At 36.2% G+C, this 288,358-nt stretch overlaps 1 protein-coding gene across 1 annotated transcript; it reads right to left on the bottom strand.

Annotated features, from left to right (window-relative positions):
• Positions 1-46,138: 46,138 nt before the first annotated feature.
• CHSY3 (chondroitin sulfate synthase 3) lies at positions 46,139-287,260 on the bottom strand (the record flags this gene model as incomplete). The annotated part of the gene is made up of 3 exons (XM_084252777.1): positions 46,139-47,701; positions 284,075-284,358; positions 286,453-287,260. 3 exons carry the CDS (start codon positions 287,258-287,260, stop codon positions 46,139-46,141), a joined length of 2,655 nt encoding a protein of 884 aa, XP_084108903.1.
• Between the last annotated feature and the right edge of the window lie 1,098 nt (positions 287,261-288,358).

Raw genomic sequence — 288,358 nt, 5'->3', positions numbered from 1 at the left:
GAAGTTCAAAATAAAGTTCGTATGTATGTGATCCATTGATTTTTGACAAATAGTATATATTGACAAAAGCAATTCGTTGATTAAAAGTAGATTTTAGCAGATAAAGCTGGGTGTTGGACATTTAAATGTGAAAATAATGAACCTCTATTCATGGATTCTAGACCTGAATTTAAAACTAAGCTATATAAGCTCTAGAGAAAATAAAGGGAAAAGACTGTTTCTTAAATAAGACCGCAAAAGCACAACACAATAAAGAAAAAAAATGACACATTTTAAAAATGTAGTTCATGGAAACTTAAAATATTTTCTTTCAATAACACTTCTGAGAAATGAATATGCAAGTCACAGAATCAGAAAATATTTTCAAGATATATATATATATATATATTGCCGAAATGTGTAAAGAAATCTCAAAATTTCTTAAGCAAACAACCAATTCAAGAAAAAAGACAAGAGATGTGAACAGACAAAATGATATGGCAAATAAGTACTCAAAATGATATTAAACCATATTAAACATTAAGAAAATGTAAATTAAAATTAGTGAGATACCACTGTACATGTATTAGAATAACTATAGTAAAATTTGTTAAGTAAAAACCAGTAAAATGTACTGGTGAGGCTACTGTACAAATAGAATACTCAAGCTTTGCTGATGGAAATGCAATGTAATAAACAACTTGGCAATTTCTTGTAAAATTAAACATAAATCTACATAACCCATTATTCCCACTCCAGGGATTTAGCTAAGTGAAATGAAAGTTATGGTCATAGAAAAATTATGCATGCGTATTTATAAAAGCTATATTCATAATTGCTAAAAATTGGAGCTAATATAAATTTTCTTTAGCTGGTAAATTAATGAACCAAATGGTGTATTCACACTCAACAATGGGACGATATAAGCAAGATGGAGGAATTTCAGTATGTAAGTGCAGTATGTTAAGAAAGAAGCCACACTCAAAGTGCTAAATTTTTTGTAATTCCAATTACATGTCTTTCTTGAATAGACAAAACTATTGAAGGAGAAAACTGATCCACATTTGCCAGGTTTATGGATCAGAGATGGTTTGGCTTCAAAAGGCACTATTTTAAAGGGAATAAGCATAAGTAGTTGAGAGATGACAGCATTGTAAGCAGTGAAAAAGTCCAATATTTGCCATTTAGCTCTCTAATAGAATTACTAAATTGAAATTATAGAGACTGTGTAACCAGTATGCTCTAGGTTGATATGTTTTAATTCTCTTTAAAAATACATAAATTATATATTGTGATATGTATAATTACAATTCATACTATAAATAAAAATATATAAACTTTATAAACTTAATGGTTTTAACCATGAAATAGTTTCACAAATCTAGTTGGAGGTAATAATGCTTGTGTCTGTATCACTGACTTATGTGTCCTGTCTTCTTGAGACCCTCTAAGACAACCTAGAGTATTAAAATTTGTCCTTTATTCATGAAGGAAAACAAAATTCTACAATGTACAAATATTTTTTCCAGTAGCATTCCATAACCAATGTGCCTTCAAATGAACACATAATAAATAAGTCTTGCAAAAATATTGATGTCTTACAGAAAACTGAAAAATTAAATGCCTCTAACAACAAAGTATTTTGTGGCTTATGTCACTTCAGTTCTTTGAATGCAACAAAATTGATGGAAGTCTAATCAAATTGGCAACTATAAATCTTGAAATAATATTTTATGTTGTCATGTAATTTAAGAGTTCAAATAATTGAGTGACTTTGAACAAATAACATTTTTTTTCTATTCCATCTACTTATCCATGAAAATGAAACATCTCAACTTGTACATCTTCAGAAAGAAAAGCAAATGCCATTTAAGTGGTATTTTCCAAAAATGTATGAATTGTTAGACTGAAAATATATAAAATATATTTTAATTTTAGTATTTTTATTTTTAAAAAACTATTACCATTTACTGCTGTGAGCAAAGTAAGATAAGGACTGAGTCATATCCAAATTTAGTAGCAAAGAGGTAATTTGTGATTTTTTTTTAAAGATTTATTTATTTTTTTATACAAGCACTGGGTACAGTCAGAAGCATGGGAGGGTAAGAGAATTCACCAGAGCCAGAACAGGGAAGAGAACAGGCAGACTGACAAAGTACACTGCTGAGGGGAGCAGCAGGCGGCTGGAGAGGTCTGCGCGCCACGTGGGACCCTTGCCTGGGCCGGGGATCGAACCGGCGCTGCAGAGGCTGTGGGCAGCTTCGCAGCCCGGCGATCAACCACTGCGCCACCACGGGAGGCCCTCATTTGTCATTTTTTTAAACACATTTTGAGGCTATGTTGAATTGCTCAGAAATTTAAGATTTTTATCTTGAGGTAAGAAAAAAATGATCCTTTAGCATTCATGCCCCCAAACACAAAGGGTCTTGTCCAATATAAGCATTAATAGAAATTTATTTTTATGTGAGACTTACATCATTATATCTGTGTATCATTTGTAACTCCTGTAACAGAAAATATTGTTTTAGCCCAAAGGAATCTATCCAAGGAATTTTCTTATTTTGTGAATATTTTTCTATTTAGCCATGGTTGGAAGACTTAATTCTAGTCTTCCCTTATAATGGTTTCTGTTTAGCACAATCATTGTCGCTGACTAATTTTAATAGTAGAATTTCTACAACAGATAAAAAGTAGATGTATGCTTGAACATTAAGGAAATAGTAAAATTCATTATTTTTTAGACTTTTTGGTAAAAGAAACATTTATCAATGTATTGTTTGATAATAAAGTCTCAAAAGAGCTCTGAAATAAAGAAAAGCAAAAAGCAGAATGAAAATTGATTTTCCAATAAAATGAACCTGAAAATATCCTAAATTTTAATAGTGAATTTTAAAATATCTATCTAGCCAGCTAGCTATATCTATCTATCTACTTTAGTGATAAACTTTGACAATGTTTCTAGAAAGGAGCTCACTTCCTTTTTGGCAGTTGGTGTAAATATGTACAGTAGGTATTAACACATTGAACAAACCTTAATTTTCAATTGGAGAAATTCACTAGTATGTATTAAAAGTTCTCATGATCTACATTTCTTTATAGACTATGAGCAAAATAAAATAGAAATTTCACCCAAGTGGGTGAAAGGAGTTTTTTTGGCATTTTATTGACAATTCAGAGCAAAGGTCCCTACCAAAACAGAGAAATTTTGCTGGGCCTGCAGTCATTTTAACAGACATTTAACTTGAATGCTGTGGTGTTGGGCACATGCTTTCTAGTCCGATGAGAGGGTCCAACATGCCCTATTATCTTTCACTCTGGTCATTGTACTCAGTGAGTCTGTGTGCATCCCTGGTTTAGAACTCCAGTGATACTAACTGAAACATTGGAAAGTGGCAGAGAATTGAATTCTGCATCCAAATAGATGTATTTTCTTAAATAAATTGAGATTTCTCATTTGTGATTTACATATTCCAGAGTAATATGATTTGACAAGAATTCAGATTATGTGTTGTGGATATATAATTTGTTTGACAGAAGTTATGAACCATGGCTGCCTAATTCATTGTTACTTTTTAGTCCTCTCAGCATGAGATACTTGAGGCACAGGCCAGCCAGTGGTCAGGGACATATCAAAAAATGAATTCCCATTTTCCCAGAATTACTGAGCTGCCAGCACTGGATAGGCCTTCACTAGGTGCTACCTAGGTAGCATCTACATGAGTAATCAAGATACATCACTTGTGTGTAATAAATGTTTATGTTCATTTTTAAGCAATGTATGTTTGCTTTTTGTGCCTCCCCACCGCCCATGTATAGTCCCCATGGAATTTCCTTCACCAGTTCACCCGTGCACCATCACCTCAGTCCCCTGTGCCTCTCCCTCCCTCCCTCTCATCCCTCTTCCTCCCCCTCCCCTGAAGGATGTCTCTGATTTCTAATTGTCTGTTTGTTTTTGTTTTGTTGTGTTTTGTATTGTTATTATTTTTAAAATAAACATTCTATTTTAGAGTAATTTGAGATTTACAGATTCTGAAGATAGAACAGAGTTCCTATACACACCAGACTAAGTTTCTTTTATTAATAGCATGTTAGTATAGTGCATTTGTCGCAATTAATGAAACAAGATTTATGCTTCCCCTGGATTTTCTTAATTTTTGCCTAACATCTTTTCTCACTCCAGGGTCCCATCTGTAAAATACTAATTTTTCATGTAGTCACCATGTCTCCTTAGATTCCTCTTTGTTGTAACAATTTCTCGACTTTGTTTTTGATGAACTTGACACTTATGAGAAGTGTTAGTCAAAATGTCTTTCAGTTCGGATTTTTTGATGTGTTTCTCATTATTAAACTGGGATTATTGGATATGGGAGAAAGACCAAAGGAGTAAAGTACTATTTTCATAACATAGTGCCAGGGACACACACTGTCAACATGACCTGCACACCTGATGCTGACCTTGGTCGCCTGACTGAAGTAATATTTGTCAGGTTACCCTTTGGAAGGAAGTCACTGTGTGCTGCCCATACTTAAGGAGTGGGGAATTCTGCTTCATCTCTATGAAAGTGGGATGTCTGTATAACTTACTTAGAATTTTCTACAGGTGAGATTTGGGCTATTCTTCCCCACTGATTTATTTATTCAATCATTTGTTTAGTATCATCATGGACTAAAGAGTATTTATTTTATACTTTGTGATATAATACAATACTACTTTTATTTTGTTGCTCAGGTTCCAGCTTGGGTTGTGGGGAGCTCTTTCTGTTGGTGCCTATGTCCTTTTGGCATACCTCCATTATTGTGGATGTCTTTTCCCTTAAAAAAAATTTATTTTAGCATTACCTTTCTCGCACTGCAAGATACTTCAGGAATATCTTGTATATTTCCTGTCCCAGGTAAATTTTTTAGCAAATGACTCTTTACAGAGGGGAAGAAGTGCTAGTTGTGGCTTTTAACTGATTTCTGTGCTGTAAGTATTCCACTGTGGCCAGTGTCTGTCTACCAACATGATGTCAGTAAATGCAGAGTTGGTAAAGGATGTGCAGTAGCACACTATTGTATCAGTTAGACAGCTGCAATGGACTTAACCTCAAGAGCATAGATAATACTAAATATAGTGAAATAATTAGGAAGAAAATTATCTTTAATATATATTACATTTCCTTGTGTATAATTTAATTAATTATAAGTTCATAAAGTTTAATTTTTAATAATTGCTGTGTTTAATAACAGGCTTATAAAATTCCTGGAAATTTAACAATTGACTCTTGCCAGTCAAGTGTCCATACCACTGAATTTGATCTTCAGCATGTAGGCAGATTTATTGTAATTTTGATGATGATTGCGAAGAGCGTAAAGAAAGAGAAGGAGAAGGAAGGGAAACCAGTCTGAAATATATTTGTATTATCAGAAATGAACAAGCACTTGATACGCATTGTTTTGTTTCATTTCATAAATAATTGCATGAGGCCAGACAAAATATGGAAAAGCTGAGAAATTCCAGGTTCAGAGAGTAAGTGCCACAAAAGTGTAAAAGATAATCTTCATAAGTACATATTTTTTTCCTTTTCATATTCTCTTCTTAAATCCCAAATTTATAAAGCATAAAAGCTTTGGTATGGAATAAAGTATGGGAATGTTTACTCATTTAGATATGAAAAGGGCACTCATCTGCTTTAAAAGTATGTAGTCTATAAAAACTTAAACTACATAGACTATTATCAATAAAAAAGTAGATTGTTTCAATAAAAGTTGTTGGAAGACTTTCCTTTGACTTTATTCAACTATTTGAAGTTAGAAACTAAACGTTACCTATTTTATTATTTCAATAAATAAAGTAACTAAATTGACCCTTCTCTTCAAAAAAATCATTGTAATTTAACCAATTACATTGGAAAATGTGAATTTTTTTTAATCACTGAGAGCTGTAAAAGAATGCCTAATGTAAATTTAAAATTAATGATTATATTCTAATAACCTAAAATTATAACTACAATTTAATAAGACAGGGAAGAAATTTCCTCAGCCTTTTGGTCCAGAAAAAAAAAAGCCCTTTGTTAACAGAAAAAAAAAAAAATAGTGTGGGCCTCCCCTGGTGGCACAGTGGTTGAGCACTGGGCTGTGGGGCTGCCCACGGCCTTGGCAGTGCTGGTTTGATCCCCGGCCTCCGGCGAGGGTCCCACATGGCATGACAGACCTCTCTTGCCACCCACTGCTCCCCTCAGCAGTGTATTTCGTCAGTCTTCCTGTTCTGTTCCCCTCTCTGGCTCTGTTGGATTCTCTCACCCTCCCACACTTCTGTATATTCTCTCACCCTCCCACACTTCTGTACCCAGTGCTTGTATAAATAAATGTAAGAACTTTCAAAAAAAATTAAAAATTAAATTAAAAATAAATTAAATTTTAAAAATTAAATTAAATTTAAAAAATAGTGTACATCTCAATGTTTTAAGAATAAATTTGAAAAATATATTCCCTTCAATGGTCAAGAAAGGTTTTGTCTTCTGAGAAGTGAATATAATTTTCTTATAAGTGGAAAAAGGCCACTTCAGGTTTTTATGAAATCACTAACTTCATATAATTCAACACTTTGCTTTACTGTGGCTAAAAGGTTAAAGGAGAAAATAGATCTTGGAAAAACCCATAGGTCTTTCCAGCTTCTCAAGTTGCAAGCAGGTAGTAATCAATTTTCTGCAGCTGGAACAAAGATCAAAGGCTTTTAAGGAAGACTTTTTTTCCCCTGTATGTAGCATATACTAGAAACTTCAGGAAGATATAAGTGCTTCAAAAATTAAAGTTGGTTAATTTCAAATCCAAATGAACTAGAATGGAAGAAGAGGGTTTTCTCATTGCTACCCTGATCCTAAGATTAAGAAGTTATTGAGAAATTTATTTGATTGGATGCTATGTTAATATTTAAATCAAATGCAACTATCACTATCTTTCTAAAAGAATTGTTTTAAGTATTGAATATTTCTATTCCCCTTTTTCTCAAAGAATTTTTAAAACTCATGGATCAATAAGGTTGACATGAACCCTTATGAATGTTGCAAACACTGCTAAGTATGTTACATATATCATTCCATTTAATGCTTAATACACCCCCAGGAACTAGGTGTTATTGTTATATTCAATTTTACAATGGGAGAGTTGGGACCTAAACAGATGCAGTAGTGAGTTCAGGGACTGGAGTCAGCAGGCTAAGTCCCCTGCCTAATATGAGTCTTTGGAAGCCTTATAAATTAGCTTCACCAGAAGAAAATGTTAAAACTGCGTAATTCCTGCTGGAGAAAGTCAGCTGAGGATGTCTGGGGAGGCACCTAGTAACCTTTCTTTTTCATGGGTGTGATACAGTGTTTTTTTTCCCCCACTGCTTTCTTGACCCAGTTTTGGGGCTTTAACTGGATATAGGTGAGTTCCTTTTCCAGAGTCACTTATTAACTCAACCCCCATTCCCTTTCCTTATTGGAACTCAAACCCGGGCCACAATATATCTGCCTAAATTGCTCCAGGACCAGGTAGAAGACAACTAGAGACAATCCCAAAGCCCCTGGAAATCAAATTAGCCTCCTTCTACAGATATAGCAAATGGTTGCTGCCTGGCAGCCTTCTCTACTTTGGAGCTGTAAATGAGGAGAGTTCTGCCTCTCATCTATCTCAATGTCAGGGCATTGCATCCTACCATCAAAAAAATCTTTTAAACCTTATAAAAATAATTTTCATGATAAGCAGAATGGCAACCCCATGACCATTGTGCTTGAATAGTTCCTTGTGCGCTGTGGGGAGGAGTTCCGCTGTGGGTGATAGGAGTTCTGCTCTGGTATGCTGGTTAGTTCCAAGTACCCTGAAAATGGCTTGGCTCAGAACTCTAGTTTCACTTTAGTCTTGTTGCTTACTGTTGTCTTCACCTCATGACTACCAAGTCTCCTTACAGGAATATTGAAAACAAACTGCTAATTCACTAAAGTCCTAGGGCTAGAGAATTGCCTAGGTGGGGCCTGCCTTAGGGCAATAGAAGGTATTAGTTTCTTGGATCTTTTCATGGGAACTAATTAATAAAGGGTTATTAACTCCTTCTGCATTTGACAATATGACTTGTTTATAATCTGGAAAGATGAGTGATTCCTCATGGTTGATTTCTGCAACTGTAATGCTGTGCTACTATTTACTAAGGCCCCAAATCCTATATCCAATATTATCAAAATTTACAAGCCTCAGAATCAACAATGAGTATCTACCTATTTCAACAGCCCCTTAGTCACAGCTAGCACCTTTGCTAGACTACCGTGGAGTATCTCAGCACCTTTACTATCAAACATAATCTTACAGACAAGATCTTAGTATCATCCTTCTTTCTCCAGGAGCATATTGATGACATTGATGACATCCTCATCTGAGAAGTTTAGGACATGTAAGTGCAACATTTCTCAATCCTTTTACGGTTCTATACACAATTTATTCCTCATTTACAAGTCTTATGTAATCTTACTGATGCTCATTTCAAATGGGAACCACTCCAAGAAAAGCCTCAAGAGTCTGTCTAAATTAAATTCAACAGAGACCCCTTCCTTGGAGACTTTAACAACCTCCTTTCTTGGCTCCTGGAGCACCTAGAACTAAGAGCAGGTGTTTGATTAGCCATTCCAGCCCTTGAACTGAAGTGCACTAGATTTCTGACCACATTTGCACACATGACATCAAAGAAAAGTTCTAAGAGGGCCTGAAGTATAGAGAAAATGTTATAGGAGCAGTCCAATTTACTGTTAGTTATACAATTTTGGGAGATATGGATAGACTAAAACTTTTAAATTTAAATATAATTGTGTGAAGAGAATTAAGAAAGAATAGGTACAAATATACTATTAGGAAAACTTGAAATAGTCTTATTAACAGATAAATTGAGAAACTAATCATGGGGCTAGAAAGTTCTATAGCATTTTTTTTCTTTAAAGATATTTTATTTATACAATAGCTGGGGTACAAGCCAGAAGTGTGGAAGAGTGAGAGGTTTCACCAGAGACAGAGTGGGGAGCAGAACAGGAAGATGGACCGAAAGCGCTGCTGAGGGAAGCAGTGGGTGAGACAGGAGAGGTCTGCTACACCATGTGGGTATCTCCCTAGCCGACCAGGAGTCAAACCCACACTGCAGAGGCTGCGGACAGCTTCACAGTGCGGCACTCAACTGCCTGAAAAGAATCTTTAGATTTAAAATTTTTAATCCATTTATCAAAATTTAATCTTCAGCACAGAATCCTATTATAACCACATGAAATAAGTTTAAATAAAAGGTCACACAGTTATGTTTGGCTCTTAAGGCAAATTTCAAAAAAAAATCCAATGCAAGTAGGATAACTGATAAAAGCAAACAGATAGTCTGATGAATAATCATTCTGATTGCCCTGAAGAAATTAAGTAACCAGTAGAAATGTCACTATTGTATGCAAGATTCGCTAACAAAAAAAGTCATTGAGTATTTTTTTAAAAGTATAATGGTAGAAATTAAATGCCTGGTTTGAATTACTGACAAAAGGGATAGTTTTAATGAAGTTGGTAAAGCAAAATGAACTATTTTGAAATGTATTAATTCCTTGGCAATGATGAAAGAACTGGATTGGTAAATAAGGATTATAAGATATTGTGATATTTTTATGAGACCACATAATCATAAATGGAAAAAAAAAACAAAACCCGAGTTGCATTTACACATATGTGGAAGGAAGAAAAGAGAACTTTGCACGATTGAAAAAAGAATCATTTGAATCAAGGTTGGAATGAGTATAGCATTCCAGCTGACCAGTGAGAAAGTTAATAAATAGTATAGGGTTAAATTAGTGATCCTTAAGGGGGATGATTTTGCTGACTAAGGGACATTTAGCTATGTTTAGAAGCATTTTTGGCTCTCGCAACTGGATAGTACTGCAGGGATTTAGTACATGGAGGCCAGACAAGGTTCTAAACATTGTGTATAGAACAACTCTCAGAAAAGAGAATTATAAAATGTCAGGTGTGCCAAACATTGGGAAATACTGGCCTAAATAAATCTGTGTCCATCCATATTTGATTTGCCTTCAATGTTATCCTGTGTCAACTTTTGAGATTTTTATTTTCCTAGGTATATCACATCTAGTTCTTTTATTATTGTGTCATTTCAAGAGCTTAGGCAAAAGTATTTTAAAACTATTACTTTTCTTGGTTTATTTTTCTTTTTAACTTTTGAACATGTACTTTCACATGTTCTTAAAAATGCACAAAATGGTATACAGCCAAGTGTCTGAGCTCTGTTCTTTGATAGTTCTCATCTTTTACTTCTTTCAAACTATCTTAGGTATTATTGCAGGATTTTCCCCTCCTTATTAATTCATCTTACAAAGTCTTGTGTTTTAAAAACAGTAATTATGTATTAATTCTAAAAGAAAATAAATGAAGAAAAAGCATTTACCAAAAACAAACAAACAAACCAACCACAAAACCACATTTCAACTGTTTGAGTGTCAGTAAAGAAAATAAAAAAACTGAAATATGGCATTTATGTAAAGAAACTCATTTTATGTGCAAAGAAATGGATGTAAAGAAAAAATTACCACTAGATTTGTAGAATGAAATTGAAGTTTCTTTGGAAAGATAAATTTTAAAAATATTTCTAGCACAACTGAATGAGGAACTGGCTCAAAAATGTTGTCAGGGAAGATATAACTAGACTAGCAACCTAGAGTTAGGTGTCAAAGTGACAACTCATGGAGAACATTGTCTAAAGACTCTCCACATATTAGGCACAATTGAAAGTAACTGAGGATAAGCTATGAATTGCTTAACAATCTGAAAGGAGTTGATTTTGTGACTTCATTTTAGGATTAGGAATACATAATATTAGGTGTGCATATTAAGGCAAAAATATATTCTTAACTAAGAGAAGACTCACATGGAAAGATTATGGTATGAAACTCTTAGAAATGGCAGTACAACTTTCCAAGATTTCTATTCAACAAGAAATAGATTTTCACAGATAGATAGACAGACATAGAAAAAACAAATTTTAATAAGTTTTAAAGAGCATTTAAAAAGACTACTAAAAGCAATTTACTTTTGGGCCTTCCTGGTGGTGCAGGCCATTGAGCACAGTGCTGTGAAACTGTCCGCAGCCTCTGCAGTGCCGGTTGGATCCCACTGGTCGCAGAGATACCCACATGGCAAGCAGACCTCTCCTGTCTCATCCACTGCTCCCCTCAGCAGTGTATTTCGGTCGGTCTGCCTGTTCTGTTCCCTGCTCTGTCTCTGGTGAATTCTCTCACTCTCCCGCACATCTGGCCTGTACCCTGTATAAATAAATAAATCTTTAAAAAAAAGAAAGCAATTTACTTTTTCAACAAATATTTTTTGAGGTCCTGCTGGCATTTGGATTGATTCAGGTTCTGAGACTCTAGCAAGGGATGAAGCAAGTTCCTGTACTCCTGACACATATAGGATGATGGGGAAGGAGGAGTGGAGGAGACCAAGGTGAATGATAGGTACTTAGTTTAAAGACAATTCTTCACACTAGAACTTGTGTAGATGGACAAGGAAGAGTATTACTATTGCTTCTTGCATTTTCCTCTAAAGAAAACCATATTCAAACTAGAAGTGCTAGAGAATACATGAAAAAGAGCAAACTTCAACTTAAAAGACATGATTAGATGTGAAATTCCTCGAAAACATATTTCAAAGTAGTGGAAAGATTTGCAGATGTTATCACTAACCCTGGCTACTTTTGGAATTTTTATAAAGGCAAAGAAAATTCCATAAAACTGGTAAAGCTTTTCTAAGTAGGGTAGAAAAATGGTCTCATGGAACTTTACACCATCTTAACTATTGATCCCTATTAGAAACTTTGAACTTAGTATTAAATAGACTGACTCTAAATATTTTTGTAAAGGAGACATTGTTTACTGAATACCACCACAGCTTAACTAGGAATAGTATGTTTGAATCAGGGAAAATTTTGAAGTAACTTACCTTGATTTATTGAAGCATTTAAAAATTCTTCTGAGATTTTGGGACAAAATAAAAAAAATGTGATTTTTTCATGTAGAAAAAAATTCAGTAGAATAAAATGGCAAACCAGAAAGAACTAAAACAAAACAAAATCTAAGCAGGACATCTATGAAGTTTGCCATTCTTTCCAAGACATGGAAATACATTGTAATGGCAACTCAAATTAGCATTTTTTCTTTGCTACCCTTAGGAATAAAGAAATAATCAAATAGCATATACCTTCCAAGGGTAGTACACAACACCACCTTTGAAGTAATCCTGAAAAAAATAAAGCAAAAACTGAATGGAATCTAGCGCTTTTTTAAAAAAAAAAAAAAACTCGTAAAAATGTTTAGAAAAATACTGTATTTCAGCTGGTTTTTATGAAAACTAATATTTATAAGTAGTCAGCAGAGAACTGATAAGGAGGCTGACTGGACAACCATTTAGGAAATTGCTCCTGGGAACATGCCCATTAGCCATCTGGAAAGCTTCAGAAACAGCTGGTGAGACAATTTGAAAGGCGTTAACTTCTGGAAATGAAGCTGATGGTTATGTGTTTCAGTAATAATTTGGTTTGCAATAGTGGTTGTGATAAGGATTGTCTTCATTCACAATTTTACCTTACCTCACATTTTCTCTTGAAATTTCACTGGTACTTTTCATACCATATACACCAGTGACCTCCAATGGTCACTTCTCTCTCATTATGCTACTTGACCAATCAGTAACATTTGACTGTCTGCTCACACCCTCCTTCTGAATGCACTGTATTTGGCTTCTGAACTTCCTCCTTGGTTTTTCTTCTACTTCACAGATCACTTCTTTTAAATCTCGAAACCTCGAATAATGTCCTCTTTTTCTTCCAAACCCAGGTATTAGAGGTTTATCTGATAATCATCTTTTGCCTTTACTTACTCTTCAGTCCATCAACAAATCCCAAAGGCCCATCATCAAAATATATCCCAAAGATGATCATGTCTCCCTACTATGATATCTGCCCATATCACTATCATCTCTCACCTGCATTACAACAAATAATTCCAAAATATGTGTGTCAGGTTTCCCTATTGTTTTTTTTTCCCCTCTGCTACCCTTAGGAAGAAGGAAATAATCAAATAGCTTAAAATAATCTATTCTCAATACAGCAGCCAGACTTTTATTTGAAATGTGTTGAACAAAGTGACTCAGATACTTAAAATCCTTCAACTAAGTTCAAAGTAGCTAACATGAGATCCTGCTGAAGTAAGGTGGGCCCCTAATCCAGTATGACTGATGTCTTTATATGAGAATGGATGTGAAGACACACAACCATAGGAAGAATGTCATGTGATGATGAAGGGAGTTATTTGAGTTACAAATTTATTTGTAACAAATTTATTTGAGTTAGTTGAAGAGCAAGGAACAACAAAGATAGCCACATGAAACCAGGAAGAGGCAAGGAAGGATGTTCCCCAAGTTTCCAAGGGAGCTTGATTCTGCTGACTCCTCAATCTTGGACTTCTAACTTGTAGAACTGTGAGACAACAACTTTCTCTTGTTTTTTCACCCAGTTTGCAGCACTTTGTTATGGCAGCCCTAGAAATATAATGGTAGAGCTTGAAAACCATGTACTTTTAAGGACTAGGCCTCTCACCTAGAAAAAAGAATGTTTATGTGAGATAAGCAAACATTGAAAAACAAAATCTAACTCTTGGTGGGGCACTACATATAAGAGAATAATTTTGGAGGACATATCTCAGATTGAAGTTATATTTTTAAAGAATTGTAAAATATTGAGTAGTCTGGGTATATCACTTAGAAAGAGAAAGCCAGATATGTCTAATCACATCTGGTGAACAGTGAGAATCCACCAGATGCTTATATAAATGGGAGCTGAGAATTTTGCTGGCAAAGAACTCAAGTGATACAGGCTGCTGAAGTTCAAACACTTTGCACATTTCTGGCAATGTATCAGGGTGGAACAAACAAATTCTGTGTTCAGGAAGTACTGAAGAACCTCCAAGTGGGGGGGGGGATTTTAAAATAAAAAGCAGCCAGGCACTCTTAAGAGCATTTAGTTAGGGTTCAAGCAGAGAGGTAGAATAGCTATAAGCAATATAGATAGGGGGTTAGACCTCATGGGATCTGGTGAAGAAAGCTACAAAGAGCTGTTGTTCCTATGTCCAGGAGTCAGCAAGACCATATGTTGATATGAAAAGCATGGCATGAAATAGGGAAGAACAAGGATAAACCAAAACTGGAACCCATAGTAACAAACCGGAATCACAAGATCAATATTTAACCCATGTCTCTCTCTTACAACCTCTAACTTCAACCCTAGGGAAGATCATCAGAAAAGACTGGTACTACATCAAATTAAAGAGCTTCTGCACAGCAAAAGAGACAATAACAAAAACAAAGAGAAACCCACCGACTGGGAGAACATTTTTGCACCCAACACTAATGATAAAGGACTGATCACAAAAATCTACAAAGAGCTGATGAGAATCAACAAAAACAAAGAAAATAATCCAGTCAAAAAAGGGCAGAAGAGCTAAAAAGAAACTTCTCTGAAGAGGAAATGCAAATGGCCAACAGGCATATGAAAAAATGTTCAACATCACTTGTAATCAGGGAAATACAAATCAAAACTACCATGAGATACCATCTTACACCAGTGAGAATGGCACATATTAAAAAAACTAGCAACAACAAATGTTGGCGAGGGTGTGAAGAAAAAGGAACTCTTCTGCACTGTTGGTGGGAGTGCAAACTGGTCCAACCACTATGGAGAGCTGTGTGGAGATTTCTGGACCTACTAAACATAGAGCTTCCATATGATCCAGCAATTCCACTCCTAGGTATTTACCCAAAGGACACAGAAACATCAATTCCAAAGAGCACCTGCACCCTATGTTTATAGCAGCACTGTTTACAATAGCTAAGCTTTGGAAACAGCCCAAATGCCCAAAAATAGATGACTGGATCAAGAAGATGTGGTACATATACACCATGGAATATTACTCAGCATTCAAAAAAGATAAACACATACAATTTGCAGCAACGTGGATGGAGCTAGAAGGGATCATGCTCAGCGAAATAAGCCAGAAAGAAGAAGAAAAATACTGGATGGTCTCACTCATAGCAGGAATCTAGAAAACTTAAATAAGGGACCAGGAAAAAGAATAACTATAAAAAAGAAAATATCAAAATCAACAAACAACTAAACTATGAACCAGAGACACTCTATGGGGGGTGGGGGGCGGGGAAAGGAGAGATTGGGGTCAAAATAAGGGGGTTGTAATTGTATGGGTAATATAAAAATAAAATTTAAATTAAAAAAAAAAGAAAAGACTGGTTCCCTTCATTACAGAACTGCACATGTCTTACCAGAATTAGAGAGGCTGGATAAAATCTAACAACTGGATACAGGTGTGGGAAATGACAGCTGTGTCATTGTCAAATGTCATAGTCAAATGTCCCTGACTAAGTGTCATGAGGTACCCAAAACTTCATAATCAAGATAAATTACATTTAAATGAAATATTTCAAAAGACTAAATTTTTTTAGTAATTTATTTCTGTATATTTTACATCATTGTTCATTTTTGTAAAATGTTTGCTTTCTCCTCTCAGATATAGTCCCCACAGAATTTTTTTTAATAACAATTTTATTTAACCTTTTTTATTTTAACATTTATCATTTTTTACATTTTTAAGACAATATTTGCTTCCCCCACCCACTCAGATTGACTCCCCATAGAATCTTCTTCTCCAGGGCACCCGTGCACCATCACCACAGTCCCCTGTGCTCCTCCCTCCCTCCTTTTCACCCCTCTCCCTCCTCCTCCCCTGCAGTATGTCTCTGGTTTATAATTGTCTGTTTTTGCTTTGTTGTGTTTTGTACTGTTACTATTTTTTTTTACACTGATGTCTTATTTGGTTCCCCTATATTCCTATTATAAGTGAAACCATCTGATATTTTTCTTCAAAAGACTAAATTAATACAAAATCTGTGATGAGCAAAACATCAACATTTTAAATAAAGACATTTAGTATCCAACAGGGATTAGGGTGAGCCTAGTGAAGTTGGGTCATGTAAGGATAGGGTCAGATCCTGTCTTACTTTAACTATATACATGTCAACAGTGTATATGTTGGTGATATAACAGAATTCTTTCTTCAAGACAACCTAAGTTTGGGGATTTGTTGAAGGGGTTGTGTTCATACTTTTCTTTACTAAACTAGAGAAGTTCTAGTTATTCAAATGAAACAGTGCTTTAAAGTTCCCTCAGTTATTTCAGTTCTAGGCATAGCTAGCCCTCAACTGGCCCTCACCAGCAATATCAGTGGGTTAAATCACTTGTTCTTTCTCTGCTGCCTGTTACAGTAACGATGCTCAACTTGTCTCTGACAATTTCCTGCTGCTATCTGGCTTCTAGAACTCTGCACTCTCCACTCAAATCATATCTTACTACAGCAGAGCCCTTAAAGGGTGCCAATGCTTATTTCTTATAATTTTAGTAGAGACAATCTTTTCTTAACACTTCTGGAAGTCATGGTTTGAGGTAGGTTCATGATTTACATGATAAATCCTATTTAGAATTTTGTTTCCTTAAACCTATGGATATATTCCTCTATGATTTACCAAGAATGTTTTGTCAGTTCAACCTTTTTTATTGTGGGCCAACTTTGGGTTCCAGTTTCAGTCAAGCAGCCAAGGATATGGTTAGAGCCACTCCAAACTGCCCAACTTAACCTACTGAATCCAGAATCTGTGCTTAGTACATCCATGTTAACAAATTCAACCCAGTCCAAGTTTATTTTCCCTCCACCCTTACTCAACATTCTTTGAAGTCTACTTCTATGTATGTTACCTAAATTTATATTTTGGGTTTATATGATTATACTTACAGATTACACTTTTTATCTTAATCTCTGGCCTTCTGGGACCTGATCCTGGTTGTAGGTCTAGGAGGAATGAGAGATGATGGAGTTAAGTCCTTAGGAATATCACCACTCTATTCTAAGAAAACAATCATCTGAAACTCCTCAGGTAGAGAAGGATTTACTAAGTGTAGTGACTAAAGAGGTTTGGCAAAATTAGGTGGAAAGGAACATCAGTTTAGCTGGTTGCTGTTTTATCCCAACAACATAAGCCAGCAGATCGATGACAACTTCGGTGGTTCCTGCAATGACCTTAGGAGCAATGGCACCTAATCCACGTTTGCCCTCTAAATATCACAATTTTTCCTGTGACCAACCCTCATTCATTATTACCATAGGTAGAAGGGATTTTTAGTCCCAAGATATCTGAGAAATTCAAAAAATGACATAATACATTGAGACAGATAATATATACCTATTACCCAATTATAAAATGGAATATTATTTTCACAAACATCAGAATTTAATATATATCAGATAAATATATGTATATAACCTTCATTTAGTTTTACTTGTATTTTCCATCATTCCTTTACATTTCTGATTTTCTTCTTTCTTGAAAGTATATTGTGAGAAGTGCTTCAGATAACCAAGTCTGTCATTCTGGTAGAAGCCCAAGATCATGTGATTAACTTTTTAACTTTCCTGATAAAATAAAATTATGTATTTCATCTGCCCAGGATGAACACTAAATTCAGATGATTGAGCTTCTCCCCTAAAGTTAGAACTATCTGTTTTTTTAAGCAAATTCTAAAGTAGGCAGAAATATTCTCCCAGCTGGTATATGTGACAGTACCATCAGCACTTTTTCTTCCATATATTTTGTAGGAGTTCATTTCTCTATTTGATAAGTTTTTAACAAAAAATTTCTGATTTGTTCTTGAAAATAGTTCTTCATTCTGTAATCAGGTAATAGATAAATGTCTTCTCAGTGCATTGCATCACTTACTTAATTTTTCAGATATCTTGTGTCATTGTGTCTTGTGATCATAGTTTGACATATTACAGGAGCACAATGAAGATCTTGCCCTGAAATCTTGACTTCTTTTGAAATTGCAAACCCTGTTCCTGTAAAATTATGAGGCTGCCTCATTAGGAACCCATAAAAAATTAAAAATTATACACAACTAGATGTCTTATAGCTATTAAAATGACAAAGGCCTTAGATTGAATGCACTATTAGAGAGGTTCTTTCTGCCTTTCAATGTGGTCACTCACTCATCAGGAAACCTTTAAGGTCAGGGTCTACATTCTATACTACCTAGATGGATGTGCAAAACTTCTACAAGTAACTACCCAGCAAATAATTAGTTCCATTTCTAAAGGGACTTTCCACATTCTTATATAAAAACTATTTTTTTAAAGATTTATTTTTATTTATACAAGAACTGGGGTATAGGTCAGAGGCATGGGAGGGTGAGAGAATTCACCAGAGACAGAGCAGGGAGCAGAACAGGCAGACGACTGAAAGCACTGCAGAGGGGAGCAGGGGACGAGACAGGAAAGGTCTGCTGCGCCATGTGGGTATCTCCCTTGCCAACCAGGAATTGACCCCCTGCTGCAGAGGCTGTGGACAGCCTCATAGTGCTGTGCTCAACCTGCTGTGCCACAGGGGAGGCCCATATGTAAAAACTTTTAAAGGATACTTTTATTTACCATACAGTGCTAACTACATCTCTCTGCAGAACCATATTTTATGGTTTTAAATAAAACTCTAGATAATATTCTAAGCTGCTGTACACATCACTGTACCAGAGTCTATCATATCTGAATATTGTAATATGAAGATGCTTTAATAGGTTTTTCACAATTCCTCATTTTTTCCTCTCTTAGTGCCCCACTTATACCAGATAATTATATTTTCAGACTCGGATTAAACACTGGATTGCAAGGTGTGGGATCTCTTATTTCAGTAGTTGCTGAAATGGCACAAGATGCAATCCAGAATGCTGTTTTAGGATAAATATCGATCAGTGGGAAATAGGAAGAAGGTAGTCAGATAAATGTCCAATTTTTTTTCAAATTCCATTCCTTATTTTCCATTCTTTTTATGTCTTAAGAAGTTCTGTAATTTGACAAGTAAACAAGTGTATGGAGTGACTTGCTCTATGTATCACAGTATATTTCTTGCCTCATTTCCATTTACCCTCACTCTAAATACCTTAGGATTGCACTTTATTCTGCATTTTTAAAAAAATATTTATTTATTTATAACAAGCACTGGGTACAGTCAGAAGCGCGGGAGGGTGAGAGAATTCACCAGAGCCAGAGGGGAGAGCAGAGCAGGCAGAGTGACGAAATACACTGCTGAGGGGAGCAGCAGGTGGCAGGAGAGGTCTGCTCGCCATGTGGGACCCTCGCCCAGTGGCCAGGGATCAAACTGGCACTGCAGAGGCCGCGGGCAGCCTCGCAACCCAGCGCTCAACCGCTGTGCCACCAGGGAGACCCTATTCTGCATTTTTTGCTAACATAATTTTTTTCTCCAGCCCCACTTTTTATAACTCAGGCAAAGGCAATAGTTTATCTTTACAGCAAAGACTATGTATATATATAGCAAAATGAAGAAAAATTATATATGTAATTGTGATTTGGTTGTTAGAGGGGAAAATACATTGTTTAAATACACCTGCTTTATTTCTTTTACTTCAAAATTAAAATCTTTCTTATATTCTTAAATTTCAAGAGAGACCTTTTTTTTTTTTAAGATTTATTTTATTTATACAAGAACCAGGGTACAGACCAGATGCACGGGAGGGTAAGAGGATTTACCAGAGACAGAGACAGAGGATTTACCAGGAACAGAACAAGCAGACTGATGAAATACACTGCTGAGGGGAGCAGTGGGTGAGACAGGAGGTCTGCTCGCCATGTGGGTTGCTCTGAGACTGGCGGGAATCGAACCGGCACTGTAGAGGTTCAGACAGCTTCACAGCACTGCGCCCAACTGCCTGCACCACCAGGGAGAACCCAAGAGAGACCTTTATTGAGTTGAATATTGTATAATATTGAAATAGATTTTTGAGGTTTGACTCATATCACTAAGACGAGCCAGAATTCTTCAGTTAATGGACCAATACTGAAAACAAAACTTTTTTTTTTTTTTTTAGTAAAACATCCTTTTCTAAGTCTCCATGTATCCAAGGGAAAATAACCCAACTTCAGCTTCCAGGCCAAGATTCATGGGTTTAAAATATAATTTTTCTTTCCAGCAACTGGTTTCAGGGAAGGTCTCTCATCTTCCTCTGGATATTACAGTTATTATAAAATATGTTCAGCCCCTCATCAATCAGGCATTTGCCAAAGTTTGTGTATCAAATTGACATTGAGGACCTCCCTGGTGGTGCAGCAGGTTGAGCACAGCACTGTGAGGCTGTCCACAGTCTCTGCAGCGCGGGTTCGATTTGCGGCCTGCCAGGAAGATTCCCACATGGCACAGCAGACCTCTCCTGTCTCGGCTGCTGCTCCTCTCAGTCGTGTATTTTGGTCCGTCTGCCTGTTCTGCTCCCCATTCTGTCTCTGGTGAATCCTCTCACCCTCCTGTGCCTCTGACCTGTACCCCAGTTTTTGTATAAAATAAATAAATCTTTAAAAAAATAAAATTGACATTGAGATACATATGGTCCTTAATGACACCCTGAGATTTTGAATCTACCAGCCCTCAAACCATCACTTTTTCTAGACTTTCTGTACATGAAAATATTAATTTTCCTACTTTGAAGCCTATGTGAGGTAGAACTTCTGTTCCTTACAACTGATACAATCCTATAAAATAGATAAGGGCCTTCACTTTGGACTTTGGATACAATCCATCCTATTGAATGATGAAATAAACTTACATTCATTCAGCATTGAAAGATGTTTCCTCACATTGAATTTCTGTAACAGATGCAGTGTTAGGATTATCCCTTTACTGTACCATCATTTGTCACTCTCACCAATTTTGACCTATATATATTAAATTTTTAAGATATTCTCCAAAGTAAATATTTAATCACTTCTAATGTGCTTGTCATGAGCATTTATGTCCAATTATTTTTTTCCATTATGCCAGGATTATTTCAGAATAATATCCCAGTGGAATTATGTATATAGGGATTTTCACTACCCACCATAGATAAATACTGTAAATTAAATTCTTTTCATCCAGTTTTTCTGAAAACTGTCAGCTAAATCTTGACCATGCTTATGAGTAGTATTTCTGGTGAAAATTAATTTAGAAAATATTATTGTGGTTTCAAATGTACCATTTTTGTTGCATTTATAGATATACTCATTTTTCAGAAAAGTCAAATACCTAGATAGGCATTCCACTGCAAAACTGATTTTTTTCATATATAGAAAAATTATAAAATAATCTTATATTTTTGGCATTTTTAAAATCATGAATATTTTCAAACACTTATCAGAATTCTGACAAAAATGTCTGTCTATATTTTTCTGACAGATGCATTTGGTATGCATGCTGAACAAGTAGCATCATATTCAATCTTAGTAAGAAATACGTGCTTTCCTATTTTTCTTTAAAAACTCACTTTGCATTCCCTTTTACTTCCCAATTTCTAGAGAGAAATATTTCTCTTAACTCCACTACAAAGTGAGCAAGAGCACAAATACAGTGATAAATGGCAATTGACACTTCATTTCATTGTCAAAGAAAAAGTAGTAATGGTAGAGAAAAAGAACTGCTGACCCAGGTAAAATGGGCTATAGCTGTTCAGCTCCGGAAAATTTGTGCCACTTTGGAAGGTGACCCAAGTGCTGCCACAGTCTCAGATTTTTCAATTGAAACTGGAAATCACATTTTTATATGAAACCTCCAATTTTAGATGATGGCAACCAATTCAAGCTTTAAAAGCCCTCTTTGGACCAATATTGTACAAACCATAAAAAACCTATCTGAAAAACAGTTGTAATCTTTGAGCTATAAGTGTCAAATAACTGGTCTAACATTAATAGGTGAGTATATAAATTTGTCAGGGAGGTGTCACTAGGAATCCCAGCAGACTGTTAGATGAGAGGCTTTTATAAAGGATTTTCTTGCACACAGTTTTAAGGGCAAAATGTGAAACACAGTGGTTCTCTCTCCTACCCCATCCTCATTTTTTTGCTACTTACAGGAAACTACTTTAAATGAGTTTAATCACACATTTTGATATTTGTGTTTTGAAGTATATGACTATATAACGTGTTTGTTGACATTTCTTGAATTGTTGGTTTTAGGTATTACTGACATACTGTTGACATCCCCCTATGGAAGTCATTATTCACTACACCCATCACATGCTTGCGAAGATACACTTGTACACACACTTTTCTTCCTCCCATTATTCCATTACATTCAGAATGTGAGAATTACATTTAGAATATTAATATATAAACACTATTAATAATTGAGCCATTTAATGCATTATAATTACTTTTCCTTATATAACATTGGTTTCCTTTAAATTTGTTTTTATTTTTTCATTTTTGTTTCATATTTTTTAGTTAGCACCAATTCATTCTCAAATCCTCCCACAGTTTCCTCAATATCTCAAAACATATTAAGTCATCTATCAGTTCCACATTCTGGGAAGCACTTTTCTAGAGGTTTTTGACCTTGTTCAGCTTAAATTAGTTTCTAGAATTTTTATGGCTGTCATTCTGGAATAACCCTTTATCATCATGCTTGGAATGCTCTTTGTCTATTTCTAGAATGAAGGTTCTTGCTTCCAGAGTTCAAAATCTTTCTTTTTCTTTAATTACATCCTCATTTGTTGACTACATTTTCTAGCATCTTCCTAAGAATAGGAGTATGGGAGATACTTTCTGAAACTTTTTGTTAGAATGAAAATGTCTTAAGTATGTCTTTATATTTACTAAAGATATTCCAATTATTCAAATTTATTAAATTATTTAACTCTAACAAATTCTGAATTTCGATCTTGTTTCAATTTTTGAGTGTTTTCATGGTAATTTGCTCTTATTTCATGATTTTAATTTTGGTTTTATTGTATGTAGCTCTCATCTCCCTAGTTTCTATTTCCTCCACTTTTCTTTTCCTGATTATTTCTTCTGCCTTTCTCCCCCCTCCTCTCGTTCAGGTTAGAAGCTTTCCTCCGAAGTTTAACTTGTATTTTTGAAAAATGGACTAAAATTTGATTGAAAGTTCTGAGCATATGAATGAAACTGGTCTTCTGTGATCAAGTGATCTGCTCCAAACTGGTTAACTTTGGAAGACCTCTGCTGAAAATTCTTCTTAACTCTGTCTGCAAGGTAAGGACCTATATTTTAGGTGAAGGAAACATGAGGTTTTACTGTCTTTGTATGCATTGACTTAACATTCTGTACTTAGTACAGCATCCCTAATTTCAGTTGTGCCTAGTAGTATCTCCCAGGTAAATAAATCTCACAAGTGGAAATCTCCAGTGGTAAGGAGTGAGAAGGGGTGGAGCAGATATGGGCAAATGTTTGTCTGTGTATAGTGGGGCATGGGCATTTATAAAGCTTACTTTTAAAGACTGCTAACCAAGTCTCTTTACCTTAGTCCTACACTTCTCATACCATCTTCTACATGTTATGAAGGCCAACAACTCTCAAACCTTGGGGAAAATTTCTATTCTGCTTACTTTCCTATGGTTTTTTCAAGTAATTTCCAGCTCCCAAAATTTTGATGTTTCTTTTCTCCCATTATCCATGTGCTTGTGAGTTTACAACAAAGATGGCCATGTTTAACCTCCACCTTTAACTATGAGTTGTAGATCAGCTTTCTTAAGTATTTTGAAATTACTGTGTTTTGGTTGGTTCTTTAAGCTTCTGGTGTCAGGGAGTACATGGTGATGATGATGAGAGGTAATTGCGTAGTCTGTAAGATACTCTGCTAAATGTTTTACAGGGGATAAATGTCTTCAAATAAATTTAAAAACAGTACATGTTTGGTATTAATACCCATATTTTCATATTTTACATTTAGGGAAATATGGATTAGATACTATAAGAAGTTTCAAGAGTAAAATATTAACCTACCAAAATTTTACCTCAATTCTTTTGCTGCAGTGGCTACAATGCAATATGATGTTTATAGTAGTACTCATTGCTTTTGCCTACTGTTGATGGAAATATTTCTAATGTTTTACTTCTAATTGCCACTGACTGATCTTTGTAGTAGATCTCTAATAGTACATTATTTACAAAGGTGTTTTCCTTCTATTTTTTGCATGCTAGCGTGTTTTATTTATTCATTAATCAATCTAAGACTTATTGCATTGCATCAGTTCTTATTAATCTTTTCATATAATAAATTTTTACATTGAAAATAGTCAGTTATATTAACAAAATTTCCTAATATTGAATCATGTTTGTAAATCTACAATAAAACTCATTGTTCCTAATATGTAAAGATTTAACTTGCTTGAATTTAAGATATTGCAACTGTTTTCATACCTGAAATTAAAGGACAGTTTTCAGTGTGTGTGATATCTTTAATTTGTCAGTGGTTTAGGAATTGTTTATAGATAGGAATTAAATAAAACTCACCCCCAGGGTCTAGTCTAAAGTTGGAAAATAGATCTTTAACAATTCAAATTCTCATATTTATCAGTCCAGAAAATCTAGATAATTTAACATTGATCTTCTATATTTCCAGGTTTATTGAAAAATAAAATTGGAAATAGTATTATGAACAGATTTAAATAATACAGAGCATATAAAGTACTTAGAACAGTTTTGTCCTTGAGTAAACACTTGACATAGGTAATAAGCTCAATGGTACTTGGTTCCAAGTACTACCCAGTTTTATTTGTGGAATTAGTTCACAATCTGCTCGTGTGTATTGGTAAGTTAGTGTATCTTTATTGGAAGAGTTAGGAAGAACTCTGGTGGTTATTCCTTTGGGATCTCATGCTAAAACTACCTATAACACAACAATCACCTGAAGCTCCACTTCTGCAGTTCTTATTTTCAGACCTTGAAACAGATCTTTGGTGACTGCCCCCGTTTTTCATTCATTCTTACTGGTTTCATCCAATAGCTAGCTATTGATCACACAGTATTTCCACTTGAAGTCACTGCTTTCTCCATCTATTGTACATAAATAGACTTTCAAGCAAGTTTGGCATATCTATCCAATCTGAATATCTGAGCTGCCCTGGAATCTTTTATAACCTATGTAAGATTATATCACTTCTCTGTTAATGACCTCCAAAGGCTTCTCACAAAAGCGTTAACACCAAAGTTATTACATCTTATAAGACGCTGTATTAGCTGGTTTCTCACTACTTCTGAGACCTCAACTTTTACTACCTTCTGCTTTATAACCACTTGTGACTCTTCCCTGTTTCTCCAATCTGAAGCACAGTCCAACCTTAAGATATTGCTCTTACTGTTTCCTTTGATTAGGATACTCTGACCTCAGATATGGGTCCGTCTTAATTCAAGTCTCTGCTCCATTGTCACCTTATTAAAGAGTGCTTCCTGTACTAACATGTTTAAGACAGCAACCTCTGCTCACTCTGGTACTATCTTTCTTATTATTCTTTACTTTTCTCCATAGCACATAATATACTTTGCCATATTGTATATTCGCCTATTTTATTTGTTTATTGTGGTGCTTTGTGTTTGTCTTCTATGTTATCTCCAGTAACCACAATGGTACCTACCACTTAGTAGATCATCATTAAATATTTGCTAGCAGACTGAATTCCTAGGATGTTTGGTAGTCTTTCTGTGCTGCTCATTATTCTCAGATTTGCGTATTCATACCTGCTCTGTTTCGTATATTGCATTCCTGGATCTGTGAATATGAGGTTATATAAAACCCCAATATGACCTTGTAAGAAATGCATGGATAAACTAATGCTATTGATGTACAGAAAGGAGATAAACTCTAGATAAGAAAGAATGTGTTCAGAAGAATAAAGGATGTGTGTGAGAGAGTGTGCGTGTGTATATATAAATAAAATAGATATAATGGAAAACTCGTGAACTCAGATATACACAGAAACATCTTTTTCCACTTAGGTCATCCAACATATTTAAAGCGATTAGTAACTTTTAAAATATATTGCCCTTTTTGGTATTAGAGTAAAAGTTTCTGTTTTATGTGGTTTACTAAGTAGCCAGGGTGTGCCATCTTTATAAGTGAGGCCTATTTAATTTAGTCTAAGATGCTTTGAGACCAGCTTTATGATGAATAAAATAATAATTTAGAAGCAAGATAGGATGAAGTGATAACTTTTCAAATATTTCCCCAGGAAAAGTTCTGCTTGTTGATACTAGCTTTAGTTAATCTTAAGGCTTATTAAGAGAAAATGGTTCTTCTCTTTCCACTGCAGAAACCAGATGCAATTTCCTCCTAAGCATTTCCATTCTTTTTCTCCAAGTCTTCAATTAAGTATTTTAACAGCAAAGTGTTCACTAAAAGAAAAAAGGGAGTTACATGAATATAAAACAAAAGACAGTATTTTGGTTGTTTGAGTTAAAAAGCCAATCAATATGATCTACATGATTTCAACTTTTTAAAAATTTATTGAGGTTTCTCGGTAGCCTAATAAATGATCAGTTCTAAGAGTTTCAGGGGAATACACAAAGAAAAAGTATTCTCTTGTCAGGGTATTACATTTGAGAAATATTGATTAGGTCAACCATATGATATATTACATGCTCTCTTACCTATTTTGGCCTACCTCATCATTCATAAACTGACAGTTTATTTAAATTAGTCTACAAATATCTTGAATTTAATGTTTTTGCTTTAGGTATTTTTTTTTGTGTAGTGATAGTTGGTAAACAAAGATGTTTGAAAGTTTTATCTTTATTTTGGGTCGTATACTACATCATTTAAAGGTGTATTTTTTTCTTTTAGATTTTATTTTTTGAATGTTGTTGATTTGCCAATTATTTCAATACATAATTAATGTAATTTGAGAGTGCAACTTCATACCTCCATAAGGGTCATGCTTTACTTGCCAGTCACCTTGACCATTTTGAATAATGCTGCTATGAACACAGGAGTATATAAATATTTTCATATTTGGGGGGTAAATATCTAAAAATGGTATTGATGAACCATGTGTTATATCCATTTTTAGTTTTTTGAAGAATGTCTAACCATTTTTCATAGATGTTGCATCAGTTTACATTCCAAACACTGAGTGAATGTTCCTGTTTCTCCACGTCCCCGCCAACATTTGTTGTCTCCAGTCTTTTTTGCTATAGACCATTCTCACAGGGATGATGTTATATCTCATTACGGTTTTGTTTTGCATTTCTCCTCTAACAGGTGATGTTAAACGCTTTTTTTTTTTTTTCATGTACCTGTGGGATATCTGTATGTCTTCTTTATAGAAGGGCCCATTGGGTCTTTTGCCCATTTTTTTATTGGTTTGTTTTTTTTTTTCTCATTGTTGAATTGTATGGATTCTTTATGTATTTTGGAAATTAACCCCTTGTGAGATATGTGATACACAAGTATTTTCTTCCAGTCCATAGGTTGCCTTTTCGTTTTGGTGGTGGTTTATTTCATGATATAAAGCCTTTTTTGGTTTGATGTAGTTCCCATAGGTTTATTGTTGCTGTTGTTTCCCTTGTTAGAGCTGAGTTCCCAATATATCTCTATGGTTGATGTCCAAGAATGTATCACCTATGTTTTCCTTTTTTTATTTTATGTTTCCAGATTAATATTCAAGACTTTAATCCATTTTCAATTAATTTTTATGCATGGAGTAATATAATCAATATTTTTATTACTATTATTTTGCATGTTACTGCCCAAGTTTCCCAGCAATATTTGTTGAAGAGCCTTTCCTTTCTCTATTATATTTTCATGACTCCTTTGTCAAAGATTATTCACATTTGTGTGGGTTTATGGGAGTTTGTTTCTGGGCTCCCTGTTCTGTTCCATTGGTTTGTGTGTCTGTTTTTGTTTTATCCCATACTATTTTGATTGTGGTTGCTCTGTATTATAGTTTGAAGGCAGGAAGTGTTATACCTCCATTTTTCTTCCTTTCTCTTAGGATCATTTTGACTTGTTCAGGGCCTTTTGTGGTTCCATACACATTTTGTAGTTGTTCTAGGCCCTTGAAAAATGTCATTGGGATTTTGACAGATACTGTGTTGAATCTTTAAATTGCTTTGAGTAATATAGACATTTAACTATGTTTCTTCTTCAAATCCATAAATATATGCTATATCTCCATATCTTTGTATATCTTTTATTTTTTTGGAACAATGGTTAATAATTTTCAATATTTAGGTCCTTTCCCTCCTTTGCTATGTTTGTTCCCAGATAGTTTATCCTTTTTGATGTGATTGTACATGGGATTATTTTCTTAATTTATCTTTCTTATTTGTTGTTTGCATATAGAAATGCAATAGGTTTTTATGTATTGATTTTGTATCAAGCCACTTTACTGTATTCATTTATTATTTCTAGTCATTGTTTGAGAGTCTTTTGGATTTTCTTTTTTAATATTTTCATGTCATCTGAAAATAGTGATAGTTTCACTCCTTTTCCAATTGGGATCCCTTTTATGTCTTTTTCTTAATTAATTGCTATGGCTAGGACTTTGAATGCTATGCGAGAATGATGAGAATGGGCATCCTTATGTTGTTCATGATCCTAGGAGAAATGCTTTCAGCTTTGTACCATTCAAAGTGGTTTGTCATAGATGGCCTTTATTATATTGAGATATGTTCCTTTTATTTCTAATTTATTGAGAGTTTTTATCATAAATGGGTGTGAATCCTGTGAAATGCTCTTTCAGTATCTGTTAAAATGGTCATGTGATTTTTGATTGATTGATTTGCATATATTGAACCAACCTTGCATCCCTGGAATGAATCCTACTTGTTAATGATGGGTAGTTCTCTTAATATATTGCTGGATTTGATATGCCGAGATTTTTTTTAAGATTTATTTATTTATACAAGAACTGGGGTACAGGCCAGATGCATGGGAGCGTGAGAGCATTCACCAGAGACAGAGCAGGGATCAGAACAGGCAGACTGATGAAATACACTGCTGAAGGGAGCAGTAGGCACGGCAGGGGAGGTCTGCTGTGCCATGTAGGACCCTCACTGGCTGGGATCGAACTGGCATTGCAGAAGCTGCAGACAGCTTCACAGCACTGCGCTCAACTGCCTGCGCCACCAGGGGGAGGCCCTTGTTGAAGATTTTTGCATCTATGTTCATCAAAGATAAATGTCTGTAGTTTTCTCTTTTTTTTTGTACTTGCTTCGTTTAGGGATAAATGTAATGCTGGTCTCATAAAATGTATTTGGGTGCTTTCTCTCCTCTTCAATTTTTATTTTAAAGAGTTGAGAATAGGTATTAGATCTTCTTTAGAGGTTTGGTAGCATTCACTAGAGAAGCCATCTTGTCCTGGGGTTTTGTTCTTAGGGAAACTTGATTACTTTTCAATTTCTGTGCTTGTGACTGGTCTCTGCAGAGCAAGTACTTGCATTCTTCACATAGGCCTTATTCTAAGCCCCTCTCTCCTTTTCCCTCTTCTCTGTAGGTGTGTATCAAATCTCTCTATTTCACATATGCAGGAAGGCAGAGGGAATAGGATTCTACCACCCAAGATGCTGAGCTGCCAGTAGTCAGGTTCTGACTGAACTAGTGTTCCCAGCACTGGTTTGCATGTAGGTCTGCACTCCTCCCTCTCTAAAAAAAATTCCCTGTGCCTGGTGTTTGGACAACACAGTCTGTGGCCAGTCCCCATTTGTTGGGATGACTGGAATGGTTGCCACCCTGGCCACAACTCTCCCTCTCTCATTCCATTACCACAGCAAGCCACCAACCTCAGGTAAAATATTTGTGGGTCAGTCTCACATTGCTAGTAGTGAAATGGTAAAATTTCCTGTGAGTAATATATTTAGATTTTCCCAGTTATATTTAGGGAACACATTTATCAAAACTACCATGTTGTGGGTGGAATTTTCTTTTTCTTAGTATTTTTACTGAGTAAATCTCATCCACCAGTCCATTACTTGTTTATAGATCCAATTATATCCTTGCTTTAGTAACTGACTCCATAGATGAGTACTTTTTGTTCTTCCAAATTTAGGCATTGTGTTACTCTCATGTATGGAAGACTAATGACTATTAATTTAACCATTACCAGTCTACTGCAAATGAAATAATAATGGGAAAGAAAGAAAGCAGATTAATTAAATACATAAATATTGATACACTAATAATAAAACTAAGCAAGAAAACAAACCAAAAGATCATGGGTGTTTGCTATAGTTGTTTCTTCAACTGGTCATGAGGTCATAGTTGTATTACTTTCCTATTCTTCATCTGATAGTATTGAGTGATACAGACTTTCTCCTTGTGGGGACTGAGGCTTAATTTTTTTTAATTGGTTTGAAAGGTCTGTGAACATTTTAACTAGATGAGGAAGGGCTAGGGGTCAGCCCAGAGAAACTCATGGGTTTCAGAAATAGTTCTCCCCATCTCTGATCTATAATCATATTAATCATATTCACTCTTAGATGAGTTACTACAGACACCCTGCCAATTCCTTATTTCCTTATTACTTCACATACTGGAGGCACCCTAATAGCCAGCTGACAGTCTCAGCATCAATACCAGTTGATTATTTTTTTACTTAGTAGAAGCATTCCTTAGTAGAATCTTTCCTTAGTAGAAGCATTCCTTTTGGGAACCAAGAATTCTCTATTGATGAAAGTATAGCTAGAAAGAATGACAGCAAAAATTTTACGAAAAGGTCATTAAAAAAAAAAAGAAAGATGGTATGAAAAAAAATAATTAAAAAAAAAAGAAAAATGAAAAAAAAAAAAAGAAAAATAAGGAAAACTAACATCCCTCAGTTGTGTAATGACCAAGGGGGGGGGGGGGAAATCAGATATTGGTTGTTGGCTCAGATTATATAGAGTATCTTATTCTATCCTGCACCTTAAATTTGCAACTGTTACCCACCTTGGTGTCATAGTTAAGTAATTTGTTGAATTTTTGTCTTGTGGTCTGGATAATCTGACATTACTAGTACCTACTTGCACTATGGTAGCTATTTCTCAAAGATATAATAGTAATATACCTTAAAGGAGGGCTTGAATTCAGTCCAAAACTTTAGGGGTTAATGATGTATATTCTTTAAGGACTGCATTGCATGTCCATGCATCAACCTTAACTGACACGGGCATTTTAGGTAACATTAGATTGTTTGAATAATAAAGCTCAAAGGACAGCATTCTTTATTTGACCTTCTCAGTAAATGATTAGTATACCAAATACTGTAGTATTGTAGTAAATAGTAACAATCATCCTCATAGTAATTATCTTATTTTAACCTAAAGCTCATAAACATCATCAACAATTTTTAATTAAGTAATATTTTATAAATGGCTCTAAATAGTCCATAGGGTCTAAATGTCTATGCAGATAGACAATTTTACAAATGTTGAAAAATTTCACAAAATTGAAGATACATTTGATTTTGAAAAAAAATTTCTAAATGCATGTTTGCCCTTCATTTTCCATCTAGCCCATGTTTACAGAATAAATTCCAAAGTCCTTAGTATGAAAGAGAAGGTCTTTATTTGGCCTTTTGGGTAGATGATTCCTGCCTGCTCTCATTGTACAAAGGAAAAAATTTCACTGACTCCTCTGAAATGCCAAAGCATTCCTCTACTATAGCATTTCATGAGTTTTGCAGTGGTTCTTTGTTCCATTTCTTTTACTAGACTATGAGTTTCTTTAGGATAATAGCTCTACTTTAATCAAGTTTGTGTGGCCATTGACTAGTGTCTGGAAGGGGGAAACACAGTAGGCACACGAAAACCATTACTGAATGAATAATTATTTAAAAGTTTAGAATTGGTAGGGGAAAATGGGGGACATATCAGAGAACACAAACAGTTGTCTAAAATTATCAAAAATATTCATTCTTTAAATCAATCATATGAAAAGCTAGAGGGTCAGCATCTGCCTAAGGAAAGAATGCTGAAAAATAAAGACATAGCAATAACTTTTCATTTATTATTTTTAGGTCAGTGAATATTTAGAGCCATTCATAAAATATTACTTAATATTTCATATTCATAAAATTCATATTCCTAAAACATTACTTAATGATGATGAAGTTTGGTGAACTTTAGGTTGAAAAAGGTAATTACTATGAGGATGATGATGGTTGAAAGGAAAGGAAAAAATTTTCCACTAGAAAGGAAAATATTTCTAGCATGCCATTTCATAACAAGACTTAAATAGTTGAACCATAGGAATAATGAAATGAATATAAATCAGAAGTCTTCCAAATTTAAAAAATCTAACAAAAACAAAAAACAGGGAATTGAAAAGGGTAACACAGATAACAAGGAAACTATGGCAAGGTCACAAACTGCTAGATTTAATATATAGATATAGATGATATAGATACAGATACAGTTTATTGATTATCAAGGATCTTGTTTGGTTGTTAGGGAAATTATTTTTGTTAATATGTAAATTTTTTATATAAAATTTTTCTTTCAATTTTTTTAGGTAATTTTATGGACTAGTAGGAAACAAAAATGTTGGATTAATCTGTGTGAAAGTACTTATTCTTTAGAGCGCTGGAAAATTGATGAGATAAAGCGACCAATTAAACATTCTGAGATTTAAGTTTTTTGTGTCAATTAAACATGTTTGTCTAATCAAAACTGTTGACATGTTCTCTTAATTATGACATTTCAACCTGCCAGAAATCCCTGTCTCTGTGAAAGATTGACAGACAACTTTATAAAAGTGCATTGTGAAGTGCCTTTTCAACCTACTTTCCATGAGTACACCTTCCTTCTTAATGAGGAAAAGAAACAATAATTCAATTCTTGGTTCTTTTCTTTTTTTTTTTTTTTTTTTTTTTTTTTTTGATTCAACAACTTCACATTTATTTTTTTTTTTTTTCATAATCAGCTTTATCTATTTTATTATTAAAAGTCTTAGAACATTATAGAAACAGAATACCAATAATTTTAAAAAGTCCAGCTCGACTTTTGGAGAAATGGGATTTATTTCTAGTGAAACAGAGAGAGTGAAAATAATAAAGTCCAAAAAATGGGTATCACTTCCTTGACCCATAACTACTACTCAAAAGAGCAGGTATAACCAGAGCAGAGCTTTACTTTCTGGGTATGCAGTGCTAGTATTTGTTTTTTTTTTTTTTTTTTTTTTTTATAAATTTTATTGTTATATTCCCCATACAATTGCAGCCCCCCATTCTGACCTCAATACCTCCCCTCCCGCCCCCGCTCCCGTAAAAGTGTCTCTGGTTCATAGTTTTTTGTTGATTTTGATTTTCACTTTCTTATAGTTATTCATTTTCCTGGTCCCTTATTTAAGTTTTCTAGATTCCTGCTATGAGTGAGACCATCCGGTATTTTTCTTTTTCTTTTTGGCTTATTTCGCTGAGCATGATCCCTTCCAGCGCCATCCATGTTGCAGCAAATTGCATGTGTTTATCTTTTTTGAATGCTGAGTAATATTCCATGGTATATATGTACCACATCTTCTTGATCCAGTCATCTATTTTTGGGCATTTGGGTTGTTTCCAAAGCTTAGCTATTGTAAACAGTGCTGCTATAAACATAGGGGTGCAGGTGTTCTTTGGAATTGATGTTTCTGTGTCCTTTGGGTAAATACCTAGGAGTGGAATTGCTGGGTCATATGGAAGCTCTATGTTTAGTAGGTCCAGAAATCTCCACACAGCTTTCCACAGTGGTTGGACCAGTTTGCACTCCCACCAACAGTGCAGAAGAGTTCCTTTTTCTCCACACCCTCGCCAACATTTGTTGTTGCTAGTTTTTTTAATATGTGCCATTCTCACTGGTGTAAGATGGTATCTCATGGTAGTTTTGATTTGCATTTCCCTGATGACAAGTGATGTTGAACATTTTTTCATATGCCTGTTGGCCATTTGCATTTCCTCTTCAGAGAAGTTTCTTTTAAGCTCTTCTGCCCATTTTTTGACTGGATTATTTTCTTTGTTGTTGTTGAGTCTCATCAGCTCTTTGCAGATTTTTGTGATCAGTCCTTTATCATTAGTGTTGGGTGCAAAAATGTTCTCCCAGTTGGTGGGGTTTCTCTTTGTTTTTGTTATTGTCTCTTTTGCTGTGCAAAAGCTCTTTAATTTGATATAGTCCCAGCTGTTTATCTTTGCCTTCACTATCACTGCTTTGGGTGATGTGTCTGTAAAGATGTCTTTGATGTGCAAATCACGTAGTGTTTCGCCTATATTTCCTTCTATATATTTTATGGTTTCAGGTCTTATGTCTAGTTCTTTAATCCATTTTGAGTCTTGGTTCTTTTCTTTATGGTTAAGTGCATCATTTTGTTGGTTTGTTTCAATTTGGTTTTATATTGGCATTGAAAGCTTCAGACTTTGAAATGTGTCGGTGTTTCTTTCCCTAGCTTTTAATTCCCAGTTTTCAGGAAAAGAGATGAAGCAATTTTCTAAGCATATTGAATGTATGATAGATTGAAAAGAACACAGATTCTTTGTAATTAATCCCATTGAAAGGTAGAGTGAAATCCCTCCCTCCTTAGTGATTTACTTGATGAATAGAGTGTTGCAGACTTCTAAAACTGGCTTACAAGATGCTTTGTTGACTCTGATTTGGTCTCTTAAAACTTGTTCTTGGGGGCCTCCCTGGTGGCGCAGCGGTTGAGCGCTGGGTTGCGAAGCTGCCCGCGGCCTCTGCGGGGCCGGTTCAATCCCCGGCTGCTCCCCGGCCACCGGAGGAGGGTCCCACATGGCGCGCAGACCTCTCCTGCCACCCGCTGCTCCCCTCAGCAGTGTACTTCGGTCCTTCTGCCTGCTCTGCTCCCCGCTCTGGCTCTGGTGAATTCTCTCACCCTCCCGCGCTTCTGACTGTACCCAGTGCATGTATAAACAAAAAAACAAACAAACAAATAAATAAATAAATAAAACGTGCCTCTATTAAAAAAAAAAAATCTTTAAAAAAACAAACAAACAAACAAAAAAAAACTTGTTCTTGGAACCCTAAGCTGACATATAAGAAACTATCACCTGGAGGGCCTCCCCAGTGGCGCAGCAGTTGAGCGCTGGGTTGCGAAGCTGCCCGCGGCCTCTGAGGCGCCGGTTCAATCCCCGGCTGCTCCCCGGCCACCAGAAGAGGGTCCCACATGGTGCGCAGACCTCTCCTGCCGCCCGCTGCTCCCCTCAGCAGTGTACTTCAGTCCTTCTGCCTGCTCTGCTCCCCGCTCTGGCTCTGGTGAATTCTCTCACCCTCCCGCGCTTCTGACTGTACCCAGTGCTTGCATAAATAAATAAATAAATAAACAAACAAACAAACAAATAAATAAATAAATCTTTAAAAAGAAAAAAAAAAGAAACTATCACCTGGAGAAACCATGCTCACATGAAGAGGCCTTGCAGAATGAAATGCCATGGGTGGGGGAAGGTAGAGTAGTGGGGGGAGAGTGACAACCAATCTCCAGATGTATTGCAGCCTTCAAGTAGATGTCATGTGAATCAGCTGAGCCCTTCTTATATTCTTGACCCACAAAATCATGAACAACAAAAAAAATGTTTATTGCACACCATTAAATTTTGGAGGTAATTGGTTATGCCATCAGTTTAATCATAGCAAATGGAAGTCTCCTGAAAATTTGTGATATAATTGTAAAATTGCTTTTTCTTTCTACTTTAGCATTTTTATCAAGGAGATGATTCCATAAAACATTTTGTAAAAATTATTATAATTTACAATTATTAAGTTATAGAGGTAAGAAATATTATCCTGTTACCCTATATAACGTCACTGAATGTATGTTCAGCTTATATAGAACTTTTGATTAAGAAATAATAGTCATAAAAAATTCAATTTTCCAGATTCTTAATTTTCCCCTAGCAATGATAAAGTGTTAGCTTTTCTAACAACTAAAAACTTCTGCAGAACAGTCTGTGCCTTTTCGACCTGATTGAGAATTGATGAGACAAGAGGATGTCAAGTTCACAGAAATGACAGTTTCTCTCATTAGGAGATGCATTAATCTCTGCCAGGAGAAAAACTTTCATTTGAAGGATAAGTTAAGTAAAATTTGAAAGCTGAAATTCTGTTCCAAATAAAAATAAGCCATTAGTAAATTTTCATTTGGGATAAAATAGTGTATTTTTAACTTATTAGTATGGACATTCAACATAAAAGATGCTTGCATTTCCAAAACAAAATTATTATTATTAAATATTGAATATTGTTAAATATTAAATAATTATTAAACTAATAATTATTATCAAATTATTATTTTCATGAAGTATTGACAGGTAAGAGAATTGGCAGAAAGAAGCAGCACATTCCACCTGACAATTAACATTTTGAAATAGGAACTAAGAGGAAGTATGGTTAATTCCCAGCCTGGATAGGAAACCAGTCTCATGCTCCAGACACTGTTATTATATGTCACATACTGCAAATCGCTAAAAGGTGAACTTAAGAGGGCATACACTGGTGTGTCAGGAGACAACGTTCCTATTGTCATGTTTCTTTCTGGTCAGAGCTTTCTGAGTAGAGTGTCAGCAACCTGGGTTAAAAGATGAATGGATGACACACACACCTTTGAAATTAAATTCAGATACCTCAGAAAGAGCTCCAAATTTATCTACCTTGGAACAATTTGTTTAGGTTACAGAGAGTAATGGTTCTATTGACTTTACCCTTCTCTTGCCTCAGTGAATTTGTTCATGTTAGCACACAACACTAATGATAAAGGACTGATCACAAATATCTGCAAAGAGCTGATGAGACTCAACAACAACAAAGAAAATAATACAGTCAAAAAATGGGCAGAAGAGCTAAAAAGAAACTTCTCTGAAGAGGAAATGCAAATGGCCAACAGGCATATGAAAAATTGTTCAACATCACTTGTAATCAGGGAAATGCAAATCAAAACTACCATGAGATACCATCTTACACCAGTGAGAATGGCACATATTAAGAAAACTAGCAACAACAAATGTTGACGAGGGTGTGGAGAAAAAGGAACTCTCCTGCACTGCTGTGGGAGTGCAAACTGGTCCAACCACTATGGAGAGCTGTGTGGAGATTTCTGGACCTACTAAACATAGAGCTTCCATATGATCCAGCAATTCCACTCCTAGGTATTTACCCAAAGGACACAGAAACATCAATTCCAAAGAGCACCTGCACCCATATGTTTATAGCATCACTGTTTACAATAGCTAAGCTTTGGAAACAGCCCAAATGCCCAAAAATAGATGACTGGATCAAGAAGATGTGGTACATATACACCATGGAATATTACTCAGCATTCAAAAGAGATAAACACATGCAATTTGCAGCAACATGGATGGCGCTGGAAGGGATCATGCTCAGCGAAATAAGCCAGAAAGAAAAAGAAAAATACTGGATGGTCTCACTCATAGCAGGAATCTAGAAAACTTAAATAAGGTACCAGGAAAATGAATAACTATAGGAAAGTGAAAATCAAAATCAACAAACAACTATGAACCAGAGACACTTTTTGGGGGGTGAGGGATGGGAGAGGAGGGATTGGGGTCAAAATGGGGGGGTTGCAATTGTATGGGGAATATAAAAATAAAATTTATTATTTAAAAAAAAAAAAAGAGGGGCCTCCCCGGTGGTGCAGCATTTGAGCGCTGGGGTGTGAATCTGCCCGTGGCCTCTGTGGCGCCGGTTCGATCCCCAGCTGCTCCCCGGCCACCAGAGGAGGGTCCCACATGGCGTGCAGACCTCTCCTGCCGTCCGCTGCTCCCCTCAGCAGTGTACTTCGGTCCTTCTGCCTGCTCTGCTCCCCGCTCTGGCTCTGGTGAATTCTCTCACCCTCCCGTGCTTCTGACTGTACCCAGTGCATGTATAAACAAAACAAACAAACAAACAAACAAATAAATAAATAAAACATGCCTCTATTAAAAAAAAATAAAAAATAAAAAAAAAAAGAAAGAGAAGGCGGTTTCTTCTCCTAGGGAAGCATGAACAGGTATACCAGGTGTTCTATGAAAGCTCTGAGATTCATAATTGTAGAGTTTTTCTCCTGATAAGACAGACCCCACCTCCTGCATACAACAGAAAATTCTGACTTTCACTGAATCACTCTGTAGGGTATCAGGATATGGGAAACCAGAGCAAGATGTTTGTTCTGTAAGTAAATAATCATCATCTAAGCCAGGAACCTCTAGTTTTCTGTCAAGACCAAATATGCAGAGATAAAAAATTAACAAGACTGTGCTATACGTGGTAAAATCCTCCATTTTCATGGTGAAAGCTGTGCTGCTTGGGGCTTGTGCCTACCTGAGTCTCTTAGGAAGATTTCTATTCTTATTCCTTTTCTATAATCCCAGGAAAAATAAAATATTTTAATAAAGTCAATGAAATCTATTGGAAAATAATATTAAATATAAAAATTAAATTTTTTTTAAAATAGAATTACATAAAATTTTTTGCTAGTCCCCAAATTGATCATCAACAGAACTTGAACACAAAGGCAGAAATGGCCATATGAAATAGAAAATTATTTCTCTCACTTAGAAATAGGTGAGCTCATTGGAGTGCAGATTTTACCAACTTACATCTGTAATTTTGGCGCAGTGCTTTGTGTTAACTAGTTTTCAGTAAATTTTTATGAATATGAATCAGGAGTAGTTTGTTTCAACTGATGTGTGTCTGTGTACTACGTGTGTGTGTGTGTGTGTGTGTACTACTTCATGTATTTCATGTACTACTTCTCCAGTTTAGTTTCAGTGTACAAATATAATTGCAGATAAATTAGCATTAAAAGGCTTTTTGTGGAGTCATAAAGACATTGCAGACTTCTGATCATTTTTATTTTCAAAAAAGAATAACCTGACCACTAGTCACTGATGCACTTTAATAAGAATTCTCTTGCATAGAATGAGTTTTTAATTTCCCTTCATTGATATTTTAGAAAATATTATTTAATAAACTGAAGGTGATATAAGCCAATATATTTCACACTCTTAAGAAATGGCAGACACATGCAGACAAACACTATACAGTTTATTCAAACAGCATTTAGGATTTACAAGTGAAACAGAAATAGAGTAGCATATATTGTGTGAATGGCCTGCAGTTTTCTGTGGCACTGGGCACATTCCCATCTAGGAAAAAGGCTCATCATTACAGGAGGGATGATGCCTCCTGGGAAATAGTCATCTACTTTCCTGACTCTCCTCAGTCTCTCAAGCCCTCATAGTTGACGGCAATATCACTAAAAGCTCATTTTCCCTTTTCATTAACTAAAGCTGTGCCTACTAACCGCCCCCCCCCTAAATTTTGCTTCTAAGACTGCTTTGGTTATTGGAAAGATAGTAATAGGGGGCCAACCTATATACCATTCAGAGCTCATCAGCAGTTGTTATGTTTGTTATAAGGAGTCATTTGGAATTGTTTGCTTTCTAATGATCAATCAATCTGAAAATCTGCTCTATGTTCTGTACACCTTGAGAAGGTGGAGCCCTGAGAAGGTGGAGCCCGTATTGTTACTGATAGACCCTTTTAGGTCAGTCTTTGATCTGAAAACTCATACATGGAGAGTTTTGAGGGCACAGATTAAGTGATAGTACAATGACACACAGAGACATGGTTTGTTTTCATTCTGGAAGGAACAAAAAACTTAAAAAAAAACTTTATTTCATTGTGCAGAATAGGGAGAAGAAAGAAATAAACAGTAGTCCTTGCTAGTATTCTGATAGACCATTTAATTTGTTTTTTTTTTCTGTTTTGTTATTATTATCAGGAAGGGAATATTTTCTGTGGCACTACTTAGTATCTAACAAATATCCACCATACTAAATGATAGAAAACATGTGACGAATGGGTAGAGAAATGACAGGTAAAATGATGCATGGCACTGAACACAGTGAAGTTAGAATTCTGCAAAGCTAAGATACATGAAAAATGTGAATTATGAAAGAAAGAGAAACTCATACAGTTTACTCAAAAAAAAAATCAAATTAGAAAATGGACAGTCATTTTTCCAAAGATATGATTAGCCATTTTTCCAAAGATGTACAGATGGCCATCAGGGACATAAAAAGATGCTCAACATCACTAATCATCAGAAAATACAAATCAAAACCACAAAACCTCACACTTGTTAGATGACTATTATCAGAAAGACAAAAAATAAGAAATGTTAATGAGGATGTGGCTAAAAGGGAACCCTTGTGCTATTGGTGGGGTTATAAATTTGTTTCAGCTATTATGGAAAACAGTACTATATGACATAGTCCACTTTTGGTTATCTATCCAAAGTAAACAAAACACTAACTTAAAAAGATATGTACATCCCCCTCCCCATGCTTATTGCAGTAATTACTTACAGTCAGTCACCAAGGTGTGTAACAACCAAGTTTCCTTTGATGGATGGACAAAGATGTGATCTATCTATCTATCTATCTATCTATCTATCTATCTATCTATCTATCTATCTCTGAACTCAGTGAACCTAACTTTGAGTTCCAGCTCAAACCCAGACATTTTCATTTCAGAGAACAAAACGAATCTCTCTGAAATCCATTTTGCTCATCTGTAAATGGGAGTAATGGTACCTACTGTTAAGTCATAAGAGATGTTTTCCAAGTAACAGCAGAGTAAATTAAAGTACTTAATGAACAATAGGTGTTTTGCTGTTAGGAAATAACATAAATAAATCACTTCACCTTTTCCCTTTTCTTATTAAAACAACTTCTTGTATGAATTGACAGGTGGGAGATTGTAGACAAAGGGACCCTTCCCTAAATTAACTGCATGTTGCCTAAGGGATAGATGTGAAAGGAAAGATGCATAATTATGAGAAATAGAAGTTCCTTTCCCTCCAGAGTCTTTTGTGAGCTCTGAGCCATTGTAAAGTTATCTAGTTTTCAAACTTGAGATTTATACAATCATAGTTTTTCAAAACCATTACTAGAAACCTATAGTCTAAACCTTGTGTAACTTATACCAAGTAGTTCCTAAGTGCAGGAGACACTAGCAAAGAAAAGGAAGGTCAATATTAAAAGGAAATGTAGTTCATCCACATGTTAGAATAGAGGAAAGCTAGGAAGAAAGCAAAAAACAAAATAATACAAGGATACACAATGCACTGCCCCTCCATGTTCTTATTATTAGTACTCTTAGCTGATGTGTGTTTTCGGAGGCTTAGAGTTTCTACTTATGAGTATTATTTCTAAGCAAATTGTCATTAAATATTTGTGAATCAGTTAACATTAAAGATGAAAGCAGGTTTTATAGCTTCTTTATTTTGTTTTTCTGTTACAAGTCTTTTTAATAGATCCATTTAAAGTAAAATAAATTTTTATCTTTCTAATTTTATGCTCACCATTTCCTTCAGAATTTGTCCTATCAATAAAGATTGAGGTTGTGTGGCAATGGAATAGCAAAAATGTGTACCTGGGCATAAGGGGTAATCAAAATTCAATCTCAGCTTTTATACCAACCTCTGGACTAATACATATTGATGGAGTTTGATTAAAATAAAATTTTCATGGACGGAATCTTAGATATGATGCAAACCATCATAGCTTAAGATTGGAAACAAAGAGGGCATCATGTACAATAAGATGTCAATTGAAGGCAACACAAGAATGTCCCAACATCTTTGTACTGGTTCCAGGTGGTTTGCTGCTTGCTGCAGATGTGGCTATGTTGCCACCTGGGGACATGAATCACTGCTGACATCTCATCCTCCTCACCATCTGTCGAGTAATCCTTGGCAGAGTAGCTGGTGTCTAGGGGAGTCTGTGGGCACACAGAGGCAGAATCTTCTTGGCATTTTCTGGGACTCCATTCTGCTTCTTGCTACTGTTGCTACTGCTGAAAAACTGAGAATTTAGGAGCTTCTGGTTTCAGCACAATCTTTAATGCATGTTTGACAATGATTAGGATATAGGTAAAAGTGATGATGTGAAGGTAATCAAGTCAGTAGCACTAAGAACTGATAACACTCCTTTATTGACCCTTAGTCCATTATTTTGCAAGTAGCCTGCTACTCGCTGAAAAGATAGGCTTCAATAATCAAGCGCAAGTGAGAATTTGAGCAGACAAGTCACTTGCAGTCTACTCTTAGAGATATCTCTAGGGTAAGGCACATTATGTACCTGTGACCTCCAGGGTTACAGGTACAGTTACTCAGAAAGCTGTGGGTAGTAGGGAAGGAAAGGTAGCTTGGCTATTCTTCATCCTTTTGTATAAATCTTATCACTGTGACCAAGATGGAGCTGCAAAGTATTTTAGTATTTGAAACTCATCTTGAGGTGTTTTACCTAGTGAAATGTATTTTGTTGGTTGAGGAAAGGAAAACAGGGAAGTCACCAAGTCTGTTTATAGGTCAAAATCTACTTTTACCTATTCCTTCTAGGACAAGGTTGGCCTGGCAGCATTATAGCCTCTCATCAGGGCCTCCTGGAAAAAATTGCCTAGGGCTTATCTGAAAACACAACCATGTGAAACCAGAGTGTATCCCATCCACAGGGATGCCGACTAGAATGGGCTCCAGTTTTCTTATACTAGAGACAGAATGATTTTATAATTTACCTTTCTGGTAAACACTTATTCTCTTGGTTGAACTATCAGTCCACACGCTTGGTATATATTCTAGAGTTCCCAGACTAGTTTCAGAAATACCTAAAAACTTAACAAAGTTGCTTTATGCCAAGTCTGTATAGGTAAAGTGACACATACAATCAAGCAGTGATGTGATGGTGTTCTATGTGGACAGCTTCTGCACTCAGATAGTTGAGATCATATAAAAGGGCTGCTACTGGTATCAAGAATTCTGAGTAGCTGTCCTTTTTTTGCTGGCTAAAGTTCAGTGAATGTGAACAAGTAGACAGAAACAATCCTTCTCCAACATAGTGCTACTCAGAGGGAGGAACGAAGTGGTGGAGGACTGAGATTTAAAAGTTTGAGGAGGCTCTAATCGAGCAAAATATGTGCAACTTAGCTCTGTCCAGAATGAATATTCAGCAGAAGCAAGCTGAATAGTGGATCAGACAAACCCACAGTGTCAGTTAGAATTCTGCTACCCCACTGTCTTCTACAACAAACATCCCAGCTACTGAGAAGTCATGGGGTAGAGTAGGACAGATGTTTCAGATTCGGATTGCAATTAAATCTTAACTGTACAGCATTCCTGCTGTGTGAACTTCAGACAGGTTACTTAATCACTCATGGCCTCAGTTTCCATGTCTGTTATATTAAGAGAAAAATATTGATATTCTGAGAATTGTGAGGATTATATTTTAAGAAATGAGGCAAGTAAAATGAATAGCATGGTGCTGAGTGGATAGTAGCTGATCAATAAGATGATGTTGAAAGTTCATGGAATTGTTTTGGGAGTGACATTTAAACAGAACATCCATAGCCTTCCAAATAACATAATGCCAATGATGTACATGTATTGTGTTTTAGGTTGCATTTACATTGTGTCATCCTTCAACCTTAAAGCGATTTTAAGTAAAAGATACTAACCAGATGGAAAAACACTTTAATTTTACAAGAATCATTCTAATAAAACTTCAGTCAGGAAGCACCGCAGTGTCTGAAAAAAAAAATCATAGAAAAGTTAAATGCAAAATTATAAAATAGAATTTAAATGCAGTTATATCAGTTTCAGTATGGCGTGCATGTGTGTAAACAAGTTAAAATGAGATCTCCGATTCCCTTGTTCAATCAGTACAGTTTCATCTGTGTAGTGGAGAATGCTGCTTCATCCCTGAAGAGCTGCCTCACGACTCTAAGATTTGCGGTATTTTAAACAAGATTTTTCTGTTTGTTCCTCAGTAGTATTTCTTTCTTTTTTTTTTTTTTAATAGAGGCATTTTTTTTTATTTATTTGTTTGTTTGTTTGTTTTGTTTATACATGCACTGGGTACAGTCAGAAGCGCGGGAGGGCGAGAGAATTCACCAGAGCCAGAGCGGGGAGCAGAGCAGGCAGAAAGACCAAAGCACACTGCTGAGGGGAGCAGCGGGCAGCAGGAGAGGTCTGCGCGCCATGTGGGACCCTCCTCAGGTGGCCGGGGAGCAGCCGGGGATCGAACCGGCGCCGCAGAGGTCGCCGGCAGCTTCGCAACCCAGCGCTCAACCACTGCGCCACCGGGGAGGCCCCCTCAGTAGTATTTCTTATTCCAGCTGTCTAGTGTAAAGAAAAGATGAGTGTAGACCATAATTTCCTTTTTTCATTAGCATCACTAATAATTATTATTTCGTAATAGATCTTCCCAAATGGCCACCTTTACTGCATGTTGATATGTTTACTGTTCTGGAAAATAAAACCTACAAAAGAATTAAGTCCTATAATATATGAAAACAGGCTAAACAGTTTATGAAGACCAGAGACAATGTTAAAGCAGAGATCAATTCTGAATTGTTTATCCTCTCAAGATTTTAACATCTGAAAGTATTAATTCCTTTTTAATGAATCTGACAATATTAAGATTATATGTTATAGTCAAGGGGAGTGCCATTAAATTTGTAACAATATTAAGTAATGTTATTGAGTCCCCAAATATTCTCATGAAAAGATTGTTACTGTGTAAGGAAGCCTTTGCTAAGGCAAATGCTATGTGACATTTTAGCAATCAGTTCAAGATATTGGTAACTAATTTACAAAAATCACACTTTCATGTCAATTTTCATGCACATTTTAGACTTACTGTGTGAAAAAAGAAAATCAGGGCAGAACATATGTACAGTATACTATGTTTTGTGTATAAAGGATGAAGGAAACGTGCACATCAACATACATATGCACAAAAGAGTGGTTTTATGTGGTCTGGGAAAGACCTGATTAGATAGGAAGGTGTAATTGATAGCTGTATACTTTTAAAATTTTGTTTGATTTTGGAATAATGCATGTGTGTTACCTATTTACAAATGAATGTTTAAAAATATGCATTCATGAGAGCTTGCATGGACTTTCATAGTTCTTACATATCTTGAATAAGATTATTCTTCTACAAACTAGACACCATTAATTTAATTTTAAGAAAGAATGATATGTGATAGTAAATGAGATATTTTCTTTGACTTATATGTAATTGAAAATTGATTTTATAGTCATAATTTCCCCATTAAGTTTTTTATCTTTGAACCACCTACACACTTATATTAAAGGCCATTACTGACATGCTTATGGTTCAGTTTGGTCACAAAGCTGAAGAGATTGAGGAGGATTGTTTTTCCTGAATTGTAAATTATTGAATAAAGAAACTGCTAATTTTAATCACCTATGGAGTCCAAGATTTAAAGGATAATAATACAACTAGTATGCCCATAATCCCTTATTAATGTTTCCAGTCTGTGTAGCAAGCACATTTTGAGATATAAGAAAGAAATTAAGAAACATATCAAATATGACTAAAAGAAATGACACAACCTTTTCAGTGTTTTTGAAAAAGAATACTGTTATACCTGTGTTTTATTATAAATAACCAGGTTCTGTCATATTTTATCTTCTTGCCAGCAAATGAAGGACATTGTTTCATAAAGCTTCTAAAATGTACATGAATATTTAATTAAATCATATCTCCTTGAGAAAATAAAGTTCATTCGCATTTATAGCAGACCATTGTGAGGAGTACATAATTGTCAGAAGACCAGGGTAGCCAGTACCGATTGCTTGTGGAACAAAACTCCTCAATTTTTAAAACTTTTTTTTTAAAAAATAACATACAATCATAAGTGTTCATTTACTTTAAAAATTCTAAAGATGAAGAAAATTATTGTCTATATATTTAAGTCCTTGTATAAATTACAAAACTCAAGTTTATGTTACAGAGTCCCTTCCCCATAGGAAGCATAAAGCACTTTTGTGGTACCTTTCACCAGTAAATATTTGAATCACATTGAATTTGACAAATAAAATAAAAGTTGATATTGCATCTTTAAGCCCCAAGAGAACATTCTTCTAAGCTGTCTCTCATGGTGAATGAGCTTCAAAAGTCATTTGATTGCCATGATTTAACTCAGTATCAAATAAAGTTATATAAAAGTAATACATATATACTTCAGTAGAAATCTGAAATATCAGTGAACTGCAGACTCTTCTTGTTTGAGGTCAACAAACACCCTTTGGAAGACAACCAAGAGTAGTTTAAGACCAGGACAACAAAATAAAATTATAACAATAATAATAACAATAAAATAACAATAATAAAATAAAAATAACAACAACCAACAATGAGGTAAACTCCCCTTAAAAAAGGCAATATGTGTTGCCTGGATTGTCAGGAGAGAGTTCGATTGTATCTGACACCCAAATGTTTTTCCAACCAGAGTTCAGCCAGTTGCATCGTTGAAGCAAAAGTACTTGCCTTGGATCCTAAGCACATTTTATACTGCTTAGGGTCCAAGTTAGGGTCACAATGAACTGGGTGGAAAATATGCACCACTCCTATTTCTTGACTTCGGAAGGGCCGTAAGCCAGATAGAATAACTTTATTATAGAGATCTACATCTTCTAGTCCCCAGCCTTGTATTGAGGTATCAAATCCACCTGCACCAAGAAGATCACTTTTATAAATACAGGTAATTCCATATCCATAGTCTCTCCAGAATCCAGTCTTCTTTGAAAAGACAAAGTCATCATCAGTGGGAGGATTTCCCCCATTAGTTACCTTTGGGTCATACTGGCTAAAGATGATGGGGTAGTACACCTGTTGTCCCTGAATTGTATTATCTCTACATCGCTGGAGAAAGTCTCCTCGGAAGATCAAGTCAACATCACAGAATAGCAGCAAAGTATCATTGTCAAACTGGGAAGAAGCCATTTCAAGACCAAGACCTCTGGAAAACTCTCCCTTCATAGGGATCAGGGTCATTTCTGCTTTAGGGTACTTGTTCTGATATTCTTGTATCAGCTCAATATGTCTGTTGGAATCTTGACCAGAATCTCCACTGAAAAGAATAATGACCAACTTTACATTCTGCTTTGGGATAAGACAAGTATTTTCAAAGTTCTCCATGAATCTCAAGAAAATGTCATACCTTCCAATGAGAGGAACAAGAATGTGTATTTTCTTTTCACTGTGCCCTCCCATTTCTTTGGCACCTTGAAAAGAAGTTAGTATCTTTAAGGAATTAGATATAAAGGAGAATGACTGAGTGTCACTGTTAATACTCTCCACCAGACTGTTGACATCTAGCTCTTCAGTTTCTTTGAAGAAAGGCTTGCTGAATAACTGCTGAAGATATGCATGACGTCTCACTGGTACAGTCAGTTTTCTCCCTTTATGTCTTTTGTATAAAAGGAGTAAATCCAAAATGTACTCCACCCCATGCATGGGATCAACTCTGCGGTAGCCGTACTGAATTTCCTTGAAGTCTATGAGCCGTCCTCTACTTTTGGCATTCTCATTGATCATTTCCATCACCTGTAGGACAGTGTCATCCAGCGCTGTTTTTAGGATGCTGTTGATGCTCTGCCGAGGAGGATGATTTTCAGATGCTGAGTAAAGGAGCTTCCCTGTCAGGAACTCCCATTCTATCACTTCATCTCTCTCTCGAGGCTGGAAGTGATTGAAAGATGGCATTACTCCCAGCTGCTGGTCCTCTTTGCTTACCTCACTGTTACTGAGCTTGCTCATCAGCGCACTCTCTCGGTGGAGCTGGATTGTGCGGTAGCGAAGTTCAGAAATTTTGCGGCTGAGCATGTAATTATGAAGCCTGTATTGGTAGGCCGGCCTTTTGTTGGGATGAAGCGTTATAGCTGCATGAATTTTGCTATTATGAAGGTCTTGGATGTAGCCCTTTCGATTGTGTTCATAATTTTCGTGAAATAGTTGCTGCATCTGAAAAGACGAAATCAGTATATTAGAATAAACTTAAAAAGAAAACAAGCAATAAACTAAAACATTTACATTAAAAGGGTTAGTAAAGTGACTTACATGCTTTTGAGAACAAAAATTAATTGTAAAAGATATTTTGCATAAAAAAATAAAAGCAATGTATCAATTAAAATAAATGAAATACTGATATTTATAACACAAATGAATCCCACAAACAAGTGAAGGAAACCAATACAAAATAATATGTTTTGTATGATTCTATTTTTTTGGAATTCATGAACAGGTAAAGGTATTTATGTTGTCAGCTTTTAAAATAGTGCTCAAAAATCAAGAAAGGTGTAGGGAGCTTTAGAAGTCTGGTAATTTTCTATTTGATGATCTCGGCTATGCTTATGCATATGCATTCAACTTGTGAACATTCACTGGATTTTTACTGAAGACATGTTTGTTATATTCCAACTAATAAGAGATATTTTAAAAGTATGCATATACATGTATGTAGAATTAGGTAGGGATTTCTGATTTATATACACATGAATGTGGATATGCAGGTGAAACCAGAGAGAAGATATTGAAAAGCTTTCCTAGGGAGGTGTTCTAAAAGGAGTAAAGCCAATAACAGGGCAAAGTCTTTAACTTTTTAATTTTACCTGGTTCCTTTTCTGCTTGGATTTTCAAATTAACTTCATTTGACTTTGAAAAATATAACAGTAGATATTTTGAGATGCATTTTGGACTTGTTTCAAGATGCATTAGTTTGGCTGCATCCAATATTGTTTTCTGATAACACATGTTAACTTTTACTTGAAACTTTGATTGATGTTAAATTAAATCCATAATTTCATTCAGCTCTTACAGCTCTATTTTGTAGTAGTATTTTTTTTGCCTGAAATTGCTTCAAAATTTTACTTTATGTAATTTTCCATACATTTTTTCTTTGTATGCAAGAAGCTAAAAATATTTGATTGTGTAAAGACTACTAATTATACCACCTCTAAAATATACTGGCTCTCTGAAAATATTTTTTCCTGAAGCATGTCTTACATTATTAAAAAGAGGAAACATGCTAAATTAAATAGGACACATTGCTCAGAGGCATACTGTTAAACTGTAGACTTTCATAATATTGAGGTGATTAACAGTGCACAATTTGATGAAGGTGACATTCTGGTAGAGAATGAATGATATCTTCGTATTGAAATGTTTAACTCACATTACTCATATAATTACAACCTAAACAGTCTATTCAGCACTGATCTTTCTGATGTTTTCCTTTGCAGAAGTTTTATATGCCACAAAGACAATGTGTTATTCAAAATGGCACACTGATATATACTCCAGGTAGAACAGTTATAAGGACATCTTGAATTTGTCGTATTTTTCATTAAGAAGCATAGGATATACCCAAATGTTCTGCTTGTATATGTAGAGAGGTCTGAGTTATATATAATAAACAGGAAAACATTTAAATATTCATGAAGCCAGTCAGATCTGGATTTGAGTAAGGGAGCCATCCTATCTATGCCTATGTGTCTAAATCTCATTCTCCTTACATATAAAAGTGGAAAATTCCAACACTTACAGTATTGCTAAATAAGAAATTATATAAGATGCATAGCATTGTGTCTAGCTACTTAGAAACCAGTAAGTAGATGAAATCTATGTATAAATCAAAGTTCAGATTTGCCAAGCTTCTCCTGAAAATATTGTTTTTTTTTTAAAAGATTTATTTATTTATGCATACAAGAACTGGACCAGAGGTGGGGGGGCGGGTGAGAGGATTCACCAGAGACAGAGTGGGGAACAGAACAAGCAGATTGACTGAAATACACTGCTGAGGGGAGAAGCAGGTGAGTCAGGAGAGGTCTGCTTCCCCATATGGGTATCTCCCTGGCCAGGGATCGAATTCATGCTGCAGCAGCTGTGGGTAGCTTCATAGGTTGCGTCTTAACCCCTTGTACCACCAGGAGGGCCCTGAAAATATTCTTTTTAACTAGGAGTTTTTAGAGAATAAGAATAGTCCTCCTTAGTTAGTTTGCTTCATCTTTATTCAGATAGGGAATGATTGCTTTCTCAGGTTATAATTCAATGACACATACTTAGTGCTTAAATGTATCTAATGTGATATTGAGGGACCTTCTAACAAAGGTCCTCAACATTTTACTACAAGAAAGAAATTGTGAATTTTTCTGGAAACCAAAGTTCAAAAGAATAAAGTCATTTAACTAAATGTCTAAAACTAGAATAAGCAGCCAACTTGCTACTACACACACAATTTTGAATGTAGCAAAATTGTTTTAAATAATTTTGTTAAATGTAATAAAATTTACTTAAAAATCATATTAGCTTATTTGAAGCAATTCAGGACCTCCCTTTTAAAAATTACAATTGATTTCATGATACCATCAGAGCCTTATACTGAAAGGGACTATCATTTCACAATAGTAAAATCATAGCAGCAATTAACATCCATATGTTCTGACTGACCCCAGTGCTCTAAATATATCACCCAAAGTTTCAACAGAAAATCTATTATAAAAATCAGAGAGGAAGAATAAATGCCAAGATACAGTTATATGTTATTATTAATCTTCTACCATATTAAACTTCTATTTTCTCCTTAAATTTATTAATTAGAGGTTAGCATAGGTAATTTCTGAAATGATTATAACAATGAAAATAAAGGATTTCCATTTCTATCAGCAAAAATCTTCAAAAACAAAAAACAGGAGTTGACTACTAAGAGGCACAAGATAACTTTTGGAACAATGCTAATATAATCTATTGTTTAACTGTAAACTCTATTGTTAAAGTACATTTAGAAAAGGAGACTTTGGAGGAAGGTAAATTATACCTCAATAAGATTATATTTAAAAAAATTATAGAATATTTAAAATAAAACACAGCAAAATTCAGTTTGAAAAATGAAGAGAATGAATATATAACCTTTGATATATGTGAACTGATATATGTGTTGGATTTCAAAGGCTATAAGGTTGAGCAGGGTCAACTGGAAACAAGTTCTAAAGTATATTTTTTACATGTATTTATACCAATTTTACACAGATTTTATTTGTTAGCATCTTAAAACTGCACATATTTATTATTTCACAGTTGCTATGGGTCAGGAGTATGTACCTTTTTCCTTGACCCTCTGTTTCGACTTTCACAAGCTTTAGTTAAAGTTTCAGCTAGGGCTTGACACTCACCCAGAGTATTCAAATGGAAGGAGATCTGACTCGCACTAATGTGATCTTGGTAACATTAGTTCCTTGTAACTGTAGGAATCTTGGCAACTGACCTTTTTGGTTACTTGATTTTAGATGAAGTAACACTGCATTATAATCATTAAATAAGCTTCAATATATACAAATTTTAGAACATCTTGGATAAAGAAAAGATCTTTAACTTTATCAGAGGAAAAAATAAGAAATAATTTAAAAACAAATCAAATACAAAGGATTGAGTAGAAACCAGAGTAGTATCAGACTTCTTAGATGCAATGAAAGAAACCTGAAGTAAATGAAATATCAGCAAATTTCAGAGTGAGTGCTGTTACAGAACGCTATGTCTAGCTGAAACTAGGAATCAAATTTAAGGTTGAAATCAGTTCATTTCATAGCTGTTAGTCTCAAAAATAAGTTTACCATTCTTATAACGTTTTTAAAAAGAAAATCAAATAATGTAGAACATTAGTGATTCAATATAGCAGAGTCATAAAAAATTCCTGGAATGGTGGTAAAGGGAAGTCTTGAGACTAGTTTAGTTTAGCTGATTATGATCAGCTGTTTTAAACTGAAATACGATAGATCCATGAAAAAAAATACAACATAGTTAAGTCCTTTGATATGTTTGACTCTTGAGGTTTTTTTTTTTTAATATTTATTTATATATACAAGCACTGGGTACAGTCAGAAGCACGGGAGGGTAAGAGAATTCACAGGAGCCAGAGCAGGGAGCAGAACAGGCAGACTGACGAAGTACACTGCTGAGGGTAGCAGTGGGCAGCAGGAGAGGTCTGCATGCCATGTGGGACGCTTGCCTGGCGGCCAGGGATCAAACCAGCACTGCAGAAGCTGCGGGCAGCTTTGCAACTCAGCACTTAACTGCTGTGCCACCAGGGAGGCCCATTGACTCTTGAGAGTTTTAAGACTCTTGGAGAATTTGGATAAGAATGTGATAGAGACCCAGAAAAGCAAATAAAAACATAAGGGAATTAATAGAAATATAAAGGGATGTATTTGAAAATTATTTTGTTTTATCTAGATAACTCAATTAAGAAAAATATTTTTACAGATATAATTATATATATCCTACATAATAATTTATGTAAAGTTGTTAGAAAATATTAGAGAGCTAAATTTTCATTTCAACAGTTTAATAAACAGTATCTAAAATGGCAAAATAAAGAAATGATTGTGTAAACATGATACTTAGATTTAGGAAAACAAATACTGAAAAGAAGAAATGACTGAAACTCCTGAGGATTGGCTGGATATTGGTAAGAATATGGTAGCAAAAAATGGCTCCATTTTGCAATAGGTTCACATTTTATATATTTTGATCCCATAGGAAGAAAAGCATCCCTGGACACCCAGACAAAGGCAGAGAAATGACACAGGAAACCAAATGCTTCTAAGAGCACTGAACACAGCATTGAATTGCCTATTACCAAATCACCCTCAGACTTTCTAGTTTCCTAGGACTATAATTTCATTTTGTTTCAATTAGGATAGTTATGATCCTGTCCTTTGAAATCAAAGGAGTCTTATTCCCCCCCCAAATCTGATAAATGGATAAATTTTAATTTCAGTTCTTTACTAATGCTCTGTATGATGTCTGCTTAATTAGCCAGTTCAATCTTGGTTGAAATCCAAACAACACTCTCATATGGGCAATCTGTACCATGTCTTCCTGTTACATTTTATTTTGGTAGCTATTTTAGGTTATTTTTTTTTTAAACCTGTCAGACAACACAGAAAATAGCTTTCAGATACTGTTATATGTGATGAAGTTTTCTCAGCAGTATATATTCTGTACAGTTTAAAAATACTTTCAGGAAACATAGAAAATAGCCAACAGATAATAACTCTTCATCATGTGATAGATTCCCTACCAGGGTATATTCTGGACACATGCTGTCTCAAGCAAACAGCAAAGAGCTTTAAAATCAGAAAGAAATAACTAAGTTCATCAGGTTTTAGTTTCTAATGGTTTCACAGCACCTGTTCATTTGTTAATTTAAGTAAAACCATATACCTTAATAAAAAAAAAGCACTGTTAGAAATGAAATAATACTCAAATCACCTAATGTTAAATCAATTCTTCTGATTTAACCTGACATGTACTTTCACGCAGTACCACAAAGATGCTTCCTGATACATAGTTAAGATAATAGTGGAAGGCCTCCCCAGTGGCCTAGCGGTTAAGTGTCAGCCTTATCACCTCTCCAGCCTGACTTCAACCCCTGGCCAGGGAGCTAACCCACATGGCACAGTGGACCTCTCCTCTCTCCCCTGCTGCTCCCCTTAGCAGTGTATCTCAGTAAATCTACCTGTTCTGCTCCCCACTCTGTCTCTGGTGAACCCTTTCACCCCCTGTACCTCTGGCCTATATCCCAGTTCTACATATAAATAAATATATTTTTTTAAAAAGATAGTAGTGGATAACTATCAAAACCTATACAACTTTCCCTATAAGTATTTAAAATTTTTGGTAAATTTTTTTGCATTCACTATTTCCTTAAACCTTTTTTTCCTACTCACAATTTATTGCAGAGAAAGTCAAAGAAATTTTTCAAAATGTTTTTGAATTGTCACTTTCAAACATGCACATACTCTTATTTGTATAATACTAATATAACTTAACTACCCCCTTCACCAGTGATTTACTTTATTACACCATAACTATTAATAAACAGTGGGGGGGGGAAGGAGGTTATCACTTCAAACCATACTTATAAAACTTTTGAAAAACAAAATGTAGGAATAGTGGTTGCCATCCAATTTTGGAAGACATGAACACAATTAATGAATGTATTGTATCTACTGAGAAATTGTGTCAATCATATGAAGGCACTGATCATGCATAGAATAATGCCTTACTTTCCAAATTAAAAAAAAAAAAGAGAGAGAGAAAATGATCTGCTTTCTATTTAATGAGTTTTCTTCCAGCTTTCAAGTCCCAAGTAACTTCTTTTTTTTTTTAAATGTTTTTTTTTTTTAATAGAGGCATGCTTTATTTATTTGTTTGCTGGTTGGTTTTTGTTTTGTTTTGTTTATACATGCACTGGGTACAGTCAGAAGCGCGGGAGGGTGAGAGAGTTCACCAGAGCCAGAGCGGGGAGCAGAGCAGGCAGAAGGACCGAAGTACACTGCTGAGGGGAGCAACGGGCGGCAGGAGAGGTCTGCGCGCCATGTGGGACCCTCCTCTGGTGGCCGGGGAGCAGCCGGGGATCGAACCGGCGCCTCAGAGGCCGCGGGCAGCTTCACAACCCAGCGCTCAACCGCTGCGCCACCGGGGAGGCCCCCAAGTAACTTCTTTTTTGACTAACAGTGCTCACTACAGCTAAAGCCTAAGATTTTCTTAGTTGCTGTGCTTCTCATTTTTAATTTTCATGCCCCTCAAATTCAAATAACCAGTCATTCAAATAACCATTCTTTTTTTTTATTTTTAATTTATTTTAAAGATTTATTTATATAAGAACCGGGGTATAGGCCAGATGTGCAGGAGGGTGAGAGACAGAGTAGGGAGCAGAGCAGACAGATTTACTGAAATACACTGCTGAGGGGAGCAGTGGGCGAGATAGGAGAGGTCTGCTGCACCATATGGGTTGCTCCATGGCTGGCAGGGATCGAACTTGCACTGCAGAGGCTGCAGACAGCCTCACAGCGCTGTGCTTAACCGCCTGCAGCACCAGAGAGAGCCTAACCAGTCATTCTTAAAATAAGCTTATCAGATTTTATATGAACACTATGTCATTCATAATCTGGAAAGGATAGGAATGGGGCAGATAAAGACCATGGCAAACATGATGTTTTGTTTAAAACATGAGGTGTACTTCTGTGGATATGGACTTTGGCTACATGACAATTTTTAGTGATCATCATTAATGTTTCTACAGTAAACTTCAGAGCAATTTAGAGTGCTATTTGTAAGAAGCTAAAAATTTGATGTCCTTCCAACAAATAGAAGGGCCGTGATGAAGCATAGAGTGTTAATTAGTTCATATGCAGTTTCTTATATCAATAGAAGATCTATGTTCAAATATACTCTGTAATGGAATAAGACATATCTCAAAATTTTTAGAGTGAATGTTTAATATTCAGAGAATTGTAGAAAATTAACATAAAATCACAGTCTGACAACTGTATGGTCTTACTGAGTGGGTTGTACATCCATGTACATAGTAGATCCTCAAGAAAGCTACTAGGATCTAATTAATGGACTCATAAAAAAAAAACATGAGAAATATAACAGATTCTGTGATAGTGTGACAATTTCTTTCAGTAACTTTCTTTGACTAAAGTTTTCTTGATCCCATCCTTCCCAACATTTTGGCTGCCCCTCTTACTTGTAGAATGAATGACTCATTCATTTAAAATATTCACTGAATTTCTAAAATGTGTCAGTTGCAATGAATAGAGCAACAGAAGAAACATGGTTCCTGCCTTCATGGAGTCAACTGATTAGTAGCAGAGGCAATCACTAAATATATACATTCATAGACAGCTTTATCATTTTGACAAGTGCTCACTGCACTAATTATACCTATTGTACTTGCTGCTTTGCTTGACTTTTTCTCTAGAAAGCCAGCTCCCAGAGGGCAGCCTGAGCCTAATGCTCAATACATTATATATAGTTAATTTTTTGACAAGTTAACATATGATCCCACAAACTAGTTGATAACCAAGACATTTGAGATCAAAATATTTATTTTAAAAACTTTCATTCTCAGGGAGCAAATTCTCAGCATTCTGTGTTATTTCCTAGGCTTCTACATGTTCCAGTCAGTTAAAAAGTAAAGTATAACTGAAGACTTTACATATCTGTGATATGCAAGACCTGGCACATATCTTGAAGCTTTATGTCTTACTTAAGTAGTGACTCAAAGTCCAGTACTGTTGGACCATGACTGATAGTGGTCATACCTCTCTTTACTATTTTTGTAATTGATATAGTCATCCAAGCAGGGAGAAAGGTCGAGAACACCCATCATCATTCCTGCTTTGTGCCACTGGAATGTGAAATGATTGTAGGAGTCTAAACTGCTTCAAATCAGTCTCGGCTCTGACACATGAATAATTTCTGAACAAATAAATGAAGTGCTGTTGAGAGACCACAGTAAATGAAAATAAAAGCACAGCTTGAAGAAGCCTTTTCCCACTTGCATGGAGACAAGACAGTCTTTCATTAAAAAACAAGACAAAATTAAGCTTTATAGACTCATTGTTAGAAGTGGTATGGAATTAGGTCTACTTTGGAGGACATTTCAAATACTCAAAGGAAAGAAAAAGGGAAAATGAAACTCTTCTGCAGATTCCTCTTCTATCTCTCATCCATGTCTGTTTTGGACTAAGATCCTGGCTCTGGAGTCAAGAATCTGGTTCTGAGATCTGCTCTTTCATTCCCAGTCTGACCTGGGATAAGTTCCAATTGTTAGGAAAGGAGCACCTGGACTGTTCTCTATATGTTAAATAAAATATACTTAAAGCAGTGTCTGGTATAGATTAAGTACTTAACAATTGTCTCATTATTTATTAATTAATAATAATTAATAAATTAATAAATAAAAATTAATTGATAATTAACAATTAATAATAATTGTCTTATTATTTAGTTAACTTAAGATAGTGAAATTTCTTGTACCCTAAAACAGGTTGCAAAGACATCTCTGCTATATGGTAATAATCATATTTTGTAGGTTACTAATGAGTAATTTTGGTTACACATTAAGTTTAAAGAGTTTAAGATTGTGTAAGATTTTGTATCATTTACCTGTAAGAAAGGACTTGTGATTTTGGACCAGTTCCCAGCTCATTAGCACGTAAAATGCCTACCTATAGGTGAGCAAGATGACCTTAATGCCCTTCAGCTTGATTAAACTTTGGATGGTTTTCTTCCTGACTCCAGTTCCCTGATTTCCTATTTCTGAGAGCATTTACTTTTTAAAAAATTGTAATCCTGTAAATTCTTCCTCTGCCCCTTTGAGATGTTCTTCAAACCTTTGCCTAGTTTTATAGCCTTCTTCAAACCTCTGGCCAGTGTTACAACCCAAGAATATCTTTCTCAAGGATTTGGAAGCCCTTCCTTTGAAATGTAATCAACTCTTATCTCCTGGCCCCTGGATGTGAAGGTGAGGAGTTAAGAACCTAACTTACATAAGTACCAGTTAGCAAACATAGATGGTCTAATAACACTGACCAATATCCCTGGAAAAGTCCTCCTGTACTTTTTCTCTAGCTTACCTCAACACTTTAAAACTCTCCTACCTTTTATTTCCATATTAGTTTAGTTTACTCTCTCTCCCCTAGTGCAATAGTTTTTATTTTTTTTATTTTACATATATTTTTATATCATTTTTCATTTTTGCACAATGTATGCATTTTCATCTTGATTATAGTATAACCTAGTGCAACAGTTTTATATGAAATCTTCCTAGGCTGTTCTGTGTAATTTTTCTTTTACTTGTGTTAAAGGTACACCTTGGCGAAGCATTATATTTCAGGTATTAGATCCCTTGATCCACTTAAAACTCTTTGCTCTCATTAGCTTGAAGGAAAAAAAAAGAAGAAAAGGAAAGCTCAAATTAAGATCTTATTCCTTATGGTATAATCAAGGAGATAAGTAGTGCTTCCCTCCAGCTGATTTTATTAACATTAAAGTTTTATGATAAATTATGAAGATCCCTAGAGCTAAGCACCCAATTAAAATAACATAAGCATGGCAGGATATCTTTTATGATGTTTTTCTTAAAAAAAAAATTCTAATTATTGTGCTGTAGACTTCTGCATGGGAACAGCACTGCTGTGGTGATGGCTGGGAATCATAGCTCTAAGTAACAGGTAGGTATTTCCAACATGGGGCTAGCTAACAAATGAAGCCTAATCTTTTAAAAGTGTTTTAGATATGAAAATACAGACTTGAATCACACTGACCTTTTTTTTATCAATGCTTACTGGATACTAGGTATAGCTCATCTTTTTTTCTCACATATAAAAATGTCACAACAGCCAACAATAATTTATATGAAAGACTAATAAAACAATTTTCTGAGACCCAGTAAGTTTCACAGTTCACTCGCAGTCACTATACTAGTTTTAGTAAGGGGAAAAAAATTACTTGGATTTTGAGTCTACACATTTACCTTTCAAAATTGGTTTAAATGAGATTTTTAGAAAAAATTTCTAAGATAAAATAAGTGACTTGCTTAAGTCTTAAAAAGCAAAGGTAGAACTGCAAGGAGAAAATGGATGTGAAAAATACAACTATCCATGAGTTAAAAAAATCCTATTTTACAAACAAAACTGTACATTCCAAATCCTACTAGCTTTTAGACTTGTTTTTTATGGTTCTATTTTCAGCACTATCACCCCCAATTGTGGAGGGCATTTAAAGGTTATTTTATACAATGTGTACAGGGTTATTTTTTTAGGCAGATCACTTAAAACTTTCACATAAACATCATGGCAAATTTTCTGTATTTTGTAGGGTTAATTTAGGTGGTATATTCTTTGTGAAAATAATTCACAAAAGGGAAATGAATATGAATGTGTGTATATATATGTGAATATGAATGTGTGTATATATATGTGTTATGTATTTCAGATATTATTTATTTATTTGTTTGTTTACTTATATGCATACAGGAGCTGGGGTATAAGCCAGAGGTGCAGGGGGTAAGTGAGAGGATTCACCAGAGACAGAGCAGGGAGCAGAACAGGAGGATCTACTCAAATACACTACTAAGGGGAGAGCAGGCGAGATCGGTGAGGTCTGCTGTGCCATGTGGGTCAGATTTCTGGCTGGGGATTGAACTCGTGCTGCAGTGGCTGCTAATAGCTTCGTAGTGCTGAGACTTAACCCCTTGCACCACCAGGAAGGCCCCTATGTCAGATATATTTAAGACCTAAATCCTACTAGCACCACCTCCTACAAAAAAAAAAAAAATAGGAAGAAAATGTAGATAATCACATTTTCTAATTATATGGAGAAGTCCTTTTTAAGCAAAAAGTTTAAACAAAAAACAAAAATGATAAGATAGTAGATTTAAAGGTACATAACATTTTAAAATTCTCGTATCAAAAGCACCATAAATAAAATTTGGAAACATCAAATTGGGAAAGTGATTTTTGCAATAATGATAGCTTGTTGAGAAATATTGTCATTAGTATTTTTAATTTATCACTACCCTCCTTTAAGCCTCATCACTAATTCAATCTATTTTACCTTGGAAATATCTCTTAAATCTTGTTGCTCTTCTTTTATCTTAAGGCCAGTGATTTTGGTCCAAAATACCAAGAATTTACTCTGTGTGTTTGCAATAGCCACTGGTCTGCCTACAGCTCACCTGGTTATTGTCCAAAAGTTCTCCTTAAGTCAGCTTCCAAGACCAAATAAGATCAAGGGGCTATCCTTTTCCTCATCAGTCACATCCAGTACTTCTAGAATAGTAATACTTCTAGGAATAATGCATTACTCTTCAACTTTCTTTTTTAACCACTTACCATCTATATTCTGGCATAGAGGCTTCCTCTATCATTGGTGGCTTTGTGCATGTCTTTACCTCTACTAGGAATGTTCTCCCATCTCTCAAACCCACTTCTCCTGTTTAACTATTAGTTTAAATGTTACTGTCTATGATACTTTTTTTTTTTAATTTTAAGATTTTACAAGAGCTGGGGTACAAGTCAGAGGTGCAGGAGTGTGAGAGGATTTACCAGAGATAGAGAGGGGAGCAGAACAGGCAGACGGTCCGAAAGTACTGCTGGGGGGAGCAGTAGGGGAAACAGGAGAGGTCACTGCGCCAGGTGGGTATCTCCCTGGCCAACCTGGAATCCAGCCCGCACTACAGAGGCTGTGGACAGCTTCACAGTGCTGCGCTCAACCCGCTGCGCCACTGGGGAGACCCCTATGATACTTTTAAAACTCTATCAGGACTGGTATGTTTTCCTGCCACTGAACACCATTCTTCCCCACTATATAACTCAGTTTAAATTTGACTTTTGTTTATTCATCTAAATTCATTTGTGTATTTGAGCAATTTGGGATTTTTCTAAGGGCTAGGAGTGTGTCTTCTTTTTACTCCATCTCCAGTGCCTATGATGTAAATGATGCAGAACCAGGGCTGTTGGGAGGAAAGCCTTGATGCACATCAAGTGCCTGTGAGTAGATACTAGATTTTAGAAAAGATAGAGAATTTTAAATCCAACTAGAATAAATCTGGTCATTAAGTGCCTGTTTTAAAGCCCAGTGATTAGGGGATCAAGTAAAATATATGCATATGAAAACAAAGAAACAAATACAATTCTCAGGACCTTCCAGTTCTCTATCTAGTGCAATTGCTTTTCTTTGATATGTAAAGTTTTACTCTGCAACATCCCAGAGTCCTTCCTTCTTCCCAGCATTTCTTTCAACAAGTTTTACTTCTTTTTTAAGAGTACTTTCTAATTATTTTCCTCTCTCCCCCTTTTACTCCTTGGACTCTAGTTCAAGTCTGAATTATTGCAGATGTTTCCATTATGGAACTTAGATTTCAGTGTCCAAAGAAGCCACAGAACATATAAATACCAATGAAGTATCAGTGGTGATTTTGAACATGCTAAATCAGAATCCCAGAGAAACCAGGTCTGATAACGTCCTCTGGAGTCCCGTGCCCCACTCCCTGTAATCAGAGCAGCTTTCCTTTAACTGTAATGCATTACGTTAACTAAGTAACAGTTTACTTGAAGAAAAAGTTCTGCAGAAGGGAAAAAAGGGTGACAATAACTCTTCTTAGATCACCTGAAGGTGCCCTTTCTGCCCATTGCTGCCAATTCAAGTGCTACTCATCCTTTTAAATCCAGCTAAATTCTTACCATACAGATGATGCATCATCTGTCAATACCAGGATAGCATAATACCTCCTTTGCAAGGTATTAAACAGATCATTGTATCCTGTAGTTTGATGTTTTCTAATATGCTTAGCTTTTAAATTTATTATTTATCAATCAGGTATTTATTTAACTAATTAGTTATTTTCACTGCTCCCCTATCCACACTTGGATTGTAAGTTTATTTTGGAAAACATACTACTTAACAGATTTTTCCCTTAGCTCACTATGACTAGAGTTGAGCTAATTATAAAGGAAGACAAAACTTGATTAAATTGTCTGATTAAATCTGATTAAATGATGATCATGATTTTAATTAAGGGAAGTAAAAGAAATATGTTGTCTTAAAAATCAAATAACAAGTAGATTTCTTAAAAAACAGAAATTGGAACAAATAGGAATAGTGTCTGGGACACCAAGTTGGGAAAGATTCAGAAGTTGAAGGAAAAATGTGCCATGATGAATTGGAAGTAAATCCCATGGGCCTTGCTTTTCTCATTTGTGTAGGGAATGAAATGTGAGGGCACCCTTTCTGTTTCAGTGTCTTCTTTGTCAAAATAGTTCCTATATACTTTTATGTAAGTTGTCCAATAAAGAAGGAAGAATTAACCAAGTGTAAAATATAGTTTATGTTCATTTTGTCAAATATTTTGTTTCTGTATTAAATAAAATCATGTATATTACTAATAGCTTTATGCTACTCTTCTCATTTATGATTTATTTTTTAAGATGAAAATCAGCTCAGTTATTACCTTTTCCTCTTCATGTTTGCTTTCCATGTACACTTTCTTTAAACTTCTTGCTCTTTTTTTTTTTTCCAGAGGGTGTGGTTGGGCATTAAAAAGTGCATGATAAATGAATGAAATAGTTCATACTCCAGGGCCTCCCTTGTGGCACAGGGGTTAAAATCAGCACTTTCAAACTAACCCCAGCCACTGCAGCATGAGTTGGATCCTCAGCAGGCCAGGGAGCAACTCACATGACACAGCAGACCTCTCCTGCCTTGCTCGCTGCTTCCCTCAGCAGTGTATTTCAGTAGATCTGCCTGTTCTGTTCCCCACTCTGTCTCTGGTGAATTCTCTCACCCCCTACACCTCTGGCTTACACCCCAGTTCTTGTCTGCATAAATCTATAAATCTTAAAAAAAATTCATACACCAGAGTGCTGATTTACACAAGCAGCACTGATTGAAAAATTGCTTGTTTGATGACAAAATAAACTTGAAAGTAATTGCAATTACATAGGGAAGGCATAATATTGCTACATTTATATCACCTGAGTGTAGATGTAAGTTGATTGCAGCTGTTTAATTTATTCCCTCTGTATCATTGTGATCTACCCTACAAGTGGTAGGTGGCTTTTCTGTGACCTCTAAAGATTCTCTTTTTAGGGTGTCCTCATAGCTCTGATCCAAAATTGCCATTTATCAAAAGTGTTAGGAGAAATAACATAAAAATTAAAAAGAAAAATGATAAGAATCATGAGAGTTGCTTCATATTTAATTATATTTTTATTTTTTGCTTTGGAGGATTTTTTACACATACTTATAAAGTTCTTGCTAATACAATTGCCTTTATGATATAGCAATAAAAGGTCATTTACTATCCAACTATGGCAAATATGTAGCATAGAAAAAAATAAATCATTGCTTTCAAATGTGTAATATTGATGTGATGGCCAAAGTAGAACAGTTTATATGAAAGCACTAAAATATAGTAATATATGATATACTGCTTAAATGAGCAATTTAAGAGATATAGAAAAATGCATTTCTGATTAAATGTTTTTCTTTTAATAAATGTTCCAACAAGCCAGGGGATGACATTTATTACACATAAAATAACTATAGATAAAAGATGTGAGAAGTAAAATCAATTGATAAAATAATAATTAAAATAAAAAGTCCTTTCTGGTATAAATTTACAACATCATCCAAGAATAATTTTAAATTTTAAATATTTTCAAATAAAAAATAAAATCTTCAGTTGAGATAAATGATCCTCAATAGAGTAATGGTATAGCAGAATCTTGTGTGGGATATAGAGATACTGGAGTTTGAATAAGACATTTGAAAAGTATCATTGCTTATGTGTATTTTTATTATGTTTTCTTGATCTAATTAAAGTTTTAAGTCGCCAAAAAGGACATCCGATTAGTAACTTGAAAGAGATCAGGAAACTCAGGTTTTTATGATTTACTATAGAAAGTAGTATTTTTACAACTCTCTTTTATCAGGAAAATTAAGGATGGTTTAAATGTTATCTTATTTCTGATTTCTTAAAATGATTTTTTTTTTGGTCTTTCTGTAAGACAAATGTCAAACTTCATTTTAAATAATTTAAATCATTCAATTCTAAATCAGAAACATGTTAAGTTCAAAGTGGATATGAAAGCATTGTTTTGCTGTAACAATTATTGTTACATAATTGTGTGTTGTATAATTGGCTGATTCACTTTAAAAGTAACCATACCAACTTTATAATACACATTGTACAATGTACATTATAATGTACCTCTAAAAATCCTAATAAAAAATTTAAAAACTACTAAGGAGAATTTAAGAACAGAAATGCAAAATGACTAAATTACAATTTTTACCATTATTCTGAGTGAGAAAGCATTCTTTAAAAAAGTTATTTTTAGGGCCTCCCCGGTGGCGCATTGGTTGAGAGCTGGGTTGCAAAGCTGCCTACAGCCTCTGCAGCGCTGCTTTGATTCCTGGCGGCAGGGTGAAGGTCCCACATGGCCCTCAGACCTCTCCTGCCGCCCTCTGCTCCCCTCAGCAGCGTGTTTCGTCAGTTTGCCTGCTCTGCTCTCGCTCTGACTCTGGTGAATTCTCTTACCCTCCTGCACTTCTGACTGTACCTAGTGCTTGTATAAATAAATAAATAAATAAATAAATAAATCTTTAAAAAAAAGTTATTTTTATATTGGTTAAATACTAATCAATTTTTTCAACCATCTTTTTTAAACTGCATTAATTTTTATTGAAATACCATTGTTATAAATACCATAGTGATTCAGAGGAATAAGTTCATAACCCCTTAGATGTATGTTATCACAGTGCATCTTCCACCAAAACACCCACAGTACTCCATGATAGTCTAGTGCAAATCCAGAAGATATATCAACTTTTAAAAAATGGAATTTGATAGGTTTTTTTTTATTTTTTGAAAAATTTATTTATACAAGAACCGGGGCACAGGCCAGATGCACAGGAGGGTGAGAGGATTCACCAGAGACAGAGCGGGGAACAGAACAGGCAGACTGATGAAATACACTGCTGAGGGGAGCAGCAGGCGAGACAGGAGAGGCCTGCCATGCCATGTGGGATTCTCGCTGGTCAGGTGGGATGGAACCAGCGCTGCAGAAGCTACAGACAGCTTCACAGCGCTGCGCTCAACTGCCTGTGCCACCAGGGGAGGCCCTTGATAGGTTTATTCTAAAATATCTTTGTGGTTGAATAAAAGTAGTCAAAAACACCAGTAAAGAAGGACATCAAATTTCTTTGACCAAGTAGTATGGTAGTTATATAGGAATAGACAGTAGAGCAATAGAACGAACTATTCAGAAAGAGTCCGCAATCTAAATTAGATATTTAATAAATGAAAAAGTAGTATTTCTAATAGGGATTTAAGGATAAATTATTCAACAAATGCCATTAGCACAATTATCTATAATTTAAGAAAAATAAATTTGGATCCTAATTTAGAACACCACTGTAAGTATATATTAAAAGCACAAAAGTATAAAAATATTAGAGGAGGAAATTACTTCTCTCTTTCTCTCTCCCTCTCTCTCTCTCTCCCCAGCTCTCCCCCCACCCCTACCACTCCTCCCCCCAGCACCCAGGTGGGATGTTTTAGAGCTTACTTTGAATAATGAATGAAAAGATTTTCATTCAGGAAAAGAGTGCATATTGTCATGCATAACGTTAGTGGTATATGCAGGAAAACAATCTGCAAGTCGACCCCAATAATTATCTGTATCTGCCACTTAGGAACTTTCTTTTCATAAGAAGACACAGATTAATAGATATTAATATTTTTTCTTCTATATGAAGTGTACCAAAATCACTGAGTATATTTGCCTGAGAGAATGTAGGAAACTTTATAAATTTTTGTACTTTTTCCTAATTAGGTTACAGAGACTCTTGCAACAGAGATGAGAATACTGGCCCTGCTCTGGGTTTGAATCCCACTCTACTTAATGTGAGCTGGTACAAATCATTTAATATTTCTATATTCTTGTTTTCTTTCTAGGAAAATGTGAAATGTGCTCACGATGAATATTAAATTAACTAGTATAAATACCATGTTTATACAAGTCAGAATGTTTGGCATATATAGTAACTACTCAATAAACATAAGTATTTCACCGTGAGTGGAAGTAGCAATGCATGTCACTGAGAGCCCTATCCTATACTCCCTGCAAAGTAATAAAAAAGGACCAGATTTTTACTCCACTTTCTGGAGCTGTCCTTGGTATTCACTCTGAAGGTTTGGCTGTAGCTGTGGTGAAACCCCTCTGTTGGCCACCCCTTTACTCTTTACTCTTACTCAAGTTTGTTTAATGAGTAACAATATCTAGATTAGAACCTTTCTAACAACTGAAGGTTTCTTTCTACAGTCATAGGGTTGAAGCCAGTATATATCTGGATACTGTTTTAATATTACATTTAATGAGAGAGAGGGGGTTTCCATGAATCTTTATTGCTGTGAGGATAAAATAATCAAAGCTTTCTTTAGCTCAGAGATAAGGAAGCAACTCCAAACGCAGAAAATAGCAGGAAAGCACAGCGTAGATGTAAAACAACTGGTCAATGGATTCTGAAAGAAAAGAAGAAAGCAAGAAGTGGGCGTGTGTTGGGATGGGGGGTCTTACAGGAAGGAGATAACTTCTAAGAAAGAAAGAGGCCCAAAACACCAGAGATAGATAGTTTTAAAAGCAGAAAATACAATTCTCATGTTATAATCCATGGAAATGAAGAAAAAGGGGGTACAGATGCAGGCAGGACTGAGGATCTGGTGGTTAAAAGATATGAGGGGCTTCCTAGAATATGACTTCTAAGTAACTACCTCTCAGTAAGGCAATTATTGAGAGTAAGTCTATCAGGGAACTTGTTTATTCCCCATTTAACTCTGCTTGGTTGAAATGAGTAAATCTGCAGTGCTAATTTACATAATCTTTCCATGAATAGAAATAGGATGCAAAAACTCAATCTGTTCCAGATTTAGCTCCAAACTGGAATGCAAGGTTTGACAGAAATTATCTTCTAAGATGGAATTGTTTTTAAATGGTCCTAACGAATCTTAAAATAGAGTATCGCCAAAAACATATGCCTAATTCTTCTGGCACCAGAGTGACATTTTCAAACCACTGCACTGTCTTTAATCTTCTTTGGTGGAAAAAAAAAGCACTACTGTTGAGATTTTCACTTGGAAATGTCCCATGCCACATTAGCTAGGCACTTTCAACAAGACACTATTTCATGGTAAGTACTGCCAGTAACCAATTATCTGGGATGCCTTTCTTGGCTAATTCACAGCAATCACTGTGCTTACTTTTCTTTCCATTGTTACCAATATGCTAAGTCTTAACACTCACACACCTCTAGTCATGTATACAGAATTGCTAAGTATTAATTGACATATGCTAATTCAGTTGTTTAAAGTTACTAGTTTTAATTTACATTCTTACAGAGAACATATTATATCATTAAGACTGCATTTAAGCTTGTTTCATTTATTTGAAAAGGATAGAGAAGATACAATATGTAAAAGAAAACTGTGTATGACAAAATTTAAAGTCATTTTAAGTATAGTTTATGAGCCTTTTAAAAAATACACTGAAGATCACCCCGACCACAGCTTTCTCCTTCTTCTCTCTTTACATGTAAGTAATTTTTTTCAGAGACACTGCAAACCCTTAGAACAACATGTCAAGTCATTGATTGAGAGATACTTTCCTTCATGAAATATTACCATTTACAAAATTCATTTCCAAAGGCCATCCAAGAATATATGAGCTCTTTAAAGCACGTCTTGTCCAAGATGTTGAATTTGATGTCAAATCTGTTGTTAAATGCAGTATATTAGATCCCTCTAATCTATGACACTGGCACCAAATATTTACTTGGCACTTACTTGTTATTTGGTTCTTTAAAAAGGCAAGAAATCAGAGCAAGTGGTAGAGTTGAGATTCAAACCCTGGCATGTCAGGCTCCAAAGGCATGCCCGTGCCACTCACTAGACCTGTGAAATGACTTTAATGATTGAGATTCAGTACCTTCTGGTTAACTAGTTTATTTTTGGACAGATATAACTCTTGGAAAAATCCCTCTACTAAAGTATTTACATGTTTAACTCTACCACTAATTTTAATGCTAACATCTAGTCTTTAGTTCCAAACCCAGAGTCTAGTCTTTCTTTTCTATGTGATGGAATATGGGTATGATTTATTAGGTTCATGGTTATACAGCCTAATTAGTACCTATTAATCTTAGTCATTCATGTCTAGATATGTTTTCACTTGATTTTAGTCTACATTTTATGGATGTATTACATCCATATTCTTTTAACATTTATGTTCTCGATATTCCTTAAACATGATAAGCTTGTCTTCAAGTTCAGCCTGAGTGACTGATAAGAACAAGAGATAGAGAAGTCAAAACTGGGTAGCATAGCAATAATGATCTCTCTCTCCAGACTCACTTAACATTCTCATCTATTCATTTGCTGCTTAAACAAAACTGTGTTTCCATTCACTAATACTAAGCTCTTTCTGAATACTGGATGGAGGGTTACTGATGCTGAGAGAATGTGATATATTTGATCTCCTCGGCTGGTGCTATGAATCCATTTTTGGCTGCTTTTGACTTGTATTTCCTTATTCAAATGACTCCGCTTCTACCATCCCACTTTTCTGATCTGTAAAATGGTGATAATGATATTGACCCATCTCACAAGCATGCTGTGAAGAAATGCTAATTAATGTTCACAAAACACTTTGAAAATGAAAATTGCTATTTAGATGCTAAATATGTGTATTCAACAGATTAACATGTCCTAGATGCTGAAATGGTGTTGCCTTGCTCAAAGTGGGAAACCAAATAAACAACCTGACACCTGCTCAAAATCCATACTCTTTCTCTCACTCTTATTTTGAAGCAAAACAATTTTTATGGATTTTGTAGCTGAAAGCTAGAAACATGAAGTAACTTGAACTTCTCTTATTTTTAAAAGGTGGAGTATATACTTTAAGGGATTGTCAAAAAGAGAAGTGACTAAATTGCTCAGGGGGAAAAATGACTTCAGGTACTATATGTTAAGAAAACTGACAATTCAAGACTTTCTATAAAATCTCAATATTACTAATAAAGGTATATCTGTGCTATTCTCAAGCAATAAGATCCATTGATTGTGGATTAACATACGGCTTGCCGTCAAATTCTAAACTCTCAGGTTAGAAAAACATTTTGAGATTGTGAAATAGATTGAAAGTGTAAAATTAAAAAAAAACAAAACAGGACTACACAAGCCACCCCACCCTTCTGCTAAGGCATCTCTTATTGGAGCTGAACAGCTGTTTCATAGAATCTCACAAATATATGCCACCCCAGGAACTGTGCAGGGCCTTCGCAGGTTTCTGAAAAAGCTGCTAAATATCCCTCAAAATGACTTTTTACTAACTGGTCCAGCTTAGGATCCCTCCCTTGCTTTGAGGACATAAAGAACATAATGCATAAACCATCTGGAAACATTTTATTCAAGTTGTCTTTTTACCCCACCAGGGCCTGTGGTAGGATTTGCATTTTCAAGGCTTTTCAATTTTAAACAGTTAATCATCTTAGAGGATAGGGATATGTAAAGCTGGCTGTGTTTCTTGGGAGACTTGGTAGAAACTCAATATAGGAAAAGACGTTTATAGTTTGAAGTGAAGGTTGCATTAAACGTGAAATAAACACTCCTTCCTGTGCTGCCAGAGACTAAAAATAGACCCTTGAATAGATTTTAAAGTGCCATTCTCTGCTTTCACCAATGAAGCCACTGGCACTATTAGTCTGATTACTAATACACAAGGAGAAGGCAGATGGCTTGCCCTTGAACTGAAATCAACACCCTTTTTCTATGTGAACATTTTTTTCAAAGTAAGTGCTTCCTAAATATGTAAAGGTCCAGTGTTTATTAGGCAAAGGGAATCAGCTGGCCCATGACAAACTTCCTATCTAGAGTCCAATACTCACTTTTCCTGGTACACTGAATAATTACAACCAAAGTTCAAATAAACTCATGGAAGAGCTTCATTTAGCTCTTGTGTTAGGATGATGGTGTTTGCCAGAGAGGCCTTTCACACTTATCAAATTTTCTATTGAAGAATCAAATATGTTCGACGTGCTATTCAAGGTGTCAGCATAGAGTGACCTACAGTTTAACATGATCCCCTCTTGAGAGTTACACAGTAAAATCACATAGACAGCTAATGCTAAAGTTAACTAGTTAACATGGTATTATGTAGTCAATATCTACTATGGGCTACAGAATATTCAGAAATGAAAGACAAACTCTTAATCCTAAGAGCTCATGATATCTAGACACTTAGAAGTAATCACAATGCTGGCTGGATAGACACAGAGATAATGGCATTCAAGAAAGCTGAGGCATTCTCTCACTTTTTTTTTTTTTAAGATTTATTTATTTTTGCATGCAAGAACTGCGGTGTAAGCCAGAGGTGCCAGAGGTGAGAGCATTCACCAGAGATTGGGGAGCAGAACAGACAGATCTACTGAAATACACTGCTGAGGGGAGCAGTGGGCCAGGCAGAAGAGGTCTACTATGCCATGTGCGTTGCTGCCTGGCCTGCTGGGGATGGAACTCATGCTGCTGTGGCTGGCAATAGCTTGATATTGCTGTCTTTAACCCCGGTGCTCCCAGGGAGGCCCCACTCTGAGGCATTCTGAATGGGTGAATACAAAACAACAACAAAAAGAAGAAAGAAAACACCTCTGTAGGCGAAACTTGAGGGCATTTTGACCCACCAGATTCATGGCATTAGCCTTGCTGTGGGACTGCATGATGAGTAAGACTGACAGTTCCAGAGGCATCCTTGTGAGGAAACACAGTGTGATGTATGCTGAAGCAGGTATGTACAGGAAGCAAGGGTGATAAGAATTAACTACCCCGGGGTATGAGTGAGGGCTTCCCAGATTGGGGAATATGCACTGAAGTTTTGCAGATTTAAAGATATCAAGACATAAAGATAGTGGGAGAAAGCAAGCTTTCCATATGGGGAAACCAAACTTATAAAACTTATACTTGAGGGGGCCTCGCTGGTGGTGTGAGGGGTTAAGACACAGCACTACAAAGCAATCCACAGCCACTGCAGCACAAGTTCTATCCCCGGTCAGGGAACTGACCCACATGGCGCAGCAGACCTCTGCTGACTTACCTGCTGTTCCCCTGAGCACTGTATTTCAGTCAATCTGCCTGTTCTGCTCCCACTCTGTCTCTGGTGAATCCTCTCACTCCCTGCATCTCTGGCCTGCACCCCACTCTTGAATGCATAAATAATTTTTTTTAAAAAAGGAAAAAAAAATCTTATACTTGAGAGACATTAATGTTTTGATGAAACTTCAAAATTCAGAATGGTAGGGAGGAGAGTATACAAAGGCAACAAATTTGCTTAATTTTAAATAGCCGGTGAAAAATATCATATGATTTGCTTTTAAGAATGACCATTTTCCAGACTGAAGCAAGACAAATAGGGGTCAACTTTTATCAGTAATGGCTTTTATGTGATGTGTCTGAATTAACTGAGGCTATAGAGACAATGCACATAGAAGTAAGAATCTTATATTTCCCTGGATATAAATGCATATTGCTTAGGCTAGCAAGTAGTTTGTAATCATTCCTTCAGTTTTTAGAAACTACTGAAAAATGAAAGTCCTTTTTAACAGATGTTCAAAGGGCATTAAATATTATCAATCAAGCTAACTTCATATTTCTTTGCAAAATAGTTTTTAACAACAGCTGTGATTCTTTCATTTGCTGCTTTTAAAGGAAACATTTCTATTGCTATATCTGTAGTTTTAATTGTAGGTATTCCATCTGTTATTTTTAATTATTTATTTACTTCCAGTTTTAGCAAAAAAGCATTGACTAGGCACTTAAATAACTTCCCCCCTCATAGAAATCAGGAAGATTTTTAAATGTTCTTTAGTAGAGAAAAAAATCAACACAGGAATCTCTAAAAAAACTACAGAAAGAGTAGAGATGATGAAATTTATCAGAGTATTAAAGAGTATTAAAACATGTTGCTGTTAGCCATGTTTTATTTAATTTTCAACATGTGTTCTGGGAATTATTCATGTAGTCATCTGCAGCTGTTTTTTTCCAGAGTGTTAGAATACAGTGTTAGAAAGGGAAGACCACAGCTTTCATGGCGAGTCATATTGGTTATGATCCCAAGGTTTGTAAATTACTCTGTCCTCAGATATTTTGCTTTCTATCATTTCCTCATAATGAGTAATAGAAATAAGTGCATGCACAAGTGGTTTTAATTTTATTAATTTTAAGTTTTATATGTTTGAATCACTTTATTGAGGTCTGACTGACATGTAAAAATCTGTACATATATCTCTGGATGGGTTTGGGTTAAGAATACACTTGTGAAACTGTCAAAACCACTTGGCTATAGATATAGCAACATCTCCCAAAGTTTCCTCCCATCCTTATCATCATTATTATGTGTGATAAAAACACTTAACCTAACTTCTACCCTCTTGGGAGAGTGGTTATTAAACTTGAATCTGAAGAGGCAGCTGGGGATGCTTGTTAAAAAGCAGACTTCTAAACCTTTTCTTATGAAAGTTTGATTTTGCCTTTTTAAAGACATCCTAAGTGACCGTCATGGAAATCATGTCATGATTTTCTCAGAATTGTATTTTAAAAGATGTAGAATGTTTGGCCCACCTGAGTCTTTGATAAAATTAAAAACTCCTGGGATGTATCCACAGTGATAATACCAGTGAATGTTCACACCCATTCCGCCAGTGCTGAGATCAGTATCTAGCATAGAGGAGACACCCCATAATTGTTTTTTGAGTGGCTACATGAAGGAATGCATTAAGCATGTTAGTCCTTGCTTTCTGAACTTCATGCCCTTCATGCACTTGGTCATCTGTCTTGTACTAACAATTATTCATCTATAGAACTCATTTTGCAACCTGCTCATCAAAATGGCATTTTCAGGCTCAGAATGATGATGTTTTGCAAAGTCATCATCAGTCTTGAAATGTAATGTTGATAAGAATTTTTTTTTCCTCTGACCACCTGCAAAACTGAGAATCTACCTGACAAAAATGCAACACCAGTAGATCATAACAAATCAGCATCCACATTCCAGATACATTTTCTAACATATTACACAGCGTATGAGAGCCAAAGGCACAGGAAAATGTCCTGCCTGTTCAAATGATACTACACTACAGAATTCCCTTTTTTTTCATACCTTGTGAGCTTGTGAACTATTTCTGAATTAGTTGCCATGCTCTAAAACCAATTTGGTGTGTTGCCACTGGATCTAGAGGGTGAGGCAGGTCCTGGGGGTAGGAGTTGAGGGGGAGGACCCACATAAACATACTATTTCTTTTAAGAAATCTTTTATTATTTCTCTAAAGAGCATGGGAATATTTTTTTATGACACTTTAAAGTTACATAAAGCACAGAGGAAGAAACCAATATGGCTGCAAGTTTTATTCACAAAAGATGGAAACCCTCTGGTATTAACCACTGGAGTAGATTCAGTGCTACTTCAAATGTGCTTTTCATTTGTAAGAACACAAGTATTAATGCAGCTTTTAATTCTTATTGAGGTCCAAATTTATCCTTTAAGTTAGGACATTTAACATGAAAGTTCATGGTGCTCTTAACACCATGGCTACAAATAATACTTCTGAGACTGCTTTAGTCCTAAATGTCATGTAATCATTACATTTCTGTTGATAACATATATTCAATTACTGTTTGTTATTAATCAATATTGGTTAATTTAAACCCTTCTCTACTGCTCCACAGACCTTTAAATTTTTTTAGCACAAAGTTTCTCATTTTAAGTAATAAATAGTTATTTTACAAAATTTTGAAAATATAAGAAAGTTGTCAAAAAATACCCATGTTTCCAAAATCATAGGAGAGCCCTCATTAATATTTTATATACTGATTTTAATCCATTTATGTATCTATACATTTGTAATCATAAGTAATATACACTTTCACAATTTTCTTTGAAAACTAGATATTTCAAACAGCTCATAACATTTTAATGGTTATATAAAAATCCCAATTTTTACATTTTAAAATTTATTGTAGCATCATATTTCATTAAAGAAAGTTTCCCACATATACCAATATTTTTACCAGTGGATGCACAGCAGCAATTGTGTGCAATTCTGGGAAGTGGATTTGAGTCTTATCATAATGCAATTCTTGTTCATTACATGTCCAATCCAGTCCTCTTTGACATAACAATCTATCATAAGGAGATGAAATTACATATGCAGTTGAATACATTTAAAGTTCAAACAACACAGATTAATTTGATCTAAGAAATTTGCTAAAGATTTCTTCATTTCAGTCCAGCTTATTTGTATTAGTAAATTCAATATTATATTATTCTCATACCTATCATCCCTTACACTCTGGAGGAGTGTTCTCTTTTTGTTTCAACTTATGAACTCAAATTAGTGTCATCAGACCAGTTGTAATAGTGACCAAAGGAAAGAAATTGTCTGAGGGAATGTCCAGTTAACTTTTTATGTTAAGCAATCACTGTGCTTTTATCTCCAAAAATTTTCACTCCATTGTGATTAATGGTTTTGTCTTTTAAGTAGACATATAGAAACCATAGTAATTCAAGTTAGTGAGAAAGCAATACTCAAAAGTGGTAAGTTGCGTGTTAAGGCCTTAACAGATTTCTGCATTTACTTTGAAGCCAGGCTGTAGGGCCAGTGCCAGATATACTAGCGCTGTCTCTTTAAGAGTGCCTTTTTTTTCTCTTTCTTTCTGTCCCCTAATGTGCTTTGATTGATAGAAAATGCTGACTTTTAAAGATGTAAGGTTAGCACATTATACTAACCTGAAGCTCACACTGAAACTTCAGTGCCCTGCTAAGTGTGACAGAGACCAAAAAACTTGCCCTTATGCTTCTGAATTTTATAAAATGGGGAAAAATCATCATCTGCTGTTATCTCTGCTTCTCTGTTCAAGGTTGTTTCCCATTTGTCCTGCCCAAGGGAACTTCTCGAGCGCACAGATTACTAGCATTGGCAAAATTGCTGGTTTGGATAGAATTCTTTTCATATTTGAACAAAAGGAATTCAGTTCCAACCTGCAGAAACTGTATGACCTCTTGAGTTAAATATCCTAATCTCATAATTCACCACTATCAATCTTTCTGATCGTTAAATCAGATTAAGTGTTCATTCTCCTTGTGACCTTTATCTCTCCATATTATCTTGCCAATGATTATGAAATGGAGTCAGTTTGATCACAATGATACCTTTTAGATATATTACACTGATTACTCCCCCTAAAATAGTATTTTTTTAAAGATTTATTTATTTATACAAGCACTGGGTACAGTCAGAAGCGTGGGAGAGTGAGAGAATTCACCAGAGCCAGAGAGGGGAGCAGAACAGGCAGACTGACGAAATACACTGCTGAGGGGAGCAGTGGGCACGGCAGGAGAGGTCTGCATGCCACGTGGGACCCTTGCCAGCTGGCGGCCGGGGATCGAACCAGCACTGCAGAGGCTGCGGGCAGCTTCACAGTCCAGCACTCAACTGCTGCATCACCGGGGAGGCCCCCAAAATAGTATTTTTAAAAATATGCTGATTTATTAGTTTCTATTTTATTTATTTATTTATTTTCAGATTTATTTATTTATAAAAGAGGTAGAGTACAGGCCAGAGGCACGGGAGGGTGAGAGGATCCACTAGAGACAGAGAGGGGAACAGAACAGGCAGACTGACTGAAATACACTGCTGAGGGGAGCAGCAGGCGAGACAGGAGAGGTCTGCAGCACCATATGGGTATCTTGCCGGCCGGCCGAGATCAAACTGGCGCTGCAGAGGCTGCAGACAGCTTCACATAGGAGGCTCTGCTAGCTTTTATTTTAACATGGTCTAGCCTAGTCTTTTTGGACCTGCAAGTGAAAACAAAAATGTTCACCTTGGGAAGTTTTTCACCTTTAAACAAAATCTTTTGAAGTGTTATTTATCACAATTCTTATGAAAAATGCATCTTCCATAGGCACAAATTAAGTAGGAACTTTCATTTATCCCTCTCTTAGAAGACCTCACACTACTTTGCATACTGTGGAACATTCATTCATTCAACAAATATTAATTTAAGCACCAATATACACCATGTACCATACCAGCCTGGGTATATACAAAAAACTCAATGATGTGGTACCTGCCTTCCAGACTTTCCTTTAGGTTATTTTTCTATCCATACAGTTTATTTCAGATAATCTTATCAGGTTTATCTATTGTAATTATGAAATCAACTAACTCTTTTGGTTATCACATTTTGATTCTCATACACATGGGGACGAAATCATGATTAAATGGTATTAAAGTTCCCAGGATTCCTTTCCTGTCTATCTCTGGAAAACAGATAATTGCACATAATTAACCCTATAGAGTTTTTGAAGTACATTCCTTTCAAAAATAGCTACAGTAATACAGTCTTGTTAATTTGACTTTTTTTTAAAAAAGATTTATTTATTTATACAAGCACGGGGTACAGTCAGAAGTGGAGGAGGGTGAGAGAATTCACGAGAGCCAGAGGGGGAACAGAACAGGCAGACTGACGAAATACACTGCTGAGGGGAGCAGCAGGCATGGCAGGAGAGGTCTGTGGCGCCATGTGGGACCCTCGCGGGCCGGGGATCGAACTGGCATTGCAGAGGCTGTGGGCATCTTTGCAGCCCAGCGCTTAACTGCAGCGCCACCAGGGGAGGCCCTAATTTGACTTCTTAAGGAAAAGATTAATAGTTGTATGAGGGAAAAAAATGAAATTCTAGCTGCAGTAGAGGTTTTTAACCTAGGATTCCTTCCCCTTAATTCCTATCTCTCTGTAGGATCTGATTTACTTAAGATATCCTTGTTTTAATTTTTTTAAGATATTAGTCAAGAAAGTATTCTGGAAATTTGGCATGCGAAGATTTCTCTTAAAAATTCTGATTTAGGAATATTTTATAGGATATTTAATATATACTGTATAGGCTAAGAAAATGATATAATATTACATATTATGTATTTCATTTTACATGCACACACATATAAAACAAATAATTTCTAACCTTGGCTCAATCAAATTTTTGAATGGTTTCTTTGCTAGTTTCATCATTGTGGAACAAAAGGGAATATTTATATAAATGTATATATAAATGTACGTATTTACATATATAAATGTACTTGCTTTTCACCACACTCCTGCTCCCCTCCCCCCTGCACCACCTACTTCATTACTCTATTCCATCTCTGCCGCCTGCCTACCACAGGTTCAGCCTCAATCTTAGCTCTGGAACCAGTCCTATTTCTGGTTATAAAGGACGTAAGAAATTCTAATCTAATAATTGAGCATAAGGTTAGTCTCAGTACCTGCTCTTATTCTTAGTATCTGTTCTCTGTCTTGTCTTCTCCATGTGAACTGGTTCCAGTTCAGAATCTCTGTCTAGCTGGCTGTTTCTGACTTTCCTGCTCTAAGCCATGCCAACTGTTAATGCCCCTGCAGACTCTACCAGATTTTAGGCAAAATCTGCCTACCTTTAGGTAGGTTATTAGACTTCCTCACTGTAACTAATGTCTACTTCTGGCCACAGCATGAGCATCTCCTGTGGAGATGCTGCCCTTGGCTCCTCTAGATATGCCAAAATTATACCATATAATATACAGTATCAGAGTGAACCTTAAGGCAAACTATGGACTTTGAGTATATACAATAGTAGGTTCATCAATTGTAACAAATGTAGCACTCTCCAAGGGGATGTTTATAATAGGGGAGCTATGCATGTTTGGGGGCAGGAATGACATCAGAAATCTTGGTACTTTCAAGATTGCTATGAACTTAAAAGTCGCCTTTTTTTTAATACATTTTTTACATCATTTTCTGTTTTTGCACAATGTATGCATTTTCATCTTGGTTATAGTCCCCATACAATTCCCACCCCCACCCCTTGTTTTGATCCTACTCCCTCCTCCCCCCCCCCATAGTGTATCTCTGGTTTATAGTTGCTTGTTGATTTTGATGTTTACCTTATTATAATTAGGTTTTTTCCTGGTCCCTTATTTAGGTTTTCTAAATCCCTGCTATAAGTGAGACCAGATGGTATTTTTCTTTTTCTTTCTGGCTTATTTCACTGAGCATGATCCCTTCCAGCAATTCCACTACTAGGTATTTACCCAAAGGACACAGAAACATTAATTCAAAACGGCACCTGCACCCCTATGTTTATAGCAGCACTATTTATAATAGCTAAGCTATGGAAACAACCCAAATGCCCCAAAATAGATGACTGGATCAAGAAGATGTGGTACATATACACAATGGAATATTACTCAGCAATCAAAAAAGATAAAAGAAGTGAAGACCTAGTTTCAAAACAATCCAAGCATTTTCATATTTTAAAAAATGATAGACAGTATCCTATTTCATAAAGCTTGAATAAGGTGGGGATTAGGAGAGGCAATGGGCTAATAAATTAAGTGATCCATCAAATGGAATCATAGTGCTAATGTGTGATGAAGATAATAAAATAGGATATATTTTACTTGACAAAGATGTGAATGGGGAGAGGTCTAGTAGCTAGTGGTCAGAGATATCTTCTATAAGGAAGTGACCTTCAAACAAAAAATTTCTGCAGAAAAAAACTTAATTTAGTACCCTATGTGGGAACAATGTTGGATCCCTAAGACTGAACCTGGATTCTAACTCAAAATCTGCTCATTTGTGTCTTCCCCTCATTCTTACCATCACTTTAGTAATTCTCATCCCACCTATATTATCAACAGGCCATTTTACTGTTCTTTCTGCTCAAGTCTTGCTCCACTTCCAATCTATCTTTCACACAATTTTCACAGTAAAGTTTTTACAAGGCATATCTGGCTTAAAACCTGTCGATTGCTTTCCTTGCTTAGTGGGCAAAATCCAAACTTTTAATGAGTCATGTGAGGGTTCTGGGATCTGTTCCCTGGATTCTTTCTATTCCATTCACATAAAAGTCTCCAGCAAGATTGAGATGGGGAGTCCCCCCAACCCCCAGATTGAAATGATTATATCCTTGGGTTTGATTAAACTGGAGTAAAAACTTTCATTATAGTATGGCAAATAACATTGCTACTATTTGATTATTTGCCTCTTTCCTTCAAATTTTCTATGTTTTCTTAGTATTTAGTACATAAGTACCTCCTTATTTAATGACTCAGGAGTGAATTAAGTCATGTCAGTTTAATTTCTAGATAAATCTCAAACTATTATTTTTTGCCAGCCTCTCTGCCAGTGCTTAAGTCTGTGTCTCATCAGCTCTTGCCTGGACTATTTCAGTAGCCTCTGAAATGGCCCACTCTCATCTTTCTCAATTCCATCTGCTGTACATTTGTCAGAATTAAAATCCATTCATATTACTCCCTTCCATGAAACTTCAGCTACTCAGAGCTTCTTGGAATGAAGCTGCATGCAGGATTTCTGTACAGCCATCACATGTGCAGTACACTTTAGTTATACCACACTTCTTACAGTTTCCCAGTGCACTATGCTGCTTTTTTGCCTTGTATTGAATTAACTGTTTCTCCTTGAACCTTTCTCTACTCTTCTACCTCTTGCAAGACTCCTCACCAGTTTCTTCTCTTTCTCTACAGTCACTAAGATTGTAATGTTTACGACATGCCAACAAACATGTGTTTTAAAAAATCGAATATAAGCATAGTATTAGTTGTCTAAAAATAAAGATTCAAATTAAGCATTTCATTCTTAGTGAAGCCTTCCTCTGCCTCTGCCTGACTACAGTAGATACCTCTTCTGATTTCCACAGTATCCAGTGCACACTTGATTATACAACTCTCTATTTTGTTATTATTCACCCAGCTTACTTGTCTTATTTATTCACTTTATTGAAAACAAGGGTCTGGAACTTTTTTTGGTGTATACTGAATGTATGATGTAATGCCCAGGAAATGGAGGGACTTCAATAAATGTTTGGAAGAACAAATGAAAAATTAACACTCTTAATTTTGGTCCACTAGACATACACAGTCTCTTAACAATTCCGTAAGTAAGATGACATTGAAGTTTTCTGATATCATCTGTGTCTGAAGATTAATGGGAATAGCAAAATAATCTTTTGTCTCTTTTAAATTTATTAGGAAATACATAATCAGGACATGGTTCTTCTCAAGAAACACTAGCTTATTTCCAGAGAAATGAGTAATGAGTTCAACACTTCTTGCAAAGCAAGAAACAGTATTTCAGTGACAGTTTTGACATGCAGGGAAACCAATTCATTGTGATATGAGGAGGTGGAGAAAAATGATAGTAACAAGCAACTAATGAAATTGAATCTGAAAGTGTGAAAAGTCATGGAAGAACATGACTGGCATGAGTTCCAGATTTAATTAAACAAATGAAACTATGTGAAAATTGAATTAAAAGTTTGTTTCAGGGCCTCCCTGGTGGCGCAGGCGGTTGAGTGCTGCACTGTGAAGTTGTCCGCAGCCTGTGCAGCACGGGTTCAATCCCGGCTGGCAAGAATCCCACATGGTGCAGCAGATCCCTCCTGTCTCACCTGTTGCTCCCCTCAGCAGTGTATTTCATCAGTCTGCATGTTCTGTCTCTGGTGATTTCTCGCACCCTCCCGTGCATCTGGCTTGTCCCCTGGTTCTTGTATAAATAAATAAATCTTAAAAAAAAAAGTTTGGGCCTCCCTGGTGGCGCAGCGGTTGAGCGCTGGGTTGCGAAGCTTCCCACAGCCTCTGCAGCGCTGGTTCGATCCTCGGCCTCAAGGGGAGCGTCCCACATGGCGCACAGACCTCTCCTGCCGCCCACTGCTCCCCTCAGTAGTGTTCTTCGTCAGTCTGCCTGTTCTGTTCCCCACTCTGGCTCTGGTGAATTCTCTCACCCTTCCGTGCTTCTGACTGTACCCAGTGCTTGTATACATAAATAAATAAATCTTTTTTAAAAAAAAGTTTGTTTCAGACAATTAAAATGTATCTTAGTCTGATTTTCCAAAGACAAACATGAACCTCTATGCAACAATTCACTTTTGCGGTCCATAAATGGAATGAAGTAAATCTGTATTTGTTAGTGTATAGTAAACTTTAAGAGATAATATTCAGTGAAAGAAAGCTAAAGTACAAAAGGGCTTTTATATAATAGATGCATACTTACAGCCCAAAAGAAGACACCCCATATATATAATTGTATGCATATTATGTATATAAATATGAATGCATATATCGTTTTATCTATATTTGTGTGTATATATATATATATATATATGCACAGATAGACAAGAATCACAAATAGGTGGTTTTGAAGCATGGGCTTTAGGGTCAGATGTTGGAGAAAAACACACTTTTTATTATTTACCCTTTTGTACCTGGTGAATTTTAGCCATATGTCACATATTCATCAGTGGGAATACAAAATGTGAAAGAGCACATTAAATAAATAAAATCAGAGATGATCGTGCTATTTATTCAGTTTTTAAAGGCGATTCTATGCTAGATATTGTTACCATTAAAACATTAGAAACTGACCCTCTGTGTATAGACAAATGTTATAAGTAGAAAAAATGGAATTACATATTTTTTAATTAAAACCTTCAGTCACAAGATCTTAATTAGTGTAGTAGTATTAATTATTGATTTCAAGATGACTCAATAAGTTTTAGAAAAAGCATTTTTAAACCTAGCTAGATTTTTCCTCCTAGTAGGTAAAGGCCTTCCTAAGAAAGTAAATGTCTTCAACATTTATAAATGAGTGGTCACATAAGCTCATAAATATAGATTACAGTTGGTAAATGTGAATAGGATTTACAACAATGCTACATGTCTTAACTACCAATGTCAAAGTAATAATCCTAAACCATTTTTGTGCCTAAACAAAATATATAACTTGTATATTATATTTTTATATCTAAGGCATCCCTTCTAAAATTATAATACTTATGACTTCCATAATGCAAAGCCCCAAATTGCTTAAACATTAACATTAACCATCATGTATGCTAGTATAATAATACTTTGGCGATTAAAACCATAGCTTGTGTATGGAATCACACATATTTGGGTTTCAGTTCAGTTCTGCCACTTACAAGCTCTTTGAACCCAGGAAAGCAATATAGCTTCTTTAAGGTTCATTGTCTCCTTAAGTAACAAAGGTAACATATCTTGCAGGATTGTTTAATTATTGGGAAACATAAAGAAAACAGTAAATAAAGTAAATGGTGCTTAGTAGATGCTTAAATGTTACTTATATAGTAATGCTGATATTTGATGATAGTTTTACTCATAATAATCTGACATTGATTTTATGAAACAGATGGAAATCAAGAGTTAGAATTAATCATCAGAAGGAAAGTAAAGGGAGTATATATTTGGAAACATCTAAACCACAAATTTCTACTGCCACATCTCTCTTGGATGGCAGTTCATTAGGAGAAACCCTTTCACTTTTTTTCTCACCTTTTAAACTTATCTCTCTGTTGAGCTTCTTCTCAAAGCCTATTTTTGGGATTATATAAAAAAATCATAATATTCCATTAATTCCATGTTCCTGACACTTAAAACTATAAACTATTTGTCACAGGTGGCACCCAAGGCCAATAGCTATGATATATCTCTGCATAATAATTCAGTTCCAAGTCTGACTGGGAAGAGAAAAAAATATATTACAAGTAATCTGTACAATTATGTCCCAGACGGTTGAGAGTTTAATGAAAGCAAAATTATTAAAACTTTCTAACTCTTGCCCTTGTCATGGTGCTAAGACTGTGTCATTCTTATGTATACAATGAGGAATTTTTTGTGAATTGGCAAATGACTACATAATCTTTGACATAAAGATCCCAGGACTTAGTGCTAATACATGTTCCAACATGTTGGGTTGAGTTACTGAAGGAGTCAAGCAGGAGAATATCTTTACTTAATACTTCCATAGTAATACCTAATAAAGATTTTTCAAGTCAATTATACCTAGTACAGGAAGGTAGAATCATTAACTGAAACTTTCATGATATCTTTGGGGAAAGATTACAGAAATCTAATTCTCAATCTAGAATTAGGCTTTCTCAGGATTTCTCAGTCTTAATACTGTTGCCATTTGGGGCTAGAAAATTATTGGTTGCGAGTCTGTGCAAAGGGGTGTGTGCTTCACACTGTAGGATATTTGGCAGCTTCCTTTCTTCTGAGGACTAGATACCCTGCTTCAGTGGTGGTAATCACAAATATCTTCAGACAATGCCAAATGTCCCCTGGGGGTGGAGGTAAAGTTATCCTCAGTAGAAAAAACACTAGAATCTTTGTATAAATCAAGTTAATCCTTGCTAACCTAACTATATTCACTTTCTAAGAGAATGTGTATATTTACTTTACCTCAAGACCAGGAGTGGGGACATCCAAGCTTTTAAAATTGATAAGCAATATCATTACGCCTTCATTTATTTATTCTATTTCTAAAGAAAGAAGCAGTTACTACCCATTACTTTTTTTTTTTAATTGAGGTAGTGTTGGTTTACAATACCGTATATGATCTGGGAGAATAGGTTCACATCTTTTTAGATGAATGTTACCACACCATATAGACCATCAAAGTACTCATAGTCCTCACCATAGAGCACTGGGCCCTCTCCCACCTTCACCCTCTAGTAGCCTCAATTTTGCAGTCATATTTGCAAAAAGATGTGTTGTGGTTTAGTTTTGTTTAACTATATTCCACAGGAGTGAAATCATCTTGTATTTGCCTTTCTCCTTCTCATTTCCTTTACTTAGCATACCTCTAGTTCTATCTATATTGTTGCAAATAGCAAGATTTCACCTCTTTTTTAAAGCTGAATAGTATTCCATGGTATATCTATATACCACATCTTTTTATGGACTCATCTGCTTTTAGGCACTTAGGTTGTTTCCATAAACATGGCTATTGCAAATAGTGCTTCAGTGAACATAATGAGTGTATATATACCTTCAAATTAGAATTTTTGCATTCCTTGGATAAAAACCAAGAAGTTGAATTGCTGGATCATATGGTATATCTATTTCTAATATTTTGAGGAAACTTCACATTATTTTCCATAGGGGCTGGATCAGTCCACAGTCCCAACAACAGTGCACTAGGGTTCTTTTTTCCTACACCCTCGCCAACATTTGTTATTTCTGGTTTGTTTGTTTAGGTGTTTATTTTGATATGCTTCATTCTCAGAGGAGTGAGGTGGTATCTCATTGTAGTTTGATTTACATTTCCCTCATGATAAATAACATTGAGCACTTTTTCATGTGCCTTTTGGCCATCTGTATGTCTTCCTTTGAGAAGTTTCTATTTAGCTCTTCTGCCCATTTATTAATTGGGTTCTTTTGTTTTCTTTTTGTTTAGTTCCAGGAGTTTTTTTTGTAGCTCTAAGGTATTAGCCTTTTATCTGATGTTTGATGTGAAAATATTTTCTCCATGTGGTTGGATATCTTTTCATTTTAATGGTAGTTTCTTTCACTGTGCCGAAAATTTTTAGTTTTATGTGATCCCATTGCTTATTTTTACTTTTGTTTTCCATGCCATTAGAGATGAGTCCCTAAAGACATCTCTAAAGTCAATGTTGGGGAATGTTTTGCCTATAAATATCATTTGAGAAGCACTTAATGGTATTTTTGAAACTATTCTACCCCTAGAAAGATCAAAAGTTAACTAACAAAATTTTGTTTTGTTTTGCTTTAATTTCATACTGACTTTCATCATATAAATAACTAGGACAATGTATTAATCACTGCAAAAATAATCATTCCCCTTCATGTTTGATTTTTCATGTAGATGTAAGTCTACTCTAAGTCTGATATTTTCATAGGGAGACATACATGTGGTTTACATGCACCCCTGCACACACATGCATATACCCATGAGTATACCTAGGGGGAAATATGTAATTCAGAGTGGAGGGAGACTGACTGTGGTATTAGTTCCTGTGAAGGACTTTACATGGGTGATATCGATAGCCATTCCTCATTACAGATTTGCCAGTCAATTTTTAAGATAGATTATTATAGAATATATAAAAAAAAGTAGATAAGAAAAGTTATTACGGGGGAGTATGAAATCCTACAAGCAGAGGATGATGAACCTTTGGAGAATTAGGAAACAATGCTGTATGAACAAAACAGAACTATATACAGAGTTGTAAAAATGTATGGAGAAAAATAACAAGGCAGGAAAGTAGAGAAAGGGGAGAAAGTATGCTTTCCTGAAAAGTAAAGTCATGTGTTGGGTCATTTCTTATTAAACAGAAGTCAGCTAAAGAAAGATTCTCAGCAGCAGGAATCACTAAGCAATACTGTGTGCAAAGTAAATTGCTAATTGTCTTGTGAGAAAGGTCAAATCAAAGCAAAGGACATCTTCCTATTGAATGATTTAATAGAAACTATAGTGTAGCCCCCCAAAAGTCAGTCAATCAACTCAAAGGACTATTGCTTTTTTGAAGTATACATCTAAAAGACATATGTAAATAAATAAATATAAGTATATATTTATATTTGGAAACAAATGGTCTGGCCTGTTGGAAAATAAAAAGTCTATATATAGCAACTTGAATTTTGCACTGTGGCTTAAGATATTAAGAATATTGAGTTATTCTGTAGTAAGTGACCACAATACGTAAGTTATCATCATTACCTGTTATTATTTTTAACTGTAGCTCCTTTTTCTAGTTGTGAACTCTCTCAGGCTCAGGACCATGTTTCATTTGCTCACTGTGGCATCTCCAGCTTCTAGCATAGAATTAATTTCATGATAAATGACTTAATATCTATTGAATTTATGAATGTGCCAGGAATAACTATGCTTGCTCTAGGTTTGTCCTGAGCTTAAAGTAGAAAATGGAACATTGACTCATTCAACAAGTATTTCCTGAATGTCTGTTATGGTGAACACTGAGTTTATAGCGAAAACGTCTATGCCTTTGTACAGTTGGCATTCTGGCAGGTAAGTTAAAAGGAAAAGAATAAATTGATAAATTCAGGTTGGGGTAAGTGGTATGAAGGAAGTTAGCTGAATGATAAGAATAGTCAGATAGAGGCAGCAATCCCACTACCCACGTGTGACTATGCAGGTGCCTCTTTTCACCAACACTCTCCCTCTGCAGGGCAGCAGCCTTCCTGCCTGCCCAAGACCTGTCAAGGCCACCCGCTTGCAGGCATCTCTCTGCAAACCTGTCCCTTCTGGGGCAGCTCTTCCTGCCTGCTTGTGTCTATGCAAGTATCCTTTACTCTTTTGTCCCTTTCCCTAATAAACCTGTTCTTTAAATAAATAATAATAAAAAAAAAGAATAGTCAGATAGAACTTGCTTTATAAAGGTGACCAGGGAGGCCATTTGAAGGGATTGGGAATAGGGATCACATTTTAGGTATGACCTTAAAGACAAGGAGATGGTTTTCCTGGTATGGATTTTAATCTTAGATTTACCAGTTATAACCTATCTGATCTTCGATGGGTTTCCTATCTTCTCTTTGCCTCAGATCCCTTTTCTGTTCAATTAAAGTTGTTAAAGTTAGGGAGCAACATTAGGATAGACTTTCAGACTCATGCCATTAGTTTAAGAATATAAATTTGTAAATAGTCATAAGGCTTGCAATTCTGGAGAGGGGAGTTGAAAAGAATTAGGAAGGAGATATGCATAAACATGGCAGCCTTGCCAAGGGCATAAAGGCAGGGTTACTAGGTGGACCTTGGCCAGGTATTTAACCTCCTAGTCTTGGCAAGTAGAGTAAGTCATATTGTCATAGTGACTTAAATGATTTGTGCCTAATGTCAGGAAAGCAAAGAGAGATGGAAAAAGAGAAAGATGGAGAAAGAGAGGGAAGAGGAAGAGAAGGGGGTTGGGGGAAGGGAGGAAGGAAAGAAAACAATGAAAGAAAAAAAAAGAGGCAGCAAGTAAAATTAAGAAGGATTATATACTGATAGTAGAAAATTAAAACAAATTGCTCAAGGTAAAAAATATGTTTTTGCCATTTGTGTATAAATATATCCTAATAGGAAAAACAGTTTATGGAAGTTTAAAAAGCTTATAGTTTAAAAAGTTATTTCTAGTCTCATAAATTTCTTGTAGAAATTTGTGAAACTTAGTATTTTTTGTGACAATATTTTTCCTATCAAAAGCCAATTTTGTTTTAAGTAAGATTCAGAGGAAAACTGGTAAATGTAGAATTGTTAAACGTACCAGTTTATATGTATACAGCTTCTGAAGGCTTTCTTGTGCTTTCTTTTACTGGGTTCTCATGGTCACTATGAGATGAGTTGATGCAGTAACTATTGCCCACCTATGCCTTTTCTTTAACAAGAAAGAGAGGTCAGTAGGGAAATTCTGTTGTTGTTGAAGTACCTTTGTTTTACATCCTTGCTAGTTTTCTGCCAGTGTAGGATTTCCCCATTCAGGTGTACTCATGGTAGCATTCATAGTCTGCCACCTAGACCATCATGTTCTCCATCATCCTCCTGTTCTCACCCTTCTCCTCCCCCCATATGAAATATATGTTAATCTTGCTCACCTCTGAGACTGAAATTTTTGAAAGAGGTTTGTGTGTTTTGCCTTTTTTTTTTTTTTTTTTTTTTTGCTTTGTGGGATTCTGCTATTTTCATTCCTTGTTATGGGTTCATAGCTAGAAGTGGAAACATTTTCCTGACACAAGCTAAAAACATTACTTTTTATATTAAATTCTTCATAAAGATAAAGTTGGGATATACTTCTTTCTAACTTTGTGAATAATTTAAAGTTGCAAATTGTCATTGTGGTGCTAATAATTTAGGTACTTACTTCCTTTTTGGTTGATAAGGTGCTGAAATTGTACCTCACTGCTATATTTCAAAGCATATATTTATAGAATTGAGAACACTAATAGTGTATAATCATAATAAAGCATCCTACGCTCTGAAATAATCTTCTTTAGAATAGAACAAAACCTCGTTAGTTCATCTTCATGAAGAAAAAAATCACATGAAGCAGGTTAACCCTTAGGCAGCTGATGCTTTAGGCACCAGCAAATTCTCAATTACTTACCTAAATTTGAGTGCTTGTTAGTTTCGTGACTGTCCAGTTGTCCTAATTTATGACTTAACAATGGTCATAAGCAACATGAAAATACAATGAAGAAGTGAAATTCTGTTCTTCATAGATTAACAGAAAATGACTGTAAGGCATAATTATGTTCTAGAGAGTTGATGGTAATTATTAAAAATACATCAGTTAGAAAGAATATGGGTTAAAAGTCAGGCAGATCTAGGATGCAATCCAGAATCTATAGCATATTGACTAGGTAAAGTTTTCAATCTCTCTGTTCTTCTTTTTCTTTACACTTTGCATGAGTACATGACCCAGCTTGCAAGGTTGTTTTAATGATTAGAGATAATTCAGGAATGAGTTTGGCAGAGTGTATGACATGAATAGAGGTTTAATTTAGAAATATTACTATTATTCAGTTTAATTATCCACAGGTTGAGATTTGGCAAAAGGTTAAGTCTGTGATGACTGGCTCAGAAGAAAAATGCAGCATGAGCTACACTGACTTCAGGCTACAGCATGTTTGTCTATCTCAGTATGTTGATAATTTATACTTAGGAAACAAAGCTGTCACTGGATTAAGATTAGATTCCCTGATAGTATCTGCATATATATCAGAGGAAAATAGTTACAGCTTTGCTGTAAGATGCCAACATCTTTCATGTCTTTTTGAAAGATGTTTCAGTTGGTGCAAAGCCAGAAAGCATTTGTACAGTTCCATAGGCCAGGAGCAACACAGCTACAGCAAGGCCCTTTTTTTTTTTTTTTTTTTTTAACATTTATTGCATTCAGGGGTGCCTCACAAGTGGGGTATGAACTAAAAAAAAAAAAAAAAAAACACTATAATGACAAGGTGAAATAAGAAAGAAAAAGACAAACACTGTATGATTTCACTCGTTTGTGGAATATAAAGGAAAAAATAAAATCAAACAAACAAAACAAAAAGCAAAAATGAATCCTTAGACTCTGACAACAGAAAGGTAGTGACCAGAGGTAAAGGAGGGAGTAAAGGTCGAGTGGACAGGTTGAGCTGTAGTGGATGGAGACCGGATGCTTGGTGGTGGGTGTGGTGTGAGATACACAGTTGTTGAGGTGTACACCAAAAACTATGCAGTATTGTGAACGGTTACCCTAGTTAAAAATAACATTAATGAAAAGGTGACTCTGTAGTCCTCAATTGTACTTTTCATTCCTAGATAATTATAATTAACTGATTATAAAAACCAAATAATTAATTATAAGTTTCCTTTTATTTTCATGTCCTGGTTTGTATGATCTATTATGTGATCATGCTATGATTAAATTATAATACAAAAAATGCCAAGAAATGAAATGTGAATGATCTGATCTTGTCATTTTCTAGCCTGCCAGAGCAAAAAATAAATTTATAAAATCATTATACACTTTTCAGTTTATAGACCTAGCAGGGTCTTTCTCACTCATTTACTTGCTGTCTCTCCCTATTTCAAGCCAATCTTATCACTGTAGGGAAAAAGAGAACACCAGATGGACACCATCCTTACTAGGAAGTTCTGCTTAATACCACCAGCATAACTATGTCTGTCTTCATTGATTTAGATCTGGTATCTCAGTGACCATAAACACAAGCCTAACATGTTACCTAAAGAAACATGGAAACAGAGCACCAAAATTATCTAATGTTACAGCCCCAAACCCAGTGCTTTTTACTCAACATCGTCTTTCTCAAGTAAGGTTAATGAGCGGGAAATCAATACACACATATTTATCAAGTCCCCACCATGTGTTAGGGACTCTGTATTGATAAGACTATACGGGCAGGCATGCAAACAGGTATCATGCATTCTCAAAATGTGATTACTAATTAGAAAAGCATCCTTCAAAGAAGGTAGGAAAACAAATAGATAAAACGGTATTGCAAAAGCTAAATGCAAAGTCCTATTGCAATGATCAATATTAGATATTTCAAAAAGAGTATGAAGAGGGCACCTTGAAAACTGGGAGGCTGCAGTCACTTTAAAAGCTCTAATTATCTGTGTCCATTTTATTAGGTAAGAGTGGAGGGATGGGGCCTCCCCTGGTGGTGCAGCGGTTGAGCGCTGGGCTGCAAAGCTGCCTGCAGCCTCTGCAGTACTGGTTCGATCCCTGGCCTCCGGCGAGGGTCTCACATGGTGCAACAGACCTCTCCTGCTGTGCCCGCTACTCCCCTCAGCAGTGTACTTCGTCCTTCTGCCTGTTCTGCTCCCCGCTCTGGCTCTGGTGAATTCTCTCACCCTCCCGCGCTTCTGACTGTACCCAGTGCTTGTATAAATAAATCTTTAAAAAAAAAAAAGAGAGAGTGGAGGGATGACATTTCTGGGCCCAGCATGTACAGTCACATAAGAGACAGATTCATAAAATATAAATTCAGTCTCGCTATCCAAGAAAACCTTAGACCGAAAGCACAGCTCTCTGGGATCACTTATCTCTTTTGCTTTTGCTTTTACTACCATCACTTCAACAGATTCAAAGGCAAATAAACATGTCCCCAAGTGACCATCATGGTTGCATACAGTTTGGGATCAGAATGGGGATCAAAAGGCTAGATTTTCACCCTTTTATTTTTATCTTAAATTAGATACTACCTTGGAGTTCATCACTGTCTCTGTACTGAAATTTTATTATTTTTAGTTCAGCATCTCATTTCCAACCCTCAGTCTCTTTGTTCTCTAGCAGGAGTGAAAAAGAAGAAAAATGCAGCATGACTGATACACAGTCCATTTATTTTTTAACAGCAGTTTCTCTGCTAGAATTTTTACTGACATTGAGAGCAAAGTGTGAGAGTTGCCTTAGGAATAAGAAGAAAGAAATCATACTTAGAGTCAAATTTAAAGAACTGTATTTTTGAAGACTAAAAGTTCAGCCTGCATGTTTTTTATCTTCTTAACTGCAGTGGCTTTCTGGCAAGTGGAAGCATTAATATGGTTGCAAGATACAAACATCATTTCCCCTATTTTATAGATATGCTTATGAGGATTACCACTGTTGGTTCATTCTCAGGTAGGGCGTTCCCAGAGGATTTAGGGACAGAGTGTATGATAGAAAGATAGGAAACAGGCTGAGATTAGTTTAGAGGCTATTTCAGCCCTCTGGGGCAACATTGCCTTGCTACAATGACATGAAAAAAAGACCAGCAAATGCTGTCTTCTATTTTATCATGGGACTTTCCTGAATCTTATATATATTTTTAATCCATTCTATGCTTTTCTTCATTGCTTTTAGAATTTTTTATCTTTTATTTCTTTAGAGTAATTTTATCATTACTGTGTTACAAACTATTTGAGGGCACTAATTGTGTTGCTGAGAGCTTGTGTGTATGAATGTGTGTATACTGGCACTTCGAATTTGGGAGAAAATAAAGAATAGTAGCTGATGTGCAATAATAGACTTATTTGAAAAATCAGCACATTCATTAGATTGAAAACAGAAAATTTAAAACCTCTTTTTTTTAAACCATCCCCCTATTTGGGACTTAACAGAAATGTTTTCAAATTACTATATTTTTAGCATAGTAGGTACTCTATAACATCAGTCTTCTATTTTATAAATAATGAAAGTGTTTTTAGTTAATACTTCCTTTGTTAAGTCTTTAACCTTTTTTTTTTTTGCACTAATACCACAGAAATATTGCCATGTGGTCAGTCAACATCACCTCTCTTGACCCCTGAGAGGAGAGCAAATACACACCAGAAATGTACTCCCTATGTGGGCAATTTTCTCACACTATACACTGCTTCCAAGATGTGTTGGTATGAAATAACATTTATAAATGACATGAGACAAAGTGCACTATATTTTAATAAACTTATTCCTGGCTGGCAGAAATCTTTTCTTTCTTTGATTATTAAATATTTATGTAGGCCAAAATATTTATCCGTTTCTCTGGAAAACACTTTTCAGTTTTGGAAGTGACATAAGCAGTGTCAAACTCAACCTAATAGCGAATGTTGGTTCTTGCGTATCCACAGCAGAGGAACTGTCTGAACGACTCTTTTTGAAAGTTGACACAAATACTTTCTTCAAGACCATGTTGTTAGAAAGCTGAGTGCTGCTTTTGTGCTACTTGCCAAAGTCTGTTAGAGAACAAAAATGTGTACTTTGTCTTTCCTGAAAGGCTTCAAGAAACAGCATAAGTTTGTAATAATATTCATCACTAAGAAGTAGAGAGCCACACAAAGCAATTACTTATATTAGACTAATCTTTTGCTTTGCCTAACTCTTATCTTAAAATATGAAAAAATATCTAATGCAACTCCAAGAGGAAATGTGGTCTAATAAATATATGTAGAGGGAAACAACAAAAATAGCAACAAATTAAGGAGTGCCTAAATCTGCTCTTATCATAGGTTTATTTTATATACTCTATGTTTATATGTATTTACCTGTTTATTCATGTCTTCTTGTATAATTTGGCAAGTCACAGATATTACTGACTTTTAAGATTCAAAAAAGACATTGGATCACCTACTTCAATGATCTAGCCTTAGCTGTAGGGACTTTAAATCCAGTAGGTATTCAATAATGTACATGTTAGCTTGATAAACTGTGCAAATGAGGACACCACCAAGATTCACAGAGACTTATCTAGGGTCACTACTGAAAATCTAGCATCATCCCTTTCAAGAGCCTCATTTTTCCATTTCTAAAATGAGATGAATAATTTGGAGACATGTGGCCCAACAAAAACAACATATGATTGCCATTATTGTTTGCCCATCACCAAAAGGGTGATGTTTTCCCCTACTTTCTAGGGGAAAACAAGTAAACATTGAAATGAATGTTTTCAAAAATTTGACAAGTTTACCTATTTTGGCATGACCTAAAAAAATACATAAATGTCACAACAGAAATATTTCAGAGTAGTTATTTAACATGAAATGCATCCCAATGTCTGAGTGTCTACATTATTGTGAAGGCCAAGCTCTATTATCAGGACTACTGGGAAATGCTGGGAGAGAATACAGAGAATATCTTTAATGGATTTATAGTCTTGTCTTAAGTTTTCAAAAATTTTTATCTAAGGGGAAATAATTTACAGTTCTCCCCCATCATTTTACCTTTACTTGGCATCTTCTATCTAAATACATTAGAAAAATAGATCTTTAGGTCTCTGGTATATATGAAATATGTTTCATCACTCTGTCACACTCTCCCCATCTTCCTTCCATGTACCCATCCAGTCAACAGTTATTTATGGTGCCCCTACTATATGCTAAGAGCTCTGTTTTTCAAAGTGTGAATCAGCAGCATCAGCACTCAGAACTAATGAATCAGAACCTGCAGTTTAACAAGACTCTCAAGCAATTCATGTTTACATTAAAATTGGGGAAGGCCCCCCCTTGACATCTACAAAGTCTACCATAGGACAACAACACATTTAAGGCACATTTCCAAAAAGTACTCTTCCCAAGATGGCTGATGCTGTGAGTCCCTCCTCCCTGCCCTCTTCTCTGGAATAGAAAGAACACTTTAGGAACACTCTAAGTGGTGCCATAATCTGGTTTCTTTTCAGGGAGATGACCCTTGTAAAAATTTAAGAAACAAACATAGAAGTGTTATTTGAGGGAAGTTCCTAGAGTTATCTAGGTGAGTAGCAATGAGGCCCTGGAGGGGGTGAAGGCATCCAAGAGCAAGACTGGAAGACTCCATATAAATGAGCTGGTGGGGTAGGAAGGGACAGAGTACAAGATTCTATTTTAGAAAATAACATGGATAGTGACAGGAGAATACAACCAATGAGCCTCTAGTAGAGAAAGGTAATGTCTCCCATCGAGAATATCAGGTTGAATATGTCATACAGAAGCTTGGAATGATGGCAGAAATTCAGGTGCTGGGCAGTGCTGCTCCAGGCAGGAGAGGGCACTTGTGTGACTATGAGGGGGCTCCTCCCAGAGGTCTGAGGCACTTCAAAGGCATTTCACACACTAAACATGTGATTAATGAATCAGCTGCACCAAGAAATAACTGGTGTGTTTAGCACAGTTCCATTTTCATCAAGCATTTGAAGTTGTAAGCCTGTGATCACAGACACAAAATGGCATGTTTGTGTATATAGTCTGGGCACTGCTAACCCACATAGAAAGAAAGTATTGGGGGAAGAGCATCTGCTTTGGAGTCACACAGTCCATACTCAGACTCCTGCATGTTCCACTTTCTAAATATGACTTTGAACAAGAAACTTACTTCTTTTAAGCCGCAGTTTCCTGACAGTACAAAGGGAGGTTCTGATGCTTGTCTAGGTGTCAACAATAAGCTGACTACATCTCCTGGTGTTCCTGGGACTGTCTTGGTTTATACTTGTTGCCCTGAGTAGTAGTTAATAATATTATCTTTCAGTCTAAGATGTGTCTCATTTAAAGGAAAACTGTGTGTTTCCTTCTAGTCAGAGGGACATTAAGGGATATGATGTGTGTAAAGCCAGCACCATCTTTCTCCTTCCTCCCATCTGTATGTGACAGAAGGGAAGTTTGGCAGGGTGGTCATTACTATAGCCTCCCTAATGACATATCTGGAATAAAAAGCAACAGACACTCCTATTTCATGGATACTTAGCTAAAAAATCACTTTACCAAAGTACTGAACCCAGGTTAATTTAGGGGGAAAAATTTCTCCATTAAAAGAAAAGGCACAGTTTTTCACTTTAAGTTATATGTGGAGAAAGGAAATTGATGGTAATTTGCAAAAATACTGCTGAAAAGTATCATATTCTGCAGCACATACTCCACTTTATCCTCTCCAGATACAAAGAAATAGCCTAAAGTCAATGTAATCACTATTACTGGTAAATGTAGTAAATATAAATGTGCTATCAATTATCTATTTAGAATAACCTGATTTATTGAACCTGGCCAATTCTGATTGTTTTGATAAATCTATCTGTACTTAAAACACTATGAATGCCCTACTATATATATGTATATGTATATGTGTGTGTGTGTATATATATGCCCTACTATATATATAGTATATATACTATATATATATATATATATATAGCTCAAACATTAATGCCAAGCTCAAACATTAATGCCAAGAGTTTTGTGGCAACGCAACACTGTTCCATGGTGCACAAAGGAAAATGATCTGGAAACATTAGCATTCAGCAGATGTATGATATCTTTGAAACTAGATGAGTTAGTTATCCCTAGCTCTGCCACTATCTAGCCATGAGATCTCAAGGGGATATTTTGGGGTTTCAGTTTCACTGAGATGTCTTGGAAACCTATTTTCAACATTCCTTCCATTCCCAAATTTCCATGAATTCATGGTCCTGAGTGTAAATAATATGATACAAGCTCCAGGCTTCTCTGCATCCTAAGTGCCATCAGCGCCATCAACTTTCTACTCCTACCAATTCCTTGTGCACCTCCAGGAGGGCTTCCGACTCTCCTAGTGCCCTTATAGGCATCTAATTGCTTCCTCATCATACCATGGTGGTGGGTTTCTAAATTCTCCTTGACATGCTCCTATCCAAGTCCACTTGAGTGGCAAGATATTACAAGAATTAGGGACACACTTCAAGAATTAGGATGCTTTTCATTTCCGTCTCAACGCTTTCTGAACTCCATCCTCCAAAACATAGCCTGTCTCTCCCTGAAATGATGCCACATTGTCTTCTTTAAACTGTATTAATGTAATACTTAACAATAATCAACAATTTGTTTTTACTGCAGTAGTTTCTTTAAAATTCATACGATTTAAGCTGAAGCTTAAGTAGAAAGGTGATTTCTACTTGGGGACAACTGAAGTAGGTCTGAGTATACTGCTGACTGAGCTTTCAGTAGACCAGTTCAGAATGAGCCACAGAGGATCATCTGATCTTCACTTGCTGGCACTGACTTCAGGCTGGCATTCTTTTGAGCAGCACACAGATGGGCTCTGTGTGATTTCAGGCATTCATATAGGTAGGAAACACTCCATTTCAAGAGGAACAATGGACTAATGAAATCAGGAAAAATCACTCACTAAGCAATAGCCACCTGCTCAGAGGAGGAAGAATTCATCACAGCCAACTACATCATCACACGAAGAAGAAAGAAAAGCATGTGCAAATTGACTGTTAAAGTTACAGGATTAATATTGCCCATAAACTTGCCTACAGTCTGATTCATAGGAACTCTTGTTTAGTCCATATGGGAACAAACATATCAGAAGAATTAAATACTGGATATAAAAAGTGACAAACTTATTTCAAGAACCTATTTAAAAGTGTGGTGCTTACTCTGATCTAGAAGATAGTATTTATAGCCTGATCGTATCAGAGTGAACATTACAATTAGCACTCTGTCCTTGTCACATTTTTGTGATCTCCTCTAAGATAATTAGTATGATTGCTTAAGGCTGTGGGAGTATAACCCTCCTCTTTTTACTGTTGGAACTGTGGTTGTTGCTATTTGGGTCAAGTATCTTTAAAACTTCCCAGAAAGGATTTTCAGAAATAATTCTGGAAGGCAAATGAGGGAATCATCAGGGAGATTCTGAAGAAGAAAGGGGCACTGGTGTACTTAAGCTAGGTTCTTTGAGACAGCTAATGAACTGAGGATTTCAAGCCTCCCTTAGAGAGGAAATGAAAACCTCTGGTCTGATCAGTGAGTAGAGATAACTTGGGAGAGGAGGAAAAGAGTCTTTGAGCAGCTATAAGGGAAGGTGACATGAGATTTGGATATATCCCACAGATGGTATCCATTTAACCTCCCTAGGCTGCTAAGAAGAATCCAGGAGATTGTTATTCCAAAGAGAAGCTAGCTATGCCTTGAGTGTCAGTATTTAACCTGATTGAGTTCTGACCAAATACTATTTACCATTGACCACTACTTGCACCTTGTTTGTCATTGTCCAAAATTCACAGATATAGCCAGGCATGTACAGTATGACTACAGAGGTAGCACTATAATCAGGTGAGAAATGGATAATTTGAATCTAAATTAATTGTGTTGAAAGATCATCACAGAAATCTTGTTGAAGTAAAAGATGCTGAAGGAAAAAAGAATGGCTGAATTGTTGACTTTAAAAATAGGAGAAGTAAGGGCAGTTCAGTGCCAAATTCTGCCTCATGTAGAATAGTCAGAGCTTTCATTTTCAAGGAGTATCTTAAATAGAAAGAATTGGATGTGCCAAGCTGTGGTAAACTGGAGCTATAAAACATGAGCAAAAATGTTTAAAAAATGTTAACATGGGGAAATACTTTATAGAATCTGGGAAAAAATCAAATTGATGTACTTCGTTTTGTGATTTTTAAAGTCTAATATTACATTACGAATATAAACTATCATCAAAATATAAAACAGTTATCTTCTCACAAAATGGCTATTTTCTTTGTATATATGGAATTAAAGATATGGAAGAAAAAGGGAAAACCTAAAGCATTTCTTTTGAAGCAGGGCAAATAAGATTTGAAAATAAAACATACTCTCTGTAATCATTCATAATATAACCTTTCAGCATTATTATGGAAGATTTGTAAAAAGTTGAGAAAGAGATAAAAAGTTTGTAAAAAGTTGAGAAAGATAAAATTACTAAAAATTACTAAAAGTTTTTAATCTTTGATTATTTTTTCCTATAGACATTTTTTTTCTAAAGTTGTGGCTGTACTCTGCACCCACTGCTGTCTTTATTCAAGTTTTAACATATGTCAATTGCACATTCTAATGTGATATGTATATACCACATTTATCGTTAAGAGACAGATCTAGGACTACTTTAGGGAGAACTGCTCCATACTAGCCTGGCATCTTCAGGAGTCAGCTAAGGACAGATGTTCCTTCAGGCAACAGACAGGAAGAGAAACAGGTACAGGAAAGGGAGCAGAAGCATCATGTTCTTCAGCCTGGGACTGCTAGATGATATCCTAAAAGGACAGCCAGATAGGGACACAATCTTAAGATTGTATATATTCTGACAATGGCAAGGACAATTTGAAGGATTCCTAAGAATATTGCAAAAGGATGAACTGAGCCATATGCCAGACAAAGGTATCATGCAATAGCATCAGAACTCCTAAGACATCACATGCCTACTGTGTGCCTAATAAGTGGAATAAAAGTACATCCACATTTCCTGCTAGGTCCATAATTTTTTCCCTAGAATTCAGGATTTTCTACTTAAAATAGAAAACACAATTTCTTTGAATGAAAAATGTTATTTTAATAGTTCTATTTTAAATACACACTGTGACATTTATCAACTGAGATAATGAAATACACAGGATTGTACTGAAAATATATTTGCTATACCACAGTGGAAACATGGCGGCGAGGAGACGCTGCGAGTAAGATCTCCCATTAAAAAAAGTTAATAGGGAGGAAAAGCGGCAGGTCCCAGTGAGAACTGGGACACGGAAGATAAACGGACGACTCCAGCAAACTGCCCAAAGAAAAAAGTTGCCATAAAAGAGGACCAGAAGGGAGGGAAGCGCAGAACCCTGCTCCCCTCCCCCGCCCACAAAGTCGGCACTCTCCGACCAGCAGAGAGGAGGGAAACAACAAACCAAAACGGCCAACAAGAACAAAGGACGCAGCAAGTGGGACTGCGAGTGGAAAGGAACTATTTCAGCCACCACACCCCGTGAACGGGAGCTGTGGAGAACCCTGCAGGATGAGCTCCAGGAGCCATTAAAGAGAGCCCCGGCCCCCAGGAGGAGACCAGCACCAGCACACAGCCCCGGCCGCCCGGTAAGCTTGCCCGGAAAGCGCCGCGCTGAAAAAGCAGACACGGATCCGGATCGGATCGCAGCTGCCCAGGTCCCCGCGCCTGCAACCTAGGCTTGCTGGGAGACGCGCGGAGGCCCTCCCTGAGTGAGCAGGAACAAGGCGCCCAGGCAGGGGAGCGGGATTCAAAAGGCGCCATTCCCGCGCCACTGATCTGGGCTACAGCCCGCGTCCTGGAACTGAGGGCTTTGGAACTGAGACCCGGGGCACAAAATTAGGGGCGTGGGTTCCCCACGATGGTGGGGCACAAGGCAGACACAGCACCCCAAAGCCATTGAGGTGTACCCTACCATCCCCGCTCTGCTCCCTGTCCCACGGGTGGAAAATCAGCTCCCCAAGGGCTCTAGGAGAGATCTCTGGCGCCACCTAGCGACTTGAAGCCAGCAGAGGCTCCTGAAGGAGCTAGTGGCCAGCTGGGGAGTTAGCCCACACCGGGCCCCTTCCGAACAAGTAGTCTGAGCCCACAGGGAGAGCGAGCACCCACAGCCGGGGCAGACCAGGCGCGCAGAAGAGTGTGCCTGAGACCAGACGCGCAGGGAGTGTGTCCCACATCACCATTTTAGAACAGGGACATTTCTTCAGTAAAGACTACCTGCAGAAGGCTTCCTTAGGAGCCAGAGGTGAGCGGGGGAAGTTCGCCCACGCCAGACCCCCTCTGGCCTGCAGTCCAAGCCCAGAGGGGGAGCAGGAACCCACCGCCGGGGCAGACCAGGCGCACAGGGGAGTGTGTCCCCACATCAGCATTTTAGAAAAGGGACCTTTCTCCAGTAAAGACTGCTTGAAACTGACAGATGACTCCTGGAGGAACCAGAGGGGAGCAGAGAAGCCCACACAAGATGCCGGCCAGTCCCAACAACACAGTGTCCCAACGCATACGGCAAATTAGAAAACAGACAGTAGGGAGGAGAAGAACCACACGCAACCTAGCAATTCTCCAGAGAAAAAGCACACCACAAAAAGAAAACCAGCCCCCAGATTGCAACGACAATAACTTGGAAGAATTTCTGAGCCTTCCAGAAAGAGAATTTAAAATTGCCGTGATTAAAAAACTGACAGAAGTCATAAAGGAAAACAATGATAAGGGAAAAATAATCAACGATCAGAAGAATGCAATTGAGTCCCTAGAGAAGGAAAGCAATGGTCAGAAGAAAGAAATTGAGTCCCTAAAGAGGGAAGTAAAAGAAATGCAGGAGATCAAAGAATTAATGGAAGAACTAAAGAATTCTGGGAAAAGCAATGAAAGCAGAATAGATGAAATGGAAGAATGAATAAGTAATCTTGAAGACACAGAAATAAAAAGAACCAAAACAGAAAAGGAAAGAGAAGTACGAAGGAAAAAGAACAAAGAAAGCCTTCAGGAACTATCTGACTCCCTGAGGAAAGGAAATATAAGAGTTATAGGAATCCCAGAAGGAGAGGAGAGCAATGTAGGAACAGAGAAAATATTCAAAGAGATAATTGAAGAGAACTTCCCAAATGTGAAGAAGGAGCTGAAAATTGATATACAAGAAGCAAGAAGAACACCAAACTTCCACGACGAAAGGAAAAATACAGCAAGACACATAATAGTAAAGCTCCCAAGAATCCAGGACAAGGAAAAAATAATGAAGCTGGCAAGAGGGAAGAAACAGATAACATTCAAAGGAAAGCCAATCAGGCTGACATCAGACTTCTCCGAAGAAACACTACGGGCAAGGAGAGAGTGGAGGGACATAGTCAACAGACTCCAAGAAAACAGATGCCAACCAAGAATACTCTATCCCGCAAAGCTCTCCTTCCTCTTTGAAGAAAGAATATGGACCTTCCCAGACAAACAGAAACTCCGGAATTTCATTGCAACTAAACCCCCACTCCAAAAAATACTACAAGGAGTCCTAAAGCCAGAACCTCAGAGGGACGAATAACAATGAAAGAAGGCCAAAAAAAAAAAGTTATTAAAAGAATAAATAAATAAAATCAAAGGAAAGACAAACACAATGGCAAATACAGATGTTAACATATCAATATTAACTCTAAATGTAAATGGACCAAACTCTTCAATAAAAAGACACAGAGTTGCAGCCTGGATTAAGAAACAAAACCCAACCTTTTGCTGTCTCCAGGAAACACATTTAGCTACAAAAGATAAAAATAGGCTCAAAGTTAAAGGATGGAAAACAATCCTACAAGCAAATGGACCAAAAAAGAAAGCAGGAACAGCTATACTTATATCAGATAAAACAGATTTCAAACTCAAAAAGATAAAAAGAGACCCCAATGGTCACTACATTATGATCAAGGGGACAATACTTCAAGAAGAAATAACACTCATTAACATATACTCACCAAATGAAGGAGTACCAAAATATATCAGAAAACTGTTGTCCTCTCTGAAAACAGACATCAGAGAAAACACATACGTAGTGGGAGACTTCAACACACCACTATCAACAATGGATAGATCAACAAGACAAAAAATAAGTAAAGAAACCAAAGCTCTAAATAAGGACCTAGAGCAATTGGGCTTAACAGACATCTATAGAACACTAAACCCCGAAAAAACGGAGTACACATTTTTCTCAAGCACACACGGATCATTCTCCAGGATTGATCACATACTGGGGCACAAGACAAACATCAACAGATACACCAAGACTGAAATCATATCAACCATCTTTTCTGACCATGAAGGCATCAAACTAGAAATAAACCATAAAAAGAAGGCAAGGAACTTTCCTACCTCATGGAGACTAAAAACCACACTACTGGAAGACCATTGGACTAATGAGGAGATCAAAGAAGAAATTAAAAAATTTTTTGAATTGAACGACAAAGAGGACTCCAATATCCTAAATGTATGGGATGCAGCAAAAGCAGTAATAAGAGGAAAATATATAGCAATAGAAGCTCACATCAAGAAACAAGAAAGAACGCAAAGAAACAACCTAATCTCGAAGCTCAAAGATCTAGAAAAGAACAACAAAAAAACCCCAAAACCAGTAGAAGAAAAGAAATAATAAAAACCAAAGCAGAAATAAATGAAATTGAAACTAAAAAAACAATCCAAAAGATCAATGAAACCAAGAGCTGGTTCTTTGAAAAAATCAATAAAATAGACAAACCCCTAGCCAGGCTCACAAAGGAAAAAAGGGAGAAAGCACAAATAAACAGGATCATCAATGAAAGAGGAGAAATCACAACGGACACAGCAGAAATCAAAAGAATAATCAGTAACTACTATGAACAGTTATATGGAAACAAGTTTAACAATCTAGAGGAGATGGACAAATTCCTACAACTCTACAATCACCCAAAGCTAGATAAAGAAGAAATAGAACACCTAAACAGACCAATTACAATTAGCGAAATTGAAATGGTAATCAAAAACCTCCCCAAAAACAAAAGCCCAGGACCTGATGGATTTACAAATGAATTCTATCAAACATTCAGAGACGAATTAGTGCCTATCCTTCACAAACTCTTCCAAAAAATTGAGAAGGAAGGGACAATACCAAACACGTTTTATGAAGCCAACATTACACTAATACCAAAACCGAACAAGGACAACACCAAAAAGGAAAACTACAGGCCAATCTCCCTAATGAACACTGATGCAAAAATCCTCAATAAAATTTTAGCTATCAGAATCCAACAATGTATCCATAAGATAATTCACCACGACCAAGTAGGATTCATTCCAGGGACACAAGGATGGTTTAACATCTGAAAATCAATCAACGTTATCCAACACATCAACAAAAAGAAATATAAAAACCATATGATAATATCAATAGATGCTGAGAAAGCTTTCGACAAAGTGCAACACCCATTCATGATAAAAGCCCTTGAAATTCTTGGGATACAAGGAACATACCTCAACATCATAAAGGCCATCTATGAGAAGCCAACAGCCAGTATCATTCTCAATGGTGAAAAGCTGAAAGCAATTCCATTAAGATCTGGAACAAGACAAGGATGTCCACTCTCACCACTGCTTTTCAATATAATACTGGAAGTCCTAGCCAGGGCAATAAGACAAGAGAAAGACATCCAAGGAATCCAAATAGGAAAAGAAGAAGTCAAACTATCACTATTTGCAGACGATATGATATTATACATAGAGAACCCCAAAAACTCCACAGAAAAGCTAATTCAACTCATCAATCAGTTCAGTAAAGTGGCAGGATACAAAATCAACACGCAAAAGTCAGTAGCCTTCCTATACACAAACAATAAATCTGAAGAAGAAGAAATCAAAAAAACCATCCCTTTTATTATTGAAACAAAAAAAATCAAATGTTTGGGAATAAATCTAACAAAAGAGGTAAAGGACCTATACAAAGAAAACTATAAAACACTGTTAAAAGAAATAGAAGAAGGGCCTCCCCGGTGGCGCAGCGGTTGAGCGCTGGGTTGCGAAGCTGCCCGCGGCCTCTGCGGCGCGGGTTCGATCCCCGGTTGCTCCCCGGCCACTGGAGGAGGGTCCCACATGGCACGCAGACCTCTCCTGCCGCCCGCTGCTTCCCTCAGCAGTGTACTTCGGTCCTTCTGCCTGCTCTGCTCCCCGCTCTGGCTCTGGTGAATTCTCTCACCCTCCCGCGCTTCTGACTGTACCCAGTGCATGTATAAACAAAACAAACAAATAAATAAATAAAAAAAAAAAAATGCCTCTATAAAAAAAAAAATCATCTTTAAAAGAAATAGAAGAAGACACAAAGAAATGGAGAGACATCCCCTGCTCATGGATTGGAAGAATAAACATTATTAAAATGGCCATCCTTCCAAAAGCAATATACAGATTCAATGCTATTCCAATCAAAATTTCAATGTCATTCTTCAAAGAAATAGAACAATTATTGATGAAATTCATATGGAATCACAAAAAATCCCGAATAGCCAAAGCTCTCCTGAAAAAAAAAGAAGGGAATGGAGGCATCACACTCCCAGACTTCAAACTATACTACAAAGCCATAATCATCAAAACTGCATGGTATTGGAACAAGAACAGACATACAGACCAATGGAATCGAATAGAAAATCCAGAAATAAACCCACAGATTTATGGTCAACTAATCTTTGACAAAGGAGCAAAGACTATGCATTGGAGCAAAGAAAGTTTGTTCAATAAATGGTGCTGGGAAAACTGGGTCGCTACATGCAAAAGAATGAAGCTTGACCACTACCTCACACCATACACAAAAATCAACTCAAAATGGATTAAAGAACTAGACATAAGACCTGAAACCATAAAATATATAGAAGGAAATATAGGCGAAACACTACGTGATTTGCACATCAAAGACATCTTTACAGATACATCACCCAAAGCAGTGATAGTGAAGGCAAAGATAAACAGCTGGGACTACATCAAATTAAAGAGCTTCTGCACAGCAAAAGAGACAATAACAAAAACAAAGAGAAACCCCACCAACTGGGAGAACATTTTTGCACCCAACACTAATGATAAAGGACTGATCACAAAAATCTGCAAAGAGCTGATGAGACTCAACAACAACAAAGAAAAGAATCCCATCAAAAAATGGGCAGAAGAGCTAAAAAGAAACTTCTGTGAAGAGGAAATGCAAATGGCCAACAGGCATATGAAAAAATGTTCAACATCACTTGTCATCAGGGAAATGCAAATCAAAACTACCATGAGATACCATCTTACACCAGTGAGAATGGCACATATTAAAAAAACTAGCAACAACAAATGTTGGCGAGGGTGTGGAGAAAAAGGAACTCTTCTGCACTGTTGGTGGGAGTGCAAACTTGTCCAACCACTGTGGAAAGTTGTGTGGAGATTTCTGGACCTACTAAACATAGAGCTTCCATATGATCCAGCAATTCCACTCTAGGTATTTACCCAAAGGACACAGAAACATCAATTCCAAAGAACACCTGCACCCCTATGTTTATAGCAGCACTGTTTACAATAGCTAAGCTTTGGAAACAACCCAAATGCCCAAAAATAGATGACTGGATATAGAAGATGTGGTACATATATACCATGGAATATTACTCAGCATTCAAAAAAGATAAACACATGCAATTTGCAGCAACATGGATGGCTCTGGAAGGGATCATGCTCAGCGAAATAAGCCAAAAAGAAAAAGAAAAATACCAGATGGTCTCACTCATAGCAGGAATCTAGAAAACTTAAATAAGGGACCAGGGAAATGAATAACTATAAGAAAGTGAAAATCAAAATCAACAAAAAACTATGAACCAGAGACACTTTTAGGGGGGCGGGGGCGGGAGGGGAGGGATTGGGTCAGAATGGGGGGGCTGCAATTGTATGGGGAATATAACAATAAAATTTATTATCTAAAAAAAATATATATTTGCTACAGAATTTGAAACATACATTTGTATTTGACAAGGGGATACTGCAGATTTAAGCTCTGACAAAAAATATATTTGGACAGTATACATGATTTTCATAAACACTAATGTTTTGGAGTTGAAAATATTATGAGAAAGATAATTCATGAATTCATCATTTATCTTTCTTGCTATGAACATTTAGTCTGTTTCATATTTTCAACAGAAAATTCCCTATCATGTATATGTACATGGTATATATCTTCAGTGTATACTCTTGGCTCCTTTGTGGTAGATTAACTGTCCATATTTCTGGGCTCTCAATTCTATTCCATTCCATGGCAATTCTGTTGCACTGTGTCTGTTTTTTGTTCCAGTACCATACTGTTTGATTTTTATAGTTTTGTAGTATATTTGAAGTCTGGGAATATGATGCCGCCACTCTTCCATTTTTGTACATTGATATTGTAATCAGCCATTTTGCTGAATTGATTTATTGTTTCAATGAGTTTTGTAGTTGAGTCTTTAGGGTTTCTATTTATATTATCATGTCATCCTCAAATAATAGTGGTTTATGACAGTTTCACTTCTTTTCCAATTAGATTATTTTTAGAGCCCTGTTTTCCCTATTTACCCTAACTAAGTCTTCCAATACTATGTTCAATAGTAGTGATGAAAGTTGACCTTCTTGCATGGTACCAGATCTTAGTGGAAAAGCTTTCAGTTTTTCACAATTGAGAATGATGTTAGCTATGAGTTTGTCATATATGGCCTTACTATGTTGAGGTATGTTCCATCTATCTCCATTCTTTGAGGGCTCTCATCATAAGTAGATGCTGAATCTTATGAAATGCTTTCTCAGCATTTATTAATATGATCATGTGGTTTTTAACTTTCCTCTTATTGATGTGGTGAATTATATTGATTGACTTTTGGTTGTTTAACCATTCTTGTGTCTTTGGAATAAATGTCACTTGGTCTTGATCTGTGATCATTGTTTATATATTTGTTTGTTCTAATGTCATTTAAATGCATTGTTAATTTGGTTTGCTCAGTTATTTGTTTTTTTTAAACATTTATTTTATTTGTTTATGCATAGAAGAGCTGGGGTGTAGGCCAGAGGTATGGGGGTGAGAGGATTCATCAGAGACAGAGTGGGGAGCAGAACAAGTGTATCTACTGAAATACACTGCAGAGAGGAGCAGCAGGTGAGATAGGAGAGATCTGCTATGCCATGTTGGTTAGCTCCCTGTCCAGGGATTGAACTCCTTCCACAGTGGTGGAAATTGAACTCCTGCCAAAGTGACTGCCAATAGCTTGATAGTGCTGAGGCTTAATGCCTTGTGCCACCAGGGAGGCCCTGTTTGCTCAGCTTTGCTAAGGATTTTTACATCTATGTTCATTAGAGAACACTGGTGTGTAGTTTTCCTTTGTGTGTTCATGTTTATGTATGTGTTGTCTTTGTCAGGTTTTTGGTAAAAGGGTAATGCTGGCCTCATAAAATGTGTTTGGAAGTGTTCCCTCTTTCTCAGTTTTTTTTTTTTTTTAAGATCTATCTATCTATCTATCTATCTATCTATCTATCTATCTATCTATCTATCTATCTATCTAAGCCCTGGGTAAAGTCAGAAGCGCGGGAGGGTGAGAGAATTCACTAGAGTCAGAGTGGGGAACAGAGCAGGCAGACTGATGAAGTACACTGCTGAGGGGAGCAGTGGGCAGCAGGAGTGGTCTTCGCGCCATGTGGGACCCTCACCCGGCTGCCGGGGATCGCACCGGCACTGCAGAGGCTGTGGGCAGCTTCACAGCCCAGCGCTCAACCACTGCGCCACTGGGGTGGCCCTTTCTCAACTTTTTTGAAGAGTTTGAGAAGGATAAGCATGAGCTCATCTTTGAAAATTTGTTAGGGTTAATAATGAAGCCATCTAATTCTGGGTTTTTGTTCTGTGGGAGACTTTTGATTACTGTTTTAATTTCCTTGCTTGTGATTGGACTGTTCAGGCTTTCTGTTTCTTCTGATTCAGCCTCACATGCTTATATATTTCTAAGAATTTGTCCATCTCTTCTAGGTATTCAACTTGCTGAGGTTCAAATTCAATACAGAGGTTCAAATTCATCTAATGATTCTTAGAATTTCTGAGATGTATTCCTTCAGCTTCATGGACTTGTATGTTTGGTTCCTTCTTCAGAGATGGGATGTTTTCCTCTATTATTTCTTTAAGTTAGTCCTGTGGCCCCTTCTCTTTTTCTTTCCCTTTTGGGATACCCGTGATTTTAATGTTGCCTCTTCTCATGGAGTTGGATAATTCTCAAATGTTTCTCTACTTTTTCTTTATTTTTTCCATCTCTTTCATCTTCCACTGAATTCTTTGTGCATTATTATCTTCCAGTGACAGGTGACTGATTCAGTCTTCCCTTTATCTAGACTACTTCCATTGCTTTCTTCAGAAAAATTTTCTCCCTTTTCTTTCTTTTTATTTGATATAGACTAAAGCACCAATATTAGAATAGTTTAGATGCTCCCTAGATAATTGCAGTGTTCATCCCTGATTGAAAACTGTTGCCTTAACTTAAAAACAGTGTTTCTAAAATACAGTGGTCACATTAGGTGTTTTCTGTTAATCAGCATAAAGAACATTATACTGAATATTGCAAAGCTCTATGTTATATATAAAAAACCTGGACTGACTGTATAGTATGCTTGCAAACTTAGTAGCATCTAAATTTTTTATGTTACTAAGGCCTTATGTTAAAATAGGCTGTATATAGTCAGGTTATAAAATGTATACTTTCAGATAATTCACTTGCATTTTATACAGAATTTTAAACTAAATGAGGAGGTGATATCTGAATTCTGGCAGTACTAGGGAAAACACAGTATAACATATTCTTGGCTTTTGAGGGTTTAATGTTTCTTATCCTGAAGATCCACAGCTTTGGGGGTTTGTAATTTACTAAAGCAACATCTTAAAGGATTCATGTTGAAGGGCTAGTGAACTGGACTGAAGCTGCTGCACTAGTAAGCAAGCATTGCTCACCTGGCAGCACACTTTCATGTTGTCAGTCACTTTTCAGTGGTTAAACTCATGGAAGTTTATGTATGAGCAACATTGAATGTTTAAGAAATAAAATGTCGGGCCTCCCTGTGGCACAGCGGGTTGAGCACAGCACTGTGAAGCTGTCCGCAGCCTCTGCAGTGCCAGTTCGATTCCCGGCCATCCAGGGAGAATCCTCTCACCCTCCGGCGCCTCTAGCCTGAACCCCAGCTATTGTATAAATAAAAAATAAATCTTAAAAAAAAAGAAATAAAATATCAGTGAAAGTTGAAAATATAGTAGGACAAAGCCATTCAGAGAAACCTTTCAAATACAGAAGCAGAAAACTGTCTAAACATTTCCATGTTCCCAGACCTGGAAATCTTATAAATCTTCCTCTTAAAGATAACAAGCACATGTAAAATAGAGTCTATCATGTCCTATATAATGCTACACATTTTATTTAGGTTTTATATACCCAAGTTAATGAAACATAAAGAAACAGTGTTTCCTACATACAATAGAAAAGAAGGTGGATGCATTTTGTTTTAAAGATTTATATATTTATTTATGCATACAAGAGCTGGGGTACAGGCCAGAGATGCAGGGGGTGAGAGGATTCACCAGAGACAGTGGGGAACAGAACAGGCAGATTGACCAAAGTATACTGCTGAGGGGAGCAGTGGGCAAGTCAGGAGAGGTATGCTGCGCCATGTGGGTTGCTCTCTGGCCAGCCGGGGATCTAACTCGTGCTGCAGAGGCTGTGGATTGCTTCATAGTCTGTGCTTAACCACTTGTGCCACCAGGGAGGCCCTGGATGCATTTTTTTAAGTTAGGGAAAAAAACTGCATGTAAATGTCCATCCACCATAACGATTATTTTTCTAAGCTTCAAACCAGATTTTATGAGATCTAAGTTCACATACTGGTAATTTAAAACCCTCTGGGCAGAATGAAGGCCAAAAATTAGATTGCAGTATACTTGGCTCTCTCTTGAGAAATGTTAGAACATATTTCTCACGAAATAAAAAAATTAAAGAAGCAACAACTCTAAATAGTTGTTTCTCTCTGTGTTACTATATACATGGTCTCAAGATGAAGATAATCAGATGGAGATTATATTTTTCCTTAATCCTAAATTTAGTTATTCATTGCATTGAAAGCACAACTCTCTATGACATAAATTTTGTCTAAAAGCAAAACTTTAATCAAATTTTTATCGGGAAATTAAATGAAATATAGTGGTGACTATATCAGACCCATGTTCACTATAAGTCAACGTTAATTTCCTAAGTCACTACAAAAAAAAAAGTTCTAAAGTATATATTTTGGACAAATCCCAGGGGAAAAACTTAGAGGCAATCAGATTTGCTATTGATACCAAAAATCTTTCAGTGTTTCACTGTATCAAAGCAGCCACAGGTTATTTGGTGTGTCCAATTCCAGTACTCACAGTGTTTTCTTTAGTAAATTATGTGATGGTTTTCCAAGCAATTTTGAACCCATTCTCTATTCCAACTTCTTCTACTGCCTAATACCCAATCTCTAACCTATGTCTCATTTGGAGTTTTATAGTTTTCAGGTCATTAATGGGTCAAACAAGAAGATTGTGAAGATAAAATGAGTTGATGTAAGAAACATGCCTATAGTAGATTCTAGCTCAGAAGGTTCTCGATAATAATCAGATTCCAAACTCAAGTGTCCACTCCGTATTTTCCAATATTCATCTGCATAATGTTTTACAAGTATGATATATGCAAATTTTTTGAAAAATCTCTCCAGAATAGGAAAATTTGTTCTTTAAAGAAGAAGCAAAGTTTAAGCTCTCTGGTGGAAGTGCTTTTTCTATTCTACATTAGTGAGAAAAAAATACTATACTCCTGAAATTTGAAAATGGAGATACAATACCTAATATATTTACCTTTAAGTTTCAAAATTTGTCTTTTATAGATGTGTAACAAACATTTTAATTCTCTTTGCTGAAGCCAACTTTAAAAGTATTATCTTCTTTTACTTAAATCATTTTACTTGACAGCTTCCTATCAATAATTTCCATTTTGCATTGGTAGGGCCCCAGTGTTTTCAAAGCTTTTCCTCTATTTTCAATGGGAGATCACCCCCTAGTGGAAATGCAATGGAGAATACAATATTTTTGTGCTCCACTGGAGACAATTTAAAGTAAATTAATGATAGTTAAAATATTTTTTAAAAAGATGAAATCTTACCATTTGTGACAACATGCATAAGGATGTTATACTAAGTAAGTCAGACAGAGAAAGACAAAAACTGTATTATTTCAGGTATATGGAAGATAAAGAAACAAAGAAAATGAACAAACAAAACAAAACTCTTATAAGAAGAAAATAGTGATAGTCAGAGGGACAGGGGGAATGGGGTGGTGTTAATTGAATAGGGGGAGTCAATTGTGTGGTAGTGGGTGGAAACTAGACTTTTGGTGGCAATCATAATGTACTATTTATATATCTATATCTGTAGATATAGCTATTGAATTACAATGCTGTACACTTGAAACCTATATAAGATTATAAATCAATGTTAGCTTCAATAAAACTTAAAAAAATGTTTAAACTCTTAACTGAAATAAATAATTGGACCTTTTTTGTGCAGTGCAGTACTGAGTCCCAATTTGCCTAATAATAGAGCAATAGTTTTAAGTTTTCTTTACTTGTACCCCATTCACAAGTTAATGCCTCTTTTCATTAGCACTTTTATTTTCTTACTTTACTTTCAGAGAATGGTATGAATTACAGAAAAAGGTAAATTACAGAATATAACCATAGTAGATTGCAATCTTCTTTCTGCCAAGAAAATTTGAGAGCTAGGCAGTTAATACCTGTGCTTTAAATTATTGCAAGGACGTTATCTATAAAATATGAATAATTATTATTATTTACCTTATATTGAAATAGACACTATATATCAGGTCTGTTTTGTGTTTTTGATGTGTTATTCAATTAACACACTTTCAAAAATACTTTTGAATTAAAATGCTTAATTATTGTCACTGCGAATTCTCAGATTTGATAATTTAGCATGTGAATGTTTTAATGAAAAGCGTAAGTATCAGTTTAGTTATTCTTTTAAATGTGTAACCTTATATATACAATGCAAAACTAATAAATTCATTCTCACATTTGATCAAACCTCCCACTAACACATCATAGCCTCATATACATATGATTATATTTTTATGATAAAATAACTTTGACAGTGCATTACAACCTAGATTGTTAGTTTCACATTATTCTATCATTCTATGGAATGTTGATTATTAAGTATTATTCCCAAAAGACTGAATCTTCTATCCTAGGTAAATAGGAAATTACAAGTTAAAATATATTAGCCAAAGGAAAAGTTATTTATTTGCATTAAGATACTTTAAATGGACTGTATTGTCCTATAAAATGTATAGTACATATAATACATACACTAATGTATGTAAATATAAAATATTAGTATAGGAATACTATAATTCCTATAATTACTATAGATAATTACTAATTACTATAGATTTTTTTTTAAAAAAATCCTTTGAAGTGATGCATAGAAATTTGAATATAAGCGTGATGTTTACAGGCAGTTTCAAACATATCATTGGCTCACCCACACCTACACATATTCTGTCTGTATATATTTTCATAATGTAAAAAGTTTTTGGAAGCATTTTAAAGTTAAATATGCAACTTTCAGTTTAACCAACTACTGGAGCACATAAATTATCAGGAATATTATTTGTTGCCCCACCTAACTTACAGAGTGTTGGGAATACCAATTTTTTATAAGTCTTTTACAGATTATAAAGAATTTTAATTAATTTTAAATTAATTAATTAAATTAATTAATTTAATTAATTCTAAATTCTGTTAGGTATTGTTATGTTTGTAGTCAGATGAATTGTGTTTTTTTCCATTGTAAATATTGAAAAAATCAAATCTATGCAAGAGTATATTAAACAAAGAAAAACAACTCTTTGACTATATTGCTTCTAACAAAAGAAATCAGGGAGAAAAGAGAAGAGTTAAGCAGACAAGTAGTTAAGTAGTCAAGAGTTAAATTATCAGTACAAATAGTTAAGTAGTTGTGGTAGGGAGATGTGGAGAGGCTAAAGGCTGCTTTGTAAGCAAGATATGAATAATTAGACCTCTTTATTAAATCAAATTAACTTGTTTGTTCTGATATTACTAGGTTTTACATTTTATCTGTTCCACTTTGGTCTTTGATTTCAGAATCCTACCAGGGTCTGTTGGATATGTTGGCAAAATGTATTTTGACAATACTTATGTAAAATAGTAAAAGTGAAATTAGGGCTACCTAAGCTGACAACATATTTGCAAAACTGTATGTGTATATATAAAGCAGAAGGAAACCAACTTATTTTCAAATTTATTTTAATTTATTTTATATAAATATAGAATAGTCCTCTAAGGAATGCTTAATTATTCATTAAAAGGGGAGTCAGAGCAAGTCACCTTCATTTTTAAATATATAGTACTCATTTTGCTGAGTTAGTAGGAACTCTACATTACTATTATTAACATTAGCCACTGATATTGTGAAGAAGGTCAGGGAGGGCCTCCCCGGTGGCGCAGCGGTTGAGCGCTGGGTTGCAAGGCTGCCGGCGACCGCTGCGGCGCCGGTTCGATCCCCGGCTGCTCCCCGGCCACCGGAGGAGGGTCCCACATGGCGCGCAGACCTCTCCTGCCGCCCGCTGCTCCCCTCAGCAGTGCACTTCCGTCCTTCTGCCTGCTCTGCTCCCTGCTCTGGCTCTGGTGAATTCTCTCACCCTCCTGCGCTTCTGACTGTACCCAGGGCATGTATAAACAAAACAAACAAACAAACAAACAAATACATAAATAAATAAACATGCCTCTATAAAAAAAAAAAAAAGTTAAAAAAAAAAAAAAAAAAAAAAAAAAGAAGGTCAGGGAAACTTACCCATTATATAATGCTTGGATAGCAAAGCTGCATTCAGACCAATTTTATCTCTGTTTTTACTGATGAAGAGTAAAGTATTAAAACTCTGATACAAATAATACAAGCTATATAAAATACAAGTTAAAAATCATTTTTCTTTGAAAAGCAAATTGAGGGCCTCCCCGGTGACGCAGCGGTTGAGTGCTGGGTTGCGAAGCTGCCCACAGCCTCTGCAGTGCCAGTTCGATCCCCAGCTGCTCCCCGGCCACAGGAGGAGGGTCTCATATGGCGCGCAGACCTCTCCTGCCGCCCGCTGCTCCCCTCAGCAGTGTACTTAGGTCCTTATGCCTGCTCTGCTCCCTGCTCTGACTCTGGTGAATTCTCTCACCCTTCTGCACTTCTGACTGTACCCAGTGCTTGTATAAATAAATAAATAAATCTTAAAAAAAAAAAAAAAAGAAAAGAAAATTGAAGCAATCCTTATGAATGTTATGGTAGATATTCAGTATATTAACACCTTACTTACTCATTTTAATAAATGACCTAAGATCATTTAGATAAAAAGGAGTAAAGTCAGAAGTGAATCTTTATGGAGACAAAATGGCAATTATTAATTAAATGTCATTTAGTTTCAACTTGTCAAAACAAACAAGAAAGATCACTAGATTCTAGAGCATATGTCACATTAAAAAAATGCTTAGGCTTAAATGATCAACTTTCTGAGCATTTATGCAAATTGGATGTTTCTTACCTATTGTAATATTTCTTTTCCAGGTTTTCTTTTAGTAGGTATAGCAAGCAGTATAGTTTGAGGTAGCTATCATCATTCCCCACAACAGTGGCAGCTGAGATTATAAATCTTATTTAGGGATAGACAAATATAACTATTGATATATCAGTGCATCAGACAATGAAGAATATTTTTAATAGATGAGGCTTAGTCATATCAAGAGCAGATTAAATGTGTTCAATGCTTTCCTGCCAACAATCTCTTCTCACTCCTCTCCCTACTTCATTTTCCTTCATAAAACTTTATCACCACTGAAGTATATTTGTTTCTTTATGGCTTGTGTCTGTATTCCTTCAGTAGAATAAAAGCCACTTGAAGGTGGAAATTTGATCTATTTTAGTCCCTTCTGTATCTCCAGTGCCTCAAACACATTTCATCTGCACATACAAGCCAGTATTCTAAATAACTTGTTTATTAGTGTGGTGTGGATTCTCACCTTGCACTGCTATGAGTGATATTCCCAAAGCACAAAATAAAGAATCCAGTGATGAAGCTGATCATTTACAACTGTCCAAATCACTAAAGCTATGTGAAGTAACAAAAAGCATAAATGCTTGACATTGTACCCACTTAAATCATTGCAAAACTAAATATTATCTCTTTATACTACTAATGAAAAAATGCATTTTGCAATTTATATTAAATGCATCATGCAGTACATAAAGTATTATTTAATTGCAAATAATATATTATATTTAATTGACAAATATTTCTCTGAAAGGAGCTTGACACTGTTATTGTCATTTTGAAATCTACATGGGCTGTTTGATTTGAGATTACTAAAAATCTTTAATCAGAATGAAATAATTTTCACATATTCACAGTGAAAATATCTAAAATCAAAAAAAATTTATTAAAAGAAAAAAAAAATCTTAGTTCTGTGGGGAAAACTATACAGAAAAACATTTTGACACAATTGTGACTGCTTATAAGTAGGCCAGTTGTTGGAACTTTGAAGGAAAGAATACTTAAATTGCTATCTACCACCTTTTCAACAATAATCTGATTTATCATATTTGTTTTAATAATTTTGTTTTATTTTTTATGTTTCCATATGTTAATCTGGTGATGATTAAATGTTCATCATAATGACATCAATGCAAATGAAAAGTAATGAGAATGGAATATGTTAGTGAACTTTGCCAAAATCTCAACCAGAGTCAGGAAGTAAATATAACATGCAAATATGGTTTTAAAATATCTAATTAGTAGCTAATATATAAGAATGTGCATAATTTGACAACATAACCACAAACTATTTTCAGAATGAAACAGTGTATATGATTAAAAGTTATGCTTAATTCCATGCGCTTCATTCTGAGAATGTATTACTCATAGGCCTTTCCTGAGGTTAATAATAAATCATTCTGTCCCTCATCTTTGTATATAGTCAGATCTGGAGTGGCTCAGTTAATTATAAAGTATGCCACAGTGCAAATGTGGCAAGCATTAAGAGAATGGCAAACTCTATTTCCTTAGGGACCATTTGTATTTTAGTGAACCACTCTGGTAGTAAGACTGCATCATTTTGTCTGAACATTAGATATTTGAAATAAAACAGTGTCTTGCAATTCTGAAATTCTTATGTTTGAATTATTTTCAAGAGAAGAGAGAAAGGGAAGAAAATAATTGGGGAAATGATACGCACAGGACCTATTGCTGAGTTCACAAATTGTCTTCCTTAGCTTCATATTCATACTTTCTGTGATCACCACATTAATCATGTTAATCATTCCTAAACACTACTCATGCAATTCATCCAAATACCAAGAATGGTTTCTTTGAACTGATGAATCTGATCCAGTCACCCCTGTTTATGAATTGGATATTTCAGCCTTATTCTATTTGTCTCATATTAACACCTATCATAGTACCTTTAAATTTTATCCTGGAAAATACATTTCTCTAGTCACCCCACCCTATGTTTTGCTTATTAGTATTTTCTTCCACTGTTCTTCTTTTGCTTTGGCTACATGATGCCATCAAATTAGGAGTTCTGGACCTTTGGTTTGAAGTCTCTCCTGAAAACTTCGCACAGTCCTCAACCCCCAGTTTTTCCCTTTGAGTCTTATTATGTTTCATCAACAAAGCAACAAAGCACACTGCCATGATGGAAGGAGGTATCTGAAAACTCGTTTAGTTAATTGGATCAAGAGTGTTAATTCATTCCTGAAGCCATATATGTATGTGTGAGAGAGCAATTTGGTGAGAGAGGATTCCCATAAGTAAATAACACAGCTGAGATGTGTAGAAATATGTGTTTAATCAACAGCTTAGATTTTAATCTGCCTGCAAAAGTAATAGAAGCATCATTTTTAAAAAAGTAAAGTCAATAATCAAGCTATCTATGCTGAGTTTTATAACCTTGTCATAGAAATATAAGAATAAGTCTCCCAAAGTAAAAATCAGTTTTAAAAATAACAAAACACTTCAGTTATAATAAAAATGTGCTTTCAAGTTTAACTACCAAAATTGCACACGCACTTGACCATTTACAAATAAGGTGTGCTTCAATTTAAAGTCCATCAACACATCTTTACTCCTTGCTTAGACCAAGCTATTGCTTTTAAAATATGTCGCTTTTGAGATCTGAGAGACTTTTAGCAACCCCATTATTTTATTTTTATTTTTTTAAAGATTTATTCATTTACACAAGAACTGGGGTACAGGCCAGAGGCGCGGGAGGGTGAGAGAATTCACCAGAGACAGAGTGGGGAGCTGAACAGGCAGACGACAGAAATGTACTACTGAGGGGAGCAGTGTGCGAGACAGGAGAGGTCTGCCCCGCTATGTAGGCATCCCCTCGGCTGGCCGGGAATCAATCCCGCGCTGCAGAGGCTGCGGACAGCCTCACAGGCTGCGCTCAACCCCCTGCGCCTGGGAGGCCCAGCAACCCTGTTATTAATGAATTATCACAGACCAAGTTATGTATCTTCATAGCTCAAGAAAGGTGCATCATGGCATGTACAAAGCAACAGATAGCTGTGGTAAGGATGGTTAATTATTTATTTTATTGAGGTAACATTGGTTTACAGCACTGCAAATGATTTAGGGAAATAGGTTCACACACCTCATCAGATATGTGTCATCATCACACTACACCCACTGCCAAAGCACCCATATTCTTATATAAACTATTGGGGTCCCTCATGTCTTTGTTCCCATTCCCAACTCCCTCATTTTCTAGTACCATCAATTCTGCAGTCATATTTCTAGGGTTTGCTTTGATTTAGTTTTGTCAGCTCTTTTGTTACACTTCTCTCTATTCCACTTATGAGTGAAATCAAAGGATGCTATTTTTAAAACAGAGTGAAATGTAGATACAAAAAGCAGTGCTTATCTATATGTAAGAAGCCAATGCCCTCAGGTAACCTTATGCAAAACACTAAGAGCTTCCTATTTGTATTGGTAAATGCTTCCTTATTGTCAGACTTGTTCACATAAAAAGGATTTCATTTTTAATTGCTACCTAATTTCTAAGTTCAATGTATTCTCAGGAAAAAGGTGGAATCTGAATGAACCAAAATATTAAAAAAGAATAATTATAACAATAATGACATTGTAGCTCATAACGGGGACATGTATGAAAACCTTGTAAGACATACTCAGTCTTCTCACATTTATCTTACTTTCTGCTCCCAATGTAACACAATTCCTACCATAAAAGCAAAAAACCCATTGGAGTAATTCTAACAGATTTTTTAAAAAGATTTATTTATTTATGCATACAAGAGCTGGGGTACAGGCCAGAGATGCGGGGGGTGGGGGAGGTGAGAGGATTCACCAGAGACAGAACAGGGAACAGAATAGGCAGACGGAAATACACTGCTGAGGGGAGCAGCGGTCAAGACAGGAGAGGTCTGCTGCGCCATGTGGGAATCTCCCTGGCGGGCCAGGAATTGAACTGGCGCTGCAGAGTCTGTGGACAGCTTCACAAGGCTGCACTCAACCCACTGCACCACCGGGGAGGCCCCTAACAGAATTTTGATATTATAATACATTAATCACTACATATAATAACATATTACTACATATCATAACATACATTATTTCAGAATTCCACAGCTCCCTTCAATTCCAGTGTACAGTGCATTTCCTGTGTAAGTAGGTTAGGTTTGTCACACAACTTGTGAATGTGGTCAGAAGGCTAAACAAGACTACAAAGTATGCTATTGCTAGAAATTTTCAGTGTTCTAGATATGGTTCTGAAAGTGTGTGGCTTGTTCCCAATAGGAGTCTCTTAATTAGTCTTTGCCATATGTTCATCTGGCTGAATTAATAGTTGTATCCAGGCACAAGGAAGCTAAGGAGTCCTATTTTTCTGTTTTTTCTTTTTTTTTCCCACCCAATAGTCCTATTTTTCTAAAGAGTATGTGATTCTTTTTTTGTTTTTGATGCTAGCCAAATATATAACCCTATTGTCCTTTGAATTACTTGGTAAACACTTTCATCCTTTACTGGAACATTCTGACAGATTCAAATAGTCTTTTCTCAGGGAATAAGCTGCTAGGACAATACATAGGTAAGAAGGTTCATGCCAAAGAGAGCAGAATAAAGTTCTGAAATAATTTGGGCCACAGGATTAATGGCACCCAGTCCCCATATTCCTTCTCCATATTCAGGCCAAAATATAGGAGCTTAAATATCAATTAAGCCATATTCATAGCTTGCAATTCAGGTTTAGATTCAAGGATTATTCATGGCTACTAACATGATCTTAGCCTTTTAAATGTACTCTTATATCCAGGAGGTAAAATAACAGACATGTGCTTAAAATACCAGCAAGGTCACTAGCACCACTTGAAAGTGAATCCATTGTCTTGCAAGTCTTGCTCTGGACCATAAAGTAAATGGTTACAGTTAAAATGACTGAAAATTCTGGTGCTCATTAGTTTGGATTTTTCTTCTTGGTAGGGGGAGAGTGGTGAAGAAATAAAACAGTATCTTTCTCAATAGTTAACTACCAGTAACATTTTAAAATTATATTTATTTATGAAATGATTTTAAGTACATTGACTTATTAAATAATAAACACTTTATACTGTGTAATAAAGGACTCAAGATCGATGATAAAAAATACTTGCTGAAAGCTGTTGTTATGATAAATTTAGATACAAGGAAAATATACTGGAATAAGCTTGTGATAGATAATAAGCTCAATTCTTTGTGAACAAGTTTTATAGCTTTATTGAGATATAATTGAAATATAACATTATGTAAAATGGAGGTATACAACATGATGATTTGTCAAACCTGTATGTTGGGAAATGGTTACAGTAAGATTAGTTAAAACCTCATCTCCTCACATAATTACCTTTTTATTTATGGTAAAATCATTTTAAGACCTATTCCCTTAGCAAATTTCAAGTATATAACATGATATCATTAACTATAATCACCATGCTATACAGTAGATCCCCCAAATCTATTCATGTTAAAACTGGAAGTTTGCATCCACTGACCAACTTCTTAGTGGAAAAGGTACATTTCAGTTTTATAACACAACAAACAGTGCAGTTTTCATAGTATAATCTTAATTTTAACATCCTTTCCAAAATGGAAGTGCAAATATAAAGCAATGCTTGGAAATATTCTGCTCCTTTAAAACCAATCCAGAGGGACTAACTGAAACTTCAGAAGGCTCATTAAAAATTGAAGAATGATATAAAATTAATATGGCTTAATTTTCAGCCAATAGTAGATATCAAATACTTCCCAAATCAAAATTATGAAAGCTAATGCAGTTACCTTATTTGCCAATGTCACTTTTATTATAAAAGACAAACTAATTAAATGTGAATTTCTAAATATGATGACTTATTTGGCTGTCTTGAAATACCCATTATCTCCTTTAAAAATTATATAAATTGAAAACTACCTTGTGGACTTAAATGGCATGGCCCTGTCTTTTGCTGATTTTTCCCCTGTCTTTTGCTATAGTGGGTTTCTCAGAAGCTTATAATAATTGCTAAATCAATAATAATTATGAGTAATATATCCTATATTAATCTCTGAGGGAAGTGACAAGGTAAAGGATGGCATTTACTTGGTTATTAATCTGACTGGAATTACTCCTTAACAATGTTAAATTGACAAACAAAATAAAACCATGGGTGAGTTGTTCAAAATTTTGCGGCAATCTGATCACTAGTGAGAAAATGGGAATATGGAGAAATAGTCTACTGAATGCCAGCCAGCTCTTTTCAGATGTCAGACATTCGCTAGTCTTTGTTTTCAGTTAAAGAGCACTTAAGGTACTTTAACAGATTTAGATTCAAAGAAAGAGTTTATGTCTCTGGAACAACTGAGCTGAAGAAAGTTAGATGAGAAAACATAAGTGAAACATTGACATTTCAAGGCAAAGTTGAAATGAGCTTTTTCACTACTGGCACAGTTGATATTTGATTAAATTAATGTCAACCAATTTTACCTTTCATAAAACTTATTTAAGAGAGTTGACTTAGCAATTACAAATGTACGGGGTATACATTTCCTAAATACAACTTGAATAAATTACTCATCCTTAAGCCTCAGTTTACTGTACTATTTATACTAAAATATTAACATAAATTTGCTTTGAGGATTAAATGATACAATTCATACAAAGCACTTAACTGCTTTGAGCATAATAAGCACTTAATTAATGGCAGCTACTTTACTGAACTATTATCACTAAGGGACTTAAATTTGACTCTTCTATTTAACTATTAGATGAAACATAGGAAAAAGTTATTAATCAATTGAGAATAAACATTTTGATAAATAGGCAAATATAAGCATAAAACATAATAATTGAGAAGTCTAACATTCAAATAGAGTATATTGACAGTCTCCTTATTATCTCTGTCCTGTGAATATTCCCTTCCCTTTTCTCTGTGCCCATAAAAATTTGAAAAAATAATTATAATAAATTTAAAAACACGAATTTAACAGGCAACTATAAATCAGAGACATTCTGCAGGGGAGGAGAAGGAAGAGAGATCTAAACAGGAGGTAAGAGTCAAGGGACTATGGTGATGGTGCACAGGTGAACTGGTGGTGGAAATTTTAAAGGGACTACACCTGAGAGGAGAAAGCATACATTGTACACAAATAAAGATTGATGTAAAATATATATAAATAACAAATTAAAAAAAGAAATAGGCAAAACATCCCTTAGGTTAAAAAAAAATTCCCACTTATTTCGGATATTTTAACAAAACATTATGTATTTGCTAAGTTTCTCTTTATAAAACTTTCTCTATTTCCTGTAATCAGCACATTTCAACTAAAGTGAAGACTAAATGGCAGATGACTGGAGACTAATTAGAGGTGAGACATACCCATCACCCCATATGCTGCCTAACTGTCAGTGACAGTCAGGTTTAAGCTGCAGCAGAACTTCTATACATTCACTAGTGAGCTCTGAACTTTTGGCAAGTTGAACTTCAAAAGATGGATGTGGTTCTTATATGCCTTAGCTTCCCTAATGATTTTAGTCTGAGAATGAATGCAAGGGAGAACCCTTGGAAATGTTAAATCATATACCTCTGACCCAATTCTAGACTCACAAATGCAATTGATAACAGACATCTCCTTATGGAGGTATAAAAGGAATGAAAAGATGGAATGCACCATATCATTTTATAGGTAATGACTTGCATATAAAAAGAATAAATTATATTTAAAATAGAGTCATTTGGACACATTCATGTTTGAACAAATGTGTTAATTCACTTACAAAGGCAGGGAGAATTCCTATTTCATTATCATTGTGAAGCCATCTAATTTTTGAGAATTATTTAAGTCTTCAAGTGACCACTACATTTCTGGCATCTGTGCTAAAATGTGGTCCAGTTTTAGTTAAAGAAAATATTACTAACTATGAACAGATCTACTTGCCTCTATATTGCTACTAGCACCTACTTGCCAAAGAAGGTGTGGAGAAATGGAAAGTACACTGCCTTTCAAATATTTTCTCAGAGAGACCTGTTTGGAAAGGAGCTTTGGAAATGCCAGGAAGAAAAACAAATTCAATATAATTATTCCATTTTTATCAACTGCCAAACAAACATTAGCAGACAGTCTTCAAACTGGTTTGTGGGAGGTAGAATTAAGGTTTATTTTAGATGTATACAGCTGCATGACTCACTGGGGATGAGGAAATAAATGTGTTGATTTACCAATATGTTATATCAATTACAGACACTGCTCTGCCCAACTGCTCTTGAGATCTGCATGCTTAGTAGAAAATGAATTTAAATTGGTCCAGGTGCACATTTAGGGTTGTGCTGCAGAATAAAGTCAAGCTCACACAGTAAAATAGAGGCCTTTTTTAAAGGGAAATTCCAGTAAAATTAAAAAAAATTTCAAGGTTACTCCTGGATAGGTCCTAAAGGAAAATGTCCCTTCTTACTGTTACGCACTTAAAATGCTGACTAAGGATACGTTCCAATAATAAGGATACGTTCCAATAATTTCATAATTGCTGAATATCTTGGTGATTCCTTTTGGTTAACAACCTCGGAAAAATCTGTTATTTTTTTCTCTTGGGCTTGAAGAAGTAGTTATAAATTTGGGTTTTCAGATTTCACTGGCTTTTTCCTTACTTTCTGAACTCTGCCAGAACCACCTCCATCAGGTAATAGTTAAAGGATTGTATGTACCAGTTGGTATGCTGACTAATTTACTGAAATTATCTTGGTTTTTCCCAAAAACTTTGTAAATATCATTACAGTCCTTTTTCTTTTGTTGAAGGGAAAACTTTGTTTTAGGGAAGTGTCCCAATTTATCCAAGGTTATGTAGCCAGTAAAAGGTACATGATGTTGATGCCTATAAATTTACCACCAAATGGTAAGTATACCAAGTCTCACAAACACCCAACTCCACTGATGAAGGATCTATAGATAGTCTAGAAACGTGGCAGTATTTATCCTCCAAGTTGTAGGAGAAAGAGGCAAATAATTCTGTCCTTATGATATTTTAAGGGTATATAGCAATAGAAAATTGCTTAATGGTTGACAAGGATTATTGGAGTAGTGGAGCAGGAGTGAAGTAGGTGTGGCAATAAAGAGAAAATACGACAGATCTTTCCATGGTTGGACATACTTAGTATCTTGATGTAGCAGTTTCCTGTGCTTTAGAGTGAATCTATCTGCTCTGCCTCCCAAAAATTCATATGCTGAAATCTAATCCCCAATGAGATGGTACCTGGAGGTGGGGATCTTTGAAAGGTGATGAGAGGGAGTAGAGTACTCATGAATGGCATCAGTGTTCTTATTAAAGAGTCCCCAGAGAGTTCACTTGTCTTTACACAATGTGAGAGGAACATGGTCTTCATGAACCAGGAAGCCATTCCTCACCAGACACCGAATCTGTAAGTGCTTTGATCTTGGTTTGCTAGCCTCTAAAACTGTGAGAAATAAATGCCTGTTGTTCAAGCCTCAGGCTGCACTATTTTCATTACAGCAGCCTGAATGTACTAAGATATCCTGTCTATGATATTACACTACAGTTTTATAAACTATTTCCAATGGGGTAAACCCAAGTAACGGGTACACAGGAGCTTCCTGTATTATTTCTTACAACTGCATGTGAATTTATAATTACCTCGAAGTAAGTATTTCTAGTGTAGTCTATCCTTCTACATTTATAATCACAATTCTTCTGCAAGGAAGACTTGTTTATTCAATTACTTATTTATATTTGTAGACAGCTCTTTCCCTCAAGTCCTGACCAATAAAAGCTATTGCTTCAATTATCCTGGTATATAGTTTGGAAATGAATAAAATTAAAGCATTTTAACCATGTTAAAATAATAATGCATCTGGAAATCAGTAATGAAAAAGCTAATCTATAAAGGTACAAGCTGCTGTTGTCCTAAACTATGTGAGTGTTTAGATTTAGCCTTTAATTGGATTTAAATAGCTCAAAAATTACACTATGTGTTAGTTGTTATTTTCAATTTTTTCTTCTTTGAATGCTTACATTTGGAATCTTCTATGTAGTCCATAGTTCAGCATCACTATTTACAGAAAAGTGTGGAAATACCTGCTGTATCTTTTTTTTTATTCTTTTTTTTTAAAAAAAATTATTTATACAAACACTGGGTACAGTCAGAAGTGTGGGAGGGTGAGAGAATTCACCAGAGCCAGAGCAGGGACCAGAACAGGCAGAAGGACCAAAGTACACTGCTGAGGGGAGCAGTGGCCGTGGAAGGAGAGGTCTGTGCGCCATGCGGGACCCTCGCTGGCGGCCGGGGATCGAACCGGTGCTGCAGAGGCTGCAGGCAGCTTCGCAGCCCAGCGCTCATCCGCTGCACCACTGTGGAGGCCCTACCTGCTGTATCTTATTCCTCTACATGGTAGAAGCGTTAGCTTCCAGAAAGCAGTCAGATCTTGTCAAAGTTTTGCCATTGCTCTCCCCACTGAGCACCTTCAGAGAGTTTGCAGAACACCAAATGGCTCATGCAGAGAGTTCTAAAGCATTTGTTATGTATTAAATCCATTTGTTTTTATTGTGGGTAATAACAGATAATGGTCAAATGGGATGGAAGACAAGTGATTGGTAGAAATAGTATTTTTTAGACAGCAGAAAAAAAGTTGCAGTCACTTCTGATTATTATGCAAATTATCTTATGTCTCATAGCAGTTTCACAAAGTATGCTTCCTTGTGGTTATAAAATATACAGGGATGAAAATAAACCCATTCTTTGAGAAGATGATGTCTTTTTGAGCTGTAATCAAGCAGAGGAGGTAATACCCAAAACACAGAATTTTTGTTGCCCAGAACCAGCTGCTCTGTGATTCTCTACAACCTACTACATCTCTACATCTCTCATGAGTTTCCTTTGTGTAAATTAAGCCATGTCATACATAACTATCAAGGTTGTTAGATAATTATGCAAGTTCAAGCATATGTAGCACCTAGTGCAAACAAGGATACTATAATAATTGTAACAATAATTATTAATTATAGTAATAATAATTGCATTAATAATAATAATTAGCAGTATTTGCACAGTTTTTTCTTAGGTGATAAGGAAACCTCATTAGAAGAATAGTAGTGATTAGTATTTATAACCAAACATATATATATATATATATGTTTTTTTAATTATGATTACAGAGAACTTTAGTGTGATTAGATAATTTAAAAAAACAGTGCTTGTGTTTCAAAAACGATGAAATAACATGCAATGTTATCTCTAAATTTTTCTCTGTGGGCCTCCCCTGGTGGCGCAGGTGGTTGAGCACAGCGCTGTGAAGCTGTGCACAGCCTCTGCAGCGCTGGTTCAATCCCAGCCGGCTGGCAAGAATCCCACAATGCACAGCAGACCTCTCCTGTCTCGCCTGCTGCTCCCCTCAGCAGTGTTTTTCAGTCAGTCTGCCTGTTCTGCTCCCTGCTCTGTCTCTGGTGAATCCTCTCACCCTCCCACGCATCTGGCCTGTACCCTGGTTCTTGTATGCATGAATAAATAAATCTTTAAAAATAAACAAATAAATAAAATTTTCTCTGTGGCCGATTCTCTAATAGGCTGTGGAAGTTCCTGGGTGACTGACCCAAAATTTCTCATATTTGTATCCTTATGGTTTTCCAGTATTAGGGACAAGAAAACACTCTAAATTCAAAAGAATTATATATGTTCAGATCACAGCAATACATGTGAAAGATGGTCAGGAAATGTCCTGTTATAGTAAAGATGTCCACATTTTAGCACTTGGGGAAATCAAAAGAACAGTGAGGAACAGTAATTATGTCGTTCCTTTGGGTCTATACAGAAAACAAAGCTAAATATTTTATATAGAGGGGCAGACATCAACATTGTTATAGTGGAAGTCCCAAGCTTAAGATCATGTAAAAATCACAGTTGATTTTGGCCAATTTATGCCAGTTTTGATTACCACTCAGTGTGGGCCTGCCAGTATTTTATATATTATGGCATGGTAATTCAGGATTTGTCCTCCAACTAACTTCTTATCCATCGTGATAAAATCTAGTAGAATGGGAAGAAAAGCATTTACCCATTATCATACACAAGGAACTGAGGGTGAGTCAGTGTTTTGAGCTCATCAAAGATTTGACTCCTCTGCCTCCTTGTGGCTTCTGAGGCAGTGGAGAGGCCAAAGGCGCATCAGAAAGACTGAGGCTTTTGCAGTACTCAGCAACAGACTTCACTCAAAAGTGGTAAGAACCACAGGGAGAAGATGATAGTCTCTAAGCAGTAAGACTGGATTTGTCCATGAAAACTTGTTCCCTCTCCAGTATTCCCTCAGACATCTGCTAGTGAGCTGACAGTTGTGCATTGGGCAGGAGTTTTGCAAAATAGGGCTCTTCACCATGAACGGGCTCCCATTTTAAAAAAAACCAGGCTAGCAAGCCATATGAAGTATGAAGTACCTAGAACTATCAGTAAACTTCGCAAAGAACACAATAAATTAAGGTTTTAAGAAAATTTCCTGAGGTACCCTTTCATCAAGTGCAGTTTTGAAAGTACCATTTTTCTTTATCAAAATATATAATGCATTATTAGAGAAAACAAGCATTCATTTTGTGTCTTCTGTTTCAGGCACTGCCGTATCATATAATATTACTATGAACTTTATGAACTATAATTACTGTAATCTTACAGATAAATAAACTGGAAATTAAAGAAGAGACCTTCTTTTCCCAGAAGTTTATGTCCTACATTAGAGCACTTAGACCTAGAAAGATCTTCAGAAAGTCATTTAACCTAGTCTTGCTCTATAATCTTTAAGACATTCACCGTTATTCTGTAGATAAAAAATTTCTTCTTCCTCCTTTTTTTGATAGTTTATTTCAAGATAATTCTCTTTATCAATTAGGAATTCAAATTAATGTGTTTAATTCAGGATCACAAAAGCATAATTGAAAACAAAATGCTGCAGAGGATTTCCAAAGTAGAACAACACTGCTTCCTGACAAAAACACAGAGATTCTCACTTTAGCAAATCGAGGACACTTGGGATAATTACACACTAAAAGGACTGAATCATGGTCCTGATAAGAAGAAAGCAAAAGCCCACATAATTAAATAGAACAAAGGCAAAGAATTTTTTTTTTTTAAAGTTCAGAAACAGCAGACCCGGTGCTTTTGGCATTGATCCAAATTCATTTCTGGTAAACAGAAATTATAAATACTTCATAAGCAACATTCCAAATGGAAAAAAAAAACAGATCTCACAGGAAAGAAAGCTGTTTCATGTCAGACAGTATTTTCATTCATTTATTTCATAGGCAAAGCAAAATAAATCAAAGTTTTATAAAGTTCCCATGTTGGAAAGTATAAATCGAGAGGAGGCACTTATCATTAAGTAAATGCTTCCTTCTCCCCTGCCAGTCATACCTACACTGAATGAGCATGACATTCTTAAATGGAAACACTCCATGCTATCTGTGTGTATCCAGAGTAAAAAAAAAAATAGGGGCATTAAATCCATGAGCATTAAGTGTAAGCATTAGGGAGAGAAAAATGTAAGCATTGCAATGAGGTACCTGTTCTTCAGAGTTTGGAGGATACAAGGATTCGTGAAAGCTCACAGTTGAAAATGTTGAAATGCTAAGTAGACACTGAGAGCCTAAAAAGTGAGGAGAGCATGGGTGGTGCAGACAACAGAAAGAGAGACCGAAGTGGATCCTACAGCCTGGAGTTAGGGAGCCAACCTTGCATTGTCCTGAAAATGACTTCACCCAAGTGAACAAGTGAACATCTGGATAGCAGAAGTGACCTGCAGGGAGACACTGGTAGCCAGGCTTTGTGGGGGATTTAGTTATAGGTAGCTAAATTTTGGAGAGGACTGTGCCCAGAATTGGAAGTCCCCAGAGAAGAGCTTTCAGAGTCACCCACAAAAGCACTTTTTAAGACAAAGAATCTGCATTGAGACATCCTCCTCTATCAGAAGGCACCAACACCATACCAGCCTTTTCTGCTACTTTCCTTTTCCTCCCACCTCCTATTTGTACAATCAGAGTCAATCTGTTGAGTGGATGAGGAGAGCAAACAGTGAAGAAACAAGACAGACCTGAACAGGGAAGATGGGACCTTAGTAATTTAGTAAGAGATTGAAGCTTTGATATTAGACTGGGATAGACTTTTTATTGCCTGAAAAACAAAACCACTTCTTAGTACCTGGAGTGAATGCAAAAGCTATGGAACTGTAGGGGGTTTTAGCCAGGGGATGAGTGAAAGACAGTGGTATAAAAGAATAAGGACATGTGCCCCCTACTGTGTTCAGCTAGTTCAAGAAATCAGTTACAACTACATTTTCACACTGAAGTGTAAATATTGGATGAACAACCTAGTTAGTTCACAGTTGTTATCTGGACACATGCTGGCACTATAAGCTTCCATTTCCCTTGATACCAGGACTACATAGACACCAATTTACAGAGTTCTACATTTCCTTTACTGATCTACCCACACATATCCACATGGAGAGAATTGCAAATAATTATATCCACACAAATAAATGACAGGAATCTGGCTTCCTAAATAGATGAGAAGAAATCAAATAGGCATAGTCAAGTCAGGCAACACCTCTTCCTCTAACTCAACAAATATTGTTTAAACAATACTTTTTTCTCCTTTTTACAAATAAGTCAGCTACTAGAAGTTGAAGCCAAGGTTATAAAATTGAACACATTTGGTGCCATTGGCAAATTAAAAGTACTGACAAACAAATTTTTAGTACCTACCTGAAGGCACAATTTTGTCTTTTGGTCAATTTTGTCTTTTTGTTTTTGAATAAAGTAATTCTTTAACTGCCAAGATAAAAAAAATCTGATTTAAAAATAATCCTAATTATTATAGAAAAATGTTTGTGACACTAAGCTTATTCATTTTTTTGCATAGATGTGGTATTTTTAAGGCTGATTTATATATAATGTATCCATATCACTATTTGATCAATAATATGTGTCACATTTTCCTATTTAAGTCTGACATGAAAATCTCCCACTTGTTGAAGAGAGTAAGTTTTTGGAAGATTCAGTTATCTATAACATAAACATAAACCCAGAAGTAAGCGGAGAAAGGGTGTCATACAGAGCTAACATACTACATTAAGAAGATTATAAAAATAGCCTTAGACCATAGGAAACTTCAGTTTTGACTAAATTACATTATTGATTTAACATCCTTAGTTATTTGTTAATATTAAGAGGTGAGAGGTAAATATGAGCGGTGAGCAGTAGGGCTACTTGATTGATGAGACTACATGTTTCATATTTAGAGGGAGGGAATCACTGGAATACAGTGTCCAATATAATTCAGAAAAAGTAAAAACAAAAAGACCAGCACCAATCTATTTATAAAAATACCAAAAATGTTCAGGTTTTAAAAGCTGCTGAGGTACAGAAAAAAAATGACAACAAAAATATTTTTGTGATAATGATCTTGAATCATCATAAAAATGTTTGCTGGTATTCAGAATAATATATTTCCAAAATTCATAGAAATTCAAATGCATTTTGTATTTTAGAAAGATGATTTAGAGAAAACTTGCTAAAATAAAAAAGCGTATAAGAAAACCCTTTAAAGAATTCATTTATATCTATCATCTAATTTCTTAATAAGGTGAGATAAATTAGATGTTACCATATATGATGACTCAAATTGGTTTTAATACTTTTCTTGTCATATTTATAGCTAAGTAATAAAACCTGCTTATATGTGGAATTGTTAGCCTTAGGGCCGTGGAAATGAGTTTTGAGAAAGAGAAAGGATGTATTCTTCTATGCATACATTTCCATAAAATGCTAATGGCTAATGTAACAGAAACATGTTTTTAAAATAATAGAACAGGATTCAGTAGGAAAAAACAAATGCCTTGCACTACGGGATGGGATGAGTACTTGCTCTGGCCTCACATAAATACCTATGTAGGAAGAGGAGGAATTGAGAAATAAATTAGTTTTATTGATGTTCAAATGTATAATCCATAAATAAAATAATTGAAAGGAGACCAAATAATGCTGTTGAATGAAGTAATCAATTGTTATATTAGGAAAGAGAGATAAAAATATTCTGGTCTTTAATAGGTTATATTTTCACACTGTATTCAGTAGGAACCTGAATCAATGAAAATAACTTAATCTCCTATTTCTGTCACCTCTGTTTCTATGATTAACACAGTTCCTTCCTTTAAAAAAGTTCTGAGATTAGTGGTAGCTAGAGATTAACAGGAATTATGAATAGGTGCTGCACAGAAGATTTGTAGGGTAGCAAAATTACTCTGTATGACTATTTTGATGGATACATGTCTATACATTAATTGAAAAACCACAGCATACACATCAATGTTATGTAAAGCCAAAGTGAATTGTAATGCAAAATATTGGCTTTTGGTGGTTAAGCTATGTCAAGGAAGATTCATCATCAATTTTAACAAATGTACCATCTGATGGAAGATGTTGATAATGGGAAAAGCTATGCATTTATGGGAGTAGGAGGTATATGGGAAATCTTGTACCTAACCCCTCAGTTTTTCTGGGAACCTGAAGCTGCTCTGAAAAAAATAGTCTTTTAAGAAAGCATCTAGTAATCTAGTATCTCAGGAAAACAACTGTCACCAAGCATGTGTGAGTAATTTAAGTACACCCCATTTCTGTAATTGGAAAACTAGTGTTTATTACATGTTTCTTGAAGACTTTTTATAAACACAGCCAAAAATATGCAAACATGCCTTCTCACTTCTGTTCCTCCCTAGTCAACCATTCATGATGTTTGGGAATAAAATGCAGTATGCTCAACAGGGGAATAGTTATATTTTAAAAATCAGTACAGAAAGAATTGGTCAGATTATTTAATTTAGGCATTAGCACTGATGAAATTGATTTAGATGAAAAGGAGCGATTCCTTTCATAGTATTCAATACCAGTGATAAAAACATTATGAGAATATGTTTTATCAGATCAAACACACAATTTGCAATAAACTAAACTACAATTTGGATTTCTTATCTCTGAATAAAATATATTAGGAACTGTTTTTCAAATATGTCATATCCAGTATCTTGTATGTTAACTTTCCTACAAAGAAATCATGTTTTGAAAATGTAACTAATAGTAATGATACTTTTTAAAATTGGAGCTCTTTTCCATACAATGTATAAGAAAAATTCAGCAATCTATCCTAAATGTCATTTCTGCTGGGTTTTTGAAATAGTGACCATCATCATCACATTCCCATGAACCTCCATTGGAGATGACTAATGGAACACTTGGGTTTGCATTAGCTGGGACTCAGGTGAGAAATACAATTTTCTGTTGTAGCACTATAATATGCACACCAGTCTGAGGTTATTCCCAGAAGAAATATTATGTTTTGTGCAGAATGTTTTTAGTATTTACTTTTGATTAAAGACTTACAAGTAGAGAAAATTTCTAAACTTTTCACAATAACATGGGATTGCTTTCCTTAATTCCTCTATTAAATCTTTGTGCAAATATTTTATGGGGAAGGAAAAGAAAGTAAGTTGGAGGGAAGGTCCTGTTTTGAAGTCTAAAAGACTGACCAAGATTGTACAGTAAGTGAAGCATCTCAAACCATTACACTCTTTTCTGCTTGTGTGTTGTCCATAACTTTGAGATATTAAAGGAATGAAACAGTGCAGATGGTCTTTTTTTAAAGAGAAGCCAATCTGTTCAACTTAGCACACACTGACTTCTGGTCTTGATTATCTTCCAAGGGTTACATTAAGTAATTGCCAAATTTGCTAACATTCCCAGATTTTACCTAATATCCTAAGACTATGGCCAACACATTATAAACAAAATAACAAGCTCATTACAAAGTATCCTTCTTGCATAAGTAAACCATGAGAAGAAACAGATTCTAGTGGACTTCATTTCACAACTCACTAACCAGCTGAGATTTAAAATAGTCCTAAAATCAGTATGGACAGAGTGCCTAGTCTATATGGACACTGTGCTGATGATGGACAGAACAGATAGTATAAAAATTATAGACCAGTGGAGTAACCCTGGTCTCACAGAGCAATGGGTACAAGGTGCAATGAAAGTATGTAATGGAGGTGTGACCTTGTTAGAGGTAAGGAAAGGAGTCCTTGGTGAAGTGATTTGTATTAAACCATATGTAGCTCTATGTGTGTGTAGCTATATGTATTTGGAGATAAAAAGAACAGACAAGTTTAAAAATCTTAAAGACTTAAAATTGGGAGTTCATGTACTTCAAACTCTCCATTTTATAAATGAATAAACGGAGGGGCAGTCAATTTTTGGTCATACAACTATTAAACAGAATAAATTTTATGCAATATAACTATTATGTATATGTGCATGTGCATGTGAATATATGTATATAAATGTTTAGATGTATTTCTTAAGGACCGCTAATATTTCCCTGAATATGGCCAACTATGAGTTTGTCAGAAAACAAACAACAGAGGACTCCCCCGGTGGCATGGGCGGTTGAGCGCAGTGCTGTGAAGCTGTCCGCAGCCTCTGCAGCACGGGTTCGATGCCGTCCGCCGGCGAGGGTCCCACATGGCATAGCAGACCTCTCCTGTCTCACCTGCTGCTCCCCTCAGCAGTGTATTTCATCAGTCTGCCTGTTCTGTTCCTTGCTCTGTCTCTGGTGAATCCTCTCACCCTCCTGCACATCTGGCCTGTACCCCGGTTCTTGTATAAATAAATAAATAAATCTTAAAAAAAAAAGAAAAAGAAAAATAAACAGAAAAATTTAGTGGCTTCATAAGGCCTCTTGGATCATTAGATGGAAATTAGAAAAAAATGGTAGTCTTCTAATTCTCATACTGATACTGTATTCCCACAATTATCTTTGTTTCTGACATGTATTTTAAAAACACATAAGCATAACCAGTAATGACCATTTTTAACTTAAAACTTGTGCCACATACTTCATTTGAATATCTGGTCTCTCCATAACATCTATATATAACATGTGCAATTATTATTCTACTTTAATAAAGATATACAGTGGTTCAGCCAATTTGCCTAAAGTCATGTCTCTATTAAGTGTCAGATTCACTATTCTAATCTAAATCTGGAAATCTGGAAAATTTTTGATCCTCTTCTGTCTCTATAACAATTTTCTATAGAACCTGGAGAAGGATTTTATTCTCCTTATGGGAACAATCATTGAAATGATAAATGCAAGTAGCAAAAATATTGCTTTTAAACCTGACAGGACAACTGTCTGTGACAGCCTGAAATTTATTCCAATGTCAAAAATTAAAAATACCATAGTCAGAGTTTTCATTGTGAGATTCTTTTAAAATAGAAACTTTTTTTAAAAGATTTATTTATTCATGCATACAAGAACTGGGGTACAGGCCAGAGGTGCGGGGGCAGGGTGAGAGGACTCAACAGAGACAGAGTGGGGAGAAGAGCAGGCAGATTGACCGAAACACATTGCTGAGGGGAGCAGCAGACAAGACAGGAGAGGTCTGCTGTGCCATGTGGGTCACTTCCCTGGCCAGGGATTGAACTCGTGCTGCAGTAGCTGTGGACAGCTTCATAGTGCTGACACTCAACCCCTTGTACCACCAGGAAGGCCCCACATAAAATATACTTGAAAGGAAATTCTCTTCTTAGAAGAGATGATAGCAATACAAGTCGGACCTAAATGTTTAAGGAAAGCAGCTCTGGCCTCAGCTTTGAGCTTTGTTCTCTTTGTAATCTATATCCAGGCGGGGGAAATGGAAGAATGAATGTTGTCATAGGTCTCAGTGGCAGACAAGAGAAAAAACAGAGAAGACTGGTGTTTTGCTTCAAATACAGCAGCTCTTGATATGCAGGCAGTGCTTTTCATTTGATGTTTGCTAGGACCTTTCACAAATGTAATCTCATCAATCCTCAGAATAACCTTAGAAGGAAAAAAGAATCTAAGTACTTAATGTCCTGCTTTGATGACTGTAGCATATTAGACAAGTGAGCCTAGCAGGGTGGGTGATTAGAGAGAGGCTGAGCACCAGAGATAGGGCTGGGGTCAGCTACCAGCAGATATGTCTTCTCTCCACTTATCTCTGGTGCCTGCTTTCTGGACTGCTGCCTCTCTTCCTCCTTCTCCACTGGATCCCAGCTGGGCATCAGCACTGAGAAAAATAATCGGGCCTGCTTTGATGAGGTTAACATGAATTTAATTGGGGGATTTTCTTTTGTGTTTTTAAGGACTAGCTATGTATCCTGTATCTGAAAGGTCTTTTAAGATATCATTTCTATCATAGTGACTAGGAGCAATCTAGCTTAGCAATGACTAGCTAGAGCAGTAAGTGCAAGTAATATTTATGGTTTTGAACATCTGCTTAAAAAATAGAAGTATCAACTCCCATTGTTAACAAAATTGTTATAGGAATAAAAACCTTTACAAATGATCTCATAATTAACCTAATTTTTTTTTAAAGATTTATTTATTTATTTATACAAGCACTGGGTACAGCCAGAAGCGCGGGGAGAGTGAGAGAATTCACCAGAGCCAGAGCGGGGAGCAGAACAGGCAGAAGGACTGAGGTACACTGCTGAGGGGAGCAGCAGGCATCAGGAGAGGTCTGCACGCAATGTGGGACCCTCCTCTGGTGGCCGGGAGCAGCCGGGATCGAACCGGCACTGCAGAGGCTGCGGGCAGCTTTGCAACCCAGCGCTCAACTGCTGCACCACCGGGGAGGCCCTGAATTAACCTATTTTTAATCCTATAGTGATTATATCATTGAGATGGGGCAGCTTTGCCTGGAGCACAACATGTGCTTCTTTAAATACGGCAGTTCAATAGACAAGTGTTCACAGTTATCTTCCTGAGACAAAGTGTAGGTCCATAGAGTAAGAGCGTCACAGCATAATGAACAGGCAAAATTTATGAAAAGAATATCTGGTGTTTCTGAAGCCTGAGTTCGTAGGTTGGCAAGGAGACATTTATGATATAGACAACATGGATATACCAAGTGAAGTTGTATGGTGTATTTGAGATCTGGAGTCAGACAGACTGATTTAAAATCCCATTACAACCAAGCCCTTTAAATCTGTTTCCTCATCAATAAAATGGAAATAGTACTTCAAATTGTTGTAGAGCCGTTAAACAGAGAAAATACACATAAACTACTTAGCAAGTTGACAGGTAAATAAGCAGTATTTGATAGTTGTAAGTTATGACTACATATTAATTTTTAACATTCCTTAGACATATTCTTACTGGGAAGTGTCTATATGGTATCTACAATAAAACAAAAATTTTCTTCATTATAAATTCCATATATCCATATCCATCCATCCAACCTGCTAGGCACAATAAATTAGGCACAATAAATTAGATATTGTGTACTTAAGGGTTATATATGTTTAAGGGTTAGTGGATAATATGCATACTTCTGAATTATCCCTGTTGATCTTTAGATTTTTTCAATAATCTCTCTAATTTTCATTTACCAGTATCAATGCCTACAAAAAATAATATCATTAGGAATCTTCCTAACTCTTCCTCCTGCCTATCTCACTGTTCTGAAGAGAGGAGAATATTAATTCTGTTTCTTATATTCTTTGCAAACAGAATATACAGATGTTGCCTGACCAACGTCTGCACAATGAGAATGTCTAATGTTTATTCTACAAGTCTTCAAAATTCCTATCTTGGCTTCTGCCACACTCTTGTCATGCTATGGTATCTAGCTGTTTTAAATTAGGAGAGGGGACTGCCAGTACACTTTTCCACTGTATATTTAATTGAAATTAAAACAAATTCTAGAATCACTGAGGATGTAAAGCTGGAACTTAGAAAATTTTGTGAAGCAGTCAGTCTCATCCAGCCACATGTGGGCACTATGTATGCGTCTCTTCCGACTGTGTTTGTCATGGTTTTTCTAGTCTAAAATCTTTAACTCCAAGGAAAGACCATTGACCTCCCCTCCAATTATTAAATTTAAATCTTAGTAGGTATAATATAAATTCCTTAGGAAAAGACTGATTTATTTTTATACTGAGAGTAAATTTCAAGAAAAGCAAATTATATGTATGCATACCTATTAAAGAGAACTTGTGAGGTGTGTATGTAGGAATATTTTCAAAAATATTAATTCCAAGGAAATGTTAAATCATTTATCTGAAATTGTCTGTGGTTATATATTCAAATGTTCATTCACTCATACACAGAGATATACTATTTTCTTATTTCACAAGACTCAGGATACCATAGTGAAATGAAATAGTTATTTTACCTTAGGCTCTTATAAACTGGTTAAGGAATAAATGTTCTCAAATATTACAATATGCATAGCATAGGATTGTTTACCAAAGGGTAGAAACTGAGGACCATGGAGTTTGGAAAAGAGAGATTCCATTTTAGCTGAGAAGGTAGGATGTCCTGATGCCAGAGGCAAAGGTACCTAGTAAGAAATAGGACAGTCCAGGTTTACCAGCAAGGTTGCATCTGAGTCAGCTGTTTAGACTTCAGTCAATAAAGTAGAGTGAGGACATTCCAGGGAAAGGAAAACAGACATGCAAGGGCAAAGAAGAACACAAACAGCATAGAGTAAAGTCTTTAGTTCAAAGCAAGACTGGAACCAGGAAAGCAATGGTTCAAACAAGACATGGGTGCTGTACTAAATGAGTTTGGGCATGGAGAACAAGGAAAGATTAAAGATTTTGAAGACTTTAAGAGCTGAGATGGGAGTGATGTCCTTAAAAGAAATAAGAAAATCAGATTAAACAAAATTAGTATTTCTGCAAACCATGATAAATTCGGATTGTATATCTTTGAATTTGAAGTTGTGTATTAACAATAGAAATTATCACAAGTAGGGCCTCCCTGGTGGCGCAGGCGGTTGAGGTCAGCACTGTGAAGCTGTGCCTAGCCTCTGCAGTGCCGGTTCGATCCCTGCCGGCCTCGGAGCAAAACCCACATGGTGAGCAGACATCCCCTGTGTCTCCCACTGCTCCCTTCAACAGTGTATTTCACCAGTCTGCCTGTTCTGTTCCCTGCTCTGTCTCTGGTGAATCCTCTCACCCTCCTGTGCATCTGGCCTGTACTCCAGTTCTTGTATAAATAAATAAATCTTTAAAAAAAAATTGAGTACTGACCTTAAAATTATTTTTCAGTTTGGATTTTCAATAAAATCAATTGCATTTAATCATTTCAAAACTGCAATATGACTTCTATAATGAATTGCATGTTTGCAGTTAGAAGACTTTTTTTTTTTTACTTGATTTTAAGACAGCAAAATAAATGGAAAACTTAACTGTAATCAACCCAGGAAATCTAGATTGAAAGGATTCATTCATCTAAGTCTTTGCCTTTCAACCACTATACCCGAATCTTAGTTAAGTTTTGACTGAAAACCAGATATCCCAGCCTTCACTAGCAAAGCAGCTTGATAATCCAATGGCAATCCAATGAAATCAATTCCAGGAGCAACTCAAACTGCTTTATTAGTTTAATAACTATGATTTTTTTAGCATTGTATAACATGAAGTGCATAACTAATCCAAATTAAATAATAAAAGTGTGTATTTACATATATACACTAAAAACACATGTATGTAGATATATGAAATCATACACATATATGATTTTCACAAAGAAAAATATTTGTGTACATAGTACTCCCATAGGTTAAGGTTGAATGCAAAGATGTTTCCGAATTTCTAAAGAATGTAATGTGCTTATAAGATAGTCCTTAAACCATGAAATCCAGTTTTCTATTATGTATACTATTAGCACATTTTTCTTAGACATGCAATCATCTGTTTCTGATTCTATAACCATAAAATATACACAATTATATATATGTATACAGAAAATATACTATATATATATAAAGGTGTTTTTTTATTTTTAAATAATAAATTTTATTTTTATATTCCCCATACAATTGCAACCCCCCCATTCTGACCCCAATCCCTCCCCTCCCGCCCCCCACCCCCCACCCCCCAAAAAGTGTCTCTGGTTCATAGTTTTTTGTTGATTGATTTTGATTTTCACTTTCTTATAGTTATTCATTTTCCTGGTCCCTTATTTAAGTTTTCTAGATTCCTGCTATGAGTGAGACCATCCGGTATTTTTCTTTTTCTTTCTGGCTTATTTCGCTGAGCATGGTCCCTTCCAGCACCATCCATGTTGCTTCAAATTGCATGTGTTTATCTTTTTTGAATGCTGAGTAATATTCCATGGTATATATGTACCACATCTTCTTGATCCAGTCATCTATTTTTGGGCATTTGGGCTGTTTCCAAATAGTGCTGCTATTGCACATACCTCTAGAGATGACTGCCACTCAGAGTCACTCGCCTTTGTACTGAAATGGCCCTTGATTCCTAGTAGTGTATATACTCCAGCACTCTGCTTTTTCTCCAGAGCTTCCCATCCCATGGTGAGACCCTGATTCAAACTGGAGCATTCAGATTCTCTTTCTCAGAAATATGAAATTTAGAAATCCAGTAATAGGAAGTCACTGGGAGTAGACTGCTATAAATGGCCAATAACTTCTTCCCCCCCCCAAAGATTTATTTATTTATTTATACAAGAACCGGAAGAGGCTAGATTCATGGAGGGTGAGAGGATTCACCAGAGACAGAGCGGGGAACAGAACAGGCAGACTGACCAAATACACTGCTGAGGGGAGCAGTGGGAGCTACAGGAGAGGTCTGCCACGCCATGTGGGACCCTTGCCAGCCGGCCGGGATCAAACTGGCACTGCAGAGGCCGTGGACAGCTTCACAGTGCAGCGTTCAAGCGCCTGCGCCACCAGGGGAGGCCCCCCCTTTTTTGAAAGATTGATTTATTTATACAAGAACTGGGGTACAGTCAGAGGTGCGGGAGAGTGAGAGAATTCACCAGAGACAGAGCAGGGAGCAGAACAAGCAGATGGACCGACCGAAGACACTGCTGAGAGGAGCAGAGGGTGAGGCAGGAGAGGTCTGCTGCGCCATGTGGGTTTCTCCCTGGCCTGCTGGGAATCGAACTTGAGCTGCAGAGGCTGCGGATAGCTTCACAGCGCGGCGCTCAACCCGCTGCACCACCGGGGAGGCCCCGGCCAGTAACTTCTTCTGATGTAGTCATCCAAAATTACCCTTATTCTAGTCAACACTGTGTTCTTCATAAGGAAATACAGTATAGTATACTCTTACTTCATATTTTCTACCCAGACTTTTGTGCTTGTCATTCCCTATGTCCCTCCTAATGCATACCCAGGATTGGTAAATGAATTCCTCATGAAGATTTTTATGATAGGAAATGAAGTAAAAAATTTTGTTACATAGCCTTTCATGCTCTAGAGTAGTTATTTTTCTTTCAGCGTTTTGCTGGTGACTACTAACAAATAAGAAATTGGCACAACTGAAGACAGCCCATCCTGTGAGCACCTGGACATAATTTACAGTCAGAGGCATCAATTCAAAGCAGTGGAGAGATGCTTCAGTAATTATGAAATCTTCTGAAAGTGAAATAGGCAATTAGTGGATTTCCATCTTATTTTTTAATTTTCATGGGAAACTCAAGTGTATTCAATTCTTTCACTTGCAATTATAGGGCTAATTAACAGGAATTGGTGGTGCTCTGTGTATTATAATGACTCTTAGTTGTTGGCTGCAAAACCAGTAAAGAATTACAAATGAAATTAAATTCAGTATGGAAATAGGCCACACTGAAGAGGGGTGAGAAGCAGTAATGGCAACTTAATATGACACACAATGTGTGTTTATAGTTGCCTGGACATTATGAGTCAACTACTCAATTATTCATTGCACAGTTACTTACAGACAGACAAACATTAAACTTTCACAGATCTAAACTACAGCTGAGATTTATTTTCTAAAAAGTTCTAGATTATTTTGGGGAACCTATACATTAAGTCATTCAATAATACTTTATTGTGGTAGATTTTTGGCACTCAAAGATGAAATACAGTCTACATCTCTGATATCACAATTGATTTAAAAAAGCAGATATGCCACAATATTCTCCAACTCTATTCTGATCATGCCTTCACCTTCTTATTCTAACCTCGCTCCCCTGAGGGCACTGTTTCCTCTGAAATCTTCTCTAAGATTAGCTGTTTTCTTTCCTAAAAGCTCAGTACCATCAAGTACAAAAGTTTGGTAGGTAACCTTATTTCTACAGCTCATATTTCCCCTCTCTTCATGAAAACCCAGTTTTGAATTTTCTGTCATTAACTTATATCTGCTATCTCTCCTTGTCACAGTCAGCTATGGACCACTGTCCTTCAATCCTTGAAAATTTTAGCTCTTTGGTTTCTGTAAACATGTTCAGTGCTGTAAGAATTTTTCATAATGTCAATATTCACAAAATTCAACCTCCCAATACTCTGGTCTCTCAAATCCTTATTTTCTTTACCTCTAATAAATATAATCACCACATTTTTTCAGCACTCACAAGCAATATTCTCTTATTACCAATAAATGCAACTCATTTATTACCTCAATTTCCATGCCCCATTCTATGTCCATCACCTGCTATCATTCCAACTTAGTTTTAGTATCACCACAATTATTCTGCCCTTCTAAGACTAACAATTGATCCCTTTATTATCTGACTTATGCCCCCACTCCCCTCCTTACTTAGCTTGAAGTCCATGGTCGATTATTTTAAACTTTTCCTTGAATACACACCCTCAGCTATTGAACCCTTTTGACTTGCTTACTCATTTGAAAACATCTCTGTGAATAAAACCAACTTGGCACTTGGTTTTGCTTGCCCAGCTGAACAAGATAGGAAGAAAAACTATTTCCCACACCATTGTTCTCATCTCAGTGGCAACCCTGTCTTTCCAATGGTTAATTCAACAACTTGATTCCTATTTTCCTCTTACACCCCATATCTAATTCGTCAGCAAATCTTGTTGATGCTCTGTAAAAATATATCCAAAACGTAACAACTTCTCACTTTTTGTACTTCTGCCACCTTAGTCCAAGCCATCATAGTCTCTCTCATGAATTAAGGGATTCCCTGCATCCAGGATTGCCCTACTATGGTATTTTATACTTACCTCCTACTACTCTCCCTCTTGCTTACTGTCTACTAACCATATTAACTTTTGTTGTTGTTGTTGTTGTTGTTGTTATTCTCAGAATAACCTAGGCATCAGGGGTTTTGTCCAGGCTTTTTTTCTCTGTCTGAATACCTTTCCTCAGATAGCCACATGGCTCACTTCCACAAGCTAGCTGGCATTTATACTATCACATATAGAAAGTAGAATTCATAAACTGTTTAGAGAAAAGGTGGCCAGCACACAGGATGGTCAATTTAGGTAGTGGAATAAAAAATAAAGCCAAAGAAGCAAACATGAGCTAAGAAGCTATGGGGAAAAAAATTCAGAGATAAGAATGTCGTGTCATACTCTTGGTGAGGATTTCTCTGTCGGATATATCCTTAAAAATATAGATTGAAGGGGGGTATTTTGACTGTCTGATCATAATGTATTAAATATTTGAATACAGTACTTATAACCTTCCTATTTCATGCCCTCCATAAAAATATGTAATAGTTTGGATTTTCACTGGCATATAGAATAGACTAGTCACTTAATGTCAGTACCCCTCTACCAAGTGCTCTTTTTACTCATTGTCCAATCAGTAGCTCTTGTTGTTATGATTTAGTATCCCATGTATTTGCTTATTGATATATAATGTACATATATATTGGACTTGATATTTTATGTATTATTTTTAATTAGTAAAGTGCTTTTATGCCATAACCTTAGGAAAGTTTTAGACCAAGAGGATTCCTCATCAGTGTATTGACCTAACATTGATGTTAACTGGCTTAATATGACCATCCATGTAAAGTTCCAAACTAAAATTCCCTTTTAGGTTCTTTTGTCTACAGGTACTCATCAGTGTCCTCTGCCTCACCACCATAATGTTTCCATTGCAAAATGACAATGAATGTGAGGAAAATCTCAAGAGGGAGTTTCTACATTCATCATGGGATGCCACGCTGGCACATACTTTATTGAATTTATGATTTATTCTAATAGGAAATAATCACATAGCAAAGTGACACCTTGAAATAATATATTTGGTCTTACTTAAAGGTCCATTCATTTTTGCATGGTAGATAACAAGACTGAGGTGAAGGTCAAATCTAAAGAACACAAGTAATTTTAAAGTTATACCTGAAGATAACAGTTATTCCATGTAATTATTCAAAGGCCTGGGTATCCTTCTCACTTCCCTCCTAGTTATATACTATGAACAACTTTTATTATAAATGAACAATTTCACCACTAAAAACAGTCTGGTCCATTCTTAATTAAAGTTATTTTATTGAAGACAAGAGAAACACATCCAAGGAATCCAAATAGGAAAAGAAGAAGTCAAACTATCACTATTTGCAGATGATATGATAATATACATAGAGAACCCCAAAAACTCCACAGAAAAACTAATTCAACTCATCAATCAGTTCAGTAAAGTGGCAGGATACAAAATCAACACACAAAAGTCAGTAGCCTTCCTATACACAAACAATAAATCTGAAGAAGAAGAAATCAAAAAAATCATCCCTTTTATTATTGAAACAAAAAAAATCAAATATTTGGGAATAAATCTAACAAAAGAGGTAAAGGACCTATACAAAGAAAACTATAAAACACTGTTAAAAGAAATAGAAGAAGACACAAAGAAATGGAAAGACATCCCCTGCTCATGGATTGGAAGAATAAACATTATTAAAATGGCCATCCTTCCAAAAGCAATATACAGATTCAATGCTATTCCAATCAAAATTTCAATGTCATTCTTCAAAGAAATAGAACAATTATTGATGAAATTCATATGGAATCACAAAAAACCCCAAATTGCCAAAGCTCTCCTGAAAAAGAAAGAAGGGAATGGAGGCATCACGCTCCCAGACTTCAAACTATACTACAAAGCCATAATCATCAAAACTGCATGGTATTGGAACAAGAACAGACATACAGACCAATGGAATCGAATAGAAAATCCAGAAATAAACCCACAGATTTATGGTCAACTAATCTTTGACAAAGGAGCAAAGACTATGCATTGGAGCAAAGAAAGTTTGTTCAATAAATGGTGCTGGGAAAACTGGGTTGCTACATGCAAAAGAATGAAGCTTGACCACTACCTCACACCATACACAAAAATCAACTCAAAATGGATTAAAGAACTAGACATAAGACCTGAAACCATAAAATATATAGAAGGAAATATAGGCGAAACACTACGTGATTTGCACATCAAAGACATCTTTACAGATACATCACCCAAAGCAGTGATAGTGAAGGCAAAGATAAACAGCTGGGACTACATCTAATTAAAGAGCTTCTGCACAGCAAAAGAGACAATAGCAAAAACAAAGAGAAACCCCACTGACTGGGAGAACATTTTTGCACCCAACACTAATGATAAAGGACTGATCACAAAAATCTGCAAAGAGCTGATGAGACTCAACAACAACAAAGAAAATAATCCAGTCAAAAAATGGGCAGAAGAGCTAAAAAGAAACTTCTCTGAAGAGGAAATGCAAATGGCCAACAGGCATATGAAAAAATGTTCAACATCACTTGTAATCAGGGAAATGCAAATCAAAACTACCATGAGATACCATCTTACACCAGTGAGAATGGCACATATTAAAAAAACTAGCAACAACAAATGTTGGCAAGGATGTGGAGAAAACGAACTCACCTGCACTGTTGGTGGGAGTGCAAACTGGTCCAACCACTATGGAGAGCTTTGTGGAGATTTCTTGACCTACTAAACATAGAGCTTCCATAGGATCCAGCAATTCCACTCCTAGATATTTACCCAAAGGACACAGAAACATCAATTCCAAAGAGCACCTGCACACCTATGTTTATAGCAGCACTGTTTACAATAGCTAAGCTTTGGAAACAGCCCAAATGCCCAAAAATAGATGACTGGATCAAGAAGATGTGGTACATATACACCATGGAATATTACTCAGCATTCAAAAAAGATAAACACATGCAATTTGTAGCAACATGGATGGCACTGGAAGGGATCATGCTCAGTGAAATAAGCCAAAAAGAAAAAGAAAAATACCGGATGGTCTCACTCATAGCAGGAATCTAGAAAACTTAAATAAGGGACCAGGAAAATGAATAACTATAAGAAAGTGAAAATCAAAATCAACAAAAAACTATGAACCAGAGACACTTTTTGGGGGGTGGGGGGTGGGGGGCGGGAGGGGAGGGATTGGGGTCAGAATGGGGGGGTTGCAATTGTATGGGGAATATAAAAATAAAATTTATTATAAAAAAATAAATAAATAAATAAAATAGTTAAAATAAAAAAATAAAGTTATTTTATTGAAGTAAAATTGCATTGTAACATATTCATTGTGGAGAATTGACATATATTACATTAAGTTCAAGTCTGTTTTATATAAATATGCTAGATTCATGCTTTCATTACACAGCTATTAGAGAAGCTGGGAGAGAGATAAAATCTCATTATCTTGAAATTTAAGTGCCCAATGTGTGTAAACCATTCTAAATTTGTAAAGGATATGCCTGTTTTTAAAATGGTCTGTGCACTCAAACTACTGTAAAAAACATAACTACAAAGACTTAAATCTAATAAAATACAGAAGTAGCAAATTCATAGAGAAACCTACAGGATATAGAATGATTATAATGTGTAAGAAGAAGAGCACTATATTTGGCCAGTGGCCTTAGAGAAACCTTTAGTATAGGGGGATATGTTGCTATTATTGTACAAAATCATACTTGTGAGTTTTACCAAATATAATATGACATCTTTAGTAAAGAACCATCTTCCCACACATAGTCACTACTACTTGTGTTGTACAGAATAAATTTTAAAACAATGAAAATAAGGTATAGTCAGAAGAGAAACTGAAGTGTTAGCTTACAAAACTCTAAAGTATTAGAAGGTCACTGACCTCCTTCAGGCCTGTCTTGCTATAGTCTAGGCATCAGATAAAAGAACACCCTCACTGAAGTAGCCACCATAAGTCTATGGCAGACTCTGGATCCTGAATGGTGTTGAGAAGTGTCAAAACTACAAGGGGACTCCTGTCCTCATGTTCTAATCTGCTCTTAAGAACTTTTCCTGGCCCGATGATAAGTCTGAATGTCCAGTGAATGTCTCCACACTTTCTTCATGGAGAAGTTAGATTACATTATGAAAATCACCTAAAAAATGTCAAAGTGCTTATGCAAATAATATGTAAGCTATAAAAACAAGGAAGTACACTATTGTCTTTCCTTAACTGAGGACTAGGTGAAATTCTTGGAGTTGTAAAGAAAGCTATACTTCGGTTTTTCCTCACATTCCTTTTGAGTAGTCAAGCCCTGCTGTACCCCAAACCCCAGGATCCAATTTGTTTTGGGAGTGGAGCACATGGAAATAATACTGAACTTAAAGTAAGGAATCCTAAGTTGACATTTCAACTCTATTACTAATTAGTTGGACAAGTCACTTTACTTTTATGCTCCTTGATTCTCTGATTATTTAAAAGTAGTGTGTGTGACCAAGAGACTTGTATGTTTCCATTATTTTGGGGGTAACAATAGATTATACCTGGAGTGTTCTGAGATAACACCCAACAGAAGTATGTCTAAAATCAATAGGAATAGAAGACTTAGGTTAAAAACTTAGTTATTACCTATGTATCCTCTAGAATATGATAAAGAAAAAAGAAATATGAGTGGAGATATTAATAGGAAGTAATGACTAGTAGAATCCTCTGACAGAAGCAGTAGAAAAGGCTAGTTTGATGAAATATGGATAATGACAGCAAAGACTAATGACTTTTTGTGTTGGTGCAGTGTTGGGACATAGTGTGTCTAATGTTTGTGTTATTTTCCATGATAGGAGCCCATATGTAATTGGGAGCAATAAGTTAATGCAACACAACTGAAAAGCACACTGGGGAGAGCTTAATATAATATAAATGTGACCAGGGAGGGCACTTTGTGTGAACCAGATATTTCAGTTTGGTAAGCTGGAGAAGTCTAGGAATAGCTGTAATTAAACAATAATGTTAGACAATAAGTTTAAGACTATAGTAACAAATTGTATCAAATGTCACACTTGGAGTACATCTCTCTCTGCTGCTTTTACCTCGGTGAAATAGTGGTGGTAGCTTGGACATATTACACTTAACCATCTTTTCTTGATTTATGAAATTTATCAGTGAGGCTCTTAGGTATAGCCTTGGTAGTCTGTGATCTGCATCAGTTTTTCATACACAACCAAGATCTAGAAGCTGCCCTAGGGAAGAGGCCTGAGTCACAAAAAGGCTGGACCTTAATGAAAGCCACACAACCACCATCAAGTAACCTCATTATAAGAAGTGCTGGAAAGTCCTGTAATCAGAAGTTTTTACAGAGAGGAACACAGAAGGGCCACTGACTTCCAGGCCTTGTTTATTTTTATTTGCATAGAATGAATGCAGGAGAACTACTACTAATTCTTCAATGAATAGACGAGCATAGTTGAGAGGATTTTACAAGCCAGTTCTAAATGTCAGAGTTGTTATTAGTCAGATCAGTGTTCTTCCTTGAAAGTGAATGTATTCTTTCAAAATAACGAACAGTAAGTTCATATTTTAAAGACAAACCCAAACAAATGCCACAAAAAAGACAACAGATTTTTAAATAAATTCAATTGTTCTGAGGCATTTGCATCTGTTGACTCAGTAGTAGCAAAATGATGGACTTTTTCCAGATGAATGAATTATAGAAAGCAAGTTCTTTTCACAGCATATGCAGGAAATCATTTCACACAAAGTAAAGAAAAAAGAAGAAAAACTGCTCTTGCAAATTGATGTATGCAAAGCAAAAACTATACATGGATTCCTGACTATTCAAAATAAAAATATTCCCCCCAGGCAGCAATGCAGAAAGGTACTTCCTTAAATTTTATAAATAAGTAACATCAGAATGGAAAGATTTTTGTATGTAGCAGAATTACTTGGTAACTTATCCAGCTTTTTTTCATAGCAAAGACTTTGTTGGACTTAATTTTCTAGACCCTGAAAATCATATGGAAGAATTCTGGGAGAACCCTTTGCCCTTGGGAATGTTCTCAGATTTGATTCTAGATGTAGTGTCAGGCTTATGCTGATTAAAACATCATACATTCGTTTTGTAAAATGTGAAGTCAATGAATAGCAGACAAGTCTTTCATCTGTTTCCCAAATAAAGTAAAATTATTTTAACTGTTTTCTAAATTCTGAACATGTGTCACAGAAGTAGGTTTGCTTCTGAAACATGCCTACAGCAAGAAAAGACCATTTCAAAACCACCTCCTTTATTCCAAACACAAAACGGATGGTCATTGAAGAATTGGAGCAATAAATAGACCTCACCTTCAGTTCTGGCTCAGCCACTGTGTAATTGTGTGCCAATTCTGAAACTTCTGTCAGTCTCAATTTCTACATGTAAAATGGACCTTATACCTACATGACAGCTCAGCTGTGGGGAGAGGAAAGACTATGTGTAAATACGTGGCAGTTTTCTCACAGAGTATGTAACCCTAAAATGACTGGAAATAATGCTAAACAATGTGAATAGTTATCAGTTTATAGGGTAATGATGGAAAATGTGTTTAAATGTAAAATTGTCTCCAGTCCAAATGCCAAGTTAGTTGTTTTCTCAGTCTTCATTAGCACATCTGTGTGCTAATTTGCTAAGCCTCCTGCAACTCCCTTTCCTTGGAGTCTAGAGAAGCAAACTAGTGGAAGAACTTTCTCCTACAGTCATCTTTAAGAATTTTGCAGTTAGAAACTTTCCCAGTGTGTACTTACTCCCCTAATTATCCATGAAATGAAAATACTAATTTTAAAAAAATTGGAACCCTCTTCAGAAATTTAATTTCCATTAAAAAAGGACTTGTTCTCCAGAGGAACAAAGATGGGCATTTAGGAGAAAAAGAGACAATAGATTCAAAACTCCTATATATATGCATGTCGGAGTGGTTCAGTCCCAACAATAATAAATCAGATGAAGAATATTTTAGTACAGTGAAATTGTACTACTGAACATTGTCCAAGTGTGTGGATGAAAATTAAGCTCCAAAGCCTATTTTAAAAGTCATACAGCTCATTCATTTTTGCCCAAATTCCTTTCTTTTTTCCTTGATTTTCAGCTATTTTCCCCATTTCCCTCCCTAATCCAAATCAAATAACTAACAAATTTCAGACCAATAGACACATAATCACAAAATTATTGTTATAATAAGAAAATCTTTAAAATTCATTCTGTTCCAAAAAAGGTGAGAAAGGAAATTAAAAATTTTAAAAAGTGGCCATTTAATATAGAAGATCAAGTTCTATTGTTGAATCTTAAGAGACTTTAAATGCAAGAGAGAATGCTAAAAGTAACCATACTCAATAAAATCCAGGAGCTATTTATTATCCACTGAATGCAAAATTATTTTTAAATGGCAATCTATTTTTTATTTGGGAATTGACTCCTATCTGGGGGGAAAAAACACATTTCTAAATATGCTTTAAAAAATTGGACAGGCAGAGGCAAGTTAAAATATACCATAAAATTATAATCATTATTTATTTCAGTCTTACATAAAAAGAACTTGAACAACTTATTCAGTAGAAAAACTCTTCATTAACTCCGGCAAATATGCAAATTAATAAAAATTTAATATGTGCTAACTCCTGGGCCTCTTATTTAGAAATTGGGTTTGTGATTTGTGAAAGATGGATTTCCTTGTAAATTATTTTCATTTTGTGAATGTGTGAGAGAGAAGACACTTGAGATTTTAGTAACAACTAAAGTTATGCATGAATTTTAAAGTTATAACACTATACTTAAATTTGTGGACAGACCAACAAGAATAGACACCTAGGCAGATTATTTACATATAGTCTTGAAGCAAAATTCTTTCTTCAGGAAATCTCAACATTCGCTCTTGAAGCTTTCAATAAATTTCCCCAGACCCACCCACATTATCCAGGATAATCTTCTTATCACTGATTGTAAATGTGAATCATATCTACAAACTATCTGCACAGAAACATCTAGACCAGTGTGAGACTAAACAACTATGGATCATAGTCTAGTCAGGTTGACACATAAAATTAACCCCCACGGGGGGTCCTAAATTCAAGGACAAGTGTTCTTATAAGAGACACATAGAAATGAACAGATAAGGTCATATGAAGGTAAAGCAAAAAGATACGTCACAAGGCAAGGAAGGCAGTAACCACCAGAAGTTAGAAGAGGTGCAAAAATGGAAAATGATGTAAAATATATATAAAATAAAATATTAAAAAATGACTATGCTTGGAGCATTAGAAAATACATTTGGAGATATATATATATATATATATATATATATATATATAAAATGGTCCATAGAAATGATTTCCTTGATATAAAAGAAAAAAATTATTTGTGAACTTCTTAAGAAAAATAAAATTATTCCTTTTCCTTAAAAAAATATATAACTGAGAAGAGGGGCCTCCCTTGTGGCGCAAGGGGTTAAGCACTGCACTTTGAAGCAATCCACAGCCTCTGTAGCACGAGTTAGATCCCCGGCCAGTGAGGGAGCAACCCACATGGCGAGGCAGACCTCTCCTGTCTGGTCTGCTGCTGCCCTCAGCAGTGTATTTCAGTCAGTCTGCCCATTCTGTTTCCCACTTTGTCTCTGGTGAATCCTTTCAACCCCCCCTCCAATCTCTGAACTGTACCCCAGCTCTTGTATGCATAAATAAATAAATCTTTAAAAAAAACAAACTGAGAAGAGGCCCACTCAAGAGTCCCAGTGGGAGCATAGTCTACCTGCACTTGGTTTTTGGATGTCTGACTTCCAGAAGTGTGAAAGTCATTTCTGTTGCTTTAAGGTACACAGTGTTTGGTAATTTTTTATGTGACAGCTTCCAAAAAAACCAATTCAGTAGATATAAATAGAAAATTAATATCTACCTCATGTCAGACAATTACTTCCAGCCAATTAACCTAAACTTCTCATTATTTTATAATATAATGTGATTTTTATCATTCCATGTCCATTTTTCATCAACACACACCAGAGGATAACTAACTAATGTAACATTTTCAAGGTAATGAGCATGATGAATCTAGATTTGATAATGAAATGTAATTTGATCGACAAATACATTGTTAAATATATGATTATATGGACATAAGAAAATGAGAAATTGAGAATTTTATCTCAAGTCATCGGTTATGGAAAAGAAGGGATATAAGCAAGAGTCATCTCATGATGGTAGAATATAGGAAATATAAAGAAGAGGTCAGATTTAAAGGAAGAATCACTAAGATTTTTTGCCCATGCACACATTGAGTGGAATGAAGAGAAATTATAAATCAAATATAACTAAATGTTTGAGAGTGGGTGATTAGGATAAACATTGTGTTGTGAATATGTTCATGAACATAGAGTTAATGCTGAAGAATATACAAAGAGAAGACAATTTAGATGAAAACAAGGAGAAAATGATTTAGATAAAAGAATTATAGATGATCTCATCATTTGCCTTTTTATGTTGAAAGGATTGTCATTCAACAATGTGAAAGTTTATTGTGATTTTTTTCTATCAGCTCTGCAAATGAATAAAAATTACTACAAATAGTAATCATATTATTGATCTATGGTATCAGTAACATCTATCAGTATGATGTGATTACTGATAATATTTTCCTTCCAAAAGCTGTACATCGTGGTTTCTAGACCTTTTATACTGAAAGAAAAATGTTTTAATTTCTGAGAACAATTACAGCAGTAAAAACAATTATTGCTTAATTACTGTGCTTCCTAGTAGTAACTGGGAAAGTTATTTAGTAGTAATTTACTACACATGATATCATAACTGTAAAATATTTTTATAAGCAGCATCACAAATTATTTTCTTCATATAACCTAAGAACCTAGGTTTCCCATAATTTCAGGTGGTTTCCTTTAAAGGAAATATTAATAGCAAATATGTAGTGTTTCCATGTGATAGGATTATTCGGCATGCTTTCAGTGTACTGACTCATGGTCCTCCTAGCAATCAGATACAACCATTATTCCTAGTTTATATATGAGATCACTGCATCACAGAGTGGTTAAGAATGTTGTTCAAGGCCACACAACCAGTAAGGGGCTGAGCAAGGATTTTCCCCATGATCCAAATCACTAAGCTGTGCTACTCTGCATCACCTGCTATAAAGGGTGGTATTCACTTGGGTGACTGTGATTGGGAGGATGTGATAGGTGTGAGTCATCTTTTTTTCTTTTTTATTGAAGTAGAATTAAGCTGTAAAAAAAAAAAAAAGACCAATTATGAAAGTCAGGCTTCCATTTAGCTTTTGCTCTTCTACTCAGATCAGTGAAATTTCAGCTTTGACTGCTTTTGAAATTCCTTTCTTTCAAAGGAAATTTTGAAATTTCCTTTTTTTTTCTTAAATAGTACTATATACCAACTCTATCAAAGTTATTTAAGCAGAATAAAGAGAAAAAGTCTAAAGAAGGAAACCATAATTAATGAAACAATATTTTAACAAAAGGAAAACCCATTTTTTAAAAGATTTATTTTCATTTATTTATGCATACAAGAACTGGGATGTAGGCCAGAGGTGCATGGGAGCACGAGGATTCACCAGAGACGAGTGGGGAGCAGAACAGGAGGATCTGCTGAAATACCCTGCTTAGGGGAGCAGTGGGCAAGACAGGAGAGGTCTGCTGCACCATGTGGGTTAGCAACTTGGTCTAAGATGGAACTCATGCTGCAGTGGCTGGTGATAGCTTGATAGCATTGAGACTTTAACCCCTGCACCCCCAGGGAGGCCCAGGACAGCCATTTTAAATCAAATCAAAAACTGAGATGTCAAGTGAGTTGCTCAGGCTTTTAGGTTTTATCGTTTTAACTTTAATTTCCCATGAACAGAAGTTTCTTTAACTTGCTGAGTCAGAGTTTGTTTAAATGCCAAATCAATGGCATCAGATACTTTCTGGGTCAATGAATTACATCCAACCCAGAGAAGTTAGAATGTGCAGAGGAGGGCCTCCCCGGTGGCGCAGCGGTTGAGCGCTGGGTTGTGAAGCTGCCCCCGCAGCCTCTGCGGCGCCAGTTTGATCCCCGACTCTCCCCGGCCACCAGAGGAGGGTCCCACATGGCGCACAGACCTCTCCTGCTGCCCGCTGTTCCCCTCAGCAGTGTACTTCGTCCTTCTGCCTGTTCTGCTCCCCGCTCTGGCTCTGGTGAATTCTCTCGCCCTCCCGCGCTTCTGACTATACCCAGTGCTTGTATAAATAAATAAAAATAAATCTTAAAAAAAAAAAAAAGAATGTGCAGGGGAAAGAAATTACAGTATGAGGTTTTCAAGGCATGTCACACAAACCTCAGTCCCTACATAGAGCATTATAGACTTTTCCCTCTTCTACCAATGAGAATCTTAATAAGCACCAAATTCTAGGCACCGTTAATACTTGTGTGCTCCAAAGAGACAGAGAATCAACATCAATTCTTATCAGTCTTTTAGATGTTTCTGTCTACATCATTATTATCTTGTCATTTCTTGGTGTGGGTGACTGGTTGCCACAATGACGGCTCTGCAGGGGAGGGACTAAAGGGCCACTGCCATCACCCTGCATGATCTCAGACACTGACTGCACCATCTCTTCAAAATACCCAACTTTCAGTGGCACCCAGCTTGCAAATTTTAGTCCCCTTCCACCACAGTGCTTTAGCCGCTGTTTGCCAGCCTACCAATCTGCTATTCAGAATATCCTTTGCATAAGATATGGAAGTAAGCATTTGGGATACCACTCTTATTTACTCAATCTTTTTTTCCTGCCCTTGAAGACATTACTTGATTCCATATAAATAATAAGATAGGTCATCTTAGTAATAGCTGAAGAAACTCTCATGATTATTCCAAAGTTTCACCAGTCCAAAAAAAAAAAAAAAAGACATGGGTTTAAGATGTGTTCCAGTTGTTCCTGACTTTTCTTTCTAAATTTATTAGTGGAAATCTCCACTCACAAAGAAAAATCTATACTCTGTGGTAGTAAAAGATATATTTAGACATTAAAGCCACATATCATAAACTATAAAATGGAAACAATGATCTTATCTTTATAATCCTTTTGGAGACTGCCATATTCATAGGAAAAAAAAGACCATTTAAATTTAGACCTATTGAGAGATAAGAGAGCATATCAAAATAAAAAATTGTTGAATGGTATTATGCAACTCACATTCTGAACAATCACTGAGGTCCACTCAAGATACTATTAAGTAGTTTGCATTTCACTTTCTTGTAAGAAATCCCTACAAATAACTGAATACAAAGACACCGCCCAGGCAGACACACTTCCAATAGGGTGATGAGCAGTGATACCAAGTTAGTGTAGCTGGGTAGTTCTCTAACTCCACCTACCCAATTGGAATGAGAAAGAAATTTAAAGTTCTTTCCTCTTCATCTCCAGAAACCTACCTACCCCCTGTAGTAAATGCCCCAAATAGCAGACTACATTCAGTGCAATCAGAAAGCCCCCATACACAGAAGAAAAACCTACTAGTATTCACCCCCAGCAGCACACCCTAACCTTTAACATAACCACTGGAGTTTGGCTTCAATGAAGTGCTTCAGTTGTCACAAAGTATTAATAAGCTAGTATTTAGTAATACTATTGTTATTTACATTAAAAGCTACAGTTTACTGAATAGTATGGATGCAATACGTGGTAGATTGCTTTAAAGGTTTTGCACATAGTAATAATTTATTTCACCAAGACTATGTGAGTCAGGGGCTACAAGTGTCTTAATTTCATAGGCAAGGAGACTGAGACTTAGAAATGTGGGTCATTAATTATACCCCAGTTTGGGATACTCAGGACCTCATACTCTTAATGAATTCACTAGACCTTTTCTTGAGCTAACAACGAAACTCCAGTACAATGGTGAGCACACAAACATTTGAGGAAAGTCAATGACAAAAATAACCCTTCAAAACAAGGTTTATATCTATATATCTACACACAACACATTATATATTTATAATATAGAAACAAATTTAACAGAAAAAAACTGCTCAAACATTGGAAAGCATAATTAATATCATCAAGGAAATAAGTGACTCTACTATTAATAACAAAAAAATCAAATCAGTTTCAGAGAAATGACAAAAATGATCACTGATGCTAAAATCTCAGTAGATGAACTGAATAACAGAACTGGCACAGCTGAAGAATGAACTAGAAGAATGAGCCAAGGGATTTTCAGAGTAGCAGTTAAAAAACAAAGACACAGAATGAAAGGGAAGCCAAAGGATGTGGAGGACAGATTCCAATATTTGACAATAGGCTTTCCAGAAAGAGAGAATAAGAATAAGGCAACAGAATATGCAAAGCAATAACAGAACAAACTGTCCCAAACTAAGGGAAGTTTTAGATTTTCACATTTAGACATCCCAATGAATTCTGAGTAAAATAGACACATCTTGACACATCATAATAAATCTTACAGACTTCACTAAACATTGATATTTCACTTTTAATCATCTGAAAGTTAACATGGCTAAAACTCGTATCTAAAACTGAGCTCACCTGCTCTAGACTCATTTAAATTTCCCTATGCTGATCATCAGTATTAATACTCTTTCAACCACCCAGGCTCTAAATTCAATGCCTTCTTTAACTTTTCTCTTTTTTGACTGTTATAGACTGAATTATGTCCCCAACAAATTTATTTGTTGAAGCCCTATCCCCCATCCAGTGTAACATTTGGAGATGGAAAATCTGGGAAGTAATTGGGGTTACACAAAATGACAAGTAATCCCTTGTGATGGGATTACTGCTTTTCAATGGGGGAGAGAGGAATCAAACCATTTTATTCTGAGGTTTGGGGGAGGATCAAAGGGCTGGAGGGACAGACCTGATGTCCTAGGATTGGTCAGGGTCTCTTCAGCTTTCCAGTTTTAGAAAGCGAGATTAGTGTCCTTATAAGAAGAGACACTAGAGATATCTTGCTCTTTCTTTCTCTGTGTGAGGGCACAGTCAGAAAGCAGTCACTCTAAGCTAGGAAGAGAGTTCCCAAAAATCCGACCATGTTGGTACCCTGATCTCAGACTTCCCGCATCTAGAATGTGAGAAAATAGATTGTGATACTGACTATTCTTAGTCATTATTCTTCCTTGGCTCTTCCAGTTAGAAAGGACAGAAACTCACTCAGGCTAGGACAGGAATCAGAGTAAAGGCACATGTGATGTGATAAAGGCAATGGAATCATATGGAAATTCACAATCGAAAAGTCTAAGCCTGGTCTCCAAATTAGGAACTAGTTGACAGATTTGTACCCAAGGCAGTATCTATGGATCTGAGAATCATGAAATCATGAACATGAGGAATGATTGTCATTGTTAACAGATTGAGTTCTGTTCTATTAGATTCCTTCTATAGATCTGCCTGCTGGGGCTTCCAACTTCCTGTTCACTAATTAATACTTTTCATTCTATATAGCTTCTGCTTGCTATAGATCTTGCTTCCTTATAACTTTGAGTTGCTATAACCCATTTCGGTCTTGACTTTGTCTTTGCCCTAACTATCGCTAATATCCATTTGTTACTTAAAATCAATTGCATTCTAGTTTTGGTTTTATTTACTTTGTCTTTAAGTGACTCTATTCTCCTTTACGACATTGAATCTATAAGTAGTGGCTGCTTTTCTTTTTACAACAAACTCTTAATTGCTTAATTTAATGAGAATGTCCCTAATAAATTGTTGAGCATGTCCCATCTTTAGAATATTGTCTTCCTCTGAATGTATGCTATTTATCATCATACAATTGACTTGACATATAATTGTGGGTTTGTTGTCCAATATATCCCTTGTCTTCAATATATTAAATTTTATATTATTTACTTATCATTATTTACAGCTTCTTGTCTTTTCTAGGTATTCTGTATAGTAGCAGAGCTTTTTAGTACTTAAAGTTACATGTTTATTGATTCAAATTCATTTTTCTCAGCCTTATACCAATTTGAGAAAATTCAAGTGCTTTAGCTTTTCCATTTGTAAAATAAGGGGAGAAAGAAGCAATTAAATCTTGTAAATGTTAGCTGTTTAAAACATTTAAGTAGTTAAAAATGCAGCCGTGATTCCATTAGAAGACTAGTGAAAAATTTTCCTTAGACTAAATCCCTGCTTATTTTACTCTCAAAGGAGTCCATAAACTAAGGAGTCCATAAAATAAAAATTTTGTTACTCATGATGAACTGGTGTGACCAGTACCTCGGGATCAACGCTTATCACAAAATGTTTCCTAGTAATACTTTCACTGATAATAGTTCCAAAAGGAAAATCTGCACAATAACCTGCATATAGTCTAATGGACATTAATAAATGGAGAATGTACCTGCTTTACAATACCCCCCGTCCATCTCCGCCTTTCTCTGGGAACTAACTGTATCCTCCACATTGTGAGCCCTCAGGAGGCATGACTACACAATGCAGCCGCTCACTATTCCTCACTTGTACATTATGGCATAGGTTCTTCAACCAAGTGTAGCTAATCAGTTATATCTCTCCTTGTAATCAGATGTGGGTGGTTGGTAGTCTAGTGCCTCCATCTGTGCGACAATAAATACCATGCAGAGTAGGAGTTGTGTGAGTGTGGACTGAGTGAGAGGCCCAGAAAGTATCTGTTAGAGAAAGAAAAGAATGATGCCTCTACACAGAAAAGCAGAGGGGGCAAAGTATATGTCTTGGTTTCTATTCTATTTGAATCCTTTTAGCACATTCCACTTTGTTTTAAAAGGGGTATTGTTTTTTAAGGAATCTTAATGCTTTCAATTGTCATTCTCGATTTTACCTCCAAACCTTCTCTGTGACTTCAGTGAATTGTATCTATTTTTATCTCGCTTGTCACCTTCTCTGGCAATTGAATTCTACATCTGGTTTACAAGTCTGCTCACAACTTACCACAACTTGCTTTTCTCCCCTTTGCCTTTTCAAAATGCGTCAACAGTTTGGCGTTTCATCTGTGTTGTCTCTGTATGCTGAACATGCCTTAAATGTTATCTCTATCTTTTGCTCCTAAGTTTGTCCCACTCTTAAATATCTAATTCTAACTTACCACTCCTGGTAATCAAACTTCTCCCAGAACATGTCCCTGTTCCCATCCTCCAGATAATAGCTTTGTAGATCATACTTTTGGGTCATTCTCTGTGACATCAGTATTCTGAATGTCCTTATATAATAACTTGATTGCATTTTGAGCACTGAGAGCTCACTTGGGCTCCCAATCAGTAAATTCAGTAAGATGTTCCCTTTTCTCAAAAATCACTGTGTTTAGGAGAGTAGAGGAGATCAGAAAGAGCCAAAATGTAGTAGAAACTTGTAGGTTGATGTAGTCTCTAAAAAACTTTAGTTTCCTTTTTTTAAAAAAAAAAAGTTCTATAATGATTTAATAATTAAACATACTATTTTTGGTGATATTCAGTTATATGCTTTATATTTTACTTGAAGAAGCAATATATGGGGCCTCCCTGGTAGTGCAAGGGGTTAAACATCAGCATATGAAGCACTCCACAGCCATTGCAGCACAAGTTTGATCCCAGGCCAGGGAGCTACCCACATGGCTCTGCAGACCTCTCCTGTCTCTCCTGCTGCTCCCCTCAGCAATGAATTTCAGTACATCTGCCTGTTCTGCTCCCCACTCTGTCTCTGGTGAATCCTCTCACCCCCATACCTCTGACCTATACCCCAGTTCTTGTATGCATAAATGGGTGAATCTTAAAAAAAAAACATAAATATATCTTTGCCTTATAAGCAAATCCAAATAATATGGAACTGCAGAATATAATATAATAATTCATGTAGGACTCCAGCCCCACCCACCCCCATCTACTCCTCACCACAGAGGTGATCACTGTTAAGAGTCTGATTTACAACTAGCATAGCACTAGTTGGCAGATGGTGAGGATTTATTTGTAAATATGAACTTTTTAATTTTGTGAACAAAATTGTTAACAAGAGATCACACTTATAGTAAAATGTTTTCCTGTTTAATATATTTTATCTTTTTATGATCATACCTTTAAATATGCCACATTACTTGTAGTAGTTGCATTAATAGTTGAAAGATGTGTGCCAGCTAATGTAATCATTAACTTACTGATGTACATACATGTTCTTATTGCAACAATGTTAAAGTGCTAAAAGGTGAATAAATTGTGGTTTAATTTATCAGCTTAGTTTTTCTATCTCAATCCTTGATTAAGTCTGAGATAGAAACAATCTGTTTCTATAGATGAGTGTCCATATAAATGGGTGCATTTACATAAAACAGATCCAAATTATCATTCCCCTGAGAAGGAAGACAGATAGGTTCTTATCTGGAATTTGAACCCCAAAATGTGTGATTTCAGTGTCCAAGTTCCCTTCATTCTATAGTGTTTACCACTTAAAAACACTTTTTTTTGCTCCTATATTTTAGTGTTTATTATCTGTAAAGAGTAAATTTATGTGTATAATTTTATACAGTACTCATTAATATGGTGATTTCTTTATAAATAGTTGGCATTTTAAAATAGCGGTTGGTTAAATCAAGATTTCATAGCATAACTACACATCTCTGTTCTATGTGTGGACGCAGCACTAGTAGGCTGATGGTATTTATAAATGCCCCACCCCTTTTTTTTTTAAAAAGTGTTTTTTTTTTAAGATTTATTTATTTATACAAGAACTGAGGTACAGGTCAGAGGTGCAGGAGGGTGAGAGAATTCACCAGAGATAGCGGGGAGCAGAACAGGCAAAAGGACCAAAGACACTGCTGAGGGGAGCAGCAGGCGAGGCAGGAGAGGTTTGCCGCGCCCTGTGAGTTTCTCCATGGCCAGGGATGGAACCCATGCTGCAGAGGCTGCGGTAGCTTCATCGCACTGTGCGCAACCCACTGTGCCACTGGGGAGGCCCTAAATGCCCCCTTTTAACTATAATGTAGTATTTAAAAATACCACAAATGAAATTTTAATTATTTTTAAACAGAAGAACATAACAAATGGCAGTTAATGTTCTCACAAAATCTTTGATGAGAGATCATAAGAGATGACTGACATAGACCTGGAAGTACTTGTATAAGACTAGAATGGGAATCACTAGATGAAAGAGAGCATTTAAATACAATCCAGATATAGTTGCATGTGTACCCATCTCTGTGGAGAAGCTAGAGTCTACAACAACAGGGAGTTGGTAAAGTAGTAATATTTTGGTTCCTGGTATTCAAATATTAGGGGGACAGCTTACATATCATACACACAAAAGGTTCTCCTAGGTGCCTTTAAAGAGTTGAAGAAACATCTTAACGTACAAGGCACTAAACTCCCTTGGGGTGTGCATTCAAATAAATACAAATTATGGAGAAATTTTGCTATCCAAGTGAGAGAGCAAAATGATAACTACCTTATTCCCTCCATTTTGCTAACTTTGTGGAACAGAAGAACTATATTTCTTCCCATATATAAATTGCTAAGGAAAAGGCATGGTTATTGACAGTCTCAATTAAGGACATGAAAAGATACATAGAAAATGTTGTATCATTGATTGATTGTTGGCCATAGAAGGGAACCACAGAGTTATGCATTTATTAATGGTGCATCAAACAACATTTTATCAGATATTTACAAAGTACATCTTAGAATGTGCATTTTTAGGGAAGTTTTTAATCCCCATATATTAACAGTTAAGCAAGCTTTTGTTACTAGAGTACTTTGACAGTCCTTTCAATTAATATATATATATATATTAATTGTCAACTATATGTGTTCAATACATGTGTGTATATATATATATGCAGTGTCCCATAAAACATTCTGAAAGGTTTTTCCCAGAAGTCTGGTTAGACTTTCCAATTTTGAGGAGCTGCTGCATGGTGGCTTTTGGCTTTGTACAACATGTAAGGGAACATCTGAGAATGATTTCTTGTTCTTTTTCAGGGCATGTGCCAGCTATCTGTAGGAAAAATATTAGGGGACACAGCTTTAACAAATTATTCTCTTTCATAAGAGAAGCCTTGTACTACGTAAGCATGTTCCCAGCAGACATAAAGAGAAGCTCCAGTCTCTGTCAAAATAATTTTTATAAAGGTCTTCACAGAGTGAAAATTTCTACCCAACCATGAAACCAAAATTCTCAACTCTGGCTAAATAAATGTCATACTTTATTTTTTATTTAGAAACTCTACATCAAGTTCTAAAGTGAGAGTTTAGAGATGTAGTAACATCTCTCATAATTTAGGGTCAAATTTTAAATGTTATCAATTATGTAACCGTGATGCCATTGCTTTTCCTGCAACTTGATGAAGGGGAAAGATGTAGGCTGAAAAACAGTTTTCACTTACAGTCCAGATATCTCTATTTATCTTCACTGCATCACTCACACATTGAAAGAGGATCAGGGTTAGAGAACTTAGAGAAAAAGTAAAAAAGAAGTTCAATAAAAAAATAGGGGGGAAAAAGAAAATAAGCAAAAGAAGTGTACCCAGACTGGGTAATTTGCCTAGTTCTGGATGTGGTGGTTTCCCTTAAGAGGACAGAAAATACCCAGAGATGTGAAAAGCTGTGTCTTCCAAACTTTTGAGTGGGCACAGAAAAAAGTGTTACGTCTATTGAAACAATTATACACAAAGTGATTATTTTTCAAGTCACTCATTGAAAATCACAAACTGTAAGATAAAGTTAGGACAAGAAATTACAAGGTAGATAGAAATATTCATCAAGCAATAGGAATATATTTCTGGGAGTAGCTACATATTTCACTATCTTAAAAAACCCTACTTTCCCCTCCTTTTCCTCCATTCTTATTTTTTTCTTGTATGTTTTTAAATACTATTTTTTGTCCTTTTTTAAAATCCATACATTTGTGATGGAGATAGTTATGTTTTGTTTTTACTGAAAAAAAAAGAGAGAGAGAGACTAGATACTCCTAAGATTTGAAATAATGAAGAAAAGGAAAAACTATCATGGGCTATAGGGATTTGGTAGTGGGTACCCTATGGTGGTGATACTTGATAGGGAGAATACTAATCTTACTCTAATTAAAGTAATAAATTAATCAAAAAATAAGAAAGTTAAAGCAAACAAAAACCTGACAATATACTCTGTTCAGTAATTATAAAAAGTGAGATGTTATCTTAAAATTTTATCTTATAAAAATAGTTTATATATGTAATGAAATGATAGAATTTCATTTGAATTGGTTAGATAAAAGCAAAATGGAAAAGTGGTGAAAAAGTAAGTTCTTCATTTTCTGGCTTCTGTCCTTCAAATTGAATTAGATATTATCATTACTGTGGCATTGGTGTTCAGTATGTTGCTATTGAGGCTTTTTAGAGTACAAAGTATGTTTTCTTTGAATTTTATTCATTCAACTAGTGAATTTCACCCAATGGAAATTTTCTTGTAAACAGAGGTGGGATCTGGTTCAGAAAAATCCTGGACGATGAACAAGGGATCAAGATGGTCCATGGATGGCTAGTGAATTACTTACCTCAAATATTTTAAAAAACACTTCTTCCATACAACTAACTTGTTATGGTGTATCCTTGTGGTTGAAGACTCCTGTCTGGCTTATCTTAATGGCAAACTCAGCGCTTGCAGATGATATTTTTTATAGAGTAGGTGAAAAATAAATTTTTGTTGGATGAAAGTTATTAATATTCTTAAAAGCTGTTAAATCTTTTTTTTAATAACTCAAAAATTTTTTAAGATTTTTATTTATTTATACAAGAACTGGGGTACAGGCCAGATGTGTGGGAGGGTGAGTGGATTCACCAGAGACAAAGCAGGGAACAGAACAGTCAGAATGATTGAAATACACTGCTGAGGGAAGCAGCGGGCAGACAGGAGAGGTCTGCACACCATGTGGGCATCTCGCTGGCTGGATCAAACCTGTACTGCAGAGGTCTCCGACAGCCTCACAGCAAGGCTCTCAAATGCCTGCACCAGCAGGGGAGGCCCAAGCATTTAAATCTTAAGGAAGAAATAGCAGCTAAAAGGCGAGGTGAGCTAAAGTCATTTCAAGGCATTCTTAATTATGAACAATGATTAAAGACAAAGCTAAAAATATGTTCTTTTTCATATTTATTGTCCCAAGACTTTTGCAAAACTGGGTCATGCACCTATACAGATATGTTTTTTATTTTGACTTAATTATTTTTCTTGATTTACAAAGATGTGAATATACATGCACCCACTAAAATAGAATAGGAGAAACTATATCATGTTTAAAGTTTGTAATTAATTTCTTTTGGTAAACTTTATAAATAATTTAGTCATTAATGATTAATTAAAGATATAACCTCTGCCAAACAGATAACTGAATGCATTGAACTTGTAATTAGCTTGCTGCCAATTAAGAGGTCACAAAAAAGTCTGATTTTCTAGACAGACATATTAATAGTAAGTTAAAAAATTGAAATTTGATATTTAGACGGGGAATTCTGCGTGCATCCTGATCTCACCAAAGCTGTTGTGTGGAACTGAGAAAGGGCTGTCCCCACAGTCAGAGGTGAGCTGAAGGCCCCCACAAGCCAGGCCCCATCTGGCAACGAGTCAGAGCCCAGAGTGTGATCCAGTGATTTGGAACCCAGTGGGCGATCCAGCCACTGGCAGGACAGTCTGTGGGACCTCAAGACCCACCTTTGCAATTAAACAAATACAGGAGGAGTAGATTTTCAGGGATAGCAACCATTAACATATCCATAATACCACTGCCCTATTGGACTTCTGGGAAAACAGTATTGGACTCGATTGGACCACCAGTTCCTGACATCCCAGAAAGAGCACACCAAAGAGATGCCAGCCATACCAGCAACACAGTGTCCCAATGCATAGGACAAATTAGAAAACAAGCAGCAGGGAAAGGAAAAATTGTAAGCAACCAAGCACATCCCCAGGGAAAAGACATACCACAAAAAGACAATCAAACGCCAGACTGCAACACCAGTGACTTAGAGGAACTTATGAGTCTTCCCGATAGAGAATTTAAAATGACCATGATTAAAAAACTGAAAGAAGTTGAAAATGATATGGGAAAAATAATCAACGATCAGAAGAATGAAATTGAGTCCCTAAAGAGGGAAGTGAAAGAAATGCAGGAGATCAAAGGAATAATGGAGGAGCTAACGAACTCTGGGAAAAGCAATGAAAGCAGAATAGATGAACTTGAAGAATGATTAAGTACTCTTGAAGACACAAAAATAAAAAGAACCAAACCAGAAAAGGAAAGAGAAGTACAAAGGGAAAAAAAAAATGAAGAAAGACTTTGGGAACTATCTGACTCCATGAGGAAAGGAAATATAAGAGTTACAGGAATCCCAGAAGGAGAGGAGAGAGACATAGGAGCAGAGAAAATATGCAAGGAAATAATTGAAGAGAACTTCCCAAACATGAAGAAGCAGCTGAAAAGAATTCACCAGAGCCAGCGCATGGAACAGAACAGGCAGACTGATGAAGTACACCGCTGAGGGGAGCAGTGGAGCAGCAGGTGTGGCTGGAGAGGTCTGTATTTTTAATAACAGAATCCAACAATGTATCCATAAGATAATTCACCAAGACCAAGTAAGATTTATTTCAGGGACACAAGGAAGGTTCAGCATCCGTAAATCAATCAATGTAATCCAACACATCAACAAAAAGAAACATAAAAACCATGTGATAATATCAATAGATGCTGAGAAAACTTTCAACGAAGTACACCACCCATTTATGATAAAGGCTCTTGAAATTCTCAGGATATAAGGAACATACCTCAACATCATGAAGGCCATATATGACAAGTCTATAGCTGATATCATTCTCAATGTTGAAAAGATAAAAGTATTTCCATTAAGATCTGGAACAAGACAAGGGTGTCCACTCTCACCACTGCTTTTCAACATAATACCGGACGTCCTAGCCAGAGCAGTAAGACAAGAGAAAGACATACAAGAAATCCAAATAGGGAAGGAAGAAGTCAAACTATCACTATTTGCAGATGATATGATAATATACATAGAGAAATGTATATGATAATATACATGATATGATAAATATGATAATATACATGATATGATAAATGTATATGATAATATACATGATATGATAAATATAAAATGATATGATAATATACATAACTCCACAGAAATACTAATCAAACCAATCAATAAATTTAGTAAAGTAGCAGGATACAAAATCAACACACTAAAATCAGTAGCCTTCCTATACACAAACAATAAATCTGAAGAAGAAATCAAGAAAACCATCCCCTTTATTACTGAAACAAAAAAAAATCAAATACTTGGGAATAAACCTAACAAAAGAGGTAAAGGACCTATACAAAGAAAACTATAAAACACTGCTAAAAGAAATAGAAGAAGATACAAAGAAATGGAAAGACATCTGCTGCTCTTGGATTAGAAGAATTAACATTATCAAAATGGCCATCCTACCAAAAGCAATTTACAGATTCAGTGCTATTCCAATAAAAATTTCAAACCTCTCCTAAAAAAAAAAAAAAAAAAAAAGAAGGGAATGGAGGTATCATAATCCTAGACTTTAAGCTATACTACAAAGCCATAATAATCAAAATTGCATGGTATTGGAACAAGAACAAACACACGGACCAATGGAACCAAATAGAACATCCAGAAATAAACCCACAGATTTACAGTCAACGAATCTTTGACAAAGGAGCAAAGAACATACAATGGAGCAAAGAAAGTTTGTTCAAAAATGGTGCTGGGAAAACTGGGTCACTACATGCAAAAGTGTGAAGCTTGACTACTACCTCACACCATGCACAAAAACCAACTTAAAATGGATTAAAGAACTAGGCATAAGACCTGAAACCATAAAATATATAGAGGGAAATATAGGTGAAACACTACATGACGTACACCTCAGTAACATCTTTAAGGACACATCACCCAAAGCAGTGATAGTGAAGGCAAAGATAAACAGCTGGGACTACATGAAATTAAAGAGATTCTGTACAGCAAAAGAGACAGTAACCAAAACAAAGAGAAACCCCACCAACTGGGAGAAAATTTTTGCACACAACACTAATGATGAAGGACTGATCACAAAAATCTACAAAGAGCTGATCAGATTCAACAAAAAATAAAAAAAAAAATCCAAAGAGAATAATTCAGTTAAAAAATGGGCAGAAGAGATAAAGAAACTTCTCCAAAGAGGAAATGCAAATGGCCAACAGGCATATGAAAAAATGTTCAACATCACTTGTAATCAGGGAAATGCAAATCAAAACTACAATGAGATACCATCTCACACCAATGAGAATGGCACATATTAAAAAAAATAACAACAAATGTGGAGAAAAAGGAACTCTCCTGCACTTCTGGTGGGAGTGCAAACAGGTCCAACCACTATGGAAAGCTGTGTGGATATTCCTCAAAACCTGCTAAATATGGAGCTTCCATATGATCCAGTGATTCCACTCCTAGGTATTTACCTAAAGAACACAGAAACATTAATTCAAAAGGGCACTTGCACCCCTATGTTTATAGCAGCACTATTTACAATAGCTAAGCTATGGAAACAACCCAAATGCCCAAAAATAGATGACTGGATCAAGAAGATGTGGTACATATATACCATGGAATATTATTCAGCATTCAAAAAAGATAAACACATGCAATTTGCAGCAACATGGATGGCGCTGGAAGGGATCATGCTCAGCAAAATAAGCCAGAAAGAAAAAGAAAAATGCTGGATGGTCTCACTCATAGCAGGAATTTAGAAAACCTAAATAAGGGATCAGGAAAAAACCTAATTATAATAAAGTAAAAATCAAAATCAACAAGCAACTATAAACTAGAGACACACTACAGGGTAGGGAGGAGATAGTGGGATCAAAACAAGGGTCATGGGAATTGTATGGGGACTATAACCAAGATAACAATACATACAATTTGCAAAAATGAAAAATGTTGTAAAAAATGTATAAAATAAAAAATAAATAAATAAAAATGAAATTCCAGTTCCATGCAGAGGGCTTTGTGAAAGTTATTTATTGGTGCTTAGATATCCATTCATTTGAAAAGTCTTCCCTGCCCCTCCCCCGCCCCCAGGTTAGGTTCCTTGTTTTCTCAGTGTAGACATATAATTGATCAAATCTTCTGTTAGATGGTAAAGCTGATTCAAGTCAGAAAATATGCCATATTTAAAATTGTATCTGCAGATACAACAACCCTCAAATTAATTGTTCAACAGATATTTGAGAGCAGATATATTATTTTAGCATATTAGCATATAAGTTTAAGTTCATGGTGTAAATGTCATGTTTTGAAGCATTTTACTAACTAGCCAGTTTTTTTTTTCATGCTAACATCCTATCAACGTCTCCTCATACTTCAGCCATTTATTTTAGCACATACTAAATGAATAGCATAGCATACATGACATTTAATTATTAACCATTCTAATCTTTGTTATGGATAATGTGATTCAACTGGATTTGTATGCTATGTTGTTTCCTAACCTTCAAAAAGATTAGAAATCTAAATTCCAAATGCAGTATCATTTCTACTAAAATGTAATGTGGTAATAATAAAGTGGCCTCTCTGGGCCAGCACTTTTTGCCCTGTTGTTTCCTGCTCTCTAGTAAGTATTAGCCTTAGTTCAGCTGAGACTGTTGCTTTCATAATAGGCAGAGAAGTGGACTGAAGTCACAGTAAATGAGACAAGGTTGTCAAGTGCCTAACATAGCTAGATCACTCAGTACAATTCATTCCCCTCACTCCTTACCCTAACACTCAACAAACATAGGAGATTTCCCACAGCCAGCAGATTTGAAGCATACCTTGGTGTGGGGGGAAGTGCACCAGTGTGAGCAGACACAGAGTGCTCCTATTTGCTAACACAACAGTGAGACATTTTCTATCTCAGAACACTCACCAGATTTAATAGGACCCAGACTGAGGCAAATTAAAGGAAAAATGCACAACTATTGTGCCTTGCCAGTAATAATAGTTCCAAAGCCATGGTATCATCACCATATACTCCCATGCAGAGTACCAAATGTTCTATACAAGATTAATTTTCAAGCACACAGACAGAAATGACAGTCTTCTTTATTGCTGTGAGTTCTAATTTCATCTTGCCAGTGTCTCTGGTCACCAGCAGAAACCAATCTCTCAACTCTTATTACTTACTATTACTTTCATTCACAGTTTGTTCTCTGTACATTTTCTACTCCTCTACTTCTCTACTCTGTTTAATGGGTCCTCTGAGGTACCATGTCTTGCTAAGATCATTAAACTTTCTTTCTATCCTCAATCTCTTCTTTCAGTATTTCCTTCACACAAAAATGGTGTAACCGTACCCCTCTAAATTTTGTATAGTGTTGTAACCAATGTTACAATTTTTAAAAACTTTAAAAAATAAATTAAACATAAAAATTTCCTTCACCTTACCATATCCAAATTTGAATGTACCTTGAGCAACTTGTTGTTACTAGTCTTCCTAGTGAATGCTTTTTAATTTTCTTTTAATACTCTTTGCACCTTTGGGCCAAGAGGTGGGGATGAGTGTTCTTGACCCATTTTCCCATTTGTAATTCCTTAATGCCCAATTTCTTATGCCACCCAAATATGTCATCCACCAGACTTTCTCACTAGTGTTATTTATCAAACTGGGGTCATTCATTGGCAACATGGTACCTTGTCTGTAATTCGGGGGTCTCAACATCCTGCAAATGACTCATCCAATAATCAGACTTCTTATTTCTTTTATTTTCTGAATCCTGTTTTTACTTATTTTTACATTTTTATTTATTTGTTTATTTGTTTGCTTATTTATTTGCTTATTTATTTATTTGTTTATTTATTTATTTTTTCCTTGCAGTGTTTGCTTTCTTTTCTCAGGTGTAGTCCCCATATATTTCCATCACCAGTTGACCCATGCACTATCACCATAATCCCTTGTGGTTCTACACTAGAGTCTCAACAGCAAGTATCACATGGCACTCAAATTTGCCAGGAATATCTTCTATGTTTCCCAGAACTCAATTTCCTATGGTCCAAAATGATTATTTAATACCTTTTCTTTCCTGTAAACTGTCCAACTCCATCACTACTCTTCATTAGGTAATGGTTATACTTTCACTTTACTGAAAAAAATCAAGTTATCAGTGTGGATTCCTCCATGCCCTCTCATTGAATCTATAAATGTGCCTGCACCTGCATCAAGCCTCTCTGTCTTCCTTTATCACAATGAAGGAGGAGCTCATTTTTTTTTTTTATTAAAAGTCAGTTTTTCCACTTAAGATCTGAATTATACCTTCTGTGTCTCCTCTGGTATTTTATTCTTGCAGGATATTATCTTTGTTTTATATCATGAATTTCTCCTTGCTATTGGGTCAGTCTAATTAGTATGCAAAAACATGGTTAATAGTTTTATGCCTTTAAAAAATAGATCTCTCCTTTGACCTCATATGCTCTCCAGTGACCATTTTCTTCTTGCTTCAGAGCAAAAGCCATCAAAAGGTTTCACTGAACTTTCTTTCTGTCCTCTTTTTCTCCTACCAATCATGCTTCAGTACACTCTACTCGGATGTCCGACCGCCATGCTTCTGAAGTTCTCCTAAAGGTCACCTACAAATCCTCATATTGCTAAATTCAATAGCAACATCTCTAGCTTCATTTTTTATCCACATTTTACTTCCCTTCCCCTTCTTGAAATATTCTATATCAGTATCCATGACACTAGACACTGCCAGTTTTGACCCTGCTTGCTTAGTGATGCCCTGCTCTTATTTCTTCATTTTTTCTTCTCAGTTTGACCTCCAGATGATGATGATGTTCCTTGATTATCTGTCCTGGAACTTTCAGATATTTTCAATCTGCAATGTCTTCTTGGTAAATGCCTCTATATACCATCTATATGTGCTAAGATTTGTATATTTTAGCATATATATTTCCAATTCCAATTTTTTCTAAGCTGTAGGATCAATTCAGCTGTTGATTCAGCCCAGTTTACCTGACATGTTCATATTGATGACTAACATGAACTTTGACCTCAGCATAACCAAACCTAATTCCTTTGGTGATACTGCCTCCATATGTAATCTCTTCTTTCTCATTAATAGTGTCCACTGCCTCAATTAATGACACCACCATTCACATTTACTCAAAAAATGAAGACATTCTTTATCATCCCTTTTCATCTCTCTTTCTAAATCAGCAAATCTTACTGATTCTATCTCCAAATTTTTCAATAATCCATTGATTTTTATTTATTTCCATTGTTCTCATCCTTATTTGCAAGCATCTTGGTTGTCTAATGTCCCAGCTTCTAACCTGTTGCCCCCTATAATTCATCCTCTGAGTAAGCCAGAAAGATGTCTTAAAAACAGTAATTAGATCATATTGCTTTCCTGCTTAGAAAACTATGAATGAATTTCCACTACTCTTACAATAAAATCCTCACATTTCTCTACAAAGCCTTTCTACATGCAAACCCTGCCTACCTTTTTTAGCCTTGTGCTCCATGTTGCTTAGTGTTAGCTGGTAACCCTGGCATTCTTGATTTTCCACAAATATACTGGCCATCACCACTGGCCATGGCAGGTCCTTACTAATTTACTTAAAGTAGCCTTTTCCCATTACTTTCTTCCACATTTACTTAACTTCCTTCACTGCATTATAAATCACTTCAAGATTTATAATTATGTTCTTTATTTTCATGTGTGCTTGACTTCTCTAATTTGCCTTACATTTCATAAGGGCTGGGATTTGCTCTCCTGTTCACCTCTACAGCCCCAGCACCTAGCACAGTATTGAAAAGAGCAGGCACTCAATAAATATTTGCTTTATAAACAAAATGAATGAAAAAATGCAGGCAATCACCCTGCTCCTTTTCAGAGTTCTCTTTTATAGTGTACTCATTTGTTATAAAACCACAGAGCTGACAATGGAAACCTTGCATGGTGAAATGGTGTTTTTCAGCATAAAAATGATCTTATCCTGAATTTAGAACTACACTGTAATTAAGTCTAGCAGTCATATTTTTTTTTCTCCAAAGTAGTTTTTTTTTTTTTTTTAAGATTTATTTATTATTTATACAAGCACTGGGTACAGTCAGAAGCGTGGGAGGGTGAGAGAATTCACCAGAGCCAGAGCGGGGAGCAGAGCAGGCAGAAGGACCGAGGTACACTGCTGAGGGGAGCAGCGGGCAACAGGAGAGGTCTGCGCGCCATGTGGGACCCTCCTCCGTGGCCGGGGAGCAGCCGGGGATCGAACTGGCGCCGCAGAGGCTGCGGGCAGCTTTGCAACCCAGCGCTTAACCGCTGCGCCACCGGGGAGGCCCACTCCAAAGTAGTTTTAAAGGCTGTTCCTTTTGCAACTTTAACACAACCATAAACCTCATAAAATGTGTGCATACTTCAAGTGTTTTCCAGTGATTTCTTAAACCAATTCTGCTTTGTGAAATCAGATACAATAATTGAATAACCAGTATTATATGTGACTTCCTTTCAGATTAGAATTAGAAGACAAAACACTGTGTAGTGGTGCCCTTCATTTAGGATTACGATGGCTAAAAGGCTAACACTTGATTTAGAGGTAGTATATGCATTATTTCTTTCTGACAGAATAGATACTGTAAAGAGACCTATATAGGAAAGATTGTGAAATAAGAGAAATATCTCAAATAAAATGTTTCCTGATTCCAATTTTTAGATTCTCCTGCCTTCAGACATCCCAGGAGGATGCAAATCCCTCCTTTTAACCATTTATGCCTTTATTAAAACATCTAATGAATCATTCATCCAGTATTATAAATTATAGGAGAGCCAAACAGATGACCTCTAAAAACCTGAACGTTCAATTCAACAGTAAAGTTCTAATTTAGCACAGAATGAAACCTAAAAACAAAACAAAACAAAACAAAACAAAACAAAACAAAAACAAGAAAAAACCCAACAGAAACTAAACATTTTTTAAAACAATAAAAATTTTGAAAAGCTAATTTAATAAATTTCAAATGTGAGGGGTTTTAATGGAAGCAGTCTTGAAAGTAAGAGGATTGCTTGTTAACAAAAAATTTATATCCAGGTTAGGGAAAACTTCTCAACTTGCTCAGCATTAACCCCATGAAAGTTTCAGGGTTGGGGATAACCAACTAAGGTCAGTTACTTACCTCCCTTTAATCAAATTTGGCTATGTCAGTTCTTGAGGTAGAATTCTCGAAGTTATTATCACAAGCCTGTCAAGGAACCAGAAAACCAAACTCCTTTCCTGAACACATTTTTGTGTTTTACTGAATGAGGATTAGATTACAGGTGCCATTTCAATAAGCAAAAATGCTTCTAGGGGCTTCCCCATTAGAAACAAATAATGAATTAACGTTCACTTGCTATATGGAGAGTGAGGAAAGTTAAAGACAGCACTGCACAGTTTTTAGTTATTGTGTGTGTGTGTGTGTGTGTGTGTGTGTATATATATATATACACCCACCGGGCGAGGGTCCCACATGGTACGCAGACCTCTCCTGCCGCCCACTGCTCCCCTCAGCAGTGTACTTAGTCAGTCTGCCTGTTCTGCTCCCCACTCTGGCTCTGGTGAATTCTCTCACCCTCCCGCGCTTCTGACTGTACCCAGTGCTTGTATAAACAAATAAAAAAAAAATATGTAGGGGAAAAAAAAGAGTAGACAAAAAGAATTAACATTATTATGAGAATTTATCTTTTAAAAATTGTAATAGGAGGTGCAAATAATACAAAATTAGAGTGTATGAATATTTATTTAGCCTTGATCTAATTAAAGATTTGCATGAATAATTATTGTTTGGGGGGAAATGCATATTAGTTAGATGTTATGCTACAATAAATTTATATGCAAATTGAAATTTAGAAGGTAGTAATGATATCTGGTAACAAAGGAGATCCTAGAATCTTAATTTCAAGCTCCCTTAAAATTTCTTAGAAAGGTTTTATTATTTCTACCATTTCTACCCTTTCTGCAATCATCCCAATTTATAATTTACAAAGACATAGGCATCCCTACAAGCTGTGTCAAGAAATACTTTCACATTTCTTAAAATTTAGAATGCAATAATAATGCATTTAATCTTCATCACATTGTTTATGCCAATATCAAAATACAGCATCAGTGTGACTTTCAAAATAAGCAAAATTAAAAAACCATCAAAAAGGAAAATTTAATGACCCATATATAGTAATTTAAAGTCCCTGGCTGTGCCTTTCTCTTTCATTGAGTCTCATCTTTGTAGAAGTAGGATATAATTTTTGAGAAAACCCTCATCATTATCATTGTCAGTTTAGTATGATGACTAGAACTAATGGGTGGTTTTTGGGTCACTTCCAGTGTCATTTGATACCAGCAATGTAATAGTGTAATTTTTAAAAATGCAGCATTCAGTTTGGCCTTAGGTTGGGTTGCCTAGAGAGGGAGGTTCAGGTGTATATGTCTTTTTTTTTTTTTTTTTTTTTTCTTAATAGAGGCATGCTTTATTTATTTGTTTGCTGGTTTGTTTTGTTTTGTTTATACATGCACTGGGTACAGTCAGAAGCGCGGGAGGGTGAGAGAATTCACCAGAGCCAGAGCGGGGAGCAGAGCAGGCAGAAGGACTGAAGTACACTGCTGAGGGGAGCAGCGGGCGGCAGGAGAGGTCTGCGCGCCATGTGGGACCCTCCTCCGGTGGCCGGGGAGCAGCCGGGGATCGAACCGGCGCCGCAGAGGCCGTGCGCAGTTTCGCAACCCAGCGCTCAACCGCTGCGCCACCGGGGAGGCCCCAGGTGTATATGTCTTATTGAAGGATCACTCTTGGCGGAAAAGGGGTCAGGGAAGCAGTTAGAACAGATGGCGCTAATCACAATGCTGTCTCAGCTGAAATCTAGCTTCAGCCTGATTGTTTGGGGATCAGTGGGGTCATCTGCACATTGGAGTGTATTCCATCTCGAAGCAAAGGGGACGCTTTCTCTATCCTGGTATTAGTAGTTATTGGGTGGGGAAGGTAAGCGTAACCACCTTCAGGGTAAAATAACTACTGTTGTACCATGGGCCTTTCTCTAGATAAGGAGACAGCTTGAGCTGTCAGTAGTCAACCCTTAGAAGAGCTTGCCAGTGGGCACACTGATGCTGTAGGTGGGGTTCTTTTTTTTTAAGATTTATTTATCTATACAAGAACCAGGGTACAGGCCAGATTCGCAGGAGAGTGAGAGGATTCACCAGAGACAGAGCGGGGAACAGAACAGGCAGACTGACCAAATACACTGCTGAGGGGAACAGGGGCAAGACAGGAGAGGTCTGCCGCACCCTTGCCAGCTGGCCGGGATCAAACCAGCGCTGCAGAGGCTGCGGACAGCTTCACAGCGCTGCACTCAACCACGTGCACCACCAGGAGAGGCCCGGTAGATGGGGTTCTAAGCCACATCGCAGCAGCTGAGGCAGTTAAGATCTTTCTCAGTGATCATATCTGTTCAATACCAATTTGCTTCTGTTAAGGAAATAGACAACTTTGCTGCTTTGGCTTACTACATACAATAATTTCTCTTCTGAAAATAGACAGCTTTTGTATTTAATCCCAAAGGTAACCTCTCAAAGCAGTCTGTATGGAATAGTCTCTGAAGGAGTTTATGAAGAGCCCCAGCAGATCCCTTTTCCTCTTTCCTCAAGAAATAATGTCAACATAGACAGGTTGAAAACTGTTCATTTAGATGTTTGACATAAATATCAGTTTCTCTGAAACCTAACCATTTGCTCATTTTGAATGCCCAGGAAGTTTCAAATTGCTTGCTTTTCTAATTTCCATCATCATAGATGCATGTTATGATTTACAGTTTTCTGTGATAGAATATTGAAAGTTTCAGAGTCACAGAGGATTTATCATACACCACTGAGTAAATTCCCTGATGGCCTGAGGAATCTGCACCTCTTCAAAATTAAATGTAGGCTAAGAAAGGCAATGTTGACAGTTCAAACCTTTTCACAGTCTTGAATACCTCTTATTACGTCTGTACAATTTGAGGGAGCAAATTTCAGAATGAATATGTAGTTACCTGATACAGAAATTGGTACTCTGGAAATCTGATGACCTTATAATGCCAACAATTGCACAGAGAGATTTCCCTGGGACTTGATTTCACAGGGTACACTCTAAATGCAAGACAATTACTCAGTGCTTCCACGTTAACAGTCACTGACTAGTACTTAAAATTCAATTTCTTTAGAAAGCAGGTTTATTTCAGATTTAATGGAAAGACACCCAAAGGCTTCCATTAGAGCTCACGTGCCAGGGATTCTAAATATCTAGAGGCTTAACAAAAAATCAGCAGTGTGGTCAACAGAGGGAAAAAAAAAACTCTAAAGTTCAAAATGTTTACAGTTGTATTTCTTCACTTTTTATATGGAATTAGTGGATTAATTTCACTTGAGACAAACTTTTAAAACTATAGCATCAGTGTCTTGAATAAATTATACTAATATCCAGAATCTTTCAAAAGGGAGCCTAAAAGAAATCAAATGTCATAAAGAGATTGAAGTACCAGAGAAGTTCTTACAGGACAAAGTCCCTTTGCCATTAAGTGTTATTTGGTGGGGAAGTGGGGGATGTTTATATCAGGGGGAAGGATTCCAAATTTCAGACAATGACTGGTACAAAATTCCAGTGTATGAAGCAATCTTGAAAATTATTTCAGGAATATTATGAAACAATTTTAAAACTGTCTCTGCTTCTCACCCTCCACCCTCCCCTCCCCATGCACATTAATCTAGCATAGATTTTTATTCTATACATTGTCCTGTTGTTGGAATTCTACCATGGTGGACACTCTAAACAACTCTAATGTCCAAGAAAGACAGTCTGCCTCCTAATTGCCCTCTTCTGCTTGGTGAATCTTTAATTAGAGGTAAATCCAAATCAGAGAAGTGTTTTGAAAATTCTGTAAGTCTAGTAGCTTAAATTTTCAAAGATTTTCTTCAATCTCTAAAAAATTTTTGGCAACAATTAAGTTGTCGAAACTCTGAATTTTGACTTTACATTCAGTTACATTTATGTTTCTTTTTTTTCCTGATAACTCTAAGTAAAGGTAACCTAGTGACTATGCTTGGATATTCTGTCCTAATGACTTCTGCTGTAATACTAGTAAAAATCATGTATTCACTTTTAACCACAATAATGGTGCACACAGTATACAGTGCAGTGCACATAAGCATTTCCTATCCAGCCTGAGCACCTTCTCTCTCTTATGTCTGCAGATAGAGAGGGAACCAATCAACCTGGCAAAGTAATCAATCAAAGGCTACAATGGTTCCAATAATGCACTGTGGAGAGGAAGGTGGAGAATCCATATAAAACAATGAGCAGCTTCACAACATCACTAGACTTTGTTGTACTTCAGTCTTTTCTAGTCTCTGCATGTGGGGTATGATTCTGTACAGACAAAATCTCGACATTACTTGTTTCGTTAAATACAAATTAATGAGAAAGTTGATTGAATCTTTTCTTAAAATCATAATTATGGGGCCTCCCTAGTGGTGCAGGCAGTTGAGCACCCCGCTGTGAGGCTGTCCACAGCCTCTGCAGTGTTGGTTCGATATCCACGGGCCTCGGAGTAACCCACATGGTGAGCAGACCTCTCATGTCTTGCCCACTGCTCCCCTCAGCAGTGTATTTGGTCAGTTTTCCTGTTCTGTTCCCCTTTCTGTCTCTGGTGAATCCTCTCACCTTCCCGCGCATCTGGCCTGTACCCCAGTTCTTGTATAAATAAAATAAATGTTTAAAAAAAATCATAATTATGATCCAGAATAGCGTAGTCATCTGTAAATTAAGAAGTATACTTTCAAGTTTAATAACAGTCAGCTGTAGTGTTACTAGAAGGTAATAGAGCATTATTGCCTTATAAATTTCCAAGGAGATTAAACAGAAAAATCTGCCTTTTTCACTACCACTGAATCCATTTCAGAGATGCATGTTCTAGGGACATAAAGGAAAGGATAATTACACAATATTAATACTCTGCCCTTTTCCTTAACAGGAGTATCTAAATTCACTTCCTACAGATAGTTATATACAAAGCAAATGTAAATTTCAGCAGCTCCCTCTGTGGCAGAAATTAACCTACTAAAACAGGTATCTTTTGAGTTCAGTACCATTGCATATTACAGGGGCTAATGAAAGATCAAGTTCAGGTTAATAATATTTAACTCACCATTCTTTCATAGTCATTTTTCTAGCAGTCAAACAGCACCACAAATTAACAGTCAAGAGGATAAGTGATTCTAAAAATAAATATCTTAGTACTAATGCTAATGACTCTCGGATTTAAAAAAAAAATCTTTTCTGTATGTGATTGAATGACTGCTGTTAAGTGAAAGTGGAATTTGAACAACTTAACTAGTAACATCTAGATTATCTCTCTTAGGGGTCTGCTGCCTACTATGAACCAAACTTTTATTATAAGAGGGACTGAATACAAAATTCAAATAAAATAGGAGATTATAATATGAAAAGGGAAAATTCCCATCTCCATCTCATTCTTGAAAGGTAGCCATTATTAGGGTTTACTATGTGTAATATCACAGAATGGAACTGCTAGGCCAAAGAATTTGCAAACTGCCTTTGTCTACCCTATCTACTTCTCACCATCAGCTCATTCTTTCTAATTTAACAACTTTTTATTTTTAAGAAGTTAAGTCTTTTTCTATCTTATGATTTATAAATAATGTTTCTAACCTTTGCTTTTCTTTTGATTTCACCAAATCTAGCAGCCTCTGCCTGATGGGCACAGCACAATTCATTTAGTACTTTCCTTTTCCATGAGGGGATGAGGTAGGAGGTATGTAGGACTGAGTTCTAAGTCTGAGTTCTCACAACCCATTAGCACTGTTTTCAAATTTTTCAGCAATTTTGGGCACTTTAGCAAGGAACTTGATCTCTATGCAATGAACAAATGTTTAAAAAGGAAAGCATTGGGCCTCCCCCGGTGGCACAGCGGTTGAACGCTGGGCTGCGAAGCTGCCTGCAGCCTCTGCAGTGCTGGTTCGATCCCCGGCCCCAGCGAGGCCCCAGCGAGGGTTCCGCATGGCGTGCAGACCTCTCCTGCTGCCCGCTGCTCCCTTCAGCAGTGTATTTCGTCACTCTGCCTGTTCTGTTTCTGGCTCTGGTGAATTCTCTCACCCTCCCCGCTTCTGACTGTAACCTAGTGCTTGTATAAATAAATAAATCTTAAAAAAAAAGGGGGGGGGAGCATCTATTTATTTTGGCTTTTATGTGCTTAAGATGTTTTCTTTTAGGAGTTTCATGGTTTCAAGTCTACACTTAAGTCTGTAGTTCATTTCAAGTTAATTTGTGAGTAGTATAAGACAGATCTAGTGTCATTCTTTTGCATGTGGATATCCAATTTTCCCAGCACCATTCTTTTCTCAATTAAGTATTCTTAGCACCTTTTGTCCATATTATTTGACTATAAAGCCCTGGGCTTACTTCTTAGTTCTCCATTCTTTTTCATTGTCTTTGTGTATATTTTTATTCCAGTAGACACTATAGCATTGTAATATATAGTTTGAAATCAGAAAGTCTAATGTCTACAGCTTTATTCTTTTTTAGGACAGTTTTGGCTATTTGGGTCCTTTGTGGTTACATAAAACTTTTAGGATATATGTTTTCTATTTCTGTAAAAAATGCCATTGGATTTTGACAGAAATTTCAGTGAATTTATAGATGGCATTGGGTAGTGTGGACATTTTAATAATGTTAATTCTTCTAATTGATGGATATCAATTTATTATTTTTCAACTTCTTTCATCAATGTCATATGGTTTTCAGTGTGAAGATTGTTCACCTCCATGGTTAGATATATTCCCAAATAATGTAAACATGACTAAGAAATCATGGAATCTAAGTTGATGAAGGGGGCATTCAAAATGGAGTCAGGGGGCCACTAGCGATCTGAACCTTCTGCATGTTTATTGAACTAGAAACAGTAAATTGGTGGTTGCCAGATGTGTGTATGAGTTCAGGAGATTCAGTGAAGATGGTCAAAAGCACACATAAGTAATGGGTATGTAATATATAGCATGGTGACCACAGTTAACTGTATTATATTGCACACAATGCTAAGAACATGAATCTTAAGAGTGCCCATCATAGGAAAAAAAAAATGTATTGCTGTGAGGTGATAAATGTGGTAATCTTATTGTAACAGGGTGGTCCCCAGGAAAGGGGGAGGTTCCCTGCCCCACCCAAGGGAGGGTGGAGCTGAGCAGGAAGAGGAGAAGCTGAAGAAGAGACTGAGGAAGGAAGGAGCAGGATGGAGCCAGAAGGAGACCTGGAGGAGGTGCATGGAGCCTAGAGACACGTAAAGAAACTGTGCTTGTCTTTTGGTCGTGGACTGGGTGACACAGATGTGGGTGAGACCCGTGGGGAGGTGACAGTGACAGCTTTTATCTTGATGTTGATTTTGCTCTTTTCCTTCCGGGCTTGTCCGGTTGTTTGTGACCCTTTTCTGTGGGTCCCCACTGGAAGATGCTTTAGACTTGTAGCAGGCTTTGGGGCCTTGTTCTGGGACGATCCCATATGGATGGAGTTTTACCCACGAGGGGACGGGTAACTTTGGGTGCTTCATTTAGAAACTAGACTCTTTGCCTTACCTGTATTGTTTCCTAGTTTTATTAAAGTTCCTTCCCATTAAAGTCTCATGTGTTTTGTGTTGATGCGGCGGATGGCAGAACCCATTTAGAATAGGCAGGTTTGCGGGGTTTGGGCTGCCCCTCTCCCTGTCCTATAACATTTTCACAATATATATACACAATTTATCAAATAATTGTGTTTTACACCTTGAACTTACACATTGTTGTGTCAAATATATTTTAATAAAACTGGGGGGGGGGGATATACTGAAACAGCTAACTTGCAAAAAGAAAAAAGGAAAGAAGCTACAGTATACCAGCCCAAAAAACCTGAAAATAGTACCATTTCAAACACAATTTGTGTGCATTTTAGATACTTTTTAAATGTACTGCTCTGCATAAGTCGTGGTATATAAGCAGAGAGGTGGAGGAGATATATTTAGCAAAATAACATGTAGATAACTTTAAAATGCACATAAATTTTAAATTTGGGAATCTCAACTAAAAAAAATTTGAGAAGATACAGGTGATAAGATACAGGTGAAGTTATAGAAGGCTATTGCCACTGCTTTTGCTCAGATTATTCCATGAAGATTATATGTTTCATGGGCATTATTTAATTAATTCTATATAATACCCTCAAGGTACAGGGTAAAAAAGTGTCATGTCATATTAGAGTGTGGAACAACACTGAGATACTAGACCCATCTTTCTCCATTTTGTTTAGAAGGAGTAAATCTGGAACCAAAACTGCTTTCTTCACTGACCAGGATCTAGCAAAATGACTTGTAATCCTTCTAGTGTGAACAGCGTTTTAATGCAGAATGATCACATGTGTTTCAGTGATTTTTGTGAACTATTTTCAGATCAAACTAAATGAACAGCTAAAATGAATGATCTGACATGGGAAGGTGCTGGGAGGACCAGTGTTCTGAGCCACATACCTTGTTCTTAATTTCAATGTCATTGCAATTAACTACACATATTTTAAGATGTCAATTTGAATTTGAAAAGAAAGGAATTTAGCTAGAAGCAGTTGTTTTCAAAGTGACTGATGATCTGATATAACTATCAGAATTCTCATGAACAGAACTGATTACTCCCTTCACACAGTAATTTTTATCCATTGCTGCTGACCTTGCCTCATTTTCTGCTCTCTGAATCTTGAGACATATGTGAAGTATTTCTCTCATTTCTACTCATTTTCTCAGTGTTATTTACCGCCTTAGGTCACTTATAGATCTCATGTTGCTTTACTTTATGGCCAATTTAGTTTGTTTTGCTCTCTCTTATCTAGCAATGCCTTGAACTATGCACTAGTAAACACCCAATGCATACATGATTGTGATCGGATTGTGAATGTTCATATATTGTGCTAACGCCATCTCTTTGGTTATTCATTCCAAAATCTTGAAGGGAGGCTGGATTCCTTTTTCTGTTTATTTTTCCTGCCAGTCCATCAGGAAATCCCATTGGCTCTATGTTCAAAACACATTCAGAAAGATATCTGTTCTTCCCCTCTACAACTACTATGATGGTTGGTCCAGGTCTTCTTCATCTCTTGCTTAGATTATTACCACAACCTTTAATCTAATCTGTTTCTTTGCTTTGATATAGTATATTTTCAATGTATGCTGAAATAGAAGACCATTGTCATTCCTATGATCAAAATATGTCTATGCATTTCCACCTCACTCAAAATAAGTCACATTTCCTAAAATTACTTACATGACCTTATGCATTATGTTCCTATCATGTCTCTATTTTCATCTTCTCTGCTCAGTGCTCTGTTTACTCCATACGAGTTTGGTTTTTCTTTACTTCCCTGTCCCTTCTTTAATACACTAACCAAGTTCCTCGTTCAACGACCTTTGCCACTTGATGTTCTCCCTATCTGGGATGTTCACCCTCTAAATATTTGATTTGTTTTCTTCCATCAAGTCTTTACTCAACAGTTTTCTCAGTGACAACTTCCTAATTAAAACCTCAATATACTGTGAACTCACACCCCATCAGCTCTGTTTGTCCTGATATCTCACTTCATTTTTTTTCACTATGAAACTTCAGACCATCAAATATGCTAAATATTTTTCTTTCCTGTTTATTTTTAATTGTTTGTCTCACTACTAAGATATGAACTATGTGCAGTGAAAGGCTTTGTTTTGTTCAGAGTTTATCCACACCCTTTAGAACTGTGCCTATGCCATAAATATCTGTTGAATGGATCCTTTCCTGGTTTTGAAAGGAAACCAATTAAATGTCAATGATGAGAATGGTGACAAATGTTCATAATAAATGTTGCTAAAATTGTCAGTGCTTAGATTTCTATTTGGGGAAATGAACCATTCTTCTAAAAACTGTAAAGTTGCACCTCTTATAAATATGGAAGAGATGAATTTTGAATAACTTAGAAAGTTAATGATAGAGCCTCACATAGGAGAATCAGCCAAGGTTAAAAGCTATCAGAATATTTATTGTAAAAGGAAGTAAAATTTGCTTCTATTTCATTTTTGTACTTTGTAAACAATAATGGAAGAAAAAACAAATCTTTGCTTCAGTACCATTGTAACTGGCTCTATCTCAAATAACAAACACCAAAGGAATTTGCAAACAAACATAAAGGAAATCTTATTAGATATATGCACTTTAGCAAAAGCAAGATTTACTTGAATTAGATCTTTTATTCTCTTTGGACTCTTCCTTCTTCCCCTTTTCTTCCCCAACACATTCACTCTGTTTTACAAGTTGCTAAAATATATTTTCCTAGCCATAAAATACATTTTCATCCTTAAAACCACCTTTAAATGTGCATAGAATCAATAGCAAGTTCAACTTCTTGACTTTGTTCTGAGATAGTTAATTGCATTACTCCTTGATTTATACTATAGTAAGGCCAATAATGATAAATATTCAAGAGTTTATTAAAGGATAAAAAGAAAAAAACAAAATATAGAGTGCAGAAAACATGAAGAACATCCACCCTACACTTGGACACCCAGTCCTAGCTCCTTTATTTGCCAGTTTATTTCTCCTATCAAAGGATTAGTTTAAGATTTAGAGAGGGGGGCGGAGCAACATGGCGGCGAGGAGACGCTGCGAGTAAGATCTCCCATTAAAAAAAGTTAATAGGGAGGAAAAGTGGCAGGTCCCAGTGAGAACTGGGACACGGAAGATAAACGGACGACTCCAGCAAACTGCCCGAAGAAGAAAGTTGCCATAAAAGAGGACCAGAAGGGAGGGAAGCGCAGAACCCTGCTCCCCTCCCCCGCCCACAAAGTCGGCACTCTCCGACCAGCAGAGAGGAGGGAAACAACAAACCAAAATGGCCAACAAGAAAAACGGACGCAGCAAGTGGGACTGTGAGTGGAAAGGAACTATTTCAGCCACCACACCCCGTGAACGAGAGCTGTGGAGAACCCTGCAGGATCCGCCGCGGAGGTGAGCTCCAGGCGCCATTAAAGAGAGCCCCGCCCCCCAGGAGGAGACCAGCACCAGCACACAGCCCCGGCCGCCCGGTAAGCTTGCGCAGAAAGCGGCGCGCTGATCCAGATCGGATCGGATCGCAGCTGCCCAGGTCCCCGCACCTGCGACCTAGGCTTGCGGGGAGACCTTGGAGGCCCTCCCTGAGTGAGCAGGGACAAGGCGCCCAGGCAGGGAAGCGGGATTCAAAAGGCGCCATTCCTGCGCCACTGATCTGGGCTACAGCCCGTGTCCTGGAACTGAGGGCTTTGGAACTGAGACCCGGGGCACGAAATTAGGGGCGTGGGTTCCCCACGACGGTGGGGCACAAGGCAGACACAGCACCCCAAAGCCGTTGAGGTGTACCCTACCATCCCCGCTCTGCTCCCTGTCCCACAGGGTGGAAAATCAGCTCCCCAAGGGCTCTAGGAGAGATCTCTGGCGCCACCTAGCGACTTGAAGCCAGAAGAGGCTCCTGAAGGAGCTAGTGGCCAGCTGGGAGTTAGCCCACACTGGGCCCCTTCCGAACAAGTAGTCTGAGCCCACAGGGAGAGCGAGCACCCACAGCCGGGGCAGACCAGGCGCACAGAAGAGTGTGCCTGAGACCAGACGCGCAGGGAGTGTGTCCTACATCACCATTTTAGAACAGGGACACTTCTTCAGTAAAGACTACCTGCAGAAGGCTTCCTCAGGAGCCAGAGGTGAGCGGGGGAAGTTCGCCCACGCCAGACCCCCTCTGGCCTGCAGTCCAAGCCCAGAGGGGAGCAGGAACCCACCGCCGGGGCAGACCAGGCGCACAGGGGAGTGTGTCCCCACATCGGCATTTTAGAACAGGGACCTTTCTCCAGTAAAGACTGCTTGAAACTGACAGATGACTCCTGGAGGAACCAGAGGGGTACAGAGAAGCCCACCCAAGATGCCGGCCAGTCCCATCAACACAGTGTCCCAACGCATACGGCAAATTAGAAAACAGACAGTAGGGAGGAGAAGAACCACACGCAACCTAGCAACTCTCCAGAGAAAAAGCACACCACAAAAAGAAAACCAGCCCCCAGATTGCAACGACAATAACTTGGAAGAATTTCTGAGCCTTCCAGAAAGAGAATTTAAAATTGCCGTGATTAAAAAACTGACAGAAGTCATAAAGGAAAACAATGATAAGGGAAAAATAATCAACGATCAGAAGAATGCAATTGAGTCCCTAGAGAGGGAAAACAATGGTCAGAAGAAAGAAATTGAGTCCCTAAAGAGGGAAGTAAAAGAAATGCAGGAGATCAAAGAATTAATGGAAGAACTAAAGAATTCTGGGAAAAGCAATGAAAGCAGAATAGATGAAATGGAAGAACGAATAAGTAATCTTGAAGACACAGAAATAAAAAGAACCAAAACAGAAAAGGAAAGAGAAGTACGAAGGAAAAAGAACGAAGAAAGACTTCGGGAACTATCTGACTCCATGAGGAAAGGAAATATAAGAGTTATAGGAATACCAGAAGGAGAGGAGAGAGATGTAGGAACAGAGAAAATATTCAAAGAGATAATTGAAGAGAACTTCCCAAATATGAAGAAGGAGCTGAAAATTGATATACAAGAAGCAAGAAGAACACCAAACTTCCACGACGAAAGGAAAAATACAGCAAGACACATAATAGTAAAGCTCCCAAGAATCCAGGACAAGGAAAAAATAATGAAGCTGGCAAGAGGGAAGAAACAGATAACATTCAAAGGAAAACCAATCAGGCTGACATCAGACTTCTCCGAAGAAACACTACGGGCAAGGAGAGAGTGGAGGGACATAGTCAACAGACTCCAAGAAAACAGATGCCAACCAAGAATACTCTATCCCGCAAAGCTCTCCTTCCTCTTTGAAGAAAGAATATGGACCTTCCCAGACAAACAGAAACTCCGGAATTTCATTGCAACTAAACCCCCACTCCAAAAAATACTACAAGGAGTCCTAAAGCCAGAACCTCAGAGCGACGAATAACAATGAAAGAAGGCCAAAAAAAAAAAAAAGTTATTAAAAGAATAAATAAATAAAATCAAAGGAAAGACAAACACAAACACAATGGCAAATACAGATGTTAACATATCAATATTAACTCTAAATGTAAATGGACTAAACTCTTCAATAAAAAGACACAGAGTTGCAGCCTGGATTAAGAAACAAAACCCAACCTTTTGCTGTCTCCAGGAAACACATTTAGCTACAAAAGATAAAAATAGGCTCAAAGTTAAAGGATGGAAAACAATCCTACAAGCAAATGGACCAAAAAAGAAAGCAGGAACAGCTATACTTATATCAGATAAAACAGATTTCAAACTCAAAAAGATAAAAAGAGACCCCAATGGTCACTACATTATGATCAAGGGGACAATACTTCAAGAAGAAATAACACTCATTAACATATACTCACCAAACGAAGGAGCACCAAAATATATCAGACAACTGTTGTCCTCTCTGAAAACAGACATCAGAGAAAACACATACGTAGTGGGAGACTTCAACACACCACTATCAACAATGGATAGATCAACAAGACAAAAAATAAGTAAAGAAACCAAAGCTCTAAATAAGGACCTAGAGCAATTGGGCTTAACAGACATCTATAGAACACTAAACCCCAAAAAAACGGAGTACACATTTTTCTCAAGCGCACACGGATCATTCTCCAGGATCGATCACATACTGGGGCACAAGACAAACATCAACAGATACACCAAGATTGAAATCATATCAAGCATCTTTTCTGACCATGAAGGCATCAAACTAGAAATAAACCATAAAAAGAAGGCAAGGAACTTTCCTACCTCATGGAGATTAAAAACCACACTACTGGAAGACCACTGGACTAATGAGATCAAAGAAGAAATTAAAAAATTCTTTGAATTGAACAACAAGGAGGACACCAATATCCTAAATATATGGGATGCAGCAAAAGCAGTAATAAGAGGAAAATATATAGCAATAGAAGCTCACATCAAGAAACAAGAAAGAACGCAAAGAAACAACCTAATCTCGAAGCTCAAAGATCTAGAAAAAGAACAACAAAAAAACCCCAAAACCAGTAGAAGAAAAGAAATAATAAAAACCAAAGCAGAAATAAATGAAATTGAAACTAAAAAAACAATCCAAAAGATCAATGAAACCAAGAGCTGGTTCTTTGAAAAAATCAATAAAATTGACAAACCCCTAGCCAGGCTCACAAAGGAAAAAAGGGAGAAAGCACAAATAAACAGGATCATCAATGAAAGAGGAGAAATCACAACGGACACAGCAGAAATCAAAAGAATAATCAGTAACTACTATGAACAGTTATATGGAAACAAGTTTAACAATCTAGAGGAGATGGACAAATTCCTACAACTCTACAATCACCCAAAGCTAGATAAAGAAGAAATAGAACACCTAAACAGACCAATTACAATTAGCGAAATTGAAATGGTAATCAAAAACCTCCCCAAAAACAAAAGCCCAGGACCTGATGGATTTACAAATGAATTCTACCAAACATTCAGAGATGAATTAGTGCCTATCCTTCACAAACTCTTCCAAAAAATTGAGAAGGAAGGGACAATACCAAACACGTTTTATGAAGCCAATATTACATTAATACCAAAACCGAACAAGGACAACACAAAAAAGGAAAACTACAGGCCAATCTCCTTAATGAACACTGATGCAAAAATCCTCAATAAAATTTTAGCTATCAGAATCCAACAATGTATCCATAAGATAATTCACCACGACCAAGTAGGATTCATTCCAGGGACACAAGGATGGTTTAACATCCGAAAATCAATCAACGTTATCCAACACATCAACAAAAAGAAATATAAAAACCATATGATAATATCAATAGATGCTGAGAAAGCTTTCGACAAAGTGCAACACCCATTCATGATAAAAGCCCTTGAAATTCTTGGGATACAAGGAACATACCTCAACATCATAAAGGCCATCTATGACAAGCCAACAGCCAGTATCATTCTCAATGGTGAAAAGCTGAAAGCAATTCCATTAAGATCTGGAACAAGACAAGGATGTCCACTCTCACCACTGCTTTTCAATATAATACTGGAAGTCCTAGCCAGGGCAATAAGACAAGAGAAAGACATCCAAGGAATCCAAACAGGAAAAGAAGAAGTCAAACTATCACTATTTGCAGACGATATGATATTATACATAGAGAACCCCAAAAACTCCACAGAAAAGCTAATTCAACTCATCAATCAGTTCAGTAAAGTAGCAGGATACAAAATCAACACGCAAAAGTCAGTAGCCTTCCTATACACAAACAATAAATCTGAAGAAGAAGAAATCAAAAAAACCATCCCTTTTGTTATTGAAACAAAAAAAATCAAATATTTGGGAATAAATCTAACAAAAGAGGTAAAGGACCTATACAAAGAAAACTATAAAACACTGTTAAAAGAAATAGAAGAAGACACAAAGAAATGGAGAGACATCCCCTGCTCATGGATTGGAAAAATAAACATTATTAAAATGGCCATCCTTCCAAAAGCAATATACAGATTCAATGCTATTCCAATCAAAATTTCAATGTCATTCTTCAAAGAAATAGAACAATTATTGATGAAATTCATATGGAATCACAAAAAACCCCGAATAGCCAAAGCTCACCTGAAAAAAAAAGAAGGGAATGGAGGCATCACACTTCCAGACTTCAAACTCTACTACAAAGCCATAATCATCAAAACTGCATGGTATTGGAACAAGAACAGACATACAGACCAATGGAATCGAATAGAAAATCCAGAAATAAACCCACAGATTTATGGTCAACTAATCTTTGACAAAGGAGCAAAGAATATGCATTGGAGCAAAGAAAGTTTGTTCAATAAATGGTGCTGGGAAAACTGGGTCGCTACATGCAAAAGAATGAAGCTTGACCACTACCTCACACCATACACAAAAATCAACTCAAAATGGATTAAAGAACTAGACATAAGACCTGAAACCATAAAATATATAGAAGGAAATATAGGCAAAACACTACGTGATTTGCACATCAAAGACATCTTTATAGACACATCACCCAAAGCAGTGATAGTGAAGGCAAAGATAAACAGCTGGGACTACATCAAATTAAAGAGCTTTTGCACAGCAAAAGAGACAATAACAAAAACAAAGAGAAACCCCACCAACTGGGAGAACATTTTTGCACCCAACACTAATGATAAAGGACTGATCACAAAAATCTGCAAAGAGCTGATGAGACTCAACAACAACAAAGAAAATAATCCAGTCAAAAAATGGGCAGAAGAGCTAAAAAGAAACTTCTCTGAGGAGGAAATGCAAATGGCCAACAGGCATATGAAAAAATGTTCAACATCACTTGTCATCAGGGAAATGCAAATCAAAACTACCATGAGATACCATCTTACACCAGTGAGAATGGCACATATTAAAAAAACTAGCAACAACAAATGTTGGCGAGGGTGTGGAGAAAAAGGAACTCTTCTGCACTGTTGGTGGGAGTGCAAACTGGTCCAACCACTGTGGAAAGCTGTGTGGAGATTTCTTGACCTACTAAACATAGAGCTTCCATAGGATCCAGCAATTCCACTCCTAGGTATTTACCCAAAGGACACAGAAACATCAATTCCAAAGAACACCTGCACCCCTATGTTTATAGCAGCACTGTTTACAATAGCTAAGCTTTGGAAACAACCCAAATGCCCAAAAATAGATGACTGGATCAAGAAGATGTGGTACATATATACCATGGAATATTACTCAGCATTCAAAAAAGATAAACACATGCAATTTGCAGCAACATGGATGGCGCTGGAAGGGATCATGCTCAGCGAAATAAGCCAAAAAGAAAAAGAAGAATACCGGATGGTCTCACTCATAGCAGGAATCTAGAAAACTTAAATAAGGGACCAGGAAAATGAATATAAGAAAGTGAAAATCAAAATGAACATAAAAAATATGAACCAGAGACACTTTTAGGGGGGCGGGGGCGGGAGGGGAGGGATTGGGGTCAGAATGGGGGGGCTGCAATTGTATGGGGAATATAACAATAAAATTTATAAAAATAAAAAAAAATAAAGAAAGAATTTTCACAAAGGAAAAAAAAAACAAAGCATTAGTTTAAGAATCAAAATTTGATAGTTTATAAATAAAATGCTTGATAATGTGTCAAATTAGTGATAGTTATTATGATTACTGAACACATATCAAAAGCATGTGATATTTTCATTGTTCATTAAAGTCCCACTAGCCTCAAGATTTAGTAGTTTCATGAAAGAGAATCAGTAATTGAACATCTATGAGGACAGGGGGATCCTACAATATTTTCTCTTTCCACTAATGTTCTTCTTCTCTGTGTCTAGACTGGAAATATTAGAAACTACCTGTGACAAGAGGGACAAATAAAAGTTAAAGAGTGAAGGGAGGAAAGAGAGTAGTTGAATATATGCTGGGTTTGGAGGGAGGAGAAAAACTTTGAAGAACATTCAGAATTTTGACTATACACTATAAGACTGATTCAAATCTAAAAGTATAGATAGGACTTTTATTTTATGAGTATATGCACAAATGCCTAACCTACCCATTTCCACCCTTCATGAGACTCTCCTCCAGTGTACTCTACCCACAACTCCCTGTTGGGCTAGAAGACTTTGGGAGGTCTGCATGGTAGTCTGACAGGCTTCCCCAGTCCAATCAATACTGCCTCTCCCCTTTCCTTTCACAGGTGTTAACTGTGCAGTAAATCTTTTTCACTAGTTCCATCAAGTGTCTGCTTCCTGGAGAATCCAATTTGCAGTAAGACTTCTTTGTCAGTCATCTTGGGATGTGCCAATAAACTTGGGGAGTGAAGATTAATCTCAAAGCATCCACTTCTCCCTCATCTGCCTTCAATTTTTGTTTCCCACCATGTTTTAGACAGTAGTCTGCTGTACTGCTAAACTTAAGAGGGCTCATTTTTATGACCACATAGTAGTCTCCTTAAATTCATTACCTCTTAACCTATGGTGAAAGGGATCAGAATGCAGAGCAGTAACTCCCTTTCAAGACTCAGGAGGCTTGGATTAGGAGATGGCAATCCTCACTCTTCTCATTTTGGAAGCAAGGGGTGTTGAGTCACAGCAGGTGTCTCTCTGAGAGAAGCCTAGGCAAAATCTGCCTTGATAATTTTCTCAGCAGATACTTTTATTTTAATAATTTATTGTGCAGATAAGCACAGACTAATAGAAATAGTAACACATTCAATCTAGGGGCCTCCAAACAATAACTATTTTAGGAGGGAAATTACTTTCTTACTGTTTAAACTTTCTTAGCTTACATTTCTCATATGTGGGGAAAAATGATTTACAGATGGCTCTCATCAGAGGTGATAAATAAGGTAATAGAAAATATTGTTGAGAGATGCAAATATCCTAAGTCCATAAATGTGTAATTATGTAGTTGGATTTACTGACAATAAGAGAGAAACAGGAATCAACCATATGTGAAATACAAGTTTGTTTTTACTTCAAATTAATGTTTCATTGAATGCTATACTCTCTGATTTTTCAAGTTGCAAATTTATCAAGTTGCATCAGAGTTGAAGATCATTTCTTCCTTCTAAGAGTTTCTACCTTGCTTCTATGAAATATCAGAAAGTGTGGCATGAATATTTATCTGTTAAAACAAGCTTATTTCAACAGATATTCTTTATTTTTAAAATTGAAAAGAGTAGATATAGATAGATAGATAGATAGATAGATAGATAGATAGATAGATAGACAGATATATCCAGCATCTTATGCAATTAAGATACAGTGTTAAGTGATTAAGCCATCTTTTTTCAAATCATGCATATATTGAAAATATTTTATAAAATAGTGTAGAGGATCTTCATGTTTTATGAAAAATTATTACTCCTGTAGAGCCAATCAAATGAAAACTTGTGTAATGACCAATGATAAGTTTATTGTTTTATTAGCCAGAACAATGTTGCCACATGGAATATCATAAAGTAATGAGTAGCTTAACTGTTCAACTTTGAAGTTTTGCAAATAATTAAATTCTTAAAATCAAAGAATTAATTTAGGGTGTCACTCTATGAAAAATATTGTATACACAGTGAGACAATACTATATTTCAAATATACATAAATTCATAAATTCATTAAAGGATGAGATAGCAGCAAACAAATAAGTATATCTTGGATAAATAAAAAAAAAACATTTAAAGTCTTCTGTGGTGGTAGAATATGGGTAAGTTGGTGGTGGGTACAGTATGGTGGTGATACCTGATAAGGGTACCCCAATATTACCTCAGTTAATAATAAATAAATATTAAAAAAACATTAAAAAAATTTAGATTCTAATATGACTATGACCAGACCTTCAGCCCTCTTATGTGTTGGTAAAGGTACACAGAAGTTTTGGGTCCATTGGGATAGTCAGAAGTAGCAGCAGAATTTCTTTATATTATACCATCTGCCTTTTATCTTTGATAAGTAATATTCATTTTTCCAAAGTAAAATAAGTGTGGTGGATTTCACTCTTCCAGAACATGCCTTTACTTTTGCTGTACTCTAACAATTAAAATGAAGAAAGTAAAAACTACTTCCTATTTTTCTTCTCTGTGTTGTGTAACTAGCACACACAAAAATCGATCTTAATTTTTCTAGTAGCAAAATGTTTTATAAGAAACTAATATGGAAACAAGTCTGAACTACCATTCTTCAGACCCTCTTCAACCTTAAAATGAAAGTTAAAAAGTCAAAGAGATTGGTTTCTTCAGCACTCTGAGAAAAGAAGCTGGTTGGGTAATACTGAGTCCAGTAGCTATGCAAGGCTGTCCAGAAAAGAGCCCCACCCAGAACATCATGTGGGCCCATGTGAGATCATGTCTCAGAAAGAGCTTCAAAGTATTTCAAAAGTAGATTTTGAAAATTAAAAATGTCTAGTTGCTATCGCTGGATAGTACGATCCAAAAATAGTATTTATACAACACTATTGAATTAAAGAATATTTTCAGAAAACAAAATAATAATAATTAAAGAAGGGCCTCCCTGGAGGCGCAGGCGGTTGAGAGCAGCGCTATTAAGCTGACCACAGCCTCTGCATTGGGAGTTTGATCCCTGGTCAGCCAGAGAGCAACCCACATGGCAGAGCAGACCTCTCCTGGCTTGTCTGCTGCACCCCTCAGCAGTGCACTTCAGTCTATATGCCTGTTCTGTTCCCCACTCTGTCTCTGGTGAATCCTCTCACCTCCCGAACCTCTGGCCTATACCCCAGTTCTTGTATGAATAAATAAATCTTTAACAAATAAATAAATCTTTAAAAATATAATATAAAAATAATAACTAAAGAATATTAAGATTTTTCTATTTTTTTAACAATGACCTAAGCATTATATCAGAGTTGTGACACATACATTTTGAGAAGAATTAATTCTGAAATGGAATTTTATCAAAAAAACTAACTTTAAACAACTGATAAAGGAAATTTAATCCATACCAGAAGAAGTGTGTGTGTGTGTGTGTGTGTGTGTGTGTATGTGTGTGAGTGTGTATGTCAATTCAGTAAAAAACTTCCAAAACCATGAAGACAGTAAACAGAACAGTAGTTGCCAGGAATCAGGGAATGTGGGGAGGGATTAATATGTAGAACACAGAGGATTTTTAGGACAGCGAATCTACTCTTCTTAATACTATAACAGTGGATGCATGTTATGCATTTGTCCAAATCCATATAATGTAAAACATCACAAAAAACTCCTATGTAAACTATGGGCTTGAGTGATTATGATGTGCCAATGTATGTATCAATTATAATAAATGTACAACTTGGTGGAGAATGTTGATAATGAGGAGGATATGCACATGTGGGGACAGGGGTACATGGAAAGTGTCTGTACCTTCTAAACCTGCACTGCACAACATTGGCTAAATATAACATAACTGGAAAGCTGGCATTTAAAGTTTCCTTTTCAATTCATTAGAATAAAATAGCAATGATAAAGATATTTGGGGAGGGGAATTCAAATTATGGTTAAGACATATAAAATAATAGTATATTATATATATGCCTACACAATAAATTATAGCATCTCCCAAAAGGGAGGAGAAAATAAGAAAAAAATTAAGGAGAAAAATTACAGGACAGATATAATTATTTTTGCCTGTAGTAACTTTCATTTTAATATCCAAATGAAAAAAAGCTAATCTACTACTCATGTTTTTCATTATATTTGTACAACAAAGATATAATTTGACATGTGGTGGAGAAGAAGTCTTAAAACTTTAATGCCCTATTTCTGAAGGAAAAGATGAGGGTGGGGCTGGACGCTGGCTTAGTGGAGCCAGCACTTTCTTTGTGTGCTCTGTGGAAACCAGTGATTTTCTCTCTGGTGGCAAAGAAGAGGATTGATCCTGGGAGCTCTGGTAGACCTAAAACAGTGACTTAAATAAAATCCCTTACGTTGTGATGCAACATAAAAAGAGAACCCAGAGCAATCGGGGAGAAATAAAGGACTCTAAATTATGTTTGTAATATACAGCAAATTAATTGCAAAAGTAGTAGTACAAGGACAATATACTTAAACCAAACAAAGGAGATCTAGAAATTTAATTCCTTGTGAGCCAGTTAGTGGTGTGTATGAAATTAAAAGGACATGGCCTAGGTCAGACAGTCTATTTGTTAACACCAGCTCAGTTTATTTGATATATCCTGACAGGATACTTCTTTTTCTAAGCCTTAATTTCCTTATTTGTTGAAAGGGGTCAGTATAGTTTTTAATGCTCACAGATGTAATGATATAATGAGATTATAAAAATGAGAACACAGTGCCTACCACAGGGTAAATACCTAATAAATATAGTAGTATTGCCACACACAAACCACTTGGGCTCCAAGAAGAGAAGAACAAAGCTCCTGGCTCCAGATCTGGGCAAACACACAGTACTTCACTCTGTCCTGGGGAGCAGGGTAATTGGGTTTTTGCTGGAGGTGTGGATGAAGTTGTATTCTCTTTTCTGTGGGAAAATAGGCAAGGATTATCATATAAATTGTCAGGGACCTTCCTGAAATTAGAGTCTACCAGGAATTATAACCAAAGCAAAGTAGAAGAGAGGGAGACAAGACAGATGAAATGACAAACACAAAGGTACAGACCCACAAAGACTGAGAGAAGAGGGTAAAATGTGACACCTGGCAGTGTGGGGCTGGAGAAGGAGGACAAGGAGAGAGACAGAGAAAAGAAAGAGATGCAAAGAGGTAAAGAGAAGAGAAGCAGAGAGAGAGAAAGAGGCAGCAAGAAAGAAGCAAGGAAAGACAAAGGGAGACAGTGATAGATAGGGACAAAAGACAGAAAAACACAGATGGTGTTACCATGGTGTCTTGGGGCACATGTTTCAGTCAGCATTCTAAAAGGGGCTGCAAAGGTAAATCACATGCTAGTGATCCTTAAGTGATGAGAGTCACAAACACAGAAAAGGCGAGCACAAGTATCCGATATGCTGTCCCTTATTTTAAACTGGATTAAATTTATTTTATTTTGAATTGCACACATATACATAGTCTTTGGGGAAAATATTTTCCTCTCATATATTACAAAAAAAGTAATCTATTCAGTATTTTACTAAAATGTGATAAAAAATAAAATGTTCATTATGTGTTATTTATTTAATTCAAATTTAAATAGACCAATCTGCCAGACTTTCAGCAGAAAGGCAAATTTTTATTAGAATTTGTCTATAATAAAAATTTAAAATACAATCTAATATAAAATGCAAAAAAGGTTATGCATCATTTTAAGGGCAGCAAAATTCCATTTTCAGAGAATTGGTTCAGGTCTCTAGTTATTAAGCATGATTTCCCTGTAAGATTGCAAATTGGTAAATTCACCTCAGAAATTACAAGGCATAGATCCACTTACATCAATACCACTAAAAGACATCAGTACTATTTATAGATCCCACCTGAACAGACCATAATAACATTTTTTGCTGTTTGAAGCAATGAAATCTATTGAAGGAAATTCTGTTTACCAGTGTTCTCAGCAGGCAGTAAATTTTTATTAAAAAATGATTATCTTCCTTTACTACAGTATTTAATTATGTTGAAAGCAGTTGATATTTTAATCACTTCATTATCTACATTTTAATACATTTCCAAATAAAATGTGATGTTTTCAGATGTTGGGTTGGTAATTAAGAGGAGATACTATGAACAGATAGCAGTACTTCTATCTGTGGATACTGTAGGAAGCTGCTAAGGAATCTATGGTAAAGCAGAAATTCAAGGAAAGAAAGGCTGGACTAAGAGATCAGAGATGTCAGCAAAGAAAGATGAACAATAGCCCTCCTTGGTTTGAGGCAACATGGCCCCAGGAGATTTCTTACCAAACCCTTCTCTTCACTATCTTGATCCAGGGAGCCTCTATCATCTTTCACCTTGACGCTCCAAGGTGCTGTCAGGTTGGTTAAACTGATGTCTTTCTGCTGTCCTTCTTATTCCCTTAGTTCCACATGGAAGCTAAAATGATCTACTTCAAGCATAAATCATATCATATCACTGTTTTCCTTTTAATATTTCCTCAGTAGTAGTTGTTAAGTGACAAATCTTTCTCATGACCCAACAATGCCCTGCATGACCTGGCTTCTTCTTTCTAGCTTGCATGAGTCCCTTCCTCCTTGCTTCCTTCTCTCCAGCCAATACTGGTCACCATCCTTTAGTTTGGGTTCTCAGTACTGGGCTCTTGTGTGTTCTTTTTTTTTTTTTTTTTTTGCCTAGAACACTCTTTGCTGGAGTTGTCAGATGGCTAACTTCACCTAGTCTCAACCTAGGTTATTTCTTTAGAGAGGATTTCACTGATCACTCTACCAAATCTGTATTAAGAACCCTTCTGTTATTGTTTTCTCTCAGGCAAAGTTAAATCAAGAGGCCAACCAACCAGGGAGAAGCTCAGAGCACCAATCCATAAGGAAGGTCTCTATTGTGATATTGGAACTGTGCATTACATAGTGGAGAAAATGTGTATTTATCAAAATGCTTCTCAAGGGAAGAACTCTCTACTTTATTCCCCACTGCATAACCTGCTCCAGTCCATAAACTAAGCATTCATCAAACATTTGCTGAATCAATGACTATAGAGTGAGAAACTAAATTTAGTTCCAACTCTGTCACTCTCAGTTTTATCTTGTCCAACTTATACTTAGATAACATGAGTTAAATCAGAATTAAAACAACAGCTTTCCAGTCTATTTTATAGTATTCTTTAAAGGGTTAAATGAGGTGCTAAATGTGAAAAGATGTCTTAACTCTCTAAAACACCTTTTAATATGTGTCAGCATCATAAGCCTATCAAGTTAATTCCTACAAAGATCTTATACATTTTCCTTTGTAGAGACAGAGATAGGTTAGGAGGTTTACTTCTGTGATTAATAATAAACTACGTTTTGTTTTACTCACTTAATACAGAGTAATTTGCAAAGCAGTTACCACCATCAGAATTTGCCTATTTTCCTATTTTAGACTGCAGATTTTATATAGACATTTCCTCCATGTTTTGTCCAGTTTTTTTATGCTATTCATGGTTGCAAAGAATTTGTAATAGCTCACCACTCCTCTGTGCATGCAGAAGAAAATTATCTCCATATTGTCAATAATAAAGCAGCAAAAGTACATTTTGTAAAACATAGAGTAAGACTATCTTATGTGACCTTAATTGAGATTAAAATAGAAACTAGTTGTTCCTGTGAGACCACATCACAGTTCAAGAAGCCTGCTTCAGACTCTGCAAATAAATCCTCTCTGATCTATTGTTTGAAGATTCAAAGTACTCAAAATATTTCCCTTGTATTAGCCAAGTAAAGGCTGAATAAAATAGATAACATGACAATGGGCTTTTATATTTAAATGATTTAGATGAACTATTGCCATTTGGAAATCTTATCAAATTCACTTAAACTGAATTTTATCTCTACTGGAAAACTGCAGGAAAAAAAACTTGAAGACATTTATTCCTAATGTGGAAAAAATTTAAATTCCCCAGGGTAGGAGGTTATGCAATTACATAATTATAAGACTGCAGAGAGTCCCACATGGAGCGAGTAATTACAGTGTCTTTTGGCTACTGATTATAGGGAAAGATAAGGTCAGTGGTGGAATAGTATACAGGAGGCACAAGGAGTGTCCAAAATAAGCATCTATATTGGTTATATATTTCACGTGGAACAAACTGTCCAAGATCAGAAAAATGTAGACATTGTTACATAGGTTGACCTATGTGTTAATTTCAGGGATACTGTTCTCAGGATTGTCTTTAATGCCTTATGACAATGGTTTTAGACTTCAGTGTTTTTGATTCACTGCTTACCCACATTTCACTGAAAAAAGTGTAAATTTGAAGGCATATGACACAATATTAGCTCTCACTGACCTGGGTAGGGCTCCTCTTCATAGTTTGGACACAATGGTTTTAAATAGTTCAAGAAATTCTCCTAACTTCTCTTTTTTCATATTTAAATTTTGGTTTCTATATATTATCATTGTTTTTGCATTGTATTTAGCTTCGCAGCAGTTATTGTGGAACAAATTAGGAAACAATTCTCTGGAGAAGTTAAATTGCAGGAAAATCAGAAAAAAAAAAAAAGCCAGGTTATGGTCCCTTCTATCCTGTATAATTTTCTGTAAAAAAAATGTATGTGAAAAAACCTCAATATTTACTAAATTCCCTCCAGTTGGTGTCCCTCCAGTTGTATCAGTATTACCTATAACCTCTTTTTTTGGGTAAAGGGTGGGGAAACAAAATTTTTAAAACAAAAACTCAAAGACAGTATAACTCAAATGTAGAGATTTTCACATTTGTAAAGGGGGAGTTGAGTGTATCATTATCTAAGAATGTACCATGTAAGTCAGTCACACCTGAAACCTTCTACAAGGTATTTTGAAGTCTTTCAAGAACTTTGAGAAGTCTTCTCTAGGAATAGCCATGGACATTAGTCAGTGTTTATGGTTCCCCATATCTCAAGTTTATGAGTCTATCATTATTTGACTTGCAAACTATCCTTTCTGCAAATACAAAAAATATTAAACTTTAAACTTCAAGTGAATTCAGTCTTACAATTGTGAATTTTACCTAATTGATATGCAAAACTGAGGTAAGAAATCATCATGTTGTCCTTACATTTTATATATTTATCTTTTGCCTTGTTATATATTCTAAAGTAATATACAAGTTAAGGAGGTAACATTCAAATAATGTGATTTTATGGAAAGCACATTTGAACACAGGTCTATGTTCTATGTAAGTTGATTAGTGAATACAATTTATCGCCTCACTCCTTATTCAAAATGTATTTTAAAAATAAGTTAAAGTTGAATGTACAGGGTGACATATGTGACAGAAAAATAGTAGAATTGGGACTAATTTCAAAGAATTTCCTGTATTTTTATTTCTTCTAGGACTAAATGTAAGCATATGTGTGTGTGTGTGTGTATATATATATATATATATATACACATATATAATTTAACATATTACAATTAGTGGTGGAATTAATAGCAGCACTTCAAAAACAAGTGTACACATAGAAACCGAAAGTTTTTTAGCACCATTCATAGTACTGACCACTGATTAAGATTATGCAGATAATGCAAATATTTACCAAGAATGTGAATATACTGTAGAGTGGTATGACTCACAAACACATGAAAATCAGTGAATAAAGGCCATGGCAAATCCGGATTACTGACAGTGATAAAATGGTATAGGTGGAAATGATATTAATTAATCATACAGGTATAGAATTAAATTATTTCTACATTAATATAATATATTAACTTATCTACTTGCTGATTTTATGGAAACTTCCAGTAATTAGAAAAGTAAAAGCCCTTATAATCCTGAGAGTTATAGTGTATTTAATAAACTGATACATTTGCACCTTCCTTATTTTCTAAATATCATACACATGAATTTAGATAGTGTTTACCTTTTTTCTGGTAAGGGTAAGTGTACTGATAATACAGATTAATTGCAGCAGCAGAGTGAAATATTGAGATTTGTTCTAGTTTTCGCAAGATTTGACAGAATAAATCTTTTTGGTTTCTGTTTGTTATAATGTGAGTGTGTGTGTATTCTTATGTGTGTGTGTGCATAAGAGTGCAGGAGAGAGAGTAGGGAGAGAAGCAGGAGGGGGGTGGAGAGAAAGAGGTTATGCTAGCATTCTTTCCTTTTGAAACAGATAGAGGGCTCCATTACCATGGAAACTGAGAAGAAAAGCAATTTTTTTCATTTATCCTCTTTCCAAATTTAGCAAGATATGAAAAAAAATCAGTTTGCATTGATGTAGTTAGAATAAGAATTCAATTATGAGTAACAATAATAGTAACAGAAAATCTCCAGTATTGCTAGTTAAGAATTTTTGCTATTTGGGGAACATTATTGGTCGTGGTAGTAAGGGCAGCATTATAACCACAGGGGTAGTGATAGAAATGAACACTTTCTTAGCATAACACTTAACCATGACCCCTTAGATAAGGTCATACAGATAATGGTAATATGTGCTTATTGAAGTTGTGAATCAGATTCTTGTGTCTAAACCCATTACTTTACACAAGTAATAAAGAAAACATGAGAGTAAATGTAACATGAAGGTCGGTGATATAACAAAAAATAAACAGGTCCTGCCTCCACATCTTATCACCTTGGCATATAAATAAAACCTTTCATTTATCTATTTGTCAGTCACGTATATACATGGACATTTGCTGCATACAAAATTCTGGGACACAACACTGAATGAAACCTGGCTCCTTCTCTTGAGAGTCTACAATGAGTTGAGAAGAAAAAGCTTACAATTAACACTGTGGAGTATTGGATGCTAATTGGAATTTTTTTCCCATTATTTTAAGTGGAAATAATTATTATACATAATAAATCAACCCAAATTCCTAATGTTTTCTGAAGTTTTTCTAAAGTATATCTAAAATATCTACAAACTAGCATTTTTGGACCTAGTATTATGATTGCTAAACCACAGAATTCTTGCAGTAACGATCATTGATATCAGAGAAGCACGTATCTTTAGTTGGCACTCAAAATGAAGCATCTTTTCTAATTTAAAAATTTTTTAAAATGTTTCCAACAGAAATATCAAATGAAAAATAATTTATGAAGCTTTAATTATAAGAACCAAAAGGAATTCTACCAGGGAAACATGGGGTAAGACAGTATAAGAGCCAGTTAGTATGGACAGAGAGTAAATAAGTGTAAATTGCAGTAGTCTAGGTAGCTGGAGATGTACAGGTATTTTTATGCAAACAATAACATTTCTGGATACCAAATGTCTATGGCAAGAGGCATAGCAATTTATAAGGATTTACTATATTTTTGCTGCTGATATGATTTTTTTCTTTTTTATTAATTTTTTAATTTTTTATGATATGACTTTTTAAACAAATATAAAATCATATTCTAAAGAAAAAAATAAAGCAGTTAAGGGAAGTTTATCTGTTAAAAAATAGAAGAACCTAGGTACTTTGATTTTCTTTAGTGGCAATTCCCACCTAAGATTACCAGGCAGTAGGTACACAGCTGTGAACCCCCCAAGGCTGCTAAACAAGAAACAAAGCAGTTATTACAAAGGAACCTTGTGGCTTTGACCCCATTCTGCCAAAACTAGAGGTCTGAGGAGGGCCTCTTGGATTATCGCATCAGTTTGCAATATCATAAAGGCAAGAGGAAACAAAGCTATTTTTGTTACTTTCTAGAGTTCCTATGTTAAATTGATGTAATGTCACTGCTTAATAATTCATCATGCTTTTATTTCAGTGTATTCAAAAGCAATGTTTTAGTTAGCTTTATATTCTACAACAAAAGATTGTTTATAGAACGTTTTTTAAAAATTTCCTTGGTAGTGTCAACCTGTCTGAAGGAATTAGTAAATAAGTAAATGTAAACATTGTTCAAAAGAATGGAATATGGAGTGAGATTTCCTTGAAAAGAGGCTCTTAAAAGTTTTTGATTTATTTTTAATTGAGGTAGTATTCAGTTACCCCTCACTATTACCACCATAGTGTACCCACCACCATTCACCCATAGTTCACTATCAAAAAAAAAAAAAAAAGGCCTTTTAAGAGTCTGTCAGTCTTCCCAAGAACTTTTCAGGACATCAGTGCAACCAGGTAATTTTTTTCTTTTTTTTTTTTTAAAGATTTATTTATTTATACAAGAACCAGGGTACATGCCAGATTTGTGGGAGGGTGAAAGGTCTCACCAGAGACAAAGTGGGGAACAGAACAGGCAGACTGATTGAATTACAATGCTGAGGGGAGCAGTGGGCGAGCCAGGAGAGATCTGCCGTGCCATGAGGGTATCTCCCTGGCTGGCCAGGATTGAACCGGCACGGCAGAGGCTGCGGACAGCTTCACAGCGCTGTGCTCAACCTCCTGCGCCATCAGGGAGGCCCCTGGTAATTTTTTTCTTTCATCGCTTTCCATGGCCAGGAGGTTTAGAAAGTTTTCTCCAAAATGCCTGCAGACAAAGTCCTACTAGAGAGGCAATAGGGCTGTTTAAAACTCAAGAAAGCCTGGGGCAATGGAGAATCTAGCCTGTTGAGGGATCTCAAATTCAGAGTAGGGGGAAAAGCAGCAGAATTCTAAACTTAGGGCAATTACTAAGCTTCAGAAGCTTCTGCATGTTGCATACACAGCTCACGCACTCAAACCTCCACACTGCAAGAAACGAATAGAAAACACACAGGTGAGAAACTGGCAACACCATCCTTTTCTTCAGAGGACTTTAAGCATCATAAAGAAACCAGCAAGAAAACCTATGTAAGTCTGGCTTTCATAACATCTTTCTATTTCCATAGGTGTTGTCTTTATTCTGATGCATTTCATGATTGGATCATTACAGTAGCCTCTTAGAAGACCTAACTATCTTCACAAACATCAACATCACCTCAAATTATGCCCTGTACTGAGATTCTGAGATACCTCTTAATCATCCTCCTCGACCAGCACCTTCTTTCCAGTCTCTACTATCTTGAAAACCTTAAATCGGTGGTATTCATTAACTACTAAATAAAATCCAAGCAGAAATTCTAGGTCTAATATGCCATTTTATCTTGACATCTAATTAAACCTCCATATGATCTTTATATTTCAGGCATTCTTAGACTCTTCCTTTCCTTAACATTATTATTATTATTATTATTGTTCAAAATGCTGTACTAACAAAAACATCAGCTGTGCAACACTGCATTACTGGGTCACCACAGCCATGATCTATCATACTATCTATGCACAGTGGCTTTATATCCTATTGGAAATTTCTTGAAAGCGATGATAACATTTTTTACTAGTTTTTATCCTTCACAGCAGATTAGTAGCTAAAACACAATAAAAAGAACATGAAAAAAAAAGAATATTGACTTTTTCATAGTATTTAGACTGTTGCATAGAATCTTAGCACAGTATCTTAAATGCAAACCAACATATAGTATAAAATGTTGTCCATGTATTATCTATTAAGACATCAAGTTATTGAAAATTTCATTGTATTACTCACAGTGTGGCCCAAGGACATACATCCTGGGTATCACCTGGGAACTTACTGAAATGCAGACTCTCTGGCTCCACTCCTGACCCACTGAGTCAGAATCTGCATTTTTGACAGGACTCACAATAATTAGAATGACATTTTAACATTTTTTTTAAGATTTATTTATTTATTTATACAAGCACTGGGTACAGTCAGAAGCGCGGGAGGGTGAGAGAATTCACCAGAGCCAGAGCGGGGAGCAGAGCAGGCAGAAGGACCGAAGTACACTGCTGAGGGGAGCAGCGGGCAGCAGGAGAGGTCTGCGCGCCATGAGGGACCCTCCTCTGGTGGCAGGGGAGCAGCCGGGGATCGAACCGGCGCTGCAGAGGCTGCGGGCAGCTTCACAATCCAGTGCTCAACCGCTCCACCACCACCACCAGGGAGGCCCATGAATAAATCTTGAGGACATTATTATGCTAAGTGATATGTCAGAGACAAATAATGAATGGTATTACTTACATGTAGAAACATGCACACATCTACACATTCACACACAAATTTAAATTCCAAGAAAGAAACAAAGTGGAAAAGTAGGTGCCAGGCTTGGGGAAAATACAGAAAGATTGGTAAAAGGGTACAAACTTTCAATTGCAAGGTAAATAAGGACTGAGGAGCTAATGTATAATGTGGTAATTACAGTTGCTAACACTGTATTAAAATAGTTGAAATTTGTTAAGAGCACAGAACTTAAATGTTCTCACACAAAATGTAATTATGTGAGGTGATAAATGTGCTAATTAACTAGATGAGGTTAATCTTTTCACAATGTGTAAGTACATCAAGTCATCAGAATGTATACTTGAAATATCTTACAATTTTATTTGTCAATTATACATCAATAAAAATGGGGGGGGGAATTCTCCATGCAATGTGGACCACATATTTATAAAGTTTTCCAGTTACTTTAAAGACTTACAGAATTTTCCAAACATCAAGCTCATTTATGGAAACAATTTTCATAAATCTCAAATTTTAGGACTAAATAATTTTGATAGTTGCCAGCAGAGAACAGAACAGGCAGACTGACAGAAATACACTGCTGAGGGGAGCAGCGGGTGAATCAGGAGAGGTCTGCTGCACCATGTGGGTATCTCCCTAGCCGGCCGGGATCGAACACGTGCTGCAGAGGCTGCGAACAGCTTCACAGCACTGCACTCAACAGCCTGCGCCACCAGGGAGGCACAGAGACTAATCTTAAAACTTTTTGAATTATGACTATTTCTCAGATAATCTTTTCTATGGGAATGAATTCAACTTCCAAAGAACCTCAGGATTGAGAGGAGGAGACTTTTGCCTAATTACCTGAGCACACACATCAAAAACAAACCTGGAAGTATATCAGGCTTTTACTATAAACTAAAAATAAATGGTAACTTTTAGTAACCTAGATGGAGAGAGATAGAGAATGAATATATAATTAGAAGGTAGTAGACACCATACATCTGAATATAAATCCACACTAAAAAGAACTTTCAAGTTTAGAGAAAGGCTGGAAGTTTTTTTTTTTTTTAATAAAGTACAAATTTGGGTTGACTTGAAATTTAAAATCATAGCTAATTCTAGTCATTAACTCTTCCATTACTGACAGTCAAATAAAAATTACGCACCTTCATTCTATCTACCTTGTTATATGTACCTGTAACCAAAACTGTTATTCCTATAGTGCATCCTTTCAAATTTTGCACCAAAATTCTGATACCTCTTAACTAAGAGATGAAAGAAAGAATTTAGTGGTGTCCTTATATCTTGTAAAAAGCAACAGAAGGGTAAACATTATTCATGGTCCTTAGCTTTGAAAACTCTATTCTTTATAAAAAATTATATAATGATTATCTTTATGAAAAATATTTTTTTCACCATTGTTCTAAGTTAAGTGTTTCAGGACATAATGCTGAAATTCATCACAAGTTTTTGACAAGTAAGCATTTAGCTTTCTGAATGAACAAAATGATGCTGTGTAAAACAGAAATGACAACCAAATAAATGACAACCTTACAAATATCAGTAGTTCTTAGAGAAAATTTGAAATGATTTCAAATACAGTCTTCAGTGATTTGTACGACATCAGCTGGATTGAGGATCTTTTATTCCTTTTTGAAAATGAATTTATATACCACAAGGGCCAAAATACATACTCTGAAAAAAGTACATACACATATTTAACTAAGGTGAATGAATTACATCCTGTCACTTATTATTCCCTCCTTTCTTCACTCAATGAACATTTATTAGAAGGTTTTTTGTACCAGGAAGGTGCCATGTCATGTGTTGGGCATTTCATGGGCAGTTACAGAACTGGTCTTCAGGTGTTTACAATCTAGAGAGTAAGACAGAAATTAGGTGAATAATTGCACATAAAGACAGTATTATATTGTGCTAAGTGTAAAAATAGGTCAGAACCACCATTTAGAGTGGGGTATCTGGGCTAAAGCATTGGAAAAGATTAATAGCTATGCATTTTTTAAAATTCTGCATGAAAAGAAGTATGGTAACTTTTTTTAAAGGTCAAAACAGCATTGAAGTAAAATTGTTGCAACATATGTCAGACAAAGAGCCAATTTCTGTACAGAATGAAGTATTCTTACAAATCAATAAGAAAAGCCAAAAAGATAAAAGAAAAATGGGCTACAAAGAGGAACTTAAAATACATGAAAAGATCTTGAGCCTTTTTATATAATTTATAAAGCAAGTTAAAACTGGTTAAAAATGATCTGTCTTTTTTCATTAATCAGATTAACAATACTTTGAAAATATTAATCATAAACAATACTGGTGAGTAACAGGAAAAGCATTTTCACCTACTGTTAGGAGTAAAAACTGTGGCAAGCGAATTAGAGAAAATTTGATAAGATCTATCTATTAGGAAGCACAAACCCTTTGGTCCAGTGTTTTACTTCAAGAATTCATTCAATCAATATATTTAAATGTGTACTTACTATAGCATTGTTTTTAAATATCAAAAGGTAGAAAGCAATCATAATGCCCAATAACAGGATAATGATTAAGTACATGTTTTATACTTACACAATGGAATACTGTGTACTTGTTTTAAAACAATCAGATCCTCATGTGCTGTTCCATAAAAATATATATTTTTAAGTGGGGAAAAATGACAAATATAAATGCACACATGTGTATATATATTATATGTATTTATATACAATATAATGGTGGTATTTATTTAAGCATAAATCTATTTATATATGTATAGATGCTAATGTAAGTGTGAACTGTCTGAAAATTTTACCAGTAAGTCACTGCAAATTAAATAATTGATTACTTCTGGGCATAAAGCCAAAGGATCTATGGGGGCAGTGAGACGTTCATGTCCTCATGCAACTACTTTTGTTTGATTTTTTTATTAGTTTTTTTTTAAATCATTGTTCATTTTTAAGCAATATTTGCTTCCACCAATCTCAGGTGTAATCCCCATAGAGTTTCCTTCACCAATGCAACCGTGCACCATCACCTCAGTCCCCTTTGATTTTTTTTAAGAAAAGCCATGAATGAATAGTTTTTTTTTAAGGATTTATTTTTATTTATACAAGAACCAGGGTACAGGCCAGATGCACAGGAGGGTGAAAGGATTCACCAGAGACAGAGTAGGGAACAGAACAGGCAGACTGACGAAATACACTGCTGAGGGGAGCAGCGGGCGAGACAGAAGAGATCTACTCGCCATGTGGGTTGCTCCAAGGCTGGTGGGGATAGAACCAGCACTGAAGAGGATGCAGACAGCTTCACAGCACCACGCTCAACTGCCTGCACCACCAGGGAGGCCCCTAAATAGTTTTTTAATTAAAAAATAAACCTAGTTTTTAAAAATTCAGATTAAACAGTTGGTAACTGCTGCTGGAACTCTGTTTGAGAAATGAGGTGGGTGCATATACTCATCACACATATGGCACACATTGTCATACATTGCTTTTCATAAAGTAAGTCAATAATCTGGGCTAGCTTTTTTTACCTTGTTAAAAAATGTCATCCTCAAGAATGAAACATTGACATTGGCATTTTTGATGGTTTCATTCATTAGTTCAAAATTTTTCGTAAATCAAGGAATTGTGCCTAAGGATACTGAAAAAAGATCAATTTACTGGGTTTTGAGTATGGTGGAAAAGACATAATAAACACAATTTAATAAGATTATTACAAATATGATAATTGACATGTAACAAATCAGTGATGTGACAGAGAAAGAGAGAATATGTGTGTGTATTGACAGATTTTAGAATTATTATGTTTGTCATAAAGATAATAAATTCTTTGAAACATAAGTCTGGCTTAGAAGTCCTCTCCTGATAAACTTGACCACGTGAAAAATAACTATGATATTCCTCAAGACAGAACTTGTGCATTTTAAAAACAAGTTCTTTCTAACAATAAACTAAGAAAACAAATCAAGACATCTGGAATACTGACTGAAAGACAGAAACTATTGTTGACATTCAATTCCACAATATTTGAAAATGTTATAGAAAGATGTAAAAATAAACACCAAACAATAGCCATACAAATAACTCCAGGGTTCCAAGGGGCAAAATGTCACCATGTCCCAGTGGATTCTTGTGCAGTTTGGACATTCACAGATGGTGCATAAAATAACAGTTTCTCAAAAGGTTTTATAAGCAAATTATTCCACCAGGTCTAACAGATGACAAAGCAATAGGATACACTGTGAATGTATCAATGACAGCAGCATTGAAAGAAAGTGAGTCTCCAGCATGACCTAAAGTATCAATATGAACAATGAAAACAAATTTAATCATAATAACAAAACCACTGTGGTTAGGTACTTCAAAGACATAAAATCATTTCAGTGGAAACTATTCTGACAATGATATTATTATTCCTTTGTTAAAGGAGGAAAACAGTCTCAGGAAAGTTGAGTAGTTTTCTCAAAATAATGTAGTTAGCAAATGACAGCACTAGGATTTGAAATGAAGTCTATTTGGTTCTTAAATCTAGAAGTTGAGCAGGGAGGAGAGTACGAGGAGGAAAAAGACAACTAGTGGAGAAGAGGAGGGAGAGGAGGGGCTCAGGAAAAGAGGAGCGGAGGAGGAGAAAATAAAGGCGAAGGAAGGAAGGAAAAGATGGAGGATGGAAGAGCAAATCAGAAAAAAAAAAAAGTCCAAACACAAAAATCCAGGATTTTCCAACCTGTGAAAAAAGTATTATGGAATGCAGTTGGAAAAATGTTTGAGTGCACAGTCGTCTAAAAGGAATAAAGACAATCTCTATAACCATACATTCCCTTTTCTTTATTGTACACAGATGCTTTCAAACCAGCTCATTCTTTTATTTTTAAAGATTTATTTATGCATACAAGAACTGGGGTATAGGCCAGAGGTGCAGGGACTGAGAGGATTCACCAGAGACAGAGTGGGGAACAGAACAGGCAGACTGACTGAAATACACTACTGAGGGGAGCAGTGGGCAAGATAGTAGAGGTTGCTGCCATGTGCGTAGCTCCCTGGCTTGCCAGGGATCTAACTCCTGCTGCGGGGGCTGTGGATAGCTTTGCAGTGCTGTGCTTAACCCCTTGCGCCACCAGAGAGGCCCCCCAGCTCATTATTAAAAGGTGGAGTATAGTGCATATAATTCCTGCAGTCAGTATGAGTGATTAGATTTAGAAACTTGGCTCTCACATGTACCCATTTGCCATATAAACTTGAGCCAGTTACTTAAATTTTCTGAATTTAATTTTCTTATCTGAAACAGCATATAACAGTGCTCCTTATGAGTTGGGATGAAAATTAGGTGACAATATTCATGAAGCATCTAGAACAGTATTTTGAGTGCCAAAACACAAAACAAGTTTATTTGCAACCTTGAAAGCACTGCATTCAGAAAACTCAGCAAAACTTTAATATTTTATCTTTTACAATAATGATTATTAGAATTAATATGTGTGAGAGCTTAAACTTCAACCAACTATTTTATAGTGCAATTTATTATAATATAGCATGGCTGGGGATTACTAGGAAGTTGCCTCAAATAGATTTGCATGTTGCGATTAAAAATGACTTGGTTCTGGGCCTCCCTTGGTGGTGCAGTGGTTGAGTGCTGGGCTGTGAAGCTGCCCGCAGCCTCTACAGCGCTGGTTCGATCCCCAGCCACCTGCGAGGGTCCCACATGGTGCGACAGACCTCTCCTGCTGCGCCCACTGCTCTCCTCAGCAGTGTATTTCATCGGTCTGCCTGTTCTGTTCCCCGCTCTGGCTCTGGTGAATTCTCTCACCCTTCCCGTGCTTCTGACTGTAGCCAGTGCTTGTATAAATAAATATATCTTTTAAAAAAAAAACTTAAATTAGTTAAAAGGTCCTTTCTTCATCCTTGATTATCTATTTCTAGTGCTTCTTGGGCAGAATTAAATGTAGGAACAAAAAATAATTTATACTCTATGATGAATCTATCAAAACACTAAACAGAGAGAAGGCACTCATCACAATACAACTACCTAGAAGCAGCAAGAATCAACTTCATTTTCCCTAAAACTCCTGGAACAACATTTATTCCTTGCATTTTTTAAAAATCTAAGAGCCAACAGTATCTGCTTTCCTGATTCCCAATCCAGAATAAGAATGTTCTTTTTCTTCTTCCCCTTCCTCTTCCTTCTTTATTCTGTGATAAACTCATCATGCTATTTCTAATATATTACCTATGGCTGTTTCCTCAGTTACATTATTTATAGAACAGAATCAAAATTGTAACAATGACAATAGAATAGTTTGTTTATGACACAAACTGGATAAAATGACGTTTTGAAAACAGAAATTTATTGACCAGATCGCAATGCCCTACCTATTGTTTACTTTTATGACTGTTACACTATCCAAGGAACAATATCTTAAACATATCAGCATTATCATTACTTTGTAAAAAGAACAAAAAGGGTAATTAATGTATTAATTAAATTTCACAATTGAGATGCCAAATATAATTTAGTATAAAAGGGAATGAGAAATCTAAAAGTCATCCTGATTCTCTCTACATGCTCACTTCCCACTTTGAATCTTTTTTTAATTAGTTATTCTTTTAATTGAGGTAATATTAGGATCCTCTACATCAGATTGAATCTATCTTGAAATATTCTAATTCTGCCCCTTAAATTTTCCTCCAGAAGTCCAAGCTACAGCCAGGATTGTTGCTACAAAACTCTTAATTTATTTCATCCTCTAGTCTCATTTTCCTCCAATTAACTTCCCAACTGCCACTAGATAGATGTTCTTTCTGAAGGACAATTATAGTCATGCTGATCCTCAACTTAAATACTTTAGCCACAATCCTTGTAATTATACAAAGACATTAACCGCACCAGTCCTTTCTCTTTTACTTAGTCCTAGTGATTTACTTGTCCCTCTGTGATCTCTGGCCTTGCTGCTCTATATCTTGAATGTCCTTTGAATCTTTAAACCTACTAACAATCACCTCTTCACTAGGTCTTAGCTTAGGTGTCATAAGAGATTATATTCCTCTATTCATACGCAACCCCTGGGGTCTCTTCCTTGTGGTACCTTTGTCAACTATGATGCAATCACCTTACTGATCTTCTATTGTCCCTATTCTGTAAAATTTCCTCCCTACCCCCATCACTTGTGTTATTCTCCTTTCGCTTTCCCTCCCTCTTAACTTCAGAGCACTTAGGACATTCAGTGAAGTATACTAGTTTTTAAAAGTGTTTTCTGTTGTGGTATGTGAATGTCCATTATTTGTTTTTATTGTTCTGACTTATTTTGCTGCACATAATTCTCTCAAATTCCCTCAATTTTTGTTGAAAATAGCTATATTTCATCCTTTCTGATGGCAGAATAATATTCCATGTTTTGTATGTACCACAGCTTCTTGATCCATTTGTTTAATGAAGAAGATTTTAGTCTGCTTTCATGTCTTAGCTATTATAAATAATGCTGTTGTGAATACTGTGGAAAATATGGGGGTTTTGTTGATAGTTTCATATTCTGTGGCTATATGCCCAAAAGTATGATTGCTGGGTCATACAGCATTTCCATTTTTAATTTTTAAAGATAAATCCAGGTTGCTTTCCACAACAGTGTCTTGTCATATCACATCCCCACTAAACAGTGTAAAAAGGAACAGGGTTCCTTTTTCTCCACAAAGTCTCTAGCACTTGTTGGGAGTATTTTTAATATGTGCCATTTTTACAGGGGTGAAGTGGTATCTCATTGTAGTTTTAAACTGTATCTTTTTTATTAGAAGTAACAATGAACATTTTCACATATGTCTTTTCGGTCTTTCTGGATATCTTCTATAATGAATAGTCTGTTCATATCTGCTATTCATTTGTTAGTTGGTTTTTTTCTTATTGAATTTATGAGCATTTTATATATCTTAGATACAAATCCCTTATCAGTTATATTGTGTAAATATTTTCTTGATTCAATAGGGTGTTTATTTAATCATCTCATTTTATTTCTCTATATAAAAGTTTTATAACTTGTGATAATTCTAATTGTTTACTTTTGCTTTTAATTCCCTTGTCATAGGAGTTGAGTCTTCAAAAATATCTTTATTGTTTACATCATGGAAAGTATCATTAATGTTTCCTTCTATGTGGTTCATCATTGCAGGTCTTATATCTAAATCTTTAATTCATTTGTAATTTATTTTTTACGAATGGTGTTAGCAAATAATCTAACATTCTTTTCTGTGTGTGGCTTTCCAGTTTCCTCAGCACCACTTATTAAAGAGACTGGCTTTTCCCCTTTTTATGGTCATGAATGTTTTATCATAAATTAGTAATTGGTTTATGCATGGATTTATTTTTGGACTTTTGATTCAGTTCCATTTTGATTCCTTTTATTTCCTGTTTAATATCTCTAACCAAAACTTCTAGTACTAAATTAAACAGAAATGGTGATAATGGGCATCCTTGTCTTGTGCCAGATCTTTTTTTTTAAAGATTTATTTATTTATGCATACAAGAGCTGGGGTACACTCCAGAGATGTGGGGGTGAGAGGATCCACCAGAGACAGAGTGGGGAACAGAAAAGGCAGACTGACTGAAATACACTACTGAGGGGAGCAGTGGGCAAGACAGGAGAGGACTGCCTTGGCATGTGGGTATCTCCCTGGCTGGCCTGGGATCGAACTAGTGCTGCAGAGGCTGCGGATTGCTTCATAGTGTGATGCTTAACCCCTTGCACCACCAGGGAGGCCCTTGTGCCAGAACTTAATGGACAAAGCTTCCAATTTTTCACCATTGAGTATTACATTGTCTGTTGGTTTGTGATATATGGTCTTTATTACATTGAGGTAGGTTCCTTCTATGCCCATCTTAGCTAGAGTTTTCATCATTAGTGGGTACTAACTCTTATCAAATGCTTTCTCTGTGGCTATTGATATTATCATATGATTTTTATCTTTACTTTTGTTGATATGGTATGTTATATTCATTAATTTACATACATAAAACCATCTTGGCATCCCTGGAATTAATCCCATTTGATCATGGTACATATTGGTTGTTAGGTTGTTTCTCACTCTTGCACAAGCCTTTGTTCTTAAACTCTACCTATCATGTTAATTTAATAGAAAGGTATTAAGCAAAAATGCTATACAAAACCCTTTATTGTTGTTTTTAGTTCGTATATTCACTTAAAAATAAAGAAAGATTAGAGGGATTGGGGTCAAAATCGGAGTTGCAATTGTATGGGGAATATAAAAATATAAAAAAAGGAGTGAGAAAAAAAGAAAAAAAGAGAAAGATTAGCATAGATTATTTCAGCTACCTAAAAAAATTTACTACTATTAATTATAAATTTCATGGCACAATGTATGTACAAAAGAAAAATTCTGTGACTGATCTGCAATTGGTAGGCATGACATCTTCAGTTGATATTATCAAAAGAAATGACTTGCGAGTCACAATGTATCTATATGAGTTAGCAACTGAAAGAAGCTAAAAATACATTAGGCTGTTTGCATAACCTTCAGGAAATTATGATCATAAGCGAATCTTTACTGATGACTGAGGATTTGGTGATAAGTCAAAGGGATAATTCTGAATATAATTATTCCACCTTCTTTTTAAAAATATTTATTTATTTATGCATACAAGAACGGGGGTACAGGTCAGAGGTGCGGGCGGTGAGAGGATACACCAGAGACAGAGTAGGGAACAGAGCAGGCAGATTGACTGAAATACACTGCTGAGGGGAGCAGCGGGCAAGTCAGGAGAGGTCTGCTGCTCCATGTGGGTTGCTCCCTGGCCTGGGATCGAACTCCCGCTGCGGTGGCTGCTGTTAGCTTCATAGGTTGCGTCTTAACCCGTTGCGCCACCAAGGAGGCCCAATTATTCTTCCTTCTGAGGAGCTATTAGGACTGAATTCATTTCCTGGATTAGGTACTTCTCTGGCATACTACCTCCCTAGTATTTTATGTATGCGTTGGTCTTAATACTTGTTTTTTAATTGAAGTAACAATATGGAAGTTTCAGATGTGCAACATTAAAAATCAACATGTGTATATAATTATTAAATTTACCAATAAAAGTCCAGTTCTACCCTGATTTACCTGGGTAAACCCTTCTCGTTGACCACTGATCAGTTTTATAGTCTAAAATTTTGAGTTTTACTTAGTTCATCATTTAGTTCATACACCACATATGAGTGAAGTCATGTAGAGTTTGGTTTTCTCTCACTTATCTAAAAGGTATTATGCTTAGTGAAATAATTCAGGTAGTCTTTTTTTTTTTCATGTTGCAAAATTTTGTTGTTTTATTAATTAGTTTATTTTTTAATTGTGGTAACATTAGAATTCTCACCACCAGGTATCACCACTGTTGGGTACCCACCACCAAATTGTCCATAGTCACAATCTTAGTCCATTGTGTTTGCTTCCCTCTTAGCTCCTGCTCTTCCCCTCACACCACTTTCAGTGCTTCAGTTCTTTAGTCAGTTTTCATGGACTGACTTTTAAGGTTGTCTTTCTCTGTTTCTTAGTTTGTTTCCTCTATTTTCCACTTACTAGTGACACCATCTAGTATTTATCTTTCTCCTTCTGAGTTATTTCATGTAGCATGTCTCTTACAACTCCACCTATGTTGCTGCAAATGACATGAGTTTATCTTTTCTATTGCTGAGTAATATTCCATTTCCCACTGTGTGTGTGTGTACAATATCAGATAGTCTTAACTCTTAATAAATTACTGAAATGAGTTTGTATAACCTGAACATCCAAAAGGCAATTCCCATGGTTTTACTAGTAATATCCATGTTACCACTTCATATACGGTTGATACTCAAATGTGTTGAACTAAATCATTCTAGGCCCAGATCATAGAAAAATGAAAAGAGATTACCTTCCTTGGTGGTCACAGAATATATAAGCTTAATCTAAGTGCACACAGCAGAGAAATGTTGATTAGGTTCTAAAAATGGAGCAAATTATAAACTTTGTGTATTTCACAAGTAATGTACAACAATGCTTAAATTTATAATATTGACAAATATGGGTCTAGGAGAAAACATACTAAGAAAAAATTAAGTAGATTTAATCACTCTGTCTTTGAGTCTAAATTTTGAAAAATTAAAATTTACCACATCTCTGAAGAAACCTAAAAAAAACACTGATAAATGCTGCTATATATTGAGCATTCAGTATATGCCAGGAACTGGATTAAGCCACTTATCTCTATTCGCCCATTTAATCCTTAAATTTGTTTTGTGAAGTAGGTATCATTTTCCCTTGCACCAGATAAGTAAACACTGTTAAGAAGTGAAATAAACTCCATGTTTAAATCAAAAGCTATAAGTACACATACTTCTAATCAAGTTGAACTTTATTAGTGTTTATAAAACTTGCTGATTGCTGCTTTTGACACTTTGCTTTAATTAAATTAATATAAATTGTCTAAAAACTAGTAATGGAATGTTTAATTTTATTTGAATTTGATGAGACTACTAAAATATACTGGGTAGGATGAGCGAAAGGTACTGTATTAAACATAGATCCTGTTCTTTCCCTTTTTATTCAATATAGTTCTGAATTGTCCAAAAGAAAACTTTGAGTTAATTAATCCAAGAGACAAATTCCGATGAAATTATTTAAGTACCCTTAAGACAGCATTCTACTCTCACCAACAGGTAAAGTGATTAAAGGAATGTTTCACCTTTACATGTAATAGATGGATGACAGAAAGGGATTATTTACTTGTCCCATGTTTAAAATAGTTGTGATCATAAAGAAAACCAAGTGAACTGTTTCAGAGCAGAATTTCATTCAGGATTGTTTTCATATCAGAAGAATATGGTTAAATACAGAAATATATGAGAGAACAATCCTTGAATACTGAACTCCTGTCACAAAATGAATAGTGCATTATAAAGAACTAGAAAGGGGCCTCCCCGGTGGCGCAGCAGTTGAGCTCTGGGTTGCAAAGCTGCCTGCAGCCTCTGCAGCGCCGGTTCAATCCCCGGCCGCTGGAGAGGGTCCCACGTGGCACACAGACCTCTCCTGCTATGCCCACTGCTCCCCTCAGCAGTGTATTTCATCAGTCTGCCTGTTCTGTTCCCCGCTCTGGTGAATTCTGTCACCCTCCTGCACTTCTGACTCTACCAGTGCTTGTATAAATAAGTAAATAAATCTTAAAAAAAAAAAAAAGAACTTGAAAGAGGTTTAATAAAAGAAATAAATTTGTAGGACTGGATTATTGAAAGACAATATTTACAGAGGTGAAGTTAAACTATATCAGGCACTCAAATCCTATTAAAAAGTAAGCCAGAATCTCACTCTAATTGAAACATTTGTTATGAATTGAGAAGTTAAAATATCACATGGTGTCTTACACAGAATGAGTACACAATATATAGAAACACAGTACTGAATTGTAAGTCAAATTTTTCAAGCTCACTTAAGATTTTGACTTTTTAGTATATTTTCCTAATTAATGTTTGGTTTACATTGCTTACTACTAAATTAGTAGCGATTTTTCTAATGAAAAAATACTACTAATACACATTTCTTTGCTCTCTTACTATTGTAGTTGGGAAATTAACCATTATCTTAAGTTTCAAAAGTAAATTAATAAGACAAATTCAGTGGTTTTATTCTCTTCCCAGCTTGATTAAAACTATTTTTATCAAGTTAAATAAACTAAGATAATATATAATAACTGAAGAAAATTCAAAAAAATTCTAAAAAAAGATAAAATATGTAATACTCAAAGGCAAACCCCATCAATATAATGGGTTTATCTTCATGATTGTACATACAAATACATATTTCTTTAAAATTAAATAATTCTAAACATGCTATCACATAAGCTTTTTTAAAATTAACAACATCAGGAAAATCTTTCTAAGATAATGAATATAGAAGATAGACATTATACTTTTTAGTGCATGTACCATGTTTTCTTTTACTGATATACTATGATTTATTTAGTTATACCACAGTAATAGTTATTTTGATTGCTTCCAGTTTTTCCACTATCATAAATAATATCTTCAAGGAACATCTTCATTTGCATTTCTCCCAAAATGTATTTAGTTTTCTCCTGAAAATGTCAAGGAATAGGATGACTAGGCTAAACAGTGTATACATACAAAGTATTTTTTTAAATAAGCTGTCATTTCACTCAAGAAATTGTTATGACTTTTAACTATTTTCTAACACTCAGAGAATGTCTATTATAATTTGTAATAAAAAAAAAAAACCCATCCCCGGAATCTTTTCATATTTCATTTCCTCTGTTAATGAACATTCTTTTCCCCCTCAATATAATTAAACATAAACAGAAGGAAGGGTTTCATTAACCCATTAAAAATCATCAATTCTAGATGATTTTTCCATGTATGGATTTTCTTCATTCAAATATTCCATATTATATTCAGATAAGCCACACTAAAACTGAAGGAAAAAAAAACCTACAAAATTTTAAACCAACCATGTGACATCCTCAAAACTATTGCCATTTTTCCCCTAATTTGGCCTCAATGGAGAATGCCCTCAAATGTGGTATATAAGAAGCTTAATTCTCCACGTTTTTAAAGTTATGAAAAAGAGGGGCTAAATACTAAATGTAGATATATGATAATATATTAAAAGGTGATACCAAATCTCAAATTGAATTCACACAGAGAATTACTGTCATATATATTTGCAAATACACACATACACACTTTTGTGGTAAGTCAGAGTATGACACTTCTGTTATTCCTCCTTTTTGTCAGGATTACTTTGGCTATTTGTGTGTGTTTGGTCTTTTTGTCATTCTATACAAATATCAGTAATGTTTGTTTAATTTATATGAAGAATATCATTGAAACTTTGATAGGAACTTTATTGGATCTGTGTATTTCTTGGGGGAAAATGACCATTTTAACAGTGTTAATTTTTCCAATCCATGATCAAGGAATGTATTTCTATTTATTTTTGTCTTCTATCATATGCACACTGTATTATTATTTTTTATTTATGCAATAGCTGGGGTACAGGCCAGAGGTGCAGGAGGATGAAAGGATTCACCAGAGACAGAATAGGAAGAAGACAGGCAGACAGACCGAAAGCACTGCTGAGGGTAGCAGTGGGAGCGGCAGGAGAGGTCTGCCACACCATGTGGGAATCTCCCTGGCTGGCCGGGAATCAAACCCATGCTGCAGAGGCTGCGGACAGCCTTACACCCCTGCGCTTAACCGGCTCCGCCACCAAGGAGGCCCTTATCATATACACACTTTAAAAGATACAAATATAGAGCTTTTTTGAATACTCTTTCAATTAGTATTCAGTTCAACAAACATTTGAGATTGCTGCATTTTAGAAACTATCCTAATTTAAGAGGGGACAGAAAGATGAATTATTTATGGTTCTTGAGCTCACAGTTTCCAATATATTTAACTTAAGAGAAAAATATGAATAAAACTACTAAAAAACTCCTATTAGGACAATTTCCACTGGCAAAATACTGCATATTAAATGGCCTAGATAGGATGAAAATAAATCTTTATATTAGATATTATTCTAAACATTAGAATCAAAGATATACTGTAAATATTACTTAAAATATTTTATTGGAAGCAGAACTTTAACAAGCGTTTTGAAAAGCTTGTTAAAAACAATAATGAAAACTAACGAAATAATTAGAACTCTAGGTTTGAAACTGAAGAGATATCTAAAAATAAATGACATTTAATGTTCAATTCACAACACCGTAAACTTCTGTATAACTAATTAACACATTTACTTTCTAGAAAAACAGAAACTTGTGTTTAATGGGAAAACAAGCCCAACAGAAGCTGATAAAAAAGAGTGAAAAAAATCTGATGGAAGAAAGTTTGGATGATTCCTTTCTGTACTGCCTTTCTATAATCCCCAGTTAGAAATTTACTTATACTTTATTCTTTCCTCCTGAAGTAATTTATCCTTATTTTTAAACTTACTATGCTTATTTTCTGTGAGAATTATATCTAAAGTTGGATTTATTTGTAAAAAGCTTGCTCTGTAGGGTAATAATATATGAGAAGGTCATCAAAATATTTTTGTAGGATATTTTATTTTTAATGAGCTAACATTGGTTTACAACACTGTATGCAATTTAGAATAGGTTCACACCTCCTCATATGTATTTTACCATATCACACCTATCACCAAAACACTCAAAGTCCTTTACCACAGACCATTGGTAAAGGTTTTTGTTTCTACCCTCGTAGCCTCAATTCTGTAGTCAGATTTCTAGGGTGGGTTGTTTGTTTTTGGTTTAGTTTTGTCAGTTCCTTTGTTTTATTGCAATATGTTCCACATATTAGTGAAACCATATGGTATTTATCTTTCTCCTCACTTATTTCATTTAGCATAATCCCCACTAATTCTATGTTGTCACAAATGGCAAGACTTCATTTTTTTTAATATAGGTGAGTAGTATTCCAGTGTGTATGTATAACACATGTTCTTTTTTTTTTTCATACATGTTCTTAATCTACTCTTCTGTCATTGGGCACTTTGGTTGTTTCCATAACTTGGCTATTTTAAATAGCGCTTCAATGAACGTAGGAATGCATGTATCCCTGTGAATTAGTGTTTTTACATTTTTTTGGTAGTCACCTAGGAATGGAATTGCTCAGTCACATGGAGATGTATTTTTAATATTTTGAGGAACTTTATACATCTAGTGGTAACAATGAGCAAGCCAAAGTCAAGGAAATGACTTGATATTTCCATTTATATCTGTTAAAAATATTCCTTTTAAATTATAGAACATCATTGATCTTTTGACAGTTATTTATAATGATAAATATGTTTTTCAAACTTTTATTTTCTTCCAAAGTTAAAGAAAATTTAATTTACATAAGGGGAAAAACTTACCATTGAAATATAAGACACCTAGGGACCTCCCTGGTGGCATACAGGTTAAGTCTCAGCACTATCACTGTGTTCCATCCCTGGCCAGGGAGCTAATGCATATGGTGCAGCAGAACTTTCCTGCCTCACCTGCTGCTCCCCTTAGCAGTTTATTTCAGTGGATCTGCCTGTTCTGCTCGCCAGTCTTTCTCTGGTGAATCCTCTTACACTCCTCTCATCACCCCCATACCTCTGGCCTATACCCCAGATCTTCTGTGCAATACATAAATAAAAAATTAAACAAAAGAAATATAAGACACCTAGTTAAACTCTATGTCCAATACATTTTTTTAATATTTTGATGGATCCTCAGCATATTTTACTTATTGTATTGTTAAAACTTTCATGCAGACAAATTGAGCCTGCTTTGGGTGACATTATAAAAATTTACTTTTAACTTATTTAATAATGATATATTATGTGCACAAAGGACTTCTTTGTTTTAAGCTGCCACATGGTAAGTTGCAAAGATTCACAAGGACACAATAGGTTCCAAGCAATGTGTGTCAAAATAAAGAATGGTCCTTTAAAGCTTTCTTATACTTTATCATTTTGCTGCTAATCAGTAGTTAGAAATATAACCTATTCTTGAAATTGTATTCTTTAGATTCCTTTTGTCCTTAGAGGCCATTGTGGTACAGTGAAATGTGTGTGACCTTTGAGGCAAAGGCACTGGGGTTTGGATCGCCACCATGCCATTTCTAAGATGACCTTTGGAACATCACTTTATGTAGAATTATCTGAATTTCAGCTTTCTGGTAAGAAGTGCCAATAATTTCTACCTTAAGTAGTTATTTTGTAGATTTGAAGTGTTATATATAATGCAGCCATAAGCAATGTTTTGCATACTAGGTACTCAAATAACATCAAGTAAATGAAAATATTTTATCTTTTGAAGCAAAAAACAAAACAAATGATTCAACATGAAAATCTTACTAATACATACAGTAATATCTTGTGTCTCTCTTTTCTATATCTAATATGTTCTCTCTTAGTAAAGAACAAATTTTCACGCTTTTTTAAAAATGAACCACTAAAGTGGACTACTCCTAGTCACTGTCATAAGAAAACCAAGGTGATTTAATTATCTCTTCTTTTAAATAGACCTTTTTTAGGTTACTATAGAGTTTTCTTCATCATGTAGTAAAAATGCCAGAGTAGCCAGTTCCTAAAAACCTGCTACTATCTTCACTGTAGTTTGAAATCCCACCATTAAAAAGTCTGTGTGTAAAGGTTTGTATGTATGTGTCTTCTAATCAGAAAGGTCAATATTAAATACAAATTTTAAAAAATCAGGTCACCAATTACCCTTCATTCAATCATTCCCCCTTTACAACAGCTGATTTATAACCTTTAATCTTTTATATCCTCAGTATTCCTCAAATAGTTAAGAGGGAACACCAAGCCCCACATAACAAAAACAGTCACCCTAAATAGAATGTGTTTACTTTCGCATTATACTCCTACTTACAGAAAAAGATTTGTTTCAGAAATGAGTACAACAATCTATCATAAATATTTTTAAATACACTCAGGCATCATTAACCAATATCCCCACCAAACTGTTAACCAAACCTCCTTAAATACACTCAAACATCATTAGCCAATATCCCAACCAAACTGTTAACCAAACCTTGATATAATACATATCACATAAATATATACATACATATCAATGTATGCATAATCATTTACAGAAAGTTCTGAGAGCAAGTTAAGTGATGACCATATTCTTAAAATGTGTAAAAGCAATGGGTTCGTGAGTCGGCCCCATTCTGCCAGGTATGGAGAATGACTTTAACAGCAGAAATTCCTGAACTAGTAGCAACACATATCTGATCACCCAGTGTGTTGTTTAAGAATCTGAAATGTTTATTGAATAAGATATGGTTACTAAGTGAAGTTGACTCTGAGAACACAATCTGAATCCAAAATGGAGAGGTAAGTAGACATCACATCATTTTGATGTTGAAAGAAAAGGATTCATTCAGCTCTTCAAGTACTGAAGGTTCTCTGTGTTGTCAAGTTCCAGGCTTATTCCTCAGGAAATTTCTGCCTGTCAGTCCAATTTACAGTTCATAAACAACTGATTCTAGACCCCAAACTAACTGGTCACATCTTGCTTCTTTATATGCTCTCCACTCTTCCTCTCCCAGAGCTCTGAGGGTCTAAGACAAGGACTTCTTCAAACCAACTACTGAGCTAAAAAGAACAAGTAAAAGAGTCGATATTCTGGAGCTAGATGACGTCCCAGCCAGTTGTTCATTTCTGGCTTTAATAAGTGTCCAAGTTACCTCAAGGTATAGAAAGTAATGATCTTGGTGTTTATTAGTTTAAGTGGACAAACATTTGATAGAATTTGAATTTATAAATGTGTTGTACCTAACACATGCAAGTTGCATTAGGGTGAGATTACATCTTAGGGAGAATTATATAGCAGAAATAACACTTGATCTGCACTAATGAGATTCTGGTCTTAACTGTTTACTGATATTTGAGAAACGCACTTGGCAGTCACTTGGTCTATTCAGCATTACCTTTATTTACAGAATGAAAGGCCTGAACAGATATCTTAGTTCAGATTATTGAACTGATGTTCCAAAGGTTTGAGGGATACCACACTAACATATCTAATTTCAATCAGAGATGCTCTCATTTTATCTTTTTTTTCCCCACAGAAGAATATAGAATTGGTCAGACCAGTCAGAATGCAACTCTGATTGCAGTCACTTATTAACCTGGGCAAGTTACTTCAGATCATCAAGCTTCAGTGCCCTTGCCTGTATAGAAAGGAAGATTATGATGCTTACCTCATAAGCTATCTTATTTAATCCATATAACAACTCTATATAAACTACTTGAAATACTGACTTACATATAATATGAGCTCAGATTTCGTACATCATGCTGTTATCATCATCACCAAACAGAAATTCCATAGTAGACAAGGTTAAAAAGTAACTTCTTCATAGATTGAGACCACAATATTATGTTAAACACATGGAAAGCGTCAAAGGAATATTCAAGTATCTTCATAATGACATACTGTAATGTATGCCAAAAATTTTTTATAAAATTGATAAAAAGAAAATATCAAATAATCAGATTAGAGAAATCACTTTCTACTTAAGATTTATACTTGAGCAAAGAAATAATTTTGTAATTATTAACTCATTATTGTATTAAAATATAGTCTTAACAGTAAAGATAATGACAACTTATAATCAATGTTTTCTTTAAATTCTTATATGTGCTATTTCCTTTAGAAATTAAGGACCAAGGAGAAGTCATTTTATTATATCATAAATTATGAAGTAACTAATTTTAAGTAGTATATATATGTTAAAAACAAATATTTGAACAGAGGCTACTGTAATTTTATTGGAAACAATGAAAGCAATAGTCTTTTTTTATACCTGTAAATGCTTTTTTAATTTTTGGTTATTATTGGTTTGTAATATAGTGTATGTTTTAGGAGGATAGATCACACTGCTTCTTCAAATGTATGTTGCTACACAAAATCCATCACCAAATAATCCTCCACCACAATTCACTGGACTTCCTCTGCCCTTTGCTTCTAATTCTTTCCCTCTCTGGTAACCTCATTTATGGTATCAGAATACAAGTTTGTTTTGGTTTTGTCTTTCCATTTGCTCTGCCTCCTTGTGGCCCATATATGAGTGAAATCATCCAGTATTTTTCTTCTTTCCATGTTTCAAATAGAAAGATTTCATCATTTTTATATGAGAAGTATTATATTGTGTGGGTATTTATATAGATAGATTGATAGATCACACACAAACATACATATATACACACACACGCACACACACACACAGATACATCACATCTTCTTCATCCAATTATACATTGATGGGCATCTAGGTTGTTTAAATATTTTGACTTGTAAATAAAGCTGCTATGAACACAGGGGTGCTTATCTTTTTTTAAACTAGTGTTTTTATATTATTCAGCTAGATATCTAGAAAATAATTGCTGTGGATCATATGCTAGATCTATTTTCTTTAAAGATTATTTATGCACACAAGAAAGGGGGTACAGGCCAGAGGTGCGGGCAGTAAGCGGATTCACCAGAGACAGAGTGGGGAGCAGAACAGGCAGATTGACTGAAACACACTGCTGAGGGGAGCAGCAGGTGAGTCAGGAGAGGTCAGCTGCACCATGTGGGTAGCTCCCTGGCTGGGGATTGAACTCGTGCTGCAGTGGCTGTGGCCAGCCTCATAAGTTGTGTACTAACCCCTTGCGCCACCAGGGAGTCCCATATTTTTAAAAATTTTTTGAGAACCGGTCATACTGTTTTACATAGAAGCTGCCCCAATTGACTTTCACACCAACATACACGAATATTTCTTTTTCCCCATGCTCTTCTAAACACTTGTTTCTTACCTTTTGGACAATAGCTATTTTCACAGGTTTAAGGTAGTAGTTCATTGTGGTTTTGATTTGCATTTTCCTCATAATGAATAATGATGAGCATTTTTTTCATGTACCTGTTGGCCATCTATAAGTCTTCTTGGAGAAGTATCTATTTAGATCTTCTCATTTTTTGATGGGCTTATTTATTTGTTTGTTTTGATATTTTTTGTTATTATCTTGGATATTAATTGCTTGCTGAATATATGATGAGTAAATATCCCCATTCTGTCAGTAGGATGCCTTTTTGTTTTAATAATAGTTTCTTTTACTCTGCAGAAGCTTTTTGTTTTTATGTAGCCCCACTGCTTATTTTTGGAAAGTAGTAGTCTTACTTGATTTTAAATATCAGCATACCTAAAATTACTTTTTCCTCTACATTTATACAATAATATATTTTCCTGTATAATGATAATTTTAGATCCTTTCTACAGAAAGAAAGGATGCTCGATGGTGGGCTGTAATCTCTAAGAACAGCTGTATTCTTTCACTGTTTGCTGTACTGCCACCATGATGCCCAGTGAAGCAAACCTGTGCTCATCACCACCCTTCACAGCTGTGCCATGAACTTCCTCCAGAACTGTGAAAGACACCAACTACCTACCATACTTGCCAGTCCTAAAGAATCACAAGTGCCCAGGGTCTTTGCTTTTTATTCTCAACCATAGCACTTTTATCTCCCAAGAGATAATTTAAAGGATTCTGGTATTTTTACAATCCCAGTTCAACAACAAGCAACAAGAACTCTATTACAATCAGTGAAGGTGAGGTAGAACATAAAAAAGATTTTAAACACTTCAATTGGAATTATTGTTCCTCGGACAGTCCAATTCTTATTAAAGGTAACAGCATCACTGAGCCAAAGTCAGTCCACTTAAGGGCCAATTATGTCTCTTTCCTACTGTGATCATCTGTACACCTGATGGCACAGTCCATCTCTTTTACGTGATTCACAAGGAGGACCAGGCAGGAGTTTCACCAGATCAGTGTAAATGGCCAGCACAGCACAAAGGCATTCCTTCTGATTAAGGATTTATGTGCCAGGAAATCACATTTGCCCCAAAATACATTTGAGGAAACCTTAACTTTTCATATTCATTTATTTGGGGCTGAAAGTTTATTTTTAAAACTATAAGAGCTCGAGGTGGCCAAGCTATTAAGAATGAAGGGCAGATAGGAATTTTCCAAAGAGAGAAAATAAAAGCATTCCAGATTGAGAATCTATTGTAGTATATAAAAAGTCCTGGTGTTGTGAAATAGCAAACCATTCTAAGGGAAAATAAAAGTAGCTTGGATTTTATAGGGGGTAGAGTAATTTTTATTGAGAATGTAAGCAGGGACAGATATTGCTGTAGAGTCTGGTTTTTGTCAATAGGGAGACATTGAAGAACATTATGGATAAATATGCTTTATCCAGAATAACGTGCTATAGAAAGGTGACTGTAGAAGCAATCACTTGGACAGGGGATGGACTGACTATAAGGATGCAGCCATCATTCTTCAGCGAGGTAACAAGTCCTTTCATCAAAGCACTGCCTGTAAAAACTGAGGGAAGCAGATTTTATAAAATGGCAATACAGACTTCTGAAACTCTAAAGGAAATCATACCAAACAACAATGGGGTGGGGAGAGAGGGGGGTAGGAGGGAGAGAGAAAGAGAGAGAGAGAACAACCATTTTGAAGTTTTAAAGGTCTAAGTTGTATCCTGAAGAACTAAATTGCCTTAAAATTTCATATTCAAAAATGGAACATTTTTATACTCATTAGAACAGGAACAAGAATTTTATATGCAGAAAAAAAGCTAGTCATATAGGAATATAATTCAGGGATAGATAAAAACAGGCAAAATTTCCTCAGTTCATTTGAATATGCAGTTAGAGTTAGCTAAGTTAGAAGTATATTTAGGAGTCTGTAGATTCTCTTAGAAATTCTCTGTAGAGGGCCTCTTCTGGTGGCGCAGGTGGTTGAGCATAGCTCTGTGGAGCTGTCCGCAGCCTCTGCAGCACCGGTTCGATCCCAGCTGGCTGGTGAGGGTCCCATATGGCCCGGCAGACCTCTCCTGTCTCGCCCGCTGCTCCCCTCAGTCAATCTGCCTGTTCTGTTCCCCACTCTGTCTCTGGTGAATCCTCTCACCCTCCCACGCATCTGGCCTGTACCCCGGTTCTTGTATAAATAAATAAAAAAAGAAATTAAATTAAAAAAAAAGAAATTCTCTGTAGAAATTATAATTAAATCAAACAAAATATAACAGAAATGAGCTTTTTTTTTTTTTTTTTTTTTGGAAAGCATAGTCTCTTGCACCAAATAATATAAGGTAAATCAAAAATCATGGTGAATGGAGCCAAGTTCCTGATAAAGATAGTGTAGGCAGTGTAGGCAGTGTAGGCAGGATCTATGGTACAAAGGTTTCATAAACCCCATAGCTAAAAGATAACTCATGCAAGAGGCATTTAATGACAAAGTAATCAGAGGGAACAGAAGAGCAAAGAGTATCATGAAAGCATTACAGAGCAAGAGCAACAGAAGGCATGAGACTCATCATGGGATGAGAAAGTATGAGTGACCAATGACAAGATCAAGTCAGTGGGCTAAAGGTCATGTAAGAAAGGACAGTTCAGTGCCTGGGAAAAAAGGGCAGAGGAAGTAAGGCTGGTCTATGAAACAGAGTTGACGGCCATGACATGGTACAAAACCAAGACACTGGCAATGAGACAAAGGCAACAAAACATGCAAGATATAAATATCTAAGAACTGCACATCGGGAGAGGAACAAAGAGGACAGTTTCCTTAATTATTTCTTGCCTTTTACATGTCTGGTTTCTAGTGCACAATACATGTGGGAAAGTATCCTTAAGGGTTAAATGGTAGGGTATTTCCCATATTCATTGAGATATGAGTGCACACGCGCACACACACACACAAACACACACCCCTATACACGTGCACATTGTTTTCACGGTGCACATTTCACAGATGAGAGCTCCTAGAACACCCACAAAAGAATTTATTTAGCTAAGAAGGTCTACTAACATCAAGAATTTTAGGTTATGAAAAAGTATCAGGATGCCTCTTTCTCTCTCTCTCTCTCTCTCTATATATATATATATATATATATAGAAAATATTTATATGTATATTTGAAAATATACACATATACACATATACAGTATATATACACACAGAGACTGAGAGGGCCTAGCTGAACTTATTTCACCACATCCTGGAAAATTAGAAATAGAAGCAGGAAGGGAAACATTCCAGTGACAGAAGTTAAGTGTCCTCATCATCCCCTCTCTTTTATATGATTTTACATCCTTTTATATTTCTGGAATCCTGAAGTCTGTGTAGAGTGATTTTCCTAAGATGTTTAAGTATTGGTATGGCTAGAACTATTAGCACTTTCTTAATTTAAATGCAAAAATACATTTTTTACTGTTTTTTCAAAGTAAACACACACTCAAATACTGAATGCAAATAAACATAAGCATAGGACCATCCCTCCTTTTAGGAAAAGGTCTAGTAAAGGAATTTCAGCCCAAACCACTCTATTGAGTAATTGAGGTTAAAGGCCACTGCAAATGAAAAGAGAGATCATAGGCACATATGAATAGAACACTTCTTCAGACTCTGAGGAACTCTTCTTCCCACTAACTGTGTAATCACTTACAACTTTAGTGATAATTCCTAAAGCTTATTAGCAAGTTAAATAAAAAGAACGAGTACTCTATGATATAAATATTATATTATGTGGATGTTGTTACTTAGAATGTTAAAGCCTGGAGAAAGATGAAAATACACAAGTTAACAGATGGAACCTGAGAATGGGTTATTATGGGAATTGGGCATATTTAAACTTTATTTTCTACTTAAAAGCAAAAACAAGCACACCGCCCATGAAGATACCATCATAAAGGCAATCAGGCTGAACTGCATAATATGAAAGCCCACATGTTTGCAGTAATGATGTCATATGCACACTTTATGCCAATTAATCTTTTTTTAAAAAAGATTTATTTATTTATACAAGAACTGGGGTACAGGCCAGATGTGCGAGAGGGTGAGAGGATTCACCAGAGACAGAGTGGGGAACAGAACAGGCAGACTCACTGAAATACACTGCTGAGAGGAGCAGCAGGCAAGACAGAAGTCTGTCGCGCCTGTGTCAATTATTCTCTTAATGGATTTCAGCATGAGATTTCTCATTTTTAAGTAGAATCAATTACATTTAAGTGCAAATTCTGTCAGTGCAGATTCCTTGTGGCTAAAAATGATGTCTCATTGGCCCTCTGTCTCATAGGTGATTGCCACTGGTAGCAAGTAGGTTCTTCTGTTTAGAAATTCTCCCTTAGTCTCAAAATGAAAATCTTTCCCTTCTGAAATACTCAGTGCTGATGAGGTTTCAACTTGAAAAACATAAAATAACTATAGTTGATGGTCGCTAGAAATTACAGGCCCTCACCTAGTAACTGCACTTACTAAGTGAACCTCTATATATTAAATGCCTGTTGTGCCTTTATTCCTGGTGAGGTCTTACAAAAAAAAACAAATAAAATGACTATATGATTCCTGATCATCAGATGTTTACAATCTGTTTGAAAATATTGTCAGACAGAGAATAGAAATGAATGAGCATACAAAAGGTTAGAAAACAAAGACTGTGCAGCAATACAGACTAAAAGGGTTCTGGGGAGGGATGATTAATAGGGATAGGGATAGTTGAGAATGCCTTTGCCAGGGAAGTTCACCTGAGCCAGACATGAAATACAAGTAAGATTTGTCAAAGCTGCTAAAACACTCCAAGCACAGAGAACCCTATAGCAGCAGAATAGTGTCAATAACCATCAGGGTAAATTTAAAGAATAAGGAGGTAGATAAGTGGCTTTTTGTATTTGAGTTCTCAGAGTGGCTATCTAGAGATAATCTGGAGTGATTTTTAACATAAACACTCATGATGTATTTTTTAATTCACTCGAAATAATTTACTCCATAGGTAGCAGGCAATATTGAAGTTCTTTTTGTTCAAATTACCTACTTTATTTCAGTCAGAATTCCAAACTGATTCATAAGGGAAAATCTGTCTCTTGCTGGAATGATTTAGTCATTGTTGGTTAAACAAGGCACATTGAGAGTTGCTCTAGGGGAAGGAGACTTTTCATGTTTTTGAATTAGCTAGAGATGAAGAGATGTGAAAATAGTGTAGCTGAACTCCCAGTAGGACCCAAGTAGTGTAGAAATTTACAGCCACCAGCAACAATCTCACTCTATAAAAACAAGGTCCTTGGAGACAATGCATAATTTTAGTGTATCCCCAATTCTTAATTCAGGGCTTGGTCGCTTCTTTTAAATGTTTGTTGATTGACTAAGTGGAACATTAATAGTGTCTCTGAATGTTATTTTAAGTTGTTGAAGCTATTTTCTAGATTCAGTATGACGCAGGTTGGGGTTTGAAAGAAGATAAACTAGACTCAACAATATTTTAGCAATATGACTTTATACCAATAACTTGTAAAAACCACAATTTTCTCATTTCTTATAATTAATAATAGTAACTTGCAGAGTTGCTGTGAAGATACATATGTTAACAACTTTGCTATGTTAGTGTCTGGTAACATAATAACAGAACTTATAGTACATAGTATTCTAATGCTAGTCTTTTATTAATCAATGATATAAGATAAGCTAAATGCATATCATGTGAAAATAAAATTAGAAACCAACTCCATATTTTTTTTTAAAGATTTATTTTTTATTTATTTATTTATACAAGCACTGGGTACAGTCAGAAGCGCGGGAGGGTGAGAGAATTCACCAGAGCCAGAGCGGGGAGCAGAACAGGCAGAAGGACCGAAATACACTGCTGAGGGGAGCAGCGGGCGGCAGGAGAGGTCTGCGCGCCATGAGGGACCCTCCTCCGGTGGCCGGGGAGCAGCCGGGGATCGAACCGGCGCTGCAGAGGCTGCGGGCAGCTTCGCAACCCAGCGCTCAACCGCTGCGCCACCGGGGAGGCCCCAACTCCATATTTTTATTATCATTTTTGTATACCTTTAAAAGCACCTGTCTTAAAACACCTTACTATAATTAGTTAATAATACTTATTATCTCTATAACATTATAAATCTAAAATGCACATACTTATAACTCATTAAATTTAAAATATATGCAGAGTTATTTCTATCTTATATAGAGAACAGAACAATCCTGAAACTCACTTTCAATCTCTTGGACCTGTTCAGTACATTGCATTTTCTTTTAAATGTTTTCAAGTATTTTAAACAGAACACTAAGTAATATGCTAAGCATACATTTTATAGGTACATACTGCAGTAAACCCTAATTTTCTAGTATCATTGAAAACAGCTGTCATGACCTTATATTTATCTGGCATAATAGAGGCATTTACATTGATATTTAACAATAATAATTAGAGTTGCATACAGCAACTCACTTTCTGCCCCAGTGCTGTCACACATATCATTAGGTTTAGACATTTACCAAATTCAAATCACAGCATGACTTCTAGCAACACAGCTTTATAGCCTAGAGAACTGGTGGTACTATTAATCAAATTACACCCACAAATCATATCTTTTTTATATAAAAAAGAAAAAGTATGTCCAGAGTTTATATAAAGAAAATTACATCTATAGAATCAACCAATTAGCAGTGAACAGTGTAACTAAGGTATAGCATCTCAGCAAAATGACATAGCCACAAAATACTCCAACTCAATTAGTCCAATTTCACTCAAATGGTTTAAATAAATATAGACTTACTCTGAGGGGTTATTCATTCCTCACCACTGATCAAATGTAAGCATTATTTCATGTTAGCATGCCATTTAAAATCACATTCTCTGTAAATATTTTCAAGCAAGAACATGTATCTATACCCATCCACTCACCCACCCACCCACTCATGCATCCATCCATCCATCCATCCATCCATCCATCCATCCATCCATTCATTCATCCCACCCTTCCTCCCTCCCTAAGTCAAAATATATTAAAGACACACAGTTATTCTGCTAGGCCAGATGATTCAAATATTTACAAAACAAATATTTCATCAAATCTCAAGTTGCTTACAGCCCAGTGGGAAAGACAGAAAGAAATGAGTCAACAGACAAAAACAATTACAAATTGTAATCAGTGTTAAGAAAAAAAAAAAACGCTTAAGTGGAGATCTATATCAAATTGAGTAGGCAAACAGTGCCTATCTGACAATACTGTCGTCCCTTCCCATAGGAATCTAAAGGGTGATAAGCAGGAAGCTTTGCAAACTTAGGGTACCTCTTTACAGGCAGAGGCACAACATGCAGCAAGAATCCTGGGCCCAGAAAGAGATGAGTATGTTGGAAAAACTAAAAGAAGTACAGCATTCATTTTACTTATTCAGCGAATAGATGTATGTATAATGCTTCATTAGTCTTTGATTGTAAGTTTTCCCCCAACTTTATTCAACAAAAAGAAACTACCTTAATGAATTAATTGCAAAAGAACATTTGCTCAAGCTTATATTTCTGGCTGACCTTCAACTGTTGTAGAACTAGCATTTAAAAATACCTTACCAAAATTATTCCACCACTGAATAAAAGATCAAAGAATTTGAGGTTGAAGAGGAGAATAAATATTCTGTTCATTTCTCCAAATAATCTTGCAAATCCATTTACATCATCCTTTGAAAGTGCATGTCCTTTGTGTAAAAATAAATGAATTAAATACTTTATGAAAAAGTTTCTATTCAGGTCTGAGTTCAGTGCGAGGCAAAGGAAAATAATGATAGTTGTTCAACACAGCATTTCAAATTAAATGCTCTTTATAGAAAAAGCAAGAAAATGTGTTTAGCATGTAATCAATCAGTATACACTTAATGGCAACTATTGAATAGAATTATCTTATGCTTAGTTGAAGAAACCATGCATCATACAACATGATCCATTTAATTATATTAAGTAACATTTAAGCATTAAACATTAATGAGTAAAAGTAAATCATTACCTTGATAATGGAAGTAGTATCAAATATTTTAAATATGCTGGTATTCATACTGACTCTAGAAATCTGCTCCCAAATTTATACCAACTTATGTAACCCTAGCTATGCAACCTCTTAATTTCATGTGTTTACTTGTGTATATATGTATATTCACACATAGTATAAGTTTTTTGAAGTATTATTTCTTATAAAATGACCTATCACAATGGCATCAGTATACTTCCACTGATCCACAAATACTTCTCTTAAAAGATACTGGTGCTGGGCCTCCCCGGTGGCGCAGTGGTTGAGCGCTGGGTTGTGAAGCTCTCCACAGTCTCTGCAGAGCCGGTTCGATCCCTGGCTGCATCCCGGCCACCGGAGGAGGGTCCCACATGGCGCGCAGACCTCTCCTGCCGCCCACTGCTCCCCTCAGCAGTGTACTTCGGTCCTTCTGCCTGCTCTGCTCCCTGCTCTGGCTCTGGTGAATTCTCTCCCCTTCCTGTGCTTCTGACTATACTCAGTGCTTGTATAAATAAATAAATAAATCTTAAAAAAAAAAAAAAAGATACTGGTGCTGTAAAATATATACCAATATGTAATACTGATTTAACTACAACATGAACCTATTTAGTATAAACACATTTCATAGAAATAAATCACTCACCATTCTAGAAATATAACTTAAATGAGTGGTTAAGAATTACCCAAGAAGTGAGATAAAAGTGAATTCCCAGTCTCCACTTCTAGAGTTCTTCATTCAGTTAAGTCAAGAATGGGACCAGGAGATCAACATTATCAAATACCCCATTTATTTCAGATGCAGGTGGACTATCAGCAGCCTGAACTTTGGGAAACACTGCCTTCTATGGTCTGGCAAATCTGAAGAAAAGTTTTTAAATACATATTTGCCTATTTGCTTCTAGATTTTATTGCCACAGACTATTTAACATTAACAAAAATCAAAATTGTTTCTCATTTGTTTTTATTTCATCAAAGGGTGAGAAATATCTGTCATTTACAGACTCAGTGACTCCTCAACTCATACACTAGTTAGGAACCAACTGGTCAGATCAGATGACTAAACACTGTCCATGACCGTGGTAAAAGTGACAAGTTCCAAGTTTCAACCACCCATTTAAATGATTTAATGCAGCACAATACATTTTTCACTCCATAGTCACAGTCAGTTTGCTGAATTATAACAAGGAAGACGATTTTAATACTGGAAATGATAAAATTTTGCATATAAAAATTAGATGTTTGATTTAAAGAGGTCTATCTTGAAAATGCATGAGCAAATTTCAAATTGCATTAGCTATACAGATAAAATGGAAAATAGAGTGCACAAAGTTTATTGCAAATGCATTTTAATCTATATTTAAGTGTGGATTTATAAAATTATAAGATGTTACTCTAATAAAAATGAAAGCATAATGTAGATTTCCAGTAGAGTCTTTACTTAACTAAACACAATCCACTTGCTTACATCTTAACATTATGTGTGAGGACTTCCTCTATTTATATCTTTATACTAAGGAGATATTTTGACTTGTAGTGGATTTTTAGAAGAGTATACCATCATAGTTTATGATGAGAGGACAGGGAATTTACTTCATAAAAACTTATCTGCAGAGACTCAGGATTTATTCCTATTACATCATATATACCTTTCATGTCACTTCAACCAAGCAGCCATGTAAGAAAAATGGCTTAGCTGTAAATTAAACTAAATGAACAAAAAATAAATCCTAGTCATTAACATTGCTTCTAGATACGTCCTTTAAAAATCCTTACTATGGCTGATTCCAAACACTTAGGCAAATTAATGCCTGTCAGATGAAGTGTACAATGCTTCAGGACACAGTCAGGTTTAAGCATGGCTTTCCTTTGAATGATCCTTTCTATTCACTCACCATCTTCTGCATAATTAATAGCCACTCTCCCAAATCACATGCCAGTTAATGAGATGCAGATAAAGGCTTAAAGGTCTGTAACTGCAATTCAGTCTTAATGAAAGTCAATATCCTCTTGCCAAGAAAATCCAGATCACATTTGGCTTTCTCAGATAATTAAGAACATTTTATGGAACCAAATGGTAGATGTGACTAGTAAATATTAGACCTTTTAAATAAATGCCATATTGAGGCAGAAAGGGAACAATTAGAAGTTCTGTTCCAATTTCTAAACAAATGAAAGTATTTGTTTTATTCTCTCCAAAAGTATTTAAAGGTAAACAAGATATATATATACTCACATCTATAACTTGTATATCATATAAATATATTTTATGAAGCATGATTATTTGAAAATACTATTTATTCACATTATTCAGTTCTTCTTTGATCAAATATTAGCTCTTTGCCTGGTTTAAGAGGCCCTCTATTAACTGATTACATCTTCCTTTAAACTCTTTTACTCACCCTATTGAAATGTGACCTGGGAAGGTTAACATGTTATCCTCTATAATCGGCCTCATTCTCAGCTTTCTTAAACTCATCCTTCTTAAACTGTACCTCATGCGCTATAATGTTCTTTTCTTCCTTCCCATCAATATGCATTAAAAGATAATTTTTTGCTTAGAATTCTAACTGGATTTTGTTCTGTGCTCATTAATCCTGCCTGAGCCAGATGTCTGGCCACCTGATTACAGTGTTGCCCAGGAACCATTTTCTTGTTCTTCCCTATATCCAAACATTATCCCACTGATTACAGTAAAAGACCTTCAGAAGTTAGAGCTGCTATTTTGTCCTTCCCTGGCACCTGAGTCATGTAATTTTTGTGGTAACTTTCATTTTATTAAGTTAATCGCATATAGCAAATACATTTATCTGAAGAGATCAATAGTATTTCCATTTCCCCCTCTCTTTTTTAATAAGACTATCATGACTCCAATGGAGAAAGAAAAATGAGGAGAGGTTAAAGGGTGGGGTGGAATTCAGATTAAAACATCTATCTAAAATAAAGCCCTGATTTTATATATTACTTATTTATCATTTACTAACTTAACTTTTCAATACCTAAATCCAATTCACAATTTTAAGAATTAGTCATTAGATTTTAAAAAATTATTGTGTGGACAGATTTGACTCTATGCTGTTAAATATTTAAATTTTGAAAAAAAAAATTAAGATTTATTTTATTTATTTATTTATACAAGCACTGGGTACAGTCAGAAGCACGGGAGGGTGAGAGAATTCACCAGAGCCAGAGCGGGGAACAGAACAGGCAGACCAACAAAATACACTGCTGAGGGGAGCAGCGGGCTGCAGGAGAGATCTGTGCACCATGTGGGACCCTTGCCAGCAGCCAGGGATCGAACCAGTGCTGCAGAGGCTGCGGGCAGCTTCGCAGCCCCTGCTCAACTGCTGCACTACCAGGGGAGGCCCAAATTTTGAAAAATTTTAACAAAGCGTCTCCCTAGTGGTGCAAGGGATTAAGACACAGCAGTATGAAGCTATCCACAGCCACTGAGCATGAGTTAGAGCCCCAGCCAGGGAGCTACCCACATGGCGCGGCAGACCTCTCCTGTGCCTGCTGCTCCCCTCAGAAGTGTATTTCACTCAGTCTGCCTGTTCTGTTCCCCTCTCTGTCTCTGGTGAATCCTCTCACCCTCCACACCTCTGGCCTGTAACCCCAGTTCTTATATGCATAAATAAATAAATCTTAAAAAAATTAACAAAGAATAATTGATTTTCAATTTTGAGAAATAAAGAAAATTTAATAAGTGAATCTAGAAGCTAAAGTAAGCTCCCTCTTAGTCCCATATATACAGAAAAATGATTTTGTTTTACATGTGGAGATAAACCATGGATCAGACTAAAACCCAAGGGACTACCTTCAGACCACCTTCAAATAAGTTAGATTTGATGTTTCTCCAATCCAATGTTTAAAGCATGTCAGCCACTAATAATTGGATTTTCATATTTAATTAACATGTAAGGGTACTTCTTATATATGAAGTGCATTAAACCAGAGCATCTGTGAGAGAAGTTATTATTTTTATTTTATAGGTGAGGACACTGAAAGCAGTAAAGGAGAAAGGTTGATTTTAAACATAAGGTCCTTTGATTATGAGATGAGTGTTTTTTCCATTACAACCCTGTCACTCTAAATTGGTCATATAAATAGAAGATGGTCAGAATCATTCATTTACTACCTTCTTAAATTGCTTTAGACACAAGTAACACTAGACATGTTGAGACCCTACACAAGGAGTCCTTTGACTTTAAGTATAAAAATTACTGAGAGTATGCCCAGTGTAAGACAGGCAACTTGTCACCAAGAGAGAAAAAATGAAGCCAGGCATTGGCTCTATTCTTATTATTACTTCTTATTGCTTTTTTTTTTCTTTCCCTTTTCAATGCCAGGACTAAACACATTTCAAGAAAACTCTTCCTCAGCGCCAGATTAGAGTCTTTATCTCAAGTAGCCACTGGATAAATCAGAATTTTTTATAGCACTGAAAAAGTTCCCATTTAGTAAAGAATCTCTGCTGAATTTGCAGGCTCCATGAGTCCCAAACATTTGATGAGTACAGCTTGGTATCTTTCAGTTTTGGTTTCTGTGAAATATACTAAGCTAAAAATAAAATTTATTTATTATTAAATTTGTATTATTTTTCTAGATCCAAACAACAGTTCCTCTTTATTAAACAGATGAGTAGTCCAAGAGGGTATTAAGCTAAGTGAAATAAGTCAGATGGTGAAAGACCTACACAGTATGAGTTCATTTATATGTGGAAGATAAACATAAATATGAACAAAACAGAAAACAGACTATAAGAACAAAATAGTGGTTCCCAGATGAGAAGGGGGAAGGGAATCAGGTAAGTTGAATAAAAGGAGTCAGTGTTATCGTGATCGATGGAAATTAGACTTCTGGTGGTGAACATAATATAGTGTACACAGATGTTGACTTATAATGCTGTACACCTAAAACCTATAGTGTAATAAATCAATTTTACTTCAATAGGTATTTTTTGTATATCAGAAACATTATTTTATTAACATTTGATTATCCAATTTAATGCTCCTGACAGCATATGACATTACCCATATTACGGTTGCCCCATTTTCAGATGAGCACACAGAGGTTCAAGAGAGATAAGAGCTATTGGCCAAGTAGGTTAAAATGTCAGGATTTCAACTTGTTCAGCAGTTTTATAAAAAAACCAGTCTACCTGTGAATCACACTAAGCACTAAGAAATGACACATTGATTGTTGCCATTCACCAAATATAACATCCTGTTATGCCCAAGGCACTGACTGGATAATTCCCAAACATAAACTTATTTGTATGAACAGATTAAATATAAGAAAAATAGTCCAAACTTTAGCTTTAAGCACATAAACACTCCTTGAACAACAGCTGTTATTTTCCAACCATTTGGTATTTCTAATACTTTAAAGAACATTTTTTTCTTTCACAGCCTATAATACAAATTCAGAATAACATCCAGAATAAGGCATGTTGTCAAAAAGGTTGGGATGACCCTTTACATCTTTGCAAGTATATAGATATCTTCCCCTACCCCCTCACCCCACTCAACAAAATATGCTTCTGATGGATAGAATCCAGAATTCATGGAACATGAGAAGAACTGGTCAACTATTCCTCATCAAATAAGAATTTAAGACCCTGACCTCACTAGCTTAAATGTTTTTTTGCCTGTATATTTCATAAGAGACAGTTGATGAACTAGTATAAAATTGATTAGTATTAATATGAGATAATATCTCTACATTTCCTTCTTATATCTGCAAAGAATAATTACTGAAGAAGAAAACATTTGGGAAATGTGGAAAGACAACTACCATTTATCAATCATATGTAAGAAATTAATAACCTCCCATTATGTCAGTTTTCTGTTTTTGAAACCTATCAATTGTCTTGTTTCAATGAAACAAGGTACATGAAAAATTTTTTCAGCTATTCTCAGAAGTATTGTATGAATGCAAACGGTGTTTAAGTGGAACAACCTCAAGGCATACTGCAGGACCAAAATAGCACATAATAACTGAACTAGAGGGCTTCACAATGAAAAATACTTATAATATTTGTTTGTTTGCCTTAACTGACAAACTTAGTAGATTTATGATGAGCTGCATCTCAAACAAATTATACTGTAGATCAGTGTAACTTAGAAAATCTTCAATAAGATGAAAGAACACATAATGGTGTCATAGATTTAAAAGCTGGCTGTTAACGTACTAAATGTTAGAGTCCCCTCAAACCTATATGTTGAAGCCAATACAAAGGTATTTGAAGGCAGGGCCTTTGGGAGGTAATGAGGTCACACGGGAATAGCTCTTGAGATGAAATTAGTGCCCTTGTAAGATTTGCTATAGGAGATCATCTGCAAGCCAGGAATGGTTCTCACCAGAAACCAAGGTGAAAAACTGCCCCTTTATCTTGGGACTTCTAGCCTCCAGAACTGTGAGAAATAAATTTCTCTTTTTAAAGTCCTCAATCTGAAGTATTTTGTTTTGGAAGCCCAAGCTGACTAAGAAAATAATTGTCAAAATCCTTGCAAAATATCTAACCAAATGCGGCTTATTTTACAGATGATGAATCTAAGCATTAAGTGGTAATATAATTTGCCCAAGGTCAAATGCACTATTTATCAGAAGTTGATCTGAAAACCATATTTCTGGCACCTATTTCAGAGCTTTTTCTATGAAATAACATTAACCCAACACAACACCATTGCCTATTCTCTTGCCTCTTACTCCTGAAATGCAAACTTCTCTGAGATCCAAATCTCTGCTAATACTCATATCAAGGAAATTCAAACCAATGTTGGAATTTGTAATATCAAAAAATTAAAAGGAAAATAAATAAAGTATATGGGGGGGTTGGAGGCATGAAGCAGTGTCATCTGTCTTAGCTATACATTTTTTTTTAAGATTTATGTTTTTATTTATAGAAGCACTATGTACAGTCATAAGTGCAGGAGGGTGAGAGAATTCACCAGAGCCAGAGTAGGGAGCAGAACAGACAGACTGACGAAATACACTGCTGAGGGGAGCAGCGGGCTACAGGAGAGGTTTGCGCACCATGTGGGACCCTCACCCGATGGCCGGGGATCGAACTGGTGCTGCAGAGGCCGTGGGCAGCCTCGCAACCCAGCATTCAACCTCTGTGCCACTGGGGAGGCCCCAGCTATACATTTCTTTTGTACAACCTCTGTAAGTATATAGTCTTTTTTTTTTTTTTTTTTTTTTTAGTATATAGTCTTGAGCTAATGATAACAATACTACAAACACCATGGACACAGGAATGGTGGACTGCATTAGCCAATCACCTACAGAGGTGACACAGAAGGTTCTATTCACTCTTCTTGATCATTCTATAACCAAGTCGTTCAGAAAGCTTGCACTAGCTTCCTAGTCTACTCAAAGGAAAAACAAGATCCTTACAATGGATTCCAAGCCTACAATGATCAGCTCCTACTCCAGTATTTCATTGACTTTACACCAGTATTCTTAATCTATTCTCATGCCTCTTTTACCTCAGTGGAATTGCTAGGTATTTGAAAACACAGAGGATGTTGTCACTTCAGAGCCTTTTTATACTTTCTTCCTAGAACATTCTTTCTTTTGATAGGCACATCCTCCAAGTCCCTTCTTACATGTTACCTGAGAGAGTGCTCTCTTGATTTTTCTTTTTTTTTTTTTTAAACATTTTTTTAATTTTTTTTTTATTTTTTTAAGAGGCATGTATTTTATTTTTATTTACTTGTTTGTTTGTTTTGTTTATACAAGCACTGGGTACAGTAAGAAGCGCGGGAGGGCGAGAGAACTCACCAGAGCCAGAGTGGGGAGCAGAGCAGGCAGAAGGACTGAAGTACACTGCTGAGGGGAGCAGCGGGCGGCAGGAGAGGTCTGCGCGCCATGTGGGACCCTCCTCTGGTGGCCGGGGAGCAGCCGGGGATCGAACCGGCACTGCAGAGGCTGCGGGCAGCTTCGCAACCCAGCACTCAACCGCTGCGCCACCGGGGAGGCCCTCTCTTGATTTTTCTTTATAGAATTTGTTATAGAACAATTAATTTGTTGGTTTGTTGCCTATCTTCCTAAACTAAAAGGTAAATTCCAAGAGGGCTAGGATTTGTTATTTTTCAACTTGAAATCCCTAGCGCCTAAAAGTCATATAATGGGCACTCAGTTTTGAACAAATCACTTTATATACAATGTTCTTAATAGATTTATGAAAATGTCACATTAAACTTAAATTTTAGAAGACAATGACAATAGCCTATCTTATGTTCTGGCTGCAAAGGGATTGGTTCCAAAGTATTAGCATTTGACTGCTCCTCCAAGACCACTTCATTAACTCATACATTCATGTATACAAAAGTTAATATATACCTGTGAGGCCCCAGATAGATGTGGATACAAGTACTAGAGATACAGCACTGAACAAGCAGATTTCTAAAAAAAATTCTCCTGTCTATAAATTTGCTAAAAGAATAGTCACAATCTCAGTCACTTAAATCTTTGATGAGATGAGAACTATTACTTTTAACTAAAAAGATACTGTTGCAGTAGAAATAGATCTTTTATAAATAGGTCCTCACAGGTTTGGGACCTGGCACCCTGACAGTTTCTATCTCCTACAGTCCATCCCACACACACACCTCTTGCCACTTTGCTGCCTCCAGCATTGGTGTCTATGTTTTGTGTGGGGGGGGGGGGGGACCCTCGCCGGTGGCCAGGGAAAGAACCGGCGCTGCAGAGACTGTGGGCAGCCTCGCAGCCCAGCAGGCAACCACTGCACCACCAGGGGAGTCCCGGTGTCTTATGTTTTAACCTGCGGCCAAGAAAATCCTCAAAGGCTAGCGCCCTGATGGCAAAGTAAAAGGTTTATCTTTTAGTTCCTGATGCTGTTGACAGGGATTATCACAGTTCATTGTTTTAAACTGGTAATAGACACTAACATAACCTTCTCATGGACTCTTAAATATGTTTTTCATTTAAAAAAAAATGAAAGTCTAAATTGGTAGAAATGAAAGGCTATCAATGTTGCAACCTATATTCATGGATGTAGACTAAACATATTTCAATAAGATATCCATGTTTGAATGATAGAAAACACATGGGGAGAGAAAAGAAAGATCAAGACTCTTTTATGTTTCCAGTCACAGCTCCAAAAGTGAAAAAAGGGGGGAAAAAGAAATGTTTACACTGTGAGAAGCTTCATAGCTCAAGAGTTTGTACAGGGAGGACTAAAGACTCCGCATTAATTTGAATTTTAAACACACCAGAGTTACTAACAGCCTGTCTTATGTCAGCAATTAAGATTATTTCTAAAATAATTAAAATTCTATACATATTATTTGCTATACACAGCGGGGGAAATCATCCTGAATAATTCAATCCTACACTGTTAAATAGTGGCTGTTAAAATAAAGGATGTTGAAGACTATTTCCAGGTGGGAATGCCAAACAGAAAAAGGCACAAGATATTGGCAGAGAGGGGCAAAGAGCTATCACAGTCCTCCAAGCTACATAAGGATGCCTGGTTGGATTATACTAGCCCCAGATTCAGGGAAAGTTATAACTATCTGTTTCTCTTTGGTAGCCCACCAACACATTGTTACCTATTATCAAGTTAGGCAAGAGCATGATGGGGGGGACAGGAGAGTCTAGATCAGAAGTAGTAAGAATTCCACCTTGTTCAAGGGCACACCCGCTCTCCTACATAAATGCACTTTTTCAGTCAACTAAATGCACTTGCAGTCAATCTCTCTGGGACCTCATGGCCAGCGATATATCAGAGTCTCTTTTCTGTGAGCAACTTTCAGTCCACATAAAAAGCCTAGCTCCTGAGGATGCAGTAGGACCATTAACTCATTCCCATACAGCAGAGTTCCCTTTTGCCCCAAAAGTGGGCTTAAATGGGAGGTCACCCCCCATCCACCCACCTATTCCTGATTGGCACAAACCTCCTTAGAAGTAAGGGTGGAAAAGTGAGCATCACAAATCAAAACTTTTTCATCATAAGTGAATTATGGAATATATACGTGCACATGAAGACTTTTCAAAAATGACCTCAGGTTATATAGAACCCAGGATCAACAGAACCAATACTGTAGGAAAAAACTGGAATGAAAAATGCATATTTTCTGAGTCAGATAGCATCAGAAACATTCAGATGATGACTAAGGGCAAGTAACACCCAGCAGAAGGTTGCAGACACTGTTCAGTGCTGCTCTGGGCTTCATCCCAAACACAACTAAAAATAGGCCAATTTAACTGCTAAATAGAGGGCCGCATTGTGAAAACCAGCTGAAAATTGACTCCTCAATGTCATCTGCTAGTTATTTTCCCACTACATCACACTTCACTAATATGTTAATAGTACACACTGTGATCAGAATAGTGTTGAATTTTATGCTAACCCCAGGAGGGGCAGCACAAGAGTTAGATGTGGCTGGCTGCTCCACCAGTATCACCGGGAAGTTATAACTTTTCTTTTAGCTTCCTGGTATATACAAAATCGAAAACCAGTGTTGTGCCTACCTTAAGAACTAAGTGAGCTACCAACCCAGACAGTAGGTGAAAATAGATTCATAAACATTAAAGTGCTATAGAGATGCAAGTTTTTTGTAAAAACTATAATCCACCTTCCTAGCCTGAAAAATAAAATAAGATCATATTTTTCTCTAATAAAAGAATTCTAGTGCTTGGCTCAGCACAGAAGTCATCTTTCTCCATTTCACCATAGTTTTGCCAGACTGATTATAAGTAACAGTAAATTCTGGTCATCCTGACTTCATCATTGAAGCTGGAGCCCTGGCAGCCACCTTGAGTTTCCTAGAAACCACCTTGAGGTTAGCAGAACTCCAGAAGCAGAACATGCAACAGATGCCCACCTGAAACTAGCCAAAACTTAAGTCACAATCCGCGTGTTGTAATCTCTCATTGATTCAATCAACCCTCCCAGGTAAGTCCTCTTTTACTGCTCGAGTTATTTTTTGAGTACAACCCTTGAAGACAGAATTCTGTCTTTGTGTTAATATAGGCAAAAAAGAGCTAGAGTTTGGATACTTAACATCATCATCAAAGAGGAGAAGTCAGGATTCCTTTGCTTGACCAGAGAAGCAGGCATGGTTGGAGAAAGAAAGCAGGGAGAGTAAGGACAATCTGCAAATGCAGGCAAGGTCAGTCCAAGCATGATCTCACAGGCTACAGAAAGAGGTTTGGTCTTTGTTATGGGAAGTGACTACAGAGGTTTACACAGAATGACAGGTCATATTTATATTCAGAGAAGATAAATGCAGTTTCAAATTGGAGAACAGTTTCAAATTGGAGAACAGAATTTGGAAGCTCATGTAATCTCTTTGGTAACAGATAATACTAGCCTAGATGGATATGGAAAGAAGTAGCTATACTAGAGACCTTTAGCAAGCAATACCACTAAAACTTGGGGGCATTTTGAATTTAGGGAGTGAGAAAAGAGACTTCATGAATGACTCATGTTTCTGAAGTGTAATTGGCTGGGAGTAGTGTCATATTTTGAGCTCAGGGGACCAAAGCAGGCGATGGTAGTAAATGTCATGGATTCAGTCATGGAGGTGTTGAATCTGAATCTTGATTGGAATGATTCCTTTGAGTTGGAACAGCTGTTATGGGAGAAAGAAGAGAGTAGTTGATAATGGGAATTTTCTGAGAGATTCGGGGATAGTAGCAATAAGATCAGATGCAATGTAGGGATGGGTATGAGATGAATAGGCCCCCCTCTTAAATAACTGAGCAAGAAGTTGAAAGGCTGGTTGCAAATAAAGATAGCTTCCTGGTTTTGGCTGAGAGAAAATTAATTTCTGCACAGTGATTTTACTTTCTTTCAGATGGAAGAAACAGGATCATCTGTAGAGAGGGACAAGGGAAATAAGAAGATAAACTTTAGAATCAACCCTTGAAAGCTTGTCATAGATCTGCAGCTTTCAGAGGAGAAGAGTTGAGAAACAGGTGGTGGGGGAAGCACAGTGGACTATGGTGGAGGACTGGGGTGCTTCAGTGGTGGGAGTGCTACTGTGACTACACCTGAAGGAGGAAATTCTACACTGTCAAAACACTAGCAGTGCCATAAAATAATGCTACTTCAATAACAATTAATTAAAATAAATTTTAAACAAGTCTTGAAAAATTTAAAAAGCTAAGTATATTGACCAGAGAAATAATGTACGGTTATACAAGTTGATGTTAGGTTGTGCTTTTATAAAAAAAAGTTTAAGCTTAAGGGAAGTTATGGTATAGAGGAAAGTGTTACTAACCTATAAACCATTGATGTGAAGCTATAGCTATATAGCTGAAGATACAGATAGCTATATATCTGTATCTTACCTTATACATGTGATATATGTCAAGTATATATGATAAGAAAGGAAGGAATGCAAAAAGAGATAATGGAGGGGAAAGTAGGGATTAGTTCAATAATTATGAAGAAAGAATCAAAACTGTGATCAGAGAAGAGGCTTTTGGAGATAGTGTTTAAAATTAGGGACACAGGGAATGAGTTAAATCTTTGTGCCTCCAAGAAAAATTTCTAGTGCTAAGTGTATATTGTGTACAGTATGTTCAGATATTAGATGAAAAGGTGATCATAACCGGCCATTGTTCCTTAAAAAGAGTAAGTAAATGATTTAAAATTTATTCTCAAATGAAAGAGTACAACTTGGAAAGTTCAGACAATTCTAAGGGATAATTTCCTCTGTATTGCTTTGCTTTCAAGTGAAAGAACTGAAAGAGATAAAAGGCTGGTGTGTACACATTTGTTATTCTTTCTCAATTCAAACCTTTTTATCACTATTATACACCTCCTCTCCTTTCACTGACTTTATGTATTACGATTAGGGAAGAAAGCATTTTGAGCAACTTTGGCAATGTCAGAAGACCTAAATTTAAAGTGGGAAGGAAGGAAGCAATTACCCCTTTTGGTGTATTCCATGCATTAGCTGTAATTTCCATTGCCCATTTTCTGAAACTCATGTCTGCACCATTTATGGTGAAAAGCAAGTCAGACTTGCCGCAATCAACCAAACATTCCAATTCTAGTCTAGTTGGGAACAATTTCAACTCAGAACATGCTGTGGAAATTTTCTACTGGTTTGAGCATTTCCACTGGTAGATACAGTAGTCAGAGTAGCTTAGAAAATAAGTCATAATTTGATGAGTGAAGCATGTGCACATATGTGGTATGAAAATGTACCTCCAGAGTTATAAATATGTAAACTACTGACAAAATAATGAAAATAAAAAAGTTTTAAGGTAAAAAAATTATAATTCAATAACTCAGAATGCTATACAAAAAGTAAGATTATTGCATGGGTGGTTTATAAAACTCTTCTCTATTTGGATGCTAATGTTGGGAGTAGGGTAAATATAAAATATCCCATAAAAAATAGTACTCAGCAATCAACAAAGACAAAATTATGCCATTTGTAGCAACATGGATGGAACTGGAAGGGATTACCCTAAGGGAAGTCTACCAGAAGGAGAAAGATAAATACTGTATGGCTTCACTTATATGTGGAATATAGAGAAGTCAAACAAAGGATCAGACAAAAAACAAACTTTAAAACTTAACCCTGAATGCTGACCATAGATATAAGGAATCCAAGCGGGGGAGGGAAGAGGAAGAAAGAAAACAGGATGGGGAAGAGCACAATGGAATATGGTAGAGGACTATGGGTGCTTTGGTGGTAGGAAATCTATGGTGACCACACCTGGGGGACAAATCCTATATTGTGAAAAAACAAACAAGGATGTAAAATAAAGGTACATCATCAGTTAAAAAAACAACATAAAAATCTATTAAATTTCATGAAAAGTAAAAACTAATTTATTTCTTAAACAGTGAAAGACTGTACATTTATTATTTGTTATTAAAAGATAAATGTTTGGTACAACTGATTTATTAAATTTTACCAAATTATCAGAGATTATTATATTGAGAGTTTTAAATATTATAACAAGGAAACCTAACTAAAACCATAGTTGGAGCTAAATTCCTTTGTTTATAATTTCCATTTGTAATATATACTCAGGTAAAATGTCCAAATCCTTTCTCAAAACCATTCCATAGGGCCTCCCCAGTGGCGCAGCGGTTGAGCGCTGGGTTGCGAAACTGCGCGCGGCCTCTGCGGCGCCGGTTCGATACCCGGCTGCTCCCCGGCCACCAGAGGAGGGTCCCACATGGCGTGCAGACCTCTCCTGCCGCCCGCTGCTCCCCTCAGCAGTGTACTTCGGTCCTTCTGCCTGCTCTGCTCCCCGCTCTGGCTCTGGTGAATTCTCTCACCCTCCCGTGCTTCTGACTGTACCCAGTGCATGTATAAACAAAAACAAACAAACAAACCAGCAAACAAATAAATAAAGCATGCCTCTATAAAAAAAAAAAAAAAACCATTCCATAAAAAAAAATCATACCAGTCCTTGATTTTTTATTTAAAAATATATAAAGTAAAATCCCAACATTAATGATCATTTTAGATGATCGGAAAATAAAACTTTTGAATACTATTTTCTACCGTGTTATTTTGGTTAAAAAATCTTCAACGATTCAGCAAGTTCAGGAAATGAAACCATATTCACTCATGTATTCAACTATATGTAGTGAATGTGTGCTGTACACCAAACTACTGGTCCTTCTATGGACTAAGTCCAGTGGAGAAACAGACCTGTAAAGCCAGCAAAGACAGTATAAGGGCTGTGCTCGAAAGATGTACTGGGCAATTTAGGAATGGAGGAAAACAGAGCATATGAAATCTGTGTTTCCAGAAAAGCCATTTTAACTTAATCAAATGGTCGTCTTCAGTCTTAAAATCAATTTAGCCTGTTCAGAATTCTCAGGATTGTGGATTTTCTGTTTGAACAATATAATCAGCATCAGAAATTCTTACCATAACTCAACTCTGTGGCAATGAATTAATAAGATGTCAGAGAAGTTTGAAAGTGTTGTTAAGAAGATAAAAGGGCCTCGCTGGTGGCACAAGGGGTTAAGGCACAGTGCTGTGAAGCTGTCCACAGCCTCTGCAGCACGAGTTCAATCCCTGGCCAGCCAGGGAACAACCCACATGGTGCAGCAGACCTCTCCTGTCTCACCCGCTACTCCCCTCAGCAGTGTATTTCAGTCTGCCTGTTCTGCTCCCCACTCTGTCTGTGGTGGATCCTCTCACCTTCTGCTCCTTTGGCCTGTACCCCAGTTCTTGGATGCATATATAAATAAATATTTTTTAAAAAAAAGAGATATATAGAAAAACAATAACAGAAAGAATTGTACCTTAAAGTACAACAAAATATGCCCACAAAAGAAAATTGATTACAGGAAATTTTTAAATTTATTAAGGCATATAAGTCTAAAATTATTATTTGTGGGAACTATATGTATAATCTTGCTTCTTTAGCTGCATATTCAACTGAAGAACAATGTTCACAACTATTCCAGCTCATAAATATGTTTATTGTTATTTTCCCCTATTTAACAACATTGAAACTGACACATCTCACATTATTTTACATGCAAATTAGGAGTTTCTTTGCTCTACTAAGTTATAATAAGTATGAATGTGGAAAAAGTAGAGAAGAGAGAATTCCAGTTCAAAGTTATTATTCATAACAGCCAAAGTTTTTTTTTTTTAAAGATTTATTTATTTATGCATACAAGAGCTGGGGCACAGGCCAGAGATGCAGGGGTGAGAGGATTCACCAGAGACAGAGTGGGGAGCAGAACAGGCAGACTAACTGAAACACACTGCTGAGGGGAGCAGCAGGCAAGACAGGAGAGATCTGCTTCGCCATGGGGGTTGCTCCCTCGGGCGGGGGATTGAACTCGCGCTGCAGAGGCTTTGGATTGCCTCATAGTGCGGTGCTTACCCCTTTGCGCCACCAGGAGGCCCCTCATAACATCCAAAGTTTAAGATGCAAACTATCAGCCAAAATACAAACTATAATCCCAGGGACAAATCTGGAAAATATGAAAGAAAAGCATGAAAAGATAGCAATATACTGAATATATAAATGTAATTTTTTTTTCCTTTGGAAGCAAGTAACACGTTATTATTGGAAAATGTGATGAGATCAGCATTGTTCCAGTCATTTGACCATATCATTTACGTGCCTAAACGCAATACTATCGAAGAAATACAAGAAGTTAATTAAAAATTAAAATCATGTTCACAAGATTAAAATCTCCATTAGTATTAGCTCCCAAATTAGCATAGGAAGCAAAATATGGTAAATATCATGAGAAAGAGAATAAAGATGTGGGTATGCAAATGGACTAGAGAGAACACATTCAGTTGGGGTTTATCCAAGACTTCATTCAGAGAGCACAATTTGCAAGCTGAACACTGGACATCGAATAGGGCTTTGCTATGTTTGGCTAACAAACTAGAGTAATAACTCATTTATTTAGGTTAGTGGGCAAATATTGTCTGGTATTTTATTCCTCCAGGAATTAATCTTTATAAATTTTGCCTATTTCAATAATAATCTAAAAGAAATTACTTCTGTAGTTACTTAAAAGGAAGGTAATGAGCACAGTTGAACTTGGAGATTGTATGACCTAATAGTCATGTATGGCACCATTTTCTTTTTATTATTGATCTTCAGCAGACCATATACTTCCATCTATATTGCTTTTCTTTTTTCTTTTTTTTTAATTTTCTTATATTGTTGTTCATTTTTGTACAACATTTGATTTCTCTGCTCAGGTGTAATCCCTATAATTATCCCATCACCATATCACCATAGTCCCTTGTGCTCTTCCCTCCCCTATTTTGACCCGCTCCCCTGCTGAATGCCTCAGATCTATAGTTTGCCTAAAAGTTTTACCTTTTTCCTTTCTATACCATTCTGTGGGTATAGAAACAAAAAAGAACTCTGTTAGAAAAATGGGCAAAAACAGAAATGAATGAAGTCCTATATAAACGATAAGAAAGAAGTTCATGATTTTTCTCTAAGGTACTTTGGAATCACAAAATATCTCCTTTTGCTTACTTTCAATCCTGCTTTGTGGGTCCAAGATAACTGACTCTTAACTTGTTAATAAATAGGATTTCCCTGAATTTATAACCAGCAATAAAATGGAATTTAATGGATAATAATAATATTCACCAGAAGTATATGTTCCAAAAATTTTAAGGTAACCTAGGACAGTTTTCTAGTGCAGGCTTGGGGGTCATCCACTTGACTGCAGCTTGCCTACCCACTCAGTCTAAGCAATACTTTTCTGTCACATCATCTCCCTCATACATATAATTCCCAATCAGATACACCACTACAGAGAAAAGCCCAGCAGGAAACCGGCCTAGTTATACAACATTAGAAGAAATCCACATTGCCTAATTAGAATAATCAACCAAAGCTTTCATTCAAATGTGGGCATACAACCAAGAATCACCAGATTTCCAAGGAAAATCAACAACATGAGCAAGAAAAAAAAAGCCAGAAAAAAAGCATTAATTAAAACTGTGGAAGGAAAACACACAAACTTAGAACAATAAAGTATGCAAGAAGGCTATCATACCCATAAAAGTAACTACATGCTCTAAGAAATAAAAAAAGCAATTAAAAGCAATTAAAAACATTTAGAAAGTTAAAAGATAATCAATTTAAACATCAGTAGCAAAAAAAAAATCAAATTCTTGGGAATAAACCTAACAAAAGAGGTAAAGGACCTATACAAAGAAAACTATAAAACACTGTTAAAAGAAATAGAAGACACAAAAAGGGCCTCCCTGGTGGCGCAGTGGTTGAGCACTGGGCTGCAAAGCTGCCCGCAGCCTCTGCAGTGCCGGTTTGATCCCTGGCTGCCAGCAAGTGTCCTACATGGCACGCTGACCCCTCCTGCCGTGCCTGCTGCTCCCCTCAGCAGTGTACTTTATCAGTCTGTCTGTTCTGCTCCCCGCTCTGGCTCTGGTGAATTCTCTCACCCTCCCGCGCTTCTGACAGTACCTAGTGCTTGTATAAATAAATAAATATTAAAAAAAAAAAAAGAAATGGAAAGATATCCCCTGTTCATGGATTGGAAGAATTAACATTATCAAAATGGCCATCCTACCAAAATCAATTTACAGATTCAATGCTATTCCAGTAAAATTTTCAATGACATTCTTCAAAGAAATAGAACAAATATTGATGAAATTCATATGGAGCCACCAAAAACCCCGAATAGCCAAAGCTCTCCTGAAAAAAATAGAAGGGAACAGATGCATCATACTCCCAGATTTGAAACTATACTATATAACCATAATAATCAAAACTGAATGGTATTGGAACAAGAACAGACACACGGACCAATGGAACCTAGTAGAAAATCCAGAAATAAACCCACAGATTTACAGTCAACTAGTCTTTGACAAAGGAACAAAGAATATGCGATGGAGCAAAGAAAGTTTGTTCAAAAACTGGGTCGCTACATGCAAAAGAATGAAACTTGACAGGAATTTAGAAAACCTAAATAAGGGACCAGGAAAAGACTAATTAATACAAAGTAAAAATCAAAATCAACAAGCAACTATAAACCAGAGACACTGCAGGGGGGCGGGGCAGGGAGAGGAAGAATTAGGGTCAAAATAAGGGGAGGGGCAATTGTATGGGGAATATAACCAAAATGAAAATGCATACATTGTGCAAAAATGAAAAATGATGTAAGAATTATATAAAATAAAATATTAAAAAAAAAGAATGAAGCTTGACTACTACCTCATAGCATGCACAAAAACTAACTCAGAATGGATTAAAGAACTAGGTATAAGACCTGAAACCATAAAATATATAGAAGGAAATATAGGTGAAACACTACATGACATGCATCTCAAAAACATCTTTATAGACTCATCACCCAAAGCAGTGATAGTGAAAGCAAAGACAATCAGCTGGGACTACATCAAATTAAAGAGCTGCACAGCAAAAGAGACAATAACCAAAGCAAAAAGAAACTCCAATGACTGGGAAAAAATTTTTGCACACAACACTAATGATAAAGGACTGATCACAAAAATCTACAAAGAGCTGATCAAATTCAACAAAAACAAATAAAATAATCCAGTCAAAAAATGGGCAGAAGAGCTAAAAAGAAACTTCTCCAAAGAGGAAATGCAAATGGCCAACAGGCATATGAAAAAATGTTCAACATTACTGTAATCAGGGAAATGCAGATCAAAACAACAATTAGATACCATCTTACACTAGTGAGAATGGCACATATTAAAAAAAAAAAAACTAGCAACAACATATGTTGGTGAGGATGTGGAGAAAAAGGAACTCTCCTACATTTCTAGTGGGAGTGCAAACAGGTCCAACCACTATGGAAAGCTGTGTGGAGATTCCTCAACCTACTAAAGATAGAACTTCCATATGATCCAGCAATTCCATTCCTAGATATTTACTCAAAGGACACAGAAACATTAATTCCAAAGGGCACCTGCACCCCTACATTTATAGTAGCACTATTTACAATAGATAAGCTATGGAAACAACCCAATGCCCAAAAATAGATGACTAATAAGCATGAATTTCAGAACAGGCATAGAAATAAGGAAAATCAAAATGGAGAGAAAAAAAATGTATTGAAAAAATAAGGGGGGGGAGATCCCAAATATAAAGGGTTCAAGCATTTATAATGAAATGAATATGAATCTATAACACCTGGACACAAATCATGAAATTTTAAACATTGGGAAGAGAACCCTTTCTACCTCCTTTGGACATGGGGTGTAAGGAACTAATGCTATTCAAATCATCAGGCAGCCATGATGTCAGACTACAGTTGAGCAAATTGCAATTACCTTCAAATTCTGAAGGAAAATTTTTAATCTAATATTCTCTACCAAATCAAAATATTAATTGTGAAAGAAGAATAAAGATTTTTTTCAGACTTCCAATAATTAATTCACTTCATCTGCCTCATACTTTTATCTGTCAAACATTTCAAAATGTTTTTTAGTGAACAAAGGAAAGGAGTAAGGAGAGAGGGAGGAAAAAAACTTTTTAAGCAAGTAAAAGGAGATGATATCCAGGGAAGGATGAAAGGAGGTTTCATGGTAAGAGCTGTGCAGCCAGTTTGGAGAAAAACAGATCCAGATTTGAGCAAGAGGATGGAGTGTTCTAGAAGAGGTCTCCAGAGATAAGGGGATTCTTAGTTTTGATATAATCTGATTAAAATCCATGTAAGTAAAAAGCAATATTTGAAAATTATGATTCCAAAACATCATCATTTAAAAACATTAATCCGCACTTTTTTTAATTTTTTTTATACAAGAACCGGGGTACAGGTCAGATGTGTGGGAGGGTGAGAGGATTCACCAGAGACAGGCAGGGAACAGAATAGGCAGACTGACTGAAATACACTGCTGAGGGGAGCAGCGGGCAAGACAGGAGAGGTCTGCCGCACCATGTGGGTTTCTCCCTAGCCAGCCGTGATCGAACCCACGCTGCAGAGGCTGCGAACAGCTTCACAGTGTGGGCTCAACTGCCTGCGCCACCAGGGAGGCCCAGAATATATGCATTTCTGTTGTGATTGCAGCACTATTTACAATATCTAAGCTTTGGATACAACCTAGGTGTCCAAAAACAAATGAGCAGATTAAGAAGATGTGGTGTGTATACACAATTGTATAATACTCAGCTATAAAAAAGTGATAAATTACTTTATTATAATTTCAATGGGCAACTATAAACCGGAGACATTCTGCAGGAGTGGAGAAGGAAGTAGGATCAAAACAGAGGTGGGAAGAGCACAAGGGTGATGATTCACGGGCAAATGGGTGGTGAGAATTTCACAGGGAGTATAACTGAGATGAAAATGCATACATTGTACAAACATGAAAAATGATGCAAAAATATGTAAAATAAAATAATTTTAAAAAGATCAATTATTTGCATTTGTGACAACATGGATGGAGCTGGAAGGAATTAGGCCAAGCAAAACTAGTCAGAAGGAGAAACACAAATACTAGATGGTTTCACAGATATGTGTGATGTAGAGAAACAAAACCAAGAGGCAGTAATGCCAAAGCAGGAACAAACCCCAGAATGTAAACTGAAGGGGAGTGGGGATTATGGTGGAGGAGTATGGGTGTTTTGGTGGTGGATACGGTATAGTTACAATTCCTGAAGGGAGAAGTCCAATACCTCTAAATCACAATGTTGTAAACCTATGTTAGCTCAAATTGAAAAACATGCAGAATGTTTGTACAGAATGTTGTTTCTTATTATTTTGTTATTATTATTTATCAGTGTATGTTTTCTATCATTTTATAAGTATTAGCACTATTATATAGTGGTATAAGGTATTATAATAGTATTACTACTATTATACCCTGAAGAAAACTTTCCTATACGTTGGGAAAATGATAAAGTTATTGCCTAATAAAACCTAAATATCGTCATGAAAAAATAAATGAAATAAATAAAATTTATTCAAATAAATAAGGACAGTATACAATTTTTAGTCACTCTTATTTGTTCATTTATTAAAAACGCAAAGGAATACTTTGAGGCATTTTAAAAATCTAAATCAGAAAACTGTCAGAATATAAGAAAAAATACTTTTAAAAGATGGAAAGTTCAACAAAATCTAGAACATATTGATTAGGAGTTAACTGGCTGACATTTAAGGTGACAATGATAATTAATTTTCAGTTATAAAAATTATAAAAGGATATTTATTGGAAAATGAAACCCTTATAGACATTTTAAATATCCAAAAAGTCCAAATTTTCTAAAGTATAACTTTTATAATACTTATGAAAATCACTTTAGTATCCAGTGTTCTGTAATACAGTTTTTCCTAGGAACTAGTTATATAATAGACATCATAATTTTAATATGATATACATAGTAACAGTAATGTAATGGTTGGTATATCTGAGTGTATTTGGCCAAAAATATCAAGATAGTGTCATAAAGAAGTACTTGGCATCAATATAACCTGTACAAAAATGCTTCTCAGTACAGTTCTCCAAAATACACAACTGTGCTATCATTTCCTTTTAACTGAAAATCACAGAGAATTGGATGTTTGAGGAATCAGGTTCAATTCTGCTTTTCTATGTTGAAGTTATTTAAAGCAAAAAAGCTTGGCAGTGATAGTAATATTCACCTTGCAGGGCTTGATGGTTAAATGAAATCATATATTTCAAAACCCAGTCCAGTGCCTGGCATTTTGTCAACATTACAAGTTACTTTTCCTCCCTTTCTTTCTCAGTGCTTATCCTACCTGTATTGGTGTTTCCAAGGCAACTACTCAGCATGCCAAGTGCTTTCCCAAAGAATGCAAATGATATCTCACAATCAGAACTAATGCAGAAATAAAACACTCTTGTAAGAAACAAACTATGTAAATCCCATAAAGAAGAAATTGCAGAATTTAAAGAACAAAGAGCATTTTCATTACAGGCATTTGTTAGAGAATATGTCTCATCAAATATATTTGAAGAGAGATTTTTTTAAATATAAGGGGGGACATGTGGAATATCAGAGAGGCAAATTACAAAAGGAGGGCAATTAGAATAGATTTTAGGAAAGGGAAAAACAATCAAAAATATATAAATGATAGAAGGACTGGAACTTACAAAACAGAAAAGTAGCTATTAGTAGACTATGACATAAGTAGCAGTTTAAGTTCCAAGCTTTTTTCAAGTATTGTAAAGCAAAATTGATACAATTCTTTTTAAAAATAGTACTACTCATATAGATATTTGAATATGTACTTCAATTATATATCAATAAAAACACACTAGGGGCCTCCCTTGTGGCGCAGGTGGTTGAGTGCAGTGCTGTGGAGCTGTCCGCAGCCTCTGTAGTGCTGGTTTGATCCCAGCCCACCTCCGAGATACCCTCATGGTGAGGCAGACCTCTCCTGTCTTGCCCCCTACTCCTCTCAGCAGTGTATTTCAGTCAATCTGCCTGTTCTGTTCCCCACCTGTCTCTGGTGAATCCTCTCACCCTCCCACGCATCTGGCTTTTACCCCAGTTCTTGTATGCATTAATAAATAAATTTTTTATTTTTATTTTTTGAGCATTCTTATTTTATTTTATATATTTTTACATCATTTTTCATTTTTGCACAATGTATGCATTTTCATCTTGGTTATAACCCCCATACAATTTCCACCCTCCTTGTTTTGATCCTACTCCCTATCCCCCCAACAGTAGTGTGTCTCTGGTTTATAGTTGCTTGTTGATTTGAATAAATAAATCTTTAAAAAAAAAAAACCACACTAGTCTTAGAAGATTTTAAGAGATCTTAAACATCTTCCAGAAGTATTCATGGTACAATGATCATGTTTTGTTTTATCTGTTTACAATTGCTTTTTCTACTAGCTACTGCTCACCTCTCCTATCAGCAAACTACAGGTCAGCAGGATAGGAGCTTGTTGATTGCTCCAAGAGCTGCATACATTCTTTCCACTTTCACTCAATACAGGTATTTTAGACTCCACCCTTCATCCAACATCAGTCAAGAAAAAACTCTTCCTTAAATCCTTCTCTGCTGCTTTATTTCTTTGTCTTTTGTGTCCTCCCTGAATGTTTATAGGTTCTATAGCCTAGACCAATTGTGAAATTTACCTTGAAGTTTATTATGCTATTGTTTGTCTTCATAGATGATGTCCCTCATCTTAGGCAGAGTATATAATTTCTTTTGGAGAGTCCCCAGTCATTACAAATGTCTCTTAGTAATGTAAAGATTAAAAACATTTAAGAACAAATGGTAATTTATAGACAATAATCACTTTGTTAATCAAAACAGATAATCAAAAACTTTATATGCCTGCCAACAGCTGCCTTTTAATTTATCTTTGGATAGCACATATTTAAGAAAATGCAAATTACAAACTCAAGTTTTGTATAGATGGCTAGTGGTTTAGACTGATGGTGTTCTAAGTATATGGCTCCCCAGAATTTCTTTAGGGTTTACATGAAAAGACATTGGGTGAGTGCTCATCTGGTAGGGCTGGGTCTCCTCCTAGCCCTACCAGAGCTGTATGTTTTACAGACAAATCACCAGAAAGAAGGGTGATGGTTTAGCTGTTATCATCTGCTGATGATAACAAAATTATACAAAATTAATAAATTTGATAAAATTGATGAGATTTTATTTATTTTTTTTAAAGATTTATTTATTTATGCATACAAGAGCTGGGGTACAGGCCAGAGATACGAGGGGTGAGAGGATTCACCAGAGACAGAGTGGGGAAGAGAACAGGCAGATCTACTGAAATACACTGCTGAGGGGAGCAGCAGGTGAGAAAGGAGAGGTCTGCCATGCTATGTGGGTTGCTCACTGGTGGGCCAGAGATCAAACTTGTGTTGCAGAGGCTGCAGATTGCTTCATAGTGCGGTGCTTAACCCCTTGTGCCACCAGGGAGGCCCATGATGAGATTTTAAGAATATTCTTAGAATGCTGTGTCTGTGTGTGCACTAGTTTAACATTTTTTTTTAAAGATTTTTATTTATTTATTTACACAAGAACCAGGGTACAGGCCAGATTCGCAGGAGGGTGAGAGGATTCACCAGAGACAGAGCAGGGAACAGAACAGGCAGACTGACTGAAATACACTGGTGAGGGGAGCAGCGGGTGAGCCAGGAGGGTCTGCCACGCCATGTGGGACCCTCGCTGGCCGGCCGGGATTGAACCGGCACTGCAGAGGCTGCAGACAGCTTCACAGCACTGTGCTCAACTGCCTGCACCACTAGGGGAGGCCCAGTTTAACAATTTTTGAATGGAGATATTTTTTAAAAATTATTCTCAAGATTTTCCATGGTACTCTAATGTATCTGGAGAAATCCTTTCTGGAAATATGCTTACTTTCAGAAATGCCCTATCCTCAAAATTATCCTTTAGAAGCAGCTTTAATTTAAGTAATGAAAATTTCTAGAACTGTCTATATTTTCTGAAATAAAACAAAAAATCACTTCAACCATGCTATTTAATATCATCCCACACACTTAAAGACAAAAGAAATACCTGGTGAACAAAAAAGGGATATTCATAAAGGTGAAACACTCAGCCCAGTATACCCATTGTATTTCACTGAGTCAGGCTGTCCTTCTCTGATGCTATTCCAGTTACTGCTAAGTGTGGGAAGACTGTTAAAAATAACTTTTGTGGCTAGAATAATATTTTTATAGTTTCACTTCTCTCAAAGTCATCTTTTTTTCTCTGAGAGAGTCAGGCCCTCTCACATCTACACAGATACACACACACACACACACACACACATACACACAGTACTAGCCAATTGAAAGAATTTTAAAGAAAACTTATTGGCAAAGCTTGGGAGCTGGTGTTTAATACCAGCGTAATTTTCCTTAAAAAGAAAAGAAACTAAATCAAAAAGCCCACAAGCATTTTTATATGCCCTGCCATCTGCAAGGTATTACATTAAATACCAAGGAAGATTAAAAAATATATATATAACCATCTTGTCTCTCCCACTATCCAAAATGAAAAATCTGAATCTCTTACCTCACTTCTTTCTTATATCCTTAACAAATAGCAGAGTTTCTCAAATTTTCCCAAGCAGAAGTACTTTTTAATGGCAAAAGAGATGAAATACATAGCCTCACAGATTAATGATATAAACTTAATCCTTAAAAATAATTTCCTTTGTGTTTTGTGTTGAAACATGGCAATTCCCATCAATCGGGCATTTAAATTTATTCCGTAACATGGTCTTATTTATTTCATTATATAACATTTTGCCCTGAAAACTTGAAGCAAAACTGATACTTCAGGAAGCTGTGCCATATTTATCTTGTGGTTTTTCTTGCATTGCCCAGACCAATTTGAAAAGAACAGACAAGCGATTTTTGTTTTTTGTTTTCTCCCAGCAGTCACATGTGCCATGTTTCACATTCTGCCTGTTCCCCAGAGTCTCCCAGTGCCCATCTTCGCCGACAAAACCCAAGGCAGTGGCTCACAGAAGGCTTCATGGACTGTGGATATTGGAGTAATCAGGTATTTAAATAGACATCTGTTTTTACTGAAGCGCAACTGGTCCAACCTGTGGGCTCATTTTATTTTAATTTCCAATTCAGTTAATTACAGTAATCAAATTCAAAGAAGTAAAAAGAAAATAACAGATCTCCCACCTTGGAATATTAGTGTACTAAAATTATCATTTAACATCAGCATTTGCTAAGAAAATGACAAAATAAACCTTGCTGTATCATTTGGTTTTTAACCAAAAAGCTATTGTACTTCTGAAGGGTACAGAAAAAGAAGACTTTTATTTTACTTTGTTACCCTTATCAGCTTGCATATTTCTTTAGAAGGAACATTATGTTCTTTAGAAGAAACATGCATTACTTTTGTAATTTAAAATACAGGATAAGAGCTATATAACTTAGAATTTTCATCCCTAAGTACAATATTTTTTTTCATGTAACATTTAAAAGTATATTGATCTAAAAAAATAGATCAAACATATATAGTATATGCTCTAGCCAGCAGTTCAAAATACTAAATCCAATTCACTGAGGTTCTTTACCATATACAATGTATAACATCATCTTCACATATAGCTTGTAATGTTGTTTAAGCCAATTAAAATGGAGCTGTTTCTTGCTATATTACATTACCAATCTAGAATGACTAGTCTCCTTCCTCCACCTTCCAGCAAACTGCCATGCATGGGTATTCAGATTCACTTATCTTAGCCCAAGAAAGGAGACTTCTGGGTTAGAACTTTAGTCTCCCCCCTCAGATTAATTAAGCTGGCTTCTTTCGAAGCATACAGGAAGAGATGTTGTAGACTTAGAGCTGAAGTGCAGGGGAAATGATCACGCTATGTCTGTGACTTTCCAAGTGGAATCTCTAAGTTTGATAAGAATCCCTGAAGAGTTATCACTAGAAAAGAGAGGTAACACTGAATAGTGGAAATATATTTATAGAAAACAACTTTACTTTTACTTTCATGCATGTGCATTCCCCAGCTCTGTGCAACAAGGCACAACTTGCTTAACATTATCCAAAAAATGGGGTCATTTCTGATCTATATAAAAGTTATCATTACAAGTGCTAGGAATGAGTTCAGTTATAAAGAGTCAAAGACTCAATACATCTTAAGTAATTCAGTGATCAGAAATTCATCTCACATTTATAGTAAATAAAAGATTCAGTTTGCTTTAAAAAAAAAAAAAAAGCCTAGCAAGATACCACCCCCACATTCCTTTAGACCTAGAAAATAGATTTGGACCTAATGCATGTAAGACCATGAGAATATATTCCCCCATGTCCTCAAGGTCTAAGGAAACCTAAAAAAAAAGAAGATAAAGCATTTCTATTTAGTGTGATCTTTAAAGAAGTATTTTGTTGAATTTATAATTTGATTAATGTAACTACTTAGAATCTAAGATATCATGATCATAGTTTCTTTAATAGTTCTATAACTCAGATAACAGAAAATGACGCCTTGTGAAATGGGAATAATATCTGCCACACTCATATGAAATAAAAGTCAGAATTTAAGATATGCTTGGTCTTAATATCTACAGGCTGTAAAGTACCATACATATAGATAAGAATGTATTTCAAGTCTCCATTTAGCAGTCAGAACCACGGGAGGGTGAGAGAGGTGAGAGAATTCACCAGAGCCAGAGCGGGGAACAGAACAGGCAGACTGACGAAATACACTGCAGAGGGGAGCAGCGGGCAGCAGGAGAGGTCTGAGTGCCATGTGAGACCCTCGCTGGCGGCCAGGGATCGAACCGGTGCTGCAGAGGCTGCGGGCAGCTTCACAGCCCAGTGCTCAACCACTGTGCCACCACGGAAGGCCCTGTCTTTATTTTTTATTTGAAAATTTTTCTATATGATAACCTGCCACATTTCAACTAGCAGTAAGGAGGCTTGGTTTTTAATCCAATGAAATGTGACTTAACATTGTACATTACTGTTTGGAGAGAAAAATTCAAGGTATGTAACATGGGTTTGACTTTTCTTTTTCAAATTATGAGTGGAGATAATATCTGAAGCTATGTGCAAAACAGTGCTTAGAGGAAATAATTAAAAAATATAAATTCCCATTCAAGTATTATAAAATTGGAGTCTTAAAAAGTCCTATTAAAAATTCTTTTTACAAGAGATTGGACCAATGAGTACAGTCTAGTGATCACTGTGACTTGAAGCTCCACAAAATTACTAAAGCATGGTATCTCATCTTAAAGAGCTTACGTTTAAGGGGGAAGAGAGAAATAAAAAAAAAAAGAATAAAAATCAGAATAAGAGAACTCCAAATGAAAATCATATTTCTTCCTAGGGTTTAAAAAAAAAGAAGACTGGGCCTCCCCAGTGGCGCAGTGGTTGAGTGCTGGGTTGCAAAGCTGCCGGCAGCCTCTGCAGCACTGGTTCGATCCCTGGCTGCTGGCGAGGGTCCCACATGGCGCGCAGACCTCTCCTGCTGCCCGCTGCTCCCCTCAGCAGTGTACTTCATCAGTCTGCCTGTTCTGCTCTCCGCTCTGGCTCTGGTGAATTCTCTCACCCTCCCGCACTTCTGACTGTACCCAGTGCGTGTATGAATAAATAAATAAATCTTTAAAAAAAAAAAAAAAAAGAAGAAGAAGACTTTGTAGAAAATGTAGCTATTGAGGTCAGTCCACATTAAGGGAAGAGGAAAAAATTTCAGATCCAGGGAACAATGTGACTCCCCAGGGAGTTCCCTTCTTGGGGAGCAATATGAGAAATACTTTGATGTTAGAAAAGTTTCTAACTTTTCTGGGGTGCTAGAAGGTGAGGGAGAGTCTATGATCAGAATGCAGGGTATATAGGGGCAACAAAGGACGCTATGAAGCTTGCAGTTGAAGGCCCTGAATACCATATACACATTAACTGTTTTCTGGATTCTTATCATCTATATTTTATTCTTATGTTTGAGGAATCTCCCACCTTATGTCAGTCAAAGAAACAAAAATAAATAAAACATAGTAATGTTTACAATCTTCCCTATAGCTAAGGTGAAGATTTCTGAGCTGGAACCTCCCTATCAGCCCCACCTGATTCAGGAAGCTAGTGACAATAAAGAAGCATAAACAGTCCGTGGCTTTTCCTGCAAGCGTGGTGACTGCTAAGGCAGCTACATCTACTCTCTCTTTTTTTTTTTTAAGATTTATTTATTCATACAAGAATTATGGTACAGGCCAGAGGTGCGGGAGGTGAGAGGACTCACCAGAGACAGAGTGGGGAACAGAACAGGCAGACTGACTGAAGTACACTGCTGAAGGGAGCAGCGGGCGAGCCAGGAGAGGTTTTCTGCGCCATGTGGCTTGCTCCCTGGCTGGCCACAGAGCAGAGGCTGTGAACAGCTTCACAGCACTGCACTTAACCCTCTGCACCACCATCTGCTTTCTTGTGGCAGCAGGGGCAGTATTTCAGGGTCAGTGCATGATGACTGCAGTCTTGTGTATGCTTAGCAATGGTGGTACCTGACATTACACCAGGTAGCAACCATGGCATAATTCTGGGCCCTGTTCTTGACAACCTGGCCCCAATCTGGTTCTCATGACTTGCCAGAATTCCATAAATTACCCAAGATCCTTTAATAAATCACCTTCTGTATGAAGGGGTACTTCCTTAAGCCAAAGTGGTACTTTTGCTTTCAACCAAGAATCCTGACTGATAAGCTATGCAAAAGTGCTTGACCTTCATTTTGTAGGATATGTAGAGCCACAAATCAAGTAGAGGCAAATTAATTTTCTCCAAATGAGGACTTAATTTAGAAGTGTTATTTTTTATATCCTCTAATTAATTTTATAGCATTGAGCACATTTTATAGATTTCAACACATTGCATAGACATGTATTATTTAATTAATGGTTTCAGACAATATGAATATAAGTTATTGTTTAATTCGTACTTTGCTGAAGGTTTGAACTCCTGGTTTAATTTTTTAAACTTTCTACTATTTTTTGCCAAAAATTGTTTTCTGAATCAACAACTAAAATGTTGCCTCCAGCCCCGTTTCTGGATCTATCTGGTCAGAAGTTGTTCAGTCTGCAGCAGTCAGGTTTAGAAAAGCATCGAACAGGCCACTTTCCTATACCAGCTCTGCAGATGAATACTGTCCAAACAGTGGTTCGTGATTTATGAGCTATATAAGTCAACACCTAAATGTGGCAATTTCAGTTTCAAGTTTGAGAGCTATAAATGTGTTCTAACGCATTTTAAAATGTAGTATTTCCATGTGATTGACAAAAAATTTAGTAAACGATAAAAAAAATCCCCATCTCACATCTAAGTACAATTTTAGATTTTTGTTTTTCATCCATTCTTCCCTTGTATTCAAGCAATCCTGTTCATGGAAACTTCCCCTTTGTTATCCTTGTTGTGGATGAATGAACTCTGAAAATGCAAACTGTGCCAATGAATATTTTGTCCAAATGATAGATTGTCAAGAACCAATCTTTTAATTGGATGAATGACAGAGCAGCCACAAGAATAATGTATGTCCTTCTTTATTTGGCAGAAGAAAATCAGTATTCTGAGGTAGGGCTACGCAGTGCATCTAATTTAGGGACCTAGAATAAAGATAAAGACTGCCAAAAACAAACAAAATTTTTCTTTCATTTTCTTACTTCATATTTCATTTATAGCAATATGTGACTACAGGGGGGAAATGATATACAATAAGGGAACATCTTCCATGACTGTGATCAAAGAGATTTGATTATTTAGACATTTAAGGAACTGCTCAAAAGAAAGCACATCAGAAGTTGTACCTCAGAAATGTGTACTTATATACGTAAATTAATATTCTTCAATACAAAGAGAACTGCACAAGAGAAAATGTATTGCAGTGAAAAAGAATTGTTTATCTTTATTAGAAATGTATTTCTTAGCATAGTAATTAAAATAGTTCTTTTTAATAGTTGTGTTCCTTTCACAGTCCAGCTCTTAATATGATTCATTTAATGTGAGGGTCTATTCTTATTATAAATAAGAATTTCTTTCTGCATTTTTGAAGTGCTACATTTAAAGTAAGTGCTCCTAAGTTAGTGCAATTATGTTCCCGAGTAGGCTAACCATTAACAGTGAAGTCATTTTCAAAGCTAACCCTCCTTAGAGCAACTTGTTTTCTCATTGCTATTCTTCTCTTTTCTCATGTCTTGTTCATATCAAATATTTGTTGGAAATTAAAAGATGTCAGTATTTTTTTTAAATAAAATGAGCCACCTAAGTTTTAATTTTATGGTCTCCAAGAACCAAGGTCGAGTCTTTCCCACACTGGAGTACCAATGAACAACTTATTCTAGATGACAAAAGCTTCCTACCTACATTTTCAAATCCAGAATTACTCTAGAATTTTCTACTTTCTGCTACTTCAGTTATTTTCCTAAAGGGCTATCAAAATCATGGAGGTACACTAGTAAAGAACATACCACAGTGCCTGTTGCATCAAATTTAAATAAATTTTTCTTTATTGACTGTAAGTCCATCATTTGCAATAAATCTAACATGTTTTTTTTAATTCCCCACATTAATAAAAGTACTCTAAATTTCATCAAACAAAACGCCTACAGTATTTTACATATTAGCATATTCATGTTAAGGATTACAGAATGCATTGTACTGCCCCCAAAGTCCTAATTATACACAATTTGTAATTTATGCATTAAGTGAATTAATGAGTTATACTCCATTTTTAGCATTTTCTTCATTTAGCATTTTGTCATGAACATTTTTCCATTTCATGTAATAAATGTAGAAAATCATATTTCGTGGATGTCTATAATTCTGGCATATGAAGAATAGCATTGTAACCATTAAAAAATCTGTTGTTTAGACTGTCCACATTTTGAATACTACACACACATCCAAAATCATCTTATTTTAAGATAAATGATTAAAAGTGAAATTGCTAGGGCAAAGGAATGATCACAAATAACCAACACTGAAAACTTGAAAGCAACACTAAAGTTTTAAGTGTCCATGTCACATGAACATCAAGAAAAAGTGTTAACAGCTGGTGTTTAAGTGTTTTGTTTTTTAAGATTTATTTATTTATACATACAAGAACAGGGGTACAGGCCAGAGTTTTGTGGAGTAAGAGGATTCACCAGAGACAGAGTGGGGAACAGAATAGGCCGATCAACTGAAATATACTGCTGAAGGGAGCAGCGGGCAAGTCAGGAGAGGTCTGCTGCACCATGTGGGTCACCTCCCTGGCTGGGGATCGAACTTGTGCTGTAGTGGCTGCAGTGAGCTTCATAGGTTGCATCTTAACCCCTTGAGCCACCAGGAGGCCCCTGGTGTTTAAGTGTTTTAAAATCAATATTTTTTAAAAAGGAATTAAATTGCTAGGTTACCTGAATTTTGTCCATAAGAAGTTGATATCATAAATAAACACATTCAAAATTATCCTCCCAAAGACATTCAGGATTATATGAAGAAGTCAAAGATTAATATTAATTGTAGTTAGTGTTATAAAATCCCGTCCCACTTCACAGGTATATTTATTATCAACTATTTTTTGAAAGTTAGCTGATTATAATATGCTTAAATGATAATTCAATGAATTCAAAAACCATTAATGACTTCTAGTAGTATCTAATTATTTTTCATAAAAGTGAAATTAACTTAAGCAACACAGCACTTGAGACAACTTAAAGGATGATCTTAATAATAACTATAATATTAGGTATGCTCTTCTGTTATACCCTCCTTTATTTAGTTTTACAAAAACTAATATTCAGTTCTAGAAGTTTATTCTTAAGGCAAAATATTTATTAAATTAGATTTCCCCTAATACTAGTTGAATAATTGCGCATCTCCAAGTAGCAGGTCAAACAGGCCTGAATTAAAACAGCTATTATGCTGACTAAACCTAACAGCTTGATGATATTAATTTCCAAACATTCTACCAGGAAATGGATCTCCTATTGCTTTCCACAGATAACACTCTCATGAGATGGATGTTTCTTTAGGCCTTCCAGACTAAAACGTACCCTATCAGAGTTTGGGTCAAATCATTTTTTTTTTAATTTTTTATTAACTTTTTTTTAAATAATAAATTTTATTTTTATATTCCCCATACAATTGCAACCCCCCCATTCTGACCCCAATCCCTCCCCTCCCGCCCCCCGCCCCCCAAAAAGTGTCTCTGGCTCATAGTTATTTGCGATTTTGATTTTCACTTTCTTATAGTTATTCATTTTCCTGGTCCCTTATTTAAGTTTTCTAGATTCCTGCTATGAGTGAGACCATCCGGTATTTTTCTTTTTCTTTCTGGCTTATTTCGCTGAGCATGATCCCTTCCAGCGCCATCCATGTTGCTGCAAATTGCATGTGTTTATCTTTTTTGAATGCTGAGTAATATTCCATGGTGTATATGTACCACATCTTCTTGATCCAGTCATCTATTTTTGGGCATTTGGGCTGTTTCCAAAGCTTAGCTGCTAACCTTCACTTGACAGCTTGTCTATCATGCCGTCCTCTAATCACAGAGGTTATTATGAGACATTTGTTCTTATATTTAGTATCTCTGTATATTTTTTTAAATCACTCTATGGTTCATAAGTCATTTTTTTAATATCCATTATCCCATATAACTCACAATTAGTAAGAAAGGAAAGGGGTCTATTTTAGTCCTCTTTTACAGGCGATTCAAAGGTGGCAAATTAACTAATTTAGAGATATATAAAAGCCTAGGTGTCCTCATTTCTAAGCCAATCAACATTCCATTGTCCCTCCTAACATTCACTGGTTCATTTAGGTAGAAGGCATCTTACTGGTTAAAATGTTATCACTATTTGCCACCTTAGATGCAAAGTAAGTCTAATAAATCTCAATATTTATATATATTTTTAAAGCTTTTCCCCTGCTTAAGTGGATATTAGTATTTTAACTTTAATTCAGAATCAATACGAGAATTTTCTGGGATACATAGAAAAAGTATTGCATTTAATATATACAAACTATAATTTGAATCAGAAGGATGTCAGCCCAATGAAGCTAATGGTTGACTAGAATCTGAAAGTTCTCTAAGTCACTGCTCATTACTGAATATTAGTAAAAACAATGTGAGTGTGATGCTTAATTTTATGTGTGGACTTGGAAAGGCTATGCACTCGTTTGGTCAAAGGATAGTCTAGATGTTTCTGTGAAGGTATTTTTAGATGTGATTAACTTTTAAATCAGTGAACATTTAAGTGAAGCAGATTTCCCTCGAAAGTGTGAATGGGCCTCATCTAAGCAGTTGAAAACCTTAAGAGAAAAGACTGAAGTCTTCCAAAATGCTGAAGAGAAAAAGGAATTCTGCCTCCAAATTTGCCTTCAGACTTGCATTGAAATGTTAAATCCCTCCAGAATTTTCAATATGCCAGCCCCCAAATCAGTTGAACCAATTCCTTAAGTATCTCTCTTTATATATTAAGTAGATACCCCGACAGACAGACATCCTATTGCCCTAACACTCAGTTTGATTTACTAATATCTATTCCTAAAGTTCTTTCTCCTTTGCTTTCTTCTGCTAGAGAAGCTCAGTAGATGTATTCAATTTGCCTACCTCTCTTATAGCTACAGGTGGCTGCTACATGAGATAATTCTTACCACAGATCTGTTGGCAGAAGTTCATGGGGAGGATTTCCATCTCTGGGAAAAAAAGACTAAACTCAGGCTAATAGGAAGTCTTTTCCCTTCCTATGTGGATACAAGCTCAATGAAAGTACCTGAAATCTATAAGCATGAGGACAGAAGGCAACCATAAGCAAAGGCAGAGCAAAAAGACAGTAAAAGCATGGAGCTATGGTATCTTTTAACATCTCTTCAAGGCTTACTAACCTACCTATCTGCAAAACTGACAAATAAAAGCCACTGTAGGCAAACTTTGTTTTCTTTAGTCAAATACATTCTTACCTGACACAATTACCAAATAAAACCAAATAATGGTTTTATTTACATTTACTCAAACATCTATAGGATTAGATTCTTAAATATTTATTTCCTTATAGAAAGTTTAGTAAGAATTGTTTTTTTAAAGTACAAGTATTAGGGCCTCCCCTGTGGTGCAGCGGTTGAGCGCTGGGTTGCGAGGCTGCCCGCAGCCTCTGCAGCACCGGTTCGATCCCCGGCTGCCCTCCGGTCACCGGGTGAGGGTCCCACATGGCGCGCAGACCTCTCCTGCCGCCCGCTGCTCCCCTCAGCAGTGTGCTTCGGTCCTTCTGCCTGCTCTGCTCCCCGCTCTGGCTCTGGTGAATTCTCTCACCCTCCCGCACTTCTGACTGTACCCAGTGCTTGTACAAATAAATAAATAAATAAATAAACAAATAGATAAATAAATAAAAATAAATAAAATACAAGTATTAAAAGTCCAGGTATAATGTATTAGCTATTAATAATTTTCTGAATTGAAATGTGGAATAGCAATTAATGAGTATCTTCTTTTAAAAGGTCTACATTTAATGCTATGCTGTAGGGAATAAGACCCACACTTGTGAGTCAGTTGAGACCCACAAAGCAAGATGAGGAAGTCAGTTTTTGTGTAAGTGGTTGTAGAACAGGCCAATAAGAATAATCACATTTTTTAGGTTAGAAATCATCTTCACAAATACACATCATAAATTTTTTTTACAAAGCTGCGCAAAAAAAGAAGCCGTTTTCAGTGCATTATTGAAAATGGAAAAAAAAAAATCAGTTACACGAAACTGAGCCTGATATATGAAACTACAAATAGTGCTACAGGTGGGTTGTAATAAGATCAAGAAGGCTGAGATTGAAGCAATTTAAAATTAACTAGATTGGAAAGAATGAGGCACACTGAACAAGAATTTGAATAAAGCTGTTTTCAAAGAGGAGATTAAATTAATCAAGTAGCCTGAGGGGCCTAAGAATTCCAAGAACTTACTTGTACTGGGAGGCTAAAAGAGACCCACTATCCCCAGTGGTAAGCGAGGAGGCTCATTCATTTTTTCAGGGTTCTTCTAAAGCTGTCATTTCTTGCCCTTAAATTTTGCCTTGTTTCTTGCCACCAATTCAACTCTTAGATACTCATTGACACTATCAGCCCTATGCTGGTTGAATATCTGGTTTCTTCTTTTGATGCTGTGACCCCCCCACCCCAAACCCCTCCACAGGTTTGAGCTAAGAAAGGCCTACCTGACCGTGGTGTCCTCAGGGTATCACGCTCAGCCTTTCTCTCTGGTTGGGAAATTCACCTACCTACTCTTCAATGTTAAGGTCAACTTCTCCGCTTCATAGATCCCAGTGATGCCTCCTTTTACACATCTATACTGCATGTCTATGTATGTCTCATCAATTCTACACTCTTTTCTGTTATTAATATTTTTACTTAGGTATCCTTTTTCCTAAACTCTGCAAACAAAGAGATCATGTGTTTAGAACAATGTATGAAATCCTGGTAAGTACTTCAGATATACTCATTCAGCTATGGTCTTATGTCTTGATATTTCTACTACATTTTGCTTAAACTCCAGAGATAGCTGTACCTTTCTAAAGCTGTTACCTGAAACATATTTATTGCATATTCTGTGTACAGCTAAGTATAGGGCTAGCTCTCAATACGAGTCTGCTTACTATCATAATTCTAATAAAGATGATAATAAGCTCATCAACCCATAGAGCTCTTCACAGGAATTTATTAATAATATAAGTTGATGTAAAAAGCAATCCTAGAAACTAATAAATGTGAAATATATGAAACTCTGAGACAAGGATTTCTTCAAAGCTTTGTCACTTAAAAAATAATAACTATTCCTGAGAAATTTTTCTTTATGTTTATGTATTTCTGAGCAGTGAGAAATCTTTCTTCTAACATAAACTAATTACAAGAACTATTTTCCAGATAATATGATGAGTTTTCAGAACACATCCCAATAAGTGAAATTCTAGTGATACATATGCCCATGAGCACTTTGTTCCTAAATAGTACAGCTGAAGGAAAAACAATTTCGATAAAACTGACAGCCTACATTTTATTCTTGCCCTGAGGTAAAATAAAATATACAATTTTCTGTTTCTATTGAAAATGAAAACTTTATTCTTATATGTTTTTCCTGTAAACTTATACGCTAAGGACTGGAAGGATTGTAGCAATTTTGGTCCCATTCATTCACTCTTCAGAGGATGATGAAGAGACTATTTCCAGCAGGTAACCATCTGTTGGACTGAATACTAAAATTGAAGGCAGCAGTTCCCTATTCTAGGTATTTACTGTCAGTTACGGTAGTCTCCCTCTTTTCTTTCCAATTTCCTCATACTGAATGTACTTGAACTTGTCTATTTCAATCTAACATTGTAATTTTAAATAAAAATGAAATGTCATTTTTTTAAATCCTTAGGCAGAATGTCAGTATAACATTTCAAGAACATAGTCTTTGGAATCAAATTAACCACAATTCAAAGCAAGATTATAACTGCTCTAGTGGTGTAGACCTTGGGCGAATTACTACATTTCTCTGAATCAGTTGCCCACTTGTAGCATAAGGCAGAGGAACTCCATTTCACTTAAACCCCTTACAGCCCAGAAAAATCTGTTAAAGCATTCAGTTAGTGGTTGGTATAAAACTAATAATCGATTTTCTACTTTTATAGCTATGTAACAATACAGATCAATTTGATTTTTTATTATTTGATATAATCAGTTAAACAGCTTATATTGTTCAACATAAAAACAATTAAATATTGAGGTAGAGTAGGAATTAATAGAACTACAGCAAGCTACAGATATGATCAGTTTGTCTCCACTGCTTTTTTACAATTACGATAAATCGCTTCCATTTTGTTCATGGGTTATATACCTTAACTATCAAAGTGATCCACAGACTTCTAAATTTGCTTCAATCAGAGGTACAGCATTAAAAAAAAAAGAAATCTGACCCAAAAAGATCTAACAGAATGATGCCAGCATTACTCATCAGTTTGTAAAATAAAGGAAAATCTCTTTGATCCAGATCTAGATTAATTTGGATAAACCATATTAATTCTATTCTACAGAAAAAAAAAAATTATGGCAAATATGCTAACAAAAAAGTACTTGCACAATTTTCTGATATTCTGAAATTTGAAACTAATAAATGTATATAAATCGACCACAAGGATCATATACCACTGTTTTTGATTCAACTTAATAGGATTTGTGGAGGTTGGCTAAAAAAACTAGATGTCCATAAACTCATGCATTTAATGCTAGTATGGAGAAATGGAAAACCAAAGAAAGGATTCACCACTCAAATCCAAAAATATTTTTTTACATTGTGTTTTTAGTAACAAATCTTTCTTTGGAGAAAACTCAAATGAAAGCAAGGGTTCTTTAAAAAACATGAAAGCACAAATGTTTTACATAGTCAGAAAATATCCCATCATTATTTATACACAAAAGTGATTATAGCTATACAAAAGCAAGGAAACAGATCTTTCTCCCATTATTTCCAGACACTTCTTAAAATTCGATAAAAATCAATTCCTCTCATTATTAGCTGTTTAAAGCAATACTTCAAATAATGTACTTAATGAAATGGAACTTCAGTCTAATTCAGATGAAATTTAAGTTTTATAAGCCTTGGATAGTTGAAGGTGTTTGCTAAGCTGGTCTGTGCATTTGAACATGTAACCCTTTGTTAAAAGTGTCAAAATTGAAATCAGATGGTTTTTTTTTTAATTTTTTAATTTTATTTTTTTTATAGAGACATGTTTTATTTATTTATTTGTTTGTTTGTTTGTTTGATGGTTTGTTTATACCATGCACTGGGTACAGTCAGAAGCGCGGGAGGGTGAGAGAATTCACCAGAGCCAGAGCAGGAAGCAGAGCAGGCAGAAGGACCGAAGTACACTGCTGAGGGGAGCAGCGGGCGGCAGGAGAGGTCTGCGCGCCATGTGGGACCCTCCTCCGGTGGCCGGGGAGCAGCCGGGGATCGAACCGGCGCTGCAGAGGCCGCGGGCAGCTTCGCAACCCAGCGCTTAACCGCTGCGCCACCGGGAAGGCCCGAAATCAGATGTTTTTATTTTCTCTCTTAACTTGGAAATTTAATATTGCAAGAAAAGCATTATTAACATTCCAAATGTATTAAGAATATTAGGCCAAAATGGCTATATTTTTTCAGCTAATGAATCCTTTTAAAAATGAATTGAGGCAGAATAAAACCTAATTATTGCATTAAAAAAACTATGAACATATCAAATACTGTCAAAATATTAATAATATAAGAAAAAAAGTTAATATAAATCTATGATCACTAGAAAACAATCGAGATCTACCAGCAGCTTTTTTTTTTAATTAAATCTGTGATCACTAGGAAATATTAGAAGAAAAAGCACAATATTTAAAATTTCATTAAGATTGAGAAAATTAGAACTTAGTTAAAATTTAAAAAGGACAGGGCCTCCCCGTGGCACAGCGGTTGAGCGCTGGGTTGCGAAGCTGCCCGCAGCCTCTGCAGCGCCGGTTCGATCCGCGGCTGATCCCCAGCTGCTCCCCGGCCACCAGAGGAGGGTCCCACATGGCGCGCAGACCTCTCCTGCCGCCCGCTGCTCCCCTCAGCAGTGTACTTCGGTCCTTCTGCCTGCTCTGCTCCCCACTCTGGCTCTGGTGAATTCTCTCACCCTCCCGTGCTTCTGACTGTACCCAGTGCTTGTATAAATAAATAAATAAATAAATCTTTAAAAAAAAAAATTGAAAAGGACAGAAAATTAAATGTATTAAAGTTAGGACCTTATAGGACCTCATGAAAATATCTACACTTATGATTTACTGCCTATAATTTTATTATAGATGGAAACTTTTATATTCGTAACTATATGTTTTAATATACCATATCATTAGTTTGCTTATATCTCAACAAACTAAATTATGATACTGTTAAATGCTCTTCAAATAAAAAATGGCCATCCTTCCAAAAGCAATATACAGATTCAATGCTATTCCAATCAAAATTTCAATGTCATTCTTCAAAGAAATAGAACAATTATTGATGAAATTCATATGGAATCACAAAAAACCCCGAATAGCCAAAGCTCTCCTGAAAAAAAAAGAAGGGAATGGAGGCATCAGACTCCCAGACTTCAAACTATACTACAAAGCCATAATCATCAAAACTGCATGGTATTGGAACAAGAACAGACATACAGACCAATGGAATCGAATAGAAAATCCAGAAATAAACCCACAGATTTATGGTCAACTAATCTTTGACAAAGGAGCAAAGACTATGCATTGGAGCAAAGAAAGTTTGTTCAATAAATGGTGCTGGGAAAACTGGGTCGCTACATGCAAAAGAATGAAGCTTGACCACCACCTCACACCATACACAAAAATCAACTCAAAATGGATTAAAGAACTAGACATAAGACCTGAAACCATAAAATATATAGAAGGAAATATAGGCGAAACACTACGTGATTTGCACATCAAAGACATCTTTACAGACACATCACCTAAAGCAGTGATAGTGAAGGCAAAGATAAACAGCTGGGACTATATCAAATTAAAGAGCTTTTGCACAGCAAAAGAGACAATAACAAAAACAAAGAGAAACCCCACCGACTGGGAGAACATTTTTGCACCCAACACTAATGATAAAGGACTGATCACAAAAATCTGCAAAGAGCTGATGAGACTCAGCAACAACAAAGAAAATAATCCAGTCAAAAAATGGGCAGAAGAGCTTAAAAGAAACTTCTCTGAAGAGGAAATGCAAATGGCCAACAGGCATATGAAAAAATGTTCAACATCACTTGTCATCAGGGAAATGCAAATCAAAACTACCATGAGATACCATCTTACACCAGTGAGAATGGCACATATTAAAAAAACTAGCAACAACAAATGTTGGCGAGGGTGTGGAGAAAAAGGAACTCTTCTGCACTGTTGGTGGGAGTGCAAACTGGTCCAACCACTGTGGAAAGCTGTGTGGAGATTTCTGGACCTACTAAACATAGAGCTTCCATATGACCCAGCAATTCCACTCCTAGGTATTTACCCAAAGGACACAGAAACATCAATTCCAAAGAACACCTGCACCCCTATGTTTATAGCAGCACTGTTTACAATAGCTAAGCTTTGGAAACAACCCAAATGCCCAAAAATAGATGACTGGATCAAGAAGATGTGGTACATATATACCATGGAATATTACTCAGCATTCAAAAAAGATAAACACATGCAATTTGCTGCAACATGGATGGCGCTGGAAGGGATCATGCTCAGCGAAATAAGCCAAAAAGAAAAAGAAAAATACCGGATGGTCTCACTCATAGCAGGAATCTAGAAAACTTAAATAAGGGACCAGGAAAATGAATAACTATAAGAAAGTGAAAATCAAAATCAACAAAAAACTATGAACCAGAGACACTTTTAGGGGGGCGGGGGCGGGAGGGGAGGGATTGGGGTCAGAATGGGGGGCTGCAATTGTATGGGGAATATAACAATAAAATTTATAAAAAAAAAAAAAATAAAGTACATTTCTAAAACTAAAAAAAAAAAAAAAATGCTCTTCAAATAAAAAAATCAATTTTAATGGCTTTACAATTATTTTTATAATTGGTTGTTAGATAATACCTGTACAGGAATAATTGGATTCAATATATAAATATTTTGGTAATGAATGTGTAAAATAGTGATTATTCATCACTTATAGGCATATAATGAATAAAATTAAACATTCACAAACACTAGTATAAAATACATTGTTAGAAGAACACATAATGATTAACAAAGGTTATTTTATTATAGTGGGTCTTTCACTAGACTTTCCAAAGTCAGAAGACATTCTTGCTGTAATTTGACCACAGCTTCATAAATATTTAAGGTTATTTAATAAAAAAGGGAAGACACAGGTTAAACATGAGAAATGCAGAATTTTAAACATAGGGGAAACACATAAAGCTTAACAATAAGCATTTGTATGGCTAGGAGATCAATGATGATGAATTTATATGCTATGTAATTAATCTAAGGTTATCCTGCTCTAAATGTATTTGTGGCAGAAGCACCTACCATTCAATTAAGACACAAAACAGAACTACATGACCATAAATTCAAAACTCCAGTTTCACAAAGAAAGACACGTATCTTAAGAGATCTGGAACACTAAACTAAAGCCATTTAAGATGAAAATTTTATAAATTGATTCTAAAAGAAGAATATCCAAGTGTAACAAATAATGTGATATAAATATGCAATAAATTTACCTATCTGAAATTATCAATTAAATTTTGGTTAGTTGTCAAATAATATTGTGTGATAAAGTCTCATGCTATTTGCAGTAATGATCCAAAATTTGTTATGTAATCAAATGCATATAAAATATTTTATATAATGCATATAAAATATAGTAAATCACATATAATAAATGGAGCCCAGGTTTGTCACTTAACATTTATTATGTTTTATTGCCTTTATTCTCTTACTGGTTAGTTTGTAGTAAAGCACATCTGTAACCGCCTATTAAATCTGTCTTCACAAGCTCAGACATTAATGTTTTTACTTATATACATATGTATTTATATTAGATACAATAATCATATTTAATCTGCAACATAATAAAATATATAGATAGTAAATATGGAAATATTATTAAATATGTAAAATATACATGATAAATATGTAACTAGTATAAATAATATTCAATATAAAATCTGTTTTTAATATTATAGTATGCATAAATATATATTTCAGATCAACACTATACCCATCTAAAAACCTAGTCTTCTACCTAAATTCCATCTCTCTAGGAATATTACTATCTTCCCAATCCAAAATCTAGGAGCTGCCTTAAACTTTTTCCTATTCCACTCCTATCTATGTTCAATCATCTACTTCTGTCTGTTCTTTCTCATTAGCTCTCAATTCCATCTCCTCAGTGGAATATTTCCACTTGAACTCTTTCATCAAAACCCACCTCTCATTTGGGCAAGAGCCTCCTATCTTGTGCCACTATTCAGAATTATATGAACCTTTAATCTATCCTTCCATCAACCACTGCTAAGTGGTAATCTTACAATGCTCATCTATGAAGAAGTCTTAAATTATCTGTGTAACTAATTGTCTACTCTTACAGCTCATTAAAATCACCCAGACAGATTTTTAACAATGTGTGGGGTCTTTAATAATCGTATCTGAACCACTAACATCACCCTAGATGACACTTAAGAATCATTGATCTAGAAAACCTTTAAGCATTGACATACAAGATTTTTCATAATTGAGCTCTACCCACAGCATTTGGAGGTTTTGTTTGTTTTTTCTTTTTATTAATTATTTTTTCTTACATTGTTTTAGTTCCCACAGTCTACTGCCACCATATCACCTGTGAATCATCACCATATTCTCTTGTGTTCTTCCCTCCCGTTTTGACTCTTCTACCTTCCCCCCTTCCCTTGCTGTTTGCCTCAGATCTATGGTCAGCTTACTAGTTTTAACTTTTTCTTGACCTTTTCATTGTTTTCTCTATATTACACATATAAGTGAGATCATCCGATATCTTCATCCTTCTGGCTTATTTCAGCTAGAACAACCCTTCCAGCTCCATCCATGTTGCAGCAAAAGGCATGAGTTTGTCTTTTTTTTTTTTTTTGATTGCTGAGTAACATTCCATGGTGTAAATATACCACATCTTTCTGATCCATTCAACAAATGCTGTAGAGAATGTTGGGATAAAGGAACCCTCTTACACTGCTGGTGGGAATGTAAATTGATCCAGGCTCTATGGAGAGCCCTGTGGAGGTTCCTCAGAACACTAAAAATGGACCTATGATACAACCTAGTGATTCCACTCCTAGGAATCTAGGACACAAAAACACTAACATTAAAGGAAACCTTCACTCTTATGTTTATTGTCGCGCTAGTTACAATAGCCAAGATAGGAAAACTACACAGCTTTTGTACTTCATTTCTCTTGCCTCCAGATATCTTTGAACACCTTTGCCTTCACCTCCCCTACTCACCTGGCAATGGCCCTATGTATCATTCAGAAAGCCATGCATTATCCTTTTCTCTTTGGATACTTCTCTACCTCTGCTTTGCATACTACACTCCCTACTATTATAGTGGCAAACATGGAAATATTGAAAATGACCAGTTGAAATCAAATTTGCCCATTTAAATTTTAAGTCATTTTTCTGTAATGTAACGGATCACTCCAATAACCCTTCCTTTTGAATTCCAATTCAACAAGTCAATGTTAAAGTGATCAGGTCAATAAAAATATTCTACCTAGGGCCTCCCCTGGTGGCGGAGGCGGTTGAGCGCAGCGTTGTGAGGCTGCGCACAGTCTCTGCAGTGCTGGTTCCTTCCCGGCCTGCCAGCGAGGGTCCCACATGGCGGGGCAGACCTCTCCTGTCTTGCCCGCTGCTCCCCTCAGCAGTGTATTTCATCAGTCTGCCTGTTCTGTTCCCCTCTCTGTCTCTGGTGAATCCTCTCACCCTCCCGGGCATCTGGTCTGTACCCCGGTTCTTGTGTAAAATAAATAAATAAATCTTAAAAAAAAAAATACTCTACCTATATTTTAGGAATTCTATTACTGCATACTATTAAAATGTAATAAATAAAAATGGCAATAAAACCTAAAGCTTTACGGGTAAGAAAAATACATTTTTCTAAGAACACTGTAAAATTTATCTTGAAATTTTCAAAAAAATAAGAGTAATATATGAATATGAAAATCACGAGAAAATTAATGGTTGTAAGTGATGGCTTTATGTTGTCTTTGAATCCAGTGACTAGCTCTTTAAAACAGATGAAAAAGGCAGAAATTCAAAAATGCTGATTATTGTCCTTTGATTTCCACAAAGGAAGACAAAATGTAAAGTCATATTTTAAGGAATAACTAAAGAATTGGCTGGATGTTTGAAAACAGAATAGTAATGGAAGAATTTAAACAGTGATCTAAATCCTGTTGCCACATAAAAATTACTGGATTGTTTTAAACATTGTCCTTACTACAGGCTTCTCCTGTAAGAGCGTCTGCTATAATGGGTCAGGGATGGGTTCCAACATCAGAACTTTTTTCATCGTCCCTGAGGGTATTCCATTGTGTAGTCTGGTAAAGAGACAATGAATCAGTACCTTTCCTACTAAAATAAAATTTGTCTTTTAAAAAGCAATTGCAATCTTCTCTCTCTCTCTCTTATTTAATTTGTGCATACAAGAACCGGTATGTAGGCCAGAGGTGTGGGGGGGGTAATTGGATTCACCAGAGACAGAATGGAGTGCAGAACAGGCAGATGTACTAAAATACACTGTTGAGGGGAGCAGTGGGCTAGACAGGACAGGTCTGCTGTACCATGTTGGTTAGCTCCCTGGCTGGGGATGGGACGCATGTTGTGGTGGCTGGCGATAGCTTGATAGTGCTGTGTCTTTCACCCCTGCGCCACCCGGGAGGCCCACAATCTACCCTTTCTAATCAACATTATTTCTTTCCAATAAGAGAAAAAAATATGAGCATAGCAAACTGGAAAATATAGTTAATAGTTGTTGCTCAAGAATTACTTATATTGGGCCTCCCCGGTGGCGCAGCAATTGAGCACTGGGTTGCAAAGCTGCCTACAGCCTCTGCAGCACCGGTTTGATCCCCGGCTGCTCCCCGGCCACCAGGCGAGGGTCCCACATGGCACACAGACCTCTCCTGCCGTCCACTACTCCCCTCAGCAGTGTACTTCGGTCCTTCTGCCTGCTCTGCTCCCCGCTCTGCCTCGGTGAATTCTCTCACCCTCCCGCACGCACTTCTGACTGTACCCAGTGCTTGTATAAATAAATAGATAGATAGATAGATAGATAGATAGATAGATAGATAGATAGATAAATAAATCTTAAAAAAAAAGTTTTAAAAAATAAAAATAAAAAAAAGAATTACTATATATTAAGCACTATTCTAAGTAATACAGTGACCTTTTTATTCCTCACAATGGCTCTGTAAAGTTGTCACATTTATGCCATTGTATTTCTAAGCATAGACTCACTCATGTAATCAAAATTTACATATCCATTCGACAAATGTAGAAACTAAGGCACAGAGAACTTAAGTAATTTGTCTAAGGTCATATAGATAGTGAATGTCAGGCTGGGATTTGAAATTGCATAGTCTAGCTCCAGATTTAATTTAAAAATACAAAATATGGGTGATGTGTACTATGTAACAGGAATAGAATAAAATTTATATGCAATATTACTAAACATGTCTTTATTATCCTCTTCAGAAGACAATACTACAAGCAAGACAGGAAAATGTTCACTTAAGAAGCTAAAATAAAAATCATCAGCTCCTAGGCCTTAGAAAGGTAATACTGTTTGGAATCACCTAGAGCTTTCACAACTTAGAAAGAAAAATACTGAGAAGTAAGTCAGAGTTTGGAAACCCAATTCTGTATTAAACGTGAAAGCAGGAGATTGGTTAGAAGTCTGACTCCCTGACTCCTCCCACCAGTGAGCTCCATAAGGAGAAGGAAGGTCCTTGTACATTCACTGTTGATGTAAAGTGCTCAGTAAATATATTTGAACAAGACCACTAGACCACCAGGGAGCATCTGAACAAATGAAATCAGCAAAATAATTTGTGAGAGGACTGAATTCAAAGGACAGAATAGTTTCAATTTATTTTAATACCATATTTTTTCCATATTTTAGGAGGGATTTTCATCATGTCCATTAAATATCTTTATTTCATATGTAATTTATTAATATATTATAGAGCATTAGATTATGAAAATATAGTGTTTTTAATTAGAATGTCAGCTCTTCAGTATTTTAATTTATGCATATAAATTTTACCTTAAATGAATCATTTAGATGATAAATATATAATTATAATTTTAATATATGACAATTATATGATAACTATAATTAGTAAAAATATAAAAATGGACATTTCTAATAATCAGTTCAAGAGCTAGAAAACAATATTGCTATCTCTAGGGCAGGTTATTAGTAGTTCTTTTGGTTCTGAGTGGGGTACTCATTCTGTTCTTAATATGGTGTGATTCCTCCAATTGCAGCTGGTGTCTTTACCCTCCTATTAATTAGCAAAACATAGCCACCAATCTACACTTAACCAATCACACAATAGCTGCACTGCTGTTGTTTTTTTTTACCAGATAATATGCAAAACTCAAATTTCCTGTTGGTCAACCTGATGTGAAACATCTCAGTGAGCAGTAACATCCATGGAGGGCTCTCTGAAGAGTGTGCTAAATTTCAGAACAAAATGAAGCAAGAATCAAAATAGTGGTTCACTTGATCATAATGCATGGTCCCCTAGTAGAAGTCCTCCGATAGGATTGCTCTTATGTGTTGCAGTCTGGTTTATATTGAAGAGAATTACAAGAAACATCCAAGTGAACCACAATATTCTACTTATAGAAATGGTGCTGAGGATGTGGGTTCTCAGAACCTCTGTCTATGAGGGAAATATCTCTTGGGTCTCAGTGATCACTCTAAGTAGGGTTCTCTTTTGTAACAGGAAACAGGAGCCCAACATGTATTATCACAATTTCATTTTTATTTCTCTACACATTTTCCTTTTTTACATTTACTCACATTTCAATGCAATTTACTTACTTTTATTAATATGTATATTTCTTTAAATCATCCCTTTCTGAGGTACTGGCAGTCTGTGAATAAACACAGTTCTACAATAAAAGTGAATGAAACTGAGATAGTCAAAGAAAATCAGATACTACTGACTATGAAGAATGAGGGACACAAGTTTCAAAATTACAAATGCTCAATACAGATTTTAAAATCTAAAAAAATTAAGGAACCTATTACATTCAGTCATTAGTTTGAAAACAGAGACTGCTGAACTTCTAAAAATATTATTTTGATTCAGTTATTTTAGAAATTTGTACCATAGTTATTATAATTAAATATCCAACAGCTTTGCAAGACAGGGTGACATTAAATGTATGTCATGACTCAAACTGATTTCTATGTGGTTGAACTTTAAATAAAGAGTTGTTTAATGGTTAGGAGAGTAAATGAAGATAATGTAGAATTCTGAGGGACTACAACCCTCACTTCTAAGATTACATAGGTTTTTCTCTGGTTTAGTAATATCAAATAATGGCACGATTCTACACTTCACTTTTTTAATTTAGTGAAGTTTATGTTTAACTCACATGCACTGTTAAAGTTACATCTTTGTGCCAAAGAAATAATGACAGTAAGATGCACTAGTTAAATGACAGAATACATTTCACTCTATTTTGAGCACTAATTCACTAGGTATAAAAGACAAGACAAAGAAATTAGAAGTAGAAAATTGACCACTTGGAATTTTCTCAGCAAATTAGAACGCTTTTGATTAATTAAAGAGAAAAAGATTCCAAAGCTTTTAAACTGATGTGCAAATTTAGTTATTATGGCTTTTATTTCAAATTGTATGGAGGCATCTTCCAAACTTACCATTCTTACAAATCTTGATAATCACTTTACTAAAAAGCACCCATTATCACAATTCAGGTGATAAGGCACTAGGTAACAATGAAAACGAATTAGCTATGGCTACAAAATGGGGTGGAGGGGATGCCTTCTTTCCCCTTCAATTTGAATACAATTTTATTTTTTAGAATGAAGAAAACAGAAAGCAGAAAAAAATTTCATAAAAATCAATGCAAGATGATTTCATCTGACAAGTGGAATGGGGGTGGGAAGTGTAGGTGTGAGGAGCTTACTGCTTTTAGTTAAGTTAAAAACTAAATTGTGACAGAATCAGAACCAAAAAAAGATTTTTGAAAGACTACATGTTGGATTGAAATTCCAGACTTACACTTTTCCATAGATATTAACATATTTTAGGGGCATAAGCCATGTTCATGACACAGTAAAATTACCATTACAATAGAGGGTGACTCATAAGAAGAGGCAGAGAAAGATGTACAACAATCCTGTAAGATTAACTTAACTTAACCTAATGATGATGGTATGTAGAATTTACATGTAATTTAATTTCTAATGGTGTAGCTCCCTGGTATTGTAAACACAGCGAAATATTACCCAAACATATACTTTCCCAATGAAATTTCTTAGGTGTTATAGCCTTTTGGGAACCAAGATTGGATATAAGACATTCTATGTTGAAGACTCTTTAAAGAGTCTAATAAATAAAAATCTTTTTAGTTCTAAGGAATGGCTTTTAAGCCCACAGAGACATGTTTTTACCATCATAGGGTTATGTTTTCTTTGAAACAACAGCAATTAAATGAAAAGGATAGTCTTTGGATCCATTTAACTGCAGATATTAAACAGATAAATATAAACTGTTCTGAAAATGATTCTGATGAAATATAAAACTCCCTCAAGGAGAGCAGAAGAATCATTGGAATTAAAATTATTCAATGCTTGAATATAAGTGAACTTACTAAAATAAAAGGAGAGACCTTCCAATTCTAAGAAACAGGCTGCAAATGAATTGTATAAACAAATTTTTTAACAGTAAGAACTTTCTAGGTATTTGCTAAGAATATACATATAACAAAGAAAATCTAATTATATGATATACAATTCTAATAGCCAAACTTTTAAAAAAAAACAATTATTCTGTATAGTATCTATAATATACATCTCATCCTCACTGGAAAATTGGTTCATTTTTTTTTAGGGACTAGTCTAATGAAATTTTTAATATATGAATTTTTAGTTGAAAACATCAAACACAAGCCTACCTGGACCAGGCAGTTAAAATAAGCAGTCAAGGGGCCTCCCTGGTGGCACAAGGGGTTGAGCATCGCACTATGAAGCAATCCGCAGCCTCTGCAGCACAAGTTCGATCCCTGGCCGGCCCGGGAGCAACCCACATGGTGCAGCAGACCTCTCCTGTCTCGCCCACTGCTCCCCTCAGCAATGTATTTCAGCCAGTCTGCCTGTTCTGTTCCCCGCTCTGTCCCTGGTGAATCCTCTCACCCACCGCATCTCTGGCCTATACCCCAGTTCTTATATGCATAAATAAATAAATCTTAAAAAAAAAATAAGCAGACAATGAGAGCCTGGTGTACAACAGTAGGACATGAAGGGAACTGAAGAATGCCTGCCTCTGCTCAAGGCATCGAAAAACAGAAACCTTAAAACACTCCATGTGCCAAACAATTTAAGAGCCATATGCAGCCTCCCAAGCTGCCAGATTGCAGCTCAGATAACTAGAAAAACAGTAGCCAAAATAGAGATCAACCAAAAATGTGAACTTAGCCAACAGTAGATGCCAGGAAATTCTAACTCTCACAGGATGAACAGAATGGAATAATTTTTCATGAACATGCTTTAGTTAGTAATCCTTGCATATACAATTTGAGGTATATAAGAATACAACAGTAATGAAATCTCTTGATTATTAACATCTGCCATATATCTTTGAAAACTAGATGTTTCTAGGTTCAGGTAAGGAAGGGAAAATCTCAGTTCTGAATCTGTAAAAATTCTGAATCTGTGTGTCGGAAAAAACAGTATGTCTGAGGCTAACTAGTAACCCAGGTTCTCTTCATTCAGAAGAGGGCAAGTCACTCCTGAGCACTAAGTGTGATGTGGGTGCAGCATCCTGTGATCTCAGCTTTCAGGGTTGGCCTCTCATGAGCATGTTAATTTACTGAGAACCTAATGAAAAGTGGTATATATCAAAATGCACTTATAAATTATCGTTAAATCCAGAAGGAGTCTGTTGCTAGTAGTGGAGATGACAGAGAAGAGGTCAATAGGCTTGACATTTTTCTCCAGACCACCAGGACATTATGGTGAGAAAAAGTCTGAAAAACTTTGGGAACATTACCAAGTTTCCAGATGCCTTTAGAGGGGTATTCTCATAAGGTTATTGCAGAAAGGAGGCTACTGACTCCCTTTCCTACTGAAAATTCCAGAGAAACTTGGGGAAAAGGAGTTATTATTCTGGTAATAAATTTAGAAATCTTTATAGTAATTTTTTTTATGTAGATAGTCTGATCTGTTTGGGATTCCTTAAATGTGTGTATTTAATAATCACTTGTTAAATATCAATATTTTCCACACTATCTCCTTAAGATTAATTATTTAATGTGATGGTCAAAGAGCAAGTATTTGTAGTGAGTTTTTTTTTTTTTAAAGATTTATTTATTCATACATACAAGAACCAGAGTACAGGTTAGAGGCACAGGAGGGTGAGAGGATTAACCAGACTCAGAGTGGGGAGCAGAACAGGTGGATTGACTGAAATATACTGCTTAGGGAAGCAGCAGATGAGACAGGAGAGGTCTGCTGCACCATGTCGGTATCTCACCTGCCTGACCGCTGGGATGGATCCTATGCTTCAGAGGCTGCGGACAGCCTCACAGCACTGCGCTCAACCACCTGCACAAGGGGAGGCCCTGTAGTGCATTTTTTACCAGACCTCTGTTTTATAATAAGTTTCACTGGTACTGGATTCCTCATATTTCTAAAATACTGAAACATATTGGTTTCTCACTCTTTGACAAAAAAATAAATTCCCTTAAATTTGGATTTTTTAATGAAAATAATTTGGTTTACTTTTAGTTACAATTTCTTACATTAATCATTCATTACTAATAATGATTAAATTAATAAAATCAATGAACTTGTTATATATAACAACAGGTAACATCTATTGGCAAATTTCTATGTGTAGACACTATATTAAGTATTAGATATTTATTTGAAATAAATTTCCTCCAAAATATTTGATGTAAGGGTCTCCCCGGTGGTGCAGAAGGTTGAGCACAGCTCTGTGAAGCTGTCCGCAGCCTCTGCAGCACGGGTTTGATTCCCAGCCCGCCAGGGAGCAACCCACATGGCGAAGCAGACCTCTCCTGTCTCGCCTGCTGCTCCCCTCAGCAGTGTATCTCGGTCAATCTGCCTGTTCCGCTCCCCACTCTGTCTCTGGTGAATCCTCTCATCCTCCCGTGTCTCTGGCCTGTACCCCAGCTATTCTATAAATAAAAAATAAATCTTTAAAAAAAATTTGATGTAGACATTGTTATACTCTCCCCTTTCAGATGAATGAAACAAGGCACAGAGAAATTACAAAAGACAATGAAACTAGTAAGTGATAGCATGGTGACTCAAAACCAAGCTTAAATTTATACTCGTATTCCCTCTGTCTTTTTCCCTCAGTGTTATGCTTAATTGTATAAATACCACAAAGAAAGTAGACTTCAAGTTAGCAGTAAAGAATAATACCAAGTTTTATAAAAAATATTATTTAGATTCAAGAAAATTTACACAATGGATATATTAAAATATTTTGGTCTAATTCTCTTCCTACAGGCCTATTCATTATTTTACAAAAAAAGCATTCCATTATGAATGTTTCACCCATTCAACTCAAAGATCGAAAACATGATTTTTGTAACAGTGATCTTAACTCTGCAAGACCTTTTATTATGAGGAAAAGTCAAACAAAATCCTGAAATTTATGAAAGGTATAGATAAAGGAAATTCAGAATTTTAAGACAATTCTGTGACAGATGGTTCTTTTAAAAGAAATATGGAAACAAAATTAATGATCAATTTCATGGCTTATTCTAGAACCAGATGTGAAATCTCATCTTTATTGAGGACACCAACCCAGCATGGAATAAATTAACTTTTCCATATGATGTGAATAGTAACACAGATGATTATCATTTCAAACAACCTAAAATCCAAACCAAAAAGTCCTTGTTTGGCTGAGCCCCAAATGACCTACTCAGGTGTCTTGTAAAACACAGGATACATCATAATATTAAAGTGCTTAGGTATCATTTAACTGTATATTTGTCTTTATTGGATTTATTAACAGATACTATTTAATATATCACTTGGTAATGAAATTTTTCATCATTTCTTTAAAAAGTCTTTGAGACTTTGTATTAAGATGATATGAATGCCTCCTCTAAAATAAATATTGTGTAAATAGCTCCTTCAAAGACTGAATTTTAAAACAAAGTAAATTTTATTTAAATACATAATTATTTAGCAGAACATAAAGTCAGTATTCTAAAACAAAAACACTTTCAAAAAGAATATTTGCTGTTGCTGGGAAAAATACAGAATTTTTTTTTTCACATAGATTCTGGAAAAGAATCAATCTAAATTTAAATGTACTATGAAAACATTAATGAATATATTGTGATGTAAAGTTATATCCTATAAAACTTGGAGTCCCTTTGTGCAGTCTTTTAAGCCAGTTAATGAAAAAAATCTAAGATTCTATTTACTCTAACAGATAGGTTACACATCTATGATAACTCCCTTTCATTTTAACCAGAACAAATACCTATACTATGAATAAAATATTAAATCAAATCTTGAGCATGTAAGTCACCTGTGCATATTTTGCTCTCTTGGAACATGAATGAATAGGCTGCTATGAGAAGATGGTACCTTCATAGCAGACTCGACAAAAAACTTGAAGGGAGGAACATTTTAATTCTGTGTGTGATGTCAATGCAATAAAGTACCAAATAAAACATAATACTTTTCCATCTTTATTTTTTTAAAACTCATCCCTATAGAATAAATATCTACAAAGTAATATCTTTATGTAAATGAAACCAACTGAATATGTTTTCTATCTTACAAGTTTATTTTACCTTCCAGTTAATTTTAAATTAAATGGGGAAAGGCTATTCTTTTTTCTTTGAGGTTATTCTAAATTTCCTATTTTTTAAGCTAAAATGTTTTTACATAAATTATTATTCAAAAGGGTAGTCATGAGATAGTTTTATAAAAAGAAAAATTACATTTTTAGCCTCAAAAGCAATGAGATATCTAATAATTTTTAATTTGCAAGTGACTAGTTATCAATTTTTAACTCCTGAAAAAAGATATATTTACCCAAGGTGTAAATACCACAAAATATAAAAAAGAAAGAAAAATTAAAGTGGGATTACAGAGAAATGAGTAGGACTATGTACTCTTGAGCTATAATGATTGCATAGGGGACATATTTATGTAAAATGTTTCTTCTATACTAAAGAAGATGAAAAAGTTGAAAATATTAGTAGATTAGTTGTTATAATTGACAAAGAATATTAAAATATATTAAACCCCAGTCAATGGAAAACATACTAAAATGAAAACTGTAATACACTAACCTTTTGTTAAGTCAGTTTTTTTTAACTAAGTTTATTTTTCAGGAAAAATTATTTAAATAAAAATGTATTTAATTTCAAAGCCATTTTCTGAAGGGAAAAAATTCCAGAATATTTTATACAACTAATTATTGCAATAAAACAATAGTTCATATCTCATATTATTTAAATAATGGTGGTTCCGAAAGTGTAATGTTCAGAAACTAGAGTAAAATCAGACAAGCTACTTCAGGCCACCAAAATGTGAAGCAGTTACTTAACATCTTGAGAACTTCTGTTTTTCAAGTTAATTCATTCCTTTTAAAATTTTGTAAATAACAATATGACAAGTGATACATTATGAGTTAACTTTTCCTTTCTTTAAAAAATACATGTTAAAAATTTTCACATGAAAATCTCACTAGAAAATTCAGCTTTAACTATGTTAAAATCTATTACATACCTAAGCAAAACCACAACAAACAACAAAGCACCAAAAGCTGCAACCCAAGAGAATGAAGTTAGTCCTCTTGTTAGACAAAATGTAGACACACGTGTATATAAACACCAATAAAGCAAAGAAAGGGTAAAATATCATCTTCCAGACACATGTGATCAAATATATAGGCAGCTACTTAAAGTTAAGGATCAAGATAATAAGAATGCCTCAAACAGGCCTCAGTTTTAATAAGAAAAGTGTCACAGTCTCCCTTGTGTGGATATTGGTTGCTGCTATCATTTTCTAGCAAATTCAAAGACACGGAGAGAATAAATAGAATCACTGCACCTGTAAAATGACTATAAAATGACATGCACCTGTAATATATGAACATTTTCATTACAGCTTGTCTTACCTCATAAGACCAGACACACTGAGTCCCACCAAAACGTCGAACACATCTTCCTACTTCCACATCCTCGTGAGTCGTGTACATTTCTCGGAGGCATTCACCAATATGGGGCACCATCCTCCTGAGAACTTCTCGACTGAAGATCATGCCAGGTCCTCCCATACAGAAGTTCTCACCTGGCTCCAGCCCCAGCTTTCCAAGTTCTTCAATATTGCCCAGGCCAGTCTGGCCCAGATAGAGGGGCTTGCTGCTATTCAGTGACCTAAGAAACTCTTCCAACTTATCACCTACAAAGAGAAAGGTAACAGTCACTCCTTTTCCTAACTTCAAAATCATTTATAATATACTAGTAAGGAACGATATTTCCAGTATTGTGTGCAAACTACCCATAAGTCTTATGCAACTGAAAAATTTTAAAGACAGTCTGTTATTTAAAAATACTAATTTTATATAGTTACATATTATTATAGATTAATATCTATAATCAAACTTGTCTTGAAATGTAACTTGGAAATAAGTAGAGATTTCTTGGGCTTGTACTGGGTGGAGAGAAATCACTTTAGGGTTGGTTTGCATGGGAAATAATAATTAGACACAAAAATGAAGATTTAGGTAAGTCAATACAAAAATAAATAATTGCACTTCTGATGAGCGTACTATCTTATCTCTGTAGGCTATGTTTGGGAGAAAATAACCATTTGTTAGAAATAAAATATTATAGTTTACTTAGTTTGCAACTTTATTTTAAAATAAAATTCAGTAGCTAAAATGGTTCAAAGGCCTGTTGTATCCACAAAGCTATACATTGGAATAAGCATAAATACCTTGATTCTATGCCACACCCCTCGGATCTCAGTTTCAATGGAAATGCAAAGAATGTGGCATTTCAGTGTTCTGCAAGTCAGTGTCTCAAGGCATTAAAAGAAATGACAGAAATAGAAGTTAATGCATTTTAGAAATTGTCTGCAAAGTGTGGCAAAACTCTTGCCAGTACACTTTTGTGACTCTAATGAAACCCAGAAGACAAGGGGACTATAAGATAGTAGATCTATAACCTACATATAGAAGATAGTGTACTCATCAGAAATTATTTTTTTTGTATTGACTTCTCTAAATATTTATTTTTGTGTCTAATTATCAATATTTCCCATGCAAACCAGCCCTGATGTGATTTTTCTCCACCCAACTCAGATGTCTACTTATTAACCAAAAGGGGCAGATTTTTGTTTTTAGTTTGTTCTTTGTTTTTTCTTAAGTCATGTGAAAGATTCGACCTGGCTCTGGAGAAAGCAATGAGGCTAGAAGTATAGAAGCATAAACTAAGGAAGGGCTGCCCCCATTTGACCAAGAGACTAGAAATGTGGAAAGCTTGGGAGATCTCATTCAATTCAACCCTGCATTTCCCTCTCCAGCTTCTCAGCGGGCTGGAAAGATTTACTCCTTTTCTACGGAATTTCTCTCCCCTGAGTTCAGAAACCTCTGGTTAGGGTGCGGACCGCGCCTCTTTAGAAACTGCCATGAAAGTTTTCTCGTGCTTTGACTGTGTGTGGTTTTGGGAATGACTTCCAGCCTCTTATCGCCCTAGCCACAGAGATGGACTGGAAAGGAAACACACTTGTGCGTTGGGTACAGCATGAAGCTCCCGGGTTCTGAATCACAAGCAGGAGCTGCCCCGTCTCCCCCAACACCAATTCTTAACAGTACGCCCACCCCCTCCGGGTTTTGTTAAGGTGAGGATAGGCTTGGTGTGGCACTATGGAGGCTGGAAGGAGTCTCACGCGGGAGTGGTAGGGTGCTCAAGGACTCCAGCGCTTGGCGCGTGAAGCTAAGCGGGAGGAAACGCACACGAAAGGGTCTGGGACAGCGGAGAGCATTCCTCAATTTCACCAGTTCCGAAACTGCGCTAGATGCAGTTGAAACAAAAGGGCAATGGAACTAGAGCGAGAGCCAAGATCTCCAGAGTGTCTCTCGCCGGTTCTCCCTTGCTGCACCGAGGACACGCCCCTCTGGACCAACTGGTCAGCTACCACAACCCGGGGCTTTCAGAGCAGGGCAGGGTGGGAACAGCCTTTGCTTAAACCCTACGGTTCCTTTCCTCACCTATCCTACGCGGTTTAGAGTAGAGGCAAACGCTGGGCGAAAACGGAAACAGGGTGAGGAAGGCAAATAAAGCCAGGCAGGTGTGAGGAGCGTCCAGACTGCAGGAGAGGAGGAGCGGAGTAGGAATGGTGGGCGGATGCGAGGGGTGGGGACCACGGGCTGGGGGCTGCAGGAGCTGCGAGCACGTGCTGGCAGAAAAGCACAGAGGGGCTGGGCAGGGATTGGGGCTAGTTGCAGAGAAAGGAATCGGTCTGGCAGGACAGCCAGCGCTGGGAGGTCACCTTTGATGTAGACATCGTCGTCGGCGCGCATGAACCACTCATACTTGTCCAGGTAGTGGTCGTGCATGTACTTGATCATCATGAAGGACTTTTTCTGGGGTGGATAGGAGTCGTCCACCCCTGGCAGCGCGATGACAGGCAGGGGTGGCGGGGGCTGGCCGGGCCCGGCGTTGGGGGGCTGCTGGCTAGAAAAGAACTCCACGCGGCCGGGGATGAAGCGTGCCCAGGTCCGTTGCGCCGCTAGTGCGCGGCTGCCCAGGTACTTCTGTGCGGTCATGACCCCCACGTACAGGAAATCCCGGGGTCTGGAGCTCGGGGTGGTGGCGCCCCCGTCCCCGCTGCCGTTGTGGCTACTCCCCGGCCGGCCGTTTGTCCGCTGCCGGGCCGCGCCCCCGTCCTCTTCCTCTGGTTCCCCTTCGGCCATTGGGGCCCCGGGGAGCCCCGTCGCGCCTTCGGGTTCGCGTCCTCGCCGCCGCTGCTGCAGCGGAGGTGGCTGCTGCCAGGGGCTGCTCCGAAAACTGGTTGCCCCAAGTGCAGCCCCAGGCAGCTGGGGTCCCTGGAGCTCCGGGCGTGCGGGGGGCGGCGACTGCTCCAGCCGTGGCCGGTGCTGAGGCTGGGGGAGCGGCTGCTGCGCCCCGGCGCCGGGGCCAGCAGCCGAGCGCCCGTAGTAGGAGCAGAGGCTGGAGCCGCGTCTCTTCCTCTCGCTCAGCTCCGCCACCCTGGGGGCGATGAGCCAGGACGCGGCCGTGAAGCCCAGAACCAACCCCAATGCCACGCTCATCCACGGGCGGCGGGAGCGCACGGCCATCGCTGCCGGCCCCCGCGCGGACGCTAGCTGAGCGGCTGCGGCGCTGCGCTCGGGTTCTCCGCCTTGCACCCGCCCCTCCTCCGCCTCCGCGCCCCCAGCCCCGGCCGCTGCCCGCCGCGGAGGCGCCGACGCCGGCTGGGGTTCCGAGCGCTCCGGGCGCCTCGCCCGCTGCGGGTTGCAGCTGCCGGCCGCGCTCCCCACTGCGCTCTGGGTCGGGGCTCCGAGCAGGATCGGGAGTGAAACTTCTCCCGGAGGCGGCGGCGGCAGCAAGAGGAGCTGCAGGAGGTGGAGGAGGAGGTGGAGCAGCGGCGGCGGCAACGCGTCCGCTCCTGGGCTGCCACCCTGTCACTGGCGCGGCTGGTCCCTCCTCCTCCCTCCTTCCTGAGCCCCCGCCCTCTCTCCCCGCCTCCCGCTCCCCCAGCTGCCGGGCACCGGACTTGCCCGGAGGAGGAGCCACGCGCTCCGCGGCGGCCGGCGGAGGGGAAGCGCGGGTCGCGGTATTTCCCGGGCACCCGCCCTCGGACGCCCCCGTCTGCGCCGGGTCCAGAGCCGCCTCCTCTCCGGAAGGAAACGATCCCGGTCGGGCCGCCTCCAGCTTCCAGCGCTGACGCCCCTCGTGCCTCCTCCCCCAGCCCGCGCTCTCCGTCCCATTTCCCGTCCCGCCCCGCCCCTCCGCCGGCCTCGCAACTCCGGCGTCCGGGGGCTCCGCGCGCCCTCCTCCCGCGCGCCCTCCTCCCGCGCGCCCTCCTCCCGCGCGCCCTCCTCCCGCGCGCCCTCCTCCCGCGCGCCCTCCTCCCGCGCGCCCTCCTCCCGCGCGCCCTCCTCCCGCGCGCCCTCCTCCCGCGCGCCCTCCTCCCGCGCGCCCTCCTCCCGCGCGCCCTCCTCCCGCGCGCCCGGCTCCGCTGACCTCATCGGCGGAGCTCGGGCCCCTGAGTCCCCGGCCAGCTGCGGCGTCTGCGGCGGGGCTCGCCGGCCTGGACCCCACAGTCCTTTACGTCCCGGCGTGGCCCTCCCCATTCTGCCACGCCCCAGGTCCACTCTCGGGGTCTTTCGTCCTTTCTGCTTTGTCTCTCGCCTTTGCTGCCTACTCCCTGTCTT

Source organism: Talpa europaea, assembly GCF_964194135.1.
Source record: "Talpa europaea genome assembly, chromosome: 13".
In the NCBI taxonomy this organism is placed as follows: Eukaryota; Metazoa; Chordata; class Mammalia; order Eulipotyphla; family Talpidae; genus Talpa; species Talpa europaea.
The sequence above is the reverse complement of the archived record's forward strand: the minus strand, read 5'-3'. Positions and strand labels throughout refer to the sequence as shown.